Source organism: Crinia signifera, chromosome 1, assembly GCF_055691185.1.
Source record: "Crinia signifera chromosome 1, ASM5569118v1, whole genome shotgun sequence".
Lineage (NCBI taxonomy): Eukaryota > Metazoa > Chordata > Amphibia > Anura > Myobatrachidae > Crinia > Crinia signifera.
This window is the reverse complement of record NC_139217.1, coordinates 442,298,791-442,587,148: the sequence shown is the minus strand read 5'-3', so window position 1 is coordinate 442,587,148 and position 288,358 is coordinate 442,298,791. Positions and strand designations below refer to the sequence as shown.

Sequence of the window (288,358 nt, the reverse complement as noted above, 5' to 3'; positions counted from 1 at the left end):
AAGGCATCCCTTTCATCCAGGACACCTCTGAATTACACAGGTTTGTGGGATGGCTTGGAGCTCCATTTTGACTGCCACATAACCGTTGTAGTTAAACAGGATCCTGGAGTAAAGGGATGAGTGGATCATTTGTGGATTAAATTCACCTGCTGCAAGCCTCGATTCTGACCCATCATATAGTGGAATCTATATTGTTGTTGAATGTTATTTATAAACTATAGGATGTATGCTATAAATGGAGTATGGGCCGGCCTACCTTGGAATGGAGTCACAAGTTGCCAGTGTCCCTGGAGCCTCCTCTACCTAAACACCCCCTGTAGTTCAGATTGTTTTTTTGCCCTCACAGAATTGTAGGTTGGTTTAGACTGAATTATGATTTTGAGGATGTGTACTGTGCATTCCTGACATTTGCATAACTCCCATGCCACGAACCATCACTGAACTTAGACTGAGGAGATTGTGACAAGTTCTTATTGACGGAGGCCATGACATGCTTGTAATTGGTTAGTCATGGGTGGGTTGTAAATGAGAAGAAACACTATGACTGTTATGTCTTCTGCAGAGTAAAGGGTAGAGGGAAAAAAACACAGTATATAGTAAATAAGTTTGCATGTATGTATATATGTGTGTGTCATATCTATTTATCTATGTGTGTCTCTATCTCTCTACATATATATATATATATATATATATATATATATATACACATGTCACCTAGCATTTCTGCAATTTATGTAGCAGTATGTGAAATGTATGCATGAATATCATGACTAATTTTTGCCCCTTTGACATGCCCACAGATGACACAACACCGGCAGATGAGGGGGTTCGTGGGGCCCTCCTGCGTGCAGAACACCATTTAAGATTACTACTGGCGGATCTGCAGGACCTGCGCGATTTACTTATTTAATGTTTTTTTTTTTTTTTTTTTGAGATTTAATTGTTAATTGTTCTTCGTAATAAATAATTTATGCAAGTTCAAAGTTGTTGGTTTTCTTTGCACATTAAACAGTATATGTGTAGATTGTTTACAATATTTAACACAGGGTCTAATACAAACCATTGCACTTCAATTGCTGTAAGGGTTAATGTGTGCAATGCATGTGTTAGGCATGCTTGTAAGGATATATTGGCATCTAATTGATTCCAATTCCAAATAAGCAGTTTTTTATGAGGATAGGTAATTGAATAAGTGGGTCATGTGATGTATTGCAGAAGATACATAATAGTGGGTTGTTTGGCGTAAATACTCCGCTTACGGGCGGTAGCACCGCTTGGCTCCCGTTCGGATGCGGTATTCCCGAGCAAACTCTGTAATACTCTGTAATACCGTGCAGAATCGGAGTGTTTTCCCCCGCACACGCATGGTTTGTATGTCGTCCGTAAACACGCCCTGTTCTTAAAGAGTGAGTCCGTCCGAATGCGGAGGACACGTGGGCGTTTCTACGGACGATGGCCGCACGCGGCAGAACACCGTGGCGTGCGGGCCGCACCGTAAGAATGCGGGAATATCCGCACCGATCAGAATAAGGGCCCATATCGGGAATCCACAACTGGTTGGGAAATATTGACCCCCAATAAAGTACATAATCAGCAGGTAATTGGCAATAAGGTTCAAGCCAATATAGAATTAGCAGGACCTGCTGATTATCTACTTTATTGGGGGTACTACTGTTGTACTACTGTTGTAGAATTAGATTTTTCAAATAAATATTAACATTTTGTAATTAATGCTTCATTGAAAAACTTGCAAGATTCCTATACAATACATCATAATTATTCAGCAATATGGCAGTAATAATGTGATCAGAGGGGACATATATGCTGTTGTGTGTGTTTTCCCCTTATATTAATGCTTCATATTCTAGAGAGTGAGCAGTTTCTACTTCCTTTTAAAGCCAACCCCTAATCAGATTACCAAGCATAATAAAATCACAAAGCACTGAATAATGTAGGTAATATGTTTTACTAGCACTTCTGCTATGAAAATGAATGAAGGCTGGACAATTATTAGGGCTAATGGAATGTGATTGCAGCCGTGTGATACTATGACCTCACAGGAAATACTTAGAGTATTGCAAGTCACTTAGTTTACAAATTTATATTTTTCAGTTAATAATGTGCTAATAATTACAGTCAGTTACTGGCATTATAGCAATAACTAAAAGAACATATTCCAATGTTTGCGGTACAAAATGTTGACATTCAGTATGACAACATTCAGAATGTTGATACCAAAAAGTCGACATGTTCTGAATGTCGACATTCATATTTCCAATATGATATAAGGGTGGCAATGGCAGTATGTCAACTATGAGGTTTCTATTGACGAGGTACATATACCTAGGCCAAACCGCAGCCTAACCCTAATAGCAGCATAAAACATACCCCAAACATAGTCCTCAATGCACCCTAACAGTCCAGGTCAGAGGGCCTCCCAGTGTTTTAAATGTTTTTTTCAAATTCTGCCACCGCGCTGACCCCGCCCGCCTGCTAGTGCTCCTTCACAACGCTCCGCTATTCCGCCACCCTCTGCCCACCCTCTTCAATCACCTGATGTGCAGAAGATGGCATGTGACATCGGGTTCTGAAAGGGGGCACTTTTTTCACCATAAGATGCGATTGGATGCGGTGGACATCACACTTCGATGACACATCGTATCCGATCACATAAGTGTATGGGCAGCATAAGACTAAATGGGTAACAAACTTTTGTCTTTCAAGATTCCATCTCTCCACATTCACAATATCCACATTGTAGCATGTCAACAGTCTGTCTTTATCAGGTTGAATAATGCCGACATGTTGACGTTCTGAACTTGATCTTACTATCAAACATGAAATAAAAAAATGACTGCAAGTTAGTAGATGAACGACTATGAAGTATTGTACATCTAATACCTACAGATCATTGAACTATTCTGTGATTATAATTGTTGAATGTATTGAAAACATGTAAACACTAATGCTGTGTACACACGGTCCGATTTCCTTTCCGATGTTGACGATCGGATCAGCATCGGATCAACATCGGATGCAGATCGCAAGGGTTTTAACCCTTGCAAACCCGATCCGATCCCGATGCGCGTTCACGTATCGGAAGCCAGAAAGTCTTGGCTGCCTTGTCTATATAGTGCAGATCTGCACTATATAGTCAAGATAGGATGCAAATCGGATGTGCCTTAAGATCCTATTTATTTATTTTTATTTATTTATTTGCAGTTTCTTATATAGCGCAGCAGATTCCGTTGCGCTTTGTCCCATTTCCTCCTATCCACGATCCTATCTGATCAGATCGTGGATAGGATCTTAAGGCACATCTAACGTGTGTACACACCATAAGATTATCTCCAACAGATCAGACATAAACAAATAAATTTTATCTGTACCGTACTAGCAGGATATATCATCAATTTCAGGGCGTCCATGTGTATTACAATTATATGATTTCCTTCCTTTCAAATCAAGGGGGATAATGTCAGCGTATCTAAATATATTTTGGAGTTAAAAGGTAAAAAAGTTCCCTGATGCCTGTTCTACATGCACTGATTGCTCCCTAAACCCCTTATCAGCACCACGTCCCCTCTGTGCCGCTAATAAGGGGACTCATAAACCGCTGCTCTGCTCTGTGTGCAGGCAGTACTTGCAGAGTGCCGAGGCGGAAGCATGCTGCCATGTCAGTCGGAAGTGAGAACTTAGGGGAAGTGTGCGGTGTAGGTGGACTACACAACATACATGTGGGGGTTCTGTAGCCATATTGGGGGTGGGGCAAATGGGGGTGGGGCAAATGGGGGTCTTGGAGAGGGCCCCCACCTTAGTTGTCCCATTTCCGCTGCAGACCATAATATGACCTTGCATGTAGCATAGGCCCACTGCATCCAACTTGCAATATCGCTATTATGACACAAGTTATTCTTTATTCATTTACGCCATAAATATAACTTCAGTAAAGATTGTTTTCAATGTTATTAGCTACATTTGACTTCGGCATGCAGACCCTTTAATACATGAATTACCTGCAATAATAATTAGCATTTTATCTGTCATTTCTGTGGGACTTTGAGAAAACTGAGGCACCTTGCAGTGATTAGTTATCCCGGAGTATGAAGTACCGTACATGGAAGTATCCCTCGTAAATCCAGGCGACAGAAAATAATTCTTCTTAACTTGTTTGTTTTTCTGCTGGCCTCGAGAAACGGTATTAATTATTTTTATGCCTTTTCTTCATTAGTATATTCATTTCACAAAATATGTGTGACAGAGTAAATTATAACATTGTTTAATGCAAACATATCTAGAAAGCTTATTGAGTGCATCCACACCATATATTTTGCTTTTCATTTAGCTAAGTGGCTGTTGCTAATAACATAAGCTGCTGTGAACAGCAGATAGCCCCTCTAGAAGAAATTTGCTTTTAATCATTTTCTGTGATTAATTTATGTTCATTATTACGCAAATTTTTTCCCCGACTGTCGCTGGTGTCCCCGTTGTGAATTTGCTTAATGAGCTAAAAATGGAAATTGTTTTCAAAACATAAACTTTGCATCTTATAATATAAGGGAGAAGTCAGGGGTAGAGGTTAAATGTTCTTCATTTGTTCTCTAGTGGATTAAATTATGGTCTGAATTAAAATTGGCATTTGTTTTACTACTTCTTTAGACATAAATGAAATTTGGTGTATTTCACTTGATGAAACTTGTTTAGTTTTGATTATGTTTTGCACTGACACTTCTATTTATTAATGTGTCTAAAAATGTTAAAATTGGTATAATTGGAAGAGTTCGGTTATAATTTATTTTATGCAAGGGGGGAATTTACTTTGCAGAAATGGCTACGAATACGCCTATTCGTATCCATTTTTGACCGTATGTGGCCATAAATTCCTATTTTTAGAATTTACTATGGCCGATATATGGCCATTCGTATTTTCATATTCTAGGCGTATTCCTATTCAGAAATAGGAATGTATACACCAACGAATGAATACGGTATAAGAATCACCATTCATTCCAATATCTGTTAAAATGTGTGCAGCACACGATTCATCAGCTGTGAGCTGATGACCACGTGATTCAACATATATATCCACACTGGCAAAAACACCTTCACGGCCACCGGCATCTCAGCAGTCAATACACTCACGGGTCCCTCCTGGACTCTCGTCTGCTGCTGTCCCGGCGTCAGGCACACAGGCGGCTTCAGGCCGCGGCACCTCTCAGCCAGAGGGTTCAGATTGCGTCTGTAAGGTCACCCCTCAAACGCGTTTCATCACTCGACTTCATCAGTCGCCACTGATGAAGTCGAGTGATGAAACACGTTTGGGGCGTGACCTTACAGACGCAATCTGAACCCTATGGCTCGGAAAGGTGTCACATGTGTACCTGACGCAGCAGACGAGAGTCCAGGAGGGACCTGTGAGTGTATTGACAGCTGAGAGGCCGGTGGCCGTGACAGTGTTTTTGCCAGTGTGGATATATATGTTGAATCATGTGGTCATCAGCCCACAGCTGATGAATCGTGTGGTACGCACATTTTAACAGATAATGTTTTTTAAGAATACTTTTCAAAAATAAAAAATGATAATGCACGGTACTTGTTTCCTAGCACGGCCACAATCTTATGGATCGTGTACCTTTAAGTTAAGGTACACGATCCACACGATGGACCCGATTTCCTTTGAAATCAGGTCCATTTGGCCGGCTAAGACACAATATCGGGGGCATCGCGTCGGTCGGGACCATTAACAATGGTCCCGACGCGACCGACGCGATGCCCCCGATTTTTCCATAGGCTTCAATGTTAAAAAATATTTTAACATTGAAATCGTGTCGGGAAAGGTAAAATATCGGGGGCATCGCGTAGGTCGGGACCATTAACATTGGTCCCGACGCGATGCCCCCGATTTTTCCATAGGCTTCAATGTTAAAATATTTTTTAACATTGAAATCGTGAGAAAATGTGAAAAATGTGAAATGGGCCAATATGACCCATTTCACATTATAGATGTCCCCGTCGTCACCCCACGATAGACGCCAACCTGAAGCGTGGCGAGCGCAGCGAGCCCGGGAGGGGCGGCGGTACGCGTCCTCCGACCTTTTCATTCCCCTACTATCCACGTCGGCGTGGAGTTGAGAATAGAATAGTGTGGCGAGCGCAGCGAGCCACCGAGCCAGAAGCGTGGCAAGCGCAGCGAGCCCCGCGAGGGGACGCGTACAGTATAACTTCACAGGTATACGCGTCCCCTCGCGGGGCTCGCTGCGCTCGCCACGCTTCGGGCTCGGTGGCTCGCTGCGCTCGCCACACTATTCTATTCTCAACTCCACGCCGACGTGGATAGTAGGGGAATGAAAAGGTCGGTGGACGCGCACCGCCGCCCCTCGCGGGCTCGCTGCGCTCGCCAAGCTTCGGGTTGGCGTCTATCGTGGGGTGGGGTTTACGCCGTTAAATTTGGGGGGGTTGGGAATATTTTACATTGAATCCAATGTAAAATCGGGTCCCAGGGACCCGATTTACATTTCATTCAATCAAAAAATCGGGTCGGTCGCGTCGATCGCATTGCATGCAACCAAATCGCATGCGATGCGATCGACCCGATTTTTCCGACACGACCACCCCAATGTAAATCGGTGTGGCCGTGCTAGGAAACAAGTACCCTGTTTTTTTTTTATTTTAACATGGATTTGTTCAGCTTATATAAAGTTTACATTTTAGAAAAATGCTAAATATGCATAAAAATTTTAATGTAAAAAGATAATAGTATCTATGGCTAACTACTCCTCTCCTCTCCTCTATGAGATCCAGTACTGCCACTGACCACTAGAGGCCACTTGACGGACCAAATTACTGCTTTGTGGGTGTTAAAATATGTCATAACAGAAACCGAAAGCAATTTTTGCAGGGATACTGATTTGTTTCAAACTTGTTGGATATCAATATTGAATAAATGTTCCTCAGATTTAATGTTGCTAGTAATAGAGTATTCCAATAAAGAAGTGTTAACTACAAAAACCAAGATTGAGGCGTTCAAAGCCTCTAATATGCCTGAGTTAACTTCGGACTCTAATACGGATTGGCTGGCTAAACTCACCAACCAGCTAGCAATTTACAAGAGGGACCTAATTAAATTCAAAATGGAAAAATTGCTTAAGGTCAATAAGGACTATGAAAATCATCAAGTCTATAAATGGCTGTCCGGTAATTATGCCGCAGACGGGGAAAAAAGACGACCCTTCTTCAGAAGTAATCGATATCCAAGATCTGCTGTCGACACAGATACGTAAGCAGAAGGAAACAGTTCAGCTAGTGATGGCGAGAGAAGGGCCCGACGTCAAAGGGGTCCATCAGCACCGCTGAGTATGGCAATCCGGAACCGTGGGCCGCCAAAAAACTACCAACCCGGAGGGGAGGTTAGTGGAAGCGGCAGAGGAATCAAAAAACCTCCGATAACAAACAAAAAGAACTGATCTTCAACCTTTCCAGCCACGATCTTACCGAACCTGAGGTTGCATTACTTTCCAAGGGCCTTTCGTTTATCCCTACAAACAACTTCGATGATCTGAAATGGCAAGTTGAAAGGCATCAACTACAGCAGAAACTGAAACTTAAAGAATTCTTCTACAACAAAACTGACACAGCATTGGTAACTCCAGCTATACCAGATAAATTAAAACAATTTAAGGCACCCTCCAAATTTTACCCCCTTTCCAATAATGCCAGTATCAAGACATTTATGAGATTGATGGATGAGAATGTAGGTTCCATCAAATCTGAACCCAGGGTCCAGCACCACAATCTCTCTCTGGTTGAACGTAATGCTCTGACTGGTTTAAGTAAAAATGACTCCCTAATCATATGCCCCGCTGACAAAGGCGGGGACATCACTGATTACAGGAAAGAGATTATACGCCAATTGGATGAGCCAGGTGTGTACTGCAAGCTCCGAGATGACCCCTCTGCAGCATTTACCAAATAATTGAAAGAGACTCTGTTATCAGCAAAGGATGCCCATATTATTAGTGATGAGGTCCATGACATATTGGTTCCTCAAAATCCATTGGTACCACTACTGTATACTTTGCCAAAAGTACACAAAGGCATACCTCCGCCTGGTCGACCTATCATTGCAGCACGTGGCTCCTTATTTCAACCCACTTCAGTATTGTTGGATGCTATTCTCCAACCCCTCATTAGGACACATCCCCATTTTCTGTTGGACACTATGCCTCTCCTATTGAAACTCCAGGAATTTAGAACACTTCCACCTGACATCTGGCTCATTACTGCTGATGTTTCAAGTCTGTACACAGTAATACCCCACTCATGGCATGGCTGCTTTCCACAGACTGCAACGTTCCACGGAAGGGTTCAGTCCAGAATCCACCGACATTATTGTACATCTCTTGGAGCTGATCTTGACAAAAAAAAAATTCTCCAGACCAGGGGGTGTGCCATGGGATCATCCGTGGCACCCACATATGCCAACATTTTTATGTTTGAGGTGGAGGATGATGTGTTTTTTGCCAATAAGGATATTGCCGATAACATTGTATTTTTCACAAGATATATTGATGATCTGCTCTTGTTTTGGCGGGGCACACGTGATCATTTTGAGAAAGTCATGTTTGATCACAATAATAGTACTAGCCCCGTCAAATTTACTTATACCATCCATCAAGAGCAGATAGATTTTCTGGATGTGAGGATTTCCATTCAGAGGATTTCCATTGTTATTGTAACCACGGTGTTCTCTAAGGACAAAGACCGGAATACCTTTTTGCATAATAAAAGTTTCCAACCCAAAAAATTTAAACAGAGTTTACCATATTCCCAAATGCTTCGCATTTTGCACATTAATAGTAATACTGAGTCAGCAATTGTACAAATTGACAATCTTATTGGCCGCTTTCTTGATAGGGGTTACCACCTCCATGATCTGTTGGCCACCAAGGCTAAGGCTCTTACTATACCCGGACATAATCTGCTGTCCAAATGTGTAGAGGCTCAGTCTAACAAGACATCAGAAATCATCCCCTGGGTCTGTCAGTATAATCCACATACTGACAGAATCAATAAGGTAGCAAAACAGCATTGGCGTATTGTGCAAACTGACCCTGCTCTAGGCCTGGAGCAGACTAAACTGATGCCTTGCTTTTCTAGACCCCAGAATCTGAGGGATCGGTTAGTTAAATCAGATATATCTGGGAAATGTGTCCTCCAGCCACCAATTTTCTTTCCAAAAAACAATGGGGATGCTTTAGATGTCCCTTTACCACCTGCAAATTCCTCATTCCAGGTGATAAATTTTATCATCCTCATGATGGCCATGTGTATCATATTAGACATCACCTCACCTGCGAGAGTAGCCATGTTGTTTATCAGATTTTGTGTCCTTGTGGCCTCTCCTACATTGGGAAGACCACTAGGAAATTTAAGGAGAGGATGGCTGCCCACCGCTCTGCCATAAAGGCAGCATTGACCACAGGCAACATTGAACAACCTGTTGCCCGCCATTTTTTGCTGGCCAGACACAATATATCCTGCCTGAAATACTGCATGATTGATCATATTGTACGATCACGCCGCGGTGGTGATAGAGATAATGCTCGGTTAAGATGTGAGGCCAAGTGGATACATCGGTTAAATGTTATCCACCCAAAAGGCCTGAAGGAGATGGTCCCTTTATCATGTTTTTCTTAAATTCTTTTGGTCACTGTATGAATCATTTTTGGTCCAGCTTTTATATTTACATATCTATATTATTACTGTTGGATTCTCCATTAGCGTGCCTTCTGTGATTCCTGATGCTGATTAATTATTGTTATTTATTACTGTATATAGATATATTGGTCTTTCATCTTTTAGATGTAATTCATATCTTTTTCTTATCCAGTATAATGTTTTCTTATTCAGTATCTCTGTTGTTATTATCAATGGCTGATCTTTGCATTTCTGATTGTGCAATGTTATCTGCCGTATGTTGCAAGCCAACTATACACGCTGTACATTATGTGTAATTGCTATTCTCCTGACACTTGTATTTTAGCACTTTTTCCGGTTTGTTTATTTATGTGTATTTTGTTCCTATGGTTACAGGACGCACCCGTCCCGGCTGGTGCCCCGTCAGCGCATAGCAAACAGGCGCACTGACGCGATGACGTCATCACGACATGCCGGCTGCGTGGTGACGCCGCAGATGAGCGACGTATGACGATGGCGTTGCGGAGGACGCGACGGGGCTGCACCTGAGTAATCAAGGAGGTATAAAGGTAAGCTTCTGTACTTGCTTCATTGTATCCTGACGAAATTTCCTGACTGCGAAATGAAACGTTGATGTGACCCACGCCTTTGAGTCTGTTTTTTGGGGAACCGAGTGCCACCTGCTGGGATTATACTTTGCCATCACTGGCTGGGAGGGCACCGGTGCCAAGGTCCATATTATTAAGGACCACGAGCATTCCGGATAAGGGAATATTCCGGTCTTTGGAATCATTTTTTTTTAGCCATACTTACCTGCCCCTGGTGGGTCCCCGATGGTCCCTCGGCGTCCATGGAGTCCTCCAGCGTCCACGGCAGGCCACCAGCACCGTCTCCGGCGTCTCCAGCGGTCCCAGGAGTGCTTTGTGCAAGTTCCCAGGTGCGCGCAAAGCACTCCTGGGACCGCTGGAGACGCCCCGGAGAGGATGCTGAGGGCCTGCTATGGACGCCGGAGGACTTGGTAAGTATTGAAAGAGGGTTGGGGGGGGGGACGACAATTTGTTTTTAAATTATTCCAAAAAAACACGGTTTTTGGAATAATTCGGATACGGGATGCCCGGATACGGGATGCCCGGATACGGGATACCCGACCTGTATATATATATATATAGATATATATATATATATATATATCTATATATATATATAGATATAGATATATAGCGTTTAGATGTGTTAAACAACATTCACACCGGCTTAGCAACCACTACAATTGCTTAAAGTCTTGTTATTATTAACAGAGCATCAGAGGTTACAAAAGGGACTAATTGAGAATGGTTTGGATTGGAGAAAGGCATAGAGAGAGACAATTACAAATTGCACTTGGCTCAGTAGAGCTGCAGAGCGCGGCCAGCAAGCTGTGTGCGCTGCTGTGTAAAGTACAGGGAGGGAGCACAAGGTTACCTAGCATGAAATCCCCCGTTGGAAATGAATTCTGTATCTGCAATGTCATTGTTTTCTGTGTCAGTAGCACACATCAGTAATCAGCTATTGTCATTAGGCCTGGATAAAGGGCGGACATGTCTTCCTGCATTACATTTTGGTTCACTAGAATTTGATCTTTACAGTGCAAGTCAAAATAAATGACCTTTCCTCTTGCGCTGGCTCAATGCTCGCACGGTTTGCAGCGTGAGGCCCAAATGAATCTAATATTATCATGATTGTGATGAAAATTGGTTTTTGGTTTATTTAAAATCATTGTGGCAATATTATTTTACATATTAATTTAAAAAAATTCCCCCAAACTGCAAATCTATTATGTCTGTGGAAAAAAATGTAAATGCTAAAAATATTAGGGTTAAGGGGGATATAATCAAATCTTAGAGAGATAAAGTACCAACCAATTTGCTTTTTTTTTTTTTTTTCAAATACAGGGCCAGATGCACTAAGCTTCAAAACTGATACAAAGGAGAGTGATAAACAGCCAGCCAATCAGCTCCTGCCTGACATTTTTCAAACCCAGTCTGTGACATGGCAGGTAGGAGCTGATTGGCTGGCTGTTTATCACTCTCTATTTCATCACTTTTGAATCTTAGTGCATCTGGCCCACAGCCTGTATCATGACAGGAGCTGATTGGTTGATATTCCCATTAAATTGTAATTGCCTTCCAAAACTATATATATTCATATATTCATATTTTTGTGAGAAGTTGCAAACACAATGACAATATATATCATTAAAAGCATGTTGTGTAAACATGTAATCATACTCATTCTGGGCCAGATGTACTAAGCTTGAAAACTGATCAAATGGAGAGTGATAAACCACCAGCCAATCAGCTCCTACCTGCCATGTCACATGCTGTGTTTGCAAAATGATTCTGATTGTTGCCCATAGCAACATCCCATCTGAAATAGAACTCCCATCTTAGTCAATTTCACCCTAAAAGTTAGGATATATAGACATACTGTATGGGTGTAGATGTAATAGGGTGCAAGGAGCTGGAGGTAAAACCAACCTTGTAAACGATTTCTCCTCAATGACATGTACTGTGGCAGGAGCACAACCTAACAATGAGCAGGTACTGTGGCAGGAGAACAACCTAACAATGAGCAGGTACTGTGGCAGGAGAACAACCTAACAATGAGCAGGTACTGTGGCAGGAGAACAACCTAACAATGAGCAGGTACTGTGGCATGAGAACCCCCTGACAATACCAGGTACTGTGGCATGAGAATCCTCTGACAATGAGCAAAGCTCAGCCCCACATTATGCCGGTCAGGAACAGGTCCAAAATGGTTGCATGCTCTGTTGCACCCGGCTTGGAGCCGAGTACAAAATCCCGGGTGCGACCTGGCTTTGCTCGTGAAAAAGTGGTATACAGTAGGTATTGTGTACATTGTGCTACAGCGCCATCTAGGTACTGTATTGTGTAGATTGTGCTACAGCGCCATCTAGGTATTGTGTACATTGTGCTACAGCGCCATCTAGGTATTGTGTACATTGTGCTACAGCGCCATCTAGGTACTGTATTGTGTACATTGTGCTACAGCGCCATCTAGGTACTGTATTGTGTAGATTGTGCTACAGTGCCATCTAGGTAAAGTGTACATTGTGCTACAGCGCCATCTAGGTATTGTGTACATTGTGCTACAGCGCCATCTAGGTACTGTATTGTGTACATTGTGCTACAGCGCCATCTAGGTATTGTGTACATTGTGCTACAGCGCCATCTAGGTACTGTATTGTGTACATTGTGCTACAGCGCCATCTAGGTATTGTGTACATTGTGCAACAGCGCAATCTAGGTATTGTGTACATTGTGCAACAGCGCAATCTAGGTATTGTGTACATTGTGCTACAGCGCCATCTAGGTATTGTGTACATTGTGCTACAGCGCCATCTAGGTATTGTGTACATTGTGCAACAGCGCAATCTAGGTATTGTCTACATTGTGCTACAGCACCATCTAGGTATTGTGTACATTGTGCTACAGCACCATCTAGGTACAGTATTGTGTACATTGGGGGTTAATCTGGTTGATTTGCAAGGCTGTGAATTTGCAGCCTTGCGAGTCCACTAGACCCCACCAGGCGAATGCCAGGTCGCCTCCCCCCCCCCCCTCGCTCCGCTGGTTCGCACCGCACTGCATGTGAATGCATGTTTAACATAAACATCCATTTGCAGACTAGGGGCTTAGGGGAACCACCCACATCATTCAATGGTGGCCGACCATCGAATGATGTCGAAGGTGCACGCATATCTAAGTGACTCTCAGGTCACTTAGATATATGTGCACACTCAGCATATGTCAAACGACTTTATCAAAGGAACTTATAGCCGTTTGACATGGCGAAACGCGTAAGAGGTAAGGAGTATCACTCAATTCCTACTGAATCCTGGTATCCATTGACCATTCGTTGCTTTCCAACCAGACCTATCCGAACCAACCCTAATCATCTTGGCTTCCACTGATTGCAGCACAGGAGCTCTTTTCCATCTAGCTCCCTACGCCTCCAGCCATAAGTGGACTGGACCCCCTATTGGACCAGCTTACAGCATCTGCCCAGGAGGCAAAAAACAGTGCGGGAATGTGCTCATCTACGGTGACGGTAACAAACAAACCACTTTATACAATTGTTTGGAGTGACTTAAAGGGCAAAATAGAAACGGACAGATCCCTGCAGTTTATTTTTTGGCATGCCAGGAACTGTGGAAGTTTTTTAAGTCTAGTGCACTAGCATATCAATATACAGAATTTTATCCTATTTCAAAAATATTTTGAATTATTTTTTATTTTTATTTTATATTTTTTTCACTTGTTTTTTATGTAAACCTAATATATATATATATATATATATATATATATATATATATATATGCAATGCAAATATATAGGTGCGCTGACACTGATAAAGTCCGTTCCCTTCAAGGAACTACGAAAAGTTCTTTTGAAAATCCACACCAAGCCGAATGTAATGGATGCAGCTCCCCTCCAAATGACCCGATTCCCACGGGACCTTAAATGTACACACCACCTAAAACAAATAGAGGGGGCGCTTCATGGTGTATTACCGTTTATTGAAAAACGTGGAAATCACTTTAAAATTTTCTAGCACAGAAAAGATAATACCCGTACCGAATATTTCATCCGGTGTGGGCTAAAATACCACAAGGCTTTTGTCACAAAATCCACCGGCTCAACAGCATGCTCAACAGTGTGCAGTGTACAACTCACGATACCAGAGGGGAAACACCAGCAGGCTCGATCGTTCCACAGCACACCGGCGCCTCAGCGTCTTAGCAGCGGGCTAGAGTCCAGCAGGTACAAGGATGCGTCACACAGACCACGCCCCTACGCGTTTCGTCAATGGACTTCGTCAGTGGGGTGGTCTGTGTGACGCCGCATCCCTCATTTATAGCAATATACAGGTGTAAGTCATTAGAGCTTCCCTGTTTCTCTTGTATGGGGAATTTACACCTGCAAATATTCCGTCACTATGAGCGGTTTTCGCAGTGATCACCTGCGGTAATTATTAACGGACACATGTTAAAAGGATTTTTTGATCATTTTAAAACAAACAAAAAATTCGCAGAAAATTCTTTAAAATTAATTCTTTAAAATAAGGTAAAATAGGAGTGAGTATTATAGAAAGCACTTACCCCCTCGCAGAAAGGATTGGAGCCGGCACACAGTAGTAGGTGAAGAAAAAAAGGGTTTATTGCAATTACATCATTGCACAAAGAGACAGCTGCCGACCTGACAGCCGTTTCAACTGCATGTGAGCAGTTTTCATCATATATATATATATATATATGAGTAACGGAGTGCCTGCATAGGCATGTAGAGGGTTAAACATCCCTCAGCTGCGTGTCAGAGGGCATGTGACTCGGGGACCCTATGGGAAAGGGAGGTTTGGCCAGAGGAAGAGGGATTATAGGAGCAGGAAGGGGAGGAGGCTTCCTCTTCTTCCTGCAGAATTTCAGGGGATAGGTCGTGGGTATCAGAGCTCCCAGCGTGTCAGGTCCAGCGGAGTCAGGTACCTCATTTCTGTAGCGCTGGCATGGCCTCTTCTGCCGCAGCTTCACGGCCCCGGCGCTCTGCCCGCCGCCCTGCTCGTTTCACAGGGGACGATGGCGGCGACGCTGGCGATGTTGCCCCCCTTTCCCCGCCGCCTCCGGCGCCGCCCGCTGCTCGTCGCGGGTCGCGGGGAGTGACGCGCACCGGTAGAGGCATTGCGCCTGATCCGAGTGCGCAGGCTTCGTCGCGGCCTGCTGGGGGGCGGGCTGGCCGAGCGCAGCGTGGGGGGACCGCGTCATCGCGACGCGCCGGCCGGGGCTCCAGGTCCGGCGCGTCACGCGGGTCACAGAGCTATGGTGGCGCGGTCGGAGCCGGCGAGGACGCTGGGCGGACGGCATCGCTGTCCCCAGCGCCGAGCAGGGCTTCCGGCGCGTGCGCACACCGCGGCAGGCCACAGCGGGGGGGGGAGGCATGCCCCGTCAGAGGGGACTGATGATAGGGGCTCAGATGGAAGTCACGCTGCGGCCGGCCAGAGGCGGCAAGGTAGTAGGCAGCGTGACTCATCCAGTCACGCTGGGCGGCATGAGGATGAGGCTGATGAGGGCAGTGGGACACTGCGGGGTGGCCGGTCAGGAATGGGCAGGAGAGAGCTGGAGGATGATGGGGGGGTCGCGGCATGGTGGCGGGGGGATGCAGGCCGTGCTGGTTGCTCGGGCTCTGTGGAGGGCCCTAGCAGGGGCCGCACGCGGGCGACCCCTGCCGTTGCCTTTGACCCAGCCATGTTGTCCTCTGCCCTCACCTCCATGGCCAGCGCCCTGGGTCCCCTGGCCGATAGCCTCTCCCCTGGGAATAGGGAACCCAGGGCTAGGAGGAGTAGGGGATCAAGGCCACGGGCAGAGCCCATACCGGGCTGCTCCCAGTTCATACAGGCCGTCAGAGATGTGGGGTCGGCCGTAGCGGCCATAGAGGGCCGGCCCTCCACATCTAGCCAGGCACAGCAGGCCGCGGGGCGCAGGAGGTCTGGCAGGCCAAGGCATAGGTCCCCTGATCCCTACCACGACGAATTACCCTTGGAAGAAGAGGCTGACGCCGTCGACACCGGTGATGACGCGGATGACGACGATACGTGGGCTGCACAGCCAGACTCCTCAGATGAGGCCTCGTTTGAGGATGACGTAGGGTCTGCACAGGGCACCTCCTCTAGCGGGTCTGGGAGCAACCATTCTTCCTCCTCCTCCTCCTCCTCAGCGGGTGGGTCTGATGTGGGGAGCTCAGCTAGGGCGCGCAAGCGTGCAGCTAGATACGCCAAGAAGGAGGCAGGGAAGAGGGCGCAGCAGTCTAAGCGCAGGAAGCTATCCGCCATATCCCGTAGAGAGAGGAAGAGAAGGAATTTGCCCGCAGTGGTGCACTGCGATTATACGGCAGTGTGCAGAGGTTTGCGCGAGAGTTGCAGGAAAAAAATTGAGAGGGGGGATTACGTTGACGTGTTCAGTCTGACCGAGGACTCCAAGAAAGCGTTCAAAGCAGCCAAAGACAAGGGCGGCATTGGCTCTGAGGCCTATAGGTCTTATGACAACTGGCTGGCGGGGTTTTGTGTGTTCGCAGCTTGTTACTTGGAAGATCGGCCAGACGAACACATGAACGTGATAAGGTATATACACATGGTACACGAGATGCAGCGTACATACGGGGGCACGGCCTGGCGAACGTATGATGAGCAGTTCTGGCGCAAGCAGGACTGTTTATTCATTCTTGACCTAGGGTGCAAGGACGTAGAAATATGGATGGGGCTCACGCGCATGGGGTCGGGGGCGGTGGAGGCTGCCTCCGCGACCCCGGCTCCCACCGCGGCCTCCCCAGCCTCGCAACGACCGGCGCAGGAAGCCCTTCCGGTGCGCCGTTTCGTCGCAACAAATAGGCCCGCAGCTGTAGGCATATCAAAGGGGAAATGCTTTGCATTTAATAACTCCTCCTGTCAGATGGGCCAGCGCTGTCGCTTTCGACACATATGCATCAACTGTTCGGGAAACCACCCGGCCTCCAACTGCTTTCGGGGCCCCCGCCCCAATAAAGGGGCGGCGGCCGCTACACCCAGAGCAGCGGCAGGCGGGAATCCTAGGTAAGGCGCGTTCGCCTGTGAACGTGGATGCCATGGCCGATTGGTTACAGCGCTACCCGGATAGGGAAGCGGCCTTGTTTCTGTTTGAAGGTTTTAAGGCAGGTTTTGTTTTGCCAGTTAAAAAGGAAGTTAGGGGCGGGTCATTTCGTAACCTCCAATCCGCTCGTTCACTCCCAGAGGTTTTAAGGGAAAAAGTGGATAAGGAGATTCAGTTGGGGCGCATGGTAGGCCCCTTTTCCCACCCCCCCTTAGATAACCTGGTTATTTCCCCGGTTGGTGTGGTCCCTAAGAAGGCCCCGGGGAAGTATCGCCTTATACAACATCTGTCTTACCCAGCAGGTTTTTCTGTCAACGACGCCATCCCGGAGGAATATTGTTCGGTGACTTACCAGTCATTTGACGATGCCCTGGCAATGGTTCGGTCGTTTGGACAGGGGGCACTCATGGCTAAGATAGATGTTGAGTCTGCGTTTAGGCTTCTTCCCCTGCACCCCAGTTCATTTCGGTACATGGGCTTCCGCATAGGGGAGGAGTATTTCATCGACAGATGCATGCCGATGGGGTGCTCCGTTTCTTGTGCATTTTTTGAGAAGTTCAGTACCTTTCTGCACTGGTGTGTTGAGAGTTCATCCGACGGGGGCGGCCTCGCTCATTACTTGGATGACTTTCTGTGCATCGGGCCGGCCGGCTCCGATCACTGCGCCCGCACTTTGGCTAGGATTCAATCGATTTTCAAGCATTTCGGGGTCCCCATCGCAGATGACAAGACCGAGGGCCCCTGTACTTGTCTGTCATTTCTTGGTATCTTGATAGATACTGAAAAGGGATGCTGTAGCCTGCCGGCCGATAAGGTTGTCAGGCTCTGCGAGGCCATTTTGCAATGCGTGAGTAAGTCTAAGATCCCTCTGAGGCAGGCGCAGTCAGTTTTGGGGCAGCTCAACTTCGCGTGCAAGGTCATCCCCATGGGCAGGCTCTTTTGCAGGAAGCTCGAGAGGGCCACGGCCGGGGTGAGCAAACCGCATCATTTAGTCCGCTTGTCCGCCGAAATTCGGCGAGACTTGAAGGTATGGGCCTCGTTCTTAGAAGATTTCAACGGGGTGTGGATTTGGCTGGCCCCGACCGTGGTAAACTCAGAGCTTCAGTTGTACACAGATGCAGCCGGAGCGGCTGGCTTCGGCTGCTTCTTGGATGGGCATTGGTGCGCGGAGATTTGGCCTCGGGGGTGGTCCTGTGAGGGCCTCACCCGGGACCTATTGCTGCTAGAACTTTTTCCCATAATGGTTGCCATGGAGATCTGGGGACCGCGCCTGGCGAATAGGAGCCTGCTCTTCTGGTGCGACAATTTCAGCGCGGTTCACGCCATTAATCACCAGAAGGCCAAATCCCTGTTAGTGTTAAGAATCCTGGCGCAGCTTTCCCTCCAATGCCTGCGTCATAACATATTGTTTAGGGCTCAGCATGTTCCCGGCGTGGATAACGAGATAGCTGACGCTCTTTCGCGTTTTCAATGGCAGCGTTTCCGCGATCTTGCTCCTCACGCTGATTTGTTGGGCACACCCTGCCCCTCTTACGTTTGGCAGGTGATCGAGCCCGACTGGAGGGGCTAGCGGAGTCCTCATTGGCACCCAGTACTCTGCGAAGCTATCGGCAGGCATGGGCGGAGTGGGAATCGTTTTCAGGAGGGGGCGCGCAGCCAGGTAGGCGGGGTCAGCAGCGTTTGCTATCTTTCATTTGGTTTTTATATAGCTCAGGAAAATCTAGGGCAGTAGCGGCTCGGTACTTGGCGGGCATATCTTTCTTTGCTAGGGTAAAAGGGCGGCCGGATTTTACTAAGGGTTTTCTAGTCACTAAGGCCATGAAAGGCTGGGCACGGAGGGTGCCAGCCCCTCCAGACTGTCGCCGGCCAATTGATGCCCCTCTTCTTCGTGATCTGCTAGAAAAGGTGGGGCATTGCGCTAGCTCTGCGTTCGAGGCGCTCCTGTTTAGGCTAGCTTTTTCCATGGCTTACCACGGCGCTTTTAGGGTATCCGAGCTAGTTGCCCCCTCAAAGACTAGGGACGCGACCCTCCTTCTGTCTGACATACGCTTAGAGCGAGGGGCATTGTGGCTTAGGATTAGAAAGTCCAAGACCGACCAGTCGGCCAGAGGTAAGTGGTCCTCCATGGGCCCTGTCGTCCCTGAGTCAGTATGCCCTGTGTCATTGGGCACATTGTATATGCTAGTGAGACCTTCATCAGGGCGATCCTGGCTCCTGCACTATGATGGTTCGCCTCTGACGTTGTACCAGTTCCGATGGATGCTGGGGCGATGCCTGTCTCGATTGGGCCTGTCACCGCGAGACTTCGGGACGCATTCCTTTAGAATAGGTGCCGCTACTGCGGCAGCTGAGGCCGGCTGGTCGGTTGAGGACATAAAATCCCTAGGGAGATGGCGCTCAGCGAGCTACAAGAAGTATATTAGGCCGCATCTGCTGTCATAAGTGTTGCTGAGTTGTCTGTTTGTGACTGTCGTGTTGATGGATGGTCATTTGTTTATCCCTCCCCATGTCCACCCTACTCGGGGCTTAACTACGCTCTGCTGTTGGGCCAGCGTCCGGAGTTTTCCTGCTTTTTGCCTGATCTGACGGACTGAATCTGGTGCTTCTTAATTTGGCTATAGTCTAATTAAAAGTCCCTCAGCAGGTCTAGTCGTTTTTTCTCCGGCCGAGTACACCTTTCAACCCTTTCCTTCCCAAGACCATGCCCTTCCCCCTGTTTGTCTCTTTCCTTTTGTGTCCTGGTATGGCTCCAATCGTGATTGGAGCATGTCTTAGGCACTGTTTGACTGTGCCTCGAATAGTCATACCAAATTTGTTTTTTTCTTTTTGGCAGATCCTCATAAATATGTAAAGGTGCTCCCAATTTAACAGTCCATTCTAACCCCCATTTCATTTCTCTTGCATCTCTTCCCTTAGGTCTGGGGATGGATAGACTCCAGGTGTGGGTAGTCGGTCACTCATTCGTGCATTGGGCGGCTAGGCTAGCTAGCACAGGTAAGGGTCCCCCCTCTGCCTCCATCGGATTGATTAGGTGGTTAGGGGTGCGGGGTATGTCCTGGGGGGCCCTTAAGAATTCCCTGTTGCATTACGCACGCAAGTACGGTTTACCATCGGTACTAGTGCTTCACTTGGGAGGCAATGATCTAGGGAAGATACCTCAGTTAGAGCTACGCAACTGGATTTTAGAGGATCTGGCTGCCATTAGATCGGCCTGGCCCACATGCACCATCGTGTGGTCATTTATTGTTCCCCGGCAATGTTGGAGGGGGGTTAATAATCCTAAGGCAATTGATGAATCCAGGAAGAAGCTTAATGCGGCTATAGCTCGATGGGTGTTAGCTTCAGGAGGGGCAGTGGTTGTCCATGATAGGATCAGGTTCGGACATAAACACCTTTTCCGGCCTGATGGGGTTCATCTGGTTGATGAGGGGCTCTTTATGTTCTTGGAGGATCTGTTGATAGGGATTGAGTCGGTAGTCTAGATGGTGGCGGTGTGGGGTTCCCTTGGTGCCCCGCTTTGGCGGGAAAGAACGGCAGTTTTGAATAAATTAGTTAGATATCAGTTATTGAGTTTACGTACATGGCTTGTTTTCGGTGCACTCACCTCTCATTGATTTAGGCCTGTTGCTGTAACACCCGTGTCGGGGTCAGCGACCTCACCCGGAGGGGTGGGTAGTAAAGGGGGCGAGGTTGAGTTGGATACCGCTTGTTATGAGTTAGGCCGGTTACGTGGGTTTTTGGGTGGAGTTTAGTTAGTAGCCGTTCTTTCTTGGCCACCATTAATTAATAAATTAATAAAATAATAAAAATTAATCAAAAGCTACAAAAATAAATCAGTTAACAAGTTCTGCCAAACCTAAGTCTCCGAGTCATTATTTCAGGTATTATATTAAGGAAATGTTTATATGTTAAAGGGACACACGCTGGAAAAGGACATGTAAGGTGATGGGATGTTTAGAGTAACGGAGTGCCTGCATAGGCATGTAGAGGGTTAAACATCCCTCAGCTGCGTGTCAGAGGGCATGTGACTCGGGGACCCTATGGGAAAGGGAGGTTTGGCCAGAGGAAGAGGGATTATAGGAGCAGGAAGGGGAGGAGGCTTCCTCTTCTTCCTGCAGAATTTCCCGCCCGCCCTCCCCCTTTTTTGGGTTTTGGGTGGGGGTAGTGGTTTGTTTAATCGCGTTAGCTGATAGGCGGGAAAGAACGGCAGTTTTGAATAAATTAGTTAGATATCAGTTATTGAGTTTACCTACATGGCTTGTTTTCGGTGCACTCACCTCTCATTGATTTAGGCCTGTTGCTGTAACACCCGTGTCGGGGTCAGCGACCTCACCCGGAGGGGTGGGTAGTAAAGGGGGCGAGGTTGAGTTGGATACCGCTTGTTATGAGTTAGGCCGGTTACGTGGGTAGTTGGGTGGAGTTTAGTTAGTAGCCGTTCTTTCTTGGCCACCATTAATTAATAAATTAATAAAATAATAAAAATTAATCAAAAGCTACAAAAATAAATCAGTTAACAAGTTCTGCCAAACCTAAGTCTCCGAGTCATTATTTCAGGTATTATATTAAGGAAATGTTTATATGTTAAAGGGACACACGCTGGAAAAGGACATGTAAGGTGATGGGATGTTTAGAGTAACGGAGTGCCTGCATAGGCATGTAGAGGGTTAAACATCCCTCAGCTGCGTGTCAGAGGGCATGTGACTCGGGGACCCTATGGGAAAGGGAGGTTTGGCCAGAGGAAGAGGGATTATAGGAGCAGGAAGGGGAGGAGGCTTCCTCTTCTTCCTGCAGAATTTCCCGCCCGCCCTCCCCCTTTTTTGGGTTTTGGGTGGGGGTAGTGGTTTGTTTAATCGCGTTAGCTGATAGGCGGGAAAGAACGGCAGTTTTGAATAAATTAGTTAGATATCAGTTATTGAGTTTACCTACATGGCTTGTTTTCGGTGCACTCACCTCTCATTGATTTAGGCCTGTTGCTGTAACACCCGTGTCGGGGTCAGCGACCTCACCCGGAGGGGTGGGTAGTACAGGGGGCGAGGTTGAGTTGGATACCGCTTGTTATGAGTTAGGCCGGTTACGTGGGTAGTTGGGTGGAGTTTAGTTAGTAGCCGTTCTTTCTTGGCCACCATTAATTAATAAATTAATAAAATAATAAAAATTAATCAAAAGCTACAAAAATAAATCAGTTAACAAGTTCTGCCAAACCTAAGTCTCCGAGTCATTATTTCAGGTATTATATTAAGGAAATGTTTATATGTTAAAGGGACACACGCTGGAAAAGGACATGTAAGGTGATGGGATGTTTAATATATATATATATATATATATATATATATATATATATATATATATATATATATATATATATATATATATATATAGCGTGGGGATGATCCGGCAAATCACAAATCACAAACCAGTGGATGCCCGGGTGCCACCTCCAAATTGGCTTAAACAATATATCTAGTACTCCGACAAGCGGGGGAGGGGGAGCGGCACTCCAAGGTCTTCAATAGCCGAAGTAAATCACAGCAACAAGCTGTGTTGCTTGTTGCTGTGATTTACTTCGGCTATTGAAGACCTTGGAGTGCCGCTCCCCCTCCCCCGCTTGTCGGAGTACTATATATATATATATATATATATATATATATATATAACCAAACAATGAATGGGCACTCAGGGACTCCAAAGATGCTGGTGAAAACACGGACCAAATTTTATTCCATATGTGGTCTCACAGACGCCTGTGAGACCACATATGGAATAAAATTTGGTCCGTGTTTTCACCAGCATCTTTGGAGTCCCTGAGTGCCCATTCATTGTTCGGTTATATTCTGTGGGCAGTACTACGCTGCTGCCTTCTGTTAGCTGGCACCGGGGCAAGTTACCTCAGTCCTGAGTGACGGCCCTTCCTGCTTCATATATATATATATATATATATATATATACCGCGGGTGATGGTGCGGCACTCACGGCACTTGCACAGAAACACGAATAGACCAATTAATGATCAACGTTTCAAAATGTATTAATTTTTTCGTCAGGATAATAAAACAATACAAACACCAACCTTCAACCATCACCCGCTACATTGCTTTTTGCTGTGCGGGCACCGGCCTGGATACATTATCTCTGGGAGTGCCGGACCCTCGTTGTCTATATATATATACAATATTGGTTGCATATTGTTTAATAAATTGTGCTTTTATTTGTGAAATCGGTCCAATTGGTTTGTAGCATATAATTCAATTTATACCCAGAGCTGCCATTTGTTATATGCCAGCTAGCTATTGTGTACATTGTACTACAACACCATCTACCTGTAGGTATTGTGTACATTGTACTACAACACCATCTACCTGTAGGTATTGTGTACATTGTGCTACAGCACCATCTCTAGGCCCCAATGCATTCTTAATAAAAGGGTGACCCGATTTTCGGGACCCTCCCGGCCATTCCGGGAGGGTAGGCAACCCTGCAGTATATCAATCCGCCGCTGGATTATTATTTATTATTTATTTATTAGCCGTTTCATATATAGCGCACACATATTCCGCAGCGCTTTACAGAGAATATTTGAACATTCACATCAGTCCCTGCCCCACCACAGTATTCCCTACCACATATACATGCACACACAGACATTCTATGGTTAATTTGTTGGGAGCCAATTAGCCTACCAGTATATTTTTGGATTGTGGGAGGAAACCGGAGTACCCGGAGGAAACCTACGCAAACATGGGGAGACTATACAAACTCTGCACAGTTAGGGCCATGGTGGGATTTGAACCCATGACCTCAGCACTGTGAGGCAGTAATGCTAATCATTACACCGTCCGTACTGCCCGATTAGTGGATCATTATCCACCCAGCAGTGGCGCTGTGTATTGCATGGATATTGTATGGCGTGCATCAACGCAACTCTTCGTGTCTGAGCGTGCTAGTAAAAATGGCACGCCAAAACCGTTGCCATGGCCCTCATGCACCCATCTAGCTCCATCTGTACTGTATATAACTGTGCAGTTCCACATTAACTACTAAGTTTCAAGTCGCACAAAAATAGGGGTGATGTCACAAAACACCATTTGCACAGTTTTGCACTTCCATTAATGACCCTTCATGTCTAAAATGTAGTTTGCATGCAACACAATTTTACTGTTCTCCCCCCCCCCCAAAAAAAAAAATAGAAAATAAAGTTATTTTGTCTCTTACACACCTCACTAATACACATCAATAAACGCTCTGCCTAAAAGGGCAGGATTAGCACCAGTGTTGGAAACAGTTGTTATTTATCGCTTCTGAGAAAGAATATAAGTGTTATTCGAGTCTCCCAGGGTGACCGCGCATTTCAGTCTGCTGGAACAGCCACACAGAGATTCGGAATATCACACTATGATTCCATATTCCCCATGGCTTTCAATAATTATTAGAACAAATCTCCTCACTAATGCAATCTATTTTTCTTAACTTAGTTTCTGTCCTGGTTTTGTCTGATTTAGGCTTATTTAAAAATACACTTCCTAGGCAAACATAGAACACACTCTTATGGATAAAAACACCTCTGCTGCCCTCTTTTGGTGAGACTTTAGAAGGAACAAACAATGATTTTCCATTTACAGTGGTGCTCAGCTTGAATTAATACAAGTGCTATATATTTTTAGCATTATTATTACTATTATTATTATTATTATTATTAATAATAATAATAATAATAATAAAAAACTTTCCTTTATTAAAAGTTTTTTTTATTTTAATTCACTTGTTAATTGCACATTACTTTTTGCATATTTGCATTCATTATCATGTGTGGCAGATACAATAGCACAAAGTTGGCTTAGTTTACTAAAAGTAGTACAGGTTGAGTATCCCTTATCCGAAATGCTCAGGACCATGAGCATTTTGGATACGGTATTTTTGCAGAATTTGGAATATATCTTTTTTTTTCATACTTACCTGGTCCTCTGGTGGTTCCCCGATGGTCCCATGATGTCCATGATGTCCCCCGGCGTCTATGGCAGCCTTCAGGATCCTCTTCAGTGGCATTTCTTTGCCTGGGGTACATTGCGCTAGTGCACAGGTGCGCCGGTGACATCACGGCACACCCGTGACATCACCGGCACGCTTGTGCACTCGCGCAATGCACCCTGGGACCAGAGATGGCGATGAGGATGATCCCGAAGGCCGCCATGGACATCGAGGTAAGTATGAAAAAAGGGGCAGGGGGGGGGGAAGAAAACCCGAAATAGTCTGAAAAACTACAGTTTTCAGAATATTTCAGTTTTTAGAATACACGGATAAGGGAGACTCGACCTGTAGTAATACAGTAAATAATATATTTTATTAAATAAAATGCACCATCACCATACACCTGTGAAAAACACTGTATACTTGATAGTAAACATTGCTTAGCCCCTTATCAGAATCAGCTTTATTGGCTAGGTATACTTGCGTATACTAGTAATTTTATTTGGATTGCTGTGCAATCTTATTATGACCAATTGTCCATTTATAATATGGACATTAATTTTTGTATTATTATTATTATTATTATTATTAATAATAATAATAACTTAAAAAATGATTGCGTAGACTGTATTGTGATGACTGTTGCCATTCAAATCCCAATATTCATTTAAATGTATGAAAATAACGTTGACATTTCCCTTCTGATGCAAAGTATCAAAATATCGAATTAGAACAAATTGCACTGGTTTGGTGAATGAGCTACAATGATTTATGTTCTAAAAATGAAAGTGACCAAAGCATTTACTACTGTCATCACTGGGATACACAGGAAACACGCATTGGGTCACAGTGTTAATTTAGTCAACAAAAATTTAGACTAAGGTTTTTTCTGTGACTAAAATGTAACAATAACAAAAATAGGAATTTTTTAATAACCAAAATGTTGACTAAATATTCGTCCATGTTGTTATGACTAAAACTGACTAGACGGAAATGCTGTATCATTTTTATCAGGACACCAAATTTTTCGAGTGATTGAATTATTTGGATTCGTTAATTAATAATACTCTATTTTATACAGTTGTATCCATCCTCTCTGGTCCTAGAATTACTTGCGCTGTGGCTGCGCAACAACTCTTTGTCATGAGAATCACTAAGACCCCTTTTATACCGCCGCAAAAACCCGGGTTTTTGCCTCGTGGACCTGGGTAAGCGATGGTGTGAAAGGGGCCAACCCAGGTTGGGACATCCGAGTAGCGCTGGAAGAATTCCAGAAGGGTGGGATGTGCTTTCCAAAAGTCTGAGCATTGCAGCAGCGGAAAAAGACAGCAGCCAGGAGAGACGCAAGCGGACAGCGCACACAGCCTCCGCTCTACAGGTGGACCCACCATAACTCTATCCCGTAAAGTGCTGACAGACAGTAGCGGCCAGCACTGACAGGCAGTAACGGGACCAAGTGCTTAAAGGAGGAGGGTGAGTGATATGCCTCCCACTCCAGTGATGGGGCAACAAGCATTTGACTCCCCCTAGGCAATGTGCATTTAACTCCAATGGGCAATGAGCATGTAATCCCCTTGGCAACAACCATCTAATCCCCCTGGCTACGAGCGTGTAATCCCCCTATGGCAATGAGCATGTAACACCATATGGCAATGGGCATGTAGTCCCCCACACAACGAGCATGTGACCCCCTATGGCAATGGGCATGTAATCCCCCTGGCAACATGCATGGAAGCCCTGGAACCCCCTGGCATCCAATTAGAAAATCAGAGATGACCCAGTTTCAATGTAAACAGCGCAGACCTGGGTCTGACCCAGGTTGAAGTGCTGTGTAATTGGGGTATGAGCTGGGTCTGACCCTGGAAACTCCCGTGTTCGAAGACCTGTAGCTAGCTAATTAGTTAACTTTAGCTAAATAGCTATATATTATTATATTAATACGTAAAGCTTCGTTTTATTTCACAGTAGACTAGTACTGTACTACTTACTTGTATTGGGCAGGTTGTACTTTTCTTTAATTATTTATAATAAAATTTTAACATTTTTGCAAAAAAAGCATTTTTGTTGCACTTGTTTCATACCTAGATTACTAAACACATAGTGAAAGTTATACAAAGTATTCAAGGGAATGATAGAGAAATGATCTTCAGCAAAATCCATTACAGTATCAATAAACTGCACAGCTATGACTAAATCATTGACTAAAATTAGACAAAAATGTTCGTCAAGATCCACCGACCAAAACAAAATGAATTTGACTAAAATGTGAGATAAAGGGGGGTATTTAATCATGGGCCACAGCTGTCGAGCTGGCCCAACAGCCATGACCCTGCCCCGTTCTCGGCCTGCTTGACTGAGAACAAGCAGGTGTGATTCAATGTCCCGCCTGCAGTGGGACGAGAAGGGGGCATGGCCGTGAGCTGCAGCTGGGAAGAGGCGAGCAGCGGCCAGGAGCTCGTCACTTCCCAGGTGTTCTCGGCAGAACGAGCCCTACTGCTTATGAAGTCTGGCTCGTTCTGCCGAGATACCCTGTTCAATGCTGTCGGGGAAGATAGCATTGAATAGGGCCCCGCAGCCATCTCCCCCCGTCGGGAGATGGCTGCGGGTGATTGAATACCTCCCTTAATTTAGTAATATTTTGGGACATTGACTAACTGTGGGTTATAAAGGGATAACGTTATATTTATTAAATTAATGCCTTGACTAAAATCATAGGGTCAAATGCAAAATTTATAAGTATACATAAATATTAATATTATATTATAGGATAAGTGACCGGTACAGTAGGGCAGATGTATATTGCATGGATAAATGTATTTATTTCCATAGGTGGCTACAGAGGAGGAGGTGAAGAACAGTTAAAAATTCAAATAGGGAAGCACAGCAACTGCCACCAAGGGATGCGGTCATTTGGTCGAATGCATTATGGTCGAATGTCATTACATCGAATCCATTAGGTCGAATTGCTAAAAGGTCGACATGATTCTAGGTCGACATGGGAAAAGGTCGAAATGATTCTAGGTCGAAAGGTCATTAGTTCGACAGGTCATTAGGTCGACAAGGTCATTAGTTCGACATTGTCTAGGTCGACATTCACAAAGTCGACATGGGGTTTTTCACTGTTTTTTGAGCCGACATGTGCTGACAGGCGGTATTTCATGCCCTACCATCCACTAGGGCGTGGTGGGAGAATAAAATAGTGTGCCGAGCGTAGCGAGGCACCGTGCCCGACGCATCGCGAGCGCAGCGAGCGATGCGAGGGGATGCAGTGCACTTTAAACTGTGTCCATGTCGACTGTGTTGACATTCAGGTAAAAAAACAGTGAAAAACCCCATGTCGACTTTGTGAATGTCGACCTAGACAATGTCGAACTAATGACCTTGTCGACCTAATGACCTGTCGAACTAATGACCTTTCGACCTAGAATCATTTCGACCTTTTCCCATGTCGACCTAGAGTCATGTCGACCTTTTAGCAATTCGACCTAATGGATTCGATGTAATGACATTCGACCATAATGCATTCGACCAAACGATCCCAACCCGCCACCAACTGTCATTCCAAGTTTTTACTACTTTCTCTCCCTGAAGAAGCCGCTGATAATATTACAAAGGCGGGGAAACGCGTTGGAAGAGCTATTCTTACTGAATGCACAAGAGGGATACCTTATTCACTGAATATAACACTTCTCAGAAGCCTACTCCAGATATATTTGCGCACAAAGGGTCAACTGACACCAGCGACTGGGAGACCTGAGGAGAAGGTGTTAACCTGTAAGGTACCTCTGTTTATGTCTGGCCAGACAAAAATACTGGACATTTTTAAACCTGCAAACCACATACCATATCAAACTAATGAGAGTTACTAACAAAAAACTGGCAGGTGTTATCAGTACTAACAATTAACGTTGCCATATACCTGACACAGAACAGCACCCCAGTGAACTGTGATGAACTAATGCATTGCCTAACCACTAGTTCAATACAGCTTCCTTAAAAAAATCTTCAAAGATAGTGCATGACGATTTATTAATATATGCCCTTATAGGCAATTTTTATATTTTATTTTTTATTTTTATTTTTCCTTGAAGTCACAACCGGTTGGGCTTAATTTCTGTATAATGTACATGTTGTATGTGTTGTTTTAGATTAATTGGCCATTTATGCTATTAATATAAATAAATGTCATATAATTATTGAAACATAAACCCGATATTGCGCAGTTCTATTCATCTTTTTTTGTCATTCCAAACTGACTCACTGGCAGTTGGTGTGGTTCCCCTATTTGAATTCTGAACTGTTCTGCAGCCCCAACTCAGGAGCCGCCACTGGAACTAAGTACATTTATACTAGCAATCTACAACTGCAGTAGCCCCTAAGAGCACCTACTGTACCAGTCACATGTTATCTATTGGCAACATAGCACTTTCACACAGGCAGAAAGACAGTGATGAGGTCTACCTTATGGGGCCTCCACACGGGACATTTTCTAAGAATCTGACTTACTTTGACTAGATCGCTTAGAAAATGCCCCATCGCTTCGTGTGCAGGAGTCATAGCGATAGCGGTGTGCGGCTGACATCCAGTGATGTCAGCTACCCGCCCATGGCGCCCACATCTCCGGGCAATTTCCATCGAAACGCCCAGTGTTTTTATGGGAACGCCCATGGCCCGCCACCCCCGCCTTCCCCTGCAATATTGGGTGCGCGCCCCCAGTGAACAGTTTGTTCGCCATGGTTGCATGCACCCAGTGCCTGCACATGCGCAGACGCAAAACAATGCTCCCGTGCGAATGCATAGTGGCTTCTGAACGGATTTGAATAAGGTCCATTGTCAAGAGCTCTGTCTGTTTGATGAAACAAAAGTCAAAAATGCTTAAAAGAACTTAGAATACATCCTCCTACTATTACTAATACTACAGTAGCATCACCTCGCAAACCATTACTTGTATAGGGAATAAGGAAGAAACCTATACAAGTCATAGTCCCCGTTGCGAGCGCCACCTGCTGTATGTCGGTGCTACTGCTCTGTGCTCATTTTCTGCTACTAGCATAATAATGCATTATAAAAAATGAAAGCTGAGATCTGACATTAGACTTCCAAGTTCTCCGAAGGTTCAAAGAAGGAGATTGTCAAAAATGTATATTCTTTTGTGTGAAATTATCTAATAAAATCTATATAATACTAAACACTCTATTTTAGCTTAGGTTTAGGGAATGTGTGACGTTGCTCACCCCAACTGCCAGCATGCTCTGCCAGCTACAAAATACTTAATGTGTTACCTAGTCTGCTTTATACATCCAGCAGTATGTGCCAGCTAATACCCAGCATGATTTCCTATCCAATAGATCTTGCTTAGCTGTTAACTCCGATCATTCTGCGCCAATCAATAGCTGGCAGAGGATTCTGGGAGCGGAGCTTAGCACCAGCTGGAGAGCTAGACTGTTAGCATAGGTCAAGTGACAGCTATAATTTGTCCCTATATCTGAAATAAGTCGACTTCTTAAAATATTCCTGCAAAAAAGTCTTTGATGAAGGTGAAGAGAAATATTTGACAGCACTGCGGGGGCCAAGATTAGGTCATGATAACAAGTCAATTAGATGGTCAATGGGTTAAAAGTAAAATTTGAATTAGTAGGTGTTAATTTTAGTCAGCTCGCTAGACTGCTGGGATAGAGAGGTGCTAATAGCATGCAGCTGTTCACAGATCTGCAGAAACTGTAAAAGGAGAACTCACTAAGAAGAAGAAAAGGAAAATGATATAAGGTGGTTGTCTATTTAATCCTTCGGAGTGTTGGAAACACAAAGCAGATGTTGGGTTTCTGATACTAACCCACGGTAGGTGTTCTGAAGGCTGCAACATGACTCATGTGATAACAAATTTCCATCTATCCTAGACAACGTTTATTAGATGTAGAACATGGAAAGTTCCCATCACATTTAAGAGCTGCCCGCGTGGTTTTTTATGCTATATTTATACAATATATGCCCCGTAAAAGCGCAGATTTATTGAAATTAGTGAGAAAAATAACATTGGAACCTTGTGAATATGTCCTACGTAAAATATGGAGGGTTATGTCTGCACAGTTTTAGCCTAAGGTTTATTCATATTTATAGAGTTGGGTGTATTTATAAAACAAGTATGAGAACGCGTTCTTTTTTTAAGTCTGAAACGCCATACTACGTTATATATGTAATTATGGATGTACAGGGAAGTTTATAGCCTATGGCACCTGTGCGTAGGGGCGAGACAGTGACATCATTGGGGTGACAGAGTGATGTGGTAGAATATCACGTCGAATGCTTTGACTTAGAACTGATGGTGTTCCACTGGCTGCACTCCGAAATCGCCATGCGTCACATTGTCCACCTGTCTATCAATTAACCAACTCTGGCCTTTAAAAAATGATGTCAGTATGAAGGTACGGTACATGGCAAGGTCCTGTATATCATTGGTGGTGACTGTTGAAGGATATATACTGTAGTAGGACAAGAAAAAGATACTTGTATGATGGAAATTAATATAAAACATTTTTATAGCTTTAGTAAATATGGTGTTTTTCAGGGGTTGTCAACCTTGCTGAATACCCTTCCATTATTATTATTATTATTATTATTATTATTATTATTATTATTATTATTATTATTATAATCCTTTATTTATATGGGGCCACAAGGGATCCGCAGCCCAAAATTACAGAGTACATAAAACAAATAAGCAAAAAGTGACTTAGATTTGAAAACATTGGAGGACAAGTACAGGGCACATAACCAGAGCGGCATCAGCAGAGGATTCTGGGATAAGCATCAGCGTGGCAGAAAACTGCAGGATTTGGGACCTAATTCAGACCTGCTTGCTAGGCAGCATATATTCGCTGCCTAGTGAGAAGGTGGACGCCGCCCGCCGAATGCGCCCCCCCACGAGCGAATCCCCGCACTAGCATGTGCAGCGGATGTGTCGCTCACCATTGAATGATTTCTCCAACATTTGCTCTGACAATTAAGTCTACATTTACTTTTCAAATGCCAGCTATTCGCCAAATTGGGGGAGGGTGCTGATGTCATGTTACATGAGCCGCCCATCCCGAGAACGCATGTGCATGCCTGCGTTTTCAGTGGTACGCCCAGCGTTTCCATGGGCGTGCCCACCATTTTTGTGGGTATGCCAATAAAACACTGGGCCGCCCCCTCCATCTGCTGCATGCACGCCCCCATTCTGCCCATCCTGTTGCATACTGTAAAGATGTTGTAAGACGCAGCACCGCTAGTGCAGTGTGTGATTATGCTGCGCCCTCCACACTGTGCACATAACTATGCAGTATGGTGTCATAGATGAGCAGATTAATGGCCTAGCCATCTATAACCTACCATTATTTTGCCCCATGAAAGGAATAGGTATTTTGTAACCCAACCCCAAAATTCTTGAAATGCTATTTATTGACATACTAGTCTAGTGGTTCCCAAACCATGGGTGTAGGTACTTTGGGGTATTATGAGGCACTTGCAAGGGTGCCTCTGGTGGTGGTCCAAGACCAAATCATATTTTTTATGGTCAAAGTGATAGGCAAAACCTGTTCAGGTGGCTTCCAATCATAACATTATGAACAATCAGAAGCACTAGCGCAGGGGTGGCCAACCGATGGCTCTTGAGCCGCATGCAGCTCTTTTCTTTAGGAGATGTGACTCCCACACCCACAGAACTGCCACTTTCCTCCTCTAACTGTGGCACAGCTCATCGGCGTAGTGCACAATTACTGTGGTCTAAAAGGTGTACCTTGGAGCATTAAGACCTCTTTCAGTATTCCTAAGTGGGTATACATGGTTAGTAGCTCTCTGGCAACGTTGCCAGATTTCATATTACGTGGGTATAACCTCTGGGTACCTGGTGGCATATTCAACTACCACTAATATGTATTGGTGCCCTTGAGCAGACTTTTCCACTGGCCCTATTACATCCATACCAATCCACTCAAAAGGCACAGAAATGATAGGGAGGGGTACCAGTGGAGCCCTAAACTCTGGCCATGGCACTGTCTTCTGGCACACTGAGAATCCTCTTAATGGAGGCATACATGCCGGGCCAAAAGACCCTTAACTGGATGTGTTGGAGTATTTTCTCCTCCCCCAGATAGCCACCCCACAAATGCATATGTGCAGCTTCTAATACCAACCGCTCCAGTTTTCGGGGAACATACTTTTCCCTTGTATAGAAACAACATGATATAGCAATTAAGTTTTCAATAGCAATATGATGGTAAAGCATCCCCACCATTTACCACTTTTACAGTCTCAAAGGCATGTACCATTTTGCTGTCATCGCGTTGATCTCGCCCAAAGACCTGCAGTGATATCTTCTTGCCAACCATGTTCCATTGGGCCTCAGACTCTGTCTCCACGAGTGGTTCGCTACCTGCAGTAGCTCTCCTGGTTGCCAAATTTTGATAGTCTCTAGTCTCTGTCCCCTGAGTTGCTTCAGTGGCTGATGGTTTGTTGGTGTCATGCCAGGTAACCAGCTCCTGCCACAATGGAAAGTCATGGCCCAGGATCAATGGATAAGGTGATCTGGAGGTCACCGCCACTACCACCTTTTTGGCCAGCCTTGAACGGGCAAGGGTAAGTATACACGTGGGCACTCCTCAACATTGCCATGAATACACGACACCCTGACAGGTGGCAGAACCTTGTCAGCTCCTGGAGGAACCACATTAGCAGTAGCAATGGTGAGCTCACTGAATCCACCAGTGCTCAGATCTCCCAGCTTTCCAATTGTACTAGCAACTGGAACAGGACTCTACTTGGGAAACACCCGCAGCTGCCATGCTGACCAATGGCCAACCCATTTTACAGGCACTGCAATCCATCACCTCTCCCTGTTTTGGGCAGTCCCACAGCACATGACTAGGCTCGTCGCACTCAAAGCACACCATGGGAGTCAGAGCCTTTGGCTTAACCACAGGGACCTGAGTTCCGGTCTTTGGTACTGGCATGAACCCTTACCTGGATTTACTAAATTCTCCCATGGTCAGGTGCCACTTAATCACCACTGCCAGTTCCTCTAATGTCTGGGGGTCAGCCTGTAGGGCTGTAAGGTAATGCTGTACTGAGCTGTCTAACACCCACATTGGCTGATCCAGTGCGACTATCTCCACAATTTGCACTGCAGAATTTCTATCCGGCTGCAACCAGGCCCTTTCCAGCTGGGCTAGATTGGCTAGCTGAATCCTGGGAAGCTCAGAGGTCTCCAGTTGTAGTTGTCAGTAATGAAATTCATGGGCTTTGTTGGGCCCTGGCACTCCAATCCTATCAAGTATAGCTTTTGTTAGGCCCAGATATGAGCATGCCTCAGCCACAGTCATATCCACATATTCCCGCTGAGCCTCCCTGCTAAACAGGGAGCCAGCCCGTCAAACCATTCCTCCACAGGCCATCCCAGACGAGTGGCCGTGTGCTCAGTCGTGCATAGGAATGCCTTTACGTGATCAGCTGGGGTGAGCTTCGGTAGCCTCTCTTGGGGCGGGATGTACTAAAGGGAAAATGCGGTAAAATGGGGGTTTTACTGCATTTTCCTATGTACCATTACCCGTCCGCCCCGTCTCCGCCTGGCAGGGTATCGCCACCCTCTGGGTACCCTATAGAAGTCTATGGGCTTCTATTGCCACCTGCCGTCCGCGCGACCCCCCTCCCGTCCTCCATCTCCTCCTCCCCAGCAGGTGTCACAGCCGGGAGAACATCCGGCTACAGGGGGGAGGAGGAGATGCAGGGGGACACTGATAGCCGCCGGGATGTGGCGGAGACCCCAGCACACCACATTACAGGTATCGTGGGGGTCTCCGTCACCGCAACCCGATGCTAGCCTCATATGTTGGTACATATGCAGTAGCATCGCGGCGGCTGGCAGGCGAAGGGCTGCTATCTATATTAATACATCCCGCCCTTGCTCCTGTCCACCCTTCCTCAGTTCCTTCAATTCCTCATGAAATATCTGCATCTGAGCTTTCTGTCTTTCAGCCATATTCTGCTGACCAACAAAAATGTTGATCGCAGTACAAATTTGTTCTCAAAATGGGCAAAACCATGTGCACTGCAGGTGGGGCAGATGTAACATGGAGGACAGAGTTAAATTTGGGTGGGGTGTGTTGAAACTGAAATCTAAATCAGGGTTGCCGACTCTCCCGAATTATGCGGGAGTCTCCCGATTTTTCATTCCTCCTCCCGAAACTGCCCGTATCCTCCCAGTTTTTAAAGTCTGCACACTCACATTTCTGACTGCGTGCATGTGCGTGAGTCAATGAAGTGCCGGTGTCAGGTCCCTGCAAGTGCGAAATCATCGCGTCGCTCTCCTAATAAATTCAGGCCATCACGGGGCTCTGTGGTTAGCTGAAGACGCGCCGGACAGAGAGCTGGAGCAACAGCAGCGCATGGAGGAGCAGCGGGCGGCAAGCAACAAGATAATCAGACTGAGCTGCTTACTGTGTTGTGGCTGCTGGCTGCTTTAAAACCTTTGTCTTCCTCCCCGCTGCTTATTACTCATCAGCTCCGCTCAGGGCCGGATTAACAATGGGCCTGATGGAGCTATAGCTCCAGGCCCACTCTTGTAGCTGATGGCCAGGGCTTTCCAACGAGGCCAGCCCCACGTCGCTAGCCCACCGAGAACCGGAGATACCGCCAGGCAAACCTGGAACGTTTTCCCCATAGGATAACATGGGATCCGCTAATTCCGACCTCCATCCGGTTCCAACGGCTGCCATTTTCCCCTACAGCATCACAGAAACTCGAGGTTGATCTCAGTCAAACCCAAATCGCTGGGCCTTCAATCTGATACCTGGTCCATATGGGTTCATTGGTTCTAGAGATATTGCAGGTAAAACTATTTTTTTTTTTAATTTCTGAAATGTAATTTCATGGCTGTTCATGTTGTTTGAGGACAGATTTCTCTGGAACCAAACGGCCCAGTTTCACAGGACCAAAATCATTCTAAGCCTACATGTAAATGGGTCAGTTGGTTCTGAAGATATAGCTGGTTGTTTAAAGGGGCGGAGGTGGTTTTCTCTCCCCCTCACACCAGAAAATGCAGGGACTAGGCTGGTGTAAAAGGGGCCAGTCCGAGAATGTCCCTGCATGATCCTGGGACCATAGTCCCTGCATTTTCTGGTATGAACGGGGTATTATTTCAAATAGCCGGGACATGCAGTGCTCTGAATACAGCCGGGCAGCCCCCTGCTCTCTGCCCGGCTGTTAATGGCTGTCATTTCTGCCCAGCGGCAACTGTCCCCCAGTTACCGCGAGCATGTATTCCCCCTTGGCAATGAGCATGTAATCCCACATGGCAACGAGCATGGGACCCCTGGCAATGAGCATGGAACCCCTGGCAATTAACATGGAACCCCTGGCAATGAACATGTAGGTAAGCAACACTTATGTAGCATCATTTTTAATAGGCATTATGGTGTTTGGCATAATACGTAATGGAGATTATGGTGTGAGGCTTAACATGTAATGGGCATTATGGTGTAAATTTTTAATGTGCGCCTTTGGCACGCAATGCCCCTATTTATGAAGCATATTGTGCATCATTGCTCAATCTGTTTGGTATAGTGCAGGCATGTCCAAACTATGGCCCTCCAGCTGTGAAACTACAAGTCCCATCATGCATTGCCACAGTTTTGCAATTAGGGAATGCTAAACCTATGTCAAGGCATGCTGGAACATGTAGTTTCACAACAGCTGGAGGGCCACTGTTTGAACATGCCTGGTATAGTGTGTATTTTGGCTCAATCCATGTGGCAAAATGTGAATTTTGCCTTAATCTGTGTGGCATAACGTGAATTTTGACTCAATCTGTGTGCCATAGTGTGAATTTTTGCTCAGTTGGTGTGAATTTTGTCTCATTCCATGTGGCATAATGTGTAAGAAGCAAGTACAGTATAAGGGGGTTACTATTTTGTTGCATGATTTGTATAAGGGGTATATGGTGTGGTAAACTTAGGTGACCACATAAAAGGTGCTATCATATTGTCTACCAAGTTTCGGCTTTCATTATTTTTTTTATGACTGGAGTGCCGCCTCACCCCGCAAGTGTCTTAGGACATCGGCGTCCTGCGGTTGCACTTTTGGAGTGCACCTGCCATTATATCTTTTTCCTATGCCAGCCCCCTGCCTTTTCCAGGCATATATAATTAGTTGAAAGTATTTACACAAATAGAGACACACCCATGAGCAGACCACCCAACCAGAACACTGGTCACGCCCCCCACATGATTAGGTGCTGGCCACAACCCCTATTATTGCGCATAATAGGCCCTTGATCATTTTCAGCTCCGGGCCCATTTAGACCTTAATCTGGCTCTGGCTCTGCTCCGCTATATCTCCCCCTCCAGGCCTCCATGCTGCTGCAGCAGTGTGCAGCTTCAATTGTCGTCCCCCTGCCACCTCTTCTGCTCAAGACTACAAGGGACAATAATGCTGCGGACAAACCCCCCCCATGCATATTATGCAGCTGTGGCACTACAAGCCGCAGCAGCATGCAATGTAAGTACCTGTAGCCTATTATGCATTGGTGGCACTACAAATCCCAGCAGGGCACCACCAGCTGCTATATGATTACCTGTCAGTCTATTATGCAATGTTCACAAGTCGCAGCAGAGCATCTCCAGCTATTAGGTCCACCCCCTGGCGAACTTTTCTCCCTGAAATAATTTTTCAAAAGTAGGCAATCCTGATCTAAATAGCATTGTAAAAATAATGCAGCCAGTATTCACCCTGCACAGAAACAAAATAACTCACACAAATCTAACTTTCTCTATACATTTTACATCTGCCCCACCTGCAGTGCACATGGTTTTGCCCATTTTCCAAACCAATTTGTACTGCGATCAGATCTGAATAAGGGCACAAGTTATACAGTATACAGCCCCTCTACATATCCACTTGCTAAATCATCCTAAAGTATATACAGCAAAGTTGTTTGTTTTTATAGTTTTTACTGCTATAAATGTTGCAGAGAGTAGAATTAGCCGGCGCACCCAGGAGGCACCCAGGAGGCACCCAGGAGGCCATCGTTGTGATGTCTGGTGGCTGTAGCAGGGAAGTGCCTGGCTGGGTACAGGTACTTTTCAGTATCTGTGGCCTAATTGTGTGAGGTGTGGCTTTGCACCCTTAGAATATAATACAGAAAAAAATAGTACTTTAAGCACCTCACTGGCCACACTAGCCCAGCCCACAGCACCATGCCATGTAATGGGGGCCCCACCCTGAGACCTGGTCATTTGTATCCCCTCCCCCCTCGCTCGGCACCACCGGGCTGGAGAAGGGCCTTGTGATTGTGTATGAGCGTGACATGCGTGTCTGTATAACATGTACATGTGTGTATGAGTGAGACATGTGTGTCTGTATGACATGTACATGTGTGTATGAGCGTGACATGCGTGTCTGTGTGTATGAGCATTACGTGATGTCATGACCACCATGTCTGCCACTCAAGCCTCCCATGCCATGGCTACCCCTGGGGTTCCTAACAGGGTAGTTCAGACTCTGGCACTCACCTCCGCTATCAGTCCCCTTGTTCCTGGGTTGCGTGATGTCGCGCTGTCATCTCATGGTGACAGTGGTAGCGTGCGCGCTGGTGACATGCGGGGCCCGGACGGCGTGGGGCCTGAGTCGCCATAGTGTTCTGTGTCCTGTCTGGGCCTGGCTGGACACGCTGGCTGGTGCATGCTGCACACTTCCTGCTTCAGAAACCTGTCTCCCCCCCCCCCCCCTGGTGGCGGCCATCTTGTTGGTTTCTCCAATCAGGCTGCACTGCCAATTTCCATACAACCAATCACAGTGTAGCTCTCCCTTCAAATACTGACTTGCTGGGCCAAACCAGCAGTCAGTACAATGATGTCCTTATGCTAGGCATCTGACTCTCCTTGCTGCTGGTAGCGCTGCTACTTCTAGTTCCAGAGACTCTATCCAGTATCCTGCTACACCCGCTGTCTTCAACCATCACATCGCAGACCCCTGCTGCCGCCTTAACGGACCGGACAAGGTTAGCCCCCCAAAGGGGTCATCCTTTCTCCAGCCTGACGAATATTATTCTGCGATCCCTCCTGGTTACAGCTATTAGGGTTGTCAGCACACCCTTCCCGGATTCTTCCAATCATCCAACCATCCATTCTTCCAACCATCCATTCTTCCAATCATTCAGTCTTTCATTCAATCATTCAATCATCCAATTCGGCAATCCAATCATCCAATTCTTCAAGTTTTCATTTATTTCTTCAAACCTTTAAGTCAAGTCATCTCTTCATCCCAATCACCTGCAAGCTCTACAATAAGTATTGCATATCATTGACTTTGTTTACTCATTATCTACAGTATTATCCTTGTGCCACTCCTCATCTTCTGTACCATCGTATCTTTATTAAAACTGGTTTTTCTTTTATCCAATTGCCATCCTCCCTTCTGTCGCCTATGCAAAAACCATATATCAAAGCACCTAGCCTCCGTTTCACTCCAGCCGGTGCTACCGGAAACGTGACACGTGAGAGCAGCCTGGCAGCTATGCATTGTAGAAAACCTGACTTGTGTCTGAATGGGTTCGACCCCAACATTTCTCAGGATTGTAGTGTAGTGTGTAAGGGGGTCTGGGAGAGGAAACCCAGGATTTTGCTGATGTGAAAAGGCCTGGATATGAGCAGGGAAATTACCCAGGTTTTATATCTGAAAGTGGTACAATATGTATTGCTGTGCTCAGGGCTATTTTTCAGTAGGCTCCAGCAGGAACTGAGGCCCTTATTCTAGTTCACTCTTTCTGACAAAATATTTTTTAGATGGACAAAACCATGTGCACTGCAGGTGTTTCAGGCATTGCACAGCGGGGGCGGGGCTTCAAAATGTGGCGCTATGCATCATTTGGTCCCACAGACCCCCCACCAATGGGGGGATCACAGAGGATGGGCACAATTCCGGGAGGCTTGCCTACCTTTCCGGGGAGCAGAGGGGGGCCCGATTTCCGGGACCCTCCATTCCGGGAGGGTAGGCAACCATGATATATCAAAGATTACCCTTAATGACTATTAACTCTGTGCTCATTACAAAAAAAAAAAAACACATTCCCGGTTAAGCTTCAAAAGTGTGTCGTCTAACAACACCACAAGCACCGCTATATACTCTGCCAACATAAAATGTGCACTTCACCCAATCTCTTGCTGTGAGAGGCGGAGACAAAACAGAAACAGAGATATCCAATCACATGATCGATCCAAAAGGCTGGTGTGTGTATATACCATTTCTCCTAACATTCTTGCTGCTGCAGTCGGGACTGGTGTAGGTGGACTCAGGATACATCTGTGTACAAAAATAAACAGAACACCTAACTGATTCAGCACACGCTCATTTGTCCTTTATTGCTATACATATCTTTGTTTCTATGCACACATTAGAAGGTTTGTACACTGTTGATACTGGCCCTGCTGTATCCATCTGTTGTATAACTGATCTGGGACAGCGAATTTGCTGAACAATTATTTTACCAATGAATTAACAAATATTGATTGTTCTTTATTTAGAAGCATTAAGCTTCTCTACATGACAGTATTACAAGCACATAATGGTACACAGAGTTCAGCAGCCCCACTGCCCTCTGCTGATGCTTTACTGCTCTTGTATATACTGACAATGTTTGGCATACAGAGTGTCCTATTGTTCCTCAAAGCGAGCAAGAATATTCACTATGGTCCATTTGTTTTAATCATGTGCGCCCATTACCTCCTGTGTATCTGTATTTAGATCTATCATATACTTGTGCATTTGTATAATGATTATTAAAATATGTAATAAATGCAGAAATATATTATAATAAAGAACAAGAAGATAAACTATTTCTGAATAGTAGAACAAAGAGTATTTTCATTTGTTTATACATCTTTGTATCATATTTGCATGCAAAAAAATGTGAAATTCCTATAGGGCGCGGTATGTACAGAGAGCCGCATTATTCGCAACCAGAGGTGTCAGAAGTGAGGTGAGGATCACACCTAGGTGTGACCCTCAGAGGGGGTAACACCAACATGCTGGTTTATCCACAATGACAGGAGCCGAGTGCTGCAGTGCGACTCCTGCAACACCTCACTCCTTTCACAGAGGAGGAGCCGACAGTGCAGGTTCTAGTCTCCGATGGCTGCCCAACATCTCCGGTAATGCTGGACTGCCCCCAGAGGAATGTCATCAGGATTCCCATCTCATCCCTTTCACTTAGACCATATCCCCTTTTTGGCTGCATGTGCCTCTGGGATGCACACGAGGTGTCACCATACCTAGTGACAGCTCTGTTCTCAACAGTGACTCAGTGTGCCATGGCCCAAAATATCGCAGACCTGGGAACTGCAGATTAAAAAGCTGATTCAGATCATAAATAATGCTGCATACAGCCCATACTTAGCTAGGAGCACCCAGAGGGCGAGATTGAATGTAAACTACGAGGGCCTGGGTGGTTCTGGGTGCCTAGGATGCCACCATGTACAGTACAAGTGTGGGCCCATATATCTAAGTCCTGCACTTAGAATGAGTGTGAACATTCCCAGGGCCATATTAGCCATAAGGCTGACTAGGCTGAAACCTAGGGGGTCATCAGGTTTTATTTTTATTTTTTTGCTGAGGCCCTGTTACCTGCTCCCCAGAACGCCAATGGTTAAAGGCACTTTGCACTATGTGCCATACCAAGCTACACTCATAGGCCCTTATTCAGATTTGATTGCAGTACAAATTTGTTTGGAAAATGGGCAAAACCATGTGCACTGCAGGTGGGGCAAATGTAACATGTGCAGAGAGAGTTAGATTTGTGTGAGTTATTTTGTTTCTGTGCAGGGTAAATACTGGCTGCATTATTTTTACACTGCAATATAGATTTCAGTTTCAACACAACCCACCCAAAACTTTTCCTAGGGCGTCTAGATGCCTTGCAACAGCTCTGCCCCCCTGAACCCAGGTGCCCATATACAGTAGGAGCAAGTTTCATCTTTGCTCCTTTGGCCATGGCTAGCCATGGCTATTCTATTGTTCTCAGCTGCAATACGTATTGTTTTGCAGCTGAGAACAATAGAATAGCCATGGCTAGCCATGACCAAAGGAGCAAAGATGAAACTTGCTCCTACTGTACACATCACAATCACCCTATGGGTGTGGAATGACTTGTCAGAAATCATAACATCAATTTTAATCACTTGGACTACACAATATTAATTGCACAATGTCAACTTTGCCATACAGTCAACATGTTGAACAAATTTGAAAAGTGTCGACATTCACACTAACCCATATATTTATAATGTTGATATATTAACTATATAGACAAGTCATAGATCAGCATCAGACCATGTTGACATGGAGCAGGTTCCAACATTTAGCATGCCAACATGTAGACATGCCACAATTCGACATTGTGTTGTTGACATTATGTCATTGTCAAGGTCATTACTACAAACCCTCTCTATTGCCAATAACGATATTTTTATATCTTACATCAAATATTTCCTGTTGTTCTGGAATTTTACGTTAGATGATCTTGTTGTTTTGTTTCATGTCTCTACTATTGTACATTTCAATGTTTTTTGGTTATTAAAGATCTGATATACTTTGTAAACTCTGATAGAAACATAATAAGAGTCTTTCAAAATTATTTTAAACAATGTTACGTTTGTAGTGCATGAATATTTCTAGTTCACTGGATGCCGAAAGATCTATAATTTATTGTTCCTATAGCTTGTTAGCGGTCGTGTAGAGTCTATATTGTCCCATCAGCTCATTAAGCAGACCCTGTTAAAAGACACACAACTGTCAGGATGTCGAGCTTTGATGTTCCATTAAATGATCAATGCAGATTACTGACGTTTGGCTAAATGTTTTTTAACTGCATAAGGTCAATATTTGTTAGTTTGTTGGTAGAATAATTAATCAATCAATACAGGATGCCTCGACTCCAAAAGAATCAGTGCTATTTACCCACTGAGCCTCGGACTTTATAAATATTTAAATGTACTGTAGTTTTCATTAAAGAGCTGTCAGATGTCACTGACAAAAGAACCGAAAGATTTTTCCTTTCTGGGCGCAGTGGAAAACAGTGCAAATTACGGCAGCTTTTATTAAATCCCATGTACACAATATTTCCAGCTTCGATGGAAACACTGTAGAATTATTTACTGAAATGTCAAATTTAGTGCTGATGGCAACATATTCATTGCTAGTGCCAGGAATGTATGGTAACGCTACTGAAAACTGGAAAAACATTATTTGCCGGAATGGATAGCTCTGAAGATCTGCAAAGTTGCCAAATGTTCATGGTGTTAAGATGGATACACACTATGGGATTATATGTTGTTATTATTATTATTATTATTATCATTTGTTTATATGGTACCACAAAGGTTCCGCAGCACTACAGGCTGACGGTAATTATTATAATTATGAATGTAAGTATTGCAAGATCTCATCATGATTGTAAACTGTAAGTGTTTTCTTTAATATTACCACTACATTATTTGGGAATTGAGCAGCTTGTCATTGTGCCCCCCCCCCCCCTTCCCCATTGGCCCTTTTTCAGATCTGATCGCCATACAAATTTGTTTGGAAAATGGGCAAAACCATGTGCACTGCAGGTGGGGCAGATGAAACATCTATAGAGAGAGTTAGCTTTGGGGGAGTTATTTTGTTTCTGTGCAGGGTAAATACTGGCTGCATTATTTTTACACTGCAACTTAGATTTCAGTTTCAACACACCCCACCCAGATTTAACTCTCTCTGCACATGTTACATCTGCCCCACCTGCAGTGCACATGGTTTTGCCCATTTTCCGAACAAATATGTACTGCGATCAGATCTGAATGAGGGCCATTGTGTGTTCCCCTATATGTCTTAGTTTGCTTATTTGTTGAAAAACAAAATGTAATTGGCATTTCCATTTTATGTGATTAGGTATCATCTATATATATGTCTAGTGTCCGTGAGTCTCAGAAACACTGCCATCTGCTGGTAGAGAGTGAAACTACATCTCTTTCCCACACATGCACAAACACAGAAGGTACTGTAGCAGACTAGCTTTCAAAGCTTTTGCTTTGAGCGGGTTACTAGTTTTATATATATACAGTAAGGGTACTCTGCAAGTGTTTTGTTCTTTATTGATTTATACCTTGATGCAGTTATTTTTTGTATAGACGAAGCAGAACATGCTTTGTATATGCTCCTGCCTTTCAGAACACGATGTTCTATTAATAGTTTTTAGGGTACTTGTTTCCTATCTGGGCGCCCAGGTTTTCTACGTACGGCACCGTACTGAAATCGGATCGCATCGCATCGTACACATACACGATATTGAACGATGCGATGCGATGCGATGCGATGCGATCCGATTTCCCATAGGAAACAATGTTAAATGGCTCAATTTAGCCAAATTATCATAGGAACAATAGTAAATGGGCCAAAAACACCCCTGAACATTGAAATGTCCCCCCAAAAGTAGTTGACGCCACCCCGCCATCAACGTGAACCCGAAGCGTGGCGAGCGCAGCGAGCCCGCGAGGGGCGGCGGTACGCGTCCTCCGACCTTTTCATGCCCTACTATCCACTAGGGCGTGGAGTGAGAATAGAATAGTGTGGCGAGCGCAGCGAGCCACCGAGCCCGAAGCGTGGCGAGCGCAGCGAGCCCCGCGAGGGGACGCGGATACCTTCACAGTTATACGCGTCCCCTCGCGGGCTTCCCAGGTGTCCATGGCGACGCGGACACCTGGGAAGCCCGCAAAGGGACGCGTTTACCTGTGAAGGTATCCGCGTCCCCTCGCGGGGCTCGCTGCGCTCGCCACGCTTCGGGCTCGGTGGCTCGCTGCGCTCGCCACACTATTCTATTCTCACTCCACGCCCTAGTGGATAGTAGGGCATGAAAAGGTCGGAGGACGCGTACCGCCGCCCCTCGCGGGCTCGCTGCGCTCGCCACGCTTCGGGTTCACGTTGATGGCGGGGTGGCGTCAACTACTTTTGGGGGGACATTTCAATGTTCAGGGGTGTTTTTGGCCCATTTACTATTGTTCCTATGATAATTTGGCTAAATTGAGCCATTTAACATTGTTTCCTATGGGAAATCGAATCGGATCGCATCGCATCGCATCGCATCGTTCAATATCGTGTATGTGTACGATGCGATGCGATCAGATTTCACTACGGAGAATAGCATGGTGCTCAATTAACTTAGTGGGCGCCCAGATAGGAAACAAGTACCGTTTTTAGTATAAGACAGGATCTGTATCTGAAGTACTGGAATGACAAACAAGGAACTCAAAAGTGTATTTTTAGAAATGCTTTATTTCGAAAAATAAAATAAAAAGTTATAAAAAAAAGAGCAATCCAAAGCAGTACAACGGAGACAATTATCTTATTAACCCTTTGAGTGCCAAGCGCCTTTGTCAAAATAGGTGTGAAATTTTTTTTTATTCATCATAATGACCTGTAATGTTTACTTGATATAGGAAATCTAATCTTTTTTTACACATTTTTTTATTTGAATTTATATAACAGATGTGAGCGAAGCTGGGATTTTTTAGCGGATATTGTGAACATCTCTGTTGGCACTGAAAGGGTTAATGTATTAAAAGTCCCATACAGGGATACTGTTGGGTTGGAGCATTTACTTCCTACCTATAATAATACTGTATTTTACAGTTAGTTCCCACTGATCATGGACCTGGTTCAGGGATTTACACAATACGAATGCATCATGAACTTACATGCTAAGTTTCCTTTCTCACCTAGGGCCAGCAACAGTGAGGTCAAATGGAACACTTGTACCGGGCACTGACCTTGTTAGAGGCCCCAAGGTTATGCAGGATTCTGGAGCTGTAAGCATGGCTGCAGCAGTGCATTGCCTAGCAATGGTTTATAAAGGCGCCGGCCGTACAACTGCTATCCTGTCTACCTGCCTGGATTGCTGGAAGGTAAATTACTCGGACCCTTTATGGTAACCTCCCTGGGCCTGGTCACTTGTCCAGCTCCCCGTACTGAGTATAGTGACATCATACAATGCACCACACAATGCACAACGCCCTACCACATGCCCTTCCCTGTTTTGTCCCTGCAGTGGTAACGGTCTATCCACCTAGAGAAACACCGGCAGCGTGGACTAAAGCCTGGATAGCGGCGTAGGTAGTAACAGGGAGGTGCATTGGTAAAAGTGACCGCGTGGAAATGCTTTCACTGTCTCGTGTAAATAGGCTGTTATTAAAAAAAAATCACAGAAATATTCACTATACAATGTAAATGTATTATCAAATTGCAGATACTATTATGAGCTACTGTGATAAGCAGATTTGGTACTTGCAAAAAGAACAGATGTAGCAGCGCACAACTTTGAAAATGAATAAAAAAACAATTAAAAATTGGATGATCTTAGGTCACATGTATTTTATTATAACTTGATAAAATTAATGAAGTGCTTGTAGCATAAAAACAGTAAAATAATATATATATATATATGGACACCCCAATTGGTAACAATGATCACCGGAGAGTCTGTTCCTAGTATACCCCTGGGAAGGAGAGATCTTGTGTGTGGAAATAGTTACCACCTTATTGAAGGTACTGGAGTCCTCCAACAGTCCTTAATCGGTCCCAGATGGCACAAATCACCGATGGCTGTAAAGGAGTAGATATTTCCAGTCCACAGTTCCGTAAAGGGTACTCTTTACCTAGCACGGCGCCCACGATTTTGATCGTGGGCATCGCAGGTAAAAAAATCGCGGGCATCGGGCATTGAATGCACTAAAAATCGGGTGCGACGCGACCGACGCGATGCCCGCGATTTCCCATAGGGAACAATGTTAAATGTCTCAATTGACCCGATTTTCATGTTCAATGCCTCAATTGACCCGATTTTTCCATAGGAAACAATGTTAAATGGCCCACAGAGGCCAAATAGCCACCCTGAAGTGTGAAATGGCCCCCACAATTGTTAATGCCACCCCAATATCAACGTCAACCCGAAGCGTGGCGAGCGGCGGCGGTACGCGTCCTACGACCTTTTCATACCCCAACTATCCACGTCGGCGTGGAGTTGAGAATAGAATAGTGTGGCGAGCGCAGCGAGCCCCTCAAGGGGACGCGGATACCTTCACAGGTAAACGCGTCCCTTCGCGGGCTTCACAGGTATCCGCGTCCCCTCGCGGGGCTCGCTGCGCTCGCCACGCTTCGGGCTCGGTGGCTCGCTGCGCTCGCCACACTATTCTATTCTCAACTCCACGTGGATAGTGGGGGTATGAAAAGGTCGTAGGACGCGTAACGCCGCCCCTCGCGGGCTCGCTGCGCTCGCCACGCTTCGGGTTCACGTTGATCGTGGGGTGGCGTTAACAATTGTGGGGGCCATTTCACACTTCAGGGTGCCTATTTGGCCTCTGTGGGCCATTTAACATTGTTTCCTATGGAAAAATCGGGTCAATTGAGGCATTGAACAGGAAAATCGGGTCAATTGAGACATTTAACATTGTTCCCTATGGGAAATCGCGGGCATCGCGTCGGTCGTGTCGCACCCAATTTTTTAGTGCATTCAATGCCCGCAATGGCCGCGATGGGCGCCGTGCTAAGTAAAGAGTACCCCGTAAAGATAGGACACTTAGCAGATGGTGACTGCAATGTATGTTTAATGCGGTGGTTCGAGCTCCTTGTAGAATAAAAGGTGGTCCCAGAGGTTGGTTCAGGCTTCTATCCAGTGTAGTAGTGTATTGGGGGAATGTCCAAACAGTCCCACTCCAGGTGGCTTTATCAAAGGTGGGTAGCTGGTACTGCTGGGGCTGGTTTTATATACCCATGTCTTGTTTGTCACATGGCTCATTAGCGGCAGCTGAGATCATCCAATCAGTTTCAATTTTAATAAAAAACAAGAAATGAATCGGAGGCAAACAATGGTAAAACATACACATAAGTAATGGAACTACTTTGTTTTTAAAAATATTATAATTAACACAGTTTTGGCCTTTAAGTCTAACTTAAAGGCCAAAACTGTGTTAATTATAATCTTTTTATCTTTTAAAAAGGGTGCCCAATATCTGGGTTATTGTGCAACAATAAAAAAGCACATTCAATATGTAATGTAATAAAAAAAAGTATATGCTGCTTAAGGGGGGCTGGGTTTGGGGTTCCCAGAGATATCAGTGTACAAAGCCCCAAGATATTTGTTGCTGACCCTGGCCATACCCGTGACCGTGAAAAGTTTGACAGTCAGGGACAGTGGCGGTTCCATAGACATTTCTAAAATGGGGGCAGTGTGCACAGTGCACACGGGACCCTGGGTCCAGGGAGGCCCACACCGCACAAACTGCACTCATATATTACACCTACCACTTTGGAGTCCCGTGGCGGTATCTTGGCACCAAAGACCCAAATCATTCGAAAATTGTCTGCCGCAACCATTTCCAAGTGATTTGCACATCCACATTGGATATGTCTCCTGGAACATGGCACAGCGCCATGTTCCCAGAACCCTGCGTATGCGCAATCGACTTTGGCATAATGTCAGAGTCTACTCACATCATAGAGGAGTGTTCCCACATTGGAGACTACAAGCAGGTCCTTTCCTATCTTTAAACACCCTGGGGTGGTTCCTACTGCTGGTTGTTGTGCCTGCCAGGTTCCGATACCTGTACAGTGCAGTCAGGGGCATAGCGAGGGCAAATCTGGCAGAGCACGAGCTCCGTGCGCCAAAAGATCACGGGGCGCTGGAGCCGTGTACTCTCTGCAAACTCTTCCACCGGTTTGCCCACTCCCCTGCTCCCCGCTGTGCCAGCAGCTGTCTGTCGCTATTTTCAATTCAAGTCTCCCACTGGACCACTAACCAATAGGCATTTGCAGTCCAGCAGCCAATCAGAAGAAGCATTGGTGGCTGCTGGCCTGCGAGCGCCTATTGGCTAGTGGTCCGGTGGGAGGAAGATTGAATTGAAAATAGCGGCGGATAGCCAGGCACAGCTGGGAGCGGGCGAGCTGGGCAGGTGGGGGAGCTGGCTGCAGCAAGATTCAATCCCCCTTGACAACGAGCTATTTTTGTCCCCCTTGACAACTAGCTATTTTAGTCCCCCTTGGCAACAAGCTATTTTAGTCCCCTTTGGTAATGAGCAATTTCAGTCCCCCTTGGCAATGAGCAATTTCAGTCTCCCTTGGCAACAAGCAATTTCAGTGCCCTTTGGCAATGAGCTATTTTAGTCCCCCTTGGCAATGAGCAATTTCACTCCTCCTTGGCAACTAGCAATTTCAGTCCCCCTTGGCAATGAGCATTTTCAGTTCCCCTTGGCAATGAGCAATTTCAGTGCCCTTTGGCAATGAGCTATTTTAGTCCCCCTTAGCAAAAAGCAATTTCAGTCCCCCTTGGCAACTAGCAATTTCAGTCCCCCTTGGCATCGAGCATGAAGCCCCTTGGCATCGAGCATGGAGCCCCTTGGCTTCGAGCATGAAGTTCCAAGCAATGAGCATGTAGGTAAGTGCCACTTATGTGTCAAATGTGTAATGGGCATTACGGTTTGTTATATAGTATGTAATGGACATTACGGTTTGTTATAGAGTATGTAATGGGCATCATGTGTGGCCTTATGTGTAATTGGCATTACGGCATGTGGCTTTATGTGTAATGGGTATTATAAAGTTTGCTAAAATGTGCAATGGGCATTACGGTGTGTGGTATAATGTTAGGGGGGGGGGGCATATACAAAATATGTATATACAACATTACCGCATTGTACCAACTAGACTTTTGTCAAGGAAGGTTTCCTGTACAAGTCAGCAGTGCCGAGAGTATTATGTTTTAAAAATGTACATCTCGTGTACTTATAATAGTAATAATAATAATTGTATTTCTATAGTACTTTCTCCAACAGGGATTATAGACAGAACAGGCACATAATAAAAATGATAAATACAGTAATACAGAAGTAAAATAGAAAATCTAGGGCACAACATAAGTTTTAATTTTGAGTTATAACTTCCACGGGCTATATATTCTATCTAAAAAATTAACCAGGGAAGACAGCCATGTTGGGTTCACTATGTAGGATTACTCCAAGTTGAATAGGTCATGCCTAGAAGATTTAAAACAAAATGGGGATTACAGCCACCTAATGCTTAAGAATAGGCTCCCAACATAGCCTTCACCTCCATGTATTTTTCATCCCATCCAGAAGTGTATCAGGTGAGACAGCCATGTTTGGCGCACTACGAAGGTTGCACTGTGGGAGATAAGCCCTACAAGGCATACGTGGGAAAACTGACATGTGTAGTAGTATGATATATTGTACTCTGAGGTTGTAGGTGGCATAGGGTAAAATAGGGCAGATTTGCAAGCGAGAGTCCAGCAAAACAAAATATCCATGTGTGTGTGTGTGTACCACACGCAACTCCATCAGCCGCGTCCTCCTCTGGCAGTGCCAGTGCCCAGGTGATCTCCATGGTCCTGGTAGAGCCGGGCCGGTGCTACTTGATGTGCCAAATCTACTTTAGATTTAAATTTAAGTTGCAACATGTTTAGAACATGACTACATCAGACTACACTCAGCATAATTTACCCCAAAATTATAATCCTATTATTATTTTTGGTTTTCCATTTTTATTTGTCAAATGTAAATATGAAGGGACAAAAACATAATTTGGAGATTACTGAAATGATCATTCAGCCCCAAACAATGGCATTAAATCTGTGGGAGGTATTTAATCTGTGCCGGTATTACCCAACAGGGGAAAATATCAGCACTCACCTACAGTATTCAATGCTGCCGTTAACGACAGTATTGAAGGGTGTCAGGTTTTAAAAAGTTGGATCTGTTTTGTCAGAAACGGCCGCGGATCGTCAAATTCACATCCATTTATCGACATTCCGCTGCGATTTTCACCGATCCACAGACTTTTTGTCACTCGAGAGCCGGAACATTGAATTTCAACTGTCGATTTACTGTCGATGAAATGAAAAACATCCTGGGATTCCGACTGTCGGGACGTTCCAGCGATCTGAATCCCGCATTAAATACCCCCAAAGTCTGTGTCAAAATATAAGTTAAAGTTTTGATACTTGACCAGCATTCAGAAAAAAGAGCCGGCAGCTGCCGATTCAGCTCGTCCCAATTATACCTGGACCCCAAACACAATAGGCATAACAAGCATCACGATTCCTGTGTTCTCTATAGCACAAGAATGTGTATTATAAGATCTGCCTATACAGGCAGCAGGGCACAGTCACAAAGAAAAGCATGGGTGTATTTATATTTTCTCTAAGCACTCAGATATCACTATAGGATTGCAAAGGCAAACTGTCATTTAAACTCTTAAATACATATTGTTCTGTATTTCTTACACGCTATTTATTTTTTGTTTTGTTCCAATGCAATACAGAAGTTGTATTTTCGGGACAATGAACTATTCTAGACTGGCGTTCCTCCTCAGCAATCAGCGTTGATTATTCTCGGCCTCCTTAGAAACCAGACAACTGGCTCCTTGTCATCCTCCATCCATGCTTGCCTATTTGATGTTGAAATAAGTGCCTAACAAACAGTAGCAAAGTGTATCTCAATAATGCTGGGAATATTCTTTTTTTTCTTATAATAATTGAGCAGACTATGTGAAATTGTCATTGCCTTGCTCGTACTCTGGAGAAACCTCTTGCTTTCTGCAATGAATGTAGTTCATGTAGTTTGTGCTATTGGAAACCCACAGTTACAAAGCAGCTAAGATGATACTTTACCTACCTCTGCAATAAGTATGCCATTGTGCCTTCTGGGTTTCAGTGTGTTCATTTGTACTGCCATGATTTAATTATAATTGCCCTACTTTCAGGCAAGAGAGATTGATTATTTTACTTTATTATTGGTATTATTATTTTGTTGTGATTAGAAGAATGCTTTTATGAAATATAGCCACAGATGATTACAGTGAGAGGCCACGCGTTTCGTTTTAAAAGGCACAAGGAACCAAAGAAATCCGTTTTTAAAATAACTATTGCAAGAAGAAAGCTATGGAAGAAGAAAAGATTTATTCAGAGAGATTCGAACAAAAGACTGCACGCTACACGTATTGGAAAAAAGTTTTATAACACTCGCCACCACCACCACGTTCTCCTTTTATTGACATTTACACAGCGCCTTGGGGTGCAGAGCCAACTAAAGACTGCAGGGGGAGCCGGCCACCACATACATTATCAGGATACATGCTAAGCTGTATGTAAGATATGTGCTAGCTGTCGTACCCAGCAGGCCCCACCGCTGCAGCACAGACTTACAGCACTCAGCCTGCCTATCATTAATAAGCCCACCCCCTGACTTCCATTGGCTAGTTTCATAGAAGCCAGGGGGTGGATTATTGTATTTATGATAGACGGGTTGAGCGCTATAATCCTGTGTTCTGTGCTGCGGAGGATAAATACAAAAAAACATGTAATATGGATTCATTGTATTGATTTGCTAATTGACATATACTTTGGGCGAGATGTAATAGAGTGCGAATTTTAGACTTTTGCTAATTTTTTGCAAAAGTCCGTATTTGCCTGTTTTGTCCAAATCGCAAATGTAATAGGAGGCGAATTGCGGTTAATTTGCATATTTTTGTGGTGAAATCGCAAATTTTGGCATGTTGGGAAATTCGCAAACTTCTATTCACATCCAGAAGTTTTCCCTTTATGAATTGTACAATTCGCAAAAGTATTAGGGTTCGATTTTTTGGTAAGCGTAACCAAAAATCGCAACTCAAATAGACCAGGTTCTGACTGGCGAATTTGACAGAACCATGTACAGATCAGTGAGATCGGTGCATGTTCTGTACAAAAAAATGTGTTAAAGTGAAAATGGAGACAAAAATGGAGAGCCATCTCCATGGAGACGCCGACAGTCAATCGGGGCTGAGGACACCCCCAGCACATAGAACAGCATGATTGCCCACTGTCAGTGCAATGGGGAACCGAATCACATTGTAGTTATTGCGGGGTGAGCTGCAGCAGCTGGTAATGTATATTGGTGTAAAATGTGTGTAATAAAGTTCTGGGTGTATGTGTCTTTATTTTAACATTGTTTTTACAGGTGAACTACAAGTCTAAGGGGGCCCATTAATGCCCGGCATGCTGGGACTTATTTGACTGTAAAAAGCAATGCTTTTTATTCTAATTTTACACACACAGATGGTGCGCCTCTCATTCATTGCCGGGAATCACCAGAATGCCCCTGGTAGCAATCGCCAGCAGAGAGGCGCTCCATCTGACTGGAACGCCCGAGCGTCTCACACACACGCGCATCCCAGTTACTTGGCAGCGGGGAGAGGTCATGGCCTTTTAAAATACGAACATTACATTAAAATGGATGTGCGTTCCAAATATGAAGAAAATACAATCGCAGACAACGTGTACTATTCTTCAATTACCGCGACGCGACCGACGCGATAATTGAAGTCTGTGATGAAATCGGTGGCATTGAAAGCCATCGCGAACATCGCGTACAGTGTATAAGCATATTCAATCCCCCCGACGCGACCAACGCGACTATTTGTCTTTGATTACATGTCGGGGGCATTGACAACCATCGCGTACAATGTACAATGTTTGCGATGCGACCGACGCGATTTCTTCATTGAACAAGCACCCATGTCATGATGTGAGATGGGTGCTTACAATGAAACACCCCCATAACAACAGTGTGACACCCGTACCATTTTTCCTAACCAACCCGTACCACTTTTCCCAACAGCTTGCCCGTACCACTTTTCCTAACCAACCCGTACCAATTTTCCCAACAGCTTGCCCGTACCACTTTTCCTAACCAACCCGTACCAATTTTCCCAACAGTTTGCCACCCGTACTACTTTTCCTTAACAAGCCGTGTGACCCCCGTACCACTTTTTCTAACCAACCCGTACCAATTTTCCCAACAGTTTGCCCGTACCACTTTTCCTAACCAACCCGTACCAATTTTCCCAACAGCTTGCCCGTACCACTTTTCCGAACCAACCCGTACAAATTTTCCCAACAGTTTGCCACCCGTACCACTTTTCCTTAACAAGCCGTGTGACCCCCGTACCACTTTTCCTAAACAACCCGTACCAATTTTCCCTACAGTTTGCCACCTGTACCACTTTTACTTAACAAGCCGTACCAGTTTTCAAAGCAAAAACTTACAATTTATTCATTGAACAAGCACCCATGTCATGATATGAGATGGGTGCTTACAATGAAACATCCCCATAACAACAGTTTGACACCATACCACTTTCCCTAACTAACCCAAAAACCATTAAAACAAAAATATCTTGTGTATTATCACGGCACCACCAATATAAATATGAACGCCAACCACTGCATTGCATACCATTGCATGCCTTTATGGTTTGCGATGCAGTGGGTGCCGTGATAGTACACAACTAAACAATTTGAAATCCCAATACATTGCAGTACATTATAAACAGTCTACATTACACACAATTAATTACTGTACTACATTACAATAAATCAGACGACACATGTAAATAAACTTAACGTTTTTTTATTTATAAAACTTTTTTTTTAGGCCTTTCATGGCCAAATATTTTTTTTTCACATTTTTTTTTTTTTAAGAAGGGGGGGGGGGGGGCAAACATTGGATCATCATCTTATGGGGAAGTTGATCGAAAAATACAAAGAGAATAGGTGCCTGACTATCACAACCAGGCAAATTGAAATGAGGCATATGGGATAACAGTACGCTAGAATACCGTGCCCACTCATGGAAACATTCACATGAGTCCGGAAGAAAATACGGTACTTGTGAGTTATCCGGGCGTCCGATTTTAAAATCGGGTCGGATCGGGACATCGCATCGCATCGCATGCGACCATCGGATGCGATGCGATGCGATGACCCGATTTTTCCATAGGAATCAATGTTAAAATGGACTGAGTCCATTTTAACATGGAATTCAATGGGAAAAAGGGGTCCTTTTCATACCCCTACTATCCAAGTGGGCATGGAGTTGGATATAAACCTGTGGCGAGCGTAGCGAGCCACCGAGCCCGAAGCGTGGCGAGCGTAGCGAGCCCCGCGAGGGGACACGGAATACCGTCCCCTCGCGGGGCTCGCTTCGCTCGCCACGCTTCGGGCTCGGTGGCTCGCTACGCTCGCCACAGGTTTATATCCAACTCCATGCCCACTTGGATAGTAGGGGTATGAAAAGGACCCCTTTTTCCATAGGAATCATTTTAACATTGATTCCTATGGAAAAATCGGGTCATCGCATCCGATGGTCGGATGCGATGCGATGCGATGCGATATCGTATCGCATCGCATCGGATTGTATGCCTTAACTTAAGGCATACAATCAAAAAATCGGGAGCCCGGATAACTCACAAGTACCGAAAATACAAATATGCGGAACAGTGGTTAGTGAAGGAGCACAACGAGTACGGTCATCACAAACTTCAGGAAGACCGCACTGCAACCTTCACAAACCGAAATTGTAGTAAATGACTGATACAGTTCATCATGGAGCAAAAAGAGAGGAAGAGGATCAAGAACATTGCTGCCAGATAATAAATGAAAAATCAAATCAGCCGAATTACAACTAATAATTATAAAAACGCTCTTCATCTGGGGTGGGGGTCTGCACTGTAAGCATTGCAGATAACAGAGTCCCAGGGAAAGACGAGGGATCAGTGGCAGGTGGCATAGGGGGTCCCGGCGCATAATAAGGGGCAGGCGGAGGATAAACCGGCGCAGTGAACGTGGGGAGGTGATGTGGGTGCTGGGGTGGTGGCCCTAATTGCCTCGGGTGCGTGCTACATGATGGTAGTTTGCACTCACCACACAACTTGTCCTGTGATGCGCGCAACATATTATCATATAGCAAACGCTTGAAGTTGTGGTATTGGGTTGGCCTCATCTTCCGCATCTCTGTGGCAACATGATTTGCTAAAATTTGGAATTCATCTGGGGGGTTTGCTAGAGCTTCCTCCTTATACCGGCAGCAATGCTCTTGGCCACCGGCAGCAGGTCTTGTCGGCTGTCTCCTCCTGCGCCTCCTGGGGGGAGCTGATGAGGTGCTCGCCACCGCAGGAGCCGCCACCTCCGCCACCGACTCAGCCTGCTACGCCGACTCAGAGGCAACTCCCTAGAATAAAAAGAAATGTAAAAAAAAATGTAAAATCATTACATTTCAGTTTCAGTTACATGCAAAACATATTTCACCACAATACTTACTACGTCCGTGCTCTCCTGTTCACTGGACGAAGAGCATTCATCTGTATGAGTCACCTCTGTTCCTCTCCTTCCTTGTTGCTCCACGATGAACAGCATCCGGTCATAGTACCACAATTTCGGCTGGTAAAGGTTCTCACGATCGGTTCCTGAAGCTTGCGACTCCCGGACCCGATTATGCTCCTTCACCAACACTGTCCACATATTCGTAAACTTCTTCCAGACCCATGTGACGTTCGCATGAGGGACACGTCTTCTAGCGTAAGCCGATATCTTCCCAAATGCCTCATTTCGCTTCGCCTGATTGTAAAAATCCATGTGGTCATGTTTCCACAGGCATCTATTCTCCTTGTAAAGCTCGATCAACTTCCCCATAAGATGACGATCGACACAACGTTCCATTCTGAAAAATATCAAGCACAAAAATTTAAACAACAAATTGAAAAAAAATGAAGGATCCCTGCAAAACACAATGCACTGTACAGTTATTCATTAATATACAATCTAAGTCCACTAATATTTACCTCAGATATTTGGTAGTAGTGTCTAAGAAAACTGGGGAAAGCTGCCCGCTACAGTGTATCAACAACTGGAATACAAAGGGAAAAAAAAGGGGTAAATAAATATTACATGCTACTTTAATATTACATAATAATTGCAATATGCATCACATTTCAATACATGCTAATACAAGCACGGACATATAGCATAGGGTTATGTACCACCAAAGGGAATATAATGCAATCCAATATTTCATTCTACAAGCACACATCGTAACCTGTGCTAGAAAATTAAAAAGAAATGTGTCACCCACTATCCACACCTTCCCGAAGCGTGGCGAGCGCAGCGAGCCCGCTAGGGGCGGTGGTACGCGTCCTACGACCTTTTCATACCCCCACTATCCACGTCGGCGTGGAGTTGAGAATAGAAAGAGCCCAAAGCGTGGCGAGCGCAGCGCGCCCCGCGAGGGGACGCGGATACCTGTGAAGCCCGCGAGGAGACACGGATACCTGTAAAGGTATCCGCGTCCGCTCGCCACGCTTCGGGCTCGGTGGCTCGCTGCGCTCGCCACACTTTCTATTCTCAACTCCACGCCGACGTGGATAATGGGGGTAGGAAAAGGTCGGAGGACGCGTACCGCCGCCCCTCGCTGCGCTCGCCACGCTTCGGGATCACGTTTATAGTGTGGGGTGGCGTGAGGGGTGCATTTAACATTATAACCAGTCATTAGGGAGCTTATACAAGTTAACATCGCATCTCATAAAATTGTATGGCATTGTATACCATATACAATGTCATACGATTTTAAAATTGTAGGACATTGGTTAACATCATGCGATATTGCATTGCATACCATCACATGCCAAATGGTATGCGATGCCATGGGCACTGTAATAGTACACAAATAACACAAAGTCTACTCCAACAGTTCATCCAAAAAAAAAAAGACATCAACTTGCACATTAATACTAACAGGACACATCATGCTGCCTGCTGCACCATTCCAATAACAACCACATGACACCTCAAAGAGCTATACCTATATATCTGTACCAAGGTAACATTACAGTCTAGTCACCCTGCATTACTATCACAAATGACAGGCTATTCTGCTTGTATTACACCACACTGTACATAATTTCCGTGCACATTATCCCCTCTGCACATAAACACTTTTCACATACATGTGCATTATTCACATCACCCTAAATCCTGCACATTATCACCCCCTTCACATGATCACTCTCTGGCCCTATACATGACCAGCACTTGTACCCCACCCTGCATAACAAGGTCCCTGCACATAATAAAAATTACCCATATATACATATCATTGCCCCCAAAGCGCCCCCCCCCCCCTGAACATTAATATATGAACCCCACCCTGCATAACAGGGCCCCTGCATATAATAAAAATTAGCCATATATACATATCATTGGCCCCAAAGCGCCCCCCCACCCCCCCACAACCCTGTATATGCCCCTCCCAAACCCCACACCCCACCTATGCAGAGTAATCCTAAATTCCACTTACTTTTTGAGCAGGGGCAGGGAGCCAAACGCAGGTGCTGCAGCCAGAGATTAATTATCATTAAAATGGCTGCTGTTGTCCTTCCCCAGGGTCCTTTTGGCGCCTTTGGCCTTTGCCTGGCAGCAAAATTGCGTCGGTCGGTCGCAGGCATTCCGTACAGTTCAATGCCTGCGGCCGACACGATATTTCATTGTAGAAGTACTCTGCAGCACTTATCGTGTACGTCGCGTCGCTCGCGTTAAACTGTAAACCGCACAGTAAAACGCGACCGACGCGATTTACCTGATAAGTGCGGCGGAGTACTTCTAAAATTAAACATCGCGTCGGTCGCAGCCCTTGTACAATGGGCCCGACGCGACTGACATGATAAGTACTGTATAGTGCTTATAATATGAAATATCACGTCGGTCAGACGCATTGAACTGTAAGCCTTACAGCACAATGCGTACGTGTACTGCTTATACATTGAAATATCGCGTCGGTCGCACGCATTGTACTTTGCGTGCGACGCGACGTACTTTTCCACATGTCGACATGTGTACCATGTCGACATGTTGACTATGCATGTCAGCATGGAGTTGAATATATTTAGTGTGCTGATCACAGCAACCCACCGAGCCCAAAGCACGACGAGGGTCACGAGCCCCGCGAGGGGACGCGGATTATTTTGCAAGTAATCCGCGTCCCCTCGAGGGGCTCGCTGCGCTCGCCACGCTTTGGGCTCGGTGGCTCGCTGCGCTCGCCAAACTTTCTATTCTCAACTCCACGCCGACGTGGATAGTGGGGGTAGGAAAAGGTCGGAGGACGCGTACCGCTGCCCCTCGCCACGCTTCAGGAATGGCGTGGATAGTGGCGGTGTGTGACTACAATCCATTCATCCTTCCAAAATCATTCAGCTAAGACAGGGGTTTCCAATCTCTTTTGATTCACGGCACCCTAGAGTATAAAAAAAAATTCACGGCACCCCTAGGCCCAATTTTTTTTTTATTAGATTGGGTTTATATGCGATTCTTAGGATCAGTTACGTGGTAAAGGGCAGGATTTGCTTCTGTTTATACACATTTTATAATTGCCAGCCACCAGCACTTGTTTTGCTCATAAATAATTTGCCATTAATAATTTTAATTGGTCCTGGACCACCAACCCAGGGCACCCCTGCAAGTGTCCCAAGGCACCCCAGGGAGCCACGGCACACAGTTTGGGAACCACTGAGCTAAGACATTAAAGACAAGTTTTTTAAAACAGTTAAAATTTTACTAGAAAGTCAAAAAGCAAGAAAAAAGGCATTTCCTTACAAAATGAATAGATGACAAGAACAATAATGGGGCAAGTGTGATCATTAATGGGGCAAAGTTTTATCAGTTCAGTCTTTGGGTAACAAAGTCAATGCATATAGGATGCGTCCGAAGGGGTCACCGCTTGCCAGACTCTTGCGCCACATAAATTGCTCAAGATAGCTCTGGAGCATCTGTCTGGCGGTGCCCCGGTGACGCTTATTCCGCCATTTACACGCCCCCCACATGCGCTCTATGTTCTGGGTGTGGACCCCCGTTGTAGGGTCCACGAAATTATACCGGTGGTTGACCTGGCCGTGGTCATAACCTGACACTCGGAGCTGGTCCATGCTGTAGGCCCTCCAACAGTCTGTATACAGTATACTGTGGACCCAGGCTCCACATACTGCAAAATAGCCCCCATCTGGGTGTTGGCGTCCCGAGTGTCCACTTTAGTGGCAAAGCACTGTCCAGTTTCCCGGCATATTCCACCAAACACCCATTGCTGGGGTAAGACGCGGCCCACATTCGCCTGCCTCCTGACGAATAGCGTCTCGTCGACCTCCACTATTTTTTCAGGACCTCCAATCCGGCGCTGCGGCTGCGCCATGAGATCCAGCAGACAGGCCTCCCGCATGTACTTATTGTAAAGCACCGTGGTTTTTTTGGAGATCCCCAGGTGCTTATCACAATACTCCACAGAGGTCATCTCCTCGACCCAGGAGAAGATGAAGCGGACCAGCGTCACGAAGGGCAAACGGCAGCCAGGAAAGAAAAGCGCCACTCAGAGACTCTTCTTCAGGCGGCAGTCCCTCACATTGCAGCGCCACATGGTCTCCTTCAGGTTCAGCCGCATGGGATGGCCATTCCCACACGTAGCCTCCACTGGCAGCAGATGATGGCGCTGGAGAAACGCCACTGCCTCCTCCTCACTTGCAGGCAAGGAAAATAAATTAACCTCAGCCATATCAGAGGAGAAGTAATCCCAGCTGGAATCCACAGCACAGCAATCCACAGCACAGGACTCAGGATCAGCAGCAATCCACAGCACAGGACTCAGGATCAGCAAATCAGCCAAACAGCAGACCAAGGCTCAGCAGAACAGCAGTCCAAACAGAACCAGGATCAGCAGCAAATCGAAATCAAAGCACAGGATCAATCAGCAAGATATCACCAGCAAAGGATCAATAAGCAAGATATCACCAGCAAAGAAATCCACGTCTTACTCCAACCAAGACAAACCCACAAGGAGCTTGGGGAGAAGCTGTCAGAAGGGGCTGGATTTGGAAGGGGCCGGATTTTCAGAGTAAATATTGACAGTAATGAGGTAATATTATGCTGTAACTGTGCAGATTACAGAGGGCAGAATTAATGTTTACATAGTAACACACAGTAAATCATATGTTACTATGCAGAATTTATAGGAGGCAGGACTATAAGGGTTAATTTGGCCTATTACAGATGAACCTATCAAGCGGGAAAAACAGAGCGGGAATGGGACTGATTTAAATCGCGTCCATTAAAAGTAACATGCGATGCGACCGACGCGATTGACCCAATCTTTAGCAAAAACGTAACCATCGCGCACATCGGACTCATCGCGTGTACATATTTACAGGTACCCGACGCGATTAACGATATGCCGATTTAAAGGCCGACCGAAAAAAGTCCATCGGGAGTATCACAAGGGTCGGGACCATCGTTACCATACCGAAATGACCCCGATGCGACGCGATGCTAAAGATGGACACAATATGTATCGGTTTGGCCGTGCTAGGAAACAAGTACCGATAAAATATCTTAGGAAATATTATATTCTTTAAGACAGCGGCTCTGTCTAGTAAGGAAAGAAGGGCTTTTGTCCATCCTTCAAGTTGGGACCTTATTTTGTTGAGCATTGGGTTAAAATTAGTTTTGTAAATGTGTAATGTGTTTGGGGTTATAAGCACGCCAAGATATTTCATCTGGGATGATGCAATACAAAATTGTTTTAGAGTTGCGCGAGTTAAGATCTCATTGGGAAGGGGAGATATCGGTAGTACTTCAGTTTTGTCTTTATTAATTTTGTATCCTGAAAAGGAACTGTATTGATTGATTATAGACATAATAGTGGGAATAGATATCAGGGGGTGAGATATGAATAGGATTATATCATCTGCGAATAGGGCTAATTTGAGTTCTGTTTGTCCCACTCGTATACCTGTGAATGTGGGGGATGATCTAAGGGCAATTGCTAAAGGTTCAAGGGCAATAGCAAATAGAAGGGGAGAAAGTGGGCAGCCTTGGCGTGTACCCCTTTGTATGGGGAAAGGAGGTGAAAGAAAACCATTGCAGGCTATTTGTGATGTCGAAAGGGTATATATTGTTTTGATGAAATTGATATAGGACTGGGTCATAGTCTGAAATAAGTGGGGCCATTGTACTAGATCAAAGGCTTTTTCAGCGTTGATAGCTAATAAAATATCATTTGTGGATGATGTGCCTTTTGAATGGGAAGATTGGATAGCTGCTAGTAATTTACAGACATTATGGATAGATTTTCTTCCCTTGATGAAGCAAGTCTGGTCCTGATGGATAATGCTAGGTAGAACAAGTGCTAAACGATCAGCTAGGATCTTTATCAAGACTTTATAATCACAATTAAGAAGTGAAATTTGTCTTGAAACATCGGTACTTATGAGTTATCTGGGCGCCCGATTTTTTGATTGTATGCCTTAAGTTAAGGCATACAATCAGATGCGATGCGATGCGATATCGCATCGCATCGCATGCGACCATCGGATGCGATGACCCGATTTTTCCATAGGAATCAATGTTAAAATGGACTGAGTCCATTTTAACATGGAATTCAATGGGAAAAGGGGTCCTTTTCATACCCCTACTATCCAAGTGGGCATCGAGTTGGATATAAACCTGTGGCGAGCGTAGCGAGCCACCGAGCCCGAAGCGTGGCGAGCGAAGCGAGCCCCGCGAGGGGACGGTATTCTGTGTCCCCTCGCGGGGCTCGCTACGCTCGCCACGCTTCGGGCTCGGTGGCTCGCTACGCTCGCCACAGGTTTATATCCAACTCCATGCCCACTTGGATAGTAGGGGTATGAAAAGGACCCCTTTTCCCATTGAATTCCATGTTAAAATGGACTCAGTCCATTTTAACATTGATTCCTATGGAAAAATCGGGTCATCGCATCGCATCGCATCGCATCCGATGGTCGCATGCGATGCGATGCGATGTGCCCGATCCGACCCGATTTAGAAATCGGGCGCCCAGTTAACTCACAAGTACCGAAACATCTTCTAAAAGTAATTTGCAAATCCATCGGGTCCAGACGCCTCAGCTGGTTTTAAAGATTTTAGGGCTTTAGTGACCTCTTCTAATGTAATAGGGGAAGAAAGAGGTTGAATATATTCTTTGGGTAGTTGTGGATATGATAAGGATGACCATATGTCTCTTTGGTGTTGCGATGGTGATACAGGCGAAGGAGACGAGTTAGGATTTGGGTCAGGGGTTGGTGAGGAATACAGTTTGGCGTAAAAGTTTGACATGATTGCTGATATTTGAGAATTTGAGGTTGTGAGGGACCAGTCAGGTTGAACTAGTGAGTGGACAAGCATAGTAGGTCAACAGGAATTAAGCATTGAGGAAAGGAGTTTACCAGTCTTATTGCCAAAGGCATGGGATTTATAATTAGAGTTAAATTGCAGTTTATCAGTGGAAGCTTGAAGAGATTCCTCAAGTAGTGCTTTTGCCTGTAGATATGTGGTTCTATTTATGGTTGACGGTTTTTGTGTAAACTTGGCATAAGCTTCTGTTAAGCTGTCTTGTAAAGAGAGATAGGTAATTTTTAGTTGAAGGTTCATAGGCCATAATAGTGCCTCTCAAGGAGGCCTTTGCCGCCATCCAAAATATTGGTGGGTTTGTAGCTAAGTACTCTGCATTATGGATTTGAAAATCTTCCAATTCTTTGGTAACCATTGATTAAAAATGTTCAGATTGATTTAAATGAGAGGGAAATCTCCAAGCTCTGTAGTTAGATGTTTCTTTAGTTAGCATTATGGTGTTTTGAATTAGGGCTTGGTCTGATAAAACAATGGGATGTATAAGAGAGTTAGAAACTTGTGAAAATAAAGAATTGGAAACGAAAATATAGTCTATGCGTGATAATGTATGATGGGCTGCGGAAAGACAAGTGTATTTGCGTTATGTTGGATGTGATGCTCTCCAGGAGTCAACTAGGTGGAGAGATTGTAGTAAGAAAGGGATACCTACTCTAGGGGGATGGGTAGTTGCCTTGGGGGTAGATGATCTATCTAGTACAGGATGTGTCATTAAATTTAAATCCCCAAATAATCTTCGGTACATCTATATGGGGTGCTAATATTTTAATCAGTGTAGTAAAAAAGGATTTGTTATACACGTTAGGTGCGTATATTGAGCCTATTAAATATGGTTTATTCTTAAGGCTGATGTTGATAAACAGATATTTGCCCCCCATGTCTATTATAGAGTTAGTAACTTCTATAGGAAGGGATTTAGTGGCCAATATTACTACTCCCCTAGACTTGCTATTGTATGGGGCTGAAGCCTGTACCTTCCATTGAGCATTTGAAGTTTCAAAATTTCAGGGGGAAGAAGGTGAGTCTCCTGCAAACAAACTATGTAAAGCGACTGTCTTTGAGGGAGTAGTACCTTACGCCTTTTTGCTGGAGAATGAAGACCTTCCACGTTAATGGAACCAATTTTCAATTCAGTCATGTGAGTCGTGTCTCCAGATCATGTGTCTTCTGAGTCTTCTATTCCAGTTTCGGACTTGAGGTTGTATCTTGATAGTGGGAAAATAAGAGGGAAAAGAGAAACAAAAGGATGGGGAGCACAAGACAGGGGGGACATACATGACATTGAAAGCAATAAGCATGATCAACATGCAACTTTTGTAGTAGTTATAACAACTTTCCACACAACATATTAATAAAATTATTAATAATAACATTATCCCTTAAAAAAAAGAAGGGATCTAGATCAAAAATAGGAACTGGACATGGTTTGGTGCCTTTTGCCCGCCTTTTGAATGGGATAAACCAACTTTATGAATGGGATAAAAAAAAACAGAGTATTGTCTCTAGATAAACTGGTGATATATATACTGCTTTAAGTAAGTAGAAGAGATTGTCCTTCTGAAATCTTCCGTTTTCACTTCTTGATTAGTTTACTAATAGAACAGGTTCTTTCATCTAGAGGGAATGACATGTTCTTGCATCCTGATATTGATGAATGAGTGGGAGCCTACTTTGGATTTGGGGTTGGTATCTTCTCTGAATCTTCGTTTGGCGGATCAGAGATGTCTGCTGCGTCAGCAAATAGTTTCTCACGTAGGTATGCTCTGGCGTAATCAGGGTATGTGAAATTGTAGTGGGCATCAGCAGTGAATATCCTGAGACGTGCTGGATACATAAGTTCGAATTTCTGGCCTTCAAAAACTAATTTAGTGCAGATGGGCGAAAAGAGCTTGCGCTGCTTGGATAATTCAACAGAGAAATCTTGTTCCTTCCCATGAAATACCGTGATGTTTGCGTGACGCCTTCCATATCGCTACCGTATGCAGGTAATTCATACCCCGGAATAGAACTGCCTTTGGTCTCGAGTCCGATTGCCTAAGGGGACCCACTCTATGGATTCTTTCAATGATCATGTCTTTGCACTCCTTGGTGATACCTAGTAGTTGGGGTAAGGATATCGCAGCAAATGATAATAATGCAGAACCTTTAACTGTTTCAGGTACGCCCACTACCCATATATTATTGCATCTAGAGCGATTTTCAATATAGTCAAAACGATTCCATATCTGGTAATTTTCCTTTTGTAAGTTAATTACATCGGTTTGGACAAGGTGCAAGTCATGGCATATAGCTCCTCTCCTATTCTCTGTGTCCGAAACCCTAGAGGTAAGGTGTTGAAGCTGTTGGGTAATTTCGGCTACAGCAATGGACAATAGAGGTGCCATTGTGGCCTTTATTGCGTCTACAATGTCCCCGTAAGTGGCTGGAGAGTCAGAATTTTTGCATACCTGGATATTAGTCGTATCTCCTTGCATTGCTGCTGCTGATTTGGCTGCAGGGGAGACTGGTGCTGAGTCTGGATCAGGCGCCATGTTTGATTCTGCCCGTCTCTTGTCCGGGCGTTGTTGTTGTGGCTTATACATATACTGTACTCTATTTTACCCTCAGATCTTGATGGTGCAGGGGGGTAACTGATGGAGCGGCGTGGGAGCCAGGCAGACAGATTAGTGTGTTGCCGGCGCTTAGTGACGTCACTAACACAGTGAGCCGCAGCTGCTGTCTCTGTATGCGGCAGTGCAAAATACAAAAGTGGTGACACAACCCTTCACCAGCGCTTAGGATGGATATTTATAATTTCTCTTTTTGACAATATCCTTGAGGATAGAAGCATTTCTCCAATGGTCCACAAAATATTCAGTGGTATGCAAATCATTTAAGATAGAAGGGTAATATAGCGTAATACAGTTTTAATTGTGACATATACCACATTAAAATCATACAATTCACACAGAAATATACAAGTCAAAATTTCAGAGTCTTTTCATGGACAGATAAAGTGCAAAGTGCGCTTTTACCATAAATAGTTGAACTGCATACAATGAACAGTTCAACATAGGCTTGGAATGGTGTAAATACCAGGTGACTTCCTGGGCAGGCTGACTGGTAACCAAGTCTCAATATGGAGATCGCGTCCTCTGGCACTCTTTCTGGTCCTTCCTGGCCAACGCGTTTCAACCAACTCCTTAGGTCTTTATCAAGGCAAGGATATGCCTTGGCAAGGTTAGCAGGTTACCAGTCAGCCTGCCCGGGAAGTCACCTGATATTTACATCATTCCAAGCCTATGTTGCTGGGAGTGTCAGGTAAAATGTAGATGTGCCAAGCCGGCTTAGGGAAGGGTTTGCAACCTGTTTGCATGGGTACGAAGTCCTCCGTAGCTGTACACATCAGTTCGCACACCATGCACACCAATTTGCATGGCAGGATTGCACTTTAGTGGAATGGCGTCTACCTGAACATTCACAGTGTGCAAACCGGGGCTGGTTTAAGGGGGGGCACAGGGGGTCAGTACCCCTGGGCCCCCCTCTATCTAGGGGCCCTTTATGGTTGTCATGTATTTTAAAAATAAATATGGATATTTTTTTTTAGGTAAAGGTTTTGTGCATGGGAGTGGGGTAGTGCTGCAGCTTCGCCTATCTGCCAATGTGACAATGATTAATGGTGCTGAGCTTTGGATTGCACAAGTGCAGTGCATAACTGGGAGAAGACTAAAAGTCCCATGAGACTTTGCACAAGAGGACAGAGGCTGAGATGCTTGTCCTGAGCTCTGCTTGGTGGAGCTCATCATATGCTTCTCAGGCCAATGGAGGACAGCAGCAGCGGCCTCATCATGGGAGGGTTTTTGATTAGAGGCAGCGATGAGCCTGTCGGGGCTTCTACAGAGTAAGGTACAGAGGGACAAACACAGGATTTTCATGTGGTATTTTATATTAATATATATATATATACTTGGTGTAGCTGGCCGGCACTCGTAGTGCTGTAGTAGGTTCCTTGCCCGGTGCCTTCCAAAAAGGAAACTGGCTTTGACGGCGGGTTTCCAAATATAACGTGATACAATTGGGTGGCACTCACGGACGGATAAATGAAGACAACTGAGACCGTAATGTGGTCAACGTTTCAGTGCCCTGTGCACTTTTATCAAGCACCGTTCTTGATAAAAGTGCACAGGGCACTGAAACGTTGACCACATTACGGTCTCAGTTGTCTTCATTTATCCGTCCGTGAGTGCCACCCAATTGTATCACGTTATATATATATATATATATATATATATATATATTAATCTCCCCCTCCCCCCTCAGTAATGACAAGTGGGAGGGGGCACCCCTGTCTAAAGTGACCCCGGGCCCCTCAAAGGCTTAATCTGGCCCTGGTGCAAACAGGTCTGAATCGGGCCATTTGTTCGCAGGGACTTTGCCTCTCTGCAATGGGGTGTCCCTACAGGAACTTTGTGGTCAAGAGAAGTTGAGAGAAGATATTAAAACATTCACAAGTTTCGGTGAGCAGCTCCCCAAGGGTAACTTCACGCACTTTATTTCTCCACTACCTGTGTGTTACATTTGCGTCAATATCACAATTTAATAATATGCATACAAAATAAGATCATAACGAAACCTTGTTACTCTGAAGCTCTTTATTAGCAGAATGTAGATGATGAACTTTCCTTTGATGCCTTAAAGTGCCTTGCGTATACATATCATGTCCGGATGCACACAGCCTTGTAGTGCAGGGTGCATCTACAGTACCACGATCTCCATTATCTAAACTTTCACTGCAAATGGACTAAAATCCCAGCTGGGATATTTTGAAACCTTTCACCCTAGCAGAGCTAGAGGCAGCAAGTATAATGGCATGATATACAATAGAACCAAGTAAAGAACCCTTACAACATAGCTTTTGTTGTTCCACTACAAGGATTTTATAGCGTGTAGCTACATTTTTCCTCTCAATGGACATCAGAAGTATCTTTGCTAATGGAAGCAGACATGAGACAAAGTGCACCAAACGGATACAAGCAAGAACAGCAAATGGATCATAAATATAAGGCGCAAAAGTGAAATTCTATTTTCTACAGAAAAACAAGGGAGACTTGTTGTTTCATTTTTTTTATATATATGTAGTACAGCATGCACTAAGACATGTGTGACCTAAATGTTTTCTGTTTCTAGTTACAGGTATATGTGTATTCAATTTGTCAAAAATTAAAAAAATATTTTTTAAATTAGTAATATATATATATATATATATATATATATATATATATATATATATATATATATATATATGTACATACAGTACAAAAACTGCCATTATCCTGCTCTAGAAATGAAGTCCGTAAGAGATGCTTCTTCAGTTAGATCCGCTGTAGTAGAGTCAAAAATAAATAGCATCTATATATAAAAGGCTAAATACTCCTCACCTCTGAGGTGAAGTACCACCAGTAACCGCTAGTGGCCACTCGACGGGCGAAATTACTCCTTAACAGAAACTGAAAGCAAAATTATCTGATTCAAACTTGCTGGATATGGACAGAGGGAGCTGTGAAGACAGAGATTGGAGGTAGGAGCCGGTAGAGACTAAAGCTGGTTTCACATTGCAAAAACCTGCTTTCAACCCGTTTTTGTAAATGTGTCTTAAAATGGGTCAAAAGCCAGTTAAACCCCTTTCATATTGCATGTTGTAAAGGTATATTGCAGTTTAAATACCGTTTTTGGTACTAATGTATTATCTGGGCTCCCATGTTAAATGCACCCCATTTTTTCATACCCCTACTATCCAACTACGCATGGAGTTGATTTTATATAGTGTGGCGAGCGCAGCGAGCCACCGTGCCCGAAGCGTGGCGAGCGCAGCGAGCCCCGCGAGGGGACGCGGTCTCATAAGAAAAACGGGAGCCCAGATATTACATAAGTACCCCGTTTTTTTACCTTTCAGATTCAACCAGTTTCACCCATAGAAAGCCATACAATGTCATTTTAAATGGCCTTTTCCTGCTTGTGGGCGGGGATCATGCAGGGAGATAACCTATCACCTTTGTGTGGTTATCATTTGTAGCAAATACCGTTTCTGAGCTGTTCAGACTGTAGGGAAAACGACTCAGAAACGTGTAGGATCCTGCTTTTAACACGTTTCAAAATACCGGTATTCTGTAACCGGTAAATTGACAATGGAGCTTTCACACTGCACCCGTAAAACTGTACCCATTTTAAAGCAGTAAAAAAACGTCGGTACTTGTTACCTAGCACGGCCACACCGATTTGCATCAGGGTGATCGTGTCGTAAAAATCGCGTCGGTCGCATGCGACCAAATTGCATGCGATGCGACCGACGCAATCGATCTGATTTTTACATTGAATCAAATGTGAATAGGGCCCCTGGGACCCTATTTTACATTGGATTCAATGTAAAGTATTCCCCAGACCCCCAATTTTACCCCCTCAATGCCACCCCACGATTGACGCGAACCCGAAGCGCGGCGAGCGCAGCGGTGTGCGTCCTCCGACCTTTTCATACCCCTACTGTCCATGTCGGCGTGGAGTTGAGAATATAAAGTGTGGCGAGCGCAGCGAGCGGACGCATATAACTTCACAGGTATACGCGTCCCCTCGCGGGGCTCGCTGCGCTCGCCACGCTTCGGGCTCGGTGGCTTGCTGCGCTCGCCACACTTTATATTCTCAACTCCACGCCGACGTGGATAGTAGGGATATGAAAAAGTCGGAGGACGCGCACCACCACCCCTCGCGGGCTCGCTGCGCTCGCCACACTTTGGGTTGGCGTCAATCGTGGGGTGACACTCACAATGGGGTTGCGTAGCCCATGACGGGGCCATATACGATGTGAAATGGGTCATATTGGCCCATTTCACATTGTTTCCTATGTAAAATGGACTTAATCAAGTCCATCTCATCTTGTGCCATTATAATGGCACAAGACCGACGCGATGCTCCCGATTTCAATGTTAAAAATATTTTTACATTGAAGCCTATGGCAAAATCGGGGGGCATCGCGTCGGTCGCGCCGGGGGCCATGTTAATGCACGCGACCAACGCGATGCCCCCGATTTTGCCTTTGCCGGCAAAATGGACCTGATTTCAAAGGAAATGGGGTCCATCGCGTCTATCGTGTACCTTAACTTAAAGGCACATGATGGCCGCGATTGTGGCCGTGCTAGGAAACAAGTACCAAAACGTCAATATGCCGTGTTAAAGCTGCAATGTAAAAGGGGCTTTAGCTGAGCATAGAAATGCCCTTTCACTAATTCCAGCCAGTAACTATTGTGAATCTGCAATATGTCCAGAATTTAAAGGAATACATTTAAAAAAAAACTTGGCACTGTAAGCTGGAATTCTGTCAGATATTCTTTCTTTATTCCTGAGGCATCAAGGTTATCCTACTGTATGTGATGAGATGTAAATCCGCTGGATGATGGAATTATACCCTCACACCAAAAATCACCCAAAAGAAGGCCCAATGGCCACTCATGACAGAAAATCAGAATATTGTTATTCTAAATAAAATAATCATACAAATCTAAAATTACTTACATAGATAGCAATAACAAAAGGGAGAGAATTCCAGTTTACTGTACAATGTGAAATGTATTTCTTTCCTTAAACTTATGGAGAACAGTATTACAGATTTAATATTTCCAACGTAGGTGCGGTACTCATAGCTTGAATAACGTACTCAAACAACTGTAGAGTGATCAACGCTTCAATTTATGGAAACATTTTCATCAGGATGACAGTGATACAAAACATGCGTCTTACATAGTGAACACAGCAAAGCAAGGTGAGTCTGGTGGAGGCAGGTAAAACACGCCCACTTCCGTTTAGTGCAGTGATACATCATTAGAAATTGACGTCGCATACAAGCAGTATAGGCGTCACCTTGGCAACAAACAAATTGGTGATAATGATACAATTCCATTAGATAAAATCCATATAATAAAGAAGTAAAATAATATACATGGTGATATCGGAGGAATGGTTGCATTACACACGTAAAGAGTCGAATTGCAGTGGCAAATATACAAAAAGCAGTAAATACATCATCATAGTATCATAATGAATGGCTGATTGTAACAGATATTGATACTGACAACGGGGATGTCAGTGTAGGCTAAGTATATGCTGTGTGGAGTCACTAAATAATGAGTAAGTTGGTACTTGTGTACTAGCACGGCACCCATCGCATCACAGACCATAAGGTATGCGATGCGATGTTATACAATTTTAAATTGTATACCATCGAATTGTATGGCATTGTATGCCATTCTATCCCATATACAATGTTATGCAATTTAAAATTGTATAAGCACCCTAAAGTTAAATGCACCCCCACGCCACCCCCACTATGAACGTGAACCCGAAGCGCGGCGGTACACGTCCTACGACCTTTTCATACCCCCACTATCCACGTCGGCATGGAGTAGATGTAATATAGTGAGCAGCGAGCCCCACGAGGGGACGAGGAATATATGTAAAGTAATACGCGTCCCCTCGCGGGGCACGCTGCGCTCGCCACACTATAGAAAATCAACTCCACGCCGACGTGGATAGTGGGGGTATGAAAAGGTCGTAGGACGCGTACCGCCGCCCCTCGTGGGCTCGCTGCGCTCGCCACGCTTCGGGTTAACGTTCATAGTGATGGTGGCGATGGGGTGCATTTAACATTGTAAGCCCCCATTAGGGTGCTTATACAATTAAACATCGTATAGGCTTATACAATTTTAAATCGCATCGCAGTGCATCAGGTGTATGCCATGCGATGCGATGCGATTATATGTTGTACGACCAAATGGTACTTGTGAGTTATCCGGGCTGCCGATTTCTAAATCGGGTCGGATCGGGCACATTGCATCGCATCGCATGCGACCATCGGATGCGATGCGATGCGATGCGATGCGATGACCCGATTTTTCCATAGGAATCAATGTTAAAATGGACTGAGTCCATTTTAACATGGAATTCAATGGGAAAAAGGGGTCCTTTTCATACCCCTACTATCCAAGTGGGCATGGAGTTGGATATAAACCTGTGGCGAGCGTAGCGAGCCACCGAGCCCGAAGCGTGGCGAGCGTAGCGAGCCCCGCGAGGGGACACAGAATACCGTCCCCTCGCGGGGCTCGCTTCGCTCGCCACGCTTCGGACTCGGTGGCTCGCTACGCTCGCCACAGGTTTATATCCAACTCCATGCCCACTTGGATAGTAGGGGTATGAAAAGGACCCCTTTTTCCCATTGAATTCCATGTTAAAATGGACTCAGTCCATTTTAACATTGATTCCTATGGAAAAATCGGGTCATCGCATCCGATATTCGCATGCGATGCGATGCGATGCAATGCGATATCGCATCGCATCTGATTGTATGCCTTAACTTAAGGCATACAATCAAAAAATCGGCAGCCCAGATAACTCACAAGTACCGACCAAATATCGTGGGCGCCGTGCTAGTTCACAAGTACCAGTAAGTTTATTAGCGGAAAATGGAATAAGCAAAATGCTAATTGAGGCCATGGGGAGCGATTACATCTAGGCGATGAATCCATCTAGCTTCACATTGAAGCAATTTCAAACCACTATTACCGCCCCAGGGCAGTCAATCATGCGGTAACGTAAGCTTGAGAGAGAGTGCTAACATTTTGCAAAGTGTTTAGCTACAACCTGATCGCTTTTGCCCGTTGCTAGGGCATGGCGAATTGTACTCCTATGCATCGCCATCCTGTCTTTAAATTTGCATTCGATTTTACCGATGTATTGCAAACTGCATGGGCATATAAGCTGGTATACTACAAATGAGGAATTGCATGTGAAATGGTGCTTGATTTTGTATTTCTGCCCGGTATGTGGATGGTGAAAAGTATCACCAGTCAGCATGAATTGTCAGGAGACACATGAACATTTAAAACAACCTTTGCGTGGGGGTCCCAACCATGAAGGTTCAATGGGATTGGGATTGTAAGCAATGTCGGTCTTAACTAAAAGATCTCTGAGATTACTTCCTCTGGAGAAGCAAGGCATGATCCGTTTGTTTTTGAATGGTAATTTATTGTCAGATTGGACAATTGGCCATTTGGATTTAATTGTTTTATTGATGGGGTCAGAACTAGTGTTAAACCGGTTCACCCACGGTAAAACACTATCTGTGGAAACGGGCTTCATTTTGGGTGTTTGCAATGTTTGCCTGTCTATTTTCAGTACACGGTCTTTACATTTCAGCAGCTCATTTTTTACATAACCTCTTTGTGTCAATTTTATAATCAATTCATCAATTTGCTTGATGCAATTAGAGGTGTCACTATTGATGCGTCTGTAACGCAACATTTGTGAGTATTCATTTGGGGTGTTGAACCCCTGTTGAACCATTTATGTTCACTACCCTTCTGCCTCAAATCATTAATATATGAATTTTTCTCCATGGACCGCTTGGAAACCCCAAATGAATTACCGGGTCCATGAATATACTCCAGTTCTTTTCTGAAAAAAATTGTATTATCTTAATTTTATGTATCTTAATTTTATGCATCGTTAATTTAATCTTAATTTTATGTATCGTTTTTTCTCCTTCTATATAAATTTTTTTTTTTCTATTGTGTCCATGTAAAAGTATGTGTGTCAACCAGGTCGACATATGACCATTTTACGACATCATGTCAGAAATGCAAGTCTGCTATGCAACAAATCCTCCACTGAAGGTAATTTGACACCTGAGTGTGGAGATACTGACACAAATGGAATGTCTTATATTTGAAAAAGCTGAGTTAATTACACCCCGATATATGCTGCTAATTATGGTTAATGTTTTTTTCTTATCATATATACTGAGATCAACTTCTGTGTTTCATTATTTTAGGAGTAGATGCCTTTTAATAATGTTGTTAAAACAATGATTTTTGTATTTGTTTTATATACATATGTATTTTTTCTATGTAAAAATTTTTTTTACTTTGTGACATGCTGTCTAAATCAATTTTTATTATATGTATCATGTTATATGTATTTTTAATGTATTTTTAATGTCTTCATTGTACCTTAAAAGAAAGTATGAGACTGTGCTGTGATTTAAAGTGATATGGTTCACACACAGCAATCATTAAGTCGACACGGCTGTTTGTAATTAAGTTCTCACAATGGGCTTTAAAAGAGGATTCTGACTAACGCCAGGCCAGCCCTCTGACGAAGTCCTAGTGACGAAACTTGTAGGGGCGTGGCCTGGCGTCATAATTTCTGTTCGTCCAAGGATCAGCTGAAGCTGCCGCTGCCGCTGCTCAAATTCTTTCCCCACGGGAACCCTCATGCTGTAAATGGTGCGGTTTTGTCTAACCGCCCGCTGTGGTACGTGATTCTGTACTTTGTGATCCAGTGTTTTAAAGGAAATAAAATATTGTACCATCTTTTATCTGCACTATGGAGCGCTCCTGTTCATTTCTTTTATAGAATATATATATATGTATATATATAGATATATGTATATATACATATATCTATATATATGTGTGTGTACCTCCAAAAGCCACGATTTAGTTGGTAGCTGAGCATCAAACAATGGAATATATATATTCAGTTTGACTATGATGTGATAGCCATTGCCAGTCTGGGTGATATAGTAGTAGAGTAGGATTTGCAGTGAAATGGGGTACTTGGATGGTGGGCTGCAAGCTTAAATGCGTATGATCAATCCATGAAATAAAACGCCTTTATTTATTTATGTATTAAGGTGAGTGAGTTTACCGCGGTGAGTGTTGAGATCTTTTTTTTCTTGAAATATATCCGGCCGAGTTAGTTGAAGATGACTTCACTCTGTGGCAGCGTATGCAAATCTGCATAATCCGGACTACATGGCTGGTTAACTAGCAACATAATAACAAAAGACAAAGTAAAAGAAACATTATTGCATAGATTGTTGTAGTAACATGTATGTAGCATAATTGCATAAAATTGGCATAAGTACTATAAAAAGTAGATAAAATTTAAATGCTCATTCTGCCCCATTCTTAGGTTCTTGGTCAATTATTTTATATTTAAGGGCAGATAAATGTATTATTTTAAAATGATGGGCAACAGGTTGATATGCATTCCTTGAATTGACGGGGGATTTCCCAACATACAGGAGCCCACATCTGACACCTGATGATGTATATAACAAAACTACTAGTACTAGTGCATGTCAAAATTTGATTGATGGGAATACGTTTCCCAGTAGGGGGATGACTTGAAAAAACTCCCCGTCTCCATATATCCACATGCCTGAAATATTATGGATGGACCAACAGTTCCAAATTCACAACTAGCACCCGGAACCGGAGACAGCATTGAACAGTCCTGTAATCCTGTGCTGGTTGCTAGTTGTGAATTTGGAACTGTTGTCCCATTATCCATAACTCATTGTATAATTCTAACTCTATGTTGTAGAAAGTGTTTACCTGGTTTGTTGTAGAAAGTGTTTACCTGGTTTGAATGTATTCAACCCAAATCTGTGCTTTAGTAAGTCTTTGTAATATGTAATATTATTATTATTATTATTAGCACCTAAATTCTCAGAGGACCTCAGGATTGACCGATGAGCAGAGATGCCCAGCATGACCCCAGGATTGACAGATGAGAAGAGATGCTAAGCAGGACATCAGGATTGAACGATGAGCAGAGATGCATAGCAATACACCAGGATTGACTAATGAGCAGAGATGCACAGTAGGATACCGGGATTGATCGATGAGCAGAGATGCACAGCAGCACTCCAGGATTGACTGAAGAGCAAAGATGCACAACAGGACACCGGGATTGACCGATGAAGCAGGGCAGCTCTCTGGGAACACTGGGATGGACCAATGACAGCAGCAGTGGAGCTACTCAGGATAGCTGTTGGAACAGGTGGTGCTTTGGATGGAGATAAGCACAGGAGTCTTGATTAACAAGGAGCAGGTTTGCAGACTGCAAACATAGGAATGTACAACAAAGCACTGGCAATGAGACAGTGCTGACTCATGGGATTTATCCCCCTGGCTTGCTGATGATTGGAGTTGGCGATCACATGACAGAGAAGTGGATCAGGATTGGTCTTTGGTTGGTCAGCTGACCAGAACTGTCATGGTGGCGCCCATGCCTGGATTTGGAGGGAAACTCCAGCCTGGTGTAAATAGCGAGCAATCAGTCTGTGGGCTGGAGTTAGAGAGACCTGAATACAATGATAGGATGGACAATAATTAGTGATAGCTGTGCAGACACAGCATGCAGGGACTTGCTCACTTCTGCATTCTCACAGGTGGCTTATCAGCACAGAGTGCAGCTTGCAGCAGCTCTACCCCTCAGCACACAGAGAGTTCTGGTACTGGTGAATTGATTATGACAGAGAACACTCAAAGTCCAAAACAAATGGCAGAAGTTAAGTCACCAAATACTATTAATTTAGTCTATATTGTGGCAAATTAGCTTTGCCGAAAGGACCTTTCCATCGAACACTGGGTCCTCATCATCTTAGTTATAGAATAGTAAGCTGTGGGGAGCGAAGAGAGCCTATAAGGGTACAATGAACTTCAATTAACCTACAAAAAACTACTTTTGAGATATGTCATCCCTCACATAAGGGTCCTTTTAGTAAAGGAAACATAAAATCATCCCTGAGCAGAAGCTTCTTCCTTGCAGCCGTGCAATTCCATACTATCATGAATCAGGCCTAATGTTATCAGTCAAATAGGATATTCATCTAAAGAACATAGGCCCTTATTCAGATCTGATCACAGTACAAATTTGTTCTCAAAATGGTGTGCACTACAGGTGGGGCAGATGTAACATGTGCCAGAGAGAGTTAAATTTGGGTGGGGTGTGTTGAAACTGAAATCTAAATTGCAGCGTTAAAATAATGCAGCCAGTATTTACCCTGCACAGAAACTAAATAACTCACACAAATCTAACTCTCTCTATACTGTACATGTTCTATCTGCCCCACCTGCAGTGCACATGGTTTTGCCCATTTTGAGAACAAATTTGTTCTGCGATCAGATCTCAATAAGGGCCATACAGTATTCATCTACTAAAAATAAGAGAAAAAATATATATATTTTTTTACATTGTGGTTGTTTTTGGTCTTTTTTGTCACTTTGTTATGATGGTAGATATCAAGAACTTTTTAAATATTATGAAATATTTAAATAGTGAAAAATAAAATCTACTATAAATGTAAATACAATCCACAGTATGTATTAATAATAATCATCAGAACAATAATAATGATGATCAGAAATAGTAACAATGGTATTTGAAATCGTGCTATTTGTTTCCATTTTTCTCTAACTGTAATGCAGTTGGCATTAAAATGAGGTTTAAATGTCCCCGCTACAGAGTTTATGTTGAACCTGTGACTATTGTGTCGCATATACAGTCATTTTAACCTCTTTGGAATGACTCAGCCTTACATTGACTTGGTAACAATGAGCACCTTTCAAAATGTCTATGTACAAAATGAATTTAAAGAAAACTTTAGCATTTCTTTACAATACAATGGCAGAGAAAGGTAGGCAATGGGAATAAGAAAGTAATAATGTTGTGCCAGTTGCTGTATACAGAAATAATAATAGTATAGTTAAAATCATCATCATTATCATCAACACAATGATGAGAATAATTGAAGCATCGGGGCCCCTAACTCTGTAACTGGCTATAGATAAATGCAGTGCAATTCTCCTGTGCAACGGCTTTGTGATGCCTAATTATTGTGTTATTTTCTTCATAAAGGATGATAAATATGTAAAATAGATGATAAATAACTTCCTGAAGATATAAGGAGTGATGCGTTTTCAGTGTGGTATCTGGGATGGTAGGACGGGGATATCTGGAAGCCATTGTGTAAGTATTTTATCCTAACTCACTTCAGACGCGGGTTCTGATTGAAAATGGTATAGTGGCTTAATTCAAAAAGAAAACAGCTCACAATGATCTAAACAATTTTGTAGGGGCTCGGTGGCAAAAGGGGGATTGAAGATGATGTATTACAAAAATGGGAATTTATCGATAAGCTTCAGGGCTGCCCAAAATAGCTCAGTTATATGTCACCCAACATACATGTAATACATACAAAGGGGAAAAAAATGACTTTTTTAAGCGCTCCCATAAATGTGCTGGAGAGAAACTTGTTGTTCTCAATGTGACTCAAAACATGTAAGAGACGGAGAGAAGCACAACAGCGTAACCTATTTAAGGATAAAGTCCACTTGAATTGTGGAAATATAGATGTGATTGTACTGTAATTTATTGTCCACCAAGGAAGTAGACTATTTCAGCTTTATGTAGGTGGAACTCCAATTTCCACAGTCAAGGATGTTCTCCTCACAATGAAGTCATGTTCCCTCACAGCATATAGAAGAGAGGAAAAACCATATATGGTGTAATAACGTTAAGTCCCAATTTCCTGGGGAATAAAAAAATATATACAGGAACCGTACTCTATAATGTGGTCCACCCCAATCAAGTAGACATATATTGCTTAATTGGGCGGAGGTTTAGTTCTCCAGCTATGATCCAGGGTCTTTTCTCAACAGTTCCCCTTCATGTGAAAACCAGAAAGTATCCATCCAATAGTGTAAATAGTTTAATGAAGATAAAAAAAAAAACAATAATAGGTGGGTATAACAATGGACTCCGGTAACCAAATCTCGAGTCTAGTTCCTTTTTTAATAACAAAATAATTTGACAAAAGGCCATTACAGGCAATTTGAGTATGAGGAAGATGATATATATACTGTAGATTTTAGAACTCGGAGAAAACCTTCAGGGGAACCGAATCTAGTGAGTGCGGAATATAAATGAGGCCATTCAACCAGATCAAAGACCTTCTCCACATTTAAGGATAAAAGTAGAGTATTGTTTATTGAGTTATGGAACAAGGAGTTGTATGCAAAGATTGCACCAAGAACCTTACGGACATTTATCTCGGAGTGTTGTCCACCTATGAATCCAAATTTATCTGGATGTATAATAGGAGAAAGAAAGGGTTTAAGCCTATCTTCTATTATATAGTAAACAAATTGCACTGTAATCTAAATTAAGTAAAGAATTTGGATGATATGATTCTGAATACTGTTTGCTGGCCGGGACCTCGCCAAAACACTGAAGGGGAGTCAGAAACCTACACTAGCAGCACAGCGCTTCTATACATCAAATGGTGAGGAAGTCCAACCCTCCATCAGCGTGATACCTCCACGCCAGCCACCTGTTGCCGCTAGCCACTGCCTGGAACCAGCTTTAAAGTGAGGTGACTATCCAACCGTCAACTCTAGCCTGTTAAGGCATTACAGTAACAACCTGTGCTTATATACTGTCTACCCGCTATATGGGCTATAATGCTGGCTAACTGATGCTTGACTAACACAGTGGATGTGTGGACAACTCACTTTGCTTGTGACCATTTTGGTGAACTAACAAAACCACATCTGCTTATTAACCCCGCATCTGCTGCTCAATTGAACTGTGGTTCGTGCGTGTATTCTCACATGCTAATACAGCAAAGAAGGGGATTATAAGCATTTAACCCTTTTCCCAAACCTAAAGCATTTCAGGCTATTAAATAATATTGGAGGCATTATCCTAGAGTGGAAACTTTGTATCGGATGTGAATTTTTATTTTATTTAATTTAGATTGTAAATTGATTGCATGTAATTTTAAACTCATAAAGAGTTTTTTTTATTGAATTTTTGCATATATAACCCATTATATTTCAATTTAAACAGTGTGCCCGGTTTCTTTGTGCACAGCAATTGGTACTAATATTATGCAGCGCAACGTAACTGTTTAAAGTGTCTCTATCTAAAAATTCTATTGTAAAGCGCAACGGAATATGCTGCGCTATATAAGAAACTGTTAATAAATAAATAAAAATAAATATCCATTTGTGTGAGTAATTGGCTGCTCACATATTCGTTGCTGCAGCAATAAACATTTATCTTAAATTTATATTTAATTCATAACAAGCGCCAGGTATTAGACCGAGGAAACCTTTTGGTTTAGACCATTAGGGCTCCCGATCTCTTTTTTCTCCCTGATATGATTCTGATAAAGTGTGTTATAATGTAGGGGAGAGAAGTCTGAAGAGAAGAGAGTTAAAGACAGATGCTAAGGTGGGAGTTATTCAGGCTATAAGAATTTTATAAAATCTCCCATTAGGCCTTCTGGTCCGGGTGCTTTGTCACTTTTTAATTGTTTAATAACCTGTTCAACTTATTCTTGAGAGACAGAGGCTAAAAGAGACAGCGGCTTCAGAAAAAATCTGAGGACATAACTGGGAATCCCAGAAGTCCTCAGGGAAGGGGTGGAGCTTAAAGGATGGGGTAGAGAAAGGGGGGTCCCTTGAATAGAGAAGTGTAAAAAACTTGTAAAACTTCAGCAATCTCAATGTTAGAGGTAGTAGGAGAAGCCTGAGCTGTTTTGAGAGGGTGTATCACCAAAGGGGCTCGGGAACTGTTAAGTAAATGAGATAAAAGTTTGCCGGTCTAATTGCCGAACTTGTGAAACCGATAATGTACTGAAAAAAGCTGCCTATCACCCAGATTTTGTAAATATTCATTGTAGTTATCTTTGGCTAGAAGTTAAGCATGTTTAGAGACAATCCATATCCATATTCATGTTGTATTGCTGAATGGTTGACGTTAGAGTAGTCTAAAATTCTAGATAATTGGTAACATGGTTTCCTTTAGTATTGGCTACATAGGAAATATTTTCGCTCTTATATCTGCGGTAGCAGACATCCAAAACTGGACAGGGTCTGATTCTAGATGGGCCAAATTATTATTTTTGTGTTCTTCCCAGGCAGCTTCCAACCGTCTCTAGAATTTTAGTGATTTGCCTACATAGGACGGGAATTTCCACAATTTGGACTTACGATCTGAGGAAGGATCTGAGAAAGGAACTAATGTGATTGTTATGAGAGTAAGGTCAGATGGAGCTATGGGGTTGATGTAAGAATAACTGACCATTGGAAATAAAGAGTGAGAACTCCTTATATAATCAATTCTAGAAAAAGTAGCATGAGCGGCAGAGAGACGGGAGACGGGTATATTCCTTGTCTGTGGGTGGAGTGCTCTCCAGTCATCTATTGCTTGAAGATTATCAGCTAGGGTGGAAACCCCATACTTAAGGAAAGAGTAAGGATTTCTGCTTGTGGTAGAACGATCGGTACTTGTTTCCTATCTGGGCGCCCACTAAGTAAATTGAGCACCATGCTATTCTCCGTAGTGAAATCTGATCGCATCGCATCGTACACATACACGATATTGAACGATGCGATGCGATGCGATGCGATCCGATTCGATTTCCCATAGGAAACAATGTTAAATGGCTCAATTTAGCCAAATTATCATAGGAACAATAGTAAATGGGCCAAAAACACCCCTGAACATTGAAATGTCCCCCCAAAAGTAGTTGACGCCACCCCGCCATCAACGTGAACCCGAAGCGTGGCGAGCGCAGCGAGCCCGCGAGGGGCGGCGGTACGCGTCCTCCGACCTTTTCATGCCCTACTATCCACTAGGGCGTGGAGTGAGAATAGAATAGTGTGGCGAGCGCAGCGAGCCACCGAGCCCGAAGCGTGGCGAGCGCAGCGAGCCCCGCGAGGGGACGCGGATACCTTCACAGGTAAACGCGTCCCTTTGCGGGCTTCCCAGGTGTCCGCGTCGCCATGGACACCTGGGAAGCCCGCGAGGGGACGCGTATAACTGTGAAGGTATCCGCGTCCCCTCGCGGGGCTCGCTGCGCTCGCCACGCTTCGGGCTCGGTGGCTCGCTGCGCTCGCCACACTATTCTATTCTCACTCCACGCCCTAGTGGATAGTAGGGCATGAAAAGGTCGGAGGACGCGTACCGCCGCCCCTCGCGGGCTCGCTGCGCTCGCCACGCTTCGGGTTCACGTTGATGGCGGGGTGGCGTCAACTACTTTTGGGGGGACATTTCAATGTTCAGGGGTGTTTTTGGCCCATTTACTATTTAGTGGATAGTAGGGCATGAAAAGGTCGGAGGACGCGTACCGCCGCCCCTCGCGGGCTCGCTGCGCTCGCCACGCTTCGGGTTCACGTTGATGGCGGGGTGGCGTCAACTACTTTTGGGGGGACATTTCAATGTTCAGGGGTGTTTTTGGCCCATTTACTATTGTTCCTATGATAATTTGGCTAAATTGAGCCATTTAACATTGTTTCCTATGGGAAATCGGATCGCATCGCATCGCATCGCATCGCATCGTTCAATATCGTGTATGTGTACGATGCGATGCGATCCGATTTCAGTACGGTGCCGTACGTAGAAAACCTGGGCGCCCAGATAGGAAACAAGTACCGAACGATCTAATGTGGATGATGTAATTGAATTGAAATCGATCAAAAGTATAAGAGGGAGGGGCAATTTGGGGGTTAAAACAGCAATTGCTTTTGGAGGAATACCTTGGAATATTTAAGTATGGTTTTGATTACATTTTCAGGGATATAATAAGATATCGTCCTTCAGGGTCAATAGCAGTTTCGGAATCTTCATGAGGAATATTAGGCTTAATATGACATCCCCACAGGCTTTTGAATTAAATGGACTAGAACCCACTACACGCCAGCCCAGAGTATTGTGCTTCTGGATTTCAGAGGGAACTAAAGCCCTAATTCAGACCTGTTTGCTAGGCTGCATTCACTTGCAGTCTAGCGAACAGGTAAACTCCGCCCACCGAGCGAACGCCCTAATCTAACTCTCTCTGCACATGTTACATCTGCCCCACCTGCATGGTTTTGTCCATTTTGAGAAAAAATTAGTCCTGCGATCAGGTCTGAATTAGGCCCATGGACCCCAAATTAGTGTACTGCGTCCCCTCGTTTCGCTCGCCATGCTTCGGGCACTTTACCTTTTTCCAGTTGGAGTTCACGTGGATGGAAAATTTTGAATGCTAATGCTGTTGTCCATTCGTTTTGCCATGTACTTTGGGGCCGATTCAGGATCGCTCGTTGTGATCCAAATTTCAGTGCATGTGCAAATCCCAGCAGGACCTGGAGGGCGGTAATGAGCCGCCGAGGAGAGGTACCATAGAAAGCTGGGAGCGAGCTTTAAATGCTCCCAGCCCATCAATCAACGCTGCCCTCCTCCCTCCTTGTACACGGTATAGCCAGCATTATCCACCCATACACACACACACACACCCCCACGGAGCGCAGGTGCCCGCTGTGGTATCTCCCGCAAAACAGTAAACAGTCCCGTCCGTCTGTCCCCCTCCCCTCGCCGCAGTATAGCCCACAACCCCTCCCCCCCCCCGGAGTGCGCGCGCGCGGGGGGGGGGGGTGCATCGGGTGGCGGGCAGAGGATTTGCCTGGGGCGGGGGGAGGCTTGCACCGGCCCTGAACCCCAGCAGCGAACGGCTTCACACACTCGCCAGGCCATTCCCTGCGGGGAGGGAGGGCTGGGGGCGTGCAGTGCTGGGTGTTTTCCTGTAGAAACATGCATGGTGGTGCCTGCTTGGGGTGGGCGGATGACGTTGAACGACGTCAGCGCCCGTGCCATCTTCGGCATACAGTGACGTAAATAAAAGTCCGTATAGACAAACTTAGGAGAGAGAAATAATTTGACGGTCAGCATCCATTGAATGATTTCTCTCCCCTTCGGCCGAACGCAAGGGGATGTGTTTGCGTACACATCCCCTCGCATGGTACCGAAGGGATTCAGCAGCGTTCGGGCAGGCAGCGTTTATGTGCTTGCTAGGCAGCGAATGTACACTGCCTAGCGAGCCAAACTGAATCAGGCCCTTTTTGGGCTACAGCGCTGCAATGTACAGAGGGCAAGGTTGTACTGAACGGTGACTCTATACTCAAATCAACTTGCTGCAAGATTCCTTGTTGTCAACAGTATGTGCTCCTTAACCCTTTGAGTGCCAAGTGAATTTGTCAAAATAGGTGTGAAAATTGTCAAGCAAACATTGTTATTCCTCATAATGACCTGTAATGTTACCATACAGTATATAGGAAATATAATCCTTCCATTTATATAACAAATGTGAGAGACGCTGGCATTTTTAGTTGATATTTTGAACATTTTTCACAGAGAAGTTGGCACTCAAAGAGTTCATCTCATAACATTCTATAAAATGATTGTGAATAACTGTACCATGAACAGCGTTTTACATCAGGATGTATATAGCTATATGACAAGTGCACAGTATAAGCCATATACTGTACTTTCAAAGACATGGTACTGTAAGTATTGATGTTGGATTGCTTAAATGCAATATTGAAATGAACCACAAGGTGGTGCTCATGACTCATAGCACTGGAAATTAAATTCTTATATAGGATTGTAGTTACAGATACTGGGTCTGACTCAGAGGGTAACTAAATGCAATACTGAAGTTGGCGCAATTGAGCAATATTTTGCTACTGCACAGGCACATATTTTTTCTTGAAACCCATTTGGCACATGCATACTGTACCTACCAACCAGCAGAGGATTTGGGATTTCAAGTGCCGATAGTAGGCCTGTTTTGATGAATGACAATGTATTCACAGCTAAGAATGTGTACACAGTGGCTGTGTGAAAATATGCAAATGTCCCTGCTGCATGGATTTGTATTAAGATGCACAACAATTCCATAACTCTCAGGAGTGGCAGCTCCAGAGGTTGGGCTGCAGCACCGTTCAAAATTAAAATAGCATACCTCCCAACTGTCCCTCTAAATGCCCCGGTTTTTGGGGATGTTCCCGCGTCCCGCCCAGGGCCACCATTGTCCCACGTCCTGCCCGGGACCGCCATTGTCCCACGTTGGGGGGGGGGTTGGGAGTCATCCCGCAATGTCATTCTTCAAGGGGTAGAAATTAGCTAAAATTATTCCAGTCCCAATTTACAGATCTACAATATTGGGAGGTATACAGATCTTAGCAGCTGTGTACAAAGACGCAGCATCCATCGCAGAACTGCCAATTGTGGAACATCTGAGTACTGTAGTCCTGTGATCACGCAGCATGGCTGCAGTAAGTGAGATGATGAAGCTATAGCAACTGCATAATGTTTGAGCAGAGGCGCCGACAGGTTGGACAGGCCCCGGTAAAAAGGAAGGGGCGTGGCCTCCAGATTAGGACTCCGGGATAAAACATATAAATGAGAGGGAGAGAGAGGACAGGCTGCCGCTGCAGCTGTCTCTCTACCCATCTCAGCACACGGCACTGAGCAGTGTGTGCTGAGCTGGGGAGAGAGGCTGTGCTGCGGCGACATCCTGTCATCTCTCTCTCTCCACACTGCCCGACTCCCCCACTCTCGATGCTGCTGCAGTTAAGACAGGCCTGTGATTTTGTCACCACTCCCCATAACCGCCCTAATTGTTTCTGACAGTCTCTGTGACCGTTGTTTCTAGACCATTGCGACCTATACAATTTTAAAGGCTGGGTACACATATGTGTGACAGGCAATAATTATTATTATAAAATTTTATTTATAAGGCACCACAAGTGTTTGCCACCACCATACATATGGCACACATTAGAACAATACTGGGTACACAGAACTAAACATTACAGTAACTGAGAAACTACAACAGAGCACAGTGCAATTGTGCCAATGGTCTACTGATTGCCCTACGCACTGGACCATCGCACATTGGGGTAGATGTATTAAGCTTTAACAAGAGATAAATGCCAGGGTGATAAGAAGAGATAAACGTCCAGCCAATCAGCTCCTTACTGACTTTTTTCAAACACAGCCTGTAACATGGCAGTTAGCAGGTGATTGGCTGGACGTTTATCTCTCCTTATCACCCTTGGATTTATCTCTTGTTAAAGCTTAATACATCTGCCCCATTACCCGTACACAGTAAATGATATTATGAATGACAGACAATCTTTCATTAAGTCCTTAGATCAACTACTCTGGGTCACACATGATGTCTACTGAACGGCTGTGAACAACGGCCAACCAGAAGATGTTGCATGCAAATCATGGGAGCGCACATCAGACAAAATGCATAGATAGAACTGGGAGCACAAATCACCGGCAATTGAAACTCCCCATAATACAGTATGTCCAGTGTGGGGGCATGCACAGTGTGGCATATAATGTGATTTGGCACCAAGTGACACTTTCTGGACTTCAGTTTGATGCCGTATTGCATGAGCCACTGTAGAACCAGATCCAATCTACGCAGGTCTTCTTAGATGCAATATCCTTTTTGAGGCAAGTAAATTTAAAAAATAGCTCATTATACAAAATATACTAGTATTATATGACAGAAATCAGCAAATGCCTGTATTAAACATACTATGACGGCAGCCAAGCAATGAATTAGGGCACTCCCAAAATAGAACACAAGGGGGCAATGATTCTCTCCTCTATAAACATTTTCTGTGTGTGCTGTAATATTCCACCTGGTAATTCAGCACAGCCATGGTATTTTGCATTAATTCCCTAATGAAACATTTAATAAAGTTTTTTTCTCAAAAAAATGTAAAAAAAAGTCTTAGAATTGGACAGCAACCAAGCTACTGATATATCACCATGTACACTATATAATCTTCTACAGCAACTACAAATGCATATTAAGAAGTACTGTACATCAAATATTTACAGTATACAGTACAATAGTTTGAATTGTAACATTATTTTATATGACTGATTTTAAAACCTATTGGTTGGAATTTACAAATTGGAGTATGGCAAAAAAAAAAATATTACATTAATATTTAGCAATTTTTAACATAGTGGACTAAATAAATATACATGTGGTGCATATTTAATACATTTTTAGAATTTTTGTAAAATATTTTTTACATGCTGTAAATAAATGCCTGAGGTTTTAAACAATTTTAATATACTTTAACTGCTGCAGATATTTCACTCTACAAATTAACATCACGATTCAGAATACAGGCCATTAATAAAGCGATGAGGCAGGGCTGTTTCTAAATTTTGCTCTCAGAGAGAACACAAAGAAATGTGTTGAACAATATAAAAATGATATATTAGCTTGCACTGAAGGTGTGCCCCAAAGGGTGTGTGGTCTTACTGCAAGTGGGCATGTCCTTGCAGGAAGGAACTACTTTACACCACCACAGTAGTGCCACTAACACTATATATCGGCCCCACACAGTAATGTTCCTTGTGTCACGACCTGCTCGTTGTCAGTGTGGGCGGTCACGCTGCTCATAAAAATCCTGCTACTTCTGCCATCACCTTCCCATCGGCGCCATCTAGTAAATGTCCCAAAAGGTTCTCTTCTGAGGTAGTGCCCATTTTGATTGGGACATTTTCAACAGTCTGAAAAAGAGATAGTGACCATGGCATCCTGTGCAATTCAATGGCCCTTTCATTAAGCCACAATCCAAACCTATTCAATTTTGTGGGGAAGATTCCACTTATTGGACATCCCACTTGTAGGCTGCATTGTGCCATCCAGGGTTAGAGGTGAAAGGTTGGGGGGCCTCCCTCTTGCCGGCAGCTCGGCATAGCACGGCATCCATTCATTAGGGATTCAGCACCGAAGGTGTTGGGAATGCTCCCAGCATAGCAAAAGGGGATGTGCTGCACATCTATGCCCTTGTGTCGAGAGGCCACGCCAAAAATGTTATAATTCAGTGTGTACACTCAATATCGTTTCACCGGCAGCACCGCCGATATAGTTAGTGTGTACAGGGCTTTAGGACATGTTGGTTCATGACCAACTGTATCCAATCTGGTGTTTTCAAAGTGCAAGCCAGACAGGCTAGCAACCGCAGGTCAGTGGGCCGCAAACTGGGCAATGAGAGCGCCCAAGAGGGATATCAGTATTGGGTTGCAGTGTATAAAGCACTCATCACACCTGGTGATATGTGCTGAGCAGTGAATGAGCAATGTACTTCTGGGTGTGGAGGAAAGTGCTACATCCCTCCTGCATATTACATGCATGGTCAGACTGGATGTCGTGGTACATACCATAGGTGCCTACCCTCCAGGAGTGGCTGGGAGGATCCTAAAATCATTAACAAGCAGGGGGGCAGATGTATGAAGCCTTAACAAGAGATAAACGCAAGGGAGATAAAGAGAGATAAACGTCCAGCCAATCAGCTTCTTACTGACTTTTACTGCAGTGGCGTAACTAAGTTTTGGGCGCCCCCCCGCCTTTAGGGGGGGCGCCCCCCACCTTTAGGGGGGGCGCCCCCCCGCGCCGCCGCCCCGCCAATCCCCCGCCGCCCATGCAAACCCCCCTCCCCCCCCCAATCCCCTGCCGCCCATGCAAACCCCCCCCCCCAATCTCCTGCAACCTTACCTATAGCGCTGGTCCCGGCGGCTCCGTTCTTCTTCTGCTGAGGACCACCACAAAATGGCCGCCCCCATACAGCAGACAGTTTCAGAGAACTGTGTGCTATATGGGGGTGGCCATTTTGTGGTGGTCCTCAGCAGAAGAACGGAGCCGCCGGGACCAGCGAGATAGGTAAGGCTGCAGGGGATTGGGGGGGGGGGGGGTTTGCATGGGTGGCGGGGGATTGGGGGGGAGGGGGGTTTGCATGGGTGGCGGGGGATTGGCGGGGCGGCGGCGCGGGGGGGGGGCTGTGGTGCTGTAGTTACGCCGCTATTTTACTGACACAGCCTGTAACATGGCAGTTAGCAGAAGGTCGACATGGGGTTAGGTTGACAGGGTCATTAGGTCATCACATGCATTAGGTCCACATGGGCTCTATGTTTTTCATGTTAATCATTGATGCTAATGACCATGTTGTCCTGAAATGTCTGATTGATAACTGTCGTGATTATTGCTGATATACGTAGTACTACAGCCATACCTCCCAACTTTGAAGGTCTGTGAATAGGCACACAGGCGTGCACCTGCAAATCAGGGGTCGTGTCAAACTGGAAAGGGGTGTGGCCTATACTAGCATATTCCCACTAGGCCATGCCCCCCCTCCCCCCCCCCCCATCGTGGGAACGTCCCCAAAAACCATGACGTTCCCGTGGGAATCGGGACTGTTAGGAGGAATGCTATAGCTTATTGTTTGCATTTGATTCTAACTACTATTAATTTACAGCGGTGATAAGCCAGTCCCTGCAGAGCCGGCCTTAGGCATAGGCAAACTAGGCAATTGCCTAGGGCATTTGGAATGCCTAGGGGCATCAGCAGCTTCTGCTGATTAAAATGATATGCAGCATGCCTATGTTCTGTGTGTGAGTGAGGCTGTATCTGCATATGAAATAGTGTATTGATGGAAATCACTGTAACATAGCATTCCGTATGCAGGTACAGCCACAGTCGCACACAGAATATAGGCATGCTGCATATCATTTTAATCATCAGAAGCTCCTTGTGTGTGCTGGTCATCATAGGCGTGCGCACGGGGGGTGCCAGGGGTGCACAGGCACCTCCTAATGACCCCCCCACCGCACAAATGCAGCAGCAGCACTATCCTCTTCTGCCAGCAGCATTGTGGAGCTGCCCGGCGGCTGCCTGTCGCCGGAAGCAGTTTCCTCCAGCGTCAGGACCTGCATCTATGCACCCCACCGCCAGCGGCTCCATAAACAGGGAGACGGATGTCACCTGCGGCAGCGCTCCTCACTCCTCCTCCCCCCGCATACTCACCAGGAGCACCATGGATCTGAGACGCAGGATATACACAAGAAAATAAATATAATGAATAGATAAGATATAATACACCTAAAAATGGAATCAAATCAAAACACAAATAATAAAAATAAAAATAAAAATACAAATAAAAAATAATAAAAATAAATAAAAATGAAAAAATAATAAAGAAAAAGACAATACAAAAATAAATATATATAAAAAATATTATTATTAAAAAGCATGTGCAATGTTAGCAACTGTTTAAAGTGCAGTATATAGTTACCAAGTCCTGGTTAATTGATTTCTTTTCATATGCGCATATGAAGCCAGGAAATGATGTCCCAATTGGGGGATGAATCGCCAACACTTCGTGGGGATAAAGGAAAGAGGCTGTAGAATGACCCAACAGGGTATTTGTAATCCACAGAGATAATTTTTCCAAAGGCTTTTAAATACCAGCAGGATAGGTGGTGTGACACTGTGGTCGACACTTGTGTCGATAAAGTCGGCAGCTTGCGATCTCTGCAACAAAGCTTGGTAGGGGAAAAGTGGACCACGCCAAATGCCCTGCGTGCTGTGTTAGATGTTACCGGAGCGGCTGTGTCGGCCAGACAGCCAAACACAAGCCGCTGGACACTGACGCGGGCAGAGGCTGTTTAGAAGTGTCGGTCTCCTGCGCTCCACTAGAGACACGGGGCAGCTGTGTGTTGTCGAGAGTTCAATATCCCAATTGAAAAAGCTGCCGTAGTGCGGCGAAACGCGTCTTGGACAGGAGCCCCGCTGCCGCCATTTGAACCAGTGGACCTGGAGGTAAATCTCAATTACTGAGCCTTATTACATCCACCTCACCTCGGTCCCTGGCAACTACCTACAGGCGCAGCAGCGGCTTGTTGCGGAAGACGGCAGCAGATATTGAACTCTCGACAACACACAGCTGCCCCGTGTCTCCAGTGGAGCGCAGGAGACCGACACTTCTAAACAGCCTCTGCCCGCGTCAGTGTCCAGCGGCTTGTGTTTGGCTGTCTGGCCGACACAGCCGCTCCGGTAACATCTAACACAGCACGCAGGGCATTTGGCGTGGTCCACTTTTCCCCTACCAAGCTTTGTTGCAGAGATCGCAAGCTGCCGACTTTATCGACACAAGTGTCGACCACAGTGTCACACCACCTATCCTGCTGGTATTTAAAAGCCTTTGGAAAAATTATCTCTGTGGATTACAAATACCCTGTTGGGTCATTCTACAGCCTCTTTCCTTTATCCCCACGAAGTGTTGGCGATTCATCCCCCAATTGGGACATCATTTCCTGGCTTCATATGCGCATATGAAAAGAAATCAATTAACCAGGACTTGGTAACTATATACTGCACTTTAAACAGTTGCTAACATTGCACATGCTTTTTAATAATAATATTTTTTATATATATTTATTTTTGTATTGTCTTTTTCTTTATTATTTTTTCATTTTTATTTATTTTTATTATTTTTTATTTGTATTTTTATTTTTATTATTTGTGTTTTGATTTGATTCCATTTTTAGGTGTATTATATCTTATCTATTCATTATATTTATTTTCTTGTGTATATCCTGTGTCTATTAAATTGAATAATGCAAATATTGTTTGCATGATATGTTCATTCAATAAATTTTATATTTGTGTGCAAGAGGCGCCTACTGGTATCTCTTTTTTGTAAACTCTTGTTTTTTGGGGGCGGCAACCCCCTCCTAGAGGGCAGCCATTTGCACACAGCACACACACATTAACCCACAGCGCTCAGAATCTCTTGTTGTCATGGATCTGAGACGGGGGTCACCTGCAGCAGCGCTCCTTCCTCACTCCTACTCCCCTGCCTACTCACTCATCATCAGAGCTCCTTCCCCCGGCGCCTCCTCCACTCCTCTGGCTGGCAGCAGCAACTTTGTCCCCGGCCTACACACTGCTGCAGTGGCAGTTAGTTCTCGCCTCCCTCCACAGGCTCCAGGCAGTTCTGTCATATATACATGCCAATGTATATAGCACAATGGGGGCATTATATGTGTATGGCACTACAGGGGGCATTAAGCATGTGGTACTACAGGGGCATTATACGTGTGGCACTATGGGGGCAGTATGTATGTGGTACTATTGGTGCATTGTGTGTGGCACCAAATGGTCAACATTATGTGTGTGGTACTACAGGGGCATTATGCATGTGGCACTATGCGGGGCATTATGTATGTAGAACTAAGGGGGGCAGTATATGTGGGCAACAAGCATGTAATCCCCCCCCAGACAATGAGCATGTAACCCCTTGGGCAACAGGCATGTAGTCCCTATGGTAATGAGCATGCAACACCCCCCCCCCCCCCGTGTGAAGGGGCATGTAACCCCCTGGCAAGAAACATGTAACTCTTGACAATGAGCATGTAGGTAAGCGCACTTAGTATATGGCATAATATGTAATGGGCATTATGGTGTGTGGCATAATGTGTAATGAGCAATATGGTGCATGGTGTAATATGTAATGTGTACATTTATACACCATATAAGTGTGGTGTAATGGGTAATTTGGTGTGTGGCATACTGTGTAATGGGCATTGCTGTGTGTGGAATAATGTGTAATGGACATTACAGAAAATGGCATAATGTGTAATAGGCAATTCGGTGTGGGGCGTAATATGTCATGGGCAGTGTGTATGAATGGCATTAATAAAGGTTGGCATAATGTGTAAGGGGCATTATGTTTATAAGGACATTAATAATGTGTGTCATGTGTAAGGGGCATTACTGTGTGGTATTTTGAGGGGTGCCGAGAGAAAGGGGTAGGGGGTACAAATTACCCAGGCCAAAGACTGATGGAAGGGCCCAGTGGGGGCCCCGGGCCCCCTCCCCTTAAGTGACAGCAGCAGCTGCATCTCTTCTCCTCTGCCCAGCACACACTGCTTGAAATACAATATATTCTCAGGATTTTTGGTACTTATGTAATATCTGGGCTCCCGTTTTTCTTATGAGACCGCGCCTGCTCGCCACGCTTTGGGCACGGTGGCTCGCTGCGCTTGCCACACTATATAAAATCAACTCCATGCGTAGTTGGGTATCAAAAAATGGGGTGCATTTAACATGGGAGCCCAGATAATACATAAGTACCGGATTTGGTTCTAAGGGTATAATGTAAATAATGTGAGGAGTAATGTATATAAGGTAAAGTGGTACTACTGTGTGATGTAATGTGAATAAGGGACACCATTGCATGATATAATGTGAATAAAGTGGCACTACTGTGTGGCCTAATTTGAATTGGGGGTACTATTGTGTGGCCATGCCCCTTCCCAGCAAGAACACACCGTTTGGGCTGCGCACCGAATGTGTGCCCTTTTTCTATTTAAAATATGGCGGGTAGGAGCACCAAAATGATGACTGCTATGATGAGGGTTAATGGTGCTGGGAAAGGGGAACAGGGTCAGAGGCGGAACTAGTGGTGGTGCTAGGGGACACCAGCCAAAATCTTGCCTAGGGCGTCATTTAGGCTAGGGCCGGCTCTGAGTCCCTGGTACATAAAATGTTATCACTGCTAACTGTTGTAGTCTTCATTCCGTGGGGTCCTCTGATGGGTGCTCCATCTCCAGCCATGGGCTCCTACAGAAAAGGCTGTGAAGCGTCCTGAATCAACCAAAGCCATCTTTAAAGAACCAGGTACGACACTACTGTGTTACATGTACATGTGGTAGGGAATTGATTGTAAGCTCCACTGGGGCAGGGACTGATGTGAATGTTCAAATATTCTCTGTAAACGCTACGGAATATGTATGTTCTACTGTATATAAGAAACTGTTAATAAATAAAATAATAATTCAAATGGGGATATCACATCTAGACCCCATCCTCCAATGGGTCCTGTAAGAGGTTGGACTTGATAAATGTATGTTTTCAACCTCAACTACTATGTAACTATGACCTGTACTAGGTATAAACCAGCATGAAGGCAGTGGGGGGCTTTTTATAACGGTCATTTTAATGATAACACTGCACAGCAAAATATAATGCCTGCATGATTAAAATCAGTGGTACCCAACCTTTTTTCTCTCCTGTACCCCCTGATTAGTCTTTTCATTTATAAGTACCCCTCCTCTCAATTTTAAATATCCACACTACTTACTAGTGGAGTGGAAGTGAGAGCTATGTGTGTCCTTATATTATGAAGTAGCGGAGGAGTAGTACGTGGTCAGGAATCGGGTCCCTCTGTGTCTGCCCGCTGGCTGTGCACTGTCTCCGTAGTTCCCGATAACTCCTGTAGGATTGATGCCAGTGCTTCCTCCACCCATGTCAGTGCGGGGCAGATGATCACTGATGTCTGAGGGCGGCGTGGGCAGCTCCCAGTGGATTGCTGGTCAGGCAAAAGCACAAGGAGATGCTGATGATGTTGCATATGGAACCGGAAGTGACGCAATGTCGTTTGTCTCCATGGCAATGGAGACATCTTCCGCCATCGGGAGAATTCATCTTCCGCCATTGCCAATATTATTTTTAAGTACCCCCAACTGGTCTGCAGAGTTCAAAAAGAAGCTCCTAGCGAAGGGTGCGCCGACCACACACCTCGTGTGTGAACCCCCATGTCCCCTACCCCACATACAATGCATTTTGATCTGTCTAGATAGGGTGTTGCATACCATTATTCTCCGGCGTTCCGGAGTCATTACAGCAGAGGAGCGGTGCACCACGTTTATTACCGCTTCCTCTTTGTGAATGGCAACAGGCTGGTTACATGTACAGACCGCTATAATCTCCTTCCACTGAGATCAGCGGTACTGCCTCTGGTAATATAGGAAGCCAAATATCCTTTGGACACTATATCCAGAGTGAGTGACATCACACGCAGACTCTATACCAACAAGCCACCTTCAGCGTGTGATAGAAACCTGGTAGATACATACAGGTTTCCCGATAAAAGACGCTGTACCACCCACGTGTATGCAGCCCTGATAGTGTCAAATTGTTACTCCTTGTGAACTCTGATATATGTCTGTTTGACAATAATTTATACAATAAAGGAGAAAGCAGTTTGAAGAGGATCTTCTCCCAGCAGTATATATAAAAATTGCCTTGGCAAATCAAACGCATATTACACACCTATGTATACCATTATAATAATTATTTGAGATCAACACAGAGACATTGGGGGTCCCACGTTGTAGGGATAGAAATATCCCATTTTAATTCACTTGTCTGTGTCTATATGTTATTTGTTTGTGTTTTATTTCGCTCCTTTTAACATGCAAATAATAAAGGTTACATTTTATTGCTAAAAATCCTCTGGTGCGCTACACAGCGACATTCTTGCTGTTCCTTTTTTCTCTGGTCTGCAGAGTTCCCCCAGGGGTACAAGTACACCAGGTTGGGAACCACGGATTTAAATAATAAGGAATATTTAACCTACAGTATCACAAAACACATCAGAGATTTCTACTTTATTTGTGTAATACAGGCAGTCCCCTTTATTTATACCTGAAGACTTTTACTATCTCCTCTCCGGGAGTAACCGATACCTAATCATGCCATGAATCATGGGTCAGTGAGCAGGGGACAGGGCCACAATGATGCAATTCTCAATTCATGGCATTATCCTTTACTAGGAAGTGGACAGAATGCGTGAGGACCAGTTACTCTTCTGAGGGGCCAGACATCTACATCATCAATATAGTTATTATACTCAACTGCTTTCTTCACTTTGGAGGTATAATTGCAGGAGAGGGATCTTTGGATCCCCCTCCTGCAGCTTCCTTCCAGAATCCCACCCATCCATTGCATGCCCTGTATACACATGCCATAGAAGGCATTTACAGTAAGTGATAGTCATAGACAATCACAACCACATTTCAGAGACAGCATCTCATCAGAGCTGTTGTCCTGGCAAAAGACTTTTTGAAAAATTGCTGCAACAGTCCATCCGCTATATTTGGAGATCATGGCCCTTATTCTGATCGGTGCGGCCCGATCAGAAATATGCGGTGATGTCCGTCTTGGCGAATCCCCGCCTTCCATACGGATCGCCACCTCCGTCCGTATGCGGATATGTGGCGGTACGCATGAATGTGGACGGGGATACGCCTCCTCCATGGTGGGAGCAGCCCCTGCATTCGATGGTCGCCGACCAGCGAATGCAGGGCCGCTCGCTCCACCAGGTCCCGCAACACAAGACCACACGGACACTTGTCCGTGTGAAATCTTGTATGGGGGCGGGCAGCTGACATCCGGCGATGTCAGATGCCCGCCCCGTACCCACGCGTCACGGCCTCATTACCATGCATACGCCCCGCGTTTGCATGGGAACGCCCATGAAACGCGGGGCGTATGCATAGGGTAATGAGGATAAGTAGCCCCTCACGCCCCTCTACGCCCCCTGTGCGGCGTATAAAGAATCCATGCGGCGAAATCGCCTGCACATGCGCAGAGTGACCTCTGCAAATGCGCAGACGATAAACATCGGCGGCCCGTACGCAAGCGGGAATATCCGCACCGATCAGAATAAGGGCCAAAGAGAGATAAATAACAGAATGTATTTTTGAATAATGAGAAATAATCTGCGCATACATTCTCCTGGCATTGTGTCCAATACAGCAATTATCAGAGGTCCATCTGAGATTCTCTAACTAACCTAAACCACATATGATGACATCACCACAGAAGGCGTGACTAAGGGCCTTATTCTAGTTCACTCTTTCTGACAAAATCCTTCTTAGATGGACAAAACCATGTGCACTGCAGGGGGGCAGATGTAACATGGGCAGAGAGAATTAGATTTGGGTGGGGTTTTTCTTCAAAGTGAGATCTATATTGCAGTGTAAATAAAGCAGTTTGTATTTTCCCTGCACAGAAACAAAATAACTCACCCAAATCTAATTCTATCTGCACCTGTTACATCTGCCCCCTGCAGTGCACATGGTTTTGCACTACGCTTCAAAAGTGATAAAATGGAGAGTGATAAACAAACAACCAATCAGCTCCTGCCTGACAGTTTTCAAACCCAATCTGTGACATGACAGGTAGAAGCTGATTGGCTGGTTCAATCCCTATGGCTGGGAGGCAGGGATTGATACACAGCTGGCATGCCACCAATAATCAGTCAGTCAATACACAATCAGATCCATCATTACCAAACCTATAGGAAATGTCCCCATGCGATGCACTTTATTATTTGTACAGCAGCACTTTCTCAGTACGAACGTTATCCCCCCCCCCCCCCAAAAAATTAAATAAAAACAAATACTTATGATAATCCTAACTCAGCAATAAATTCTAATGATATATCTAAGCCAAACTCCTCAAAAGAATCTAGCGTGCCAAATACAGTGACCTTTAGCCTTCAGCGGCAGTAACAGTGTATGTGTTTGGTACGCAGCCTAGCTATATCATTTATAACATAAAGTGCAGATGTCCTCATTGGTTTATCTTTCCACAGACTTATTGTAAACAGTCCCGTCCGCTGGATCGTACTATATTTGTACATCTCGGTATAAAGCAATGTACTGTGTAACGCAGCCACTTGTTAATTCAGAAAGGTTCAATTCTGCACTGAAATTTTTTTTTGTTCTTGCTTAACAGGGGCAGATAGCAGCGAAACAGTCTACTCCCCCCCAGCTGCAAACAGGAAATGTTTTGTGGTTTGTGCAGTGAGGTCTGTATGGATACAGGCATTTTCTGATCTGCCCTGACCGCAATCTTATGTCCTTATTACTTACTTAGCCTATTGTCAGACAGAAGCAATTGTTTCCTCTTTCTTTTTGCCTACTTGTTTTGCAAGAGCAGGAAATAGCATAAAAGGAAAGAAAAAAAGAACAAGAAAAATTATCAGTTTTTTTTTATTATTTTGGAGAAGTTACAGAATCTTATAACAGTGATTAGAAGATTTGAATGATCTGAAATATTGGTCCTTGGAGAACAGTTTGTTTTAAACCTCAAACAGTTTCTCACAGAGATGGTTGCAGATTGTATTTCTCACACAGTGCAGCATAAGTCTCTGTACTACCAAGTCTCTGGGCTGCGCAGGGCAAGCCGAATATTTCTTTAGGAAGTTTCCTGCCATTGTCTCCGTCCACTTTCTCTCCTATTAGTGGTGTACGCAGGATCCCAAGACGTGACACGAGAGGCTGTGTACAATGTGCTGCAGAACATCTGCCTGCATCTGTCTCCTGACAGGTAAGTACTATCTTATACTTCCCAAGCTTACTGTACCTGCTAACACTTTGCATATAATGTTATTCAGAGAAGAGACTGTTTAGTCTGTATAAGTACTCTATAGGGTACTGTGAGTGGAACTACAGATCCCAGCATGTCTTGTTAGTGCACGCTAAGTCCTGTTGTAGTATAACCAATGGCAAGCCGCGCGTGGTCTGAACATAGATATCATAGAATAAAATAGATGGTTATAATAAAGACTATTTCAACATGCAATACTACGTAGCTATAGATAATGTATACTGTTGTATACAATATCTATCTATCTATATATCTTTAGCCCCTTACACACTAGACCAGTGATTCTCAACCTGGGTCCTCAGGACCCCCACACAGTACATGTTTTCCAGGTCACCTGTGCGTTTTTATAATGTGACAGTTGGCGATACAGAGGGCAGCTGCTGGTGACCTGGAAAATGTGCACTGGGTGGGGATCCTGAGACCGAGATTGAGAGCCGCTGCACTAGAGGATAGCACTCAGGAAGGGTCTTTTGAGTGATATGTTTTAAAATATTGTCTAGTGTGTTTACTCCATATGGTTAACGATGCGTGCTCCTGCGCATCAATAACAACCCCTCCCGTCTGCTGAATATGCAGGTAGATTTGGTTATAAAGCCAAATGACCCACATGTTCAGCATGTCACGGAGGCGACACTGAACTATTTTGTATACTGATATCTTACAGTGTGTGCACTCAATATCGGCCACTTGCGGCTGATATTCTGAACTATATCGGCCAGGGTTGCCTAGTGTGCTTATCTGTATCTATCTCAGGGTTGCCGACTGTTAAAAGTTCCTCTCCGGGAGAAGCCTGGAGAGGAGACTTTCAGCAGGAGTTTGGGGGGCGGGGCTTAAACGTGCCATCATTAAGCCCCGCCCCCATGAAGGAACGTTACTCAATTTGCCTATCTCCGTGGAGGGGGCAGGGCTAAATGACGCAATTATGGCGCTTTGGCCCCGCCCCGAGATCAGTGCAGATAAGGTAATGTACGACGCGTCAGGGGGGGGGGGGGGCCCAGAATCCGAGAGGGTTGCCCACCTTTCCGGGGGGGCGGGAGGGTGACCAGATTTTCAGGACCCTCCCAGCCATTCCAGGAGGGTTGGCAACCCTGATCTATCTATCTATCTGTCTATCTATCTATCTATCTATCTATCTATCTATCTATCTATCATTCTGTGAAAATCCTGCCTTATAATTATTATAATAATAATAATTAGGATCTCCAGGTTATTTGCGGCAATGCATTTATTGTCATGGTGTCATTAGAACACAGTCATGTACAATTAGAGTTTTGGAAAGGATAACCAATCTCACAAAGCATTTTAATATTCGTATATTCTATGAAAACTCCATCTCTGAAATCAGCTCTGTTGTACTTACAGGATGTTGTACCTATGGAATACTTAATATCTTTCATTTTCAATGTTTGGAATATTAATATCTCATTTGGCTTCAGGTCAGGCACTATAACTGTGCATGAAATATTGCCAGAAATGATAAGCCGGAATTTACGTAATTTGCTATCCGAGTGATAAGGATGTTAGTGGGATATTGTTTCCTGAGGAGGGACCAGGCACTGATTAGCACGATGATATCATTCATGCAGATATTTTTGTATGATGGGGATCTCTGTATCTTATATTTAAATGTTCTACGCCAGCGGAAAGTTTGATGTTTCAATAGTTTACCACACATTGGCTTGGCTCTTGCAGTTATCACTGTGAGATAGTGATTGCTTGCTGTTCTGTGGAACATCATTGTATGTCCACTTACACTATAAGATATTTAGAATTTTTATATTTTAAAAGCAGTTAGTGAATTAATTAATCATTGTGATAAAATTGGAAAGGAGGGGGACTTTGGGAACCAATACTGTATGAAGGTGGTGTAGGTTTCTATATCAAACTCCTAAAACTTTCCAGAGCAGTGGTGTAAGTTCGTCCCAGTTGCCCGGAGGCAATAGAAATATTGGTCCCCCCACACATAGCACCTTATATGTATGTATGTATGTATGTATGTATGTATGCATGCATGTATGTATGTATGTATGCATGTATGTACAGATGGAGTGCTTCTATAAGCCATCGCCGGGGCTTGCCAGAATGCCCCCGCTGGCGAGATGGTGCTCCATCTGACTGGGACGCGTGAGCATTCCACTTGCGCGCACGTCCCAGTTTCCGGGCAGCGGGGGACGCAAACCCTGCCCGTCTCTGCTTCAGGGAGATGGGCAGGGTTAGGGGGGGAGCGGGGAGGTGGGATCGGGCGGCAGGGACCAGCGCCGGGAACCAGTGGGGAACTCCGTTTAAAGGGGACACTCCGTTTAAATGGGGGCATCTCATGCACGCATGTCCCCTTCCGGCAGCTGCCGGGGGTTGGCGACCATCAGACCCCCGCTGGATGGTAAGCGCTCCACCTGTATGTATGTTATGTATATTATGTTTAAAATAAAGAGACTGTGGCAACTATGGTCCTGATAGGAGGGGGAGTCAGCCACAGAAGCAAAATCAACGGCTTTCGATGAACTGATTCAAACTTGCAGGGGAGGGGAGGTGGCGGATGACTCCATTGCCTCCCAGAGTTCCACCTCTTCCAGAGTTAGAAACATAGAAACATAGAAACATAGAATTTGACGGCAGATAAGAACCATTTGGCCCATCTAGTCTGCCCCTTTTTTACCCTTCAGGTAAACTCAACCCTTTTTAATCCTTATTTCTTTGTAAGGATATTCATATGCCTATCCCAAGCATGTTTAAATTGTTCTACTGTCTTAGCCTCTACCACCTCTGATGGGAGGCTATTCCACTTATCCGTTAGGTGAATGAAAGTCCACACATAGGTTTATGGGGACTATGGGCAGTACTTGGGGGGGGGGGGGGTTGAGGGCGCTACACGTGGCTGCCACTGTACTGCTGTACATGGGGGGGGTAGTAGTGTGAGGATGACCTTACTTTTTCTTGAAGATAGCGCCCCGGCTTGGATGAGGGCTGGTGGCTGCTTTACTGCTCCTCGCGCGGCTTCTTTCCAACTCGGTGCTGCGCCCACAGGAAATTGTCTACAGCTGCCTAGTGGTGGCGCCTGCCTTGGGTATTATGCCCTGGGTATTATGAATGTGCCCCTGTACATTGCCCATAGCATCCAATCACAATCTAGCTATCTTGTACTGTATCTAGTAAGGTTTGATACATCTAGCCCTGAGGGATTTTGCAGAGGCAGTTTCAATATGGGAAGTGTACTGTAGGCATAATTATCTACTCTCCCACAAGTGGCAAGGGGCTCAAGATTTTTCTAGTAGTCCCCATCACCCATGATCAGATCTCCTGCATCCAACCTGCTTTCTAGTGAAGCAGGCAGGGTGACAAACAGGGATGCACATCGACCACAAACAAATCATAATCATTGATGGTTTATGGCCAATGTACAATAGTTTTGCCATCGGTGGGGAGAACCAGATGGTTCCCCTACATCGATGGCACAGCATAAACAAATTGTTTTGTTTTTTCTCCTGAAGGTGCCGGAACATGCACCATAGCTTGGCCCCCAGGTTCTGATTGGCCCACAAGCCAGTCAGTCAAAGAAAATGGATGACCATCAATAGTTAAAACCATCGATGGTCATCCAATACATAGTATGCTGCCATCGATGACCATTTGTACTATCGGCATTGATGGTGATCACAACAATGTCCATCCCTAATGACAAGGTCATCCAGGGAATTGCAGAGCTGTATGGAGGGGGCAGAAATAATTATGTAAAGTAGTTCCATTTAGCCCTGCCCCTTTCCTGCAGACCTGCGAATCACAGCTTTTTGCAGGTGGTGAGTGGAATGCGTTGCCCAGTCCCCCATGGCAGAGGGGAAACATAACCATACTGTAAGTGCAGGAGATATGGCAACAGGGACTGACCAACCTCAGTTGTACTGTAAGTGTAACTATGTATATGCAGCACAGGTGTATGCTGACCAATGGGTTAATCTGCATGCTGGGTGCCTAGTAGTGGTAATCAGTTCCGCATCAATGCAGTCTGGGGTTTAATATATGTGCAAGCAAGATAATGACAGACAAGTGTTGGCAGACTTGTGGTCAAGTTCTGAATTCTGGGAGTGAGAGAATTACTGCATAACATCAGCCCGGTGAGGCATTACTAAATAGAATTATCTTGTGCAGATAAACTTCTGTGCAGGGAACAAGGGATCTGTCATTGAAAATACTCCACTGCCTGGTGGTCATACCATCCTTTGCCTCATCTCCCCAGAGGGATAGTGTTTCCTTGTTAAAGTGCAGTTTTTCAACATTTTGGAGACATAATGCAGACATATGTATACAGAATGAGTGGGCAATAAATTACCCTCCAGCTGTTGAGGGACTACACATCCCAGCAAGCCCTGCCATAAATTTGCTATGAGAGGTCGCTTATTGCCTACCCCTGGTTTAGAGTACCGATACCTCGGCAACGGTTGGACCACATACGATACATCGTATGAGACCCCCAGCAAGTGCTGCCGGATCCTGCCAGGATCCGATAAAACTTATGTCATACTTGCCTACTTTTGAAAACTAGTTTCAGGGAGATTATAGTTGGTAATAGAATTTTGCAAGGCGCCCCATTGAAGGGGCGTGTCTTGCTCCACCCAAAGGGCATGTCTAGTTCCCTATATGGAGAGATTGTGAAAAGATATTGTGAACGTGGCACCTAGAAGCGTGTACTGCTACATCTGAGAGGAATCTTGTACAATGACTTATATACTGTACAAATGTAGATTATCGCCAAAGCAGTTAGTAAGAGCTACTATACTTGGTAAAGTGCTGGGAAATGGTGCTGATGATTCAATGTAAATGTATCTATCTCTCATTCCTTTTTTCTCCAAAAATGTAACAGTGTAATGTGGGCTAGGTGACATGATGGAGATTGTTAGACTAATGAGGGAGAGAGGGAGATTGCTGTTATGTCAGGGTGTCTCCTGCAGAATGCAGGAGGATAGGCAACTATGCCTTATGTGCAGCACTTGCAATCTCCGAATCCGATCCGATGCGCACAAGACCGCACATCGGATCGGAATCGGAGGTTAGGCACATAAAATTTTGGGGACTTTTCAACCGTTTTCTCGGCCCAATACGTCGGAATCGGGTGAACAGGGCCCAAATCGTGTATGGCCACCTTTAGGCAGATGTTATAAGCAATCTCTGCATGTTTGCCTGCCCGGGAGTGTGATTTTTATCTAATAAGGATTGTTTGCAATAATATCTTTACAACTCATTTGTTTTAGGCATACACTGCCCTGGTCCTAGTAACGCACACTACCATTCTTTAGACCATCCCCATAATACTCCATTAATAAATGCAGATGCCTGGACAGCTTTAGTGACTGCGCATTCTGTCTGTGTCAGTTTGGACACAGAACACATTTGTCCTGTACGGGTAACGTCCGGCATTGCAGAGCCAAAATATATCTGAAACATGTAAAGAATGTGCGTTTAACAGATGCATCTTGTACACTAGGAAACATGTCTGTACAGTCTCTGGATGTAAACTGTCAGTGATAGCAACCTGTTTTCCGCATTGTCACATGTGATACATCCCATAGAAAAACATTTTTAGATAGTTCTCTATATTTCTTCCTTACAAACCATTTAGGGGCATACATACCTACTCTCCCGAAACACCCCGAAGGCTCCTGAAAATCAGATGGCTCTCCCCAGTGGTGCAATTAGAAATTCTGAGCCTCCCTTGAAAAAAGTTTCTAGCGCCCACCCCCCTCATACATTAATTACAATTTTGTTTTATCTACATGCTCATTTCCAGAAGGTTTACTGCTCATTGCCAGGGGTTTCTTGTTCATTGCTAGAGCAGAGATTTTTTGCTGTTTGCAGGGCAGAGATTTCTTGCTCGTTGCCAGGGCTTACATGCCATGTGTTTCTTGCTCATTGCCAGGAGTTACTTGCTAATTGCCAAGGGGTTACATGCTCATTGCCAGGGGGTAGGTGATCACAGCATGCCAGTGCTCATGGAATCTGGTACTTCTGGGTAGCGCCGTGCGTGCTATGGTCCCCTGGCCAGTAGGAACTTTAGCATCTGTCCCCTCCAAGCCAGCACCCATTTTTGGAGGGCTGTCCGCCCTTGTTAGATCTCTGGCTCTCCCGAACCATGTTAGAGTGGGCAAGTCTCCCAGATTCAGCCTAGAAATGCCACCCAGCCACCCAGCCTATTAAAGTGGAGAATGATAAACAGCCAGCCAATCAGCTCTTACCTGCCATGTCACAGACTGTGAAAAATAGCAGGCATAAGCTGATTGGTTGGTTGGTTGTTTATCACTCTCCATTTTATCACTTTTAAAGCTTAGTGCATCTGACCCAGGGGGAGTGGCCACAATGACGCATAGGATTGGGCTGAGCCACCAGGGTACAGTGGAAATCACTGGTAGGTCCCACTGCCTGGGGGCTCACCTTTAGTTGGGACTAGAATTTATTTTCTACAGAGCATTGTCATTAATAATTGGGCACATTCTTATGCATGCATTAGCATTATTTACTATAGATATTTATCAAGGACCCAGCCCATGCACTCCCTAATGGTAAGCCAGACCTCTGTGGCAGCTCTGTTCACACCTCCTCTGGAGAGTGGCCACACCCCTAAACAACTGCGTTTCCCAGTGGGCCTTTCATGCCCTAGTCTGACACTGATGACACACCAACATAGGTGTGCGCACATTGAGTGTTAGGGGTGCAAAGGCACCCCCTAATGTTGTGCCCACCAAACCTTATGAACACCTCCCTCCTCCAAGCAATACCAGCAATGCTTTTTAGAATTGTATTCCATTAAAAGTATCGCCCATCAATTAATTATGTGTGTTTTGCACTGTTAATTGTACTAGACCAGGGGTGTCAAACTCAAATTCATCGGGGGCCGCATCAGCAGTTTGGTCACCCTCAAAGGGCCGGTTGTATCTGTAGGTCCCCCTGTATAATTATAATACCATGACACCACAGGCTGCTCCCCCTGTATAATAATAATGCCATGACACCACAGACTGCTCCCCCTGTATAATATAATAAAAGTAATGCCATGACACATAAATGATTATACAGGAGGAGCAGCCTGTGGTGTCATGGCATTATTATTATTATACACGGGGACACCTCAGGAAACAGCAGATATATATATATTTTTTATTGTAAGTGTGTGATCCTCCTCCTCACTTACTGTTTCTCCATCTGCCCTGCAGCTGCTGCGGCTTCCAGCTTTTCTTCACTGCTTGCTGCGGCCACACTGTCCCTGACTCCCGGTCCAGCGTCCCTGTCTGCTCCTACTTCTCTACAGACGCATGGGCGGGCGGCGTCATTGTCATGAAGTCCCCACCCAGTGTCTGTCACTGCCGGGCATCAGAGGGAACAGGCGCCGGGCCCTCCTCCACGTAGCCGTGGAGGAGGGTGGCCATGTTTCTGTAGCCGCATACATATGTGCCTACAGGAACATGGCCGCCGACAGTGGAGGAACAGGTAAGGCGGACGTGGACGCGGCCCGCAGCACTCCTGTTTTAGACACACTGCCCCTGCGTACTATCTCCTCGCGCGGGCCACATGATGAGGTCTGGCGGGCCGGATTTGGCCCGCGGGCCTTGTGTTTGACACCCGTGTACTAGACTATTGTCATATCACTACATACCCGCATCATCCATATATGTTTATGACTTTATTTGCATGTACTGTTACACAGAGTAATTAGAAGTTTGAAACTGAAATATGCAGGAGATTATGGTGTGGCTGACAGACATTTTATATTGTAGTGAGTGCCAATAGATGATGGTAGACACGCCTGACTGGCTGTGTTAGACACATTCAATGGGCGGTGTTAGACATGCCCAATAGGTGGTGCTGGGCACACCCCTTTGACGGTGCACCCCCTAATAAAATATGCTGCGCACACCTATGCACACCAACAACTGCCATATCCCCTGTGCTGCCTCATAAATTAAGTCACACCAACCTCACTTAATATACTGTGTCATGCTCGTCTGCTCTGCCCGCTGCTGCGCCAATCTGGCTGCCCTCTCCTTGAAGGGGCAACCAGAATATGGGCAACTCTGATTTAGGGGCCCATGCAGCAGGGCAGTAACTAGGTGTGTGCCAGCGGTGCCTTGCACACAGCAGATCTGCACACTTACCCCTCTGCTCGCTGCTGCCACCGGGACCGCAGATCTACTTGTCTCTTGTCTGCAGTCCCTGCTCTCTTCCTGTCAGGCTTCTTAATGAAAATGGACCTCCCAAAATGGCCGCCCCCTAACAGCAGACACTTTTTGAGGATGCTAGAGAGGCGGCGGCGGCCTCCTCTAGCATCTTCAAACACGGTCTGCTGTTAGGGGGCGGCCATTTTGGGAGATCCCTTTTCATTAACAGAAACCTGACAGGAGGAGAGCCGGGACCGCAGACAAGTAGATCTGCGGTCCTGGCGGCGGCAGTGAACAGAGGGGCGAAGTCAGACGCATGTCCTGCGGCGGCGGCAAACAGAGTGGAGCAAGGTTGGTCAGTGCAGCGCATGATAGCCCCGCAGACCCCCGGCGCCCACACTTAATCAGCACCTCCCCGCGACCGCAGGGTCTGTGGGGCTATAGTTACGCCACTGGCCGCGTGCCTTCAGCACAAACTGACCCTATTTTAAGTATGAGGGTGAGGGACCAGTTTCCTTTCAGGCACACAACACCAAAATGTCTAGTTGCGGCACCGCCATGCAGAGCTGAAAGCGAGTCGACAAGCTTCAAAAACATCTTGAGTGTTTTTCTCAATATACTTGTTTCAAAGCCAAGCGGCCCATGCTGAATGGTCTACAGCCACTCATGGCTAGAGGGCCATAACTGGTGACAACAAGGGTGCACTCACATACTGTAAGCTACGTTCAGTGAGGACGTGACAACAGAATTGCTGTCTATGCAGAGTGGCCTGTATGCATATAGTTGAGTGCCAAGTGAATTTGTCAAAATTGGTGTGAAAATTGGCAAGCAAACCTTTTTATTCATCATAATGACCTGTAACGATTGCCTTATGTAGGAAATATAATCTTTTTATACACAATATTTTTTTATTTGAATTTGTATAACAAATGTGAGCGACACCGGCATTTTTTAGCGGATATTTTGAGCATCTCGCACAGAGATGTTGGCACTTAAAGGGTTAAGCCTGTTTTCCAGTGCATCTTTTGCAACATGGATAGGTTTCCCATAGAGATCCATACAACTCTGCCTACGGGCAACTACACAATGTGGATGGAAATTCAGTATGACCAACTTGCCTTTAACTCTGCATCATTCACCAATTTAATAATATGTACAGTGTGAATGGTACTGTTCTGTTAAATAGAAGTCTGTTGCACAGTCTGGCAAGGAGTATCAGTGAACTATGTTTAGTATTATTTATTCCCCTACATCAGTCCACAGAGAATGTGACATCTAGGTGGGGGAGTCAGCCACAGAACTGTTATCAACAGCTTCAATTACAGTAACTGATTCAAACTTGCAGGGGAGGAGAGGTGCCCCCTTGGGAGCAGGAGCCTGGCGGCAGATGACTCCATTGCCTCCCAGAGTTCCGCCTCTGAATTCCTGCTACTTGTTTTGATCGCTGGCCGTTCGCAAAGTGATTGACAGGAAGTAGGCATCTGGGGATGGTAACCAGCCATATAGTGGGAGTGCTAAGAAAAATGGAGGCATCCCAAAAAAAAAAAAAAAAAAAAAGCACCAGGCATGACAGGCGTGTCCAAGTGTTTTACGGGAGGGTTTGTGACATCAATTCCAGGCTGGATATGCTTTATTCCATCGCAGCTGCTGAGAAAGTCTCTGGCTGCTCTGAGCCTTCGATGACTGGTGCCCAGTGCAAAAATCATTTAATATTGAGCCTGTTATGGAGAGATTGAAACATATTTGTTTGTCTGCGACATCTTCGCACGGCGTACACATTACTTCACAAGGCGGGACTTCACTTTAGCGGAGCAGCATGTAACTGATCACTGGATGCTGCACATTTGTGGCTGTGCGATCAGGACCGAATTACCCCCAATGTTTCCCTTATCCAGTCCTCAGGGACTTCTGACCAGTGGTGTAGTGCTCAGAGGTAATAGACACTCCTGCCTCTGGGCTCGTAGACCTGCATGTACAGCAGCACCTGCGGGGTTCACAGCAGGATCCAAGTGTGACCTCTGCTCTTCCAATGGATCTCTATAGCACTTGCGCCGCTGCAGCAGAGTTAATTGGCTCTGTCTCAGGTTCCCTGCTTACACCTGCAGAAGGGGACATGACGCCTGGTACAGCTCAGCATGCACTGCAGCAAGGAATGCTGGACTGAGCTGGGACCCTCCACTAAACGCTGATTCTGTATGCTGTAGACGGCTGTGAGTTTAACCCTGTCCCACTGAACCTTGTCACACAGCAGAGCTGGAGCGGCTCCAGTCTCTGAAGACTGGCTCAGAGCCTTATCTATATAATTCTGTAAGATGTGGGGATATATATAAAGATAGATAGATAGATAGATAGATAGATAGAATACTTACCTACTTTTGAAAACTAGTTTCAGGGAGATTATAGTTTGTAGTAGAATTTTGCACAGCCTCCCATTTACAGAGCGTGTCATGCTCCACCCAAAGGGCGTTTCTAGTTCCATATATGGAGAGATTGTGAAAAGAGATGTGAATGTGGCACCTAGAAGCGTGGGTGTGTACTGCTACATCTGAGAGGAATCTTTAAAATATCTTATATCCAAATGTAGATGAGCCCCAGAGCAGTTAGTAAGAGACACTATGCTTGAAAGTAAACTCACTGATACGTGCCAGGGATTGTTCATCTATTGTGTTTTATACGTGGTCCATATAACTGGCCACAAGACATACATGTAGCCATAGGGATCATTGTGTTTTCAATGCAGTGAAATGGCACTGGTTATTCAATGTAAATGTATCTATCTCTCATTCATTTTTTTCCCCAACAAATGTAACAGTGTAATGTGGGCTAGGTGACATGAGGGAGATTGCTAGACTAATGAGGGAGATTGCTGTTATGTCAGGGAGTCTCCTGCAGTATGCAGGAGGCGATAGATAGATGATAGATAGATAGATAGATAGATAGATAGATAGATAGATAGATAGATAGATAGATAGATAGATAGATAGACAGATAGATAGAATGGTTGCTTACCTGACCCTCTCCATAAGGGACACAATGCTCTGTTCCTGGACTTCCCTGGTAATGTAGGATTGCCATCACCTGTGGGGAGCTAGGTTATTGATAAGAAAGGTGTTTCACCACAGGTGATGGCAATCCTACATTACCAGGGAAGTCCAGGAACAGAGCATTGTGTCCCTTATGGAGAGGGTCAGGTAGGCAAGTATGCAGCACTCATATGTGGGATATATAAATAGGGATGGCCAAAATAATCAATGGTTTGTGGCCGATGTCAAATACTTTTGCCATCAATGGGGGAGAACTAAATGGTTTCCCTTCATTGATGGCACAGCCGAGGCACGGAGACGGAGCATATCTCCGCCCCCCCCTCCCGACACCTGTGAAGCCCCGCCCCCATGTTTTGATTGGCCCCCAGGCCAATCAGTCAAACACAATGGATGACCATCGATATGTAAAAATATCGATGGTCATCCATTGCATACTGTAGTTAACCACTATCGATGGCCAGTTGCACTATTGCCATCTATGGCAACCATCGATGGCAATGGCAACGATGGCCATCCCTATATACTGTACTGTATAAACAGTGCTGCTGTGAGATACCTGTTACTATGCAAATCAGCTACAATGTTACACAGCACAGTGGTCGCCGTGGTGACACTTTTTGTTATATCAAAGGCCTGAACTCTCTCCAATTGTATCTGACACATGGCCATGGTGTTTGCAAAGCTCCACATCCTGCCATTGACTCGGAGGGGAAAAGTTGAAGTTCAGTGTTTTATCTCAAATTCTTTGAGAATGACATTGAACATCCTGCTTTCTTATACCAATAACTTAGGTCGCCTTGCTATTATGTAAAAACTGTACAAGCATCTTTTTTTTCTAGAGAGTATTTATTACAGGAATACATAAATATACATACCATACCTCCCAACAGTCACGATTTCAGCGGGACAGTCCCGATTATCAGGGCCTGTCCCGCTGTCGCTCCCGCGGCCGGCAGTGTCCCGTGGTGAGGGGGGGCTGTTGGGAGTCCCCCCTGTCGGCTGCTAGGCAGCGGGGAATAGACGCTGGGGGCATGGCTAGAGGCTCACAGAGCCTCTGGGTCATGCCCCCATAGCGGCAAAATGGGGGCGTGGCCTCGTGTGAGAGCTGTGAGTATAGGCCACGCCCCAAAATTAGGCCACGCCCCCAAAGTTTCCGCCGCGCCAACGGCGCGCATCAGCTGGGTTCCGTCGCAGAATCATCAAAAGTTGGGAGGTATGCACACTGTGGCAATAGGAGGAACCGGGGGTGTTTAGCTTGCTAACCAGGGGAAGTCATGTATTTGGAGGACAAAAAATATGTCTAAAGGTGCGTACGCACTTACAGATTTTCTGTCTGATCTATCTGGTGGGAACAAAGACCTGGAAATGGATTGGAGCAACTGACAATCAAAAAATTGTTCCCAAACACTTGAAAATAGACAGTGATCAGTCAGACAAATGGTTTCATCGTTCTGATATAACAAATTTATCAAAGCATATTTTTTTTCTGTTTTCCTGCATTTGGGTGAAAATTTTTGATTGTCATATGCTCCCAGACATTTCCAGGTTTTTGTTCCCACCAGATAGATCAGACAGAAAATCTGTGAATGTGTACGCACCTTTACCTGTATAATAGACCTGAGTCTATTTCTCCCTTACAGCCTGGTGCAGCTAACAGAATGGCCCTTATTCTGATTGGTGCGGCCCGATCAGAATATGCGGCCGCAACCGTGCAGGCGAATCCCCGCCTTCCATACGGATCGCCACCTGCCGTCCGTATGCGGATATGTGGCGATCCGCATGAAATTGTACGGGGATACGCCTCCTCCATGGTGGGAGCAGCCCCTGCATTCGATGGTCGCCGAACATCGAATGCAGGGCCGCACGCTCCACCAGGTCCCGCAACACAAGACCACACGGACACTTGTCCGTGTGAAATCATGTATAGGGGCGGGCAGCTGACATCCGGCGATGTCAGATGCCCGCCCCGTACCCACGCGTCACGGCCTCATTACCATGCATACGCCCCGCGTTTGCATGGGAACGCCCATGAAACGGGGGGCGTATGCATAGGGTAATGAGGCTAAGTAGCCCCTCACGCCCCTCTACGCCCCCTGTGCGGCGTATAAAGAATCCGTGCGGCGAAATCGGCTGCACATGCGCAGAGTGACCTCTGCACATGCGCAGACGATCAACATCGGCGGTCCGTCCGCATGCGGGAATTTCCGCACCGATCAGAATAAGGGCCCATGTGACTAATTAACCAGAACATCTGTGAGACACTCCTTATAAGAAAGCAGGGTGGGAGTGTAACGTGTCTGTAAGTTTGGGGGATGGAGGAGTCTAAAGGCCCCATCCACTAAGGCGGGGTATCTGGCGTTACCACCTCATCCCTTTAATTCCGGACACATATTAATTCTTGAAGTCAGCCAGCCACAGAACCTGTGTAATTAATATGTGTCCGGAATTGAAGGGATGAGGTGGTAACCCTAGAGGTATCGCATGTGACACACCACCATGTAGGATCTACAACTGCGATGTGAGGCGGGAACTCGCATCACAAGAAAATTAAATGCGATGTGTTCGATATCTGTTCCTGTGCGCATCTGATTGGAAAAATCAGACCTGCGAGATACAGGCAGCTTCCCAGTAGCGGGGAATGGGATTGCATATGATATAAGGTAGAAAATTGTAAAGTAATTCATTATGGGAACAAAAATGAACAAGCTACTTATAGGTTAATGGAGTTATTATAGGGAATTCTGCTGTAGAGAAGGACTTGGTGGTCATCATAGAAAATTTGGAAATAGTGCACACTGCTCAATTGCAGTAGCAAAAAGAAACACTGGCATGCATTAAAAGGGGAATGGATTCAAGGGATGCCAATGTGATAGTGCCACTTTACAAGGCACTGGTGAGACCACACTTGGAATACTGTGTTCAGTTTTGGGCACCACACCGTAAAAAGGACATAAATGAATTGGAACAGGTACAGAGAAGGGCGACTAAGCTAGTAAAATATCTTGAATCACTAGAATACAAAGATAGGTTAACCAGGCTCAGGGCCGCCGACAGGGGGTGCCAGGGGTACAGCTGTCCCGGGACCCGGCCTCTGGAGGGGCCCGGGTAGCTGCCCACAATGGCACAGCACCTCCACCCCCACCCCCCGTACCCGCACATATCCCCCACCCGGCGCACAATACATAGTGTAGCCTGCATAGCGCCGAGCCTAGGATACAGAGGGGCTCGGCGCTCTGCAGGCTGCACTGTGCAGTGAGTGCTCCGAGCCCCGAGTCCCGGAGGGAGAAGATGCCGCCACCACCGCTGGTAAGTAATAGTAATGGGGGGGCGGGGTGCCGGCGCGCGAGGGGGGTGCCGGTGCACGAGAGGGGGGGGGGCGCTGGGGGCCCGACCTGCAGGTCAGTCTCGGGCCCCAACATTACTAGTGGCGGCCCTGACCAAGCTGAGTATGTTTTCACTGGAGAAACAGAGATTGATATGATTAGTATGTTCAAATACAGGACTGGGAATCATATAGAACTGGGAGATGATTTGTTCACTAACAGGCCTATACTTAGGACACGCGGGCATGTACTGAGGCTCGAGGAAAATAAATTCCGTACTGAATTAAGAAGAGGATTCTTCACCATTAGAGCAATAAAATTCTGGAACTCATTGCCGGTGGGGCGGTTACAGCAACTACTGTTAATGAATTTAAATTAAAACTGGAAACATTTTTGGCCACTAAGAGAATCCTATAGATATGACTTGCTGGCCACACATCAGACCAACTTTCATCCAACCATCCAACAAGTTGGTTGGAAGGAATAAAAATCTGGTACTGGATGGGAGCAAATGACAAACAGCAATTTGCTCACAAACCCAGGAAAATGGACAAAAACATTCAATGAAATTATTTAAATCAAACAGATACAACTGCATTACTTTGTCTCCAGATTTTCAGAGCAAATTACTGAATTACAAATTACATTTTGCTCCCATCCAGGACCAGATATTTATTCCATCCAATTAACTAGTTGGATGGTTGGATGAAATTTGGTCTGATGTATGGCCAGCATTACTTAAGTCAGTAGTTACAAGTCAGATAGGTTGAGCTCGATGGACTAACATCTTTTTTCAACCTCAATTACTATGTAATTACTACAGTATATCGCATGCTAAAGGATCACATGCGATATAATATACTGTAACCCATGTGATCCTGCTCCTGGGCAATTCAAGTTAATTCTTATGCAACCTCTCCCTCCGAGAAGTCGTATAAGTGTATGTGTGGAGTCTTTGTCCTTTACATTAAAGCATCTTTACTGTTATATATATATATATATATATATATATATATATATATATATATATATATAAAATCACTTTTGAGAAATTATCTTAGCAAATGCAGTTTCACTTTTTCTTAACCCTATTACATCAAGTTTCTATGGGCTTATATTAGATCACCTAAAGGTATAAGTCTGGGTGACTGAGGCCGGAAAAGCTGGCCAGTGACTATGGAGACATCTCTGTTACTTAGTAATAGCTCCGTTTGGGAAGCTACTGTGAGTGCCTATTTGTGTGTTGACGATTGCCAAGTCCACCTTAAGCAGTGTCAACCTTTCATCTGTTGACCTATTGTACAGGTACCTGTCCACCTAATGCATATGGACTTATTGACTACCTGAGTAGACCGTGTAGACCTCCCATCCGGATGAGTAGAGCGGCTGCAGTACAGCTGCGTAACAGAAACAAGTCAAACAGAAACCTCAGATGCTGCAGCTTCTTCGCAAGGAAAACCACACATCACACTGCACCTGACACTGGAAGATGTAAAAGATAGTGCCAAAGATAAGTCACTGCTAAGAAGTACAGCAAAATATTACCTAAAATAATTGCCGAGAGGATAACAAAAAAATGTGCAAAGAATAACAAAGTAACAGTAACATTCTGACAGTAATGTAACAGTAGTGGATACATGAACATCCAGCAGAGAGGGAGGAAGGACTGATTCAGACCTAGGCAGCGTATATTCGAAAGCCTAACGAGTGGTAAAGGCGCCACCATCCACCCCAATCAAGGACATTTTATTTCGCTGATTTTTCCGACAGTTGAAAAATTGGCACATAAAATGTAATAAGGTAAATGTAAATTTGACCTATTATCGGTAAAAAGTGCAGATTTTTCCGACTGTCGGAAAACTGCACGGATTGAATAGGCTCCAACACAAAGTATGCTTGCTTTCAATTCTGAAAAAATCCCTTGTGCACTTATATACCCAGGACAACTTGTTCTATCTTACCAATATAAGTATATATTCCAAGACAAGGTGCAGCGGGTCCAAGTTCAGAGCATGGGATCGACGTTCGCCGGCAAGATGACTCACCAAAGGTTACTATTTGGAATAGATGTTCACGTGTATAGTGTTCTGTTGCAGTTTAGTTACAGTATGGTAGCTTGATGGGTCTTATGTAGTTTAATAATAATAATTGTATTTATATAGTGCTTTTTCTCCAATAGGAGTCAAGGTGCTTAACAGATAGAATGAATGTAATACAGTACAGAAACAATGAAGTACAGAAAAGATTTTCATAAACAATACTTAAGGGAATGAAGGAAATTCTTGAGTAAACAGAAAAGTCTTGAGTCTGTTTTTGAAGCATTCTAGAGTGGGGGCCTCTCAAACTGTGCGGGGAAGTGAGTTCCGTAAAGTCGGAGCTGCATGGCTAAAAGCTCGACCCCCAGATGAATTACGGGAGATCCTAGGTACTGCTAAAAGTCCTTCATCTACAGACCGCAGTAATCGGGTGGGACAGTATGGAATCAAAAGCTGCTTCAGGTACCTTGGGCCTTGGTCATGTAGGGCTTTGAAACTCAGTTAATCTTGAAGATGATTCGCCATCTTATAGGCAGCCAGAGGAGGGAGTAGAGAATCGGAGTTACGTGGCTAGAACGGAGCCGGTTGGGTAACAGCCTGGCAGCTGTGTTTTGTACCAGCTGTAATCAGTGCAGTTCTTTTGCTGGTAGACCAAGGTAAAGGGCATTGCAGTAATCCAAACAAGATGTTACAAATGCATGTATGACTTTTGGACGATCTTCAGAGGGGGTTAAGTGTTTGTTTCTGGCTGTGTTCCTAAGATGAAGGAATGAGGATTTGATTGTGGCTGATATCTGATGTTTAGGTGTCAAGTCACCATCCAGCACCACGCCAAGATTCTGCACATGATCAGAGTTTTGTAATTCTGTACCCCCAAGTGTCAGTCCAGTTGGGCGGCTATGCTGCAGTCTTGTCCTGCGACGTTAAGGTCCTATCATAAGCACCTCTGTTTTATCAGGATTCAGTCTCAGCCAACTGGCGCAGATAGACAGCCATTTGGGGTTGTTATTGTGTTATTAGTGCCCGGAGCAAGTTTACTAGTAAGCCCAACTGTTTCGAAAGCTAGTCTACTACCTTGTGATTGCTTTTGTGTTTGTGCATGTGTGAGATAGAAAGAGATGTAGTTTCACTCGCTGCCAACAGATGTCAGTGTTTTGGAGACACACAAATAGGCACTAGACATATATATATATATATATATATATATATATATATATATATATATATATAGATGATACTTTTCCATCTACAATTTGAGTTGCTCCGCGTAATTTGTATCCCGCTCCAACCTGGGTGCGACCCATCTTGTGAACTCTTTTCTAGTAGAGTCTCCACCCAGCATAATGCCGGGTGGGTGATGTCATTGGGAGGCGGTGCTTGGGCAGCGCTGGGAGAGAAGTGCATCTCCCAGCACCGGCTTTTGCATTGCAGTGAATGGGAACTGGCTCACATCGACCCTGGTTACCCATTTACACTGCACAGTGACCCTGGTTGAACCCACGTTCAACCCTGGTCGCTACCCGGGTTGAAATGCTGGGTCTCATGACCCGGGCCATTTCAACTGGGAGCGTTTCCACCAGCCTACAATACCGGGTTTTGCACACTCCCGCTTATTTTATATATTATGTGTTGAGGTCATATTGATGTGATGTGTAATTTCAATAAAGATCTGTATTTGAAAGAAAAAAAATAGTAGTTTTCACACAAAATTATTAAGTGTTTCTATATTTTATTTAGGGAGAAATTGAGCACTGGTCACACACACAGCACTGGTCACACCTACACCATTCAATATCTGAGCGCAATCCACCACTTTCTTCTGCTATTTTTAATATATTGGGGCTGACTCCCCCTTTCTAGGATTGCTGCTAAATAGCCAAGCACACACTTACCTAGCGCCTTAAGTGGATATATATTTCGATATATATCCCTTCTCCAGTTTTTCACACCCACACAGCACTGGTCACACCCACACAGCACTGGTCATACCCACGCAGCACTGGTCACACCCACGCAGCACTGGTCACACCCACACAGCACTGGTCACACCCACACAGCACTGGTTATATCTACACTGTTCTGTACAGGCCCTAGCACATTTTCAAGCCCAGGCAAATGTGGTCTTTAATTACTTTGTTGGGATGCCTGGGCTGAGCCGCGCTGTAGGAGAAGGCTCTCCCTCTAAAATTTATGGGAATACCACCGATAAGGAGGTGTGCACCAGTGGTGCCTCCAGCTGTGCACCACTGGAGCACCACCTCTAGTGGCACACCCCCTTCCCCCTGTTGCTCACCTGCAGCCAGTCCCAACTCCCCACCCCAGCGATCGTACACCGGTTCACCGATGCTGTCCTGCCACCATTCGCAGCAGTGACCAGGCGACAAGCCCCGCTCGGGAAAGTTTGGGGCTGCTTGGCAGACACCCAAACACATAAATGCCTGAGCATGCCCTCCCCTTGAGCCTCTCAGAACATCCCCAAGTGGCTGCAAATAGCCGAAGCCAGCAGTAGCCCCAGGGGATGGGTGCTGCTGCAGAAGGCAGCGGCTGCCCCTAAGTTCTGTGGTAAGTATTTATTTGTCCTGCTCTGGTAGGTTTATCCTGCCCCAGGAAAACCCACCACTGAAGGGGTTAAGCCAACCCTGATAAAGGCTGTCATTTGCCTGACATTTGGGAATATTCATAAATGACCATTTATGCATGAAAATGACTTTAGGAAAACAGAAGTTGTTGGGAAAAGTTGAAAGTGACATTCATGGTTTTGATTTGCACCCAAGACACATTCCTCAAAGTCAGTAAAAAAGACTATTTTAGTTTTATTTCATTTCATTAGGCCAAGTTCGCAGACTCTGCCAGACAAGGTATTAACAACATCTATATATTTTGCTGCTTTAATAATAAATCTAGACACAAATAAACACAGACATGGGGATATTTTAATGGAATGGTGCTAGGGCTCACGTTCGCTTTGCCAAATTATGCAAAGTTATTGCCTATTCCTGTGCATATCTATCTATCTATCTATCTATCTATCTATCTATCTATCTATCTATATATATATATATATATATATATATATATATATATATATATCATGGCGTCTGCACCTTTTTGGTCTGCATGATCCACAGCTGTCCCTTATCGATGTTGTTCTTCACTCATGCTCCTTGAGAAAGGTCCATTACTTAAGGACCGAAACGTCGGGGCTATGTGATTATATATTACTTTGTTTGACACCGTTGGACGAATAAAGTGCTTTTATTAATTGGATGGTACTTGTTTCCTAGCATGGCGCCCGCCGGGTTGATCGCATGCCTTAAGTTTTGCCGGTGAAAGACAAAATCGCATTGATCGGGTCCATCGCGGGCCATTATAATGGGCCATGACGCGACCGACGCGATCAACGCGATTTTCCCATAGAGAATAATGTTAAAATATTTTTAAAGTTAAAATCGGGTTGATCAACCCGATTTTACATAGGGAACAGTGGGAAATGGGCCAATATGGCCAATGTCTCATTGTATAGGGTTAGAAAGTATGGTTAATGTCCCCCCATTGTTAACGCCACCCCACTATTGACGCCAACCCGAAGCGTGGCGATGCAGCGAGCCCGCGAGGGGCGGCGGTACGCGTCCTCCGACCTTTTCATACCCCCACTATCCACGTCAACGTGGAATTGATTTTATATAGTGTGGCGAGCCTAGCGAGCAACCAAGCCCGAAGCGTGGCGAGCGCAGCGAGCCCCACGAGTGGACGCGTATACCTGTGAAGTTATGCACGTCCTATCGCGGGGCTCGTTGCGTTTGCCACGCTTCGGGCTCGGTGGCTCGCTGCGCTCGCCACACTATATAAGATCAACTCCACGCCGACGTGGATAGTGGGGGTAGGAAAAGGTCGGAGAACGCGTACTCGCTGCGCTCGCCATGCTTCGGGTTGGCGTCAATAGTGGGGTGGCGTTAACAATGGGGGGCCATTTCAACCATATGGGGGGGTTTAATATTAAAATGGGGGGTTTGGGGGCTTTTACATTAAAATCAATGTAAAATCGGGTCTCAGGGACCATTTTACATTGATTCCTATGTAAAAATCGGGTCGATCGAGTCGGTCGCATCGCATGCGATTTGGTTGGCATGCGATGCGATCAACGCGATTTTTCCGACCCGATCAATACAATCAAAATCGGTGGCGCCGTGCTAGGAAACAAGTACCAATTGGATTTTTCATTGATAAAGTGGCGAGTGCGCATCTCTCAACTTGAGAACTTGTGTGTATATATATATATATATATATATATATATATATATATATATATATATATATATATATATATATATATAGATGCCAGGAGGTGCGGCACTCAGTAATAAATAAAACGACACTGTACCAGAAATTGGTTTACAACGTTTCAATCTATATTCAAGATTTTCGTCAGGATACAACAATCAGTTACAAGACAAGGCTTACCTTATAGCCCCCACCAACACCCACGTGCAAATGATCTGGCAGCGCTGGCCGGTACCCGGTGCGGCGCTGCTGCATGACGTCACCGTGGAGCCCCACGGCGCACGTCAATAGTGTAAATCAAGTGAAAGTTAAAAAGTAACAGAATAGCAACACATCGTAGAATTCAAGTAAGCATGTATAACATACAACACAATTGGCCTAATGATGACATGATAATAGACCCAACATAGTATCACAACATAAGAGACCGTAAATGATATCCGATATGTAAAACATGTTTAGAAAGGAAAAAGTTCAAAATAAAGCAAAATCTGACCTGTAAGTGCGGTGTCATATTAAACAAAACATAAAGCAGAAATAAGTATCAGGGTCAGAACATAGGCCCTTATTCTGATCGGTGCGGATTTCTCCGCATGCGTACGTCCCGCCGATGGTGATCGTCTGCGCATGTGCAGAGGTCACTCTGCGCATGTGCAGGTGATTTCGCCGCACGTATTCTTGACACGCCGCACAGGGGGCGTAGAGGGGCGTGAGGGGCTACTTAGCCTCATTACCCTATGCATACGCCCCGCGTTTCATGGGCGTTCCCATGCAAACGCGGGGCGTATGCATGGTAATGAGGCCGTGACGCGTGTGTAGGGGGCGGGCATCTGACATCGCCGGATGTCAGCTGCCCGCCCTCATACATGATTTCACACGGACAAGTGTCCGTGTGGTCTTGTTTGGCGGGACCTGGTGGAGCGTGCGGCCCTGCATTCGATGTTCGGCGACCATCGAATGCAGGGGCTGCTCCCAAGACGGAGGAGGCGTATCCCCGTCCAATTTCATGCGGATCGCCACATATCCGCGTACGGACGGAGGTGGCGATCCGTATGGAAGGCGGGGATTCGCCTGCACGGTCGCGGCCGCATATTCCTGATCGGGCCGCACCGATCAGAATAAGGCCCATAGAGAGAGATAAAGTTTCATTCAATCCTTTAGGTGATAAAACTTGTAGACGGAAAATCCATTCCGCTTCTCTCTTGAGCAGTAATAGACCTCTATCCCCACCGCGGCTGAGTGGAAGGATATGGTCTATCATTCTATATTTCAAACTCGCCATGGAGTGCTTAGCCTCAGCAAAATGCCGGGCTACCGGTTGATCGCTTTTACCACTAATAAGAGCTGCTCTAATTGATGAACGGTGAGCGGCCATCCGCTCTTTAAATTTTCTCTGGGTTTTGCCTATATAGCTAAAACCGCACGGGCGCATGATTTGATATATAGTGTAAGTACTGTCACATGTAAGATGGTGTTTAATTTTATATTTGACACCAGAATGCGGATGCAAAAAGGTATCACCAGAAATCATATAATTACATGTAGTACAACCACATTTGAAACAACCATTTTTCTTAAGTGACAGAAAGTTCTTGCTGGGCGAATCACCTGAGTTTGAAATATCGGTTTTCATTAGTAAATCTTTAAGATTTCTTGCTCGAGAATAACAAGGCATGGGTTTAACATTAGCAAGCTTGAGATCTTGATCAGTCTGTACGATCGGCCACAAATTATTCAATTTGGCGCTAATGATATGGGAGGAAGTATTGAATCGATTTACATAAGGGAATGAAGTTGTCATTTTATCATTCTTGGCATTCACTTTAGGTTTAAGCAAAAGTTTGCGATCCAGTTTTAATACATTGTCCCTAGTATTCTCCAGCAATTGCTTAGATCAGCCCCTCATTAATAAACGATCAATCAAATCATTAATTTGGGATAATGCTGTTAAGTGATTACTATTAATCCTGTATATTCGCAGCATTTGCGAATATGGCAGGCCTCTTTTCAAGTTTTTAGGGTGACAGCTCGTATTATGTAACAGTGTGTTTCTATCTGTCAATTTATAGAACACAGTGGTGTGGATTTTAGAGTCAAGGATTAAAATAGTAACGTCAAGAAAATTAATGCAGGATTTCTCCATGCTATAAGTGAATTTTACCGGGCTGGGACCACTGTTGTGCTTGGAGATAAGATCAATGAAGGCATCCTGTGGACCAGTCCAGAATAATAGGAGGTCGTCTATATACCTAGGAAAGAACATTACATGTTTTGCAATATCAACATTAGAGAAAAATAATTCATATTCCACATTAAACATAAACGTATTCGCATACGTAGGTGCGACGGAGGATCCCATCGCACACCCTTTTGTTTGCAAGTAATAATTACTATCAAATAAAAAGTAGTTCTTAGTCAGAATCAGTTCCAGTAAAGAAAGCCAAATGTTAGTATGGGATTGGTCAAAAAGACCTGATTTATTCATTAAGTCTTTCACCGCATTCAAGCCCTCAGTATGCGGGATCACCGTGTAAAGGCTAGTTACGTCCAAAGTTATTAGCCAAGTATCATCGTTGATAGGTCCCAAAGTCTCTAATTTGTTAAGAAGAGTTGTAGTGTCCAGTAGATGATTAGGGTGCGCCTTGACCAGTGGTTGTAGGATAGAGTCAATAAGGATAGATGTAGGTTGGAATAGAGATCCGCAAGCAGACACGATCGGGCGACCCGGGGGTGGATTCATGCCTTTGTGGATCTTGGGCAGAGTATAAAGCAGTGGAGTCCGTGGGTGGGAAGGGATTAAGATGTCAAATTATTTATCTGTAATCAGTCCAGCATCACGTGCTTGAACCAAACCGTCACGTAATTCTTTTTCAAAGATGAATTTAGGATTGCCACTTAATTTAACATATACTCCTTCCACTCCCAGTTGTTTATAAATCTCTGCACGATAGTCAGTGAGGTTTTGAAGAACTACTGCGCCCCCCTTATCCGCTGCACGAATAACAATCTGATCTTGTGAGGATAAATTCTTTAATGCCAGCCTCTCCTGTGGAGAAAGGTTGGCACGATGTACTTGTTTGGATAATGAAATTTCTTCCATATCTTTGTCCAGTAGACGCATAAAAGTCTTGATACTAGGGTTATATGAAACCGGTTCGAATGTAGATTTAGGCTGGAAGGAATTTAATTGAGGTGGAATAGTCTCCTGAGTGTTAGATGGTGGAATAGGTAATTGCTTAGCAAAATGTTCCTTGAGTTTAAGTTTCCTATGTAGTTTAGATTTTTCAATTGCCACTGGAATGAATCAAAGTCACTGGATGGTATAAAGGATAAACCTTTAGACAGGATGCTGTATTCAATTTTAGATAACTCATATGAAGAAAGAATAATAACTATTTCTTGTTCTTGGTGGTTTTTGCCCCACGAGCAGATCCTTTTCCTTTGCCCTCCACGTCTGGTGTAATGTCGCTTGGTTTTGTAGCGTTTTTTCTGGTTGTCACACCTAAAGGGACAAACTGATGTCTGCGTCGGGTGGTGGGTTCGGAGTCACTGGTACTCAGGGGTTAAAGTGGGCCGGAACGCACCGGAACGGAGTTCCGGCAGTTCCAATTGAAGCCGGAACTCAGTTCCGCCTCCTTCAGCCAGCCTGCTGCTGCTGCCGCCCCGCCGAGAATCCTGTATCTGGATCTCAATGCGGGGACACGCCGATGTGGGTGCTGCCGTGAGACTGAGTGTCTATGTGCCCCGCTTGGCGCTCACAGTCACAGCTGCCTGTCACAATAGAGACTCTATTGAGTGACAGGCGGCTGTGACTATGAGCGCCGAGCGGTACACAGCGCCGGGCGGGGACCTGACTGCCTCCCCCTCCTGCTGTTGGGATTGGCCACCAAGGGGACAGAGGAGGGACCCGCGCTTATGCACAGGCTGTCACTCAGATAGACAGACCGGGTCCGGCAGCAAGCTAGTGCGGACGCTGTGCAGCCTCCAGCTTACCACTCTCTGCCTCCGCCGGACGCTAAATCCAGTAGCCCCCGCCAGGAGCCCAGCCAGGAATCGGACAACCCAAGTGAGTCTGTGCTTCTGTGGCCTGTGGGGAGGTGGGGTGGGAGGGATTGAGTTAGGGAGGGAGGGAGGGAGGGAGGAGGGGGAGGGTGAGGGGGGGTTTGGCGGGCCTTTTCTCTGGCCCATTTTCCATTTTACTGCGCACTCAGTCTGCTTCTCCTCCACCTCCTGCTCCAGCCTCAGGCTCTGTGACCATTACCATTTTGTTGGTGAGTTAGTGTACTACTGACTGCACTGCAGCTGTTATCTCAATGATGTTGGGCCTGGGGGAGCAGCAGTATGTTGTATAATGTTGTGTCATTGGTGCCAGGGGCTGGGCTGGGGGACTAGTCTAAAACTTGTAATTTGTCCAATTTTTTGGCATGTTACTGATGCTGGCTGGGAGTGAGATTACATATATGGGGCTGGAAGTAGTGTCTATCACTGAGACTGGGGGGGGGGGGGGTAGCTCAGGTTGGTTACTGTAGGTTGCTGAGGGGGATGGTGGGGTAGTGTATGTCACTAGGGCTGAGGAGGGGTAGGGTGGGTCATGCTGTATCTCACAGGGGGGGTAGGGGGTGTTTAGTATATATGATACAGATGGAGCCGGACTCGTTTATCACGCGCCCGCCAGATCCTCTCAGTGGCACGGTATGGATAGATCGGTGAGAGTGATGCTGTATGTACTGAATGTATGAGGGTGGTGGTGTAAGTATAAATGTATGGATGATGGCTCTTGGGCATCCCTGAACATATTTCTCTTTGTGTCTGACTGGTTCTGCCATGTGTGCTGTATAATTCCGCTGGCGCCGCCATGGGTGCCGTATCTGTCCAGGGGTGCCGCCATGTGTGCCTTATCAATACAGGGGTTCCGCCATGTGTGCCTTATCAGTCCAGGAGTTCCGCCATGTGTGCCTTATCAGTCCAGGGGTGCCGCCATATGTGTCTTCTCAGTCCAGGGCAGCTGACTTTTTTTTTTTTTTTATTAAAAACATATTTCTCTTTGTGTCTGACTGGTTCTGCCATGTGTGCTGTATAATTCCGCTGGCGCCGCCATGGGTGCCGTATCTGTCCAGGGGTGCCGCCATGTGTGCCTTATCAATACAGGGGTTCCGCCATGTGTGCCTTATCAGTCCAGGAGTTCCGCCATGTGTGCCTTATCAGTCCAGGGGTGCCGCCATATGTGTCTTCTCAGTCCAGGGCAGCTGACTTTTTTTTTTTTTTTTATTAAAATCATTTTATTTTTTTCTTACTGCAAGTTTGCTGTTAAGTGTGCCATATCTAGTGTTCAATCTAGCACCCGCCATATTTGAAAACCCATGCAGTTCCTCTTACCTGCCTGGAGTGTTGCTGTTTGCTGTAGTGCTTCTAGCACAGTGTGGTCTGTATATCAGCACTGATATGCAAACCTGTCCTGTGCTAGAAACACCACAGCAGACAGCGACACCCCAGACAGGGAAGAGGAACTGCATGGGTTTTCAAATATGGCGGGTGCTAGATTGAACACTACATATCATTTAAGGGGTGCTGCAATGTGTGCTATATAATTTCAGGGGTGCTGCTAGGTGTGCTATATAATTTCAGGGGTGCTGCTAGGTGTGCTATATAATTCCAGGGATGCTCCATGTATGCCGTATCAGTCCAGGGGCACCGCCATGTGTGCCGTATCAGTCCAGGGGAGCTGGCTTTTCTTTTTTAATTGAAAGAAAAATATATATATATATATATTTTTGGTACTTATGTAGTATCTGGGCTGCCGATTTTTTGATTGTATGCCTTAAGTTAAGGCATACAATCAGATGCGATGCGATGCGATATCGCATCGCATCGCATGCGACCATCGGATGCGATGACCCGATTTTTCCATAGGAATCAATGTTAAAATGGACTGAGTCCATTTTAACATGGAATTCAATGGGAAAAAGGGGTCCTTTTCATACCCCTACTATCCAAGTGGGCATGGAGTTGGATATAAACCTGTGGCGAGCGTATCGAGCCACCGAGCCCGAAGCGTGGCGAGCGAAGCGAGCCCCGCGAGGGGCCGGTATTCTGTGTCCCCACGCGGGGCTCGCTACGCTCGCCACGCTTCGGGCTCGGTGGCTCGCTACGCTCGCCACAGGTTTATATCCAACTCCATGCCCACTTGGATAGTAGGGGTATGAAAAGGACCCCTTTTTCCCATTGAATTCCATGTTAAAATGGACTCAGTCCATTTTAACATTGATTCCTATGGAAAAATCGGGTCATCGCATCGCATCCGATGGTCGCATGCGATGCGATGCGATGTACCCGATTTAGAAATCGGCAGCCCAGATACTACATAAGTACCATATTTTTTCTTACTGCAAGGGTGCTGTTAAGTGTGCCAAATCATTCAAGGGGGGCTTCCCCACGCATGCGCAGAGCAATGGGACGGTCCGCTGCGGGCGACCTGGCTGCACGGGATGCGCACACGTCTTGGGAACATCGATAGTCGATGGCTACCCCTATCTCTCTCTCTGTTGTCTCTGTGAGCTGCAAACACCACAGCTTACTGAGCGCCTTATAAACTGCCCAGAACACATACCCTCACATACATCCACTAGTAGGGGAAATTATTTATTGATCATTGACGATTAAATGAATTCTTCTGCCTTTGCATATAGAAGTCAGGGCCTGCGTTCCCATGGGAATGCCTAGAGTTTTCATGGGGACGCCCATAAAACGCAAGGCATTCCCATAGGTGAGCCCTGTTCCCGCTGCCCTGTTTGGCCCTCCCTCCTCGCAGCAAACATCGGAAACGCACCAAATTTACCTCATTCTGAGTGAACCTTAGGCCCTTAGTGTGTTTTTAAATGGGTGTTGTGTATTTTATTTATTTGTGGGTGGCTGCTAGTGTTTTAAAAGCTATATTGGGTGTGTAATGCCTATGCACACCCAGACAAAGGGCAAGCTGTATTGAAGTCCGAGTTTTGTGGCAGTGTGGGATACTGGGTGATATCAGATTTTTTAAAGAGAAAATAATTTGCAAGACAAAGTCCACACTGCCACCAAACTCTGACCTGACCCCTGCCACACACGTTGGCCTGCTTACATCCTGCCACCTGCTAGCACCTCATGTAATCTGTCTGTTGCCCCTACTAGATTGTAAGCTCTTCAGAGCAGGGCCCTCTTCCCTCCTGTTGTCTAAGCCCTCTTCTCTACACATTTCACTCACAGCTCTCCTATACTAAAAGACCCAGTGTCCTTCATTGGACACCAGCCCCTAGTAGTACAGTACATTGATCAAGTCCTCGCTACTTATATTTAAGCTCTAATGTGTATTGAATTGTGGCATTCTTTTTACCTGTACTCATATTTATTTACTGTAATCAGGGTAAACAATGAATATACTTAAAGGGGCGGGGATATGGGCGTGGCTTTAGCCAGGTGGGAGGTGCTAGGGGTGTAGCCCACAAGGGTGGGTGTAGAGAGGTGAGTTCCACCACCTCCCTTGGACCACTTTAAGCACTGCTGGTACTGTTATTTATTTCTTGTGATGATTCAGTATCTAAAGCAGTCACTTAAGAAAAATGGTTGTTTCAAATGTGGTTGTACTACATGTAATTATATGATTTCTGGTGATACCTTTTTGCATCCGCATTCTGGTGTCAAATATAAAATTAAACACCATCTTACATGTGACAGTACTTACACTATATATCAAATCATGCGCCCGTGCGGTTTTAGCTATATAGGCAAAACCCAGAGAAAATTTAAAGAGCGGATGGCCGCTCACCGTTCATCAATTAGAGCAGCTCTTATTAGTGGTAAAAGCGATCAACCGGTAGCCCGGCATTTTGCTGAGGCTAAGCACTCCATGGCGAGTTTGAAATATAGAATGATAGACCATATCCCTCCACTCAGCCGCGGTGGGGATAGAGGTCTATTACTGCTCAAGAGAGAAGCGGAATGGATTTTCCGTCTACAAGTTTTATCACCTAAAGGATTGAATGAAACTTTATCTCTCTCTATGTTCTGACCCTGATACTTATTTCTGCTTTATGTTTTGTTTAATATGACACCGCACTTACAGGTCAGATTTTGCTTGATTTTGCTTTATTTTGAACTTTTTCCTTTCTAAACATGTTTTACATATCGGATATCATTTACGGTCTCTTATGTTGTGATACTATGTTGGGTCTATTATCATGTCATCATTAGGCCAATTGTGTTGTATGTTATACATGCTTACTTGAATTCTACGATGTGTTGCTATTCTGTTACTTTTTAACTTTCACTTGATTTACACTATTGACGTGCGCCGTGGGGCTCCACGGTGACGTCATGCAGCAGCGCCGCACCGGGTACCGGCCAGCGCTGCCAGATCATTTGCACGTGGGTGTTGGTGGGGGCTATAAGGTAAGCCTTGTCTTGTAACTGATTGTTGTATCCTGACGAAAATCTTGAATATAGATTGAAATGTTGTAAACCAATTTCTGGTACAGTGTCGTTTTATTTATTACTGAGTGCCGCACCTCCTGGAATCTATCTCTTCTACATTGTGAAGGCACCAGGACTTTTTCTATTTCATTGAGCGTGAGTGCCGGTCCCCCTGCATTGTATATATATATATATATATATATATATATATATATATATATATATATATATATATATATTCAAGGGTCGGTCGGCACTCTGGTTGTCAGCTGCGATGGAGATCGGAATATGCACACATAAATATTTATTGTACACACTACAATGGTTAAATCATACACATGCAATATGTGCGATGTTGGGTGGGGGGGATGGGTGTGGGTGGTCACTAACGTGGTGCCCGCAAAATCAGGGATCCGGGTAGGTAGGTGCGGGGGGTGGGTTGCTTTCCCACTAAGTCACGTTGGTGGTGACTGTGGGGAGCTTGGTGGTTTGGGCAAAGTCACGGACTGGAAATGAAAAAGTTAATGACTCAGGTTGGTGGTGCGGGGGCTGGCACCCCGTCCCCTCCGCAGTGCTTCTCTGACCTGTTTGTTGAGCGGTGTTCCTCCTGTCCTCGCTGCGGTGTTGCTGCTGCTGACGATCCGGTCCTCCTCCAGCCGGGACTTGGTCGGTGTGGCGTCCGAATCCAAGTCCGGCTCCACTGGACCACTGGACCGGAGGAACACCGCTCAAAAATGAAAAAAAAAATTGAAAAATGTCCGGTAGGAGTTGATTGATTGGTTGTTTATCACTCTCCATTTGATCACTTTTCAAGCTTAATACATCTGGCCCATGTTCTGTTTTGGTTTTCTGGGTGGCTTTTTTTATTGTTATTTGCAATAGAATAATCCCAAGTGTGATCACTATGCATTTATCCCAGAACACTGGTCAATAGCTGTTCTGCTGGAGTATAACATATCTTTTGTGTCTTAACTCGTTCATTGGGACTATGTGAGACTTTTAACCTTTTGGTAACAAAGACTTGTTAGCGGAATACATTCCAGCAGGCAGCACTGCGGGATTTATTACATGATTAAAATAGAGGGATATTTTTGTCATGAGTCATTTCATTGCTCTGTGGCACACAATTCAGTTGTGATATGTGTATGTTTCATAGCAGATGACAGTACTGTATAACAGTCCTGATTCAGAGCTGCAAGCAAACCCAGCGGTTAAAGGCGTGTGCAGGTCTCTTTCTGCAACTACGGTCACAGTGGCCCTAAGCTGCAGAATCATGGAGATGCTGTGGGTCCCGAGAATGGGCAACATTTTCAAAATTTGGGGCATGTTTGGGACATTTTCTGGGATTGGCCAACAAAGCCAGACAAAGGACTGCCCTCTTCAAGCAGTTTTTAAACAGCAGCCAAAATAGGTGTGGCTTCATAAGGAAGAGGTGTGTCTTCACAATGTGGGTGTGGCTTTAAGGGGTGGGGTGTAGCATCACTGCACATGGCACAAATAAAATAGTGCTATGAGATAGAAATAGAAAAAGTTCAAAATTATATAATAGATTGATACAAATGTATATACATACCAATAAACATACAATGTATATAATAAATAGCAGCATACAGTATGTGCAAGGAAATTGTTAATAAATAGAACTATAATTAAGAGAATAAATGCTGATACTTGATATGACATCTCTGGTCACAAACCGTGCGGGATCCGGCAGGCGAAGCACCGGAGGGCCAATACGGAGGCGGGTCTACTGCTAGTATAATACATTTCAGCAAGCACATAGCAAATAGATGGTGCCCATGGCCAGTTCTGTCCCCAGTGCATCCCGTGCTCTCTGCGTTGGCACCTGCCGCATCACCCTAGTTATAGCCCTGGTCTCGGCCCTGGTGCTGATCTATTGATTCTCACACAGAAACTAATCGCACCGCTTCTCTGTAGTAATATATCTGTATAATGGCCCAATGTAATTCTTGAGAAAAGGTTCAGAATATTACATCAAACTTTTATACATAGTTACAACAGCTCAGAGTAGGTGAGAGCTGCATAGGCATGCAACTATTTAGGAGCCTTATATTTCTCTGATTGGGTAGTCTAAGGCTCTCTGTTGCTAGGCAGATAAAGTTCTGTTTAGAGTTTGTAGTTGGCTAGGGATTAGCCTATCAGGGAGTATATGGGTGGATTCTTTGTTAGGGTGTTTAAGGGTCATTTGAATATCCTCACTTCCTCTTGTCAGCTTTGAAGCCCACCCACCCAAATATTTATTCGCTCTATACAATTTAATTTGAAATTCAATTTGACTTCATCAGATAGGAAGGCGCTACTGGCCAGTGGTCACGTGTGGCATAAGTGGCCGTTGTGTGGCACTTACCCTTTTGAAGGACGGCGGTGGTGTCCTGCCATTGCAAGGGGACAATAGGCACTTCTCTATGGAAGTGTCCACACTGTGCCATAGTAAAGGGTGGCGAGACCTTCTCAGCGCAAGTTGTGCCTATAGTCAGTTGGGGCGCTTCACTCACCACCATTTTACAGTTGGGATGTTTCAGTCGCCACCATTTTACAGGTTGGGGCATCATACCTCCCAACTTTGCCATCACAGCAGGCGGGACGCTGCTGCTGCGCGCCGTAGACGCGCAGAAATTTCCGGAGGTGTGGCCTAATTTGGGGGCGTGGCCTATACTCACGGGTCTCCCATGAGGCCACGCCCCCATTTTGCCGCTATGGGGGCATGACCCAGAGGCTCTGTGAGCCTCTAGCCATGCCCCCAGCCCCCTGGCTGCGGGAATAGACGCTGTGCGCATGCGCACAGCGTTTATTCCCCGCTGCTTAGCAGCTGACAGGGGGGACTCCCAACAGCCCCCCCACACGGCGGGACACTGCCGCCCGCGGGTGGGACAGCGGGACAGGCCCTGATAATCGGGACTGTCCTGCTAAAATCGGGACTGTTGGGAGGTATGGGGCATTTCAGTTGCTGCCATTTTACAGGTTGGGGCGTTTCAGTTGCCGCCATTTTATAAGATCTATTGGCTGATTTTTGTAGCGCCTTGCTTGCCATCCCTTTACGAATAGGGTCATTACAATTTATGAATATTAATGACTTTTTAATCCAATGCATTTGTGTCTGTGTAATTATTTTTAGTTCATAAGCTAGCTTAATGCATTGTTAAGGTACAATTGCAATAAATGAATATACGCCTAACAATAGGGAAGCAATACCGATTTTGTTGATAACTTTCACTTGTGCTGATCAAAATTGCGTTTGCTTACTGGACACTCATCTGGGTAAATACCCCCTTCGGCTGAAAGAGCTTCTGCTGAGTCAACATAGACAAATAGCCACTACAGTAAACACTTTATAATGAATGATACACTTAACCCTTTGAGTGCTAAGAGAATTTGTCAAAATAGGTGGAAAAATTGCCACGTCAACTTTTTTATTAACCCTGCCAACGTCGATGTGAGAGATCTGCAAAATATCCATTAAAAATGCCAGCGCCGCTTACAGCGACTGTTCTTTTTGTGTGTGCAATATTTACTCTAAACTTCAATGAATTGACTTTGCTGTATTTGTGATTATTTCTACTGAGCGAACAGTCGCTGTGAGAGGCGCTGGCATTTTTTGGTGGATATTTCGGTGATCGCTAACAGTGACGTTGGCACTCAAAGCTTTAAACACTTGCACTTTTCTTGAAATAAGGCAATTCTACACCAAAATCATTTACTTATACTTAATGGCACAGTCAATGCAAAAGCAATAAAAAACGCACAGTGTCTTAGATGTACCATATAAGGCAAGGCAATCACATACAGGCAAGGGCGTAACTACCGTAGGTGCAGGGGGTGCAGCTGCTATGGGGCCCAGAACTGAGAGGGGCCCACTTTGCCTGTCAAAGTATCATGTGCTATATACATTTTTCAGCATAAGTTGATCAATAGGGGCCCTTACAAATTTTTGCTATGGGGCCCACATGTACATAGTTACGCCACTGCATACAGGCCAGTATTCAATGCTCCCGATTCACCGTTTTTTTCGGGGAATCGGGCTGGTTTCACTCATTGAAAATCTGATTCACCCTATTCAATGTTCACTGTTCGCTGAAAGCGAACAGTGAACGCCGGCCAGTTCTCCGTTTCATGCTCGCTGCAATTCGCTGGTGTATTTCAATGGGGTTTACACTGGGATTCGCTGAGAGTGTATTCAATGCTAGGATGGAGAACTGCTTTCTCCCTGATTTTTGCCATGATTCACCGTTTTGCATTCGACATCTTTTTAAGGTGAAATGGAAAGTGATCTTTTAAAATAAAGGGTTTTTTTTTTTTCTGTGAAGGGGCATGCTATTTTTATCCTTGTGCTTGAAGCACATTAATATACATTTAATTTATAATTTAATTGAATAGGGTGACAGGGAGGGCTGGCAGCGAATGCTGCAGCCCTCCTGAACCCTGCGAATGTGCAGCGAATCCTAAACAGGATTCGCTGCACATGGAGAAATATATCATTGAATACTCCCCACAGTATGGATAACTTCAACCTAGGTTCCTTAGAAAACGTTGGAGCTCGGTGGTGAAGCAGATATTAGTCTGCTCTTGCTATTTGTAAAAGTTTCTGAAGTTGCAGTACTGTAAGTATTATTTAGCAAGAACTGGAAACTGTACAACTTTGTGCAGTGAGCGCTTTTCCTGCCCTTTTGCATAGTTTACTCGAGCATCTGCAGGAAGGCAACTCCTTAATGAAACATACTGTAGCTATATAACATAAAAAGGACTGGTTGATATGATACCATTGTATGAGGACTGTGGCACTCTGCAATCTGAGGTAAATTTACTAAAGCTTCTAAAAATGAATTAAAAGAGGTGATGTTGCCCATAGCAACCAATGAGATTCTGTTTATCATTTCTGTATAGCATCCCCGAAGAGGATAGACAGATTTTGATTGGATGCTACTGTATGGGTAACACATAGTTGCCTACCCTCCTGCATTCTGCAGGAGACTCCCTGAAATAACAACAATCTCCCTCACTCCCTGATTAGTCTAGCAATCTCCTTGATTTCACCTAACGAACATTATGCAGCTGTTACTTTTTTTTTTTGGGGGGGGGGGGGGGTGGGATTAAGAAATTAAGAAATTAAATGCCTTTTCAAAAGTAGGCAAGTATGGTTAATTTGCATTTTGAATATTTATTGCATAAGGGACATAACATTTATTATCCTGTATATGGTGCTAAGTCGGAAGAAAATCACAGCAAATGATTGCAAACAAATAAATTACAAATTGCAGGAAGCAAGTATTCCTCAACTATATAGTTAATAATGTTATATAGCAATATCCTGCAACAACCCCAGGACCCGAGCAAGTTACCGCAGAATGGTCGCCACATGTGTGGTTAGTGAACTATTCCATAGTTGCCAACTCCGGGAGAGGGCAGCCAGCCAGCTCACTGAAGTAGGGAGGCGGGGCCATCACTGGGAGGGGAAAGGGTGGTTCAGGGCGGAGCCACGGGAGGGCTGTTCTATTGGGGGCGTGGCTAAAGCAAATGCGTCATTTTAGCCGCGATCGCGTCATTTGACCCGCGGACCCCCCCGCCGGGCGGGGGTTCGAGGGTGATGGATGGATATGCGGGAGGGTTGACCCCCTTTCCGGGGGGGTCGGGAGGGGGACCCGATTTCCGGGACCCTCCCGGCCATTCCGGAAGGGTTCCGGTGAGGGGAGGCAGTGGGTAATAGGGGAATGGAAAAGATTGACAGGGGATAGAAAAGGGAAGCAGTGGGGGTTTACTTAATAAGTTTTCCCTTGTCCCCCACTCCACAGACACATTAGCCTGTAAGTCAGCGACATGGAGTCGTGACCCCATGCTTAGGTGGTCAGGACCCATTTTGGGGTCAGAACCCACAGTTTGAGGCCACTGGTCTACAGTATACTTTGTTGGTTGTGCCCTTTTCTTTAGGACACAGATATTAGTCTGTAAATAGCAGTGAGGAAGTCCTGGAGGAATTGTCAGAATGCAAATCTGCACAGAATATAAACACTGCTGTCTTGCTGAGGAAAATACTGAAATTGAAGCCAAAACCTATTCATAGATAAATTGTAACAAGCAGAAAACGCTTCTTAAATTAAAGGAAGTATTGTAAAAATGTTTTGGTACTTGTTTCCTAGCACGGCACCCACTAAGCTAATTGCTTAGTGGGCTATTCTGCGTAGGGAAATCGCATTGCATTGCATGGGCCATTTTAGTGCCGTGCGATGCTATGCGATTTTTTTTTAATGTAATTTATTCACTGCATCGCACCTTCCGCAAAATTGCATGCGATCACATGCGATTTTATAGGGTGTGCGATTCACAAATAATATGATTGTATGTCATAAAAAGAGGTTTTAGGCACCCCCCACTATCCATGCCACCCCGAAGCGTTGCGAGCGCAGTGAGCCCCGCGAGGGGCGGCGGAACGCGTACTCCGACTTTTTCATACCTCCCACTATCCACGTCGAGTTGATTTTATAAAGTGTGGTGAGCGCAGCGAGCCACCGAGCCCGAAGCGTGGCGAGGGCAGCAAGCCCCGCGAGGGGACGCGGAATACATGTAAAGTCATCCGAGTTCCCTCTCGGGGCACGCTGTGCTCGCCATGCTTCAGGCTTGCCACACTATATAAAATCAACTCCACACCGACTTGGATAGTGGGGGTATGAAAAAGTCGGAGGAAGCATTCCGCCGCCGCTCGCCACGCTTCGGAGTGGCGTGGATAGTGGGGGTGTTTTAGGAACACATTTACACCTGCCATATCATACATCTGAGACAGTAATGATGACGTGTTAACAAAGAACTGTAATTTTTACTTAAATATATGAAAAAGAATGATAAAGATAATAACAATAATGATTCAATAACAATAAAGATAAGAAAGATAAAAGATACTATCAATAATGATTTAAAAAGAATTAATAGATTAAAACACTGAATAATTAATAAATCACAAATAATTGACAATAAAAAGATAATAATTTAAACACCAGTCTTTAGGAAGGAGGGTCAGTGCGCAGAGGGCGCTTTCAAAAGGGTTCTCCGCACCCAATGTTTGCCTCCAAATGAATTCTTGGAGGTATGAGTGCAACATGTGGCGTGCCGTACCGCTCTGACGCTTGTTGCGCCACTTGCACGTGCCCCACATGCGCTCGATATTTTGCGTATGCACACCTGTTGAAGGATCTACAAAATTGTATCTATGGTTCACTTGGGCATGGTAATACCCTGCACGTTGCAGTTCCTCTGTGGTGTAACCCCTCCAACAGTCACTATAAATAGTGGTGCCTGCCTCAATGTTGTCCACAATCGCCGCTATCAATGTGGCAGCATCTCTCCGAGGCACCATACACAGAAAACACTGGCCCGTCTCACGACAGATACCGCCAAAAACCCACTGCTGTGGGAGCCTACGGCCAGCATTATATTTCCTGCGGACAAACATGATGTCACAGTACGTCAGCCGCCCTCCCCATTCTCAGACCCTGACGCCACAAGTCTAGGTCAGTCCAGACTGACTTACAGTAGATTTGCGAACATAGTAAAAATCATTCGATGGTCTGTGACCATCAAATGATTTCAGCCTGATTCACTGATTCACTGATTTGCAGAAAATGATTTTGTCTAATTACCACTAGTAGAATATTTTCCAATAATACATTCATCTACATTAGCCTTTAGTGTTTCGTTTGATTTTTTTTTTATCAAATGGCAGCATAAATATTCAGTAGAAACTTCACGTATGTGTTTTTCCACCCCAGCTCTGCTGAAGATCGCGGAGACCTTTAACGTGGATGTGAAGAATGGTTTATCGTTCAGCGGTTCGGTGGATGACATGTTTGGATATACAGTTCAGCAATTTGAAAACGATGAGGGAAAATGGTAAATGGAAGGATTATTATATTACTGTATGCTATAGGATACAATAGATCGAAATGTGCGCAGACCTCAGTGTTTTGTATCTAAATCATTGTCCTGTTTTGGTTTTGCTAAATGACCCTCAAGTGTTTTTGGATTTGGATCTGGGTGTCGATATGAAATTGTATACAATACTATGTCACAGCTATTCTACAATAAACGATTGTATGCTTTCTAGCCAGAATTGAGTTGTATGTTCATCCGAGCAGCTCCCTCCCATACAACCTGCGGGAGCATGCATCGCACATCGAATATTGCATACACACAGAGAACAGAGGCATAGCTACCGTAAGGCAGCCACCGCGGTTGCTTGGGGGAGCAAGCGCCAGAGGGGCGCCCTCGGTGCCCGGGCACTCTGGTCAGACCCCCCCTTACCCCTCCGCATGCCGCCGCCACCGCATTCAGTCCGGCACCGCAGATAGCCTCCGGGCTCCGTCTCCTGCAGTAATGAAAAATGACACGACAAAATGGCTGCCCCCTAATAGCAGACAGTTTTTACGGATGCTAGAGGAGGCCGCCGCCTCCTCTAACATCCCTAAAAAAACTGTCTGCTGTACGGGGGCAGCCATTTTGTCGTGTCATTTTTCATTACTGCAGGAGACGAGCCCGGAGGCTATCTGTGGTGCCGGACTGAATGCGGGGCCTGCGGCGGCATGCGGAGGGGTAAGGTAATTTTTTGGCGGGGGGGCGCCACAATATTAGTTACGCCTCTGACACTAAGGACCTTATTCAGGTTGCTTTGCAGCAGGGCTGCATTTGCACGGGGATCGATGTTGTGTTAGTGCGCATGTGCATTCCTGCGCTTGTGCATACGCAGGGTGCATGCACCCAACACAGATTGCGGGGGCGGAGAGGGGCGTGGGGTACCAGACACCCCCATTAGCATATGGGAACGCCCATTGTTTCATGGGTGTTCCTATGAGAACGCTGGGCGTTCTCATGCTAATGCAAGCATGATGGACAGCTATCAGCTGCCCGTCCACTTCCCCCTGAATAACCTTATATATATATCCGCCTGAGCAACCTTATATATGGATTTGCAAGGCAGCTAATTCACAGCCTTATGAATCAACCAGAATAACCCCCTAATTCGTACCGTGTGTACGCACCTTAAGGCTTGTTTTTGTCCCTATAGTATTACTATTATAATTTCCAGTCAATTTTGCCCACCACACCATACACTCTTCTAATTGAAATGACTCCTGAATTCACGAGAGAGGGGCTTACAGCACATGCAATCCAAACCCTGAGATTTGTTTTTTAAATCTGAGTTGTGAACTTAAGGGAAGACTGACTTGGAACTCAGCCCAATCGGATTCCCTAAGGGGATATCATCCAATATTACAGTCCATCCCATAAATTTGTCTCCAGGAGATGTGAATTAAAGGGACAGTTTGTGGCATTGGGAAACTTCAGCCACATTCCTAATACTATAATGACACGTCCACTCAGAGCCGGCCCTAGCCTAAATGATGCCCTAGGCAAGATTTTGGCTGGTGTCCCCTAGCTCCGCCACTAGTTCCGCCTCTGACCCTGCTCCCCTTTCCCAGCACCATCAACCCTCATCATAGCAGTCATCATTTTGGTGCTCCTACCCGCAATATTAAATAGAAACAGTGCACACATTCAGTGCGCAGCCCAAACAGGGGTGTGTTCTTGCTGGGAAGGGGCATGGCCACCCAATAGTACCCCCAATTCAAATTATGCCACACAGTAGTACAACTTTATTCACATTATATCATGCGATGGTGTCCCTTATTCACATTACATCACACAGTAGTACCACTTTACCTTATGTACTTTACTCCTCACATTATTCACATTATACCCTTAGAAAAAAATCCTGAGAAAATATTGTATTATAAGAACCTCCATGGCCACACTGCAACCCAGCACAAAGCAGTGTGAGCTGTGCAGAGGAGAAGAGCTGCTTTCCATGAATACACTATTTCATATGCAGATACAGCCTCACTCACACACATAATATAGGCATGCTGCATATCATTTTAATCAGCAGAAGCTGGTGATGCCCCTAGGCATTCCAAATGCCCTAGGCAATTGCCTAGTTTGCCTATGCCTAAGGCCGGCTCTGCGTCCACTAGCCACCAACCTGTTACTTCCCTGACACGCCCACTGAAATCCACTATTATTTTAAGTTATTGGGCCTGATTCAGCCGACTGAGCATGTGCCGTGTTTGCATTGCGCATGCGCAAAATTAAATTAGCGACTCAAAATGCGAACACTTAGCAATTGCAAAGAAGTCGCAGTTTGACAGGAATCTGGTGTTTATGGGCAGAAACATTGATTTTTTTTAGGTGTGTTTGAAAAAGGCGTTTGAAGGAATTTTGACATCAGCGCTGACCACTTCCAGCCAGATTAATGGAAGCCTCAGACTTACTCCCAATTTGCCCAGGTAGAAGGTTCTCTTCGATGTTCCAGGATTTGCAAATGGACCTGTGAATTCATAGCGATTTCCGATGCTTTTTTGCACGGGGCATTTTTTTCTGTCTGTCTGAGCAGCGACTTCCTGATCACAGTCAACTGCTTTTGTCTGATTAGCGATCCATTCTGAATCAGGCCCTGTAGCGGTCATGTTCCCCACTTTATTTTATTACTGAGGTTATGGTATTACTGCATTCATGGTGTCACCGTATTTTATTCCTGTGCTGTTTATTTTGTGTATTCCTATACTGTGTTTTGTATAACTCTTTCACATGCAGGGTGCTTATTGGGTCGCCACTGGAGGGCCAACCAACACGCAGAACAGGAGATGTATATAAATGTAGAGTGAATGGCCAATCAGAATGCACAAAGATTGACTTACCAAGTAAGCTGACACAACATAGAACTTTTATATGGATACTGTACATCTGAAGGAAAGGGATCATGGGAACGCCCGGCGTCCCCATGAAGATGCTGGGCGAATACCTGGGAACGTAGCCATGGTATTCCCTGCTCAGGGTGCCCCCAATTCGGTAATCAGCGGGCAAGATTAACTTCAGCTCAGACTGATTTTTATCTGCGAACGGCAGAAAAATCATTCAATGGTGGTGGGCGTTCGTCAGGGCGGTGGGCGGCGCTTACCCGTTCACCGAATCAGGCCAACTGACTTTTATTTTAACCGGAGATGGCTGAAAAAGGGGGCGGACGCTGATGTCATGTGATTTCAGCCGCCGCCCCCGAGCAGTCATTGGCCCACCTGTGTTCCTAGGGGAACACCCAGCATTTTTTGGGGGAGACCCATCAAACGCAGGGGCGTTCCCTTGCTCCAGCCCCTGCCTGCTCCCGCCGGCCCCCTCCGGAGAGAACGGCTCAGCAAATGGGAAACTCGCAGAAGCCATTTGCATGCGCAAGCCCCAAACATCGGGGAAGGGGCCGAATTCGTGTCTGAATCGGCCCCGATATTTCCAGAGCTCTTATTATGCAGTGACAGGGGTCATGCTATTGGTTAATGTGTCTATCATACTTTAACATATCTGTGTATTGTAGGATTTACAACCATTGCAAATGTTACTGAGGTGAAAGAAAACATGACGATGGGATCCACTCTGGTCACAAATCCCAAAGGTGGATTTATGGTAAGAACACCTCTATCCTCTCCTCATGCACAAGTGGCTACACTGAGTCTATGTACTAAGACTTGAAAAGAGATAAATGACCAACCAATGAGCTTGTATTTTTTTAAATCCAGCCTGTGACATGGCAGTTGGAGCTGATTGGCTGGTACTTTATCACTCCTTTTTATCACTCTCCAAGGCAAATATACCCCTGTATTCTAGTGGGTGACTGAGACGTGTCCTATGATAGACATGTGGTACATACATTGCAAACTAGCCAGCTGCATCACAGGTTTTATTTCCAGGCCTGCCATCAGGAATTTTGGAGTCCGGGACTCATTTCCAGTCATCTCCCCTCCTGACTTGACTTACCGTAACCCAGCTCCTCCTCCCCCATCTCCGGAGGACCCAGAGCGCAGGCTTCTTCAACTCAGGATGCCAGCGGCCAATTAAAATGCAGCACCAGCTGGTGAGCCAATCAGAGCTTGCGTAGCAGCAACCACTCTGATTGGCTGCCGGTATATGAGCTCTGATTGGCTCAATAGCCAGTGCAGAATTTTAGTTGGACACCGGTGTCCTAGGTTGAATAAGCCTGCTCTCCAGGACCTGCTTTGTTGAGGGCTGCAGAGGCAGTCGGGGGGGGGGGGGGGGGTTGCGGTGGGCAAAATGAGCTGCCCGGGCCCTTCCACAGGCCGGGCCTGGGACAGCTTTATTCACAGCACCCCTAACTGCTTTCAGTGCCTACAACAAAGCTGACAATTGTTGAGAATTGTAAGAACATTTACTGTATATGAGCTCATTGGGCCTAATTCAGGAGTTGATGCTGCAGTGATGTTTTTGCGGTTTTTATTGAGCAGGCAGCAGCTGCATCTGCAGATCAGGCTAGGATTACTCCAATGGCCCACGGTCAGGCAGATAATCTGATGCTGCGTCTTTAAATGCAGCAACAGATCAGAGAAGCCAGCAGGAGAGGTCTACTTACACAAGACGCCTCCTTTGGCATTTAAATGCCGGTTACCCAATATCCCAGCAAAATTTAATCTACTCTTCAAAGACTTGTTAATGAACTTTTCTTCTTCTCCCAAAGGCGTGCGGTCCTCTCTATGCGTACAAGTGTGGAAGTTTACACTATACAACTGGAATTTGTTCAAATGTCAGCTCTACGTTTCAAGTTTTAAACTCCATTGCACCAGGTGTACAAGGTAGGGATTAGTACATGGTAAACTGTCTGTACGGTAAAAGATAAAGGGGGAGATGCACAAACGTTTGCAGTATTTTACCGCCCTCCCTCCGCCGGGGAACCGCATTGTTAATAAACGCATATGCACTAACATATGCCATTATCAACGCAAAGTTGTCCTTTGCGATTAGACTCTCCAATCTCGGGAATCCGGGCAGCGTCTGAGCACTCGCTCAAACGCTGTCCCGACCCAACGCGTGGCTCTGCACAGCGTGACGTGATGCCAAAGGCTACCCACTCACTCCGCTGCTGCTGGCCCAGCCGCTCAGTGCAGCACCGCACTCCCTACCCCGCTTACTGGCTGCAATGCCTGTCCAGCTCCCCAGCCGCACCGCCCGTTGCACCGGCTAAGTAAGTAAATGTGTGCGGCGGTCAGTTAGGGGGGCTTGGGGTTTTTCCTTAAATTTGGGATGCACGGTGCTGGACTTCTGGGCATGCGCTCAGTGATGGCACAGGCCGCGGGGCATGCTAGGAGGTATCCATAATGGATCCCTGAAACAGTGTCATAAAGAGAAGACCATAGGCAACAGAGACCCGGCCGGCAGAGGGGCTTTAGTGCATTCAGAAATGCAGTAAAAACCCTGGAATTTTTACCGCAGTTTCCCTTCAGTGCATCCCATCAGAATACACTGACAGTATCTCACCTGCTGTGTGTACAATGTATTCCCAGAATGCGTAACCCAACTGGATCTAGTGATCGTCCTCGATGGCTCCAACAGCGTCTACCCTTGGGAGAGTGTGACTGAATTTCTACAGAAGCTTTTTAAAAAAATGTTTATACACCCGACTCAAACTCAGGTAAATTATAAATATCCTGTGTTATATTGACGGACATTATAGGGATCCTTAAGTCAAAGGACAAACACAATTAGGGGCAGATTTATTAAGCTCTGTGAAGTGATAAAGTGTCTGTTTTTTATCACCGGCCAATCAGCTCCTACCTGTGAAGTTAAAGGCTTGGTTTGAAAAATGACAGGTAGAAGCTGATTGGCCGGTGATAAAAACCAGACACTTTATCACTTCACCGAGCTTAATAAATCTGCCCCGTCAGTGATCTATCCTATTGTATACACCGTACCTCCCAGCATTTAGGTTATTAAAATCAGACGCATCCACACCCAGGGTCAGACTGGCCTCCAGGGCGACAGGGAAATTTGGTCAACAGTGTCTAGGTCGACGTTCAATAGGTCGACCACCATTGGTCGACAGGCAATAGGTCGGCACAGCAAACATGTCAACATGTTTATATTCTCCCTCTATGCCCACGGGGTAGGTAAAGTATGAACAAGTCGGTTTAAAAAAAATATATGAAAAACTCATGTAAATGTTCAACATGGAAAAGGTTGACATGTCAACATTTTGCTAGCTTGTGTCGATCTTTTTTCCAGGTCGATCTAAAGCAGGTCAACTTTTTTCATGTGTTCGACCTATTAAGTGTTAACCTAGACCAGGAATTCCCAAGCTTGTTCCTCAAGGCACGCTAGCAGTGCAGGTTTTCGTGATATCCAGGCTTCAGCACAGGTGGTTAAATGAAATAGCGGAAATACTGATTCAGACCCACAAGGCATGTAATCGCAGCCTAGCAAACAGGTAAATGCTGCCCACCTGAGCACCCGTATCCCCCCTCCGCCCATCGGCGCCTAAATCCCGTCGCTAGCATGCGGCCGAAAAAAAAGAGAAATTATCCGATAGTCAGCATTTGTAATTCCATACTCTTCAAATACCCGCAGGTTCCCGAATTGGGGGTGGGAGCTGACATCATGTGAGGTTGGCTGTCCGCCCACCTGCCTGGAGCAGGCATTGCCATGACTGTTAGGTCCAGGTGTACTAAGCTTGAAACGTGATAAAATGGAGAGTCATAAGCCACCAGCCAATCAGCTACTACCTGCCATATCACAGGATGTGTTTGAAAAATGACAGGTAGGAGCTGATTGGTTGGTAGCTTATCACTCTCCATTTTATCACTTTTCAGGGCTTAGAACATCTCGCCCTTAGTGTGCCTTAAGGACCGTGGTTGAGAATGCCTGACCTAGACACTGTCAACCTCATGACTGCGTACCGTGCCTATTGTGCCCCGCTGCCTGAGAGCCATGTCTCCTCTTCTAATGTCAGTGCACTGGAGTTGTCAGTTATAGTTACCTGGTAGAGCAGGATTATGGGGGGAAAAGGCCATGCACTGCAGTATCGATGCTATCTGTACGCCAGTGGTTCTTAAATTGTGTGTCTAGGCACCCTGGGGTGTCATGCGACTCTTGCAGGGGTGCCTTGGGTTGGTGATCCAGGAGCAAATCAGGACAAACTGATAGGCAAAACCAATGCTAGTTGCTGCTAATCATAACACATGTCAAGGGTCAGAAGCACAAATGTACACCACCCCATAACTGACCCTAAGGAGAACTGGTAGGTACACTTTACTTCATTTAATATTTTTTTCCCAAATTTATCAATACAGAACTTTTATCATAAGGGTGCCATGAGAAATATGCTGATACTCTAATGCACCATGACTTAGCACTCGTTAGCATGGGTCCCTACAACTGCTTTCCCACAGTAGGCCCTTAATGTCTCAGCCCGACACTGTTGGAAGTCGTCGTCCATCCCGTCCCCCATTGTTAGAGGATTGAGCCATTCATTTGTTAACCCTTAAAGTACCCTTTAAATTACTTTTATATGTGAGCAGTGATAACATTTAGTTTGAACAATAAAAAAATGTGTGTTTCAAATCACTGAAAAAAATGAGTTATTGACTCAATATCATACTGTAAGTCATTCTAACAATCAAAAAGCAGGAGAGTGTATACATACCATTCCGTAGGGTATGGGACAATAATGTCCAGAAGTTAGAGCTGCAATAATATCGCATGTTATAAAACTGTAAATACCGGTATTTAAAAAATGTGCAATAAGTACAGAAGCTGTATAAATGTATGGCTACAGTGTGTACATACTGCTACATACTGTTACATTGCCTACGAGTTCTGTATAAGGCCAAAAGCTAATTAACAAATGTATACAATAAACAATTTCAACCTAATGTCCCAGTGGTAATGTTACATATTTTTTATAAATGATACAAGATGTTTACTCTAAATGACCTATGAAGTACAAACAAGGTTTAACTAAAGTGCTACGATCTGAGACAGTTCTGCCGAAGACGGCAAATGTTTGCCTTATAAAAATTCCAGAATGACATTAATGCAGCTCTAACTTCTGGACATTATGTATGGAGTTTTATTTAATCATTTTTGTGCTGCAATCAGTTTCAAATAATCATCATCATCATTATCAACATCAAACAGGATGTACTGCAGTGGTTCCCAAACTTTTTGAAATCATGGCACCCTAGAGCATCATAATTTTTTCACGGCACCCCTAGTCTAAAAGTTTCTTATTCTGTAAATTGATTTGTATGTCATACATGGGTTTATTTATGGGTGAGGGACAGGATTAGCTTCTGTTTGTCCACATTTTATTATTGGTAGCCCACCAGCAATGTTTTTGCCTTTTACAATGACCATAAATAATTTCAATTGCCTCTAGACCACTAATCCAAGGCACCCCTGCAAGTGTCCCGAGGCACCCCAGGGAGCCTAGGCCCACAGTTTGGGAACCACTGATGTACTGTAATAATAATACCTGTACCCATAGTGACTCTTGGTATGAGTTTTCAATACAGTACATCAAGGTTACCTCTGATTCAGTACTTCTGTCCGTGAATTCTAACTCAAAATAAGATGACATTTAGTAGTGAATAAAAAAAAATTCACAGAAAATTAGAAAATATGGTACTTATGTATTATCTGGACTCCCATGTTAAATGCACCCCATTTTTTCATACCCCTACTATCCAACTACGCATGGAGTTGACTTTATATAGTGTGGCGAGCGCAGCGAGCCACCGTGCCCGAAGCGTGGCGAGCGCAGCGAGCCCCGCGAGGGGACGCGGTCTCATAAGAAAAACGGGAGTCCAGATATTACATAAGTACCGAAAATATTTTCTAAAAACAATAAAATACACAAGGACTGTCTACAGGTGCACTGCAGTATAATCATACAATTTTCTTTTGGATGTAATTTCGAAAATATGCATTGGTATTGTAGTAAACTCGGTTTGGATCAAATTTAAAAAAAAAATCTTAGACGTTGTCCAATTCCAGGATGACTGGTCACCTCCCACATGCGGAGTCATTGGATGACCAGTCACCTCCCACATGCACAGTCATTGGCTGACCTGATTTTATGCCAGACCAGATTTGGTAATATCGGACTCTGAAGATATACAGGGAGCTTTATAAAGAGAGAAAAGTTGGAGAGAGATAATGTTCAACCTGATCAGCTTCTAACTGTAATTATTCTAGCACAGCCTATAAAATAACAGAAGCTGATTGTAATTTTATCTCTCCCTGCATTTATCAAAGCTTGGAGAGAGATAAAGTACTAGCTAAAAAGCTATTGTTATTATATAGACTGTGTTTGACTAATAACAGGAGATGATTGGTTGATATTTTATCTCTGTCCAAGATTAAATAGATATCCTTCATAGCCCATGGCTACACATTGCACAGTGCTCACTCAAATGGATAACATGACTACCAAACGAAATCATCAACGCTGCTCAGTACCGCCGGTTTCCCACCCGCCGGTCAGCCACCACCTGCACCTCTGTTAAGGTTTTTTTTTTTTTTTTTACAGGGGAGTGGCCATGCCTCCTCCCATAGGCCATGCCCCCTTTTTACCAGGGCCCGGCGGCACTGTCGACATCCCTGTTTGCACATCACTGAGGAAGCCAACATGAAATCCCGTCCCCCCTTCCCCCACATACAGTGTAGGAGCCAGGAGGTGGAGCAAGGTGGGTTGCAGGGACACTGCCCTCCTTCGGCTTTATGGTCTGCAATGGTCTAGCCCAGTGGTTCCCAAACCACTGGGCTACTACTGTATATTATAATAAGTAAATTGTGTTTACAGTACATGTCATTCCTTGTTTCAATTAGGTGTTGAGCGATAAGATTCGCATCTGTTTGTCGACATACAGCGGTGTGAAGAGGGCGCGATGAATCACCTAGTATTTTATAATTGTCACTGGTTTTGCTGATTACATTAAATATAATCAATTTGAATTGGTCCTGGAGCACCCCTGCAAGTTTACCAAGGCACCCCAGGGTGCCACGTCTCACAGTTTGGGAAACACTGTAGACAGAGATTTATCTTGTGATGAACCCTTGACAAGTACTTCACAATGGGGTATGACATTGCAATTAAACTGTAACGACTTTCTTTTAGGTTGCAATAGTTCAATACGGAGAGAATGTAACTCATGAATTTAACCTGAATACGTACTCGTCAACAGAAAGTGTGCTAGAAGCAGCCAGCAGGATAAAGCAAAGAGGAGGCTCTCAGACACTGACGGCTCTTGGCATCGATACGGCAAGGTGTGTGTGGAGAAATCACCATTTATCATTTATGAATTCTGTTCGTATTTTCATGTGAGAAGATTTCCAGGCTTGGCTGAGTGCCTTCAAATTTGATTGCCGGCATGCAACATTTGGCATAGCGCGACACAGGTGGTGTCCTGCTTATTACATACGTGCAAAAATAAAGTTTCCGGTTTATGGCATAAATTATAAAAGAAGCTTTAAAACCTTATTGGATTCAGAGTTATTGCCGGCATGAATAACCTAACAGGCCTGGGAGAGATATGGGGCGTGTCCAGGTTCTGAGCCGCATTGCCACGCCCTTTCAGGAAAATCACAATGAAAAACCACTATGTATGCTGCAACGGTGGATATATCTCCTCCACAGATCGTCAGGTCTGGTTAATTAGTACCTGCCACCATATCAGCACTGATTTTGCACTTTCTTAATGTGGCAGCAATTGAGTTGTTTTACTGGATCCCATTTTACATTAACCAGATATTGGAATTTGGACATTATTTGTATACTAGTTTTTCTTTACTTTACCCCTTAACATGTTTACTGTAATGTTTGTGTGGCATTCAGATGGCAAATAGCGATAGCTGAATGTAAAGATTTTAAGTGGGCGAGCAGGGCCCTACGACCTTTTTCACAGTTGTTGTATCACTGTTTCCAATTGTAAAGCGCAATGAAATGTGCTGTGTTATATAATAAATTGTTGTTAGTAATAATAATCAGGTCTATGCCTTACCATAATAATCACCTTCTCCCAGATACAGTACCTACTGTATATACAGTAAACCTAATAAAAAATCTGGGTACTTATGTATTAGCAGGGCGCCCACAAAGAAAATCACATCGCATGGGCCGTTTTAGTGCCGCGATGCAATGCGATTGTCCTATGTAATTTATTCACTGCTCTGTTGGCCCCAGCGGATCGCATGGCGTTGCACCTCCTGCAAAATCGCATGCGATTTTATAGGCTGCGATGCCATTACACTAGCTATACACTTGTATGACATGCAATGAGGTTTTAGGCAAACAACCCCCCCCCCCCCCCATTATCCACGCCACCCCGAAGCGTGGCGAGCGCAGCGGAGCACGTCCTCCCGACATTTTCATACCCCCACTATCCACGTCGGCGTGCAGTTGATTTTATATAGTGTGGCGAGCCACCGAGCCCAAAGCATGGCTAGCGAATGCGGAATACATGTAAAATAATCAGCGTCCGCTCGCCATGCTTCAGTCTCGGTGGCTCGACACACTATATAAAATCAACTCCATGCCGACGTTGATAGTGGGGCTATGAAAAGGTCTGGAAGACACATTCCGACGCCCCTCGCGGGGCGCTCTGCGCTTGCCACACTTCAGGGTGGCATGGATAGTAGGGGGGTTCCTAAAACCTCATTGCATGTCATAAAAGTGTATAGCTAATGTAATGGCATCGCACCCTATAAAATTGCATGCGATCGCATGCGATTTTGCGGGAGGTGCGATGCCATGCCATGCCATGCGATCCACCGGGGCCAACAGAGCAGTGAATAAATTACATAGGAAAATCGCATCGCATGGCACTAATACGGCCCATGCGATGCGATTTCCCTACGCTACTGTACATATGCTAATTATGCGCCCTGCTAATACATAGGTACCAAAATCTGTAAAGGCAATGATAAATACAAGGCGTTGTGGAGGGATTATTACATCAAGGAAGAGATTGCTTCGAAGATCTACTGGCATACTATCACAGCTGCTGGATCCAGCTAGGGTCACTGCCATTGCTGGTGCCACCTGTGTTCCTCCTCTAGTGATGTGTGGCTGCTTCAGGATGTCAATCAACGTGGCACAGTGAGCGATATCATAGAATTAAATGGAGTGTGTGTACTGTACAGGTGGAGCCGCTCTCATTAGAGCGGCTCCTGGGGCGCCATGCGCCATCCTGCGCCATCCCCTCCCCGTCCACCAGGATGAGGAGGGTGCACACGAGACGCTCGCGCACCTCATTGTATGTATGTATGTGAGATGCTCGCGCGGCCCTGTCCATCCTCGTCCGACGGCCCGACCAGCGCCTGCCAGTGCTAGAGATATGTTGCCCTGGTGGGCGTACTGAGGCTGGCTCCATCTTTACATCTCTGAGTCACACCCCTTAAGCCCCTTACACGCTATCCGACCTGGTCAATGCTGATATAGTTAACTATAATGCACGTACACACTGAACAGCATCGGCCGCCAATATCATTCAGGGACCAGGACCCGCTGAACGGGCAGTTCATTTAGCTATATAGCCTGCATGTTCAGAAGACATCAGTCATCATTAACAACGCTTGGGAGCGTGCATCGATAACCCTGTTCTGAGCAATATCACAATATCCTCTAGTGTGTATGGGACTTTAATGCATTTTGTCAACAGACCGTAGTATTTTGTAGGTCTGTAGGAGCCGGACTGGAGGCAAAGCCTGGGGGTAGGCTCCCCTGACAGGGTTTGTAGGGAGCTGACTAGCTGGACAGTCATAGAAGGGGTGTCTAAGGAGAGGGTCATAGGGGGAGGGGCTTAACGGGGTGTAGTAAGGGTATATAAGCAGAGTGCAGGCAGGAAATAGGGGTCACTGGGAGATTTTTCTGAACAGCTAAGCAGCACTGCATCTCCCATGGCTTCCCCAAACGCTGATGCTGAGGTATCTGCAGCGCTGGCTGCCCTCAGGGAGGCAGCAGGCACCAGAGGGACAGAGTGGCTGCAGCAGCAGATGTCAGGTCTGCTGGGGGGACTGGGAGCAGCAACGCAGGAGGCTGCTCCAGCGGGCGCACGGCCTCGGAGGTCCAGGCCTCCGGAGCGCTTCAGCCCATCCGTGTCCCCCAGGGTTCAGCGCCGTTCTAGGAGCCCCGTCAGGGACCCTCCAGGCCAGGCTGCGGGCCGGGCACCTTCCGCCCGCAGGACCAGGTCTGGGAGGAATCCAACATGCAGGCGGAACCCTCCGCGCGGGGGGAACCCCCCCCACGTGCAAGAAGATCCGGCGTCACGTGGGTCTGGACCTGGAGCGGCGGGGCATGCGGGGCATGCTGCTGCCCAGCGCGGGGTGAGTCGTGCCAGGGGGGCAGAAGTACAGGCTGCGGACCGCAGGCCTGGTACACGGAGCGAGAGACGCACAGCTGGCTCCGCCTCCAACGCGGTCACGCCGGCTGGTGCTATACCTGAAGGTCGGGAGGACAGGAGAAGAGAGATGGCAGCGTCAGCAGACGATGGAGAGATACCTGGTCCTTCTTCATCTGGGACCCGTCAGGACACTGGACCTGCGGCTGCTGGGTTCACAGCCCCCAGGCAGCCTGGTGAGTCTGTCTCTATGTCTATTAATGCTTTAGCACAAAGTCAGGGGGGGGGAGGGTTAGCCCCCCAGGGGGAAATGAGTAGGGGCTTTACCGAATTATTGAGTGGTTTTGCAGATTGGCTGGTGGGTTTGCGGCAGGGGGGCGGGGCCGTCCCCGGCGGCAGCATGGGCACCGCAGAATTCGGGCACACCAGCTAGCATTAGTGTGCCGGTCAGTAATAGTGTGCCTGTTAGCAGTGGGGTGCCGGTTAGCAGTGGGGTGCCGGTTAGCAGTGGGGTGCCGGGGAGCAGCGTAGTGCTGGTATCCGGTGGGGAGCAAAGCAGCAGCAGGGCAGGGGCTGAAGGGGGCAGTGTGGTGACGCAGGATGAGAGTGGGAGGCTTAGTGACACTGCGAAAGGGGAGGTGTATGTATGTTTTGAGGGGCCATTGGGGGCCCACCTGAAGCAGGAGGTGAGGGAGAAGATTTGGAAAGGGGAATATGTGGATATATTTTCATTACTACCCTTAGAGCGTTTTAACCTGGATAGGCCCCGCAAGGAGGAAAAAAAGGAGGAGGAGGAACGGCGGCGGTATCGGCTGATACCGCGGTCATTCACAAATTGGTTACAGGCATTTGCTATTTTAGCTAGTGTGATTGGGGAGAAGGCACCTGACAATTGTTCAGGCTTATTCTGTTACATGGATGCGATAGGAGAGGCATACCGTGTGTACGGGGGCATGTCCTGGCTCAGGTATGATGAGCAGTTTAGGCAGAGGAAGGCGGTTCGCCCCAACATTCGTTGGGATCATAAGGATATTGCTTTATGGTTAAAGGTAACGGCCCCCATAAAAAGTGGGCAGCCCTTTCGTGGGGATGGGGGGGGGGCCGAGAGAGGCCACAAGCGGGACGGCCATGCAGAAGGGACTCTGCTTTGCCTTCAACGACGGGTCATGCCGGTTTGGAGCAAAATGCAAATTCAAGCATGAATGTTCATCATGTGGAGGGAACCATGGGGCAAATAAATGCTTCAGAGGGAAGTCCCGAGACAGTAGTTCAAAAGGGGGCGACACCAGTTCGGCTGGAAAGGATGCTGGGTTATCTGCGTAGGTATCCTGACCAGCGGACAGCCGCCTTGTTGGAGGAGGGGTTTAGGGAAGGTTTTAAGATACCTTCTGACGTGCAGGTGTCAGGAAGTTTTAGGAGGAATTTGAAGTTTGCTAGGGAGCATCCTGAAGTGGTGCAGGAAAAACTGTTTAAGGAGGTGCAGCTGGGTCGTATGGCTGGACCGTTTAGGGCGGCACCGTGGCCAGATTTGATAGTCTCTCCGTTGGGGGTGGTGCCAAAAAAGGAGGCGAACAAGTTTCGTCTGATACACCATTTATCCTTCCCAAAAGGGGCGTCGGTCAATGATGGCATTGACCCCGACATCTGCTCGGTGGTTTATACATCCTTTGATGCGGCCGTTAAGTGGGTGAAGCGGTTTGGGAAAGGGGCCATGTTGGCAAAGACTGATATTGAATCGGCATTCCGGTTGCTGCCTGTTCATCCAACCAGTTTGCGCTTGTTGGGATGTTGTTGGGATGGGGAGTTTTTTGTTGATCGTTGTTTACCGATGGGGTGCTCCTTGTCGTGTGCTTATTTTGAGGCCTTTAGTTCCTTTTTGGAGTGGGTGGTTAAGGATGTCTCTGGGTGCAGTTCAGTTATTCATTACCTAGATGATTTTTTATGTATTGGTCCCGGGGGGACCGGTGTATGTGATTTATTGTTGAGGACTGTTGAAAGGGTGTCGGCAGACTTTGGGGTCCCGCTTGCTCCGGGAAAGACGGAGGGCCCTGCGACTGTGATCAGTTTTTTGGGTATTGTCATTGATACTGTGAATATGGAGTGTCGCTTGCCTGAAGAAAAGTTACTGGGTTTGAAGGCCGAGGTAGGGAGGGCGTTGCTGTTGAAGAAAATCAGATTGAGGGAATTACAGTCCTTGCTGGGTAAGTTGAATTTTGCGTGTCGCATTATGCCGATGGGCCGCATTTTCAGCAGGAGGCTGGCAGCAGCGACAGCAGGGGTGGTTCTTCCTCATCATTTTGTCAGATTAGGTAGTGAGTTGAAAGGGGACTTGCGGGTGTGGGCATCTTTTCTGGAAACCTTTAATGGCAGGGCGTTGTGGATGTCAGACACGTGCGTGGCTACAGAGCTAGACCTTTTCACAGACGCCGCTGGGAGTGGCGGTTTTGGGGCTTATTGCCAGGGACATTGGTGTGTGGGCCGGTGGCCGGAGTCTTGGGTGCAGAGAGGCTTGGTTAAAAATTTAGCATTGTTGGAATTGTTTCCTATTTTGGTTGCAGTTGTTGTTTGGGGTGAGCTGTTCCGCGATAGGAAGATTTGTTTTTACTGCGATAAGTTGGGGGTGGTCATGGCTATTAGTCAATTGTCGGCATCTTCACCGCCGGTGGTTACTATTTTGCAGCAGTTGGTATTGGAATGTCTGGCTTTGAATTTGTGGGTTGTGGCTAGGCACGTTCCCGGTGTCTCTAACGGCATTGCGGATTCTTTATCTCGTTCACAGTGGGAACGATTCCGGGAGTTGGCGCCAGAGGCGGACAGGGAGGGGACCGGGTTCCCGAGTCGGATCTGGGCTCTGCTGGACGGGTAGTCGATCAGCTCATCAGGGAATCCTTGGCCCCAAATACATGGTCGGCATACAATCAGGAATGGCGGAGCTGGTTAGAATGGCGTGAGGTAGTAGGTTTGAAAGAGGATGATGACGAGTTGGCTGTCTTGCTATACATAGGCCATTGTAAGGAGATTGGTTGGTCAGTGGCTAAGATCACGCGCTGTATGGCGGGCTTAGCTTTTGGGTTTCGTGCAGGTGGGAGGCCTGATGTCACAAAGAATTTCCTGATTGCGCAGGCTTTAAAAGGCTGGAGAAAAGGACATGTAGTACAGGATCAGAGAAGGCCGGTGTCCTTCCAGTTGTTGCAGAATATGGGCAGGAAGTTGGGTGAGGTCTGTAGTTCCAATTTCGAGGAAAGGTTGTTCGGGGTAGCCTTTTCGCTTGCCTTCTTCGGGGCACTGCGGATTGGTGAACTCGTGAGTCCAAGCGTCTCCAGGCCGGGAGGTTTGTTAGGGGAGGATGTGGATTTATACTCGGATAGGGTGGAGCTAGTGGTGAGGAGGTCTAAGACGGATCAATTAGGGAGGGGGAAGAAGGTAGTTCTCTTCTCTGTACCGGGCTCAGATATGTGCCCGGTAGCACGGCTGAGGATATTTAAGGAAGTCAGAGTGGGCAGAGAAAGGGATCCTTTGCTGATGCATGCGAATGGGTCCTTTTTATCACGGTTCCAGTTCACAAGCGTGTTTAGAGCAGTCCTGCGGACGTTGGGCCTCAAGGGGGAGGAATACGCGGGTCACTCTTTACGCATCGGGGCCGCAACTGAGGCTGCTAGGATGGGTTTGGGAGATGAGCTGATTAAGCGCATTGGGCGATGGGAATCGTCTCGTTTTCGTTCATATGTTCGTTTAGGGGATTGTTGAGGCTGATTGTGTTCTTTCTAATTTTAGGGCATCCCCCGTGCCTGATTTGGATTTTAGGACATTCATATGTCTTTTGGGGAGCTTTGCGGGCTGATGTCAGACCGAACGGCCGCCAGCTAGGTTTGGATAGAGAGGAGGCAGTGGTTCGATGGCTGGGGAAGCGCGGTATGGTATGGAGTGGAATGTTACAGGAATTTCACCGTTTTGTTCGGCTCGATAGGGCTCCCGACATATTATTGTTGCACGTGGGAGGGAATGACCTTGGGAGCAGACCATTTAGGGAGTTGATACGGGATATCAAGTTTGATCTCCTACGTTTATGGGCAATGTTTCCAGAGGTGATCACAGTTTGGTCGGATATTGTGCCGCGCCGTTATTGGAGGGATGCAAGGTCGGCTGACAAGATCAATAAGGCACGGATAAAAGTCAACAGGGCAATTGGGCGTTTTATGGCTAGAAACGGCGCGGTAGTGGTGAGGCACAGGGAACTTGAGTCTGGTGCCGGTGCTTTTTGGAGAGGAGACGGTGTGCATTTGAACGCTGTAGGGATCGATGTTTGGTCCTTGGGACTACAGGAAGGGATAGAAACAGCGTTCCGGATGTGGGGGGGTCGCCCGGGGTCAAGGGCTTAACCCCGTGCTTGGTGGCGGAGGGGGGTCCTCGAGGTTAGTGGCATTGAGGCTTAATTATGCGGCGGGGAGGGCCCCATGAGGGGGCTGGACTCCCCTGGGTGAGGCTAATTAATGAGCACTGGGTGTTGACAATTGGTGCCCTCGAGCCAATCGCTATCGGCTGGGGGTAACAACTCCTGGAAGTGCTTAGAGGTGTGGATTGATTTATTGAGGGCCTCGGGGACCACCTTCCGTGGGGAATGTTTTTGATTATTGTTAATTTTGTATTGTTTCAATAAAGATGGCTGCTGTGGCCAATTTTATCCAACAAGAGAGTTATGTCATTTGTGGGGGGATAATTGGGCACAGCGATTAGACAATACCCTGTCATGTAGGAGCCGGACTGGAGGCAAAGCCTGGGGGTAGGCTCCCCTGACAGGGTTTGTAGGGAGCTGACTAGCTGGACAGTCATAGAAGGGGTGTCTAAGGAGAGGGTCATAGGGGGAGGGGCTTAACGGGGTGTAGTAAGGGTATATAAGCAGAGTGCAGGCAGGAAATAGGGGTCACTGGGAGATTTTTCTGAACAGCTCCCACCCACCCTCCCTAATTTTATAATTTTTAGGAAGAATTATTGATAGGTTGTCTTTTGTCACAGTGGCCTGTGCGGAGGGGGGTCCTCGAGGTTAGTGGCATTGAGGCTTAATTATGCGGCGGGGAGGGCCCCATGAGGGGGCTGGACTCCCCTGGGTGAGGCTAATTAATGAGCACTGGGTGTTGACAATTGGTGCCCTCGAGCCAATCGCTATCGGCTGGGGGTAACAACTCCTGGAAGTGCTTAGAGGTGTGGATTGATTTATTGAGGGCCTCGGGGACCACCTTCCGTGGGGAATGTTTTTGATTATTGTTAATTTTGTATTGTTTCAATAAAGATGGCTGCTGTGGCCAATTTTATCCAACAAGAGAGTTATGTCATTTGTGGGGGGATAATTGGGCACAGCGATTAGACAATACCCTGTCATGTAATTTCTTGTGAAGCCAGGCCCCGTTCACTTTTGTTACGTGACTCATGTTAAACATCTTCCCTTATGGAATGTATAAATTGTATGCAAAAGTAAAACACATCTAAACATCAGGCTCATGTGATACAAGAACATTGTAATGTTACTATAGCATCTGTCGCTGCCACTAAGTCTTCCCGACGTGCGCATCTCAACTGGAAAATATTCCAAACTCTGGTAACTATATTTCCTCTATTCTCGTGACTGCAGCGCTGTAAAGTAAATATCACATAATGGATCTTATAACCGTACGACTCAGATATCCAAATATGGAACTTAACATGGTTATGAGATCCTTGTGAATTACGATGCTCGCTATATGGACTGTCATAATGGAATGCATAGGCAGCTAATTGGATTTATCTCGGGATGAGTTAGTCCAGACTGACCCATGACATACAGTACTGTAGTAAGCTCCTTAAACAAAGTACAGTATACAGTGCGTCCTTTCCTTCATCACACCCTACTGGAGATTGTGAGGGAGGAAATTACAGTACAGTATACTGCGTTACAGAGAAAGGATGATTATTCCTTATATAAAATGACAGGCGTATAGAAGAGACAGAAGCGTTCGCCACTTCATTGAAAAGGTTCCAGAACAAATGGTAATGCAGCGATAAAATGCTGAGTACAGATAATGGATCATTAGTGTCTTTAAGGGAAGATGATTCATTTAATGAAATACCAAATGAAGAGTAGTTCAAGTAAAACAGAAGTAACAGCTCAGGTCTGCTTCTTGTCAGCCCACTATAAAGAGCACCAGCTGGAAATGCGGGAATGCTGACTTTTAAGACCGTGTTGGTGATAGGATTTACTAGTTAAAGACATTGCAGTGCTGGCTGAAAGTAGCTAATAGTAATATTATACTAATAGAAATTCCTGCTAGCTCCTTGGGTCTCTCGGGAACAGGATAGGGCAGAGGCAGAACTCTGGGAGGCAAAGGAGTCATCTGCCACCGGGCTTCTGCTCCCGAGGGGGCACCTCTCTTCCTCTGCAAGTAAATTAGTTCAATGGAAGCTGCCAATATTGCTTCTGTGGCTGTTCTGAAATATGAGCTGTCGCTCTCTCTCTCTATACAGTATATATAGATATATATAAATATATATTGTTTGTGGGGGGGGGGGGCGACACCAATATATATTGGTGTCCCCGGGAGACTGGGATGAACTTATGCCACTGGAATAGGGCGTACATATTAGGCCTGATTCAGGAGTGGATGCTATTCCGATATGGTTGCAAATGACTGATGACTTTAGTTCTGCATCCTGTATGCCTGACTTATTGTGGTCCACAGACAGAGACCCATTTTCAGCTCCACATCTGCTCTTTCCTGTGGAGACTCACCTGGGTTGGTTTCCTGAATGAGCTCTGCCCTGTACCCACAGCTCAGATGGTGGATTGTGCTGTGTGTCAGAAAAGTGTGTGGGTGTGTGTGTGTGTGTGGTGCTTGGATCTCATGAACACCAACCCAGTTTCCATCACCATGGTGGGAGGCTCAGCACTCCCAGAGATACCGCCGGGCTGTACCCAGGCTTTCCCTGCACTGTGATAGTGCTGTGTATATGCGCATAGCATCTATGCACTTGCTACTATGCTGTGCAGTGTACAGTACGAGTGCTCTCCACCAAGTTCTCCACCCAGTGGGACACTGTGTCCCATGATGGGACGGTGGAACTGTCCACAAAAACGAGGCAGTTCGGCAGTATGTGTATACTCAAATCTACACATTCCATGGGCATGACCAAATGGAACTCAGTCTACTTGAAAATACTCCTCCACCACCCAGTTAAGCCCATTCAGTTTTGGAGATGTGACTGAGTTGCAGACAACGTTGGATTGCTGTAGAATGCAATAGGCCCCGGAACATGCCCAGTGGGGAAACAAACAAAGGGGGTGATTCCGGTTGGATTGTAAAATCAAACTCCTTCTTTAACGGACAAAACCATGTGCACTGCAGGTGGGGCAGATGTAACATGTGCAGAGAAAGTTACATTTGGATGGGGAGTTTTCAAACTGATATCATACCCTCCAACATGACCCGTTCCATTAGGTACAAAATGCTCTGTTCCTGGACTTCCCTGCCAGTGGCAGTTACAGAGGTGGGACTCCAGCACAGTCCAATATTCAAAAAGGGGTGGTCACATCAACTGTCAGTGAGTACAGGACAGTGAAGTTTGGGGTGACGGTAGGTGTGGCTCCCCTTTTTGAATATTGGACTGTGCTGCAGCCCCACCTCTGTAATACCCCTTTCACACTTGCAAGCCGGGTCGCAAGCCGGGTTCTAAGTTCCGGGTGCGACCCGGCTTGCAAGTGCTTTCACACTGGCCACCCGACCCGGAATGAAGTGGCGTCATCTGGAGGCTTGGCCGGGGAGGCGCTGGGAGGTATCAGCACCTCCCAGCGGCCCAATTTCACTGCAGTGAACGGGATCTGGGTCACACTGACCCGGAATACCAGTTCACACTCACCGCATCCAGTGTCGATTCCAGAATCTACCCAGGTCAGAAGAACCTGGGTAGAAATCCCAGAATGCTGAACACGGGATGCGGTGACAAGACCCTTTCACACTGAGCTAAATCCCGGGTTGATGCGTGTTCATGTGCAAAAACCCGGGATATTTTTGCAAGTGTGAAACTGTCACTTACAAAAAAGTCCAGCAACAGTGCATTTTGTACCTAATGGAATGGGTCATGTTGGAGGGTATGTGATATCTATATTGCAGTGTAAGTATAAAGCAGCCATTATTTACTCTGCACAGAAACAAAATAACACCCAAATGTAACTCTCTCTGCACATGTTACATCTGCTTTCGCAAACCAACCAGAATCGCCCTCAAAATACAACAGAAAAAATGGCATACAGCAGACTGTCCATTTGTCCCTGAAATTGGGTGGTTACCTACCCTGTAAGACCAGACAAAATGCCAACAGTGCCTGTTACTGTAAACGAGGATGTGGTTGTGACTGTTTCCGGATATTATCTATATATACTGTGTGTATATATATGTATATATATATATATATATATATATATATATATATTTGTTTGAGCAGACAGAAACAGAGGAAGCAATGAGTTGATAATTTAGCAGAAATTCTGATGATACACTTCTAAAAAAATATATACTGACATGTACAGTATTTAATATAAACATCTGGCAGATAAGAGTAACCCTGTTGTCATGCTGGAATACATATGGATGGCGGGCTTTAGGAATGGCTGGCGGTCTGGATGCCAGCAGTCAGAAGACTGACAGATGCATCCTAATAATCCGAAACCCAACAGGGGCTGGGTTAGAGTCAGATTAAGGGAGGGGCCCAGGGGGTATGTACCCCCTGCCCCCCCCCCCCATCTCTGAGGCCCCCCCTGAGCAGACTGATGCAGAGAGATCTGGAGCCAGTAAAGCTCTTTGCAGTGACTACAGAATACAGGCACACCAGCAGGGGGAGCTACTGAGCACGTGCAGCCCCTGTAGCAGCAGCAGCTCGGCTCACATGGCCTCCAGCACTCAGGGATCTCCTCCTGTCCTCTCTTGGTAAGTGCTGTATGATGCATGTGTCTTAGTATGTATGATCTGTGCAGGGGCATAGCTAGTGCTGTGAGGGCTCCGTAGCAAAATTTTGAAAGCCCCCCCCCCCCCCCCCCCCTCCGCAATCAGAGAGTGGAGTACAGGAGGGGGGTAGAGGAGGAAAAGCAGTAGAGGAGGGGTAGGTGTAGAGGAGAGGTGGGTAAAGGATAAGATGGGGGTAGATGAGTAGAGAGCTGGTGGAGGAGGAGGGAGGCATACCTCCCAACATGACCCTCTCCAGGAGGGACACTATGCTCTGCTCCTGGACTTTCTACTTAATGTATGATTGCCATCACCTGTGTTGAACAGGTAAATTGCTAAGAAATGTGTTTCAACACAGGTAATGACAATTGTAAATTAAGAGAGAAGTGCAGGAGCAGAGCAATGTGTCCCGCCTGGAGAGTGTCATGTTGGGAGAAATGCAGAGGGGCGACAGAGGAGGAGTAGAGGAGGAGAGAAGGGCATAGGTGAGGGGAGGTAGAGGAGGTGAGGGGCAGCAGAGGAGGAGAGGGGCAGGGTAGAGGGGGTAGTGGAGGAGAGAGGGGGAGTAGAGGATGGGAGGGGTGGTAGGGGAGATGAGTGGGGTTAGAAGATGTGAAGGGCAGCAGAGAAGAAGAGGGGGTGGAGGATGAGAAGAGGGAGAGCAGGGGTTTGAAAGTGTTTGAATCCCCCCCTCCCCAGGCACACACACCCTTCCTCCCCCTGCCACCCTCTGCCTCTTCCTGTCACCATCTGTCTCTCCCTGTCACCCACTGCCGTGTTGCATATTGTAAACTTAGGTTGGGGTGGAAGAGGGGGGCCTAAATTATATTTTTGCACCTTGGCTGACAACCCACAAGTTCCGCCACTGCATCTAACTGTTTCTGGCTTTTCTTGTATATTCCAGGGAAGAGGCTTTTAGTGAAGCAAGAGGCGCACGGAGAGGAGTAAAGAAAGTCATGGTGGTTGTAACGGATGGGGAGTCTCATGATAATTACCGACTGCAAAGTGTCAATGACAAATGTGAAGACGAAGGCATAGAAAAGTACGCAATTGCTGTGAGTATTGGCTCTCGTCAGAACAAAAGGACAAACAAACATACCATAATACTTTAAGAACATGATAAAGAAAAATATAACCATCTATCTACAGTATCTATCTACAGATGCAGCCACCTTTGTTCATCCCGCGGGCACGCGCATGAATGGGGCGCGCAAGCATCTCACACACGCGTCCCATTCTTGACCAAATGGCAAGCGGAGGCTGAAAAAACATGGCGGGATGAACAAGGTGGCTCCATATGTATCGGTCTGATTGATGTTTGCAAGTAAAACTAATAAGCAAGCAACTGTACAAAACCATGCTGCACTACAGGTCGGGCAGAGAGATAAGCCCCATACACACTAGATCAGTGGCTCCCAACCCTGGTCCTCAAGTAACCCCAACAGTGCACATTTTCCAGGTCACCCAGCAGATGCACTCCTTATTCAGACACACTTTAAATGATCCGCAGGTGGAGCTAATTATGTCACATGATTCTGTGTGGAGACCTGGAAAACGTGCACTGTTGGGGTTCTGGAGGACCAGGGTTGGGAACCACTACACTAGATGATGCGCTCAATGCAGAGAAGGTAACAGGGGGGGTCAAAGAGGACTCAGGGGGGGTCAACCTCATGATGGGCCCCAAGGTTCTGCAAGGCTCAGGGGCTGTAATCATGGCTGCAGCAGTGAAGCACCTAGCAATGGATTATAAAGGCATCGCCCCGGACAGCCAATCGCTGCCTGGATTCCCAGAAGGCAATTTCTGGGAATCTGGGGAACGCCATGCCATTTTTTGTTAATTTATTATTTTAGCCAGTCATATTCATTCATATTAAAAATACGAATATGACTGAGTCGTATTTGTATTCTTAGTCAATTTCCCCCACTACAGTATGTGTAGGCCAGATCATTTTAATTTTATATTTGTTTAAGAAGTGTCTGTGCTCTGATTGTGTCACTCCCTGGCTTTCACCCAACTGCGATCACAGTATTACATGAGAACTATGCAGACACTCCAACACTATAATACCGTATATTTATTGAGAATTAAAAGGAGAACTACTTAAATATTTTCCAACAATTAGTCGTTTTACTGAGAATTAAAATGGAGAACTACTGACACATTATCAAACGAATAGATGTATTGAGTAATTAATTAAAAAATATACACTTGTAATTCAGTGGTGATAAAGCAACTGCTGTCACTGAGTTGTTGTCTAGCAGCACACATGGGGATAAATAGAAAACACCCTTTGCTATAAACCTGTCATTATACCATGCACAGACTATCCGCTTATAGAACTGTGATGCGAATGTGGCTGTCATTTAAGCTGGCCATACAGTACACTACTGCGATTTATCAGCAGTGTATGGACATCCGACACCACCTTGAGCTGTGCGTGACCTTCGCTTGCGGCATGATCGCATGTGCAGGGGCGGATTGGGGATTAAAAGCAGCCCGGGAAATAATTTGAAGCAGCCCGGGGGGCGGGTACCTTTTGCGCGCCGTAGGCGTGTCCAAATTTTTTCGGAGGCGTGGCCTAGTGATATGGGGGTGTGGCCTATTTCAACGAGGTCACACGCCATTTTTGATGCTGTGGGGGCATGGCTAGTAGCTCTCTCTGACAGGGGCAGATTGGCTCTGTCAGTGTTACATAGCCATGGTTACCCATTACCATCCTTGAATAGGGGAAACACTACTTCCTGGTTTGGGTCCCTGCCACACACTGCACATGCTCAGTTTGCAAAAAGGTAGCCCGCAGGTTACTATAGGACAGTGGTCTCCAACCTTTTTTGGTGCGGGAGCTACTCGCAACAAAATAAACCACCCGAAAAGCTACTAAAATAAAAAAAAATCTGCATAATATCCAAAAATGCCCTTTTCACATTATGCCACACACCGTAATGCCCCTGACACATTATGCCACGCACTGCAATGTCCAATATGTCCCAAACCTACCTCCCAACACTGGAGGCAGAAGAGAAGAGGCTCTGCGCCCAAAATTAGAGCGTTCACCTACTACCATGGAACTCCTGCGAGGCTACATGGGGGTGTGATACACATATGCCTCCAATAGTGCAGTGCCAGATACACATATGCCCCCAAAAGTGCCAGATACACATATGACCCCAATAGTGCCAGATACACATATGACCCCAATAGTGCAGTCCGTGATGCCCATTATACATTTGCCACAGACGATGCTTATTATACATATGCCCCACAACATGATGCTCCATTATACATATGCCACACACTGTGATGCCCATTATACATATGCCCCACAACATGATGCTCCATTATACATATGCCCCACAACGTGATGCTCCATTATACATATGCCCCGCACCCTGATGCCCATTACACATATGCCATACACCGTGATGCTCCGTTATACATATGCCCCACACCTGCCCATTATACATATGCCACACACTGTGATGCCCATTATACATATGCCCCACAACGTGATGCTCCATTATACATATGCCCCACAACGTGATGCTCCATTATACATATGCCCCGCACCGTGATGCCCATTACACATATGCCCCACACCGTGATGCTCCATTATACATGTGCCACACACCGTTATGCTCCATTATACATATGCTGCACAATGTGATGCCCATTATACATATGCCACACTGTGATGCCCATTATACATATGCCACACCGTGATGCCCATTATACATATGCCCCACACCGTGATGCTCCATTACACATATGCCATACACCGTGATGCTCCGTTATACATATGCCACACACCGTGATGCTCCATTATACATATGCCACACACCGTGATGCTCCGGTATACATATGCTGCACAATGTGATGCCCATTATACATATGCTGTACACCCTGATGCCCATTATACATATGCTGCACACCCTGATGCCCATTATACATATGCTGCACACCCTGATGCCCATTATACATATGCCTCACACCGTGATGCCCATTATACATATGCCACACACCGTGATGCCCATTATACATATGCCACACACCGTGATGCTCCATTATACATATGCCGCACACAGGATGCCCGTTATACATATGCCACACGCACATGATGCCCATTATACATATGCTGCACACCCTGATGCCCATTATACATATGCTGCACACACCGTGATGCCCATTATACATATGTCACACACCGTGATGCTCCATTATACATATGTCACACACCGTGATGCTCCATTATACATATGCTGCACACCCTGATGCCCATTATACATATACCACACACACCGTGATGCCCATTATACATATGTCACACACCGTGATGCTCCATTATACATATGCCACACACTGTGATGCTCATTATACATATGCCACACACCGTGATGCTCCATTATACATATGCCGCACACCGTGATGCTCCATTATACATATGCCACACACAGGATGCCCATTATACATATGCCACACGCACATGATGCCCATTATACATATGCTGCACACCCTGATGCCCATTATACATATGCTGCACACCGTGATGCTCCATTATACATATACCACACACACCGTGATGCCCATTATACATATGCCACACACCGTGATACCCATTATACATATGTCACACACCGTGATGCTCCATTATACATATGCCACACACCGTGATGCTCATTATACATATGCCACACACCGTGATGCTCCATTATACATATGCCGCACACCGTGATGCTCCATTATACATATGCCACACACAGGGTGCCCATTATACATATGCCACACGCACATGATGCCCATTATACATATGCTGCACACCGTGATGCTCCATTATACATATACCACACACCGTGATGCTCCATTGTACATATTCCGCACACCGTGATGCTCCATTAAACATATGCCACACACAGGATGCCCATTATACATATGCCACATGCACATGATGCCCATTATACAATTAACTGGTTAATCAGTACTGAATGTGTTTGTGTGTGCAGGTGAGGGGGGTTAATAGGTTTCCCAGGTGAAAAGATGCTGTGTTAATGAGTGCTGGTAGGGTGAATTAATATTGGATTGGAAAGGAATGGGTTAATGGGTGAAGGCTTACGATTATTGCCATAACAGACAGCAGTGCGTCCTTGTGCCCCTCCCCCCCCCGCACCCCCTCCCCTGTGTATATATATGTGCACACACATATATACACACACAAACACACACACATATATATTTATACACACACACACACGCACACACACATATATATTTATACACACACATATAAATAAATATACATATAGAAACGGCACAGCAGACAGACTATTATCATTGATTTTAATACATTACTGACTGTGTGCTCAGCTGCTGCGTAATCTTCTGCTTTTCAGCGCTGCCCAGCGCCGCCCATCAGACGGATCCCCAGTCCTGTGCGCTGCATGCTGCCTGCTGGGGATCACGTCACCAGCCGGCAGCCGGCGTCTTCAGCCGGCCACTTCCTCCGACTCCGAGTACCGCGGGAGAGGCTGTGTGCATGCGCACCAGCCCTCCCGCGGCCATTTTAAGTTTGGGGAGCCAGGGCTGGCTGCGGGCGGCCATGTTTAGTGAGGGCATACATAGAGCTGCGGCCGCGGCCGCTAACCGCATAGATTGCGGTCCGCGGCCCAGCGGGGAGGATGTGCGGCCGCATTTGAAGTTAAATCAGCCGGCCCACCGGGAAAATACCCGGTTTCCCGGTGGGCCAATCCGCCCCTGCGCATGTGGATGGGACAGCACATCTGAACGGTTGTCAAACACATCAGATTTGGGACTATTTCTCAGGACCCGGTCAAATCAGCCCAAATCGGACTAACTTTTTAAATTAAAGCACTCTAGAGCAGGGGTGGCCAACCGGTCAGAGGTAAAGAGCCGAAAAATATCAGTCGTCAAGCCAAAGAGCCAACATCATGCGCGCGTCGAAGGCGCGCGCGCCAAAAAGGGGCGTGATCGGGGGAGTGGTCAGGGGCGTGGTCATATGACACAAGGAGAGTGGCCACATGACAAAACTTTATGCCCCCAGTGCCAGATATGCCCACCACAGTGCCAAACATCATATGCCCCCCACAGTGCCAAACATCACATGCCCCCCACAGTGCCAAACATCACATGCCCCCCACAGTGCCAAACATCACATGCCCCCCACAGTGCCAAACATCACATGCCCCTCAAAGTGCCAAACATCACATGCCCCTCAAAGTGCCAAACATCATATGCCCCTCAAAGTGCCAAACATCATATGCCCCTCAAAGTGCCAAACATATGCCCCCCACAGTGCCAAACGTCATATGACCCCACAGTTAGGAACCTGGGCCCTCCAGCACAGGTGTTGCCCACAGTGCAACACCTATGCTGGAGGGCCCAGCTTCCTAACTAAAGGGCCCACCTAGAGGGCCAGGAGGGCCCAACAAACAAATGAGCCACGGGCCAAGAGGGCCCGACTAATGCGCACACAGGCCAGAAGGGCCTGAATTTGCCCACGGGCCTAGTGCCCGACACCCGGTGGTCTAGGGTGGATGGAGGGTAGGAGGCCAAACACCCCTACCTGGTGTTGGGAGAGGCCGCTGTGGGGAGCTTCGTCAGCTCTTTTGCTTCCCACCCCCGCTGGCCTCTCCGGGAGCCATCTTCTTTTTTCTTGCAGAAGGCGCCGGAGATCTTCTGTCTTGATCCCGGCGTCTTCTGCGGCGCCGGAACTCTTCTCCCCGCCGCCGTCTTCTGCGCCATCCTCCGGCGGCTTCTCGCGTCTTCTGGAGCGCTCCTGCGCTTCGCCGGCGTGGAGAAGACTTTTCGCCCTCCCGCTGGCGTCTGATGTCAGACGCCGGGGGCAGGGCGGAAACGGCGCGGCGAGCGCTGATTGGCTCGCCGCGGTCATTTCCTAATGGCCGCCGATGCGGCGTTTTGAATTTGGCAGCCGAATTGGTGCCAAATTCAAAACCTCGCTTTGCAGACGGGAGGCTGGAGCCGCAATTTACAGCGTGGCGAGCCGCATGCGGCTCGCGAGCCGCGGGTTGGCCACCGCTGCTCTAGAGTATCAGAATATTTTTTTGCGGCACCCATAACAGTCAGGTGTACACAGTGTATGGTGCAGGTACCGTATTTATCATTATCCTGTAGCTGGAGGATGGTTGGAGGTCTCTATAGCAGGCCTGAAGCTGGTGGATCTGTGAGGGCTGAACAGCTGGGCTAGTGTTGCGGTGCTGTGTGCAGGGAACTATCCCTCCGGCAGTGATTGACAGCTCCCCCCGCTGGGTAGTAGCGAGGCTCAGGGCTGCCATCAGGAATTTTGGGGCCCGGGACTGATTTCCAGTCCGGGCCCCGGGCCCTCCTCACTTGACTTACCGTAACCCGGCTCCTGCTCCCCCATCTCCTCTTCCGCTGAGCTGCAGCCTGGAGGTCCCGGAGCACAGGCTTCGACAACCCAGGACGACGACGGCCAATTAAAATGCAGCACCGGCTGATGAGCCGATCAGAGCACACGTACCGGCAGCCGCTCTGATTGGCTGCTGGTATGTGAGCTCTGATTGTCTCAAAAGCTGGTGCAGCATTTTAATTGGCCGCCGGCATCCTGGGTTGAATAAGCCTGCGCTCCGGGACCTGCTTGGTTCATTGCACTGAGCACAACACAGCAGAGACAGTCAAATTGAGCTGCCCTGGCCCTTCCAGAGGATGGGGCCCGGGACAGCTGTATCCACAGCGCCCCTCTATTGCCGGCCCTGCCGAAGCTCAGGACGCTCTTCGGGTAATGGCACCATCCTGTTATACTCTCCTCACAGCGCGGAGTGCTCACTATGCTTGGCGCGCGGGCTTCCATCTCAGCAAAGAAGCGGGGAGAAGCTGGGGACCACCTACTGCTAGATGGGGAGCTCAGGGGACTAAGCAGCCTGGAGGCTGCCATGGAGACAGGTGCTGAGCCACAGCAGACAGTTTGGGAACCACTGGTAGCTACTAGTGTATAGGGAGTCAGTGCTATTTGCATGCAAAATGTGGATAATGCACTTACAGAAGTAGCCACCCTACTTATAGACCAACAAAATTCCCCTCATTAAGATGATATTTATTTGTTTTTACCGCATTGGTTAACGCGGCGGGGTGCATCGCCAGAAAAAGCTGGCGATGCCCCATAGAAGCCAATGGGCTTCTACCGCATCCCACCGCCACCCCGCAACGACCCCCCGCATCGCCCCCTCCCCCCTCACCTGTGTCTGGGCAGCACAGAGCAGTGCTGCCCGGACCTGTGACCTCCTCCCTGCACTGATACTCGTCCGGGTGCAGGGAGGAGGAGAGCCCGGCGCAGCAGCAGCAGCGCCGGGTGTGTGAGGGAGGGGGGAGCCGCCGGGACCTGCTGGGACCTGGCGACTCTCACCGCAAAGGACAGCTCTTAACGCAAGAGCTGTCCTTTGCTATAATTATCGCATGTGTTAGAACATATGCGATAATTATAAATGCGATGGGCGGCGAAGGGAGAATCTCCCCCTATGAGTGGAAAAATTGGTGGTAGGGAAGGGGAAATGGCTGAAACCCTTTATTAGGCCCTGTTTATAGTCAAAGGAGAATACTAGAGCTCTGCCACACCGCACAGAACTGGAAGATACAGTAGTTTATTTACTGTATTATTAATAAATGTGAACATTGTCTTTTGCCTCTATTATATATTTATTTACATTTTCTTATATATTGCAGCAGATTCTGTTGCGCTTTACAATTGTAGAAAGTGATAGAACAAACTACTGTAGGTAACAACAGACAGACTTGGAGGTAGGAGAGCCCTGCTGCAAGCTTACAATCTATAGGAGAGAAACGCAAGGACAGGCACCAGTAATAGCATACTGTAGCTTGTATGTCCAGGAGGGAAGCTATATAATACATAAGTGCCTCAGAGGGTTATGCGTGTGGTAATTAAATATGATAGGCTTGCCTGAAGAGGTGAGTTTTCAGGGAACGCTTGAAAGTTTGGAGGCTAGTGGAGAGTCTTATTGTGCGTGGAAGGGCATTCCACAGGATGGGAGCAGCCCGATGAAAGTCCTGTAATAGTGAATGGGAGCTAGTTATCCGTGCAGAAGAGAGACGCAGATCTTGTGCAGAGCGGAGTGGTCGAGATGGGAGATATTTTGTGATAGGTAGAGAGATATATGCTGGTGCAGTATGGTTAATAGCTTTAGATGCGAGTAGAAGTGTTTCATATTGAATACGGCAAGATACAGGCAACCAATGAAGGGACTGGCAGAGCGAATCAGCAGACGATGAGCGTCTTGCAAGGAAGATCAGCCTAGCAGCAGCATTTAAAATGGATTGCAGTGGCGAGAGTCTGTTCTTGGGAAGACCAGTTAGAAGACTATTGCAATAATCAATGCGGGATATAATGAGTGCATGGATAAGAGATTTAGTAGTGTCTTGTGTTTGATAGGGTCGTATTTTGGATATGTTTTTTAGATGCATGTAACATGATTTGAAGACCAATTGAATGTGGGGAAGAAAGGACAGTTCAGAGTCGAGGATGACCCCCAAGGCAACGAGCTTGCGGGGTAGGGTAGATTGTCGAGTTGTCAACAGTTATGGATTTATCAGGATGGTAACTGTTCTTGGCTGGTGGGAATATAAGTAATTCCGTTTTGGAAATATTGAGTTTGAGTTGGCAAGAAGACATCCAAATATGAGATGGCAGAGAGACATTCAGAGACTCGGTCCAAAACCACTGGTGACAACTCTGAGGTTGATAGATAGATTTAAGTATCATCCGCATATAAGTGATTCTGAAATCCGAAAGAGCTGATTAGTTTGCCAAGAGAGGAAGTATAGATTTAGAAAAGCAGAGGACCTAAGACTGAGCCTTGCGGAACTCTGACTGACAGAGTTAATGAAGAGGAAGTAGAGTCAGAGAAGCGAACACTGAAAGAGCGATCAGATAGATAAGATGTGAACCAGGAAAGGGCTGTATCATTAAGACCTATGGAGTGTAGTGTTTGTAAGAGAAGAGTGTGATTCACAGTGTCAAATGCAGCAGAAAGATCTAGAAGTATAAGTAGTGAGTAATGGCCTTTAGACTTGGCAGTTACGAGATCATTCACCACTTTAGTCAGTGCTGTCACAGTGGAGTGCTGGGAACGAAAGCCTGACTGAAGTGGGTCTAATAGGGCGTGAGAGTTAAGAAAGTGTGCGAGGCGACGGTAGACAAGTCTCTCCAGTAGCTTGGAGAGGCAAGGGAGCTGAGAGATAGGATGGTAGTTAGAGTGAGAGTTAGGGTCAGAATTGTGTTTTTTCAGAATGGGAGTAATCGCTGCATGTTTGAACAGAGAAGGAAAAGTACTAGTAGCAAGAGAGAGATTGCAAATTTTAGTTAAGGTTGGAATAAGCACAGAAGATAGAGCTTTAATGACTCTAAAATGTGATTACATACAAACACTTCCACTTCTATTTTTAACTGTTAAAAAATAGACAATTGGGTGGTAAATTAACTGATGGGAGTTCTATTGAAGATGAGATGCGGGCAGGAGGACTCGACCAATGGGTGTTTCCATGAAAACGCTGGCCGTTCCCATGGAAGGGAGACAGTGTCATGGCTGCCGGGGGCGGGCAGCTGACATCACTGTTGTGTTAGGAAGCCACTTATTGAAATGGTAACTCTCAGTTAGTAAATACTCAATCCTATTAATGTAAATAATAAACTGATGTGAAATTACAGTATATCATGATTTTACATGAAGGTGCAGGGCCACCAAGAGATCTTACATGTGCCCCCCTGACAGGCCTGAGCCTGGGTACACTGTACCTGACCCCCCACCCCCCCCACCTCCCCTCGGCAGCCCTGCCTACTTCACCTAGGTTCCATACACAGCTTCCCTGCGGCTTTTAGGTATCACTGAATTTATTTATGTACTTTGAAACAAGTTTTATCAGTTTATTTTTCTCTTTGCGATTTTTCCTCATTTTAGATTCTTGGAAGCTACAGCAGAGGAAATATAAGCACAGAGAAACTGGTCCGAGAGATACTGTCCATTGCGAGTGAGCCAAAGGAGAAACATTTCTTTAATGTCTCAGAAGAACTGGCTCTTTCAACTATCGTGGAATCATTGGGAGAGAGGATATTTGCTCTGGAAGGTATTAGCCAATAATCAATACAAATAAAACAAGCAGGAGTGGTATACAGTTGGATTGATCAATAAATTCATATTTGCCTACTTTTGTTTTCTCCTCTCCGGGAGACTAGATACTACATGTGAAGGGGGTGGGGATGAGGCTGACATAACAAGCCCCGCCCCCATGACTGTCAAACGCTGCAATTTGCGGGTCCGAGGATTGGGGGTGAGGCTAAAATTAAGCTATGTGCGTCATTTTAGCCTGCCCCCTTGCCGCAGACCTGTGAAATTTTGTATTTGTTTCAGCAGGGAAGGGGTGCGGGGGCTGAAGGGACGATGCATGAGACATGCCCACCTTCCCAGGGGGCCAGGAGAAGGATCCAACAATGGGGAGTCTCCCAGCCATTCCGGGAGGGTAGGGTAGGCATGTATGAAATGTAATTTTACACTTCTACAATTACCTCTAAGGGTTTCTTTCTACTTATCAATTATTATTAGTGGGTCTATTTGGGGGGAACCTGAAAATACAGTAATAGGTATCCTTCGAATGTATGTAGCTGGGAACCAAAATCTCATATTTGCAAAAGTATTCTCCATAGCTTTGCCTGGGGGCTTGTCTTGTCAGAAAGCAATGTATCCCAAAGCTTATGGTGGCTACCATCATCTGAAGATGCCATCAGCTTGTGGCAGCCAATGGGTCCCGTGTGCATGTACTGCACTATGTGTGTGCGTGGATGGATGTACTGCGCTATATATTTATCAGACCCTCAGACCTTGTTGGGATCGCATGTGAGATTATCGTATGCAAAGAACCGTAAATGATATATCGCATGTGATCCAGCAGCTGGGGAGCTGCCGGGTGACATCGCATGCGATACTTCGCATGAGTGTATGGGGGCCTTAAGGGAGATGGAAGGGTGATCAGAGTGTAGGCATTGCATTAATCGAGGTGGGAAATGATAAGAGCATGGGTGACATCCAGGCAAATGAAAGAATAAGCCTTGGTAATGCTATGAAGGTGTATGTGACAGGATTGTGCCGGGTACTGGCTGCTGGGAGATAAAGTAATGGAAGAGTCAGTGATGCCCACAGATACAGGGGAGTACAAGTGAGATGTGGCCATTGCAGATTAACTTCCTACTCACTCTGTAGTTCAGTTGTCTATAAATATTATTTCAGGACAATAGGTGACATGAATGAAGGTGTTAGTGGGCTGGAGCGTTCAGTCTTTCCACTGCGTGTATTTCCAGGCTGCGTACAACTGTCACGCAGAACACTGTTACAGGACTGTGCTATATCCAGAATGCAGGCGTGTGGTGGGCGTGCTAGCTGGACAGATACAGTATGTACAGTTACACAAATAGAAGTGTCTTGCACACCACACATTTGTGGTTTGTAAATGTCCTTTACAGAGTTTCGGTTTGTGTCACAAGTGTTACAGGTTTGACAATTTTTTTTATTTAATTTTTTTAAGAAAAAGTAGCACTGAGAGCAGCCTAGTACATGTAATATGAGATAGCTGGACCATGGGAAACCTGCACTTCCACAGATGTTCCTACACTGTGGGAACATTCCCTTTCTGTCTGGGGATGCCACTTCCATTGTAATTATATCCCAGAATCCTCTCCGTGCAGGGTAACAGACAACTGATTCAAACTATCTGTAACGACCTTACAATAAGTCAAACACCCCAAGACAGGTGCTAGATCCCCATGTGGTTGCACAAAGGATTTAAACAACATAGTAATAGGAATGCTACACACACACACACACACACATACACATACAGTATATATATAATTATGTTCAGACAAACTTTTTTGCTTATTACTATAGTTTATTTATATGGCACCACAACGGTTCCACGGCGCCTAAACTGAAATAATAAGTTGTAAGCAACACATTTGTTAAGTCAGTAATTTTGGGTGCACTTCAGTACAGAAATATGTATTTGACACTAGTAAAATAGATGTTCATACAACTATACATCAGCCCCTGCGTGTCAGGGTGTATTGTGGTGAGTGCTACTCAGCAGAGTAATTACTCTGCCGAGTAGCACTGTAAGCTGTATCAGTCCAGGGGAGTTGCCTAGTGTGCCGTATCAGTCTGGGGGTGTTGCCCAGTGTGCCATATCAGGCCGGGGGTGTTGCCCAGTGTGCCGTATCAGTCCGGGGGTGCTGTCCAGTGTGCCATATAAGTCCGGGGGTGCTGTCCAATGTGCCATATAAGTCCGGGGGTGCTGTCCAGTGTGCCATATCAGTCCGGGGGTGCTGTCCCTTTTTTTAATTCAAGAAAAAAAATGTTGGGATTTTTTTTTTTTTACTGCAGGGGTGCTGCTAAGTGTGCCATATCAGTCTAGGGGTGCCATTTCAGTCCAGTAGTACTGCTAACTGTGCCGCACAAGTCCAGGGTTGCTGCTAAGTGTGCTATATCAGTCCAAAGGTACTGCCCGGTGTGCTATATCAGTCCCTGGGTGCTGCCCTGTGTGCAATATCAGTCCAGGGGTGCTTGCCAATGTTCTGTATCAGTCTAGGGGTTCTGTCCAGTGTGTCATATCAGTCCATGGGTGCTGCCCAGTGTGCCATATCAGTCCACGTGTGCTGTCCAGTGTGCCATATCAATACAGGTGTGCTGTCCAGTGTGCCATATCAGTCCAGGTGTGCTGCCAAGTGTGCCGTATCAGTCCAAGGGTGCTGCTAAGTGTGTCATATCAGTCCAGGGGTCCTGCTAAGTGTGCGATATCAGTCCAGGGGTGCTGTTAAGTGTGCCATATCCAGTGGCGTAACTATAGCACCGCAGCCCCCGCGGTTGCGGGGGGGGGGGGGGGCGCTGTGCATATGGGGGTGCCGGGGAGGCTGCGGTGCTATAGTAATCCCCCTGTTCTCTGAAACTGTCTGCTGTATGGGGGTGGTCGTCCGTCTGCATAGAATTAATTGAAGCCAGGAGGGATATGGGAAGCGCGGACAGGTAAGCATGCGGCAATGAGGGGAGGAGGCACGGGGGGCACGAGCGGCCGGACGGACGGGCGGGGGCGGGCGCCCCAAACAAAGCTACGCCACTGGCCATATCAGTCCAGGGGTGCTGTTAAGTGTGCCATATCAGTCCAGCTGGAAGGCACCGGGTCAGTTATCTATTGCATCATCCTTTTGGAGTGCCGGCTAACCCCACCGATTATATATATATATATATATATATATAAATGTCACTATGGACCTTATTCTAATAGCTTCATTCCCCTGTGTGTTCGCACGGGGGATCGATGGTGTGCGTCTGTGCATGCGCATTTCTGCACATGTGCAGACGCAGGCTGGGGGCGGAGAAGGGCGGGGGCACCGGACAGCCCCATTAGCATATAGGAACGCCCAGCGTTTCATGGGCGTTCCCATGATTCATGCTAAAGAGGCCATGAAGTGGGTGCGGGGTCTGGCAGCTGACTTAGGCGGATGTCAGCTGCCCGCCCTGTCCTCGAACAAGTCGCCCGCAGTTTAGAGACACCATATAGCTCGAATGATTTCTCCCCGCCTCCGAATGTATGAATATGTAAATCATGCAAAGGGGGGGGCACGTGCAAAGGGGGGGGGGTGGCCGGGACTACGGGCGACAGGTGGTGTCTGATGGACTCGCAAGGCTTCGCAGCCTTGCAAGTCACTAAGAATAAGGTTCTATGTCTGTGTCAGTAGATATTTGGAAAACCAAACCCCTCCATAGAAATCCTGCGTTTGCACCTGCACATGCTTGCGTGTTCATTGCCGCAAATTGGGCACACGAGTGTCTCACAGGGACGTGCACCTCATTCGTACCGTGGTGCGCTGAACAGTGCACTGGGAATATCGCGAATGAGCGTGGCTCCAACTGTAATACTGTACAAACAAAAACAAAACAATTCTGTCATTTTAGCTTTTTTTATGATTTTAAATCCAAAACCAAAACCCAGAAGGGTGGTTTTGGCAAAACCAATCCAGATCCAAAACATGAAAGGAGATCCAGATCCAAAACCAAAACCCAAAAAATGTCCGATGCACATCTCTAGTCCAGATAGGGCTGTGTTGTGCTCGTCCTCATTATACATAATCAGTTCCATAAATTTGCACAGTAGGACTCCTGGGTCATAAACCCGGAAGTCATCAATGTCTGCATTTATTCATACATATGGCATTAATAAACATTGCTGTGCATGCCAGTGACGGATTTCCCATTAGGCACGTGCCTACTGTAGGTGCACCAACTGCTGGGAGCAGCACAGCAGCGGGCAAAGTTTACCTTTCAGTACACTTATTTTATCTTTAAAGTGTTATAATATATATTTGTACTGTAAAACACTATGATGACGTACCACCTATTTCATGTATTACTAGTTTGGATACCCGCCATTACACAGTTTTAGCATACCTAACCATTTCCAAATAGCTTGACGGGACCACCGGAAATGGGGTGTGATCTTCCAGAACGGGGCATGGCTTTGTGGTAATGCGGCATTTGCCAGGTCACGCCCCATTTTCATCAATCATGGGGCATGGACAGCGCTCTGTGAGAGCATGGCCATGTGCCCCAGCCTCTATGTATAGATGCTGTGCACCATGCACAAAGCATCTACTGCTGACTGCTCTGCCAGGTACAGCAGCACTGACAGGAGGGACTCCCGTCCCAACTGCTCCCCGCCAACCCCCCCCCCCCCCCCTCACCATGGGACACTGTCCGGCTCGTGGGGCGTGCAACTGTCCCGTGAAAATTGGACCCTGAAGTACACCTGCAGCATTTTATTACTTTATAGCGCCCTTGCCCTATAACCCCATACCATTAATATGCCACCGTCTGCATCTATCAAGTGTTGCTCATGAGCCTGCCAGACACTCTGCTATTGTGTATTGTATTGTAATATAAAGAGACGCAACACCCGGTACAGAAGCATTTTTGTGACCTCTCGGAGGGAAACACGATCACATTTACTTCCTAAATCACTAACAGCTGAAGAGCCTTAAATATGAATGGGTGTGTTCCTTTTTTCTGGACTTCTGTCTGTCCGTGGAGGGATGATACAAAGTTCCACACCCTTACACAGCATAAAACATGTTATTTTAAACAAAATTGTCTAAACTGATTTCCTGAACGCTCGTTACTTTAAGGTCCTGAGTGATGTTTAGGGAGGAAGATTAAACAGTGTTTTCATATATGAAGGTCTCCGGGGATTTGTTCAGTTCCTTATGTAAAGCTCTGAGCAGGAAGAGAGTAGGGGAAGGTCCTGGGAACTTATATTTCACAGGGTAAATGAACACTAGGCTGTGGGTGTACATTGTGTGTTCCCGTACTAATAACTTGATTGTTTCAAATCGGATTCCCACAAAGCAGTGTTTTTTTGACAATCACATTTATGTATATCAATAACTCCCCAGTACTGCACATTTCATGACATAAGGGCTAATTTATCCATGAATTTTATCTCATACAGGGCGAGATGTACTAAGCCTTGAAAAGTGATAAAATGGAGAGTGATAACCCATTCACCAATTAGCTCCTACCTGACATTTTTCAAACACACCCTGTAGCATGTCAGTTAGGAGCTGATTGGCTGATGGTTTATCAGTCTCTGTTTTATCACTTTTCAAGCTTAGTACATCTTGCCCACAGCGAGATAAATGGTGCTCCAGTCAATCAGTTCCTAACTGTCAGCTTGGAGCAATGTGTGGCAGTTAGGAGCTGATTGGCTGGCGCACCATTTATATGCAACTAGTTACATGTGATAATTTAGTCTAAATTTAGGTCCGCAGTATTGCAAAGCGCATCTTGTGTTGTTCAGCAATGCGTATGCTTCAGAACTGAGCCCCAGGTGATGCAGAGTGTACTGTATGTATTTCAGTTGCATTTACACATACAGTACAACTGAGGAACTGAATGAAACTTAAATATACCCGGGGACAGGTATTTATTTTGCACCTAGGGAAGCACAAGCACACCTGTGATGACTAACAGCAAATACAGGATAAACAGAGGGGACAAGCACACTCCAGGGAAACACTGTATATTCCCCCTGTTTAACAGTCAGCATTGAGGTCCTCATGAGGGTTATATACTGGATCCCAGATGTTAGGATGCCGGCAGTCAAAATATCGAGCCCATCATCCCGATACGTAGAATCCCAACAAGGATCTATCCTGCCCCCCCCCCCCCCCACCCCCACCCCTACCTTGCAACAGCCTAGACTGAAGGTCCCCATACATTAGGCCGACTTGTCCTAATGACAAGTCGGACCCAATTCTCCTGCGAGACGCCCGGCAGCTCCCCGGGAAGCTCACATACAATGTGGCACTTGATGTGCCATTTTTTACATGTGATAAATCGCATAAGATTTATCACATATAAAATAAACCAGGGAGCTGCCGGGCGGTGAGGAGCAGGGGGGGGGGGGGGGGGGGGGGGGCGGCCGCTGATTGGCTGAGAGTGCGCTATCTCAGCCAATCAGAAGGCGGATAGTCATTTAACATGTTATTTTAAAGATGTAATAGCCGCAGCTGCCCGCCCGCTGAGTGACAGCATGAGGATTATCACCGCTGCCCGCCCCACTGTCACCAGCATCCCCCGCTGCACCCAGAGACGCTGCTGCAAGCAAGCTGCACAGTGAGAGCACAGTTATTATCACCGCCGCCCGCCCCACTGTCACCGGCATCCCCCGCTGGGTACTCATTCCCCCCTCCAGCCCACTGCAGGAGGTCGGACGTGATCGTACCTGCTGAACGTCCGACCTCCTAAACCGGTCCGATGCGCACGGGACCGCGCATCGGATCGGATCAAATGTCAAACACATGCGATTTTGGGACGATTTCACGCGATTTATCGGCCCAAGTGCCGATATCGCATGGAATCGGCCCAAAATCGCATAGTGTATGGGGGCCTTTAAACCCAGGGCCGGATTAAGCCTTTGGGGGGCCTGGGTCACTTTAGACAGGGGGGCCCCCTTCCCACTTGTCATTACTGGCCGCAAACTGCATGGGAGAATATTACACTGCCAAAACACAGAGTAAAGGCAGTATAAACTTGGTCAATGGGTAACTGCAGGAGGGGGGATATATATAAAATACCACATGAAATGCCTGTGTCTGTACCTTACTCTGTAGGAGACCTGACAGGCTCAGCGCTGCATCTAAAAGGGAAAAGTGGTTGATTGCGCTAAGATTAAGTCACAATTTAAAATATAAATTGATTTGAAGTGGTCAAGTGTGTAAGAAATAACAATTTAATAATAAAGGGGTTTATTCTAGTTCATTCTTTCTGACAAAATCCTTCTTAGATGGACAAAACCATGTGCACTGCAGGGGGGCAGATGTAATATGTGCAGATAGAATTAGATTTGGGTGAGTTATTTTGTTTCTGTGCAGGGAAAATACTGACTGCTTTATTTTACACTGCAATATAGATCTCACTTTGAAGAAAAACCCCACCCAAATCTAATTCTCTCTGCACAAGTTACATCTGCCCCACCCGCAGTGCACATGGTTTTGTCCATCTAAGAAGGATTTTGTCAGAAAGAATGAACTAGAATAACCCCCAAAGTATCAATATATTAAAAAGCATATACATACAGCGGCGGCCTTCTCAGCACTTTCAAAAGACGACACGAACACAGCGTGACTTGCTCAATGTTTCAATTGATTTATCGATTTTCGTCAGGAGAATAAGAATGTACAAACAGTTTGGCTCACCTTATATCCCCACACCAAGAAGTGTCGCCGCCCACCCGGGAAGGCCTGTCCGGTCCCAGACTCTAAAAGACAGGCGTCATCACTCCACCTCACCCTATGATGTCCCAAGTCACGTGGATGCGCCGTAACGACGCACTGCCGCATCCCATCACCATAGTAACCCAGTGCAACATACACAACAGATATCTGAAATAAAAACAGATGATAACAGATTACAATAATGTACCAGGTCTATAGTAATAAGTCCTTATTTCCAAAAAGAGACCAGAATACCTATGGCATAAAGCAGATTATTTAACGGTTAATTAAACATGACAATGGCAATGTTTCATTAAGGCCTTTGGGATGTATACATTGCAATTGGTGAATCCACCTAGCTTCCTTCCTAAGAAGGGCTGCACTCCGATCCCCGCCTCGACTTAAAGGGGGTACCCAGTCGATCATACAATACCTGAGATTAGAGAGACTATGCTTAGCTTCAAGGAAATGGCGGGCCACCGGTTGGTCACTCCTGCCACTCTCAATGGCCTGTTTAATGGAGGACCAATGGCCCGCCATCCTTACCTTGAACTTTCTCTGAGTCTTGCCAATGTATGTCAAACTTCAGGGGCAGATGATTTGGTACATGACATATGAACTGTCACAGGAAAGATGATGCTTGATGGGGATCTTATTACCATTATGGGGATGATAGAAAACATCTCCCTGAATAATTAAATTGCATGTGGTGCAGCCACATCTGAAGCACCCTGGTTTTTTATTAGCCCAAAAAATTTTTGAGGGTGGTTTACCCATCCCAGTGATGTCGGTTTTAACAAGTAAATTACGCAAATTTTTCGCTCTGGAGTAACAAGACATCAACTCGGTGTCCTGCAAGTCCAGGTCTTTATCAGAGCAAACTATGGGCCACAGTTTTTTGGAAATTTGATTAACCTTAGGTGAAGCAGTGTTATACTGTGTCACCCATGGTAGCGTTTTTCTGTTTTTTTGTTTAGCATTACTTTTTAATAGGTCAGCACGATTCATGGATAGAACCTTCTGTTTGGACTTCAGTTATCCAAAGAATAACCACGTTCCAAAAAAATTTTAACCAGCAAATCAGTTTTCAAAAATTTGGAACGTGGTTAAACAAGCAGGTGGGTGTGGCGGCAATCCCTGATGCCTTTTGCTATGACTGGTAGATTTATCAAAGCTACCAGGCATAGGGAAACGCATCAACGATTGCTGAAACTGTGAACTGTCAGCACCGAGGTTGGGAACCACTGCCCTATAAGTCTACATAAGACATTGGAGCAAGGGGACTGCTAGACAGGTAGGTGCTAAGACATGGCTTTAGTAGTTCAAGCATACTGGGGTCTATTTACTAAGGCTTGGAGAAAGATAATGCGGACTGAGATAAAGCGGCTAATTCAGATCTGGTCGCTGGGTTGCGAATCATGCTCGAGCAAAATCCTGCCCCTGTGCACGGCTGCCAATGTGATTGCATTATTATTATTGTATTTGTAAATATTGCTAACACTACCAGGATCTACCCTGTCTGATCTTAGATATATTATATTAGCGGATATAGAAATATAGAATGAATTAACAGCTTTCCTAGTGCCATTAAAAAACACTTGTCTTACTTGACTCATTCCCACATTCTCACCTGATTGCATAATGGAGAAAACAGCTCAATATATATATGAGGCAGACTTGTGTGTTTTATCTCCTGCTGTTGGGGAAGGATCGTCCTGGACGATGTAGACAGTGAGTTTATTTACACACAACAGGCAGCCACAATGGTCCTCCATGGGTCAAGTCTGCTCCCTCCCGCTCTCATCTCCTTCCCACCCTCTTCCCCTCTAAACAGATGTCTGCTATGAAAGAAAACTATTCCGATCACAGTGACTTCAGTTCATCTGAGTTATATAAGGGCCGATAGTCGACCTTTTGCGCGCATTTTAGGGGAATAAGGCTTATCTGGAATATCAGCAAAGACAATGGTTGCGCTGTAAACATGTTCTGTAATTGCCGCTTGCAGAATATATTTACAGCCATTTTTTATTTCTTTGTATTGAGTTGGCTGCCATGGTCTCTGTGGTAGATCTTCTGACCCCATGTAAATAGGACACGCTCTGAGAAGTGTAAGGCTTCATTCTTCTCATGAGTGCTCCTCGATTTTGTTTATTTTTTGGTGAGAAATTGCAGAAGCTGGCTTTTATTTGAAGGATGTTGCTTCGTCTTTCCCAATAGTTTACAATCTCAGAAGGCTTTTTAAAATGCCTCCAGAGCCCTACAAAACTGTACACAGCATTTTACACATACAAAGAGTTCAATATATACTGTAATAATGGCAAAATGATAATAAATCAGCAAATGTACAATTAGAGATGTGCACTGGACCATTTTTCAGGATTAGGATTTGGCTCTGATTTGTCGTCTGGTTTTGGATTTGCCAAACCGCCGTGACTAGTTATGGATTTTATTTTTTCAAAAATTGACCAAAAAAAAATCACATACTTTGGGCCTTTTTTGTTTTTTAACTTGTAATTCAGTTCATATTGCATAGATCACAGGGCTTATAGATGCACGTGAACAAAGCAAACTAAGGTCCTTTATCTTACTGTTATCTTGTTTGGGTGCCGGACGGGATCCCGACAGTCATTTACCTGACGTCGGGATCCCGACTGTTAAAACACCAACAGACGGGTTCCCGACGGCCACCGGCTATTCTTCCTCGTGAGGGTCCACGACCCCCATAGAGGGAGAATAGAATAGGTGGCAAGCGTAGCGAGCCACCGTGACCGCAGCGCGGTGAGCACAGCGAGCCCGCAAGGGGCTTTGTTGCGCTCGCCATGCTGTTTGAGTTCGGCCAGTCGGGATCCCGACGTCGGGCTAATGACTGTCGGTATCCCGACTGTCGGAACCCTAAACCACACCTGCTTTGTTCACGTGCATCTATAACAACATTGCGGGCAGGGGGGGGGGGGGGGGCATCGCGCCAGGGACCTGCCCACGCGAATGCACAGCGTTTCATGGGCATTCCCATGAAAACACTTGGCGTTCCCATGGAAAGCGCCCGGTGATGTGGGCGGCCACTTCCTTTAGAATGCCCACGCTCATCTAATGTTACCTCAGAGCAGCCTTAGATTTGCGTGTGCCTTCCACATCCACATGATGTTGGTGTTCCCGCGCAGCCTGGGAATGGATGTTTATGTTAAACATCCATTTGCAGCCAGTGCGTGCGAACACATGCTGTGAGGGGGCGGCCCGGCATACACCGGGCGGGGTTTGGTGGACTTGCAAGACTGCAAATTTGCAGCTTTGCCACTCAACCAGAATAACCCCCTAAGTGCACCAAACAGTACAAACAATATACCATGAGTGTAACTATAGAGGGTTCAGGAGAAGCAATTAATGGAGCCCAGAGGCTTAGGAGGGCCTGGACTCAGGTTATAAAGTTGCATACCAATTTACCAGTTCTTGTGGTTGTTTATCACTCTCCATTTTATCACCTTTTGAAGCTAAGTGCATCTGGCCCTTGGTGATAATGCGGGGAATTTAATTGAACGCGAGTTTCTATAGCTCCGGGAATGAAAGCCTGGAGCTATTCAATTGGCCATACTGTAATCCCGTAACTAGAGGATTACTGCTCACACTCTCCTGAGGTACAAGCAGAAAGCTGACCCCACTAGTGCCACGATGCTAGTTGTGGGCTTACCAGTGAACTTTTCAACTGTCCGCAATTTGGTCAGAACTTGAGTAGGAAAATCCTGAACATTAGTTAAGGTAAAGTGCATTTCCCAGTGCAAGAGCCAGACGTGATGTGGACAGTTGAATAGCCCCAGGTGCTCATCCCCGGATCTAAATAAATTAATTTTCAATTGAATTCCCCCCAATGTGGCTGATACAGAGTTACATGGGTGTTCATGAAAAAATAACATATTTATGCACATATGTGGAGACACATACATCTCAAAATGGGCATATGCGCATTGGCAACGTATACCCAAGTAATCAACATCAGTGTGCCTCAGGGCAGGTGCATAAGATGCCTATCTTCGCCGGAGCCAGTCCAGTTTAGTTTTTACCCATGTACAGTACCCTTCTATGATCAGAATTTTGATACATGCAAAGTGGGTCTGCATAAATGCATGTGCCTGGCATACTAGCACCAGCCCAAATGAGCACACAAAGCATAATCTCAATAAATGTAATATCTGAATTATTGCCATTGTATAAGGACATATTCACAATGATGTTTTTCTTTTCAGCTACCACTGAACAGCAGGCATCATCCTTTGAAATGGAGATGGCCCAAACTGGATTCAGTGCTCACTATTCTAAGGTGAATATAACCTGCTAAATGATGGGCTGTCCACGGACAGGACACCACCAGTCAGGGACAGACGGGAAAATGCTCAACCATGTTCACAGTGGCTGAGATTGCTGCAGGCATCTGGTCTGGTCCATTCATTCAGGGCTGCCATCAAAAATTGTGGGGCCAGGGACTAACATATTAGGCAGGGCCCCATTTCCCCTTCTTGACCCCGCATCTTGCCTTGTGAGACCTCCAGTGTCCGTAGCATTGGCCGCACTACTCTACCTCCACATTTTTTCAAGGAAAATGTGAATCAGCCCCAAAGTGTATGTACATGTGTAGTTAAATAAAATATATAACACGGACCTCTCTGTTTATGACAAATTATACTTGATAGACTCCAGTCATGGGCAGTGTTCCCTCTAAGCTGTGCGCGTGCGCACAACTCGCCGAGCATGCGCACAGACATTACAACAGAGCGCACAAAGCATCAGTGGTCAACTTTTTGCAGTTGTGGACTAAATTTATGTGTGTTTCACCCATTAACTACATCATGTGCTATGTTTTGAATGTTTAAATGTTTTGAATGTTTAATATCATTTTGAAGAAAAGTTAACACAAATGCTGAACGTAATTTTCCAGTTATACATAGAAGTGACGCACAAAAATAAAAATTTCCTTCCAAAGTTGCACAGCCAAAATCTTTTGCCGCACACAGTCTTCATAAAATTAGAGGGAACATTGGTCATGGGCCCCCTTTCTGTCTGGGCCCAGGACTGGAGTCCCCGCAGTCCCCCCCTGATGGCTGCCCTGCATCCATTCTCTTATCCCCATACATACCAGCTTAGCCATTGCTCTCCCTCTTTTCTCTCTGGCCCCTGACATAAGCGGAAAGCCAAGAGTCTTGAGTCTACAGGGACAGGCTCCAGTACCATCTCCCCGGCCTTGTATACTGGGCTGTGTCATTGGATGTATCTTTGATATGACCCTGGTTGATCTAATCAAGTAGGAATGCACATATATGCTGTCCCTCTGACAGACTATAATGTAATTGTAACATAAAAATCTTGAGGTGGCCTGAATGGTGAAATTCAGTAAGTCAACATAATTAGAATGTTGACATTCATCGTCTTAACACTCCTCATTTAGCTGAACCCGTCCCTAATCCTAGTTGCAACCTAAAACTAATGCTGGATACACACATACAGAGTTATCTGTCCAATCTATCTGGTGGGAACAAAAATCTGGCAATGTATGAGAGCAAATGACAATCAACCATTTACTCCCAAACAAACAATAGTAATTCAGATAACTCCAAATTCCAAATTTTTGTTCCCACCAGACATATTGGACAGATAAATCTTTGTGTGTGTGTATCCAGCTTTACTCTAACCCAGGCCATGTCCAAACTATGGCGCTCCAGCTGTTGTGAAACTACAGGTCCCATCATGCCACAGTTTTGCTAAAACTATTGCAAAGCATGTTGGGATGTGTAGTTTCACAACAGCTGGAGGGCTACAGTTTGGACATGCCTGTGCTAACCCTATGTGCATGCTAAGCGGAACCATAATGTCAGCATTTTGTCAGTGTCGACATTGTGAAAGTCAAAATGTTAAATGCGCCATTCTGACAGAATGTGACGACATTCTAAACCTAGGAAAGAATAAAAAGTATGCTGCACTTCTTTTTAGTATGTTACAGTTCATGAAATTATTTTTTTAATATGTCATTTATTTTTCTGTTTATGTTTATTATTTATTTTTGTTGCTCATTAAATAACTTTATCTACTTCAAAAAAGCGCAGCACAGTTTTTATACTTTCCTTGGTTTGTTATTGGGAGACTGACACTCTCCAATAATTACTGGAGCTTGAGCGAAGCACCTCATTCAATAAGCTCCTCCCACAGATACAGTAATTCATTATCTTACTTTTTATCGACATTCTAAACCTGTTGGCATTTTGTAGTTGACGGGGAATGTGCACCCAAAGAGATGTTACTGATCGGGCACGGGCTACCTGATAGATTGGTCCATGGTGTCTAGGCTGACAGTCAACATGAGGGTTTATTTTTACTTTTTCTGGACTTTTTCATACCTTACCAGCCATGTGGACTCCAGCTGGGAATGGTAAAGTGTGCCAAGTGTTGCGGTAGAGGACCTCAAGCATGGCGATCGAACGCGATATGCTAATTTGCTAGTTTCGACCTTTACATGTGTCGACCTCTTGTCAATAATGACCTTTTGGTGTGAAACTACTGGCTGTGTCCTAGACCCTGTCGAAACTTTGTACCATATCCTGGGCTTGTTGGTGGAGGAGAACACATATGGCACAATGGGGTAGATGTATGAAGCAGTGGTAACAGAGGAGAAGTGATAAAGTGCCTGGTACTTTATCACCGGCCAATCAGCTCCTGACTGTTAAGTTACATGTTGGGATTAAAAAGGAGAGCTAGGAGCTGATTGGCTGGTGATACAGTACCAGGCACTTTATCACTTCTCCTCCCTTACCACTGCTTCATACATCTACCTCAATGCTCTGTGTTAGGTATTAAAGCACAGGTCTGATACATGTACAGTAGTTAGGAGTAGGACGAGCTCATCAGCAGCTGGGCCAGATGTATCAAGGCCAGATGTATCAATGGGGTAGATGTATCAAGCTTCAAAATGTGATAAAATGGAGAGTGATCAACAGCCAGCCAATCAGCTCCTACCTGTCATTTTTCAAACCCAGCCTGTAACATGGCAGTTAGGATCTGATGTGCTGGCTGTTTAATCCATTTTATCACTTTTTGAAGCTTGATACATTCTGCCTTTGATCACCTTCACGCTTATCTCTTATTAAGGCTTAATACATCTGCCCCAGTGATTGTACTGTAATGACACCCTGGGGGAAATTTACTAAGATGTGACTTCTACTTCACATGTGATATTGCTATGCGCAACTAATCAGAATCTACTTCTTGTTTATTTAGAACCCTCTAGAACAGTGGTAGTCAACCCTAGCCCTCGAGAGCTACCAACAGTGCACATTTTCCAGACAACCTAGCTGCTGCACAGCTGCACTCATTACTCACTAACACATTTTAAAAGATCCACAGATGGAGCTAATTAGCTCACTTGTGATTCTGTGAGGAGACCTGCAGAACATGCACTGTTGGTAGCTCTCGAGGACTAGGGTTGGCTACCCCAGCTCTAGAAGATAGTAGACAGGATCTGATTGGTTGCCCTTAGCAACATCACATGTGAAGTAGAGTACCTATCTTAGTAAATTTCCCACCCCGTCTCCTAATGAATATCCCCTTATTATGTAGGACTGGGTGATGCTCGGTGCAGTTGGAGCCTATGACTGGAACGGAACCGTTGTCATGATGAAGTCTGATGCTATTGTCACACCGAAAAATAATTCATTCAAGACAAGAAAACACGAAGGGAATGAACCTCTAGCAGCTTACCTTGGTGGGTTCACCTAATAATAACACGGTACCACTGTTCTCATTAGTTATTGTTTTATTTCTCATGACATTAATATAAGTTGCTTTTTACTAGACAAAGAAAAGAGTTACAGTAAAAACACATTAATTGCCCCCAAATCAAAGGGGAACAATGCAGCCCCTATTATCCTCTCTAGACCCATTTTCCGAGCTCTGAAATGTTTTGCTTTTTGAAGCTCGGCCCCCCAGCAACTAGTGCAGCCTGAATAATATGTTAGGTGTTTAGGTCCTTATGGGGTGATTGTCGTCACTAACAAGCTTGCTCCGTCCTTTGCTAATGCAGATTGGGCCTAATTCGGATGTGGTCGCAAAGTGGCTATTTTCCGCATATCGGTCTTTGTTTTCTTGTTGCGCATGCATGAGAGCTGCAGCGCACACATGGGGCCAGTTTTAATGCTGGCCAAGTTTTGTGGCTGTATGGGATGCCGACAGAACTCAGACTTTTTTTTAAAGGGGCAATCACATAAGAGGCATGGTTGCAATAGCAGTTCCACCGAGAAATGATTGCAAAGTGAGTGACAGGAGGTGGTAACGGTAAGGGGGTGAATTAACGCAGGCATGTCATGGCTATTCAGATGCCATTTTCTGGATGTGTATAAATTAGAAGTTACATGCTACTGGAGAGCCCACTGCGTTCTGAGAGAGCAGCTCCGTCTGTGCGATTACAGCGTCACTCAATATGCTACATGATCCGATTTGCAACGATGGTACCAATGTACAGATCGAGCAGCTATCATTTGAGCTGTTTCTGGCAATTCTATCACCAATCGCTGCAAGCCGCCATCCTCCGACAGAAGGGGTGGGCGCACACACACAAGACACTCGCTCTGTTGGAGGCTGTAGCAGCCCTCCGCCCAGCTCTGCCTCTCTGCTCCAGCTGCCCCAGCCTGCCCTCGCTCCCTGCCCATCTCCCTGAAGCGAAGATGGGCAGGGAAGCCGCTACCCGCCGCCTTGCTAAGGGGAGGCACGAGCAAGTGAGACACTCGCGCATCCCTGTCAGATCGAGCTGCCATCCGCCAGCCTGCGCCAGCACATGAGATCTGGCGATCGGGCAGGCTGGCTGACGGCTGCTCCATCTGTAAGTCCTACTGTGTATGCACAAAGGGGCTGTAACTGGGAGGTGGCCGGCACATGGTATGACCAGTGGGCGTGTTATGGGAGTGTCATGGGCATGTCAATGCAAGCGGCTCATAGGTGCACAGCTGCAGGCATAGGAGGCCGTGGTCAGATGGAGAAGGCATTTGCCATAGGGTGGGTGCAAGTTTTGATATGACTGATAGTGGCACCATTCGCTATTACGGTGCCCATGCATGCTAAAAGTTGGCATCTCAGTCCTTGCCAGTGGCAGCTCCAGGGGTTGGGCTGCAGCACAGTCCAAAATTTTAATTTAAATAGGGAGAAACACCAACTGCTAGTGAGTCAGTTTAAAATGGCAGTTGGTGGCAGTTGCTGTTCCTCCCCAATTTGAATTTTGAACCGTGCTGCAGCCCTACCTCTGGAGCCTCCCCTGGTCCTTGCACATTCAGCTTCATAGATGTACTAATGGGAAGGAGTTTGTAGCGAGTCATATACTCTGACTTACGGGACACCACCAGTATACACTGCTGTGAACACTTATTGCACGTGAATCAGGTGCATCTAGCATCACGTTTTGCATGCAGTGCATCCGACACTCTTTGCAAGCATAACGGCATTTGTTAATGGAGCGTACTTAAACAAAATCAAAAAGCGCAGCTCTCCCTATAAGAGCTGATCTGGAGTCCTATCTTTGCATGCATAAGCTGACACATCCCGCTTCAGGGGCGCTGGGTGGGATCCGATTGGATCCCTCTAAGGGGGGGGGGGGGGGGGGGAAGAAGCTTGGTGCATATCTAGTAAGCAACCAGACCTCCCAATAAACAGCATTTTCTAAGGTTTGACCACAAAACTCTTATTGATGCACCTGGCCCTGGGTCAACCATGTCCCCATTTCTCACCATATGGAGACCTATGAGTTGCATACAGCGCATTTGATTTAAACGGTGCAACATTTAACACATCAGTGTCTGTTTTATGTAAAAAAAAATGCAGTGTCCCATACAACATTAACACTATGGGCCTTATTCTGGTTCACTCGCAAAGGCAAATTCCTTCTCAAATGGACAAAACCATGTGCACTGCGGGTGGGGTAGATGTAACATGTGCAGAGAGAGTTAGATTTGGGTGCGGTTTTTCTTCAAAGTGAAGCTGTGTACACACACTTCGATTTGCTTTAGATTCGATGTTAGATTCGATTTTCTATTAGATCTGGCATTAGATCTTCCCATTTAATTTGGCATTAGATCTGTACCTTTGCATTAGATATCATTTCGATATCGCATTCAATTTACATTCAAGGTACAGTGTACAAATTCGATTTACTGGATCGAATTCGATATTTCCTTGGCTGCACAGTCTATTTTTCTTTTCGATTTTGAGAAAAGGGGAGCGCACCTCGAATCGAATGCAGTTCGAAAGTGCCCTAAAAACCATTTGATGCAGATTTTATTTTGCTTCTACAAGCAAAATCAAATCGAAAACAAGGAAAAATCAAAGCATGTGTACACAGCTTGAGATCTATCTTGCAGTGTAGAAATAATGCAGTCAGTATTTTCCCCGCACAGAAACAAAATAACTCACCCAAATCTAAGTCTCTCTGCACAAGTTACATCTGCCCCAACTGCAGTGCACATGGTTTTGTCCATTTGAGAAGGAAGTTGCCTCTGCGAGTGAACCAAAATAAGGCCCTATAAAAAAAAAAATCTGAAACCACAATATTGGGGATTAATATGGGCGGGATGTATTAATATACATCGCCGCCCTTCGTCGCCCACCCGCCGCAATGCCAGCACATACAGATGGGGCAGGCTTCATCCTGGCTGGCGGATCGCCGAACGTCCCCGATGGCGATCCGCCAGCAGCCTCGCCATCCATCAGACTGAGACGCGCCTGCGTCTCACGCGCACGCGCATCTCAATCTCCATCGGCGGGGCGACGGAAACCCTGTCCGTCTCCGCCTCAGGACAGGGCTAGGGGGGGTGCGGGCAGGCGGCGGGGACCCCGGGTTACCGCCGACAAGCCGGCGGGGACCCGGGGGAGCGGATGGAAGCGCCGTCGGAAGGGGACGCGCGCGCACGAGAGGCCATCGATATGGCGCTGGCGGGGGATGGCGGCTGGCGTCGCCATCGCCATCCCCTGCCAAGATGGGACCTGCCCCATCTGTATGTACTAACATATGCGGCTGGCATCACGGTGCAGTGACGGAGGCCCCCCGCGATACCTGTGCTGTGGTGTGCGGGGGGTCTCTGTCAACTTCCTGCTGCCTCCTGCTCTCCTCACGCCAGGGACAGCTAAGCAGGCTGTCCCGGCGCCTCCTCCTCCCCCCTGCAGCCGTAAGGATGTCCGGCTGCTTCACTAGGGGGATGAGGTGTTTACCTTACAGGGTCCAGGAGGACCTTTCAGGAAGGTAAGCCGGAGGGAGGGGGAGAGGGGGGGTTGGCGTGGCGGCGGGCGGTGAAAAGAAGCCCATAGGCTTCTATAGGGTATCGCCACCCAAAGGTGGCGATACCCTACAATGCGGTATCGGTGCGGCCTGGTTTTGATACATCGGAAAATGCGGTAAAACCGGGGTTTTACCGCATTTTCAGTTTAATACATCTCGCCCTTTGTGAGGAAGGACAACGAATAAATACAACGAATCCTGCCGCAGTGCAGGAAACAGGAGCTGTGTTTTCTCCCCTGGGATGCTGTTTGCACTTTCTTGTTTTGTCTATACAGTACATTGCGCATAACAATTGAAGCTTTAGATTCTCTGATGACAACATCAAATGCAGTCTTCAGTGACAGGATGCAGTCTATATCGCAGGTCACGGGAGGTGTTTCCTAAAAGTGTCTGTGTCTAGACCAAAATAATTCAAAGGAACAACACTTGCAAGGTCCCTTTCCTAGTAATTCAGGAAATCTAGATGGAGAATGATCCATACTCCATATAATACTGAGCTACACTCCCCTGATCTCATCTCAACACTGGCCCACGGTTATGGTTGTAGTGTCAGCTATTGAGTACCAAAGCAGTGTATCAGTAAGGCCTTCCTTCAGTGGCGTAAGTGCGTCCGGAGGCAAGATAATTATTGATGCCCCCGCCACCTTCTATAAATTTTTGAATCAGGGTTGCCTACCCTCCCGGAATGGCCGATAGGGTCCCGGAAATCAGGTCCCCCTCCCGGCCTCCCAGAAAGGGGGGCAACCCTCCCGCATTGACCTCCATCACCGGCAGACACCCCCACCCGGCGGGGGTTCCCCGGATTAAATGACGCAATCGCTGCGTGTAATGCCTGAAATACAGGCATAGCACGGCGGGGGCGGGGCTAAAATGATGAGATCACTATGGACACGCCCCTAATAGGACAGACAGTCGTGTGGCTCCACCCCTGAACCGCCCCCTTTTCCCTCCCGGAGATGGCCCCGCCCCCCTGCTGTACTGAGCTGGCTGCCCTCTCCCGGAGAGCAAAAAGTCGGCAACTATGGTGTATATATACAGTACAGGGGGTGCTGACTTCTTTGGTATGTACACTTCTATAAATTTGGTTTGTTGGTTGCACGCTGTTAAGTGTCCTGATGACGAGCTGAGGCTCGAAACGCCGTTGGCATGAAACAGTAAACTCTGTTTTTTTCACCACAAGTCCTGGAGTGACGTTTTTCTTCTGCTGCTATGTATATATACAGTATGTATATAAATTTGTGTGCGAGTATACAGTACAAATAAGAATATTCATTATTTCTATAAATCTTGTTACTTGAGACCACATTTATTTATATTATCACTTATTTTAAACAAGCACATTTTAGTTATACCCAGGATTAGAACCGGTGACCTGTCTCACTGGAGGCAGACACCTTTACTGAAAGAGCTATTTCATACCCTCCAACATCTGAAGGGCAGGAATCGGTACACATTCGGGAAGGGGGTGTGGCCATGCGTGAAGTAGGCGTGGTCACAGGGGAAGTGGGCGTGTTCACACCCCCTTTCCGAATGTGTACTGTGCATTTTTTTTTATTACATGCTCCTTGCCTAGCTCAGCTGCCCCATCCCCGTATCCCCTGCTCAGCATTATTTTATATTCTAACCATGCCGCCCTAACCCTGGGGAGGACTCCCCAGCACCCAGACCCGGTCACCGCACATCAGGTGCGGGGCGGCCCTCACACCCGACCAGGAAGCCGCTAGTATGTGCATCTCATCCAGCTCTGCAGCCATGTCCCGTATCCGCCTGCACAGACCGATACACCCGGAAGAGCGGGCGCACAGTCACAGACAGTGTGCACTGTGCGAGACTCGGCTACTGTCACCAAGTCTCACACGCGCCCACACAGCCTACAACTAGCCACTTCATTGGCTGCAGCTCACATCACTCTTCCCAGCACAGCCCTCATTGGTCAAGTCATCGCATTTTCAGTGGCTCACTGTAGCATTCTCACTCTGATTGGATTCCAAAACTACAACTCCCCGAGGCGCTGGCTGGCTACAAAAAAATCGGTACAATCGGTACAGTTAGATTTAGCCGGTACAGACCATTAAAAAACGGTACTGTACCGGCTAAATCGGTACAGTTGGAGGGTATGCTATTTGCACAGTACATATACAGATTCTGACAATTTTTTAATTGTTAGTTCAAAACCATTACTATTAGGAAGAGCTGTGTAGTGTAGGAACTTCATATAGCTAGAATTCACAAGAGTCTTGTGTAGGAGCAAATAACTCATACTGGGGGAGATTCTCTAAAGCAGGAATGCGGTAAAAACCCTGTTATCAGGGTTTTTACCGCATGTTGATATGCAGCAAAACCCGCACGGCGGGTTTTTGCTGCGGGGGGTATCGCGAGCAAAAGCTGGCGATACCCCATAGAAGCCTATGGGCTTCTTAACGCACCCACGCTGCCCCGAACGGACCCCCACCTCGCGCCGACACCCCCCCCTCACCTGCTGTGTCCAGGCAGCACAGCGCTGTGCTGCCTGGACCTGTGACCTCCTCCCTGCACTGTATCCTCCTCCGGGTGCAGGGAGGAGGAGGAGAGGCCGCCCGGCAGCAGCAGCCCTGGGTACTGGAGGGAGAGGGGAGCCGCCGGGACCCGCAGCACAATGCAGGCAAGATCGTAAAGGACAGCTCTTAACGCAAGAGCCGTCCTTTGCCATAATTATCGCATATGTTAGAGCATATGCGATAATTAGGTCTGCGGTAGCCAGCGATTTGCGGTGGTAAGGGGGTGCGGATGTTAGAGCATCCCCCCCTCAGTAAGGTAAGTGCCTCTAGTGGAACAGGGTGATAGGTTCTAATACAAGGTGGGATACTTGCAAAAATGATATTTAGAATAGAGAGTGTGACATGTCAAGGTTCATATTCATTGCTATTATAACCTCTTTGTATGTTATATGATTAGGTTATACTGTAAGTTCTGCATTTATAAACGGAGAAGAAATCTATATAGCTGGACAACCAAGATACAACCATACCGGCCAAGTTATCATCTACAAAATGAATGGAGAGAAAATTCGTATACTGACAACCCTAAACGGGGAGCAGGTGAGTGTCTCCCTGAGTAGCTGAGTAACTGATGATAGTGGTGCGCCCACATTTAATACTTTACCCAATTATCTCAGCCCAATCCATCGGAATCAGGCAAAAAGTGGACAAAGCGGTATAAAATTGCCAAATTAGTCCAATTTATATTTAAATCAGTAATGCTGCTGTATGTGAGGGTACTTGTGGACTTTCACGGCTCCCATCGCATGCCATATGTAGTGGCATGCGATGGCATGCGAGTTTTGCCGTTTTTATGCATATTTTTTAAACAATTGCATGCAATCGCATGCAATCGCATTGCATGCAATCGCATGCAATCGCATTGCATGCGATCGCATGCAATCGCATGCAATTTTTTAACAGAAATGCATCCAAATGCATTGAAATTTGTATCAAACATGTTCAATGGCCCCCAAATGTCATTTTTCAGGCTGTACCACCCCCACTATCAACGCAAATCCGAAGCGTGGCGAGCGCAGCGAGCCCGCGAGGGGCGGCGGTACGCGTCCTACGACCTTTTCATACCCCCACTATCCACGTCGGCGTGGAGTTGAGAATAGAAAGTGTGGCGAGCCCGAAGCGCGGCGAGCGCAGCGAGCCCCGCGAGGGGACGCGGACACCTGTGAAGCCCGCAAAGGTATCCGCGTCCCCGCGCGGGGCTCACTGCGCTCGCCACGCTTTGGGCTCGGTGACTCACTGCGCTCGCCACACTTTCTATTCTCAACTCCACGCCGACGTGGATAGTGGGGGAATGAAAAGGTCGTAGGACGCGTACCGCCGCCCCTCGAGGGCGCGCTCGCTGCGTTCGCCACGCTTCAGGTTCGCGTTGATAGTGGGGGTGGTACATGCCTGAAAAATGACATTTGGGGGCCATTGAACATGTTTGATACTAATTTCAATGCATTTGGATACATTGCTGTTAAAAATCGCATGCGATGCGATTTTTTACTATGCGATGGACATCGTGGGAGCCGTGATTGTCCACAAGTACCTTGTGAGTCATAGCGCTCCAGATCCCAGTGTTTACTTACTGGGCCTGGCAGCCTCAGAGGGGCAGCGGACAAGTGGTTACCCACCTGCAGTGACTCTCCTCTCTTCCGGTTCTGTGTGTGGCCAGGTATGCCAAAGAGGTGACAGAGGTAACAATATCACCAAAATTTGAACCCCTCCTATATAAGGAGGTACACAGTAGCACTCATGTGCCAGAGGATAGGCTCAATTACCTTGCTCTAGTTCTCAGCCAAAGTGCTTCCAAGTGTTCTGCTCATACTGTACTGTATGTCCGGTTCCTGCCTTCCCTGTGCTCCATTCCTGGTTCCTGCCTTCCCTGTGCTTTGTTTCTGGTTTCTGAGTTCCCTTTGCTTTCTGAGAACTCCACTTCTGGTTCCTGCCTTCCTTTTGATCTGTTCCTGGCTCCTGGCTTCCCTGTGCTTCATTCCTGGTTTCTGTCTTCCCTGTGCTTTGTTCCTGGTCCTTCCTTCCCTGTGCTCCAATCCTGGTTAATGCCATTCCTGTGCTCCATTCTTGGTTTCTGCTTTCACTGTGCTCCAATCATGGTTACTACCTTTCCTGTGCTCAGTCCTGGTTCCTACCTCCCCTGTGCTCCGTTCGTGGTTCCTTCCTCCGTACCAGGTTTCTGTCTAACCTGTACTCCATTCCTCGTTCCTGCCTTTCCTGGGTACCGTTCCTCGTTCCTACAGTACCTTCTCTGTGCTCTGTTCCTCATTTTTGCTCCCCCTGTGCGCCATTTCAGGTCCTTACCTACCATTTGAAACTTTCCTGATTTCCCTGTGCTCAGATCCTGGCTTCCCTATGTTTTTTTCCTGCCTTCCTGTTCTCCAATCCTAGTTCCTGCCTTATCTGTGCTCTGTACCTGGTTCCTGCCTCCCCTGTGCTCCATTCCTGGTTCCTACCATCCTAGTGTCTGCTCCCTGACCTCATGCCTGACCTTTCTGTCTGCTGGTATCCCGGTAAATTCCTATAGCATCTCCAGTGCATTCTAGCCCTGTACTTAGGAACCCAGACAGAGGGCCATTACCGGCGTGTAGCACACAGTGAAGCCCAAACCTACTTGTGGGGGTCCCTGGGGAACACCACCATCACATTAGACTCCGCACCTCTGATCTGGGTTTATGCCTATCTTGAAGTATGGCTTGCATCACTGATCTATTTCAAAGTTCATGACAGACTGTAGATGAAGCTGTGGATTAGGATGAAGAATTTAGGTCTTCAATGGGCTTTGGGTGTTGTCTTCGTAGAAAGTCACATAAGACAATATTCAAGCCACTATATTACTGTTGGGTATTGTTTATGTCATTTAGGTAATTCAAGTGATTGAATTAACAAACGTAATCCATAGCAACCAAGCAGATTCTATTACCTTAAAGAAAGGTGCTAAGTAAATAAAAATGCAGAATCTGATTGGTTGCCCATAGCAACATCCCATCTGAAAAAGATCTCCCATCTTGGTAAATAAACTCCATAGTGTATCTTGGACCAGTACTGAGTGACATAATCTACTCCAAATGATATATATTAGATTTACCCAATCCGACTGTTTTCTTTACATAAATTCTTATGTTGTTTTTTCCAGATTGGGTCTTATTTTGGCAGCGTGCTCACAACCATGGATGTGGATGGGGATTCAAATACTGACATCCTTCTGGTTGGTGCACCTATGTTTATGGGAACAGAAAAACACGAACAAGGAAAAGTTTACGTCTATAGGATTTATGAGGTAAACGATAAAGAATTGCTGCATTTACTGTACTTTTCAGCCTTCTCAGTGAGTGTGTGGGTCTTGTGCAAGTGTTTGAGGCACCGAAGGCTGCAGGAGAGTCAGAAAGAGAACATGGAGATTTTTGGTTCCCTGTAAAAAGGACAGGGGGGGGGGGGGCGGTGGCATGTACGGCCGTGGGGGGGGGGGGGGGGGCGTTGTGGCAGCGGCGACGGTATGTACGCCCAGAGAGGGGGGCGGCGGTATGCAATAATGCTCGCCGGGGGGGGGGCAGCTCACCTGCTGCTGGCCGGGCGGAGGGGGAACGGGAACCGGGAGCCTGGGAGGTGCTGTGCGCGCATGCGCAGCAGCCCTCCCTCGGACATTTTGGAAGTGGCCAAAGCCCACGGGGGGGGGGGGGGCCTTTTTAATGACTTTTGGGCTGGCCCACCAGGAAATGGCCCGGTTTCCCGGTGGGCCAATCTTCCCCTGTATATGTGCACCCTTGGGATGATGTAGGCGGGCAGCTGACATCCGGTGATGTCAGCTGTCTACCCCCCGGGACCGATATCACAGCCCGATTACCATGGGAACGCCCATCGTTTACATGTGAACGCCCATGAAATGCTGGGCATTCCCATGGGCATGGCTATCCACCGCTGCACCCAGCGAACAGTCGATTTGCCGTGCGCTCACAGCGTATCCACATGCATCGAAATGCTGCTGCGCATACACATACGCCAAACATCGGTTCCCATGCAAACGAACGCTGGGTGCAAACGGACCAGAATAAGGTCCAATATGCGGCGGGCATCCCTGACCTGTTTGCTAGGCTGCGAGTGTACACAGCCTAACGAACATGTCTGAATCAGGCCCATAATTTCCCCAGAATGATTATTTTCTCATGGAATACAAAATTCCAGTATTTTCAGTGTAGACGCGATGCAGTTATTATGAAGGCAGTTAATAGCTAGATATATATTGTATCCACAGAACACATTTAAGCATGAAATGAGTTTGGAACCTCTGAACCAAACCTGTAAGCAAGATGGCGAGAATGAGCCTTGCGGCGCTCGCTTTGGGACCGCCATCGCCGCAGTGAAGGACCTCAACCTGGATGGATACAATGATGTAGCCATTGGGGCCCCATTAGAGGGAGACCACCGTGGAGCTGTGTATATTTATCACGGGACCGGAAAGTCAATAAAGAAAGAATATGCTCAGGTTTGTGTCAGTTGTACTTTTGTTCTTGCTATATTTTCTTATCCGTTTCATTTAAAGTCCCAGTTTCCCATCTTATATGGAGACACGAGCACCAGCAGCCATTGGTAGCCCTTGTTTATTTAGTAAACATAAGGGGAAAAAAACAACAGAATGACTCCGCCTTTGTAAAACATGTCAAATAAATCTGGAAAACCAATTAATCAATTATCAGTCCTTAATCCCAGAGGCGTAACTAGACAGTCATAGGCCCCATAGCAAAAGTTTGTATGGGCCCCCTATTTAGCAACTGTTGGTAATAAATGAATATAGCACATATACCTTAGACTGTAAAGATGGGCCCCCTTCAGCTCTGGGCCCCATAGCAGTTGCACCCCTTGCACCAATGGTAGTTACGCCTTTGCTTAATCCTATCATTCTAAAACACTGCACCTCACCTCTTTGGGGGGAGTTCAAGTGATGTTTGCTTTCTTTTATGTTGTAACCTAATTTTGACGGGCTGGTAACTAGTATTTATATGAAGTTATACATTATATATTATAAAAAATGTATTCTTATATTATTTAGCATAAAATTGCCTCCAAAAATAAATTATAAAATAAATACCCCCACCCCCATATATATATATATATATATTTAGGAATTATTTTGGCCCCTTCATTGAGTGTCAATTACTGCTACATATACTGAATTCCAAACTTGTTGCGTATGATAAATGGTGCACCAGCCAATCAGATCCTGTCATTTTTCAAACACACGACAGTTGGGAGCCCATTTATCATATGCTATAAGTTTTAAATGTCGAAAACTCATTGCTATTTGGGCCACTAAGCTTCCAAACTTTCGACAGAGGGAGGCTCTGAGATTACAGGGAGTCTGCGAGACACAGCCACTCCCAGCTGCCCCAACTGCTGAGTTTTAAATTTGGAGACTTGGATGCCAAAAAGTTGCTGTCCAATTGCAGCCAATTTGAACTCATGTCGGAACTTTCTATTCTCCCAAAGTGTTCATTTGTCCTCTACATAAATTAGGAGTTATTTGGTAATGTTTGCATAAAGCAATGTTCTGATTAAACTGTATAGTCTACTACAGTATAAACCCTCTTGTATTGTATGGGCAGCGCATTCCATCAGGCGGGGATGGGAAAAAGGTCAAATTTTTTGGGCAATCTATACATGGACAAATGGACTTAAATGGAGATGGTCTGACGGACGTAACAATCGGAGGAGCTGGGGGTGCTGCTCTTTTCTGGTATGTATTAAAGAGCTTCTTTTGTAGGGAACTCATAGAATTTGTTGAAACCCATGTTAAAGGAGATGATATAGCGGCACAATGATGTTTGGTAAATGGATTTTTTTATAGAGTGGCAAAAACACAATAAGGTGCTAAAAAGCAGGGGGCGGGCACGATGATATGATTGTGCTGGCCATGCCCCCAAAAGCAGCATTTCACTCATACCTCCTCCCCCACCCCTTTAGTGTCACACCGACGGCCCCCCCCCGCTTCACAGAGCTGGCTGCCCTCTTCCGGAGAAGGCAGCCAGAAAGTAGGCAACCCCGAGATTAAGTACCAGCCAATCAGCTTCTTACTGCCATGTTACAGGCTGTGTTTGAAAAAATATCAGGAGCTGATTGGTAGGCAGGGAATCTCTACAAGGCTTAGCACATCTGTCCATTCATGTGCTGACACAATGACTGAGTTTAACACATTCTCCAGGTCCCGGGATGTTGCAGAAGTAGAAGTAATCCTACAGTTTACTCCGGACACCATTAATATCGAAAAGAAGAATTGTAAACTCAACAACAAAGAAACGGTGTGCATCGCGGCAATGTATTGTTTTCCCATACATATCAAATCTGATGGGAACACAGAGCAACGGTTTGGTAAGTGATAGACGGGGCTGAAGTCACCTGGAATATGATGAGCCAATCAGCTACCAATGCTGAGATTGATGTAATAGTTCTTCCACTGTTTATCTCGACAGATTTGGAGTACAAAATTACACTGGATTCCCATAGATTTATATCCCGAAGTCTTTTCGATGGAACGCATGGGCGGAGTGTGCAAGGCATTATCACTCGAAGTGGGGAATGTGTGAACTACACCTTCTATATGGTGGCAAGTATTCCTTTAGTCACCTTTTGTACTTGAAAAAAATATAGTGGGAAGGACATTCCCTAAAATATTGGGAGGGTTCTGTATATTAAGTCGGCACGGGATACATGCGGTTAAATGGTCTTGGGGATGCTGGTAGTCAGAATACCAATGCCGATGTAAGTATACTTACTGACCCCCATCTAACCCCCCCTCCACCCTGCAACCTGACCGTAAACTCCTCACTAGTGCCTAACAATCCATCCCGCACCTTGTACACACGGTGAGATTTTGGCAGGAGATTTTGACTAGATAGTCAAAATCTCCCTATTCTTCTTCTGCTTAGTCAAAATTGCTTAGTCAAAATTGTCCATTAGCCAATATCTTTCCATGTGTACGGTGTCAGGGCTGTGAGCGCTCGGCGCCGGGGGACTGGTGCTGAAAGGCAGCACACAGTACTTCCGCCCGGCACCTCTGAGTACTCACGCGTCACTTCCGCCCGGCGGGATGACGCTGCTTCCGGCCGGCGAGGAGACGCTGTCAGCTGCCCACGGCGTAACCCGCCAGCCGCTCAGCGGTTGCCGGGTAACAGGGGACGCCAAAGGGGCGCGCGCTCGGCCACCTGAGTTCATTATAGAGCCGGTGGGCAGTGGCCTGTGAGGCGGGGGCTTATTGGCTGCACCATCCCTTTTAAGGGATGGCTGCAAGCATGTCCACGTTATAGCAGTTTCCTAGCTATCTCTGGTCCTGCCCCTGTCCTTGGTTTCCAGCTCCTGGATACTACAGTTCGAGTACCCTGTGTTGAGGATCCTCCTGTCAGTTCCTATCTTGGGCCCACGTAAGTGCTCCTGTGGAGCCTGGCTGTTTATTTCCTCCATTCTTTGAGGCATTCGCCCTGTACCTTATTTTGTTCATTGTGGGCCGTTCAGCCCTGTTATTTCAGTTTTGGCTCAGTTCAGCCTCTGTTTCTGCCCAGGTCACGTTCTTGACCTCCAGGGCTAGTTTCTTAGTTGGTTCTTTTCCCGGCTTTGTGGATCATAGATTAGGGCATTCTCCCTCTCCACGTCCCTGGTGTTTTGGGGGTTCGTTCTTTGGTTTACTCTGTGTTTTATGTGGAGACGCCCCTTGCATTCCCCTTTGTGTTTGCGACTGGGTCGCGTCCCCGTCCTTGGCCAGGTGCCAGCAGACAGGGTGTCTAATTTTAGTTAGGCCCGTTAGTTAGTTTCTACTCTTGAGCATATCTCTGGCGATCACTTACTCTTTGTCCCCCACATAAGACCTAGCTGCATCGGGGTCGGAGCGGGCTTAACTCGCCCCTTCAAACGCGGCGGCCACAGGTGAAGCCTAGCACACGCAGGGGCTTGTCATCAGTCAGAGGTACTCAACAGAGCTAGTGTAGGGGTCGCTGTGGCCGTCCTAACCGGCGGTCCCGGCTACGGGCTCACCCTGACACTAAACCTCTCTGCCATCGGTCCTTACGCAGTCAGCCTTAACATACGCTGCCACAAGCAGTAAATACACTGTATGATTTTGGAAACATTTTCGGTACTTGTTTCTTATCACGGCCACAATCGCGGGCATCGTGTGCCTTAACTTTAAGGCACACGATGCCCGCGATGCCCGCGATTTCCTTTGGAAAAAACAGTACTCGGGTACTTTGCGTCGGTCATGTGCCTTAAGAAGGCACACGACACGACCGACGCGATGCCCACGATTTCCCCATAGGCTTCAATGTTAAAATATTTTAACATTGAAGCCTATGCGCGCCCGACGTGATGCCCCCGATTTCTCCATAGGCTTCAATGTTAAAATATTTAACATTGAAGCCTATGCGATGGACCCGATTTGTCCATAGGCTTCAATGTTAAATTATTTTAACATTGAAACTGAGTCCATTTAACATAGTAAAAAATGGGAAAAGGCCGAATAAGGGCAATTTCTCATTGGCTATGGCCCCGTCATGTGTGTAAAAAAGAATGGCCCCCCATTGTGGCCGCCACCCCCACGATTAACGTGAACCCGAAGCGTGGCGAGCGCAGCGAGCCCGCGAGGGGCGGCGGTGCGCGTCCTCCGACCTTTTCATTCCCCTACTATCCACGTCGGCGTGGAGTTGAGAATAGATTAATGTGGCGAGCGCAGCGTGCCACCGAGCCCGAAGCGTGGCAAGCGGACGCTGATACCTGTGAAGCCCGCGAGGGGACGCAGGGATCTGTGAAGGTATCAGCATCCCCTCGCGGGGCACGCTGCGCTCGCCACGCTTCGGGCTCGGTGGCTCGCTGTGCTCGCCACACTAATCTATTCTCACCTCCTCGCCGACGTGGATAGTAGGGGAATGAAAAGGTCGGAGGACGCGCACCGCCGCCCCTCGCGGGCTCGCTGCGCTCGCCACCCTTCGGGTTCACGTCAATCGTGGGGGTGGCGGCCACAATGGGGGGCCATTATTTTTTACACACATGACGGGGCCATACCCAATGAGAAATGGCCCATATTGGCCCTTTTACCATTTTTTACTATGTTAAATGGACTCAGTTTCAATGTTAAAAAAATTTAACATTGAAGCCTATGGACACGATGGACCCGATTTCTCCATAGGCTTCAATGTTAAAATAATTTAACATTGAAGCCTATGGACACGATGTACCCGATTTCTCCATAGGCTTCAATGTTAAATTATTTTAACATTGAAGCCTATGGAGAAATCGGGTACATCGCGTCGGTCGCGTCGTGTGCGTTTTGGTATGCACCCGACGCGACCGACACGATTTTTTCCGACACGACCACCACGATAGAAATCGTGGTGGCCGTGCTAGGAAACAAGTACCACATTTTCTTAAGATTTTGACTATATAGTCAAAATCATATGCCGAAATCTCACCGTGTCTATGCATCTTCACACACACACACACACACACACACACATTTAACCTAACTCCAAGTGCCCCACTAGTGGCAACAGTAACTCCCCACCCCCAGCCTAATGCTAACCCACCCTGCCTACTTACTATTGGGATGCTGGCAGTCTGGATTCTGATGATGGCATTTCAGCGCTGGTCTTGTGGCCGCAAGTAGGTATGCCTGTGTCAGTATGCTGACTGCCGGGCTCATCACTGCATCCAGTCGGCCTTGATAATGTCAACAAGAGAATGTCGACACAGCTGTTATGAAAATGTTCATAATGTTATTCAGCATGTTGTCAATGATAGAATGTTAGTCAGAATGTGGACAGTGTATATTTCAGGTGATCATAATCCCTAAACATAACCCTTTACCTACTGCACCCTAAGCCTAATACTAATATCAACTTTTTGCCAGTGTTAACATTTCCCAGATGCTGCCAAATATTATGTCAACATGTTGACATCATAACTGTCGGCATTTTGATGCCCATATTATGAAGGGTGACATTTTCCATATCGGCAAAATGACTGCATAACTATTGGGAGATACTAAGGGCCAGATGTATCAAGCTTCAAAAGTGATAAAGCAGAGAGTGATAAACAATCGCGTGCCGGGTGACTCTCGACAGTCGGAATTCCTACAGTCCTTTCTCTGACATCGGAATCCCAACTGTCAGGACCCTGACAGATGGAATCCCGACTTACACAGTCTATTCTCCCTCATGAGGGGGTCTATGACCCCATAGCTGGAAAATAGAATAGGTGGCGAGCACAGCGAGCTCGCAAGGTTCTTGTATGCACTCGCCCCCCTGTTGGGCTCCTGACAGTTGGGATTCTGATGTCGGAGAAATAACCATTGGAATCCCGACTGTCGGAGAGTTATACCATACACAAACAACCAGCCAATCCACTCCTAACTGACAGACTGGGTTCAAAGCTTGGTTTTTATCACTCTCCACTTAGAGATATATATATATATATATATATATAAATATATATATAGAGATGAAGAAAAAGACTGGCACTCGTGGGTCTTTTTAGAGATTGTATTAAACTGTGGAACAACCAACGTTTCGGGGCTACGCCCCTTTGTCAAGGTGTGTGTGAACCTTTTTTTTTTTCTTCATCTCTACTGTCCACCGAGACGGGCACCGGGGCAGTTGCCCATGAGGACGGAGTGCCGGACCGTACCACAAGTATATATATATATATATATATATATATATATATATATATATATATATATAGACTCAAAAAGTGATAAACTAGAGAGTGATTAAACACCAACCAATTAGATCATAACTGTCACTTTTCAAACAGTCTGTAACATGTCAGTTAGGAACTGATTGGCTGGTGGTTTATCACTCTCCATTTTATCACTTTTCAAGCTTAGTACATCTGGCCCTTAGAGAGAGAGAGACGTCCTCTAAATGGAATAGAGTTTCTGATAAACTTGTCTACTCTCGCCTCACACACTTTCTTAACTCTCACACCCTATTAGACCCGCTTCAGTCAGGCTTTCATTCCTAACACTCCACTGAGACAGCACTGACTAAAGTGGTGAATGATCTTGTAACTGCCAAGTCTAAAGGCCATTACTCACTACTTATTCTTCTAGATCTTTCTGCTGCGTTTGACACTATTGATTATACTCTTCTCATACAAACACTGCACTCCCTAGGTCTTAAAGATACTGCCCTTTCCTGGTTCACATCTTACCTATCTGATCGCTCTTTCAGTGTTCGCTTCTTTGACTATACTTCCTCTTCGCTACCTCTGTCAGTCAGAGTTCCGCAAGGCTCAGTCTTAGGTCCTCTGCTTTTCTCAATCTATACTTCCTCTCTTGGCAAACTCATCAGCTCTTTCGGATTTCAGTATCATTTATAAGCGGATGATACTCAAATCTATCTATCAACCCCAGAATTGTCACCAATGGGTTTGGGTCGGGTCTCTGAATGCCTCTCTGCCATCTCATCTTGGATGTCTTCTCGCCACCTCAAACTCAATATTCCCAAAAGGGAAATACTTATATTCCCACCACTTAAGAACAGTTACCATCCTACTAGCATATAAACCATACTGCACCAGCTTATATCTCTTTATTTATCTCAAAATATCTCCCATCTCGACCACTCCGCTCTGCACTCCGCTCTCTACAAGATCTGCGTCTCTCTTCTGCGCGGATCACTAGCTCCCATTCACTATTACAGGACTTTCATTGGGCTGCTCCCACCCCATGGAATGCCCTTCCATGCACAATAAGACTCTCCACTAGCCTCCAAACTTTCAAGTGTTCCCTAAAAACTCACCTCGTCAGGCAAGCATATCATATTTAACTGCTACATGCATAACCCTCTGAGGCACTTATGTATTATATAGCTTTTCTTCTGGACTTGTAACTTGGTGGGACTGCTATGCTATTACTGGTGTCTGTCCTTGTGTTTCCCTCCTATATCCCTATAGATTGTAAGCTTGCAGCAGGGCCCTCCTACCTCCAAGTCTGTCTGTTGTTAGCCAGTTTGTCTTATCACTGTCTACTATTGTAAAGCGCAACGGAATCTGCTGCGCTATATAAGAAACTGTAAATAAAAATAAAAGGTACTTGTTTCCTAGCACGGCGCCCGTCGGGTCCCATGAGCATACCATTAGTTAAGGTATGCGATGGGACCCGATGGGACCCGATATAAGGGTTTTAGGACGTCCCTGTACAATTTTAAGATCGCGTGGCATCGCATGCCATTACAATGGTATGCGATGCAATGCAACGCGATCACACCCGATTTCACATTGTACAGCCACCCCGATGGGTAATTACTATGTCAAATGCCCCCCCCCCCCCCCCCCATTGTTAACGCCACCCCACTATCAACACCAACCCGAAGCGTGGCGAGCGCAGCGAGCCCGCGAGGGGCGGCGGTATGCGCCCTCCGACCTTTCCATACCCCCACTATCCACGTCAGCGTGGAGTTGATTTTAGATAGTGTGGCGAGCGCAGCAAGCCACGGAGACCAAAGCGCGGCGAGCGGACGCTGAATACATGTGAAGTAATCCGCGTCCCCTCGTGGGGCTCACTGTGCTCGCCACGCTTTGGGCTCGACACACTATATAAAATCAACTCCACGCCAACATGGATAGTGGGGGTATGAAAAGGTCGGAGGACGCGTACCGCCGCACCTCGCTTTCTCGCTGCGCTTCGGGTTGGCGTTGATAGTGGGGTGGCGTTAACAACTGGGGGACATTTCACATAGTAATTACCCATCAGGGTGGGTGTACAATTAAAAATCGGGTCTGATCGCATCGCATCGCCGTGCTAGGAAACAAGTACCAAATAAAATAATAAACCAGCCAACCGCACATTGTAGATGAACAGTGTACTCCAAAGTTTCCAAACTCAGCCATTCATTCCAAGTTTTATGGGTATCCATACTTGAGCACATGAGACTTAATAAGTAGGTACATTAATCAACTGTATGTTGCCATCTGGACCCAAGCATGGATATCCTTATAAACTGGTATCCTATGATGGAGTTCGGAAAACGCCGGTGTAATCTATTATTGAACCATAACACTGTCCTAGCAAAGATTTTCAGTACAGTACAATCTAAGATTTCCACCAGGGACTCCAAGTGAATTGTCCATTATCACAAGACGATGACACAGGTATCCCAACCATGAAGTGCCTTTTTATTCAGTACAGGAAAGAGGGAAGGATTATTATTGAATGAGGCACTTAATAAAAACCTAATCAGATTTAGGTATTTGATGGTATTTTAAAAAAGAACCAACCTTTATTGACATAATAAAACAACAGAAAAAAAAAACAAAAAGAAAAAGGTTGAAGAACATCCATAAACCATTACGTACAGTAATATGAACGTGTTCATACACTTCCTGCTTCAGTGGCTTGAAGAGTTCAACACAGTCATAACCATATTCTGTAGTAAGTTTCAGTTTCATGTAACGAATACTATAATGTTTCCTTTTAAAGCGATGGCAATCATCTATGCTACAGTATATATATGATCAGATATAGTATGAGGTCAGCAAGTACTAATATTACATACCATGTATTGGATCTGGATATCCCGTCAGACAAAATGTGTCCATGACTCTAAAAGGAAACATTTTGGTACCCACTATTTAACTGTCTGCAACTTATGAAACTTATTATAGAATATGTTACCAGGGCCGGCGCCACCATTAGGTAGCTTCAGGCATTTGCCACTGGAGGGCGGTACTGAGCTGCAGCATCGCTCCTGCCGGGGGAGAGCAGAAAGCAGCTGGCAAGTACCAGCAGCTATTCCCAGCAGGGAACAGGTGAGCCTGGGATAGTGCTATAGAAGCTGTTACCAGCGCTGCAGGAAGCCGGCTCACCCTGCTGTCATTGTGGGTTGAGCTGGCTGTGGAGGAGGGAGTCAGCACTGGACCCTGGTGCTGTAAGTATGTTGGTGTAGAATTGAGGTGTGTGTAATAAAGTTGTATTTTTCTGTGTGTGTTTTATTTTAACATTCTTTTTACAGGTGGACTACAAGTCCCAGCGGGCCCATTAATGCCCAGCATGCTTAGACTTGTGGTTCGTCAAGTCCCAGCATTTGGGGGAGGCCTACTGGTACTTGTAGTTTACCTGTATAAAGCAATGTTTTGTATAAATGATTTAACCCTATCAGGCCGGCGTCCAAAGTTTAGGGACGCCGGTGACAGCCCCGGGCTTCAGCCCTGGATGGGCGAAGCCTGGGGGGGGGGGGGGGTCCCCACTCCCTCAGATACCCCGTCCAAGGTTGACCAACCACGGAGCTCATGGTATGGCCGGGGGACCTTATGAAAAAGTGTCCCCCGGCTGTGGCATGACACCGCGGGCTGTTGGAGCCCGGTGCTGGTTTCAAAATACGAGGGACCCCCAGATTTTTTGTCCCCCGCATTTTTTTAAACCAGGACCGGTCCAAGAGTCTGGGGCTGGTTTCAGAAATATGGGGGGACCCCTACACTTTTTGTCCCCTGTATTTTTGGAACCAGGTCCGGCTCAATGAGCCCGGGGCTGGTTATGCTCATATGCCATTTTTAACTTTTACACATTTTTAAACACAGAATCATGTACAGATCTCAATGATCAATGAATGTAAGGTTTACCAAAAATCGCACTCTATTACATGTGCGATTTTTATACTTTATAATGGGAAAACATCTGGATGCGAATTGAAGTGTGACTAAAAAGTGCCACTTCAAATTGTGCAATTTTGTGGCAAAAAGTGTGATGTTTTTTACCGTGAATCGTACCCTATTACATGTGCTGTCACAGATGTCCCCAGTAGTGCCAGTTACAGATGTTCCAGTAGTGCCAGTTACAAATCATGTTCCCAGTCAAGCCAGTTACAGATCATGTCCCCAGTAGTGCCAGTTACAGATGTCCCAGTAGTGCCAGTTACATATTATGTTCCCAGTAGTACCCGTTACATATAATGTCCCCAGTAGTGCTGCTACAGATGTCCCCAGTAGTGCCAGTTACAGATGTCCCAGTAGTGCCAGTTACATTTCATGTTCCCAGAAGTGCCAGTTAAATATAATGTTCCCAGTAGTGCCAGTTACAGATGTCCCAGTAGTGCCAGTTACATATCATGTTCCCAGTAGTACCCTTTACATATAATGTCCCCAGTAGTGCTGCTACAGATTCCCCAGTAGTGCCAGTTACAGATGTCCCAGTAGTGCCAGTTACATATCATGTTCCCAGTAGTGCCAGTTACATACCATGTCCCCAGTAGTGCCAGTTAAATATCATGTTCCCAGTAGTGCCAGTTACATATAATGTTCCCAGTAGTGCCAGTTACATATCATGTCCCCAGTAGTGCCAGTTAGATATAATGTTCCCAGTAGTGCCAGTTACATATCATGTCCCCAGTAGTGCTGTTACAGATGTCCCAAGTAGTGCCAGTTACATATCATGTTCCCAGTAGTGCCAGTTACATATATTGTTCCCAGTAGTGCCAGTTACATATCATGTCCCCAGTAGTGCCAGTTACATATAATGTTCCCAGTAGTGCCAGTTACATATCATGTCCCCAGTAATGCCAGTTACATATCATGTCCCCAGTAGTGCCAGTTACATATCATGTCCCCAGTAGTGCCAGTTACATATCATGTCCCCAGTAGTGCCAATTACATATCATGTCCCCAGTAGTGCCAGTTACATATAATGTTCCCAGTAGTGCCAGTTACATATATCCCCAGTAGTGACAGTTACATATCATGTCCCCAGTAGTGCCAGTTACATATAATGTTCCCAGTAGTGCCAGTTACATATCATGTTCCCAGTAGTGCCAGTTACATATAATTTTCCCAGTAGTGCCAGTTACATATCATGTCCCCAGTAGTGCCAGTTACATATAATGTTCCCAGTAGTGCCAGTTACATATCATGTCCCCAGTAGTGCCAGTTACATATAATGTTCCCAGTAGTGCCAGTTACATATCATGTCCCCAGTAGTGCTAGTTACATATCATGTTCCCAGTAGTGCCAGTTACATATAATGTTCCCAGTAGTGCCAGTTACATATAATATTCCCAGTAGTGCCAGTTACATATCATGTCCTCAGTAGTGCTGTTACAGATGTCCCAAGTAGTGCCAGTTACATATCATGTTCCCAGTAGTGCCAGTTACATATATCCCCAGTAGTGACAGTTACATATCATGTCCCCAGTAGTGCCAGTTACATATAATGTTCCCAGTAGTGCCAGTTAGATATCATGTCCCCAGTAGTGCCAGTTACATATCATGTTCCCAGTAGTGCCAGTTACATATAATGTTCCCAGTAGTGCCAGTTACATATCATGTCCCCAGTAGTGCCAGTTACATATAATGTTCCCAGTAGTGCCAGTTACATATCATGTCCTCAGTAGTGCTGTTACAGATGTCCCAAGTAGTGCCAGTTACATATAATGTTCCCAGTAGTGCCAGTTACATATCATGTCCCCAGTAGTGCCAGTTACATATCATGTCCCCAGTAGTGCCAGTTACATATAATGTTCCTAGTAGTGCCAGTTACATATAATGTTCCCAGTAGTGCCAGTTACATATCATGTCCCCAGTAGTGCCAGTTACATATAATGTTCCCAGTAGTGCCAGTTACATATCATGTCCCCAGTAGTGCCAGTTACATATAATGTTCCCAGTAGTGCCAGTTACATATCATGTCCCCAGTAGTGCCAGTTACATATCATGTTCCCAGTAGTGCCAGTTACATATCATGTCCCCAGTAGTGCCAGTTACATATAATGTTCCCAGTATTGCCAGTTACATATCATGTCCCCAGTAGTGCCAGTTACATATAATGTTCCCAGTAGTGCCAGTTACATATAATGTTCCCAGTAGTGCCAGTTACATATCATGTCCCCAGTAGTGCCAGTTACATATCATGTCCCCAGTAGTGCCAGTTACATATCATGTTCCCAGTAGTGCCAGTTACATATAATGTTCCCAGTAGTGCCAGTTACATATCATGTCCCCAGTAGTGCCAGTTACATATCATGTCCCCAGTAGTGCCAGTTACATATCATGTTCCCAGTAGTGCCAGTTACATATAATGTTCCCAGTAGTGCCAGTTACATATCATGTCCCCAGTAGTGCCAGTTACATATAATGTTCCTAGTAGTGCCAGTTACATATCATGTCCCCAGTAGTGCCAGTTACATATAATGTTCCTAGTAGTGCCAGTTACATATCATGTCCCCAGTAGTGCCAGTTACATATAATGTTCCTAGTAGTGCCATATCATGTCCCCAGTAGTGCCAGTTACATATAATGTTCCCAGTAGTGCCAGTTACATATCATGTCCCCAGTAGTGCCAGTTACATATAATGTTCCTAGTAGTGCCAGTTACATATAATGTTCCCAGTAGTGCCAGTTACATATCATGTCCCCAGTAGTGCCAGTTACATATAATGTTCCCAGTAGTGCCAGTTACATATCATGTCCCCAGTAGTGCCAGTTACATATAATGTTCCCAGTAGTGCCAGTTACATATCATGTCCCCAGTAGTGCCAGTTACATATCATGTTCCCTGTAGTGCCAGTTACATATCATGTCCCCAGTAGTGCCAGTTACATATAATGTTCCCAGTATTGCCAGTTACATATCATGTCCCCAGTAGTGCCAGTTACATATAATGTTCCCAGTAGTGCCAGTTACATATAATGTTCCCAGTAGTGCCAGTTACATATCATGTCCCCAGTAGTGCCAGTTACATATCATGTCCCCAGTAGTGCCAGTTACATATCATGTTCCCAGTAGTGCCAGTTACATATAATGTTCCCAGTAGTGCCAGTTACATATCATGTCCCCAGTAGTGCCAGTTACATATCATGTCCCCAGTAGTGCCAGTTACATATCATGTTCCCAGTAGTGCCAGTTACATATAATGTTCCCAGTAGTGCCAGTTACATATCATGTCCCCAGTAGTGCCAGTTACATATAATGTTCCTAGTAGTGCCAGTTACATATCATGTCCCCAGTAGTGCCAGTTACATATAATGTTCCTAGTAGTGCCAGTTACATATCATGTCCCCAGTAGTGCCAGTTACATATAATGTTCCCAGTATTGCCAGTTACATATCATGTCCCCAGTAGTGCCAGTTACATATAATGTTCCCAGTAGTGCCAGTTACATATAATGTTCCCAGTAGTGCCAGTTACATATCATGTCCCCAGTAGTGCCAGTTACATATCATGTCCCCAGTAGTGCCAGTTACATATCATGTTCCCAGTAGTGCCAGTTACATATAATGTTCCCAGTAGTGCCAGTTACATATCATGTCCCCAGTAGTGCCAGTTACATATCATGTCCCCAGTAGTGCCAGTTACATATCATGTTCCCAGTAGTGCCAGTTACATATAATGTTCCCAGTAGTGCCAGTTACATATCATGTCCCCAGTAGTGCCAGTTACATATAATGTTCCTAGTAGTGCCAGTTACATACTGTATCATGTTCCCAGTAGTGCCAGTTACATATAATGTTCCCAGTAGTGCCAGTTACATATCATGTCCCCAGTAGTGCCAGTTACATATCATGTCCCCAGTAGTGCCAGTTACATATCATGTTCCCAGTAGTGCCAGTTACATATAATGTTCCCAGTAGTGCCAGTTACATATCATGTCCCCAGTAGTGCCAGTTACATATAATGTTCCTAGTAGTGCCAGTTACATATCATGTCCCCAGTAGTGCCAGTTACATATAATGTTCCTAGTAGTGCCAGTTACATATCATGTCCCCAGTAGTGCCAGTTACATATAATGTCCCCAGTAGTGCTGTTACAGAAGTAGTGCTTTTAGCAAGAATTTTTTTTTTTTCACTTTCTGGAATTTATGGTGTTTGGAATTATTTGGATAATGGATGTTTGGATACTTAACCTGTATTACAATATACAGCCTGGTACAGTGAGTAAAACCTCACCTTGTCAGCTCCTGTAACCAATGAATAACGTTTCAGTCAAATATTTCTTCTTATAGGACAAGCCAGATTTTTTGAACTCTGTGAATGTCTCTGTGGAATTTAACTTTAAAGATCCAGAGGAAGGTCCGGTTCTCAGCCGTGAGCGTCCAAACTATATTAACGCCTACGTGAGTACACAACTAAATCCAATGCATAGAGAATAAATATAAATAGGTATACATAATAAATATGTTCTAGGATTGCATTGAGGGATTAGTACGATTGTAACTATTACATTCCGAAATTGGTTAATTGTCATAGGCCGCAGAATAAGACCCGTCAGACCAGTTTGTAGCCTCAGAAATTGTAGTAAAGGTGCCCATACACGTCCCGATACTGCTGATGCGATGTGTGCCTTGAGATGGGCGCTCCCGCGGCATCTCATCGCATAGTACACAAAGTATGTGCTGCACATACTATTTTTACTCTTTTTATCGCATCGCATGCACATCGCATGCACAACGCAAGCGATGCGATGCTATATTAGCATCCGATTGAGCAATCATAGTGTTGACATTACTGTTATGTTGTTCCATCATTAAATAGTAAATATATAAATGACAAGACACAGAAGGTAAAGATGGCTCTGGCCCTTATTCTGATCGGTGCGGCCCGATCAGAATATGCGGCCGCAACCGTGCAGGCGAATCCCCGCCTTCCATACGGATCGCCACCTGCCGTCCGTACGCGGATATGTGGCGATCCGCATGAAATTGGACGGGGATACGCCTCTTTCGTCTTGGGAGCAGCCCCTGCATTCGATGGTCGCCGAACATCGAATGCAGGGCCGCACGCTCCACCAGGTCCCGCAACACAAGACCACACGGACACTTGTCCGTGTGAAATCATGTATGGGGGCGGGCAGCTGACATCCGGCGATGTCAGATGCCCGCCCCGTACCCACGCGTCACGGCCTCATTACCATGCATACGCCCCGCGTTTGCATGGGAACGCCCATGAAACGGGGGGCGTATGCATAGGGTAATGAGGCTAAGTAGCCCCTCACGCCCCTCTACGCCCCCTGTGCGGCGTATAAAGAATCCGTGCGGCGAAATCGCCTGCACATGCGCAGAGTGACCTCTGCACATGCGCAGACGATCAACATCGGCGGTCCGTCCGCATGCGGGAATTTCCGCACCGATCAGAATAAGGGCCTCTGTCCAAAGAAGCTTACAATCTGCAGGGTTGCACTTGTTACATGAGGGACAGTAGTAGAATAACAATTATAGGTGCTGGTTAATATATATTTGGCTATTATAAGGCAGATAAAATATCAGCCTCCAATGTTACCACAGCCATTGGCGGCTGCCAGTAGTAGTAACACATATCACTGCTATCATGTATGGAATCTATCACATTCCACAGCAGCATTCATTTCTGCTTTTCCCATTTGTTACCTGAAGTATACCTTTCAACCAGTTTTGGCTCCAGAGGTGGGGCTGCAGCACAGTTTAAAATTCAAATAGGCGAACCACACCCACTGCCACCAACTACCAATCGAAACTCACTCACTCACTGGAAGTGGGTGTGGCTCCCTTATTTGAAATTTGAACTATGCTGCAGCTCCCCCTCTAGAGCCACCACTGCTTTCAACTGACCTTCAGTTGTCTTACATATATCATAACTGTGGCTAGATGACTAAAGGTCCTAAAGGCCTCCTGAGACATGGGGAAGCTCCAGTCTGTGTGGTTTTTTTTTTTTTTTTTAATTAGTATTATTTTTGTAAGGTAAAGCTTTATTTACACTGAAATGTATAACATACAGTAACAAAGTCTTTTTACCACGTACTTTCTTATTTTATAGATTCCTTTTACTATGGATTGTGGCGCTCATAAAAGATGCATATCTGACCTTATTCTGGATGCTCAATTAAGTATGAGTGAAAAAAGGTACAGTACCGTAACTGGTTCTTCAGGTGACTCACTGGTTAGTAAAGGGGCCTAAAACCAGTGATGTGAAGTGTCTGATAGTACAGCATTGCCCCTGCTAACTTGCTACCCTAGGCTTTATAAACAAAATATATAAGAGTAATTGGTTGCATTCAATATATATACCCAACTTACATTTGACATAAGTTGTTATTGTAGGGAAATGATTATACCTATGCACACCAGACTACTGGTCAGTAAGCTTACTGACGCTCGAGCATGGAGGAATAGACATTAATCAGTGGCATGGAATGAGGGAACAATTATAGACTGTTTGCAGTCATCTCTGCATTGGCCACTTTATATACTAACCAGAGGCAGATTAAGGAGGACACTGTACCCCGTGCCCCGGGCTCTCCCTCTTGCTCAGCAGCAAGAAGGAAGACCTGAGCAGCCAAATGCAAACAGTGCAGCCAGAAACACCTGTTTCATGAGCTGCTGATGGGGGGAGGGATGGGGGGGGAAATATCCGCCAAGATTGAATACCCCCCCCCATAATCAAAAAGCAGGGGCGAGCAGTATGACAAGCTCAGGTAGTCTTGACAAAATATGGAGGGCTAGAGGAGTGGGAGTTGGCCCCAATGTCTTAAGTGCCTCCCAAGGCTTAATTTGGTCCCTATAACTATGATGATATTTATTTTTGAATCACAGTATTTGAAAAAACAATGTAGCAGAATATTGTGAATCTGTTTCTTTTCTATCCATGTTTTATAGCTTTAAGGCGGCCATTGTGAAATATAGCAAAGACAAGTTTAACGTTATTGTGACCATAAAGAACAGTCAGGACAGCGCATATAACGCCAGAGTGATAATGACGTATTCTCCAAACATCATACTGGCTGGAAGAGAGGTAAATGATGTGGAATACATGATGTTTGTAGTGTGGAAAAACTATATCAAAAAGAAAAAATACTAAAGGAGTTTTTTTGCATCAATCTAAAGGGGCACACACACACACACACAGCGACCCGTCCTCTGGGCTGAGCGGCGGGCTTTAGCACGATCGCGGTCGATACATGGAATATGTTGACATGGCTAAGGTCAACAGGGTTGGGAGGTTGACCGTCGACATGAGGTTTTCATGTTGCTTTGTGCTGAATTTCGACGTAAGCCGGCATGGACACCATATCATTGTACCACATCCCCTCGCACGACAAGCTACACTCGCCATGCTTCGGGCTCGGTGCCTTGCTGCGCTTGGCACACTATTATATTCTCCATAGTTGCCTACTTTTGAAAACTAGTTTCAGGGAGATCATAGTTCGTAGTAGATTTTTGCAAAGCGCCCCATTGAGGGGGCGTGTCATGCTCCACCCAAAGGGCGTGTCTAGTTTCATATATGGAGAGATTGTGAATGTGGCACCTAGAAGCGTGGCTGTGTACTGCTACATCTGAGAGGAATATTTTAAAATGACTTTTATATACAAATGTAGATGAGCCCCAAACAGTTAGTAAGAGATACTGTACTTGCTAAGGTGCTGGGAAATGGTGCTGATGATTCAATGTAAATGTATCTATCTCTCATTCCTTTTTTCCACAAAAAAGGTAACAGTGTAATGTGGGTTAGGAGAAATGAGGGAGATTGCTAGACTAATGAGGGAGAGAGGGAGATTGCTGCTATTTCAGGGAGTCTCCTGCAGAATGCAGGAGGGTAGGCAACTATTATATTCTCCCTTCACGCCGTAGTGGATGGTAGGGTATGAAATACCGCCTGTCGGCACATGTTGGCGCAAGAAAATGTGAGAAACTCATGTCGACCTTTTGACTATTGACCTTCCCATTGTCGACCTAATGCTTGTGTTGACCTTCCGACCCTGTCGTCCTTAGCCATGTCAACCTATTTCATGTGTCGACCTAACTACCATATAAATAAACGGTTATACTGTATGAGCACCTTCAGTAGTTCTTATCTTACAGGCAGATATATGTATTTCTGTTGCCCTCCTATGCCATGGTGCGGTTGAGCCTGGAAGGTTTTCTGAAGGCAGACTTTACCTTTTAATATATATCTGACAACTGTATTGGAAACCATTTCAGGTCGGCCTTGTCCGATTGGCCCACCAGAGGGAGGGTGAACACGGCCCACATTTTTGAAGCCAGGATTAATGAGGCAATTTATTGCAGATAGTGTTATCACACCCCAGGCTGCCCAGTTCTGAAATTGGAGATTGGCCAACTCTGCCAGGAGGTCGATAGAGCCCCCTTAAATTTGTGACCCTATTGGACCTTCAGGGAGAGTTGCTAGATGTTAAACGTCTGCTGATCCGCTCTGTCAGTCCCTCCATTGGTTACCTATATATTACAGCATTCAATATAAAATACTTCTACTTTCATTCAAGGCCATTACTCTGACTACACCAACAGATACTGTATATCTTTGCTTATCTCAAAATATATCCCCACCCGACCTCTCCGCTCTGCACAAGATCTGCGTTTCTAAGCCACACTCATTACTACGGAAAAAGAAAAAAAAATATTTACGACGCGCTAGAAACCATGTATAAAATATAAATTTATTATATAGCAGCTCAAAATCTGAGGAAGCCGCCGAGTCCCAACGGAGGCGGGGAAACGCGTCATTGAGCAGATATATTTCTTTCATCTCTCCGCAATATTGGACGTCCCACTATCTACCACTGTGCAGCTGTTCAACTCAGCGAACACACCATCCCTGGTTGGAAAGAGCCCAGGCTCCCTACTATAAAAAGCCAGGATTACTACTACCTTTATAGACCGGCTTACCAGCTAAAGGTACAGGGTGGACGTCCCTACACTATAAATTTTTTATATATTTTTAATTCTCAGAAAGACTATTTTTGTTTTTTTCTTCTGTCTGGCCAGACGTAATCAAAGAATCCTCTATCTGAATGAAGTTTTAAAAAACACTATCCCACTTACCACTATACTGGGACAGATATTGAGGTCCTGGTTCCAAAATATCCAGGCGTGAAACTAAGGTCTTTTTTAATATTTGATGTTTATGTATTTATGTCTAAAATGTACACACACATAATATTTTATAATTAGAGTGTATACCGTGTTCTATCACTGGCCAGTGAGTTTCTATATAATAAATTTATATTTTATACATGGTTTCTAGCGCGTCGTAAATATTTTTTTTCTTTTTCTGAGGTCTATATCTGGGGGAGATAGGCATTTCCCTTTTACACGCTGCTGGAACCTGCTGGGGCATTGTATGTTTAATTAATTTTTTGAGATATATATGCGCAGCAGTGTATATGGTCTACACCTAAAACCTTTTTTTAAACAAGAGACAGTGTGTCTGTTGGGATAGCGCTGATATTTTTCTGTGTTTACACTCATCACTAGCTCCCATTCACTATCACAGGACTTTCTTCGGGCAGCACCCACCCTATGGAATGCCCTTCCACATATACATGGACTCTACTCTAGACTCCAAACTTTCAAGCACTCCCTGAATACTCACCTCTTCAGGCAAGCCTATCATATTCCGAAAGCCCCACATAACCTCCAGTAGCTTTTATTTCTGATTGCATCCCATCAGGACTTGTAATCTGGTGGGACTGCCAGGCTATGGAATCCTATTCTTATGTATCCCTTCTATTATCCATTTAGATTTTAAGCTTGCGAGCAGGGCCCTCCTACCAATAGGTTGTTTTGTTACTACCCAGTTTATTTTGTTACTGTTTCCTATTGTAAAGCACAATGGAATTTGCTATATAAGAAATCTAAATAAATAAAATGTATATGCTAAGGTATTTTTTCGTTTTTTTGCACAATCCATTTAACATTTTGGCATGTTTATGGTACCGTAGGTTAATTGGATTGCATTTTATTCTGGCTCAGGATGTTTTGCATGGTAACAGCACCACCTGCTGTTCAAACGTATGCAGTGCAACCCTCCACACTTCAATTTCCAATATTATTAGTATTATTATTCTTATTATTATTCTTCTTACTTATTGGCCTCATTTACTTCCTGGAAACCATGACTTCTCCACATAACAAGGTGTAGACCCACTTCCAGCACTCACAATCCTCTTAATTAATTTGAACTTTCTTTAAAATAGTTACTGGGATCCCGTGCTCGCCTAATCATGTCCTGCATGAGCATTGCTGATACTCACGGCCATACATTCCTGTAACACTCAGACACAAAACGTCACAAAATCCTTAATGCATACTGTATTTGTAGTTTCAAACTGTGCAGTAAAAAAATGATACTTATGAGAAATACATATAGAACATTCTCCGGGGTGTAACATTGACGTGGCAGTTGCTTTATCCTCTATTGCTGCATACACATTTATTTCCTATGAATTGTGCTATGATTTTCCCTACTGTCATGAGCACCTGGATATAACTCATACCGGGATATAAATGGTCCCGGGATATAAGAGGACTAGGGACTGGCATCTTACCACTTTTTGTGTGGTTATGGAATAATTTACATGGTACAAAAACATTTATTATATTCATGATCTATGCAAGTTCCATCTCACTTGGTAACAGTTCTCCTGTAATTGCCAATGCGTTTTGTTTTTCTTTTCCCAGGATAAGCCAAAAGTAAGCTGCGAGTCCGAGGTAGATTTTGCGTGTAAGGTTGGATACCCCTTTTTGAGAAACAATGAAGAGGTACAGTAACATACAGTATAGGAAGCTCATTGTCATGTAGGGTTATAGCACTGTGTAATGTACATATATACTAGATTTAGCTAAGCTTTGCCAATGTGTTAATTCTCCTTTTTTATCTTTTATTTATTTATTTTTTTTAAATAAAGATTACATTCACCGTAACATTTCAGTTCAATGTGTCCCATCTCCTGGATACCGTTTCCATATTCATTAATGCAACAAGGTATGTGTGTATCAGTAACATCATCCTGTTGTTTCTTTAAAATTGGATTTAATTCTGGGGCATCTAAAATTATGGGTGTGGATCATTAGGTCACCACAAAGTTGGTTGACAGTAATTAGGTCGACACCATTAGGTCGACATGAGTCTAGGTCGACATGAGTCTAGGTCGACAGGGTCATTAGGTCGACATGGGTTAGGTTGACAGTCAAAAGGTCGACATGGGTTTTAAAAAAAATGTCACGAATGTCGACCCAGTCGACATGGGCACTGAAACGTAGCACCGCTGCACTCGCAATGCTTAGGGCACGGTGCCTTCCTACACTCGGCACACTATTTTATTCTCCCACCACGTCCTAGTGGATGGCAGGGCATGAAATACCGCCTGTCGGCACATGTTGACTCAAAAACATGTGAAAACCCCCATGTCGACCTTTTGACTGTCGACCTAACCCATGTCGACCTAATGACCATGTCGACCAAACCCAATGTCGACCTAGACCCTTGATGGCTAACCTTGACACTCCAGCTGTTGTTGAACTACACATCCCAGCATGCTCTTTTTCAGTGTTGCTATTTGGCCATGCTAAATCTAATGCAGAGCATGCTGGGATGTGTAGTTCAACAACATCTGGAGTGTCAAGATTAGCCATCAAGGACCTAGACTCATGTCGACCTTCCTGCATGTCGACCTAGACTCATGTCCACCTAATGGGGTCGATCTAATGACTGTCGACCATCATACTGGTGACCCAATGACCGTATCCCAAAATTATAATACTACTACTACTAATAATACTAATAATAATACTAATAATATGAATAATAATACTACTACTAATACTAATAATAATACTTCTAATAATAATAATACTAATAATAATACTTATAATAATAATAATACTAATAATACTAATAATAATACTAATAATATGAATATTACCCCTTTCACATCGCACTTTTAAAACGGTATATTGCCGTTTTTGTTTTTTTTTCCATTTTAAAACGTTTAAGGCTGCAATGTGAAAGTGCCAGAGTTGATTTACCGGTTAAAGTTAACCGGTATTTCAACACGGTTAAAAAGCAGAGTCCTACACGTTTTGAAGCTGTTTTTTGGCAGTTTGAACAGCTCTATTTCAATGGCTTGAAACGTGTCCCTTGGGGGTTAAATGGGTTGAATGTTTGAATGGTATTAAATGATTTTTAAAACGGTTTTCACCTGCAATGTGAAAGGTCTCAAGGCTCAGACCCGTTTTAAAGTCCCATTTAAGAATACCGTGTCATTACCCATTTCTGCAATGTGAAAGCAGTATTATACTACTAATACTAATAATAATACTTCTAATAATAATACTACTAATAATAATACTAATAATTATACTATTAATAATACTACTAATAATAATACTAATAATAATACTTCTAATAATAATACTAATAATAATAATACTAATAATAATAATACTATTAATAATACTAATAATAATACTAATAATACTACTACTAATAATAATACTAATAATACTAATAATACTACTAATACTAATAATAATAATACTAATAATAATACTACTAATAATAATAATAATACTAATAATAACACACGTAAAATATAACAACTTGCAGAAAACAACAAAATGACTCATATATAACATACAAGCCGTATAATGCGATTCTATGGCTTGCTGCAATGGCCAACACCATCTTTATATGGCATTGCAATAAAACACATTGAAAGCTGCTCAATCATAATAGTAATGTTCGTCAGTGCTGGAAGGGAGGGGATTATTCTACACCACAATTACACATAAAACATGTTTTCCCCAGCACACCAAAGAGCAATAAGATTGTAAAAACCACATGGTAGTAGGTAATTCAGAGAGTCACCCCTAGATCCTCCTTGTGGCAACACAGGGTCCAGCACACTCCCTAAATGCAGGTCCCAGCAATGCCTCTCTGACATAAAACACATTGAAAGCTTCTCAATCAACTTTGCATAGATTGGGAATCCTGGAGGCCCAGCATATATGGTGTTGCCCTGTAAAATAACCTTTGCATTTCCCTGCTGAGACTGATCCGCTCTAATAATAATAATTGCCCTCTGATGTAAACATCGATATGCATGCGATGAGTTGCAGGGTGCCTCCCGTCCAGACTAGTCTGATGCCGTTCTTTTCTGCCGTTCTAGTGACAGTGAGGAGAAGATGGAAACCTTACATGACAACAGAATGAACATCACCTTTCCAGTGAAATATCAGTCCTGGCTGACGTTTACTAGGTACGTTCTCCATGGGCCAAATGTAATAGGGTGTGACATTTGGTCCCATGTCTTTGTTTATAATGCACTTTGTATATTTTGTGCACTAAAAAAACCAAGTGTGCAATGTTATACTACTGGATTGTACAATGTTCATAATTTGAATAATATCTTTGTATTTAGTACATCGTTAGATCAGTGTGTTGTATTTTATATTTTGTTGTTTGTTTGCAAGTTCAACCAAAGAGTACCACGTGTCAATTCCCGCCAATGATTCCCTACCTGCTACGATTAATTCCACTGATATGATTGGTCCAGAAATTAATCTAAACTACGTGGTAAGTACTCTGTGAATGAATCATTCTAAGCAGAGCCATTAAGTTTTGTCATTCAAAGTAGCTGTTTTAATATTTGTAACTAGACGTGGTCTTTAAATGTTCTGTTCTCCTGCAGATAAAGAAGGATGATTACATTCCAATGCCAAGGGTGACATTTAGTCTCTCCTTCCCGTATATGACTCCATATCGCTCCATTCTCCTTTATTGGACCAAGTTGTCATCTTCTCATGTAAGTGTATATTCATACTTGTGTATCTCCTACTTTCTTCACAGAATGTTGTAATAAACTTTATTGTACACTAACATTTAAGGGGAAATTTACTAATATGGATTCGTAAAAAATAGGTGTATTCGTAGGCAGAAATACACCTATTTTTTACACATTTGTATTTTCGGGATTTACTATCCCGAAAATACAACAATTCGTATTCCTAAAGATGGCACATTCGTATTTGTATTTACAAATACGAATGTCTACACCATCGATAGAATACGACAGGAATCACCATTCAAAAGAATGGTGGTTCCTGATTTACTAAGCAGCCGTACTGATAATACAGCTGCTAATTGGTGTAAAACAGGCATGCAAATACGACAGGAAAATACACCTTGATTTCCCTGTCGTATTTTCTTTAAGCCTGCACGGATCAGTCAGATCCGTGCAGGCTTTAGTGTAAAAAAAATGGAAAAATAAATAATAAAAAAAAAACAGCGTGGGGTCCCCCCCACAGCTGTAACCAGCACCAGGCTGAAAGAGCCGGGCCGTTAATTAAAAATCAGGGAACCCGATTTTTAGCAACCAGCCCCAGGCTCCAGGTCCGGGGCTGGTTCCCAAAATATGGGGGACAAAATGACTAGGGGTCCCACGTATTTTAAGAACCAGCCCCAGGCCAAACCAGCCAGCAGGGTAATGCCACAGCCGGGGGGAGACTTATTATACAAGTCCCCCCGGCCAAAGCATTAACCCCCTAACCGGTCAGCCTGGCCAGGGGCCCCGGGGGAGTGGGGACCCCCCCAATAAAGGGGTCCCCTCCAGGACTTACCTGAGCAGGCTGAAGCCTGGTGCTGTCCCCGGAGGCCCTGTGCGGTGGCCACCTGGCTGATCTTGGTGTAAAATAATAGAAGAATAAACTATTGTTTTAAACTGTGGAACTATGAGTCCCAGCAAGCCTCCCCCGCAAGCTGGAACTTGGAGAACCACAAGTCCCAGCCTGCGGGGCATTAAAGGGCCCGCTGGGTCTTGTAGTTCCACAGTAAAAAAAATAGTTAAATAAATACACACTGACACCTGAAAAATAAAAGTTTAATACATACATTACACACACACTGATACTTACCTATCTTGATCCCGTAGGTAGGTCCCAGAGTCTTGATCCGGTGCCTTGTCCTGGTTTCTGATCTATGTCGGCATTCTTCTGCATGTCGATTATCCATGTCGGCGTCTGGTCGTCCAGGTCCGAAGAAATCCATGGTGGACCTGTGGAAGGAAATCCAACTCACTCAGGTCCTCCATGGAAGTTCTTCAGGCTTGATCCGATGTAGTCCAGGGCTTCTTCCTTCTTCTTCCATCTTCTTGATTCTTCAAGCTGCCGGCGACTCCGGCATCTCCCCGCTGCGGACTGTCAGAGACGCAGAGATCCTTCCTCCTCTGCGTCTCTACTCAGAATGAATTCTGGCCAATCAGGAGCCGACTTTCTTGGCTCCTGATTGGCCGCTAGGCGGCCAATAGAATTCATTCTGTGTAGAGACGCAGAGGAGGAAGGATCTCTGCGTCTCTGACAGTCCGCAGTGGGGAGCTGCCGGAGTCGTCGGCAGCTTGAAGAATAAGCAAGAAGATGGAAGAAGCCCTGGACTACATCGGATCAAGCCTGAAGAACTTCCATGGAGGACCTGGGTGAGTTGGATTGCCTTCCACAGGTCCACCATGGATTTCTTCGGACCCGGATGACCAGATGCCGACGCCGACATGGATAATCGACATGCAGAAGAATGCCGACATTGATCCGGAACCAGGACAAGGCACCGGATCAAGACTCTGGGACCTACCTACGGGATCAAGATAGGTAAGTATCAGTGTGTGTGTAATGTATGTATTAAACTTTTATTTTTCAGGTGTCAGTGTGTATTTATTTAGCTATTTTTTTTACTGTGGAACTACAAGACCCAGCGGGCCAGTTTAAAACAATAGTTTATTCTTCTATTTTTTTACACCAAGATCAGCCCGGTGGCCACCGCACAGGGCCACCGGGGACAGCACCAGGCTTCAGCCTGGTCAGGTAAGTCCTGGAGGGGGGGACCCCTTAATTGGGGGGGGTCCCCACTCCCCCAGGGCCCCTGGCCAGGCTGACCGGTCAGGGGGTTAATGCTTTGGCCTTGTGGACTTGTATAAAAAGTCTCCCCCCGGCTGTGGCATTACCCTGCTGGCTGGTTTGGCCTGGGGCTGGTTCTTAAAATACGGGGGACCCCTAGTCTTGTTGTCCCCCGTATTTTGGGAACCAGCCCCGGACCTGGAGCCTGGGGCTGGTTGTTAAAAATCGGGGAACCCCTATTTGTCGGGTTCCCTGATTTTTAATTACCGGCCCCGGCTCCTTCAGCCTGGTGCTGGTTACAGTTGTGGCGGGGACCCCACGCTGTTTTTTTTTTAAAATATTTATTTATTTTTTCTATTTTTTTTTTACACCTTGCAACCTGCACGGATCTGACTGATCCGTGCAGACTGCCTGAAAAATTTGTATTAGCGGCCGTATATACGGCCAGCTAATACGAATTCCTACGACATCGGAGGGTTACAAAGCAGTCGTATATGACTGCTTTGTAAATTCCCCTCCGGAACACGACTGTGCATACGACTGAAACAGTCGTATGCAGTCGTATCGAAAATACTAATACGAAAAACTAGGTTTTTCATATTAGTAAATTTCCCCCTTAATGTTTTGATCAATATAGGAAGACACTAACCATCACTGACAGAAGTAATAGACAGATGGGAATATATACAGCAGGCTCACCAGAGAGCACTAGAAATAGCATTTTTAAAGTTATACCCCTTTCAGACATACGCAATCCCGGGACTAGCGTATGTCTGAAAGGCTATACCTGGGATTTTAGTCCTCTAAAATCCCGGGTCCTGTGCACCTGCAATGGACCCGGGATTTTTAAAAACCTGGTTTGAACCGGGTCTAAAATCCCGGGTAGTATGTCTGAAAGGGGTATAAGTGATTCTAATTATTGCAAGAGTTGATGTCCTTCTGTATAACCTAGTTGGGATTAATGTCAACATAAAAAAAAAAAATGATTTACTATACTAATCAATCTCTCACACAAATATAATAGGCAGATAGGAAAAGACTGAGGTAAATTCTAATCCCATTCTGAATTGAAAACCTGGGAATCTTAACAAACACAGATGAATCAGGATTTAGGTGGAAATACAATAATCCAGTACCCTTGGATCCAGCTCTGTGCCGGATTATCCATATTGCTGGATTTATTAGTGGTACATACAGGGCATCCTGGCGGTTTACTCTCCTTGCCCACACAGCCTAAACCTCCCACATCCTGACTCCCTTACCCAGCCTAACCAAGTCCTCCCACAGCCTGGCCCCTCCTGTGTATCAACCCCGCCCGCAGCAACTAAACTTCCCAGAGCAAGACACATCCCCCCACAGCCCAAGAGTACCCTCCCGCAGCCTAACTGAGGTCTCCCGCAACCTATCCTGCCCTTCCACATCTAATTGGCCCCTCCTGTGTACTAACCCCACTGGCAGCACCTAAACCTCCCACAGCAGCCTAAACTTCCAGCAGCCTAACCGTGCCCTCCCACAGCCTAACTGACCTTTTCCAATGTACTAGCCCCACCCGGCAGCACCTAATCCTCCTGCAACCTGGCCCACCGCAGCAGTCTAACCGAGCGCTCCCACAGCCTAACCGAGCCCTTCTACAGCCTAACACCCCCACCCCAGGGGCTGATGTGGCCGGATTGAAAGAAGCCACAGACCATCGGCTGCCAGATAATAGATGTACCACTACCAACAGTAATATCCTAATTTTAATGCAAATGGCAGCAAATTTGATTTTGTTGTCTTAATACTACACTTCCCCAGGCATGGTATCAATAACTCAAAATCCTTTTTTTAATAGGTTTTTAGAATAACATAATAATGTATTGTTACCTAAAATAATTGTATTTGCTGGCTCCAGAACGTGAATTGCAGCACTGCTGAACTTCTGGATCCTCTCAAAATCAATTCAGGAACAACACACAATGTACCAAAATCTACAGAAAACATAAAAGACACAATAGTGGTAAGTTTTGTATACATTTTATGTACAGGGATAAATAATGGTGACTCAAAAGGCAGTATTCAATGAGGCCAATTCGCCATGTTTTATGGCGAATTTGTGCTATTTTTGTGTTAGAAAGCGAATCACCCTATTCAACGTGCACTTTTCGCCGTCTTGCTAAGTGATTTTCGCCGTGTGTCGCCGTGTAGCAAATCGCCATCTTTTCATGGTGACGTGAAATGCGAACTTTTAAAATATATATATATTTTTTTTACATTTGGTGTAAAAAAATCAGGAATTTTATTCTGTGAAGGGGCATGTTATTTTTATTCATGTGCTTATAGCACATGAATATATATTTAATTTAAAAAAACATTTTTTTTACACATAACAGCCAGCAGGGGGCCAGGAGCCGAGAGACACTCATTACATATTCATATATTCACTGCTCCCGATCATTACATATGCACAATCAGGAGAAGTGAATACCTGGTCCCCTGCTGGCTCTCCCGGGGGGCAGCTTGTGCTGCCTGGGTCCCGGGGAGCCCTCCTCCCCTCCTCATACGTTCTGGGGCAGGCAGGGAGACTTCCATCTCCCTGCCTGCCGCCGTCCCCTGGCTCCCTGCGGGACGCCGTAGGGGTTAAGATTTGCTGTCAGGGGCAGTGAGCCCCTGTGACGTTGAATACGGAGATAGCAGGGGGACAGCGAGGCTCCGGAACACGGCGACTGTGCAGCGAATCCTAAACAGGATTCGCTGCACGCCGCGATTATGTTCATTGAATACTGCCGAAAGTGTGGTAGAGCCTGATTCATGTTTGTAAGTGAAGCAAAACAGCAACAGCTGGGCAAAACCGTGCTGCACTGCAGATGGGGCAGATGGAACATGTGTAGGGAGAGTTAAGATCTGGGTGGGGTGTGTTCAAACTGAAACTAAAATAGCAGTGTCAAAAATAAAGCTGTCTAACCTGGACTACATGCAAAAGCAGCCATTATTTACCCTACATGGAAAAATATAAGTGTATTTTCTCACTTGCATGGCAACTCTAGACCAGGGGTTAAAGGGCCAGATGTATCAAGCTTCAAAAAGTGACCAGCCAATCAGCTCCTACCTGTCATTTTTTAAACACAGCCTGTAACACAGAAGGTAGGAGCTGATTGGCTGGTTGTTTATCACTTTTTGAAGTTTGAAACATATGGCCCAAAGTGAGGAGGAACGGGTGGAACGGAGTTCCACCACCTGTAAAGGTGAGGTGGAACATTTTAACCTCCACATTGGCCCTGCACAGTAATTCTCACAGTAAAGCATTATAGTTTGCAGGGGGATGCCAAAAACCCTACCGCTGGCCCTGTCTCTACCTAATGGGGGGAGGGGGTAATTAGGTGGCATAGAGAAATGAGTTCCCCCACCCCTGCATGACCACTTTAAACCCTGCTCTAGACATAAACTTACTTCTCCCGGAGAGGAGAGAAAAAAAAGTCGGTAAGTACATCACACTTGCCTACTTTTGAAAACTAGTTTCAGGGAGATTATAGTTGGTAGTATAATTTTGCACAGCGCGCCATTGAGGGGGTGTGTCATGCTCCACCCAAAGGGAGTGCCTAGTTCCATATATGGAGCGATTGTGAAAAGAGATTGTGAACGTGGCGCCTAGAAGCGTGGGTGTGTATTTTAAAATTAATTAGATCCAAAGGCAGATGAGCCCTAAATCAGTTAGTAAGAGATACTATACTTGTGCTGGGAAATGGCACTGATGATTCAATGTAAATTTATCTATCTCCCATTCCTTTTTTCCCCAAAAATGTAACAGTGTAATGTGGGCTAAGTGAAATGAGGGAGATTGCTAGACTAATGAGGGAGAGAGGGAGATTGTTGTTATTTCAGGGGGTCTCCTGCAGAATGCAGGAGGGTAGGTAACTATGAAGTACATGCATAAAGTATTTGTGCATCACAATTATAATCACACCACCAGTGTTAGTGATATGATGAAGTAGTGGGATGTGGTGGGCACAAATGTCCAATTTCAAAGACTGACAGTCCTTACTTTCTAAATAATGTCCCATCTGTCCCAATTTAAGCTTGATTACAATAGTGAATTATATAAATAGCCGCACTGCAATATAAAGGTGCAAGATATCTGACATCACTTTAAGGTTTCTGAAAGCACGTATTTCTATTCAGGAGCTTAGCAAGATCTAATAATAATTGTATGTATCCATTCAAGTATGTCATGTGAATAATAAAATGTTATATAACAGGACTGCAAGAGAGTTAGCTGCCCTGCGTTCTACTGTACTGTGGAGCCATCCGACATCACACAGATCAATATCTCAATGAGAATATGGAAAGCAACATTTATTAAGGTAACTGGTCCCCTGTTTTGAATACATAAGGTACCATCACCCTATTTTTTTATTTTCTTTTGTACACTGTATTTGGGCCAGATGCACTAAGCTTCAAAAGTGATAAAATGGAGAGTGATAAACAGCCAGCCAATCAGCTCCTACCTGCCATGTCACAGACTGTGTTTGAAAAATAACAGGTAAGAGCTGATTGGCTGGCTGTTTATCACTCTCCATTTTATCACTTTGGAAGCTTAGTGCGTCTGGCCCTTTGTCTTTTTAAATATAAACTGACTAAAGTGTTAAAGTATTCTAGACAATAACACACTATAACATTTCAGACATTTAGGAAATACTAAGCACCATTAGAAACATTTCTGTTTTATACTCTATATAAGTGTTGAACTGGGGCCCAATAGGGCCAAGCTTACGGTCTGCCTACTTCCCCCCAGAGACAGTGTCCAGCCACCACAGAAGGACTTAATAAACATCAAATAAGTCATACCTCCCAACATTGGAGGCAGCAGTGCTACTGGAATCTCCAGAAAAATGTCCGTCGCACCATTTTTTTGCCGGTTTGTGCATATGCAGGAGAGTCTGAGCGCTCTAGTGCTTGGAGTCTACTGCACTCAGGGGCAGAATTATTACGCTCGGCCAATCAGCTCCTAACTGTGAAGTTACATGCTTGGTTTGAATAGTGACAGAGGAGCTGATTGGACGGTTATAAAAACAGACACTTTATCAGCGTCAGGAAGAAAGGAGGGGGCCGAGCTGGAGGCCGAGCTGGAGGAGGGGGCTGAGCTGGAGGAGGCTGCCTCCTCCTCTTTTAAAGTGTCCCTGGTTCTAACATAAGTGTTGCTTGGGGGCCCATTTATCAATTATTGCGTTTATTATGCGATCTGGACGGAATATTACTGGCCAGGATCACATTGTAAAATATGATGCTAGAGCTGGGATGTATCATCCCCTTGCTCACAGGGACAGGGCTCCGAACGGAGCCCATTACTGCAATGCGCTCAGCCGGAAGCCGGGGGTTCTGCGCATGCGCAGTTAGCGCTAACCCCGGTGACCGAACTGCCCCTACAGCAGTATGATCCCTTAGCCATAGGCTATAATGAGCTATTGCCATATCAGAATATCGATAGCCAAGGGATGCGAAGCCGGGCTGCCCGATGTTACTACATCGGCCAGCTTCGCATCCCCCATAGAAAACTATGGGGGAGGCGGCGGTGCAGGGGAGGGATCGCAGCAGGGATCAAAGATTCCGGCTGCGGTCCCCTTTGGTACATTTGGGGGACACTTGATATTTGCGGCTAACCCCCGAAAAAGGGTGTTTTCAGGGATTTAGCCTCAAATATTGTTTGATAAATGCGTCCCTGTCTGTTAGCCTACCATCAAAGCTATTGTTTTTATCTTTCCCTAAATGCTCATAACTCATCCTAAAGCATATCATTAATCTTGAACAATAAATGTGATAATTCATTGTGTGAACAATAGGACAGCTTATATGGATTATATGAGTTTACCTTTAGAACAATTCCCACCTAGTGATGTGTAATCAGTACAAATAAACCTTTCTGGTGAAGTAGCTACAGATCTGTGTGAAGTAAACCAATAAGCGCAGCAACACAGTATTTCCTGTCATCCTGAGCTCCCATCTATATACCATTCTACAGGCCAGCATCCACAGCCTGAACCTTGTCCTACGTGCTACGCTGAGGAGTGACAATCCGCTGATAGTCCTGAACAGTGACAGTGAAACGCATGAGGTAAAAAAAACTATTAAATCCCACAATCCTTCCATTCATAACGTACATTGTAGTCATTGGTGGTTTCCACCATGTGGGGTTCCTATCACCAGGGCTGCCCCTGCCAACCAACCAAACTACTTCCTCCCCTGCCCCCCTGCCTCCGTCTCGTCTCCAGCATCTGGCATGCCAGGCACCCATACTGTAAGTGTTACAGTGCAGGCACCCAGCGTTCCTGCAGCCCGCCGATGTGAAGTGGGCTATGGCGGCCAGCTGACCCGTGGGCGAGGGGCTGCTGCAGTAAATGGGGGTGCTGGCTGGCTGCCTCTTTCAGAACGGCCGGACCTGAGACAGTTGTACCCATTGCACCCCCCTTGTTGGCGACCCTGCTTATCACCATTAACCAATACAGATCAGCTTTCCCACACGCTGACCAATCGCAGAAAAGCCACTTCTGTATTGATTCAAATCTAAAGGTGCCCATACACGATGCAATGATCTCACCCGTTATGTGCTGGATCACATCGCAACGCATGTGTTTTGCCTGTGATTTGCGTGCGATGCGATCCGAGGGCAGTACAAAAAGTATGTGCAGCACATCAAACACTTATTTTACATTTTGAAGGGTCTTATGACATACCTCCCAACAGTCCAGATTTCAGCGGGACAGTCCCGATTATCAGGGCCTGTCCCGCTGTCCCTCCCGCGGCCAGCAGTGTCCCGCGGTGAGGGGGGGCTGTTGAGAGTCCCCCCTGTCGGCTTTCTAAGCAGCGGGGAATAAACGCTGTGCGCATGCGCACAGCGTCTATTCCCGCAGCCAGCGGGCTGGGGGCATGGCTAGAGGCTCACAGAGCCTACGGCGCGCAGCAGCTTTATCCCGACTCCTGGACATGAAAAGTTGGGAGGTATGTTATGAGTCTATTTACTAACCATTTCAGAAAGATAAACTGGTGAGAGATAAAGAGATGTATGTACTAAGCCTCGGAGAACAATAAAGTGGAGAGAAATAAAGTAGCAGCCAACCATGGCATGTTACATGTTTGAAAAATGATTGGTTGGTACTTTCTTCACTTTATCTCTCTCTCTCCACTTTCTCTCACTGAAGGCCAGATGCACTAAGCCTTGAAAAGTGATAAAATGGAGAGTGATAAACCACCAACCAATCCTATCTTTCATTTTTCAAACCCAGCCTATAGCATGGTAGCATACCTCCCAACTGTCCTGAACACCGAGGGAACGGTTTTCGGGGACGTTCCTGCATTACTCCCGCTGCCGGCAGTGTCCCACGGTGGGGGGGGGAGGGGCGGTTGGGAGTCCCCCTTGTCAAATGCTGATCAGCGCTAAATAGATGCTGTGCGAATACAGCCACAGAGTCTCTGGGCCATGCCCCAACAGAGTCAAAATGAGGGCGTGGCTTTGCTGGATGATGTGATTATAGGTCACCCCCCCTTTTTGGACATGCCACGCCCCCTGTGACGAGTGCCTTTGACCCTCCTTCCAGGACCTAACAGTTGGGAGGTATGTGGTAGTTAGGAGCTGATTGGCTGGTGGTTCATCATTCTCCATTTTATCACTTTTCAAGCTTAGTACATCAGGCCCCAAGGCTTAGTAAATAGACTCAAACCTAATAAGAACTTAGGGACTCATTCAGGTTGGAAGTGTAAGAGCACACATCCATTCGCATGCCGACGGGGGACATTCGCACGGCGGCGGGAGGCAGGCATCTGCTCGCATGGTAGGCGGCGTTTACCAGCTTGTTAAGCAGCAAATATACGCTGCTTAGGGAGCCCTTGGGGCCTGATTCAGTAGCATACACATGCTTAATAACCATAACTGCGACTGCTGTCTCCTGCATACTGGGTGCCGCCCAGCATGTGCAATACGATCGCATTTGTAGGGTAGCCCCCTGGCTGTGCAGGCAGGTGCAGTGCCAACATGTTGTGGCTCACAGTGGCTGTGTGTGATGTGACACAACTGCTCCTCCCAATGCTGCGTCACCGCCCCATAACCACCCAACACCATCACTCAGAATGTGACTGCAGTATGAGCTTAACACATACATGCACAATGCGGCAATTTTCACACTTCTACAACTCATCACGAATCAGTGTAAGTGTAAGTTGTCCTAATCACAACTATCTATGGGGCTTATTCTGGTTCACTCCTTCTGGCAAATTCCTTCTCAAATGGACAAATCCATGTGCACTGCAGGTGGGGCAGATGTAACTTGTGCAAAGAGAGTTAGATTTGGGTGGGGTTTTTCTTCAAAGTGAGATCTATATTGCAGTGTAAAAATAAAGCAGTCAGTATTTTCCCCGCACAGAAACAAAATAACTCACCCAAATCTAATTCTATCTGCACCTGTTGCATCTGCCCCACCTGCAGTGCACATGGTTTTGTCCATTTAAGAAGGAATTTGCCAGAAGGAGTGAACCAGAATAACCCCCTATAAACTTTGCAGCTACATTGGGTGTTCTGTATGTACAATATTTAGCAACTTTGTCGTACTGTAACTTGTGGTTTTGTGTTTATTTTTTCGTATGGAATTTTCCTGCATTGCAGACAATGATTAAGATCTCTAAGGAACTGGAGCACAGCAAGGTGCCCTTCTGGGTCATCCCATTAAGTATAATTATTGGACTTCTCATTCTCGCCCTCATCATATTTGCAATGTGGAAAGTAAGTATGACAGGGAAAGTATCACTGGGGATTGTCATTTGCACAGTGGGGCTCAGTCAGAGTTGCGCGCTGATCCGTTCGGTTGACAAATCTTGCTGTTATTTGCAATACACATGCTCCATACCTTGGCACATGCAACTCATACTTGCCTACCCTCCCGGAATGGCCGGGAGGCTCCTGCAAATCGGGGCCCCTCCCGGCCCCCCAAGAAGGTGGGCAAGTCTCCCGCAGCCCCAGCACCCCACTTACCCCCTGCATTAAATGTATGCATTTATAAATGTATTAAATTTACCTGATTTTCGGGGATGCACGGGAGGGGGGTGGAGCTAAATGACATGAATCATGTCATTTTGCATCATTTTAGCCCCTCCCCCAATCCGTGGACCAGCGAATGACTGTCATGGGGGCGGGGCTTGGTCATGTCAGCCTTGAACTTATGTAATGGGAAATAATGGATTCCAATGTCAGAACAATTTACAGTATACTTGCCTATTCTCCTGGCGTTTTGGATCCCGCTGAATACTCTTGTAAAGTGGGCGGAGCCGTGGAGACAGATCTGTTCAGTTGTTAGTCATCACAAATAAATAAACAATTAAATGATGTTACTGAAATGAAATGATCTTCTTCTCTGTCTTACAGCTCGGCTTCTTCAAAAGGCCACTGAAAAAGAAGATGGAAGAATGAGAAATTATTTTCTTTAAACACGTTCTGTTAATACTTGAATATTGTGTCACAGAATCCCGCCTGGCAGGGATCAGGGATGTGCTGCAGGGGTGCTATATGCTGCGGGGTGGGAGGTCAGCGGTATTTATAGAAGAGCTCTCGCTGACCGCCCATCTCTGTACACGACACATCACATCAGCGAAAAAGCAGCAATGGCGCTGTCCAGAAGTACTGTCCAATGCAAGGTGCTCACCCTGCCCTGTGGCAGGCACTCTCCTGTTTTCAGGAGTTTATTGTAATTAGTTTGTATGCATCGTTTATACTGTATTAGGTTGTTTTTTTAATTTGATGGGACAAATGGGCAGTCACAACCATATCCCAAACTGAGCCCTTGTATGTATAACTTACCCCTCATGGGATCCCATGCCATCTCTCAACATGCCCAACCTCTCAAATACAGTGAATGGCTGTCTGGCTGCAGCCATGCACCAATCAGCATTTCAGCATCCATTCACTGTCTAGCTGCAGGCTGGGATGCGCATAGATAATGCTGCACTCTGATTGGTGGATAGATTCAGCCATCTACCAATCAGACTGCTGGCAGCCATTTACAGTGAGGCTGCAGGCTAGGAGGCAGGTAGAGAGGCCCAGCCCATCCCTTGTCGAATCGTGGGGCTCTGGGGAGCTGGTCAGTATGCCTATGCGTTAAGATGGCCTTTCCCCTCATGCTTTCATAACTTTATGTCCAATTCATAGGTTTATTGGCAGCTAAGAGTGGCAAAAGTATGACCATGATGCTTGGAGGCAGGATCATCCCATCCCAAATTTTCTTTGATATCCCCTACGATAAAAGTTTTTTTATTGATACATTTTTTTAAACATTAATTCTGGAAATTGTGCTACCTGACATGCTTCGGTTATGTGGTGGTGCACAGGTGTGCTTCTGATTGGCCACGTTTTTTATAATTGGCAGCCTATCGCTTTGACCATAAATAGTTTGATTTGGTTCTGGACCACCAACCCAAGGCACACCTGGTGTTTGGGAACCACTGGATTAATAGCTTAAACTATACCTGTCTACATTTTGGCTGCACCCTACGGGAGTGACTGCCGTGTGACTAGCTATGACTTCCTATTAGAGGTCCTACATGCCTGTCACCCGCAGTACAGGCAGTCCCATTGGGAGGTGTTTCCTCTCTCTGGGACTGCCAGACCAGGCTGCAATTTGCAGACGGCTGGCTTCCTGTAGGCAGGGCCGGCGCCACCACTAGGCAAATCTAGGCATTTGCCTAGGGCGCCGGCCACTGGAGGGCAGCATTTTGCCCCCCCCCCCCCCCCCCCGTGCCGCCCGGGTACCTGTCCTGCGGCGCTGTGTATTTAAAGCTGGCGGCGGAGGCAGCGGGGGTCCCTGCAGTCCATTAGAAATAACGAGCGCTATCCGCCGGGCTATGCGGAAGCGCTTCTGTTGTGAAAACACTGGCAGCACGGCGCACGCTGATCTCAGCCAATCAGCGTGCTGCCAGTGTTTTCACAACAGAAGCGCTTCCGCATAGCCCGGCGGATAGCGCTCGTTATTTCTAATGGACTGCAGGGACCCCCGCTGCCTCCGCCGCCAGCTTTAAATACACAGCGCCGCAGGACAGGTACCCCCCTCCCCCGGCACCGGACAGCGCCGCAGGACAGGTACCCCCCTCCCCCGGCACCGGCAGCGCCGCAGGACAGGTACCCCCCTCACCCGGCACCGGACAGCGCCGCAGGACAGGTACCCCTCCCCCGGCACCGGGGCGCCCCCACCCCGACTCGCCTGGGGCGCTCCGGTGCCTTGCACCGGCCCTGCCTGTAGGTAGTCACGCCCTGCCAGATTGTCGACCCTAGCTGGCTTTGATGGACTGCAGCCAATATAATCCATAGAAGCTGAGGGTTTGTGCCGCTGTTTGACAGCGCATGTGCCGGTCCCTTTGCCTGTCAGCTCCATTATGCAGGTGCCAGAACCCATCTAGCAGCAGCGTGTCTCCTCCAGAGCACCCATTAGCGGCAGCCCTCTCCTCAGTTTTAGTTGTAGGAGATGCAGCTGAACCTGAGCCCCTACACTTACATTCTATTATCCAACTAATTTGGGAAATTAGAAGCAATTGGCAATAAATAACCATTAATTAAATAACCTATTTGCCAGAGTAAAGCATGCAAAGGCCCCCATCCACTAGTGCGATATGGGCACTTTTCATGTGATTCTGACTGTTGCGAAGGTTCGTATGAACAGTGTCATATCACAGGTATTTTTCTGCGATTGTGATGCGAGGAGCGTTCCCTTGCACCCCACATTGCAATCGCAGATCTCAGTGGCTGCCACAATGATCTAGCGGATCCTGCAGCCATGAATGGGATTGCATACAACACTTTATCTCCACTTTATCTCTTCTCTGGGCATAATACATCTGCCCCATTGTATGCAAAAGGACTGCATATTAATTATCATATGCAATGCAGCTGCCCAAGATCATGATGTCAAACATTCCACTTTTATGTGCGTAATTGGTGTTATCATTGCCACTTTCATCCACTAGGGGTCTCCCAAAGCTCATATTCATCACTCATTTTAGCTTCCAGCTGCGGTTGCCTTGCATGCCTTTTATTTCTTTCAAGTTTTCCACTACTTTATACAGTGATTTCATTTTTGGGTGTGCGACATAGTGTCAAGAGTCAATAGGTCAACATCAAAAGGGTCAACACTGGAAAAAGCTTAGACAGAACCAAAAGGTCAACATATGAAAAGGTCGACACAAGTTTTTCACAGTTTTCTGGTGTCAATGTCTACAACTGTGCATGTGGACCCCCAATTAGTGTACTGGATACCCTTCACTTGCCATGCTCTGTGCCATATGCCTTGCTCCTCTATCGATGTGCTAGGCACTCTTTACTGTTCCCAATCTTAATCAACATAGATAGATGGTCAAGTATGAAAAAAAAAAAAAGGACGAAAAAAATCATGAAAAACCCAAGTGGGCCATTGCCTTGTCAACTTTTTGCCTACGTTGACCTTGTGTATGTCGACCATATGGTGTCATCCTACTGACTGTTAACATAGACACTGTTGACCTATCATCTGGATTAATTTTACAATCAGATACTGTATGGGGTTTATTTACTAAGATGGGGGTTCTATTGAAGATGGGATGTTGCCCATAGCAACCAATCAGAATATACTTCTTATTTATTTAGCACCTTCTAGAAGATATTAGATAGAAACTGATTGGTTGCCCATAGCAACATCCCATCTTCAATAGAACTCCCACCTTCGTAAATAAACCACACGTGATCAATTTAAAGGCACATTCTATTACTGCAAATATGATTTTTATTTTCAACATGGGAAATATCAGTACAGTTGAAAAGGAAAACATTTCCTTATGATGGATTACATATTGCCTCATATTTACTTTAAATATAAATAATTTTTACTCAGGAAAACAAAAATGTTGCTCAGCACACACTGTCATATTTACCTGTCTGTAAACCCCAGATGCAGCATCACTGGCCTTGGCAGTGTGATTTCACCAGACATTCAGAGAAATGTTGTGGTTGCTCAGTTGTTTGATGGTCACACCTCCATAATTCCACACTGCCATTACCTACAAAAGTCACATAGCATCCACCTATGAATCACCTGTTTTGTTCGTCCAACAAACCAAGACTAGGGGGTGGCGGGTGCACTTTAGACACTTGGGACCCTGGTGGAAGGTGGGGAGGTTTATATTAGATTGTGCTTACTGTATCTCCCAACATGATCCATACCAGGAGAGACAAAATGCTCACTACCTGGACTTCACTCCTAATATATGATAGGTGTCACCTGTGTTGAACTATTCAGGTGATTAGGAAGGTGTTTTATACAGTTAAATGCAATTTTTTTTTTTTTCGATAAAATTGTTTATTTTATTTTTGGAATAGTGTGATTCAGACATAGGGGGCGAGATTTAATGCCGCCCGAGTTCAGCGGCAGTGCGAGCTGTCCGCCGAACTCGGACGTTTTTTTGAAGGGGAATTAACTTACGAGGCATGGTTTTGGCGTGTAAGTTAATATACCTATAAAAAAAATCTGAGTTTGGCGGACACCTCGCACTGCCGCTGAACTCGGGCGGCATTACATCTCGGCCAGAGCCTGATTCAACAAGGCTCACTAAGCAGCGAGCCCTGAAATGATGCCGGCCCACCCGGCCGAACGTCCAGATCCCCTCAGTACGATGCGAGGGAATGTACAAGAACATATCCGCTAACATTCGGCCGAAGGGGAGAGAAATCATTCGATGGTCGCCCCCGGAATTTTCGGGGACGTGGCCTCACTTAGGGGCGTGGCCTGTACTCGCGGCTCTCCCGCGAGGCCACGCCCCCATTTTGCAGCTATGGGGGCATGACCCAGAGGCTCTGTGAGCCTCTAGCCATGCCCCCAGCCCCCTGGCTGCGGGAATAGACGCTGGGTTTATTCCCCACTGCTTAGCAGCCGACAGGGGGGACTCCCAACAGCCCCCCCTCACCGCGGGAGAGCGGGACAGGCCCTAATAATCGGGACTGTCCCGCTAAAATCGGGACTGTTGGGAGGTATGCTAGCATCTAATAGCATCAGGAATATAACAGTTGTAAGTGAAAGAAGAAAAGAGAGGTGAAGAAGAATAGTAGGAAACAGAAGTGGAAGACAGAGGAGAGAGAGTAGGGAGGCCGAAATCAGCAATGTTAGGATATAGAGTAGGAGAGGTGGAGAGTGGGGACTCAGCTTGGAAGTGAGAAGTCCAAGGCGACCAGACTGAGATAAATGAAGGGGTATCATGTAGAACGAAAGTGATTCTTCCGATACCATAGACAGACCAGATTGCCTGTATCGTAGCAGTTACGGAGGGTGATGTAGGCTGCTTCCATTGAGCAGCGATGGGGCATTTAGCTGCACTCAGAATATGATTAATCAGTTTTTGAGTTGGTGGCGTAATATGTGGTAAGGGCCTGAATAATGGAGAATGGAGAGGAAGGCATACAGACATCAGTAATGGTTGTGATCAATTTCTGAACCTCTCGCCAGTAGGAGCGAATGAGGGGACGGTAAATGCAATCTTAACTTAAGAAGGAAGTCCAGGTAGAGAGCATGTATGGATTGTGGATATTACATTTAAACCAATGGTGTATATTAGATTTAAACTAATAGTTTCATAATACCCAGACACCCAGGCGGGGAGGTGGAACAGCTGGAAACCCTGTGTCACTTACACAGGGCCGGTGCAAGGCACCGGAGCGCCCCAGGCGAGTCGGGGTGGGGGTGCCCCGGTGCCGGGGGGGAGGGAGGGGGCGGGGGGGGTGGTACCTGTATAAAAATTGCTTCCCCGGCGTCCCTGCAGTGCTGGGGCGGTCAGGGGTGTCCGTGCCGTAGGGGTACCTGCGGCGCCGTCATGTGTATAAAGCTGGCTGCGGCCGGCAGGGTCCCTGTAGTGAATAGCAAATAACTAGCGATTCCGGCGCCGCCGCGCACATAGCGCTAGTTATTTGCTATTCACTACAGGGACCCCGCCGGCCGCAGCCAGCTTTATACACATGACGGCGCCGCAGGTACCCCTACGGCACGGACACCCCTGACCGCCCCAGCACTGCAGGGACACCGGGGCAGCATTTTTTTACACAGTTCGCTGGGGGTGAGGGGCGAACTGCCGCCCTCCAGGTGCCGGCGCCCTAGGCAAATGCCTAGAGCTGCCTAGTGGTGGCGCCGGCCCTGCACTTACAGCTCTGTCCACCCTCCTATCTCTCCTCTGGTTGGGAAGCTCCATCGGTAGCCCATGAAACCTGACTCTCTTGTGTCTGCCTGTACTACGTACTGTCCTGCTCACAAGTTCACTGCCTGTTTCTGCTGCTGCATAAGAGGGACAGCTAGTGATGTCAGGGGACCGCCTGACAAAGGGGTGCCTGGGGTACAGTATGCCCTGTGTCCTGCCCTTAATCTGACTATGACTATTGTAACTTCTTATACCCCCATGTGCAAAATCTTTTCACCAACAGACATGGTAGGGCATGAAATACCACCTGTCGGCACATGTCGGCTCAAAAAAAAAACCATGTTGACCTTTTGACTGTCGACCTAGATACTGTTGAACTAATGACCTGTAGAACTAATGAACTTTCGACCTGGAACCATGTCGACCTTTTTCCATGTTGACCCAGACCCATGTCGACCTTTTCCCATGTTGACCTAATGGTGTCGACCTAATGACTGTCGACCATCATGCTGTAGACCAAATGACCGCATTTGTACACATGACTAACCTTTAGTAACTAACATCACAGTTATTTATCTGAAACATTTTTAGTCTAATACACTGTACAATGTGCACTAGAGACTTGGCTTTGTATATATTATATTTCATGTGTAAAGTTCTATCTCTCTTTAGAAACTTAGATTTTTAGGAAAATGTTACATGCAGTATATGTAGGGACCCCTGAGAGTGGAATGGGGCAGGTACTGATTACCTGGCTAAGGGCCAGATACACTAAGCTTCAAAAGTGATAAAATGGAGAGTGATAAACAGACAGCCAATCAGCTCCTGGCAGCCATGTCACAGACTGTGTTTGAAATATGTCAGGCAGGAGCTGATTGGTTGGTTGTTTATCACTTTCCATTTTATCACTTTTGATGCTTAGTGCATGGCCTTAAGGCTTGTCTAAGGTCCTGGCAGGGGCCTGTGCCAGCTGTGTGCAATATTTTTACTACATGTTTAAGTGGGCATATCCATGCCAACTTGGCCAAGCCCCCCATCGGGCACCCAGGTCTCCAGTACATCTTGGCGGCACTGGTCTTATGCAGAATGGTTGTTGATATTTTTATTGTATAAATCTGTTCATTCAAAATAACAAACTAGGTGATATAATATACAGCTTTAGTATATTAGTAACATTACAATACCACTACGTGGTATTTTGCCATGCCAGGGAGTGTGGTCATGAGCTGGGTATGTAGTAGACGACACTGCAAACAGAGCGATGTCCTCAACGATTTCCCTTGAACTGCTTAGAACTCTGCAGACGAAAGGTAGCCCAGGAGCTACTTCTCACCTGCACGTTGAAAAACTCAAGTCGACCTTCAGTGGTCAAACCAATCCATGTTGTCCTTAATATGGGCACCTAATGACCATACTGTATTCCATGATATGCAGGATATTGTCTTTATGACTGGTTGTTATCTTGCATATCGTTTAATATATTGACTGATGTGTACTGACGTCTTTTTTTCGACAGGTACAAAAAATTCAAAAGATGACCGTATAAACAGCCGACAGGTCGATTTGATTAATCGGTTGACATAAAAGTGGTCAACACACTTTTTTTTCTTTTTTTTTGGGGGGGGGGGGGGGGGGGGGGGATTTTGTATGTCTAACCGTATATGCCCAAATTAGGATAAATACATCCCTCGGAGGCTCGCTTTCCTCGCCAGGCTTCGGGCACTTGCCATTGTGAATTGTTATATACATGGGTAATAAAATAAGCAAAACTTTGGAAGACATGCCAACCTTGTGCCAACCTTTTTTGTGTGGGCCATTTCAATTTCGATCATTATAGCCCTGTAAACCTTTTCTACCTGTCGACCTTTTACATGTCAACATTTTTTACTTGTCAAACTTTTGACTGTTGATCCTATGGTGTCATCCTAGTGACTGTCGACATATTGACTGTTGATCTATTATCAGCGGCCCATGTCAGACAGCTGCCGGTACTTATGTAATATCTGGGCTCCCGTTTTTCTTATGAGACCGCGTCCCCTCGCGGGGCTCGCTGCGCTCACCACACTATATAAAATCAACTCCAGTTGGATAGTAGGGGTATGAAAAAATGGGGTGCATTTAACATGGGAGTCCAGATAATATAAAAGTACCTAGCTGCCTCTGAAAAAAAAACTATTCTTTGTTGTGCACACTAGTGGGTGGGGTGTGTGACACTAGTGGGCGGGGTGTGTGGCACTAGTGGGTAGAGTGCATGGCACTAGTGGGTAGAGTGTTTGGCACTAGTGGCTCTGTTATGCTAAGCAGCACCAAATTAGAAGATGCTGCTCAACTCTCTGGGACGCAGGTTTGATGCTGGCAGTGCCGTCTTTCCCATTGGGCACGATGGGCAGTTGCCCGGGGGCCCTAGGACCTAGGGGCCCCCGGCCCAGCCCAATGGGAAAGATGGTGGCCGGGGTCCGGGAATCCGCTCACCCTCGCTGGGGGATCCGGGCAGGGGGATCAGGGCGGTGGCGGTAGCTAGAAGCCTGATTCGGCAAAGCTCTATTTGCCGGCGGGGCGGGAAGCGCTGTTGCATTTGAATAGACTGTCTGGACGCTGATTGGCTGAATTCAGAAAATCAGCATCCGGCCAGTCTTTGAAAAGGCAACAGCGCTTCCCACCCCGCCGGCAAATAGCGCTTCACCTCCTAGCTAGCAGTGAATTTAATTTCGGGGGTCCGTGTGCCGGGGTTCTGATCACCCTCACTGGGTGATCCGGCAGGGGGATCAGGGCATCGGTGGCGGTAGCTAGGAGCCCGAAGCGGCGAAGCGCTATTTGCCGGCAGGGGGGGCGAGAAGCGCTGCTGCATTTAAAATGACTGGCTGAAGGCTGATTGGCTGAATTCAGCCAATCAGCATCCGGCCAGTCTTTTGAAATTCAACAGCGCTTCCCGCCCCCGCCGACAAATAGTGCTTCGCCGCTTCGGGCTCCTAGCTACCGCCACCGTCGCCCTGATCCCCTTCCCCAGCGAGGATGGTCGGATCCCCGCCACCCGGCCACCATCTTTCCCATTAGCGCTATTTGCCGGTGGGGCGGGAAGCACTGCTGCATTTGAAAAGACTGGCCGAACGCTGATTGGCTGAATTCAGCCAATCAGCGTCTGGCCAGTCTTTTCAAATGCAACAGCGCTTCCCGCCCCGCCAGTTAATAGCGCTTTGCCACTTCAGGGCAGGCTCCTAGCTACCGCCGCTGCCCTGATCCCGCTGCCCGGATCCCCCAGCGAAGATGATCGGATCCCCGGCCGCCGGAAGCTGACTGGCTGCCGCACGGAGCCAGAGAGGTGAGGGTTGGGGAGGTGACTGTGGGCTCCTGGGCAAACTAATTTGGGGGGGGGGTCCAGTGAACTAGGTTGCCCAGGGGCCCTTCCTAATGTTAAGATGGCCCTGGATGCTGGGACAGAGTCCCTAAATCAAGACAGTCCTCCTTAAATCAGCACAATTGGCAGGTATACTGAACTAATATTACAGCAGGGTCACTGATATCAGAAAGTTGTGACTTGCTCAGAGCCATGAGCACATTCCTAATGGAGCGGCACACCTCCTCCTGAGCGGCTTCCTTCAAGTCAGCGGCTGGCTCTTTTTTTTAGGGGGGGGGGGGGCAGAAAAAAATCACGGATCAGGGACATTAGGTCATCCAGCGGCACTCGAGGGTACCACAAACAGTAGTGGTAGTATCTGTCCTGGGTAAGTTAACAGGCTGCCTTCTAGCACGAAGTCAATACTGGGTGTTGGTGCACTTTTAAAAGAATGGTTTGCTAGATTTCAGCCTGCAGCTGCATGTGCACTAACAGAATTAGCAGGACGATGATCTGTGCGTGTATGTCCTGCATGTACTGACTTCTGTTTTGCACTTACAGATATTGTAAATAAGGTCAATACTTAAATATAATCAGGAAAGGAAATATAAAGGTTAACCTGTTACTGCCATTATGTGACTGTTATGGAAACTGAAGAGATACTGGGGGATATTCTAGTTCACTGGCAAAGGCACAATCACTCTCTTATGGACAAAACCATGTGCACTGCAGGTGGGGCAGATGTAACATGTGCAGAGAGAGTTACATTTGGGTGAGTTATTTTTACACTGCAATATAGATATCAGTTTGAAGTACAAACCCCACCCAAATGTAGCTCTCTCTGCACACGTTACATCAGACCCACCTGCAGTGCACATGGTTTTGTCCATAAGAGAGTGATTGTGCCTTTGCGAGTGAACTAGAATAACCCCCTCTGTATGTTGGGAGATTACCATCCAAACTACTGTAATAGTATGTATACAGATTCATTCTGCAGACGCTAACAATATTTGCACATTGACTTTTTCTGTATTATTTTGTGCGTACGGACACTCTGTAACATAAATCAAATTTTATGTCACTGTAAAAAAAAAAAAATAATAGTAATAAATGATAATTGTTTTCACAGGTATGTAGTTGTTGCAACTTCATTTCTACCTACTGTAACATTAGTTCGGCATCACCAGTGTAAAGACAATGTTATCTATTTTCATTACAAATAAAACTCACTATACAGAACACTGCATGATAATTTACAGACAGTTCATAAACTTTTAAAAGTTTTCAGGTACCCCTGAGTATGAATATAGAGGTTTATTCATTAATGATCTTCCATCAGCGGCGTAACTATAGCACCGCAGCCTCCGCCACCGCGGGGGGGCGCTGTGCATGTGGGGGCGCCGGAAGTTGCGGAGCTATAGTTAACCCCCCCCCAATCCCCTGCAGACTTACCTATCTCGCTGGTCCCGGCGGCTCCCTTCTTCTGCTGAGGACCACCACAAAATGGCCACCCCCATATAGCACACAGTTCTCTAAAACTGTCTGCTGTATGGGGGCGGCCATTTTCTGGTGGTCCTCAGCAGAAGAACGGAGCCGCCGGGACCAGCGCGATAGGTAAGGCTGTGGGGGATTGAGTGGGGGTTTGCATGGGCGGGGGGGTAGGGGTGTGCAGCGGGGCGGGGGGTTAGGGGTGCGGGGCGGCGGGGGGGGCGCCCCCCCCTAACGGCGGGGGGGCACCCAAAACGTAGTTACGCCACTGTCTTCCATGCACAAAAAGACTCTCTACTAGCCTCCAAACCTTCAAGCGTTCCCTTATACCAGGGGTGGGGAACCTTTTTTGTGCTAAGGGCCGTTTGTATGCGGAAAAAATCCTTTGGGGGCCATATGTAAAAATGTATCTTACAAATTGGCCTGCTGCAGCCGTCCCACGCTCTGGCGGCTGCCGCTGACTGGGACTGACAGTCTCCTGCTGCTGTTGATTAAGAGGAATCTCGTGAGAACTACCGACCTCTCGCGAGAATTCTCCTGTACTTGACTCCCGGCAAAGCCACCAGGTGGGTTGGCGGGCCACTCAGACCGGCTACGGGGGCCGCATACAGCCCCCGGGCCTGAGGTTCCCCACCCTTGCCTTAAACACATACATACATATATATATATACTTTCACACACATAATGCAGTCTGAGATCACAGGAAGTGCGGGATGCCAGCTGATCTCGGACGTGTTTTTTTAAAAGGGCACAGTCTACCGATAAATGCTCTGCCACGTGAGCATTGGTATTGGGAACAAATCTGAATCAGGTTCTAGGTCTTTTGGAAGTAGGCTTATTACCTGTCTGTGTTACATATAAAGTAAACTGACTGCCCACATACAGTACAGTGGATGAAACCATTTTGTGTGTCCAAACATTTTTTATTCTATTAAAGGACATCATCGGGACTGTGGGAGTGTGGGAAGGGCCGTGTGATGTCATGGTGTTATAAAGTAGTCGCACAATGCTCCTTTTAAATGGCCAAGATATCTTTATGGGGCCCCTTGGGACCTGCTGGGCCCTATGCAGGCACCTAAGTTGCCTTGTGGAAAATCCGCCTCTGCACTGAGCCACCCCTTAATCCCGATGGACACACAACCTGATCACTGTGTAAAAAAAAAAAAACTTTATACTCACCAACCCAGGCCCTGGTGATCGCTGCTCCAGTGAGGACTGCCAGTCTCCATGGATTTCTGCTGCAGTAAAGTGGTGCTGCAAAGCGGCAGTTCCCATTACAGCACCGGGATCACAGAAGTAGAAAGCCCCGAAGACCGGCAGCACTGCAGGAGCCGATCCCTGGGATCTTGGTGAGGATTCTTAGCGTGGGGGGGATGGGTTGTCACGATGACGAGAGGAGCCAGGGATGACAGCGGTGGTGCATGTGCTGCACAGCATCAGTGTATTTTTTTGGGGAAAAAAAAACCAATAGTGACCAATCACATATACAGAGCTTTATTGCAAGCTCTGTCCTTGCTTGCGATAATTGATCCATCCTTGAGATGTAGTCAATAATCGCATTGCGAGTTGGGCCGATGTTATCACAGTGGTGATAAATTGACTCCGATGTCTTACGTCTGACATGACTAATGTGTCTATAGCAGGGGTGGCCAAACCTGTCCTCACTATCTACCAACGGTGCATGTATTCCAGGCAACCTGTGGATCTATAGTAGGAATGAATGCAGCAGGTTTGAAAATGTGACCGTTAGTATTGACTACAGCTGTGCACCTGATCTGGAAAACATGGACCGTTGGTAGATCTCGAGGACCGGTTTGGCCACCCCTGGTCTATAGCATTCCTGATATGGCGGCTTATTCTGCGGAAGTGTCGTTATGCATTAGATTTGTATATACAGTAGATATACATGTTATTTTAAATGCAATTAGGCAGAGTACTGCAGAGTGGTGTTAGCCCAAATAATTGATACAACTACAACTGATAAATGGATGGATAAGTTCATCTAAGGACGTTCTCAATGGTCCCGTCTTACTACAATGCATAAGTGACTTACATTATAATAGATGAAGACTTAATAAACACCAGGAGCAATGCTACTGAACATCTCTAAAACATCTATTGTATTCTCATTACTGAGGTGTCATTATTGATAGGAAATTATAGATGAACCTTTTTAATCCTTTGTCTACTTTTTTAAAGAGTTTGGTTGCAGCATGTCAGTATCCTAATAATTGCATAGCTCCCAACTGTCCCATTTACCACGGGAATGTCCCGGTTTTTCTGGACGTTCCCACCTCCCGCCCGTGACCAGCAGTGTCCTGCTGGGGGGGGTAGTTGGTAGTCCCCACTGCCACCCCCTTGTCAGCGGGGAATAGATGCTGCGCAGATGCGCACTTCGTCCATTTCCCGCAGGCAGAGCGGCAGCACCGGCAGAAGGGGGCGTGGCCTCACACGCGTTATGCAATTGAAGGCCACGCTCCCTCGTCGAAAGGCCATGCCCTCAAAATTTTGGGCACGCCATTCAACAGTATTGATAAGCTGCCAGTTGTGGCTAACCCGCACCACACCCAGAGCTGCCCAAACCAAACCACAGAGTTTGCAGAGATTCTAGTCTGATACCTGTCTCAGCGTGTATCAGTTATTTGCTATCTGGCAGTGTCTCTAGACTTCCAAGGAGGCATTTGGATAACTAACTGAAGAATTTGCTGAAACACATTTCATGTCATTTCCTAGAAATTGTTAATTTTTAATGAGACGCTTCCATATCCATAACATAATATTCATCATTTAATCTTCAGTACAGATGTAAAGAATGAAGTATGCACAAATTATACACATGCCTACCATTACATTTTATTGTACAATAAGAAATATACACAATATACTAGAGACAGGGCCACGAGAGGGGGGGGGGGGGGCAGGTACTAATTACCCGGGCTTGCTGGAGGGGTCAGACAGGGACCCTGGTCCGACCCCCTCCATCCCTCCCAGGCGGCAGCAGTAGCACACACGTACAGACTGTGCTGTGCTGACAGCAGGCTCAGCATGAGCATCTCACTGACAGCGTGAGAGCTCATGCTGAGCCTGCTGTCAGCACAGCACAGTCTGTACGTGCGTACTCACCAGTGCCTTGCGGTGAGGTTAGGAGTTGGTGAGGCACATGTCTCTGCTACAGGAGAAATCATTTGATGGTCGCTGACCATCGACTGATTTTCTCCTAGCTTCGCAAATAAAAGTCTGAACTGACTTTTATTTGCATGTGCCAGCCTGAAGACAGGGCGGGCGGCGGACGTCTTGTGACATCCGCCACCTGCTCCTGGCAGGCATCGGCCTGCCTGTGTAGTCATGGAAATGCCTAGCATTTTCATGGGGATGCCCATGAAAGCGCTGGGCCTTCCTATTGCCGATCCTGTCCACCCTCAGCCCGCCCTAATGTATAAGAATGGCTCGGCAACTAAACTCCTGGATGGGGCCGAACTCGCTATATAGCGAGTAAATCAGAATCTCACCCCCTGTGAGCACAAATCCTATATCTTTACCCCAAACACCGGTCTCCCCAACCTCCCATCTGTCCCCTAGGAGGAGAATCATCTTTTCTCCACCAAAGCGGTTCAGACCATTTTAGCAGAACCACCTGAATCCAGTAAAACATTTCCCTCTTCCAACTGCAGATTACAGAACTCTTGTAAACACCATCACACGCTACCCTGCCGATCTCCTTACCCCATAATCATGCGTGAGTAGTGAGCCGCTCGTACTTTAGCTCTGGACTGTGGGCAAGGATATGCAAATTGGAAGAATTCCGAAAATTACATGTTTGCAAGCAGGACAGTACCTCCAGCTCCTAACTTTACTGCCTGCACTGCTGCTGCACTCCTCTCCTCTCCCTCTCCAGGGACTATTTGCCACAGTAATGCCCATGTAGGTCAAGCCCCAGCTAACTGTCAGGCTGGCCCCGTGTACACATTCCTGGCAGTGCTCACCTGTCCTGGGGTCCTGGCTTTGGTTGGGGGAAGTCCAGGAGAGCAGTGGGGCGGCCTGTGGTGGTCAGTGCAGACTGCCAAGTGCCGAGCAGCCCATGTAGATCGAGCTGCAGCAGGACAGTGAGCCGCAGCTCTTCCCTGGGAGCCCCGCCGTCCTGCCCGATCCTCCAGACGCCGAGCCCCAGGTGAGGTAGCAATTGCGCCCTTCACCCTCTCCTCTACTTGTATTCGTGCCGCATAGCCTGTCCGTCCCCTCCTGTGCCTTGGTGACAGTCAGGAACATGCTTTCTGCTTATATGAAAGCACGTCCCTGTACACTGAGGTGGCACCACTGTGCCCAATCACATTTACCTCAGTGACAGGGGTGTGCTTTCATATAGGCAGAAATCACGTCCCTGTCACCGAGGCACTGCTATAGGTGCCGCCTATGCACCTTTTTTTAATGGGCTTTTGCAGCCCGGAGCTCGGCTCCGCCCACCTCCTGCCCCCTGTATCTGCTTCTTATACTTAAGACAGCAGGAGGCACCGCTCTTGGTGCCTCCTAAACCAAATGAAAAAGAAAATGTAGTAATAATAAATAGAATTATATAAAGCATATATGTATGACACAAACTATGTGTCATAAGTATTTTTTTTATTATATTGATCATTGATGACAGGGGAGGCACTGCCTCCCCTGCCTCCCCTGACTGCACGTCCCTGGTACTCACTGCTGCTGCTGAGGTGGGGGATGGGCAATAACACTCCCCCCCTCAACTTTAGAAGGTACTCTCCCCGTAATTTTGGGGGCGTGGCCTAATTGCGGGAGGTGATTAGAACCCTTTTTTTACGGACAAAACCATGCAGAGATCTCACGGATCTGTGCATGGTTCTGTCAAACTCACCAGGCTGGACCTGGTCTATTTGTTTTGCAATTCTTCATCATTTTAAGGTTGCGCGTTGAACATTTGCACCCTACTACATTTGCGATTTTGATGTTTCCTATGACAAAACATCTGGATGCGATTTTGAATGTGCGATTCTTTTAGACAGGTCAAAACGTGTGAATTGACCCCAATTTGCACGTTATTATTGAACATGGGTGATTACATGCAAATTCGCCCGTTTTTATTCAAAAAAATTGCACGTGTCTAAAAATCACACCCTATTACATTTCGCTCCAGATTTCTTCTGCCTCCATCCATACACAACCCTTGGGTCCTACTCCGAGCCCAGAAAACCCACAGGTTCTAACAATTGCAGAGAAATGCGGACTTCATAAGATATCGTATCACAATGATTTGCTGGGAAGAAATGGCGTATGGGTTGACACAAGTTAGGTCGATATTCATTAGGTTGACCACTAAAGGTCCACAGACACTAGGTGAACATGTTTTTTTGTGTGGTGATGTTGTCATACTAAGTCGTATCAATGTACGGCATCCCCTATGCTCAGCGCACTATTATATTCCCACTCTGCCCACTTGGATAGTGAAGAATGAAAAAACACCCATTTTTGAAAAAAAAAATTGGAAAAACTCATGTCCACCTTAAGCATGTCGACCTTTGACACATTGACCTAATGCTTGTGTTGACCTTTTTGACCATGTCAACCTAATATAGGTGTCGACCTAGTGCAGGGTTGCCTAGCCTCCCGGAACGGGCGGGAGGCTCATGAAAATTGGGTCCCCCTCCGCCCCCCCCCCCCCCCGGAAAGGTGGGCAACCCTCCCGGATACTGCTGGCACCCCCACCCCCGAGAGGCGGAACTAAAGATGCAAATCCTGTCATTTAGCCCCGCCCCCTCCTCCAAGACCTGTGAATTGCGGGATTTGCCGTACTTGTGGGGCGGGGCATGATGACGTCTACTTCAGGCCCTGCCCCCGAAGTGCTGCTGACAGTCTCCTCTCTGGGCTTCTCCTGGAGAGGAGACTTTAAAGTAGGCAACCCTGACCTAGTGCCTGTCAACCTTTAGTGGTTCACCTAATCCCATGTTGTAATCCCACAGGATAACTGTAATCCATTAGGAGATAAACCAAAAACTAATAATTAAATAACACAAACTGATTGATTTACACTAACAGTGAGTTAAAATAACAAACCTTCTCGGCTCAACCAATCACAAGTGGTTTTCCCACACATGCTTCTTGCTTAGGTGGCTCCACAGAGACTGAGATACTCAGAGTGGTAATGACATGTCCAGGTCAATTCAGTTTATGGCCATTCATCTGCCAGCTAGGAGCTTTATGTGTAATAACCCTACATTGTACACAGTTATGAACACTTCACAAAACGCTTCAATTCAGACATTTGTAAAGTATGGCGGCAGATCCACCAGTAGGTCACATGTAACAAACAGGCTCTAAGAGCAATTCTGAAGTGGGTACAGTGACAAATGCAAATGAACATGTGTTATTGGAAAACTCATGTGCCTGGAATTTATTCAGAAAGGAAGTTGTCTGTGACATTAGGAGACAGACATTCCTTCTTTGTGATGGTCTATTTATAATCACATAATGCACCTAGTGTATGGTGTCATAGAAGAGGTCGCTATTCTGGTGGGAGTACAATCGTCAAGGCTGTAATACTCCTCTGTGTCTAATGAATAGGGCTGAGAGGGGCGACACCAGAGTTCCTGGCATGGGCTGAAGACAGTTATAGGTTTACAGAACTGCAAGTTATTTACCTTATAGTTATTTCTTTATTGCTGGATCTAGGAACGTTTTCCACTAGCTGTTGGGGAGAAGACTCTTTGTGTACATCTGCATAGTCATTGCTCCCGTGACAATATTTATTTATTGTGTTTGGTACAAATACTGTTTTGGCCCAACCATGTTATCAATGTTTTGTGTGTACTGTACATGTTTGACATCATATACTGAAACTAAAAAGACAAATAAATATCTTTCTAAATATTTTGTGTGCAAAACAGGGAGGTCATTTAATCTAGTTGTTAAAATGAGTTCTCCCTACTCTTGAAAACGTATATAAGAAGAAAGTTGAACTAATGCCTATGCTCCCCGGTGCTGAGGAGGGGCGTTACCAGCCCTGCCCACATATATGTATAGAATGGAAGTGACAAAATGGCACCCTCTGGAGTAATATCCGGTGCTGAGGAGGGGCGTTACCAGCCCTGCCCACATATATGTATAGAATGGAAGAAACAAAACGGCACCCTCTGGAGTAATATCTTAATGAAGCCACACAATTGTGTAGAAAATACCAAAAAATCAAAGTCACAGCACTCCATCTTCTTGCAAAACACGGTGAGTTTATTCAAAAAACATTTCAATACATGTGCGTATCTTCATCAGGCTCAGCCACTAACACAAAATTCTAACCATAAATAACCCCCCCCCCCCCCCCCCCAGGTCAGACGCAAATGAGATCCTTGGCCTACCAAGTGACATCATGAAGGAGCATCAGAACAGCTGACGCTCAGTGTCCTATATAACAGGGCCAGTAACCATAGTGACCGCTTGCTGCAAATACCATAGAATGAAGGCGGCACTCACAAATATAAACGTCACCAGACACAGGTTACTAATTACCGGTGTATGGTGATGGATTTATTTGGAAGTGCCGCCTTCATTCGATGGCACTGTATGTTGGGCTCTAGCGGTGAGCACCTAGGAGGGCACCCGCCAGTGGAATGCTGCTATTTGGAGAGCTACCCACTTACATATACACATACACAGTTTATAGACAAACACACACACACACACCTTTTATCCAGACAAAATTAAAAATTATAATTTGGTCACGGTCCTCAGCAGCCAGGGATTCCAAAAAGACAAAACGTAAAAGGAAGACTCAAAGAGGTAGATTTACTTTAAGATGGGAGTTCTGTTGAAGGCGGGATGTTGCCCATAGCATCCCACACAGACCACCGCTGCTCCGCACAGACCACCACCGCTCCCTCCTCACCTGCATCCAGCAGTCTCCTGCTGTGCTGCCCGGACCAGTCACTTCCTCTGCCCTAGCACCTTCCAGGTGCAGGGAGGAGGAGGCGGAGCCCCGCAGCAACAGCTGGGGACAGCAGGAGGGGGGAGAGCCGCTGGGGACACACTCACCCCTCGCTGGCTGCTTCGCAAAGGGATGCTCTTATCACAAAAGATGCCCTTTGCAATACTAATAGCATATGTTAGAGCAGTGGTCACCAACCCATCACCTACTGGTAGCTCGCAGTACCAATCTGGGTGGCTCGACCAATGCAGCCGCCCGTCCGTCCGTGCCTTCCTCCCGCCCATCCGCGCGTGTCTCCCTCGCTCGTCCTCCAATGATGCCAGTTCTGACTGAGGGGAGGACAGCGCATTGCGCGCTTCTCCTTCCCCTCACTGTGTATCCATGTGAATGACTGGGCCGTCAGTCACAGGGATACACTATTTGATTAGCTGACGGCCCAGTCACAAGGGAGGGAAGCGCTGGTGGCGGAGGAGATGGAGGAGCCACCCAGAGGCAGCCAGCAGGGAAGCACCGGACTCTCCTACCCCCGGCAGCAGCAGTAACAACAACAACAACAGTGAGTTCTGTTGCTGCTGGCACAGTGGGGGCATACCTGGCACCGTGGGGGCATATGTGTATCTGGCACTATTGGGCACATATGTGTATCTGGCACTATTGGGGCATATGTATATCTGGCACTGCACTATTGGGGGCATATGTGTATCACACCCCCATTTTCATTAGCAGCACCCCATGTGGCTACACCCATTTTTTGGCACACGCCTACCAGATTATTTATTTAGAATGGCACCACAATTGGGCGGGCATTGTTTATCTGGCACTGCTGGGGGGCATTGTGTTTATGGCATAACTGTGGGTATTGGGGGCATTGTGTAACCGGCATTGCTGGTGGCATGTGTATATATGGCACAGTGTCTATTCAGAGAGGCTGGGGGCATGACCAGCAGCTCTCAGAGCGCTGGCCATGCCCCCATAGCGGAAAAAATGGGGAATGTGGTCTCGTAGGAGTTTCACGATAGTAGGTTGTGCCTAGGGTTGCCACCTGTCCCGGATTTCTGGGATTCTCACGTTTTTGGTGGCAACCCTCAAAGAGGCTTTTCCAGTCTCCCGGATTCCAGTGACGTGCGGTGAGGTCATTGCCTGGGGAGGCAATAACCTCACCGCACGTCACTGCAGTGCCTGTGTGGTATACAGCACCAGTGTGATATACATCACCTGTGTGTATACAGTGCTCGTATATCAGTGCTGCAGATCGCGCTGTTCCGGGCTGATGAGGGAGGTCATGCGGACTATCATGGGATGCCCCCCCAGCGGCCGCCGGTACATGCGCCCCCCCCCCTCCCTCCCCTCCCACCACCCGGCGGACTCACCTGTCCTCGGCGGTGGCGGCGGCCAGTCCTTTCGGCGGTGAGACGGGTGAGTGACATCTGCTTTCTCCCTGGAGGTGCCGAACTCCCCGCTGCCCGCGCTGCTGCATCCCTCCAGGGCCCTGCATGTATGTGATTGGACAGCAGATCCAGCACTGGATCTGCTGGCCCAATCACATCTGGGGTCGTGCATTTATACTGGTGCCGCTGTCATTGCGGCATCAGTATAAGTGCCGCTTCCCCATTCATTTTCAATGGGCTTTTACAGCCCATTGCTGCACCCTGCCCCCTGCCCTCCCCTACCCGCCCCCCGCTGCCCGGAGTTTTAATGTTAACAGCGGGAGGCACCTCTCCCGCTGCCTCCCACCCTCACATGCAGCAGTGCAAGAAGGTGGGAGGCAGGGGGAGAGGTAGAAATGATGAAAATAATAAAAGAAGATATATAAATATCTTCTTTTTATTATTTTCATCATTATGACAGGGGAGGCTCTGCCTCCCCTGCCTCCCCTGACTGCACGTGCCTGCCGGATTCCGGGATTCTCCCGGAATCCGGATGTCTGAAAAAGCCTCCAGCCCTCCATTGCCACCTCTCCCTGTCCCCAGAGTCCTGCCAACATGGAAATCGCTGCTGCGCCTGTCAGGCCTACCTCCGCAGCCTGACAGACGCGCTTGCGAGATGATGATGTCATCATCTCGCAAGTATTGCCCTGTAGCCCACTGCCCGACCACCGCTGGTCTGGTGTACTGCAGTAAATGGGCGCAGTAGTTCTGCTTATGCACATAAGACTCACAATAGTGCTGCTTATATACATAACGGCCACAGTAGTGCCAGTTACACACATAATGGCTGCAGTAGTTCCCCAGACCCCATTAGCGCCGATTATACAGTTAAACCCACAGTAGTGCCGTTATACACATAACGGTCGCAGTAGTGCTGATTACACACAGTAATTCTGCTTATACATGCAAGACTCCCAATAGTACTGATACTACATATAACAGACGCTGTAGTGCCACTTACATGCATAGTGGCCGCATTAGTTCCGCTTATACACATGAGACCCCCAATAGTGCCAGTTATGCACATAACGCCCGAAGTACTGTAGAAGAATGAGGGAAACAAGCAGAGGCGGAACTACCATTGGTGCAGCAGGTGCATTGCACCGGGGCCCCTGAAGACTAAGGGGCCCACTTCTGCCACCCACTGCTGTGTGGCATTTTGTGAACTTGGGTTGGAGTGGAACAGGAGGGCCCAAAAATGTAGTTTTGCACCTGGGCCAACCACACATAAGTTCCGGCACTGGAAACAAGAACAGAAATGTGGAGTGGGCAGTGGAGGAAGGAGTGGAAGAGGCAGTGCACAGACAGGAGGCAGGCAGTGAGATGGAAAATGGTATGAAGAGGTTCAGGGGAGAGCGCCAAATAGTACAGAAAGGTGCAGAGATCGAAGAAGGGGTAGATAAAGGATGAAGCTTTTAATGGTAGACTTTCCCTTACTTACCCAATATGGCTTGCAGGTCAATTCTGTATCCATCCCAACCCGTCCTGGGCTGCAGGGTGGGCAGGGCTTGTGGGAGGGGGCAGGTCCACCTCTACTAGCTGACTGCAGCAGCACTGGAGGAACTACACTGAGGCTCCCTGACACTGCTTTGTAACCTGTCAGCAGAGTGGGGAGAGCTTCTCTGTAGCCTGGAGCTTCCATGCATTAGGTAGGGATGGCAATCGTGACATCACATAGTATGGCTGCATACTATGTGACGCCTGACTATCGATGGTTTAACCAATCGATGGCCATCGCTTTTATTTGATTGACTAGCCCGTGTGCCAGTCTGAACCTGGGGGCATGGCTTCATGGGTGTCAGGGTGGAGCTATGCATCGTGTCCCAGCATCTTGGGGAAAATAACAAACTATTTGGTTATGCTGAGCCATTGATGGAGGGAAGCCATCTTGTTCTCTCCCATCCATTTCAAAACGATTCTACATCGGTCATACAACATTGATGAACTGGCCCACCCACTGTGAAGCAATATGGGACTGGACTGGCCAAGGAGACCTTGGGAACAGCCTGGCCGATGGGGCTACCGGATTGACCCACCAGCAAACTGTCCTAGTGTCCCGATGGGCCAATCCGACCTCTGCTTTTCTCATGTTTGTTCTTGCCGTATATACTGTATATATCCCTTACTATATCATATGCACCAGGACAGATCAGTGTCTGAGTAGTCAGTAAATGATTAATAAATGATCGCTATGATATACTAATACAGAATTTGTAGGCTGCAAAATATAACTAGCCCATGAAGATGTGTGGCAAGTATTTCACTTTTCTTTTGTAGTATTTGTACTACATGTACTTGTAACATCCTGCAAGAAGTGTGGGACATTGTGTGGGATATTGTGTGGGACATTGGGCCTTATTCTAGTTCACTCTTTCTGACAAAATCCTTCTTAGATGGACAAAACCATGTGCACTGCAGGTGGGGCAGATGTAAAATGTGCAGAGAGAATTCGATTTCAGTGGGGTTTTACTTCAAAGTGAGATCTATATTGCAGTGTAAAAATAAAGCAGCCAGTATTTAACCTGCACAGAAACAAAAGAACTCACCCAAATCTAATTCTCTCTGCACATGTTACATCTGCCCCCCTGCAGTGCACATAGTTTTGTCCATTTAAGAAGGATTTTGTCAGAAAGAGTGAACTAGAATAAGGCCCATTGTGTAGGATCTTGTGCAAGTGTGGGCGGAGTTTCAAAGCAACAATCATTAACATGGCAAAGGTTGGTTGTGCTGTGCTGTGTAAAATCTGGCCACACACACAAAATCCCACACTTCGTGCTTCTTGCAGGATACCACATTTAGGGCCTAATTCAGGCTCGTGGGCAGGCATGGGCCTGCCTGTGCTCCCAGGGGACCACCCAGAGTTTAAATGGGAATGCCTATAAAACGTCCCGGAGTCCGCCCCCACCCGCCCCCCTGCCTTCCCTCCCCGCAGAACGGCCCGGCAATTGTGTAACTCGCCAAAGCCGTTCGCTGCTGGTGTTTGCACATGCAAACCCCTTTGCCCATTATGTTTTATTAGGTACTTTTTATTTTATTTTTTATATTTGGGGAAGGTGTTAAAAACCCAATGTATGTACTCGTCATTTCCACCTAAAAATAGCAGTTTACTGAATTTGGCTGAAAGAAGTGACCCCTGAATGTGTAACAAGGGGCCGCAGTGTATCTCTCAGCGGCATTGCCCAATAGTGCTTACAGCTTGTTAGTCATGTCCCCGGCAGCACAGGAATAATGCCAACAGGAACACCATGGGTAACCTAATACCACAATATTGATGTGAGGGGATGTGTACACCAACACATCCCCTCGCATGCGTCCACCTAGACGAAAAAAATCATTCGATGGTCACTGAATGATTTTTTTTCTTCGTTCATGGATAAAAGCCGGTCTGTACTTACTTTTATCCTGGACGGAGATGGCTGAAAAGAGGACGGGAGCTGACATCATGTGACATCAGCCGCTTGCCCCACGCAGACATCACCATGCCTACGTTCCCAAGGGAACACTCAGCGTTTTTTTTTATGGGGATGACCATAAAACACTGAGCATTTCCCTGCTGCCGCCCCCTGGACCGCACTGTCTGGAGTGAACCGCTTCCGCTAGTATAAATCTTGCCGAAGCCCGTAGCTCCGGGGGTTTGCGCATGCGCATAATAACGCACAGGCAGACCCCAAACAGCGCGGATGAGGCCAAATTTGGATCCATACGAAATGGACTGCATCGGCCCCTATGTTTACCTAAAAGTAGGAGAAACCAAAATATTACTTTTAAAATTGTCAGGAAGAGGAGTATTAAATAAATGATAAGAAAAATGCAGGATCCAGTACAATGGTTCCACTTTCCTGAGGTAAGTAAGTAGCAGAAGATTTCCTTCTACATGACTGTGATAGCGGAATGTATTTTTAGAAGAATTTAAACACTTCTGGGGTAATTGTAGGATGAACACACCAAGGGGGTTATTCCAGTCAACCAATCCCCACCTTGCCAATGGCGGCACACTGACCCACCATTGGCAAGGTGCATTCCTTCGCACAGCATGCAAATGGCTCCTTTCACATAAACATCCATTCGCATATGCCACTGAGACAAAAAAAACCACCCCCCCACCCAGGGGCTGCAAGGTTGGGTGCATGCACCGAGTGAACATTCTGTTCGCTGCGCCGTACGCACCAGGTGCATGCACATGTGCAGAAATGCGCATGCGCAAATGCAAAACATCAGTCGCGTGCGATTGGACCTGAAGAAGGTCCCGAGTATAGAATCACAGAAATGCAGTACCTAAGTTCAGCCATTACTCCACTTGGCAGTAGTGAGCAATGCAGTGATACAAAGTAAAAGTGCCACAGTCAGTAACGCAAGCTACAGTATAAATATCAGTGGTTGCCCGTCAAGGATGTTACCTTCTGTTCCTAAAGCTGGGTACACATCTACAATCCCTGTTTTCTTGCGAGCGTTCGATCAACTATACACGCGACCGACCATCCACAAACACCAGCCGATGTTGGGCTATTGACACGATATATATAAACAAAATGATCATAATGGGATGGGTTAAGGGCATACCAAAACAAAGAGGCGTGAGTACAGAACCTAAACAAAAGTGATTTCCTACATCAGTGCAGGCTGTGCAGAGAACACGTACATTTGTTCATTCGTTCCGTTTGTTTTCTACCACTTTCATCATGAGCTTGAGGAAAAGAAAGGTTCGTGCTTGCATTATTGCTGCTATGGCCACAACATTGCAGTCTATAAAAAGAGGAGCAAGAATCGCAGCTGCTGGACCAGAGACTGGCTTCTGAGGCGAGACACCTTCTCCCATATGCCATTGGTACAGGAGATACGGGAGAACAACCCCGATGACTTCAGGAATTATCTTCGTATGGATGACCCTACCTTCATGGAGCTTCTGACACTAGTTACCCCTTTAATCCAAAAAGAGGTTACCTATTTTAGGAGGCCTATTTCAGCTGAGCAGAGACTGGCGGCAAAGCTACGTTTCCTGGCTACTGGGAGGACCCTTGCGGATCTCAGGTACAGCACCGCTATATCCTCTCAAGCCCTGGGACTAATAATACCTGAGACGTGTAATGCCATCATCCAAGTTCTACAGGAGCAATACATGAAGGTAAATAAAGATATGTCAAATAATATACATGCATCTTTATAGCAGTTCGCCGTATGTCTGTCCCTAGTCACCCTGCCGGCTGACTAAACTTTAGACGCTTACCACCCGTCATAGGTGTGCGCATATTGAGTATTAGGGGTGCACAGGCACCCCCTAATGCTGTGCCCACCCTTATGAACAACTCTGCCGCTAGCAATGCCAGCAATACCTTTAACCAATGACTTTTGCTTTTTAGAACTGTATTCCATTTAAAGAAGCACCCATCAATCAATTATGTGTGTTTGCATTGTTAATTGTACTAGACCATTGTCATATCACTACATACCTGTGTCATCCAGATATGTTTATATATCCATATATATGACTGTATTTGCATGTACTGTTACACAGAGTAATTAGATTAAAACTGAAATAGGCACGAGATTATGGTGTGGCTAAGAGACATTTTATATTGTAGGGAGTGCCAATAACTGATGGAAGACACGCCTGATTGGCAGTGTTAGACACGCCTAATAGGTAGAGCTACACACACCCCTTTGACAGTGCACCCCCTAATAAAATGTGCTGCGCACGCCTATGCCACCCGTATCTGTCCATAGTCACCCTGCCGGCTGACTAAAATTTAGACACGAACACCAAATAATATTTTAAACGTAAAATGTTTTATTATAAACTTAACAAACTTGTAAACATTTAGAATATAAATATAAAAACTTTATAATAAATATAGAAAAACAACTATAAACTATCGAAATTTTTTAAAGCTGCTGGTAATGGATGGGATCAGGATGATAACTATCTGTATCCATCCCTGTTTGGGAGGGAGATGGTGTTTCCCCCAAACCCTGGAAAGGACCACTGGATGAAACTGGTGCTATTGGCACTGGTGAAGGTACTCCAGTTTGTTGCTGCCGTGGTTGCGCAGAAGTGTGATGTGTGGGCATTTCATACTGCGGATAGTGGGGATAATGACCTGGTACATTTGGTGGTGTGGTACTGGGGCAGGGTTGATGGGTTGGAATTCAACCCGTGACATAGGGGGGTCATCAGTAAGGCGAGTTTGTTGGGTAAGGGTCCCGACACTGGCCCGGTACAGGGTGTCGCTGATGATCCACTCAGCCTCTGCCCTTGTTGCAGGATCAAATTTGCGCAGCTTTGTGGCAATTGCGTTCCCCACAAGGACCTGCTCATCCTCATCCAATGCCATGTCGATTGGCAGACTCCAGAATCTGGCGAGTCATGACCTCAGATGTATCTGGTGTCTACCTTGACCTTTTACGGCCTCTCCTTGATGGAGCTTCATGCTGCTGCGTGGCTTGCTTAGTGCTGGATGTGGGTGTAGAGCAGAGGCGCGGTGAAGGCAGCTGTGAGGGCACATCCAGTGTCGGTGAACACTGCTCTTCCACAAAGAGAGAAGGTTGTAAAACATTATGCAACAACAAAATCACTGATTTTTTTTTTTTTTTACTTTTTTACTTCTATATTTCAGTTCCCTACAACTACTGAGGAGTGGCAAGCTATTTCAAGGATCTTTGGAAGTTCCCCAATTGTGGTGGTGCCATCGATGGAAAGGATATACCCCAGCTAATAGTGGTTCTATTAGCATTTGCCTTGCACGCCAATGTTGTAAAACCCTACCCACAAAGGTTGCTTAATAGAGAACGCAGAATTTTCAGTTACCGCCTGTCACAAGCTAGGCGAGTGGTTGAAAATACATTTGGCATACTAAGCAATAAGTTTAGGATTTTCTATAGTGCCATAAATCTGCGGCTAGATAAAATAGACAAGGTAGTTATGGCCTGTTGTGTGCTGCACAACTATCTATGCAGAAAAACAAAGTTCACACACACCAATGTTTCAAGCATGGATGACAGTGAAACAGTTGAGGAGCCAGTAGGATTAACATGCTTGGAGACCAATCTAAATACAAGAAATGCAACTATGCGTGCAAAATTGACAAGAGAAGAGTACTTGCAGTACTTTAATGGTGTAGGCACAGTTGATTGGCAGGATGACATGATCTGCTAAATTGCTATGACATGCTACCTTTGTACTGTACTTTATTTGTACTTTTTAACTGCATTTTCAATAAATATTTCAAATGACATCTGTGTACTTACTGTGCCAGAGAGGGTATCTTCCGCAAGTTCAGGAATGTGAGGTGTAGAGCATGGGGCAGCCTGGGCCGCAGGCAGATTGCCAATTGACTCCCTCGGCAGTTCTTAGTCCACCGTGAATGCCAGCCGGTCATAGTACTAGAGCCTGGGCACATATATTTGGTCTGTACCGGCCCCTGATTTCTTGCCCACACCCATTCAATGTTTGCCATGGGGTAGTAAGGGAGAGTGACCTTAATCAGCTCCTCCAGCGCTACAGTTCTTGTCACAACGGGTTGTTGTGGATCCACTGGGGGCGTGGATTTTGACATGGAGACCAATGGTGGAGAAAGAACTGCTGGTCGAATATATTGACGTCTCATAGGAGTCTTCAAGGAGTTTGGCGATACTCCCGATCGGAGGCGCGGAGTCTAAACTGGGTGGCGGTTTTCACCAGGGACCCCCGCAAAGGAAATTTGGACTTGGCTGCATCCACCCAGCAGGTCGCGGCCCTCCAATGGGGAGCCTCCAAGGAGACTTGGATGCTTAGCTGGAGCAGATGGAGATAACAGAACTCAGGAGACACTTGAAATGATAATCGAACTCAGGAGACACTTGGAAGGATAACGGAACTCAGGAGACACTTGGAAGGATAGGAGACACTTGGAAGGATAACGGAACTCAGGAGGCACTTGAAGGTTAATGGAATTCTTCGGATCGCGAACAGGACTCAGAGAGACCTGGAGCTGTGTACACTCTCACTGGCTGTCAGCAGGATACTGAGCAGAAACCAGAAGTAGCAGCAGCATTGAGGAATAGGCAGCCCAGACTTTTATTCCCCAGGCTGTGATGTCACGGGCCCAACCTCCAATCAGAGGTTATATCTGACCCAGCCCCCTTCTGCCTAATGCCACAAGCAAGATGGCGGCGCCCGTCCCAGGAGCCGACCACGGGAGCAGCCAGACCCCCAGAGGACATACCCCCGTTCCTGCCAGTAACGCCAAGTCGGGGAACCGCTATGTGACGGCTGCAAACCCGCCAGGAGTACAGCGCCCGTGCTGGTGAGTAATGCATGCGGCGCAATGCTCTGCAGAACCGGCGGCGGCCGGAAGTCCTGACAGTACCCCCTCTTTTAAAAGTGGACACTGGACACTTCTTAGGGTTGTTTTTCCGAAATTTTTCAACCAAACGGGGTGCATGGACATTGGAAGCATCAATCCACATTCTCTCTTCAGGACCATTTCCCTTCCAGTCCACTAAGAATTGTACCTTCCCCTGGCGTCGTCTAACATCCAATATTTGTTTTATTTCGAATTTCACATCTCGTTTTACTCGGATACCAGACCTTCCTGGTGGAGTTTTCTGGAACTGATTGAGAATTAAAGGTTTTAAGAGCGAGACATGAAATGAATTGGAGATCCGTAACGAAGGTGGTAATTTCAGACGAACGGCTACAGGATTGATTATTTTTTGGATAACATAGGGCCCAATGTAGCGGGGAGCCAATTTCATGGACGGAACCTTGAGGCGAATATGCCGGGTTGATAGCCAGACACGATCACCAACTTTATAGGGTGGAGCGGCACTCCTTCTCCAATCAGCGCTAAGTTTGTACCTACTGGAGGCCTGTTGTAAGGCTTTTTGTACATTTTTCCAAATGTTCGCAAAGAATTTTACTGAAGACTGAACTGCAGGTTACTCATTACCAGGGAGTTTAGAAAAGTCTGGAACATGAGGGTTAATTCCATAAACCGTGAGGAAAGGAGTGGTTCGGCTGGAAGAATGATAGGTATTATTGTGAGCGAACTCTGCCCAGGGTAGGAGTTCAAGCCAATTGTCTTGTGAGGACGATAGGTAGAGTCGGATGAACTTCTCCAAATCCTGATTAACTCTTTCAGTCTGACCGTTGGTCTGGGGATGATAGGCTGTAGAGAATTTCAGTTTGATTTGGAAGACGGAGCAAAGAGACCTCCAGAATCGGGCTACAAACTGGACACCCCGATCAGATATAATTTCTAGTGGTAAGCCATGTAAACGAAAGATCTGAGTTATGAAAAGATGTGCCAACGTTGGTGCACTGGGAAGGCCCTTCAGAGGGATGAAGTGGGCCATTTTGGAAAAACGGTCGATGACCACCCATATAGTGTTATAGCCATTAGACGGAGGCAGATCTGTAATGAAATCCATGGCTATATGGGTCCATGGTTTCGCAGGAACTGGAAGGGGTTGAAGTTTCCCCACAGAGGATTGGCATGAGGATTTGTACCGAGCACACACTGGACATGAAGATACAAAGTCCCGAATATCGGTTCTCATAGTAGACCACCAATATTTCCTTTGGAGAAACTCTAAGGTCTTTCTTGCACCAGGATGCCCGGAAAACTTGGAGTAGTGGGCCCAATGAAGCAACTTCTTTCGGAGGAGAGGCCCTACATAAGTCTTGCCCCTAGGAATATTGACTATTCTGGTGGCCGCGAAGACAGAGGAATCCAGAATGGGATATGGTTGTCTTTCCTCAGCGTCAGGAGAACAAGAGCGAGATAAATGCATCTGTTTGACATTTTGGGAACCCGGACGAAAAGAAAGCTTAAAGTTAAAACGGGTAAAGAACATCGCCCATCTCGCCAGTCGTGGGTTAAGGCATTGGGCGTTTCGAAGATAAATCAAGTTTTTATGATCCGTGTAGATTTGGATTGGAAACTGAGCACCTTCTAGGAGGTATCGCCACTCCTCTAGCGCCAACTTGATCGCCAGAAGTTCCTGCTCCCCGATTGCGTAATTTTTTTCGGCGGGCAAAAACCTTCGGGAGAAAAACCCACAGGGATGTGTGGACCCATCTCCGTATTTTTGAGACAAGATGGCTCCTACAGCCTCAGAGGAGGCGTCCACTTCCAAAATGAAAGGTCTTGAAAGATCTGGCTGGTGAAGAACAGGAGCAGAGATGAAAGCCTGTTTCAATTGCTGGAAAGCGGAGAGTGCCTGGGAAGACCAAACAGCTGGATTGGCTGCCTTCCGCGTCAGGGCGGTGATGGGTGCTACGATGGTGGAGAAACCCCGGATAAATTTCCGGTAATAATTGGCGAATCCTAAGAATCGCTGTACTGCTCGTAGGGTAGTGGGTTGAGTCCAATTTAGAATCGCCTGAACCTTTCCTGGATCCATTTGTAGACCTTGACCGGAGATTATGTATCCCAGAAAGGGTACAGAGGCTTGTTCAAAAATGCATTTTTCGAGTTTGCAATAAAGATGATTGTTTCGAAGTCGTTGGAGAACCTCCTTCACTTGTGACCGATGGGACTCTAAATCCTTTGAGAATATGAGGATGTCATCCAAATATACCACAACGGACTAATATAGTAATTCTCTGAAAATCTCATTGACAAAGTTCTGAAAAACTGCGGGGGCATTGCTGAGGCCGAACGGCATAACCAAGTATTCGTAATGGCCGTCCCTGGTGTTGAAGGCCGTTTTTCACTCGTCCCCCTCTCTAATACGGACGAGATTATAAGCCCCTCTTAAATGTAATTTGGAAAAGACCACAGCTCCCTTAATGCGATCAAACAGTTCCGGAATCAGGGGTAATGGATATTTATTTTTTATTGTAATATCATTTAGACCCCGGTAATCTATGCAGGGTCTTAAGGTTCCATCTTTCTTCTTGACGAAGAAGAACCCCGCCCCGGCCGGGGACGAGGAAGGACGGATGAATCCCTTCTGTAGATTCTCGGAGATGTACATCATTGCTTGAGTTTCAGGGATGGATGGAGGATATATACAACCACGTGGTGGTATCCCTCCTGGGACCAGGTCAATGGGGCAGTCCCACTCGCAATGTGGTGGCAGGATATTAGCTGCTTGCTTGTTGAAGACATCAGCAAAAGACTGATAGGGATCAGGAATCTGATTCTTCTTACCGGAGGAAATTGACTGTAGGGACACTACTTTAATCAAACACCCTTGAGAGCACGATGAACCCCAAGCCACAATTTGCATAGAGGGCCAGTCAATCTGTGAATTATGTTTCTGGAGCCACGGCAGTCCCAAAACCAAGGGAAAGGTGGTTCGAGGAATAACGAAAAATTCTATATTCTCTCTGTGAAGGGCCCCTATACTCAATGAAAGCGGCGTCGTACAAGACACAATTAACCCATTTGGAATATAACTCCCATCAACTGCAGTCAGACGTAGTGGATTTTCAATTGCTTTAATGGGTAAAGAATATAATTCAACAAAATTGGCAGAAATAAAGTTCCCGGCAGCTCCGGAATCCAGAAGGGCTTGCATCATCAACGTCTGACCTGCGAAAGAAAGTTGCACTTCAATGACGGAGTCGGGCAATGTGGAGGAGGCAGAGAGTTGGCCCAATCTTACCTCTTTCTCTTTGCCCTGGGTTGCTCGATTGGAGCGAAGGGTACATTGTGACACTTGGTGACCGGCCTGTCCGCAGTACAAACAAAGTCTCTCTTGAAAACGACGCTGTCGCTCTTGGGGAGTAAGCCGGGCCCGATTTATCTGCATGGGCTCGTCGACAGTTGAGGGTGATGAGACCTGAAGTAGTGGTGGAGGGGTGCTCCTGTAACGATCACCTCGAGATCTCTCCGCCTGACATTCTCAGAACCTCATGTCAATTTTGTTGCAGAGAGAAAAAGGGATTTTTGTAAGAACTTACCGTTCGAATCCCTTTCTCTGATATGGTCCTGGTGACACAGCTCAACACTGGGATGTAGGAGGGTCCGAAGGAGCCAGGCACCTATCCTAAAGCTTTAGAGGGTAGGCTCCTCCCCTACTGCATCCCGGACTCTTCAGTTCAATCTTTCAAAGCCACTGGAATACATTAACTCAGTACAAACGCCTGCACATATTATATGCACATTTTTGCAAAAATAACTTTTAACCATATAACATGAAACATCATGAACCTGGCATACTTACTGAGCATAAGGGAGGGATCGCTGTGTCACCAGGACCATATCAGAGAAAGGGATTCGAACGGTAAGTTCTTACAAAAATCCCTTTTTCTCTTTCAATGGTCCTGGTGACACAGCTCAACACTGGGACGTTCCAGAGCCGGTCCTTTGGGTGGGTACGCTCAGGTCTGCAGCTCTCATTACTGCTCGCCCGAATGATGCGTCCTCTGACGCGAACTCATGGAACCTATAGAATTTGGCAACGGTATGAACAGATGACCAAGTGGCAGCCCTGCAAACCTGCTCAGCTGTTGCCCCATGTGGCAACCGACCTGGTGGTATGCGCATTAATCCTGGCCGGTACAGGCCTACCAACTTTAGTATATGCAAACGCTATAACAGAGCGCAACCACCTAGCAATGGTCTGCTTAGAAGCAGGCCAACCAATTTTGTGTATGTCATACAAAACTAGCAAAGTATCAGTCTTTCTGACACTCTTAACTCTGTCCACATAAATGCGCAAGGCGCGCACAACATCCAAATTTCTCAATTTGTCCCTTTTCCTAGAACCCTCTGAGGGTTGGAACACAGGCAGAACTATCTCCTGATTTAGATGGAAAGCAGAGACTACTTTCGGTAAAAATTGGGGTACCGTCCGAAGGACAGCCCTATCATCGTGAAATATAAGGAAGGGAGACCTGCATGATAATGCTCCCAACTCCGATGCTCTCTTTGCTGACGCCACTGCCAACAAAAATACCAGCTTCCACGTAAGGAATTTAAGGTCAGCCGACCTTAATGGTTCAAAAGGTGCCTTTTGAAGGCACTCCAACACCAGCGATAAATCCCATGGTGCTACTGGTTGTTTGTAGGGAGGTTTCAACCGAGACACCCCCTGCAGAAAGGTCTGTACTTCCGGTAATAATGCAATCCTTCTTTGGAAGTAAATAGACAAGGCCGAGATCTGTACTTTTAATGATTGAAGGCTTAACCCGGAGGAAAAGCCATCCTGCAAAAATTCCAACATTTTTGCCAATCTAAAGTGTAATGTGTGTGACTTCTGTCTTTCACACCATCGAATATAGGTCTTTCAGACCCTATAATAATTCGCTAAAGACACTGACTTTCTGGCTTTTATCATTGTGTTAACCACCGCCTCTGAGAATCCTTTATTCCTCAAAATGGCGGTTTCAACAGCCAGGCCGTCAAAATTAATCGAGCTGAATCCAGATGGTTGAACGGTCCTTGTTTTAGCAGGTCTGACCTCAGAGGTAGACGCCACGAGTCCACAGACAATCTCTGAAGCCTCGAGTACCAGGATCTCCTTGGCCAATCTGGGGCCACTAAGATCACTGGGCTTGCCTGGGCCTGTATCTTTTTCAACACCCTTGCCAGCATTGGAAATGGTGGAAAGACATAAAGGAGATTCCCCTCCCAGGGGATAGTCATGGCATCCACTGCTTCTGCCAGTGGGTCCCTTGTTCTGGCATAAAACCTGGGTACCTGATGATTGAACCTGGATGCCATCAGGTCCACATCCGGGGTTCCCCACCTCCGTGTAATCTGGTGAAACACCTGTGAGTTCAGGCTCCATTCCCCTTCCATCAGCTCCTTCCTGCTCAGGAAGTCGGCTTCTATATTCTCCACTCCTGGTATGAATATAGCTGATAAAGCTGGAACATTCTGTTCCGCCCACAAGAGGATTCTGGACACCTCCCACATAGCCAGTTTGCTGCGTGTGCTTCTCTGGTGATTCAGATACGCCACAGCTGTGGCGTTGTCGGTCTGAATCCTTAAAGGAAGCCTTTGTAAACTGTCTCCCGCCAGTGAAATCACTTTCCACACAGCTCTCAGTTCCAAGATGTTGATCGGTAAAGCAGACTCCTCTGGAGTCCACAAGCCCTGCAGACGCAAGTCCAAGACTACTGCCCCCCAGCCCCTGAGACTGGCGTCTGTAGTGACTACCAGCCAGCTCCTGGACTGCAGGGACTGACCCCACTGAAGGGAATCCACCTCTGTCCACCATTTCAGGGAGGATCGAGTTTCCGAAGACAACACTATCTGTTCTGACTTCATGGTCTGCGTGTTTCCTGACCAAGCCGTCAAAATGTTCCACTGGAACACCCGAGAGTGGAACCTGGCAAACTGCAACGTCTCGAAAGACGCCACCATCTTCCCCAGCAACTTGAGGCGCCTCCATACTGATGTGCTCCGAGAACCGAGAATCTCCTGGACCAAGGCAGCCAGATCCCTGGGCTTTGCCTCTGGTAAAAATACCCGATGTAAGTGGGTATCCAGAACCACTCCCAGGAATTGGAGTCTCTGTGACGGCACCAACTGAGACTTTTGCAAGTTTAAAAGCCAGCCGTGAGCCTGCAAAAAACTGATGGCTTCTGCCAAATGACTCTGCAACATGTCTGCTGACTCCGCTTTGAACAGCAGGTCGTCCAAATATGGTATCACCGTGATTCCCCTCAGCCGAAGCACAGCCGCCATTACAGACATTATTTTGGTGAATACCCTTGGTGCTGTGGCCAGTCCAAAGGGCAACGCCTGGAATTGCAAGTGCAGGTCTCCTATCGCAAACCTCAACAGGGTCTGATGTCTACCCACAAATGGGCATTCAGAGACTTTAAATTCAGAATTGGTCTAAAAGACCCGTCTGGTTTGGGCACCAGAAACAGAGTGGAATAAAAGCCTCTTTTCCACTCCGCTCTGGGAACCGGGATAACCACCCCCTTCTCTAACAGAGAGTGAGCCGCTCCCAAGAGGGCTGTACGGAGCCGAGCCTCCTTTGGTAGTGGTGTGGGAATAAATCTTCTCGGAGGAAGACCTTTGAAGGGAATTCTGTAACCCTGGGCTATAATGTCTAATACCCAGGAATCCTGGTCTAGCAATGCCCATGCGTCCCTGAACTGTGACAGACGCCCCCCTACCCTGACCACAGCCGGGCAGATCCCCTGGCAGTCATGCGGAGGGTTTGTCCTCTCCTTTGGTGTTAGGTTTCTTATGGAGGGAACCAAATTTTGACTTTGTGACTTTACCCCTGGAGGACTGAAACTTTCCCCTAAATGACTGTCCTCGAAAGGACGCACCTCCTCTAGGGGAGGGCCGAAAGGACGGCCTAAAAGCAGAAAATCTTGATGTCTGCTTGGCTGCGGGGGCAGGCAGAAAGGTACTCTTGCCACCTGTGGCCTGCTTAATAATCTCTCCCAGCTCAGAGCCAAATAACAGCTTTCCTTTAAAAGCTAATGCTTCTAAGGCCTTCTTAGACTCATTATCTGCCTCCCAAGCCTTAAGCCAGAGCACTCTCCTAGCATTGATAGACACTGTGGAAACTCTAGTAGCCATCTTGAGAGCTTCCTCCTCAGCTTCTAGCACATACTCTGCGGCTGCTTTAAGCTTCTCCGCCAGCAGCAACACACAAGGGTCAGCATGTAAAATCATGCACAAATCATTTGCCCACTCAATCATGGCCTTAGAGACCCAGGCTGAAGCAATCAGGGGACGTAGGGTGTATCCCACCCCTTCAAATATAGCTTTGAGGTTACCCTCCAGCTTTTTGTCCACAGGATCCTTAAAAGCTGCCCCCCCTTGCACTGGTAATACAGTAGCTTTTGACAGACGTGCCACAGAAGCATCAACCACTGGAACTTTTTCCCAAAGCTCCGCATGAGACTCAGGCATGGGGTACAGACTTAAGAATCTCTTAGGCATCTGCAGCCTTTTATCGGGCGCTTTCCAAGCCCCTTCCAACAAATCCTGTAAACCTTCATCTGAAGGGAAGGTAACAGCTTCCTTACGCTGCCGTTTAAATACACCTTTAGCAGGAGTCTTATCCTCCACAGACAATTTTAAAGCCTGTTTAGTAATCAAATCCTCCACCCCTGCGGCTGAGGAATCTTCAGAATCATCACCCTTCTCCCAGGGAATGTCTGCATATGCTCCCTCCTCTTCATCCACCAATAAAGGCACTGAGTAAGACCTTTTAGGGGTCCCCACAGCATCAACATCAATTCTGTCTAGCAAGTCACTAAACCTGTTGATCCCCTTTGCAGTATCCTGCATCACCTGTAGTAAAGTAGGATCTGCCTGGGTAAGAGGCAAGGAGCCAGAGGACTGCTGAGATGATGGCATAGGTCTCTGAGAATCTACAAAGACATCACTCTGTCTGTCCAGCAATTGCACTAAAGCGTTAACAGACCTGCCCAGGGCACTAGCCCATGCAGGTTCAATTTGCTCTACCCTCTGGGGTTCACTCCCCATGGGTCTCACAGCAGCGCAAGCAATACACAAACCCCCCTTGGCCATCTGCTCAGAAACAAATTTCTGTGTACATACATTACAAGCGCTCAATGCATTAAGGGCTCCCTCCCCCAAAACCACAGCTTGTTGCTCAGACATGATGTAAAGTAACCACACAGTGCATTCAATGTACAACAGCGTTTATACAGAGTCAATGTACCCAGCCACTTATCTGTCTGTCAGTTTCAAATGCGGGGAAACGATGCCCAGGAAATCCAAACACACTGTCAGGATCTGTCAGCCAGCTCAGCTCCACTGCAAGCGTTCCGAATGGCGCCAAAACAGAGTGAGGGAAGAGACCAAGTCCCTGCTGCTGCGGGGTCCGTGAATTTTGGCGCCAACCACCCCCAGACAGCCGCTCCCTTAGTAGGATCTCCTAGTTCCAGTATCTCCCCCTCGGCTGGGGACCACTTGGAACATGCCTGTAACACACTGCTGTCCTCTCATAATAGGAGCTCAGTGTGTAAGCTCCGCAGAAAATGGCCGCCGCCATCACGGAGCGCCTGTCCCCCATGATCCCCACCTAGCGTGAAGCCGGTTTCAGAGCGCTCCGGAGCCCAGGCAGCTTCTTAAAAGAAGCTGTAAGCGCTGCACAGGGAGGCCAGACAGCGTCTCCCCTGTGCACAGCGAGCTGACAGGACGCGCTTCTGTCAGCTCCTGCTGCGCTAGCAGTGTGAGGATTCACTAATGAGAATCCTCACACTGTGCCTACCTAGCTAGAGTGAAAAGTTAATAAAATAATAAAAAACCCTAACTACTCTAATTCTTCGGCTGCTCCCGCAGCCCTTTAGAATAGCACCCACTCCAGTGGGCACCTAACACGAACTGAAGAGTCCGTGATGCAGTAGGGGAGGAGCCTACCCTCTAAAGCTTTAGGATAGGTGCCTGGCTCCTTCGGACCCTCCTACATCCCAGTGTTGAGCTGTGTCACCAGGACCATTGAAAGAGAAATGAGTTTGTCTAACTTGACGGGTAGATCACGGGACACTAGGTCGTCTTTCAACCTGTCCGAAAGCCCACTCCAGAATGCGGATACTAGTGCTTCTTCATTCCAAGCGACCTCGGATGCTAGGGTCTGGAACTGGATCACATACTGTGCGACCGGACGATTCCCTTGCCTCAGCCGCATAATATCCTGAGCTGCGGAAGTAGCTCGACCCGGTTCATCGAAGATTCTGCGGAACTGTATTATAAACTCATCATACTGAGAGAGTAGTGGATCATCCCTCTCCCAGAGGGGAGATACCCAGTCCAGAGCTGATCCCGACAGAAGGGAGACAATGTAGGCCACTCGGGATTTGTCGGTCTGGAAACTTGATGCCAGGAGTGAAAACTGTACATCGCATTGGTTAAGGAAACCCCTGCACAATTTTGGGGTTCCATCGAATTTGCTGGGTGCTGAGAGATGTAGATGCCCTGGCGATGCTAACGGGAGGGCTACCACCCGAACCGGATCAGGAGCAGGCGGGACTGGAACCTCTCGGGAGACAGAGGCCTGCATTATCTCCTGTCGATGAGCAATATCCTGGAGACCCTGAGTAAGCTGTCCTTGAGAGACCTCCAGGCCTTCCAGGCGGGCCACAATTCTTTGCAGTAGCTCCGTATTAAAATCGACCCCAGGTGTGGAATCCATTTGGCTGCTGCTAACTGTCACAACGGGTTGTTGTGGATCCACTGGGGGCGTGGATTCTGACACGGAGACCAATGGTGGAGAAAGAACTGCTGGTCGAATATATTGACGTCTCATAGGAGTCTTCAAGGAGTTTGGCGATACTCCCGATCGGAGGCGTGGAGTCTAAACTGGGTGGCGGTTTTCACCAGGGACCCCCGCAAGGGGATTTGGACTTGGCTGCGTCCACCCAGCAGGTCGCGGCCCTCCAATGGGGAGCCTCCAAGGAGACTTGGATGCTTAGCTGGAGCAGATGGAGATAACAGAACTCAGGAGACACTTGAAATGATAATCGAACTCAGGAGACACTTGGAAGGATAACGGAACTCAGGAGACACTTGGAAGGATAGGAGACACTTGGAAGGATAACGGAACTCAGGAGACACTTGGAAGGAGAACGGAACTTCAGGAGACACTTGGAAGGAAAACGGAACTCAGGAGGCACTTGAAGGTTAATGGAATTCTTCGGATCGCGAACAGGACTCAGAGAGACCTGGAGCTGTGTACACTCTCACTGGCTGTCAGCAGGACACTGAGCAGAAACCAGAAGTAGCAGCAGCATTGAGGAATAGGCAGCCCAGCCTTTTATTCCCCAGGCTGTGATGTCACGGCCCAACCTCCAATCAGAGGTTATATTCTGCCTAATGCCACAAGCAAGATGGCGGCGCCCGTCCCAGGAGCCGACCACGGGAGCAGCCGGACCCCCAGAGGACATACCCCCGTTCCTGCCAGTAACACCAAGTCGGGGAACCGCTATGTGACGGCTGCAAACCCGCCAGGAGTACAGCGCCCGTGCTGGTGAGTAATGCACGCGGCGCAATGCTCTGCAGAACCGGCGGCGGCCGGAAGTCCTGACAGTTCTCTTCTGCCTATTACAATAATTTCTGGATTTGCTATTCCAGAGAGAAGTCTGGTCTCTGTAGGCCTCAATGAACTCTTTCATGAATTCCACGTTCTTCTCTGCCATTTTTGAAATGTCTGTTCAAAAATAAAACATAATGGACATTACTTTCATGATACACACAACATACATCAATAAAGCCTTAATACAGTCATTACAACAATAAACTGTGGTTGAGTACTCACCAATGAAAAGAATGTGGAAAAGAATGTGTATTCAGGGTAGACTGCTGAGTACCGATCATTCGCTTATTTCTCCCGAATGCAGATTCTTTCATGATGCACGCACGCAGAGAAACTGTGTGATTGGTTGAGCGCTCGAATCTCCGCCCCATGCACGTGCTCAGTGTTGCACAAACAGCGTGACAGCGAGGAGCCATGTCGGAGGGTGAGGCGCCACCAGCAATGCAAGTGGGGGAGGGCCCTACCCATACTTTAATGGACGCGAAAGATAGCAGGATGGGTGAACAAGAAAAAGAAACAAAACTGAAAAGAGCTTCAGCCATGTCATCTGCTGAGGAAGAACTCATGGTTAGAGTTCTGGATCAAAGGGACTACGATTGTTCACGGAAAATGTACCCCAAAATGAATTACAGAAATGAACTAATAATGCAGCATCTTGTCAAAGAGATCCGGGAGAAGTTTGGAAAACGATGGAGCAAATATCAGCTGCAGAAACGGTGATCGGACCTGAAACACAAAGAACAGGCCAAGTTAAAGAAAATTTGTGGAATAATAAAACAAAGTGAGTCCAACACACTATTTATGTGCTATTAGTAATACACTGTCTGTTCTTTGATCTTTGAATGTATGTGTGGTTATTCTAATGACATGTTGATTTTTTCACAGAAAACAGCCATCAGAGAAGACACCTGGATGAAGGCAGCGACAGGAACTGTGTAAAGATAAAAAAAAAGAGATCTCAGGAGGTAAACAAACAAGCACCATACCACCACACCACCACACTGTCATATGTCTTCAACCTCTGGTCCTCCAGATGTTGTGGAACTGCATGGCCCAATATGCTTTTACCCTGTTTTGTCATGTGGCCATGCATGCTGGGACAAGTAGTTTGACAACATGTGGAGTGTCACAGGTGGAAGATTCACTATTTATAATGTCACAGAATATATGTATTCACATATCACTTGCCTTGCCACCTTTAGATGATATCCAGTCAACACAGTTGAAAGAATGTACCGCTGAGGGCCACCAAGTGATAGCGATAATCAGCAGTGTAGATGGTGAGCATATAGTGGTATGCAGCTGTCAGTGAAAGGGTGATTGCATTTTTAGTTTACATAAGGAGATTAGATCGACCAGAGTATCAGGCATATCTCGGGTGGTAAGTTCGTCTTTGAGATGACTGAAAAGACCGTTCCAGAAGAACAGATATGAGAGCTTCCTCGTTCCAACTCAATTCAGAAGCCAGTTTGGAATTGTACAATGTATTTTCCCACCGGTCGACTGTCCTGCCGAATTCTCAGAATCTCAGTTGCTGCGGAAGACACCCTGCCAGGTTCATCGAAGATTCTACTGAAGGTAGAGATAAAGGCAGGATAGTCAAAGAGTAGTGGATCGGACCGCTCCCAAAGTGGAGAAACCCATTCCAGGGCTGGGTCGGTGAGTAGAGACACAATGTAGGCCACTTGAGCTCTAGGAGTAGGGAAATAGGATGGCTGAAGAGAAAAATGTGCATCGTACTTATTTAAAAACCCCGGACAGGCTTTGGGCGACCCGTCATATTTATTTGGAGTGGGTAACTGCAAATGGACCAGTGCATAGGAAATTGAGACCGAGCTGGAAACTGCGGATGTTGTAGATGATGAAGTAGCAGTAGTAGAAGCCGTGCGAGGCGGTGTGAGAGTCTCCAAGTACTGGGCTATTTGCCGTTGTGATGTCTCAAGCTGCTCCAGACGACTTACAACACTTTGCAGGACCTCTTTGCGTATTCCCTGATTCCCACTTGATTCTATTGGGTCAGTCCAAACTGTCACAACTGGTGTATTAGATGGTATCGTGTGGTGCACAGGAATAGATGATTGACCAGTAGATAAAGGTTTAAAACGAGCAGGTTTAATGAAAGAACTCATATAATTGACATGAACTTGAATCAAATACTTCTTTGATGAATGGTCATAGAAATCGTAAATAATAAGTCTTTGCGAGAAACTTGGAAGAACTGAGAAACAAGTCTTTGCATAAATATTGGAATTGGTGTTGAAGATTGATTGGATGATTGGAAGATTGGAAGACCGAAGATTGGAAGATTGGATGATTGGACGATTGGAAGATTGGATCCGGATCAGGAGGTAGAACCAGAGGGTACCGTGATGGTCCAGTGGTTCCCCGGGAATGGAGGTGGTTCAAAGGCAGGATACCAGGAAGAGGCGGATCAAGGACAGGATACCAGGAAGAGGCTGGGATGAGGTCAGGGGCCAGCAGGAACTACTAGCAGGACACAGTAAGCAGAGGCACTAGCAGGAGTCAGGATCTTCCCAGAGCTGTGTTCTGCCCAAGAGACTCTTTGCCCACCGACACAGGATAGCCTAGGCAGATCCCCTTTATGGCAAGGGGACAGAGGAGGAGGGAAAGAACCAGACCTGGCCAATCACTGTTTTGCTCTTTTACAAGATGGTGGCGCCGGCCTCCCAGCACCGACCAACACACAGTCAGACTGCCACGCCCCCAAAAGCCTTTCAGAAACAGTATAGTGAGCCACCATGACCTGCTGCTGCCAGCTCGACGAGGACTCCACCGGACACATGACAGCCGTGGCAGACACGGACGGGTGAGTATTGTGCCCGCGGTGTCACCGCGTGGCGGCGAGTGACAGGAAGCATTGTGTTGTGTCCCAGTCCGCTCGCATCTTGTCTCAGGGCAGCATCGTGTTGTGTCTTGGCCCACTCCCATTGTGTCTCAGGAAAGCATTGTGTTGTATCTTGGCCCACTCGCATCATGTCTCGGTGAAGCATTGTGTTGTGTCACGGTCCACTTGCATCGTGTCTTGTGGAAGCATCATGTTGTGTCTTGGTCTGCTTGCTATGTTGTCTCCGGGAAGCATCGTGTTGTGTCTCGGTCTACATGCATCGTGTCTCTGGGAAGCATCATGTTGTGTCTTGGTCTGCTCGCATCATGTCTCAGGGCAGCATCCTGTTTGTCTCAGTCTACTCCTATTGTGTGGAAACATCGTGTTGTGTCTCGGTTTATTCACATGAAGTCTCGGGGCAACATTGTGTTTTCTCTCGGTCTGCTCACATCGTGTCTCAGAGAAGCATCGTGTTGTGTCTTGGTCTGCTTGCATCGTATCTCGGGGAAGCATCGTGTTGTGTCTCGGTCCACTCGCATCATGTCTTGGGGAAGCATCGTGTTGTGTCTCGGCCCGCTAGCATCATGTCTCCAGGAAGGATCGTGTTGTGTCTAGGTCCACTCGCATCGTGTCTCGGGGAAGCATCATGTTGAGTCTCGGTCTGCTAGCATCCTGTCTCGAGGAAGCATTGTGTTGTGTCTCAGTCCGCTCACATCGTGTCTCGGGGAAGCATCGTGTTGTGTCTTCATCTGCTCGCATCATGTCTCGGGAAGCATTGTGTTGTGCCCTAGTCTGCTTGCATCGTGTCTCAGGGCAGCATCGTGTTGTGTCTTGGCCCACTTGCATCGTGTCTTGGGGAAGCATCATGTAGTGTCTCGGTCCACTCGCATCATGTCTTGGGGAAGCATCGTGTTGTGTCTCGGCCCACTTGCATTGTGTCTTTGGGAAGCATCGTGTTGTGTCTCGGTCCGCTTGCATCTTGTCTCAGGAAAGCATCATCTTGTGTCTCGGTCCACTCGCATCATGTCTCAGGGAAGCATCTTGTTGTGTTTTGGCCCGCTCGCATCGTGTCTTGGGGAAGCATTGTGTTGTGTCTCTGTCCACTCGCATCGTGTCTCAGGGAAGCATCTTGTTGTGTTTTGGCCCGCTCGCATCGTGTCTTGGGGAAGCATTGTGCTGTGTCCCAGTCCACTCGCATCTTGTCTCAGGGCAGCATAATGTTGTGTCTTGGCCTGCTCCCATCATGTCTTGGGAAAGCATTGTGTTGTGTCTCAGACCACTCGCATCATGTCTCGGGGAAGCATCGTGTTGTGTCTCGGTCCACTTGCATCATGTCTCGTAGAAGCATCGTGTTGTGTCTTGGTCTGCTCGCATTGTATCTCGTGGAAGCATTGTGTTGTGTCTTGGTCTGCTTGCATCGTGTCTAAGGGAAGCATCGTGTTGTGTCTCTGTCTGCTCGCATTGTGTCTCTGGGAAGCATTGTGTTGTGTCTTGGTCCGCTCGCATCATGTCTCAGGGCAGCATCATATTTGTCTCAGTCTGCTCCCATCGTGTCTTGTGGAAGCATCGTGTTGTGTCTCGGTCCATTCACATGAAGTCTCGGAGAAACATTGTGTTTTGTCTTGGTCTGCTTGGGGAAGCATCGTGTTGTGTCTCACTCTGCTCGCATCATGTCTCGGGAAGCATTGTGTTGTGCCTCAGTCCGCTTGCATTGTGTCTCAGGGCAGCATCGTGTTGTGTCTTGGCCCTCTCGTATCATGTCTTGGGGAAGTATCGTGTAGTGTCTTGGCCCTCTCGTATCATGTCTTGGGGAAGCATCGTGTAGTGTCTTGGTCCACTCGCATCATGTCTTGGGGAAGCATCGTGTTGTGTCTCGTTCCATTTGCATCGTGTCTTTGGGAAGCATCGTGTTGTGGAGAACAGGATTTTTAGACAATGTTAGGTGCGCAATTAAATACACAGTCATCTTGTGTCTCGGTCCACTCGCATCGTGTCTCAGGGAAGCATCGTGTTGTGTCTTGGCCCGCTCGCATCGTGTCTCGGGGAAGCATTGTATTGTGTCGCAGTCCACTCGCATCATGTCTCAGGGATGCATCGTGTAGAGTCTCAGGATGCATTGTGTCTTGGAGAAGCATCATGTTGTGTCTTGGTCCACTCGCATGATGTCTTGGGGAAGCATCGTATTGTGTCTCTGTCCACTCGCATCGTGTCTCAGGGAAGCATCGTGTTGTGTCTTCGTCTGCTCGCATCATGTCTTGGGGAAGCATTGAGCTGTGTCCTGGTCCACTCACATCTTGTCTCAGGGCAGCATCATGTTGTGTCTTGGCCTGCTCCCATCATGTCTTGGGAAAGCATTGTGTTGTGTCTCAGACCACTCGCATCATGTCTCGGGGAAGCATCGTGTTGTGTCTCGGTCCACTTGCATCATGTCTCGTAGAAGCATCGTGTTGTGTCTTGGTCTGCTCGCATTGTGTCTCGTGGAAGCATTGTGTTGTGTCTTGGTCTGCTTGCATCGTGTCTAAGGGAAGCATCGTGTTGTGTCTCTGTCTGCTCGCATTGTGTCTCTGGGAAGCATTGTGTTGTGTCTTGGTCCGCTCGCATCATGTCTCAGGGCAGCATCATATTTGTCTCAGTCTGCTCCCATCGTGTCTTGTGGAAGCATCGTGTTGTGTCTCGGTCCATTCACATGAAGTCTCGGAGAAACATTGTGTTTTGTCTTGGTCTGCTTGGGGAAGCATCGTGTTGTGTCTCACTCTGCTCGCATCATGTCTCGGGAAGCATTGTGTTGTGCCTCAGTCCGCTTGCATTGTGTCTCAGGGCAGCATCGTGTTGTGTCTTGGCCCTCTCCTATCATGTCTTGGGGAAGTATCGTGTAGTGTCTTGGCCCTCTCGTATCATGTCTTGGGGAAGCATCGTGTAGTGTCTTGGTCCACTCGCATCATGTCTTGGGGAAGCATCGTGTTGTGTCTCGTTCCATTTGCATCGTGTCTTTGGGAAGCATCGTGTTGTGGAGAACAGGATTTTTAGACAATGTTAGGTGCGCAATTAAATACACAGTCATCTTGTGTCTCGGTCCACTCGCATCGTGTCTCAGGGAAGCATCGTGTTGTGTCTTGGCCCGCTCGCATCGTGTCTCGGGGAAGCATTGTATTGTGTCTCAGTCCACTCGCATCATGTCTCAGGGATGCATCGTGTAGAGTCTCAGGATGCATTGTGTCTTGGAGAAGCATCATGTTGTGTCTTGGTCCACTCGCATGATGTCTTGGGGAAGCATCGTATTGTGTCTCTGTCCACTCGCATCGTGTCTCAGGGAAGCATCGTGTTGTGTCTTCGTCTGCTCGCATCATGTCTTGGGGAAGCATTGAGCTGTGTCCTGGTCCACTCACATCTTGTCTCAGGGCAGCATCATGTTGTGTCTTGGCCTGCTCCCATCGTGTCTTGGGAAAGCATTGTGTTGTGTCTCGGACCACTCGCATCATGTCTCGGGGAAGCATCGTGTTGTGTCTCGGTCCACTTGCATCATGTCTCGGGGAAGCATCGTGTTGTGTCTCGGTCCACTTGCATCATGTCTCATAGAAGCATCGTGTTGTGTCTTGGTCTGCTCGCATCGTGTCTCGTGGAAGCATTGTGTTGTGTCTTGGTCTGCTTGCATCGTGTCTAAGGGAAGCATCGTGTTGTGTCTCTGTCTGCTCGCATTGTGTCTCTGGGAAGCATCGTGTTGTGTCTTGGTCCGCTCGCATCATGTCTCAGGGCAGCATCATATTTGTCTCAGTCTGCTCCCATCGTGTCTTGTGGAAGCATCGTGTTGTGTCTTGGTCCATTCACATGAAGTCTTGGAGAAACATTGTGTTTTGTCTTGGTCTGCTTAGGGAAGCATCGTGTTGTGTCTTAGTCTGCTCGCATCATGTCTCGGGAAGCATTGTGTTGTGCCTCAGTCCGCTTGCATTGTGTCTCAGGGCAGCATCATGTTGTGTCTTGGCCCTCTCGCATCATGTCTTGGGGAAGCATCGTGTAGTGTCTCGGTCCACTCGCATCATGTCTTGGGGAAGCATCGTGTTGTGTCTCGGCCCACTTGCATCGTGTCTTTGGGAAGCATCGTGTTGTGGAGAACAGGATTTTTAGACAATGTTAGGTGTGCAATTAAATACACAGTCATCTTGTGTCTCGGTCCACTCGCATTGTGTCTCAGGGAAGCATCGTGTTGTGTCTTGGCCCGCTCGCATCGTGGCTTGGGGAAGCATCGTGTTGTGTCTCTGGCCACTCGCATCATGTCTTGGGGAAGCATCGTGTTGTGTCTCTGCCCGCTCGCATCGTGTCTCGGGGAAGCATTGTATTGTGTCTCAGTCCACTCGCATCATGTCTTAGGGATGCATCGTGTAGAGTCTCAGCCTGCTTGCATTGTGTCTTGGAGAAGCATCATGTTGTGTCTTGGTCCACTCGCATGATGTCTTGGGGAAGCATCGTATTGTGTCTCTGTCCACTCGCATCGTGTCTCAGGGAAGCATCATGTTGTGTCTTGGCCTGCTTCCATGGTGTTTTGGGAAAGCATTGTGTTGTGTCTCGGACCACTAGCATCATATCTCAGGGAAGCATCATGTTGTGTCTTGGTCCGCTCGCATCATGTCTCAGGGCAGCATCATATTTGTCTCAGTCTGCTCCCATCGTGTCTTGTGGAAGCATCGTGTTGTGTCTTGGTCCATTCACATGAAGTCTCGGAGAAACATTGTGTTTTGTCTCGGTCTGCTCGGGGAAGCATCGTGTTGTGTCTCAGTCTGCTCGCATCATGTCTCGGGAAGCATTGTGTTGTGCCTCAGTCCGCTTGCATTGTGTCTCAGGGCAGCATCATGTTGTGTCTTGGCCCTCTCGCATCATGTCTTGGGGAAGCATCGTGTAGTGTCTCGGTCCACTCGCATCATGTCTTGGGGAAGCATCGTGTTGTGTCTCGGCCCACTTGCATCGTGTCTTTGGGAAGCATCGTGTTGTGGAGAACAGGATTTTTAGACAATGTTAGGTGTGCAATTAAATACACAGTCATCTTGTGTCTCGGTCCACTCGCATTGTGTCTCAGGGAAGCATCGTGTTGTGTCTTGGCCCGCTCGCATCGTGGCTTGGGGAAGCATCGTGTTGTGTCTCTGGCCACTCGCATCATGTCTTGGGGAAGCATCGTGTTGTGTCTCTGCCCGCTCGCATCGTGTCTCGGGGAAGCATTGTATTGTGTCTCAGTCCACTCGCATCATGTCTTAGGGATGCATCGTGTAGAGTCTCAGCCTGCTTGCATTGTGTCTTGGAGAAGCATCATGTTGTGTCTTGGTCCACTTGCATGATGTCTTGGGGAAGCATCGTATTGTGTCTCTGTCCACTCGCATCGTGTCTCAGGGAAGCATCATGTTGTGTCTTGGCCTGCTTCCATGGTGTTTTGGGAAAGCATTGTGTTGTGTCTCGGACCACTAGCATCATATCTCAGGGAAGCATCATGTTGTGTCTTGGCCTGCTCCCATCGTGTCTTGGGAAAGCATTGTGTCGTGTCTCGGACCACTAGCATCATATCTCGTGGAAGCATTGTGTTGTGTCTTGGTCTGCTCGCATTGTGTCTCGGGGAAGCATCGTGTTGTGTCTCGGTCCACTTGCATCATGTCTCGTGGAAGCATCGTGTTGTGTCTTGGTCTGCTCGCATCGTGTCTCGTGGAAGCATCGTGTTGTGTCTTGGTCTGCTTGCATCGTGTCTCTGGGAAGCATCGTGTTGTGTATCGGTCCACTTGCATCATGTCTCGTGGAAGCATCGTGTTGTGTCTTGGTCTGCTCGCATCGTGTCTCGTGGAAGCATCGTGTTGTGTCTTGGTCTGCTTGCATCGTGTCTCTGGGAAGCATTGTGTTGTGTCTCTGTCTGCTCACATTGTGTCTCTGGGAAGCATCGTGTTGTGTCTCGGTCCACTCGCATTGTGTCTTGGGGAAGCATCGTGTTGTGTCTTCGTCTACTCGCATCATGTCTTGGGGAAGCATTGTGTTGTGTCCCGGTCCGCTCGCATCTTGTCTCAGGGCAGCATCGTGTTTTGTCTTGGCCCGCTCCCATTTTGTCTCGGGAAAGCATTGTGTTGTGTCTCGGTCCACTCGCATCATGTCTCGGCGAAGCATCATGTTGTGTCTCGGTCCACTCGCATCGTGTCTCGTGGAAGCATCGTGTTGTGTCTTGGTCTGCTCGCATCGTGTCTTGGGAAAGCATCGCATTGTGTCTTGGTCCGCTCGCAACATGTCTCAGGGCATCATCATATTTGTCTCAGTCTGCTCCCATTGTGTCTTGTGGAAGCATTGTGTTATGTCTCGGTCCATTCACATGAAGTCTCGGAGAAACATTGTATTTTGTCTTGGTCTGCTCGGGGAAGCATCGTGTTGTGTCTCACTCTGCTCGCATCATGTCTCGGGAAGCATTGTGTTGTGCCTCAGTCCGCTTGCATTGTGTCTCAGGGCAGCATCGTGTTGTGTCTTGGCCCTCTCGTATCATGTCTTGGGGAAGTATCGTGTAGTGTCTTGGCCCTCTCGTATCATGTCTTGGGGAAGCATCGTGTAGTGTCTTGGTCCACTCGCATCATGTCTCAGGGAAGCATCGTGTTGTGTCTTGGCCCGCTCGCATCGTGTCTCGGGGAAGCATTGTATTGTGTCTCAGTCCACTCGCATCATGTCTCAGGGATGCATCGTGTAGAGTCTCAGGATGCATTGTGTCTTGGAGAAGCATCATGTTGTGTCTTGGTCCACTCGCATGATGTCTTGGGGAAGCATCGTATTGTGTCTCTGTCCACTTGCATCATGTCTCAGGGAAGCATCGTGTTGTGTCTTCGTCTGCTCGCATCATGTCTTGGGGAAGCATTGAGCTGTGTCCTGGTCCACTCACATCTTGTCTCAGTGCAGCATCATGTTGTGTCTTGGCCTGCTCCCATCGTGTCTTGGGAAAGCATTGTGTTGTGTCTCGGACCACTCGCATCATGTCTCGGGGAAGCATCGTGTTGTGTCTCGGTCCACTTGCATCATGTCTCGGGGAAGCATCGTGTTGTGTCTCGTCCACTTGCATCATGTCTCATAGAAGCATCGTGTTGTGTCTTGGTCTGCTCGCATCGTGTCTCGTGGAAGCATTGTGTTGTGTCTTGGTCTGCTTGCATCGTGTCTAAGGGAAGCATCGTGTTGTGTCTCTGTCTGCTCGCATTGTGTCTTTGGGAAGCATCGTGTTGTGTCTTGGTCCGCTCGCATCATGTCTCAGGGCAGCATCATATTTGTCTCAGTCTGCTCCCATCCTGTCTTGTGGAAGCATTGTGTTGTATCTCGGTCCATTCACATGAAGTCTCGGAGAAACATTGTGTTTTGTCTTGGTCTGCTCGGGGAAGCATCGTGTTGTGTCTCAGTCTGCTCGCATCATGTCTCGGGAAGCATTGTGTTGTGCCTCAGTCCGCTTGCATTGTGTCTCAGGGCAGCATCATGTTGTGTCTTGGCCCTCTCGCATCATGTCTTGGGGAAGCATCGTGTAGTGTCTCGGTCCACTCGCATCATGTCTTGGGGAAGCATCGTGTTGTGTCTCGGCCCATTTGCATCGTGTCTTTGGGAAGCATCGTGTTGTGGAGAACAGGATTTTTAGACAATGTTAGGTGCGCAATTAAATACACAGTCATCTTGTGTCTCGGTCCACTCGCATCGTGTCTCAGGGAAGCATCGTGTTGTGTCTTGGCCCGCTCGCAATGTGTCTCGGGGAAGCATTGTATTGTGTCTCAGTCCACTCGCATCATGTCTCAGGGATGCATCGTGTAGAGTCTCAGGATGCATTGTGTCTTGGAGAAGCATCATGTTGTGTCTTGGTCCACTCGCATGATGTCTTGGGGAAGCATCGTATTGTGTCTCTGTCCACTTGCATCATGTCTCAGGGAAGCATCGTGTTGTGTCTTCGTCTGCTCGCATCATGTCTTGGGGAAGCATTGAGCTGTGTCCTGGTCCACTTACATCTTGTCTCAGTGCAGCATCATGTTGTGTCTTGGCCTGCTCCCATCGTGTCTTGGGAAAGCATTGTGTTGTGTCTCGGACCACTCGCATCATGTCTCGGGGAAGCATCGTGTTGTGTCTCGGTCCACTTGCATCATGTCTCGGGGAAGCATCGTGTTGTGTCTCGTCCACTTGCATCATGTCTCATAGAAGCATCGTGTTGTGTCTTGGTCTGCTCGCATCGTGTCTCGTGGAAGCATTGTGTTGTGTCTTGGTCTGCTTGCATCGTGTCTCTGGGAAGCATCGTGTTGTGTCTTGGTCCGCTCGCATCATGTCTCAGGGCAGCATCATATTTGTCTCAGTCTGCTCCCATCGTGTCTTGTGGAAGCATTGTGTTGTATCTCGGTCCATTCACATGAAGTCTCGGAGAAACATTGTGTTTTGTCTTGGTCTGCTCGGGGAAGCATCGTGTTGTGTCTCAGTCTGCTCGCATCATGTCTCGGGAAGCATTGTGTTGTGCCTCAGTCCGCTTGCATTGTGTCTCAGGGCAGCATCATGTTGTGTCTTGGCCCTCTCGCATCATGTCTTGGGGAAGCATCGTGTAGTGTCTCGGTCCACTCGCATCATGTCTTGGGGAAGCATCGTGTTGTGTCTCGGCCCACTTGCATCGTGTCTTTGGGAAGCATCGTGTTGTGGAGAACAGGATTTTTAAACAATGTTAGGTGTGCAATTAAATACACAGTCATCTTGTGTCTCGGTCCACTCGCATCGTGTCTCATGGAAGCATCGTGTTGTGTCTTGGCCCGCTCGCATCGTGGCTTGGGGAAGCATCGTGTTGTGTCTCAGGCCACTCGCATAATGTCTTGGGGAAGCATCGTGTTGTGTCTCTGCCCGCTCGCATCGTGTCTCGGGGAAGCATTGTATTGTGTCTCAGTCCACTCGCATCATGTCTCAGGGATGCATCGTGTAGAGTCTCAGCCTGCTTGCATTGTGTCTTGGAGAAGCATCATGTTGTGTCTTGGTCCACTCGCATGATGTCTTGGGGAAGCATCGTGTAGTGTCTCGGTCCACTCGCATCATGTCTTGGGGAAGCATCGTGTTGTGTCTCGGCCCACTTGCATCGTGTCTTTGGGAAGCATCGTGTTGTGGAGAATAGGATTTTTAGACAATGTTAGGTGTGCAAATAAATACACAGTCATCTTGTGTCTCGGTCCACTCGCATCGTGTCTCAGGGAAGCATCGTGTTGTGTCTTGGCCCGCTCGCATCGTGGCTTGGGGAAGCATCGTGTTGTGTCTCAGGCCACTCGCATAATGTCTTGGGGAAGCATCGTGTTGTGTCTCAGTCCACTCGCATCATGTCTCAGGGATGCATCGTGTAGAGTCTCAGCCTGCTTGCATTGTGTCTTGGAGAAGCATCATGTTGTGTCTTGGTCCACTCGCATGATGTCTTGGGGAAGCATCGTATTGTGTCTCTGTCCACTCGTATCGTGTCTCAGGGAAGCATCATGTTGTGTCTTGGCCTGCTCCCATCGTGTTTTGGGAAAGCATTGTGTTGTGTCTCGGACCACTAGCATCATATCTCAGGGAAGCATCATGTTGTGTCTTGGCCCGCTCCCATCGTGTCTTGGGAAAGCATTGTGTTGTGTCTCGGACCACTAGCATCATATCTCGGGGAAGCATTGTGCTGTGTCTTGGTCTGCTCGCATCGTGTCTCGGGGAAGCATCGTGTTGTGTCTCGGTCCACTTGCATCATGTCTCGTGGAAGCATCGTGTTGTGTCTTGGTCTGCTCGCATTGTGTCTCTGGGAAGCATCGTGTTGTGTCTCTGTCTGCTCACATTGTGTCTCTGGGAAGCATCGTGTTGTGTCTCGGTCCACTTGCATCATGTCTCGTGGAAGCATCGTGTTGTGTCTTGGTCTGCTTGCATCGTGTCTCTGGGAAGCATTGTGTTGTGTCTTGGTCTGCTCGCATCGTGTCTCGTGGAAGCATCGTGTTGTGTCTTGGTCTGCTTGCATCGTGTCTCTGGGAAGCATCGTGTTGTGTCTCTGTCTGCTCACATTGTGTCTCTGGGAAGCATTGTGTTGTGTCTCGGTCTGCTTGCATCGTGTTGTGTCTCAGTCCACTCGCATTGTGTCTTGGGGAAGCATCGTGTTGTGTCTTCGTCTACTCGCATCATGTCTTGGGGAAGCATTGTGTTGTGTCCCGGTCCGTTCGCATCTTGTCTCAGGGCAGCATTGTGTTTTGTCTTGGCCCGCTCCCATTTTGTCTCGGGAAAGCATTGTGTTGTGTCTCGGTCCACTTGCATAATGTCTCGGCGAAGCATCATGTTGTGTCTCGGTCCACTCGCATCGTGTCTCGTGGAAGCATTGTGTTGTGTCTTGGTCTGCTCGCATCGTGTCTTGGGAAAGCATCGCATTGTGTCTTGGTCCGCTCGCAACATGCCTCAGGGCATCATCATATTTGTCTCAGTCTGCTCCCATTGTGTCTTGTGGAAGCATTGTGTTGTGTCTCGGTCCATTCACATGAAGTCTCAGGGAAACATTGTGTTTTGTCTTGTTCTGCTTGCATCGTGTCTCGGGGAAGCATCGTGTTGTGTCTTGGCCCGCTCACATCCTGTCTCTGGGAAGCAATGTGTTGTGTCTTCGCCCGCTCGCTTTGTGTCTCGGGGAAGCATCGTGTTGTGTCTTGGCCAGTTCGCATCGTGTCTCAGGGCAGCATTGTGTTGTATCTTGGCCCACACTGCATCCTGTCTCGGGGAAGCATCATGTTGTGTCTTGGCCTGCTCGATTCGTGTCTCGGGGAAGCATTGTGTTGTGTCTTGGCCAGCTCGCATCGTGTCTCGGGGAAGCATCGTGTTGTGTCTTGGTCAGCTCGCATCGTGTCTCAGGGAAGCATTGTGTTGTGTCTCGTCCCCCTCCCATCGTGTATCGGGAAAGCATCGTGTTGTGTCTCAGGGAAGCATTGTGTTGTGTCTTAGTCTGCTCACATCATGTCTCAGGGAAGCATCGTGTTGTGTCTTGGTCTGCTCCCATCATGTCTCAGGGAAGCATCATGTTGTGTCTCAGTCTGCTTGCATGGTGTCTCGGGAAGCATTGTGTTGCGTCTTGTTATGCTCGCATCATGTCTCGGGGAAGCATCGTGTTGCATCTTGTTCTGCCCGCATTGTATCTCAACTGCAAAAGCCATTCGCAAAGGGGAGCTGCATATATGCACAAAAGACTGTGTGCATGCGCATACCCCCAAACATCAGAATGTGGCCAAATTCCTCCACATCCGAATGATTTAGAATGACCCCCTGTGCCCCAAATGTTTCTCTTGTCTTCTTTATAGCGTCTGTCTGAATGGCTACAGGATGATCCCACAGAGTGTACAATCTAATGGATGCAGTATTCAAGTTCAGCCACTACTCCACTTGGCAGTATATACAGTATATAATTAGTGAGTATTAGCCAATAACGAGTCAGCAGTGCAGAACAGTTCTTGTGAAGGATGAGCACTGTAATGCTGCTTAAACATCGCAAAATGAAGGGTTGCACTGGGACTTTGAACGGTTCAGTCCAGGTGCAACCCTGCATTTTGGTCTGTTCAGATCCCATCAGCAGAGCAGAATGGTGGAGCGTTACCGGGGGTGGGGGAGGAGGCAGAGCTTAGAGCTGGCACTGCAAGCACTGCCTACTCCATTAGTATGAACGGGAAACGGGTCGCTTGACCTGATAAACCCATTCACACTGCAAAGCAACACGGCGGGAACCTATAAACACTGCAAATCAACACGGCAACGAACTGGTGAGAACCAGTGTTCCCTCTAAGCTGTGCGCGCGCACACAATTCGACGAGCGTGCGCACAGACATTACAACAGAGCGCACAAAGCAGCAGTGGTCCCTTTTTGCAGTTGTGGACTCAATTAATGTGTTTCACCCATTAACTACATTGTGTGCTGTGTTTTGAATGTTTAAATGTTTAATATCATTTTGAAGTAAAGTTAACACAAATGCTGAACGTCATTTTCCAGTTATATAGAAGTGACGCACAAAAATTAAAATTTCCTTCCAAAGTTGCACAGCACTACTACTTTCAGACCGCAAATGCCGTGTCGCACACGGGATTAGGACACGGGTCCCATCCCCAGAGCAACACGGCAATGGGGTCTGAAAGTTCCGACACCGACACGGCATATTGCCGAGTCGGTGACGTCACATGGGGCGGTGCTGGGCTGCGGCGCGTCATCAGGGGCTCGGGAGGAGGAAGTACTTGGAGCTGACAGTGCTGCCTCCTCCATACTGTGAACGGGACACGGGTCGCTCGACCCAGGCACCCGTTCACACCGCAGTTGACACGGGTCATAGCCGTGTTCAACCCTGGTCAATACCAGGGTTGAATAGCCGTGTTGCTCGACCCGTGGTGCCCTTTTCAGACCGCACCGTGACCCGTGTTTAGGCCCCGCGAACACGGCAATATGCCGTGTTCGGAGTGCGGTCTGAAAGCGGTATTAGAGGGAACATTGGTGAGAACCCCTCTTTTTTACCAGTTCGTAATGCCTTGTTGCTACCGTTTTGCTGGACTCGGTAACCCCTTTCACATCGCACCAATTACCAGGTAAGTAGGTGCGAGGTGAAAGGGGTGTACTGTAAGTAATACTGTCGGTGTGTGGCCAGCATTGCTGTAGCAGTATGGATATGTACTGGCGAGGGTGGAGAAATCGGTAGATGTTGGTAAATGAGAGTAGGGGCAAAAGCGGAGCTACAGTACACTTGCAGGTGAAAGTTCAACAGTGTCTAGGTCGTCCCCAAAAGGTTAACCTGCACAAGGTCGACAATGGAGATAGATTGACACAAGAAAAAAGGTCAACACATGAAAAGGTTGACGTGTTTTTTTTAATGATTATTACAATTTTTTCATACTTGATCATCCACATGGACACCAATTGGGAAGCAAAGTGACACCGTACACTAATAAGGGGTCTACATGCTCCGGTGTCGAGACTGACTCCAAAAAAACTTGAAAAACTCATGTTGAATTTTCCTCATGTTGACCTTTCCCATGTTTTAACCTCTTAGACATTGTCGACCTAGACATTGTTGACTTGCTATACCACACCCCTTTGACCATTCCTCCCAACTGTCCCAACTTTTGCGGCTCAGTCACAATTGACGGGCAGCGGTGTTCTGCGATGGATGGGGCAGTTGGGAGCCCCCCTGTCCGATGAATAGGTGCTGTGCACGTGCGTCTGTTCAGATAGAAAGAGGGACGGGGGTTAGCTATGCCCCCATACTGAAGATGAATTGGGTGCGTTTCTGCTGCCGCAGCATCCCTTTGAGGCCACGCCCCTTTCCTGAGCACCCTGAGGTACTGTACAGTATGCTGACTGTAAGCCCAAATGCGACTGAGACTGATGTGAATTGTTAACAATGATCAGTGTAGCGCTGCATTATGTGGTTGCACTACCTAAATAAAAGCTAATAATGATTCAAATAAATCCTACAGAATAATCATTGGAGAATGAGGACAATGTGGGGAAGGAAACGTACGGTTACAGGATACCGCATAAAGGAGAGGTAAGGTTCCAGACAATAACTACTGATCCCTGTATTGTGTATATAACCTCCATTGCATAGTAACTTGTCATTTAATATGTTATGGTTTATACCGTACACTGCAGTAACTGACCAGCCTCCTGTGTACAGAGGGGTATGGGTCATTGGATTGACCCAATTTAGGTAGACATGCATTAGGTAGACCACTGAAGGTCAGCAGGCCTTAGGGCGACACCTGAAATAGGTCGATATTAGGGAAGCCAATCCCGGGATCGGCGGGATCCCGGGATTTAGGCCTAAAATCGTCGGGATTTGAATCCCGGGATTGAACCTTTCAATCCCGGGATTTCGGGATTAGTATCCCAGTGCTAAATTTACTTTTTTTTTTCAAAACCGGGCACTTTAGAATGGCTCAGATGCTGCCCGGCTGTCTGCTGTGTACTGAGGCGGGACCCCCTGTGGCCGATTGGTCCGCTGTCACTGTGTGCAGGTGCTCTGTGATGACAGGCATGACGGCGCCCAGGCTGTCACCCCTGACATCACGCCATGCTGCGCAGCCCGTCTGTCGCCATGCCTGTCAGTGCACTTCAGAACAAGCACACTCGCTCAGCCACATGCCCGCTGTACTGCTACCGCCTGCCCGCCCGGCCACTGAATGGATGGACATCGCTCCTGCTGCTGCCTGTCACCACTACCTCTGTAAGTGACAGGGCAGGGCAGGGGAATGGGGAAGAGTGGCAGGCAGGCAGGCAGGCGGGGAGGAGTAAGTGGGCATTTATATTGATAATTGGGGGCGGGTCATTTTTTTTTTATTAGGGAGGCTAATCCCGGGATTCCCGGAATCCCGGGATTGAGCATTTTTCAATCCCGGGATTGAAAAAATGCCCCAGGATTGGCCTCCCTAGTTGACATGTCTAAGGTCAACACAAAAAAGTTTGAATGGAAAAGGGCGACATTGAAAAAAGGTAGACACTTGCAAAGGTTGACTTTTTTTTTTTACGTTTTTTTTTGGTGTCGGTGTTGACACCTGCGGATAGGGACGCCTAATTAGTGTAGCCACGTACCCTCACATGGCTCCCCTCCCTCACCATGCTTCCTTCCTAAATGTAGCCACATGGACCATAAAGCATGAAAAAATCCAACATAAGAAATACTCATGAAGACCTATTCATGTGTCGACATTACCATGTCAACCTTTTGCTATCATTGTGTCAATGTCGACCTAGTGCATGTCGACATATGGAGCAGAAGTTAAAACGAGGGCTGAATAAGCCCAAGTGCAGTTAAGAGACTGTGAATTGGGCTGTGTAAATAAAGTTGAGTGATAGAGACAGGGCATAGAAGGAGGGGTTAATCCCGGGCGGGAAGCCCCCACCAATGGGGGGCAAAGGGGGTTGCACCCCAGGTCAGGGGTATATAGGTTCTAGTTGCAAGGGGATGCGCCCTCTTTGATTTTTGATCTGCAGGGATCAGCGTCACAGAGAAAGATAAGTGCAGCTTTGCAGCGTCTTACCTTAGTGTTGAACAATGTCTGGTAGGCCCAGAAGGAATGCCCCACCGCCGCGCTGGCTGGCGGACGCCGCGCGCCCGCTCAGCCATGTCCCTGGGCGTGGGGATGTGAGTGGTCGCTCAGTGGTGTCAGTAGCTGGTGGCGGTGGGTCGCGGCCTGTATCACCCGCCGCTCATGGTAGTGGCGGGTCGGGCGCAAGGACCCCCCCTCCTGCTCCCTCCGCAGGTGATGTCCATCCTCCGGGACCCGAGGGCGTCATGGCGGCGGGTGGCGGGGATGCCGGCTCTGCTGGGAGGGCGGCCGCAGCCTTCAGAGACGGAGAGCCGGGGGGCGCGTCATCTGTCCCCTCGCGCTCCCCAGGCTCTCTCATGCGAGGCGACGACGGCGGCAGTCAGGCGGCTTCCCCCTCGCGTCATACAGCCGGGAGGGAGGAGAGTGTCAGTGGGGACGGAGACCGCGCAGCTCCCTGCGCGTTCTCGGTGCCTCAGTCGGGAGACAGGGGGACGGCAGCTCCCCCTGCTGACTCCCTGGGGAATAGCCGCAGTATAGGGGCAGAAGCGCCATCTGCTGGGCAAGCAGCAGAGGCGCAGGCACAGGAGACAGAGCAGGCAGGAACGGAGGCCAGGGATGCAGGCTCACAGGGTGCCAGCAACCAAGCTGGTTATGTGGAAGGGGGGGAGGGTCGCCCGGGCAGGGGGCCCAGCCCCATGATGGTCATCACAGGTGGCCCCACACCGGGGCAATACAATGAAGCAAGGCCCAGGCTATGGCGTATGCAAGCGCCATTGGCGGGAGGGCATTATGGGCACGGTGCAGCCCACCCACCGGCCGGGGAGCTGTTTTATGAGGACCAGGGTCGGGGAACAGGCTTTCAGCCTCCCCAGGGAAGTTTTGCACCAGGTTTAAGGGGTTATGGGACCCAAAATCAGCACAACTATGCGACAGGCCCACAATTTAACAGGGCCCAGGGAGGTCCAACCCATTTCTTACCTCAGCAATTCATGGGACAGCAAGGGCAGGGGCAATGGCCCATGCAGTACCAAACATTTGGGAGTTACGGCGGGCCTCAGTTCCCGTACTGGGGTTCCGGGCCCGGCCACTCTTTCAATGTAGGCATGCCAGCATACAACCCTTACATCCAACAAGGGGGATATGGTTTCCCGGGATATCAAATGCAGCCGTACGGGGGCTGGGCGCCGCCGCCAAGGGGCCATTTCGCGGGGAACCCTGATAGTCACTTTAGGCAAGGGGAGGTTGCGGCAGATATGCATAGGTCT

The 288,358-nt window shown here is 46.4% G+C and overlaps 1 protein-coding gene and 1 long non-coding RNA gene across 2 annotated transcripts; one reads left to right on the top strand and one right to left on the bottom strand.

The window, feature by feature from the left end:
- Positions 1-75,187: 75,187 nt before the first annotated feature.
- LOC146020608 (uncharacterized) lies at positions 75,188-176,555 on the bottom strand. Its single transcript, XR_014450816.1, has 4 exons — positions 176,472-176,555; positions 175,875-175,912; positions 114,063-114,201; positions 75,188-75,301 (listed from the first exon to the last, which is right to left on the bottom strand). It is a non-coding gene; the product is annotated as an uncharacterized LOC146020608 (long non-coding RNA).
- On the top strand, positions 97,616-235,639 carry ITGA1 (integrin subunit alpha 1). Its single transcript, XM_083153847.1, has 31 exons — positions 97,616-98,151; positions 135,254-135,374; positions 138,132-138,238; positions 138,901-138,989; positions 140,056-140,170; positions 140,879-141,006; positions 145,489-145,637; positions 158,579-158,729; positions 168,634-168,799; positions 180,728-180,801; positions 184,086-184,230; positions 190,720-190,862; positions 193,456-193,599; positions 194,572-194,802; positions 195,920-196,050; positions 196,516-196,682; positions 196,784-196,917; positions 209,287-209,397; positions 211,073-211,158; positions 211,912-212,047; positions 215,734-215,814; positions 215,961-216,037; positions 218,223-218,312; positions 218,527-218,629; positions 218,745-218,858; positions 222,830-222,934; positions 225,171-225,275; positions 226,931-227,023; positions 229,565-229,681; positions 230,321-231,593; positions 232,188-235,639. The coding sequence occupies exons 1-30, from the start codon at positions 98,112-98,114 to the stop codon at positions 230,363-230,365; spliced, it is 3,498 nt and encodes a 1,165-aa protein (XP_083009973.1). The 5' UTR covers positions 97,616-98,111; the 3' UTR covers positions 230,366-231,593; positions 232,188-235,639.
- The last annotated feature ends 52,719 nt before the right edge of the window (positions 235,640-288,358 follow it).

Bases quoted from the DNA above. Each gene is read 5' to 3' on its own strand.
- ITGA1 (XM_083153847.1), top strand. From the start codon at position 98,112: ATGTGCTGCAGAACATCTGCCTGCATCTGTCTCCTGACAG. The intron at 145,638-158,578 runs GTGTGTGTGGAG...TGTATATTCCAG, and splicing joins CTTGGCATCGATACGGCAAG to GGAAGAGGCTTTTAGTGAAG. The intron at 194,803-195,919 runs GTTTGTGTCAGT...TTGTATGGGCAG, and splicing joins TAAAGAAAGAATATGCTCAG to CGCATTCCATCAGGCGGGGA.